Source organism: Jaculus jaculus, chromosome 14 (assembly GCF_020740685.1).
Source record: "Jaculus jaculus isolate mJacJac1 chromosome 14, mJacJac1.mat.Y.cur, whole genome shotgun sequence".
In the NCBI taxonomy this organism is placed as follows: Eukaryota; Metazoa; Chordata; class Mammalia; order Rodentia; family Dipodidae; genus Jaculus; species Jaculus jaculus.
The window spans coordinates 46,597,048-46,814,357 of NC_059115.1; the positions used below are offsets into that span (position 1 = coordinate 46,597,048).

Consider the following 217,310-nt stretch of genomic DNA (forward strand, 5'->3'; position numbering starts at 1 on the left):
TCTAACCAATACATACTAGCATGTTTATTAGACCAATAACTCAGTAAAGCTAATTTTAATAATTCCATATGAAATTACAAGGTGCTTTTGCATTCATTCTTTTGTGATTAGCACAAATCTCAAGAACTGACCTTCATTTTGCTAAAATGAGTATTGTTAAGAAATTCCTGTTCAGAGGACAATTTGAAATACTACCCGAAATTTCCTTTGGTTCTACAGGTTGCATTTTCATCCTTAGCACATTACATTTTTCATAAACAAACATTGCAGCAGCATTAGGCTCTGCCCAAGTACCTTTAAGTAAACTCGTATATTACATTTGTTGAAAAACTGTTTTTACAAATGCAAAAATGCATTAAGTACATGCCTATCTACACCAGCAAAATAAAACCCTCTGGATCTCAACGCCACTTTCCGATGGGAGATTCCTGGGATAGCTTTCCAAATCCTAATGGTCATGGTAGCCTGACTGGAATTGTCACCTTGGCCACACGTTTGAAAGGTACAGTTGTGAGGAACTGTAAGTGGGTTAAACTCAACACCTAAAATACCGTTTTCACTATCTGTTTTTGTTCCACCACATTTTCAGAACTAGAGTTTTTGAAAATGTGTGAGGATTTGTTTTCACTTTTAAAAAGGAAAAGTACTAAAAACGCATTTAGTTTCCTCCTTGGCATCAGATTCCATCTCAGTTCAGAAGATGGCCATCTGCTGAGTCTAAGGACGAAGAAGTAATAAACATCCTGACTACCTCTGATCTTATGCAGGGACTTTGCTGGGCAGGTTTAGAGAACTAAGTCTGATGTGAACCTTTTCAACATCACCAGTGACTCCATTTCTACTGGCACTGACATCCTTACTGAGCCAAGTCTGTAGGTAAGAGCATGTATGTGGACTTGTGGGAATGTATCCAAGTGGACATACCTTTTAGATTAAACCAGCTGAACAAGACTTCCCAATTTAGTGAGCATCCCGCCTATCCTAGACATCCCATCAGCACTCTACATTTATCTTTGTGAAAAGCAATGACTGATCTAGGATCAACATATGAGTGGCTAATAAATATTAAAACTATTAAACTAGATTTAAAATGCAGATCTCTCACAGAGTTAAATGATGCTGTTTTGGTACATTCACCATTATTGTACTTTATTTAATAAAGAAATACATTTGCCCTTGCAAAAATAGCAATTGCAAGTTTACAAATAAAACCACAGACCTCAAAGTCATGATGCCAAATATTCAACTTATAACCAACAGAAGTAAATTGATTTGTTTACAAATGGTCCATGGCACTACAAGCTATCAAAAGGTCACCAGAGCTTAAAGAACAGGTTTGACAACAATCTCATAAATATTCTAAGGAAAACTTCAAAGTTCCTAAACCTAAAGTTTAAAATATGCTCTCATTAGCAAAATTCCTCAACCAAATAAACAGATCACTACAAATGGATGCCACATTTAAAATTTGCTTCATTTTAACTTTTGCCAATTTTTAATTTTAAGATGTTTGACTTTTATTCCTCTTGGGCACAGTAAATCAATATTCAGTTTTTTCAGCTATATTCCTAAGTATATCATCTAGCTGCTATGGCCCTGACAGCCAAGCAGTCAGTAGTATATTACTATACAAACATAAACAGCTCAATCATTTTGGTGTTTTCAGTCATAGTAATTTTTAAGTATTCAAAATGGAAACCTTATGGGTTCCCTCACCCAAAGCACGTGACACAGAATTGGTGTGCAGTGTTTTACGTAAATTCACCTGTGTACTTCAGTTCTCTGAAACTAAAAGGGATTCTTTCATTTGTTGATAAAAATGTACTCGAATATTTCATAACATTAATATTTATTGCTTTATATGAATACTGTATTGAAAGCCCAAGCATTCAGTTTACACACGAAATTATACAATTATATACCGCTTCACAAAGGCAGTGAACACATTACATTCTACAAAATCTACTTTACAGAAATTTAAAAATTCTAAATATCAAAAGGTACAGCTGAAGAAACAGGTATAAATTTGGCAGCCAGTAATTTTGACAGGGAAGTTGCAGCTTGCATGACTTCAAATATGGGAATTTGAAAATATTGAGTTTAGAGTAATCATTGTGCTTTGTGTTGATCTGAAAAATATAACACTGGCTGTCGAAGAAGCATGTTCAAAAATATTCAATTCACTTCAAAATGTTATACAAATTATGGTGGTTTCTATGCACCCCTAAAGCTTCAGTCAGCTCAGCTCAGGGATATTACTAAAGTAATATATTAATTCTTCCAGTACAGTGGTGTTCCAATCACTGACATATGCATACTCTAGAATAATTTAGAAAGAAAGGCGTAATATTCACAATGTTTGGAAAAGCAAGCAAAACATAAAGGAACCTGCCTGGTTCTTTTGAGATGGTCACACGTCAGCTTCATAAGCATTCATTCTACAAAACAGGAAGCTAATGTTTGAACACAATTCCCAAGATAAAGCACATTTTCTCATAAATAATGAAGTCTTTTATTCTCAGGCACCTTAGAAGTATACAAAAAAATTTGAATTTGCACAGATCTCTTGGAATGTGTTTAACCTGGTATTTCAACAGACTTGAGATTTCCAGAGTTCCACAGGGGCCAGATTTTATTCTAATTACTCAGAAGATAAAGAAAATGTCTTCTGAAAGAAGTGAACTCAATCATCACCATTAGAAAAGTATCCACTGTATTCATCTCTTATAGAAACAGAAAAATATAACATTTCCCCCCTTAGAATAATATATATATATATATTTATATATGTATATATGACTTAAAGTTCCATTGTACATAGTCAAACAATAAAATCTGGAAACCAAATGAAACCCTATAATTCAAATGTTAAAATGTGGAAACTATGACCAAAATATGAAACCCGCTACAGCTGTCAAAGACACAACGCTCCCTTGCATGTGTATAAACCAAATGTGATCTTCAAAATTATAATTACCTTCCAGTTTAAAAACTTTAATTCTAAATTTGAAAAACAAAAATCTATACACAAACCACTGATTTGAGCAGACCAAGAAAAACAAAAATACAAACAAACCAAACAGAAACAAGTCAGTGAAGCAGGACCCAGAGGAGCTGATATTCACAGTTCTTACATGTACAACTCAGGATTAACTCTTAAGGTACTTGTATTTTACAACCTGCTTCTCTTGTAAAACTAAAGGTCCACTTTATTACTTAAAAGTTTTATACAGTGTAAAACCAGAACTGTCTGTAAATACTGCATCTACACGTCTCTAAGGTTAGTCTTGTTCCATCGGCTCATCTGTGACGTCCGTGGCTTCATCATTTTCCATACATGGCTCAGTAAGGCTCTCTCCAGCTGGGCTTGAATCGCATTCTCCTAGCTCTTCTGTCTCATGGCAGTCAGAGCCTCTACTTACAGTGCCTGGATTCTCACTAGCTCCCAAATGTGAATCTTCCTCAGCTTGGGGCAGGTCAGATTCCTCCATCTGGTTACTTTCCTCAGAAGTCTCTTCATTCACAGTTAAGGCATCCTCAGTTTCTTTTTCTTGATTGTTCCTTTCTGGGATCATTTCTCTTGACGTCATAAAAGACTCTAAAGATAACAAAATGTTGTTATAGTTAAATTTGTTTTCACCCCCCCCCCCCAACCACTACCACAGTTAAATTTCACGAACTGTTAAAGATAGTTTGAATCGTATACTCCAAAAATAAGCAGCAACCACATACAGGACAGAAAAGCCACCATCAGTCTGTGGCCATACCACTCTGCACATGCCTGATCTCAGAAGCTCAGCAGGGTAGTGCCTGTTTAGTACTTGGATGGGAGAAAGGCCAACATCAGCACTGTAAGGAGTTTCAATGTTAAGATTTATATTCTCAAGTATGTGATCCTACCTCAAAAAACAAAAAGATTCATATTCTCCCCCTGCAAAGTACCAAGAATTGCTCCTATCCTAGTATGCTCTTTCAGATGGAATCTAAATACCTTCTTCCTCCTCTTCATCGTCCTCTTCATCATCATCCGTACAGTGCTGTCTGGTGCAACTACTTTCTTTGTCCTTTCCCTGAGGTGATGAAACTTCGGTTTCTTCTGCCGCTGAAGAACTCTCCTGAGAGACCGTCTGACTGGCCAGCTCTCTGACGTCATCTTCTTTGTCAAACCTGAGTCTTTTTACCTCATGTCCCTCGGCTTCCACAGCATCCTCATCTGTATGTTTATTTTTTACGGGGCTCAACGAGGACGCCTCCGCATCAGGTGTTGGAGAATCACTGCAAATGTTTTTGTTAAAGTGTCATTAGTAAGATTCTCTTCCTCACCTTCTATGTTCTCATTTTGAAGACCTAGTAACTTTTGAAAAGTTGTATTTTAGTGTCAAAGTTAATCTGTGGTCACCTGAAAAACCAAAGACAATTCTTTCGGGTCAATCTAAACTGCTTCCTGACTACTTCACTTTCTGTGAGGAAATACTATTCGGCAAGTTATACACTTTTGGGCAATTCTGTCTCTTTTATGTCCACATTCAGCTGTACAAAAGCTGTATACCAAAGCTGTAGCTCCTACAACCTCCGCAGTCATACAGCCATCCCTTAGGACCTATGGGGACGTTCCAGGACCAAAATTTGAAGGTAGTGATGTTCCTATATAAAATGCATAGTATTTGAAGAGTTTATACATACTCCCCCATATTCTTAAAAATGCGTACCATAATTTAAATGATAGGGACATACTGTCATACCACATAAGAGGAAAATCTATACCTGAATGGGAATGGATGCAAATTTCCCCCAAACACCTCTGGATCTGTGATTCCCTGAAGCTATAAAGATGGAAAAGTAGATACTGAAGGGCCGGTGTGCACTGTAAATAAACAGTGCTGAAACCTATTCATAAATGTTAATCCCTCCCCCTTTTTTAAATTGCTTCAAGTCTGGGTCTCACTCTAGTGCAGGTTGATCGAGAACACTTTCTCAATCCAGGGTGGTCTCAAACTCACCAATCCACCTACCTCAGTTGTCCCAAGTGCTCATATTAAAGGTTTGCATCAGCATGCCCGGCTTCAATGTTGAATGTCTAAACAAACATTCTGTCATTCCTTATACAGTACTCACACATGCACACACACCTGTGATTTTTCTCTTCATTTTGCTGTAGACTTGACTCTTTGCTGTCTGGGCTCTCAGGCAAACCATTTGTTGTCAAGGGGGCTGACAAGGAAACCTTTGGTCGATTAAGTGGCCTGGGTGTTCCTGGCCCATTTATATTAGACCTATAATAAGATAAATCAACATCATTTTCTGTTTTTTGTGAGAAGTCATCCCTCCCCCACAAGTACTTGCTCCAACTGACTTTCAGATTCATGCTTTATCATACTATATATATTTTTGAAGCTGGGTATGATGGTGAATGCCTTTAGTCCCAGCTTGAGAAGCAGACGTAGGAGGATCACCTGAGTTTGAGGCCATCCTGAGACTACACAATGAATTCCAGGTCAGCCTGGGCTAGAATGAAGCCTATCTCAAAAACAACCCCCCCCCCCAAAATTACAAAAATACATACATACACATATATATAATCTTTGCTATTCAAAAATAAGAAAACTGCAAGCTCTATGGATACTTAAAATATAAAATACTATGGAAGTTGTCGATAAAAATTTCATACATACATACATACACGTGTAGACAGACAGACAGACACACACACACACACACACACACAATATATATATATATATATCACCTCACCTGTCAGTATAGTTTGGTGAATTTCCAGGAAACATCACTCCATTCATTCGATTTAAACTGTTGGAACTATTTTTCCTGTAACAAAAGAAAAATTGGTTGAGTGGCTTACTTTGATTTTGATAAGAATCATGGGCCTAAAAGATCTTTTTTAAAAAATTTAATTTGGGCTGGAGGGATGGCTGAGTGGTTAAGGAACTTGCCTGCAAAGCCAAAGGACCCAAGACCCATGTTAGCCAGATGCACAAGGGGGCACATGCATCTGGAGTTCGTTTGCAGTGGCTGGAGGCCCTGGTGCACCCATTTTCTCTCCCTCCCTCTCTGTCAAGTAAATATAAATAAAATATTTTAAAAAATAATTTACTTATGTGAGAGAGGTGGGGAGGGAGGCAAGCAGGCAGAAAGAACTGCAAACGAATTCCAGATGCACGCACCACTTTTTGCATCATTTTTTGTTTTTGCTTACATGGGTACTGGAGTATCAAACCTGGGTCAGTAGGCTTCGCAGGCAAGCGCCTTACCCACTAAGCCACCTCTCCAGACCAGAATCTTTTAAGATATGGTTATTTTAAGGACTGGGGGAGGTGGTTCTGTGGTTAAAGGCACTTGTTTACAGGCCCTAGTATACCCATACACCCCTCTCACAAATTAAAAATAAAAAATACTTTGCAGATTACTTCACTCTTTCCTATTTCTTTTTGTAAAATCTGTGTGTGCACTTTTTGCCGTTGCAGTGGTAGCTTTCATTGGCAGCTGGGGAACTGTACCTGGGCCACAAGACTTTGCAAGCAAGTGCCTTTAACAACTGAGCCATTTTCCTAGTCACAGGTTTTTACTTTCATTAGCAAAACAAAGCATTTAAATCAAAAGCAAGTCAACATTTTATCATAAAGCTTTATTTCTAAAGGTTCTCTACCAAGAAGTATCCCATCAGAGGGTTATCTTAGTATATAATTTTGCAGCACAAGTAAACTCAAGGCTCTACAAAGGATTTCACTACTATTGTACAACAAAAACAACAGTTACAGCAGCAGCTAAGATAATGGCAAAACCAGTGGTTCTCAGGAAGAGGTAACCACTGGATACTAGCAATCTCGGATGTAGGGGTGGGCAGTACAGCCTTGGTAGATATAAGCAAGGGACACTACTATGCCTCCTTCAATACCCAGAACCACCAATCCACAACAAAGTATTATCTAGCCCAAATATACCCTAAGGCAAGTTCTTATGTTGCTATAAAAATCCTGACTATTGGGGCTGGAGGGATGGCTTAGCAGTTAAGGCATTTGCCTGCAAAGCCGAAGGACGTCAGTTCTATTCCTCAGGACCCACGTAAGCCAGATTCACAAGGTGACACAGGCATCTTGGAGTTCACCTGCAGTGGCTACAGGCCTTGGTGTACCCATTCTCTCTGCCTCTTTCTCCTTTGCTCTTTCAAATAAATAAATAATTTTTTTAAATCCTGACTCAGATACTTGTACAACTGTGAAGAACACCACCAAAAAGCTTTCCTAAATACAGCAGTAAACGCTAGAAAAGCACCTCAGCTGCTATCACAGGAGCTACAACTCCACTAGGAAGACACACTACTTTGGTGATGGGGTGATTGATTCACAAAGAATAAGTGTCACGTTCAGGTTATATGTAACATGTCACATATCTTAAGAATATTAGAATAAAGCAATTCAATGGAGTATCAAAAGTATAAAAACACCTTAGTACTTACTCTGAAGAAGGACAAACGCAGCTAACAACCATCACATTCTGTAACAAAAAAGTCTGACTTAATATAAGGGAAAGGCACTTGCAACATAAAACTCCTGATTTTAAATTTCTCAAAATCACCCTACTGAGTTAATCTTTAATTCATTCCAACTTTCTTAATATAGGAAAAATGGTTAATAATGATTTTGAAAATCCCCCAAAATGGTGGCACATGCCTTTAATCCCAGGCTGAGCCATGAGTTCCATGTCAGCCTGGGAGAGTCGTGAGATTACGACTCAAAAAAACTAAAACAATAAATTTAAAACAAACTGAAAAGTATTAAGTAACGAAGGATTGAAAGATAATTTTGACAATGCTGTTTTACCCCTGTTCTGGAGCCAGACATCAGGACTATAGTTCACAGTGGGCTCAAGTTCTCTTCTACACATACTTTGAAGTAGAAATACTCAGTCCAAGCTTAATGCGCTTACTTATAAAGCCCTGAGAAAAGGTGTCAGCATTATGATGCCACACCCCAAGAAGTGAGAACCCATCCTCCACCCACATTTCTGAGGAAGAAAATGAGACTTGCATTATCAGTGGGTCAGTGACTGGCAGGGCCCTAATAGCTACACAGCACCACAAGCTCCAGTGTGACCACTAACACAAATAGAAACAATCCCTCATCTCTTGCCCGCTGTAATCAACTGATGGAGAAGAAGCTCGGCAATGATACGGGCCAAACTACTGAAAACCACTCCTGTTCCAGAGTAAAGTAACTGATTCTAAAAAGGAATCTACAGTGGACAATGTGCTGCTTTAGACATCAACGACCAACACCAACTTGGAACTAGGAACTCAGTGGCCAGCCCTACTTGCTCCAAATATTCACTCCAATGGCAACTTCTTCCTTTCTGTTCATTCAAGCACTTTGACATCTTTGTTATCAAATTATTTCCTTTCTTCAGAATGTTCTTTCCTTGTTACTACTAGTAACCCCCTTCACCACAAGTTGACCTCCATCTTTCTACTCAATACATAATTTAAATGCTTTCTACCAGCAAATTTCTAAGCTCCAGAATGCCACAGGCATATTTGTAATACATTATTAAAGTTAACAATGGAAACTATACAACTTTTCAGAGCTTTTAATATGTTGTTGCATATAATGACTATTTAAAAGATAAACAATTTTCTCAAAACTTGAAAATGGTCACCTGGGCCTTCTTCTGCCTCCTCCTAAAAATAGAAAATTCCCTCTCTGAAACAAAGAACAGCATAGGAAAACTGGATAGCCTTAAAAAGATTCAAGAAAAGGACTCTGAAAAAAAAAAAAAAAACACCTTACCCAATGTTCTTTTCAGATTATCAGGCTTCAGTTTAATATATAATTCCCATAACAAAATAAATACCTTTTCTACTCCTCTGAGAAATTTGTCTGTTCCTGTATAGTTTCTCCTCGGATCTGTTAGCAATTCACAGAGTCGTTGAATAGTAAAAGGGATGCTGCAAAAGAATATAATTTCACAGTTTGAGGTCATTAGTTACCAAGAAAGTTAAGAGCATTATTTATCTTGCTACTTAAAGCTGTGACTGACCCACATGTTAAGCTACAAAACAAAATGTTACAATAGGGAAAAGACTGGATGAACGACTCTTTTAAAATATACGATACAAGCTGGGCGTGGTGGCGCATGCCTTTAATCCCAGCACATAGGAGGCATAGGTAGGAGGATCACCATGAGTCAGAGGCCACCATGAGACTACATAGTGAATTCCAGGTCAGCCTGAGCTAGAGTGAGACCCTACCTCGAAAACCCAAAATAAATAAAATAAAATACACAAGACAATAAGCACACCTGCCTTTACTGACCAATAGGAAAGCTTTCTTCTTTTAAAAGGCTATAAAAAATAACACTAAAAAGTAACAGAACACTTTAAAATTGATCCACAAAAAATATAGTATTTTATATTTTGGTAACTCATTTTTAGATTTACAAGTGAGGAAACACAAGTAACTTAATTTATGTACAAAATATTTTTTCAAGCATTCTCATATACAAAAATGTCTGAAAGAAGCCAGTGGTGGCACATGCCCTTAATCCCAGAACTCAGGCTTGGGCAAGAGTAAGACCCTACCTCAAAAAACCAAAGCAAACAGTCTGAAGAAAACCATAAATGATATAAATAGTTTTAATTTCATTCTGCTGCACTATAAAACTTTAGATACTACCTACTCTTTTAGTCAAACTTAAAATGTACACATATATACTTGATATTCTGGTAGAAACTTCATTGTTAACTTTGCCAAGTATTTTCACCAAAATGTGCTATTCACTTGATTCCAGCAAGTAGAGGCAAGAGTTGGAATAAGTCACTTTGTAAAAAGAAAGGCTGAGGCACTCAGAATTACAAGCAGCCAGCAGCATCATAGCTGCATAGCAACACCAACCACAGGCACCAGATCAGATACACATAGCCAAAACACAAGCATCAATCTTCAGATCTCACTGTGAGCCATACAAAATCCATTAATCTGCTTAGGAAGATAAGTACAAAGTCTCAAAGAGCTAACATTCACAATGTTCTTCATTTCAGTATGGGGCATTGGCATAACATTCTCTCTACTCTAACTTCAAATCATGTACCTTTTCATGATACATATATTTGACAAAATCAGTAACTTGTTCATTTTCTTTTTAAGACATAGATTTTCTTAAATTAAGAAAAGGATAGAAAAATGTACAGAGAGCTCTTGCCATGTGGAGGCAGGAGAAGGTACAGAGGCCACATTGGAGTAGGGGTTCCCATCTCAGCCCACTTGGGCTGAGATGATAGGGGGCTTACCAGAGCTGGGACCTGGTGATTCAGAAGACATGAACAGCCAAAAAGAGCTTGTATGTACAACTACACTTGATTTTCATTCTAAACATCAATACTGTTCTTGTCAAAGACAATGTTAGACCCTATTGCTTAAGATTCCACATGCTTGCGCTGCAAAGTCAGAGAAATCTTGCTGGAGATGAGCTGAAAACCTCCTCCGTGTAGAACAGCTGACAAAAAGTTGGGAAAAAGCTACGCTGCATGCAGCTACATGGGGGAGAGAAACCATCAGTGGAGACAAACAACAGTGAACACTGCAAGTCTTAGGTTGGACCAGCCAGGCCAAATGAGCCAATAGGTGCAATAGTGTGGTATGCCTGTTATTGGGGAAACCAACTGTTCTCTAATTGGACTGGAGGCCTGCTCTATGCAAGGGAACACATGCCTTGTACTGAAAACCTACAACAGGGGAATTCATAAGACCTAGGGATGTAATGCCTGCTTGGTATTTGACTAAATGCACGTATTATCCTCACCAAACTGCCCAGCAAGCACTCTTCCATAATGTTCATACCCATATATCAATGCTACTCTCACTTGTCTTATCAACGTGAACCCCAAAGCCAGGAAAGACAGTGTGGAAGGATGGATTTCAAGCCCTGGAATTAACTACCAACCAAGGCGACTGTATCCAACAGTTTTCTTTTAAAATTTGTGGAGAAATAAAGACATTTTGTTTTGTTTTGGTTTTTCAAGGTAGGTCTCACTCTGATCCAGGCTGACCTGGAATTAACTCTGAAGTCTCAGGGTGGCCTTGAACTCACGGGATCCTCCTACCTCTGCCTCCCAAGTGCTGGGACTAAAGGCATGCGCCACCACGCCCGGCAAATTTGCCATTCTTAAATAAGCTATATTTTTGGCTTGTCATTTGTTGCTTCCTGACTTATATAGTATCTTTGTTTACTCTTCTGTCATTCGTTAGGGAAAGGTCTCACTTGGTCACAAGTGGACTTGGAACCCTCAACAGACCAGAAATCTTAGCCTCCTAGATGGCAGGATTAAGGGTGTGAGGCAATACACATTCTAAGTGACTGTGACTTTGTTAGAGGATCTGGTTGTTATAACACCTACTCTTGCATAAATACTCTGCTGTTTTTCATTGAATGTGACAAAGTAGCTAAATTTTAGAATTTGCCTCGTATTTTGTTCTAGCCAGCTTACTTGAATATTCTTAGCAGGCAAACCCAACATCTAGCTAGGGTCACTTTTGTAGTTAACTCTGAGAGTCTTAAGAGCCACACCTAGCACCTTACACTCCTACCCTGAAGATATGTAGCATCAGACTTGCATTAAATAAATCCAAGATGCAAAAATATGTACATTATAACATAAGAAATACAAAAAAAAAAAACACGACAATATAAATCCACTAAAAAGCATTAAAGCACCAGAAATGACCTCCAGTGAGACTGATTTAGAGGAAATGCTTGAGAAAGATTTCAAAAGAATCATTCCTTGGGACACTATGAAAACAGCAAACATAAGAATTCAGAGTATACTAGAAGGAAAAGAATTTCACTCCAAAGGCATAGTAAGTAAGAGCTTTCAACAAAATCATAGAAAAAAATTTCCCCCAAATTGGGAAAGAGATGCCAATGCAGATACAGGAAACCTTTAGAACACCAAACAGACAAGACCTACCAAACATACAAACCAAACATACAAAATACCAAACATACAAACCAAAGAAAATATATTGAAAGCAGTTAAAGAGTCAAAAATCAAGTCACATGTAAAGGCAAGCCCATCAGGATAACAGCAGATTACTCAATGCAAATTTTAAAAGCCAGAAGGGCTTGGAATGATATATTCAACTGTCAACACAGGTTACTTTATCCTACACAGCTATGCATTCAAACTCATGAAGAAATAAGGACATCCCACAACAAAAACAGGCTAAAGAAATATTTGAAGACAAAACCAGTTTTACAGAAAATACTTGAAAGTATCTTCCATGCTGAAGAGAAAGAAAAGCACACATATAAGGAACCTGGAAAAAACCATACTAAAATACTAGTTAATACGAGAGAGCAAAGGTAAAACCGGAAGAACCACAAAACAAGAAAACTGGAAAAAATAAACTCACACCTTTCAATAGTAACTCTTCAGCCTCAATGCACCAACCAAAAGACATAGGTTTGTTTGCAGACTGGGTCAAAAAGCAGGATCCTTCAATTTGTTACCTGCAAGAAACTCACCTTTCTACAAAAGATGGACACAGTCTTAGGGTGAAAGGTGAGAAAACAGTGTTTCAAGCAAATGGGCATAGAAAACAAGCAGGGGTTGCTCTTAGTATCTGACAGGGGTGGACTTCAGCCCAACATTAATTAGGAAAGATAAGGAAGGTAACTTTATATTGATTAAAGGCACACTCCAACAGGAGGACATTACAATCCTAAACATATATGCACTTAACATGGGGGCCCCCAAATTCATCAAATAAACGCTAGTAGAACTAAGGTCACAGATAACACCAAACAAAGTGGTAATGGGTGACTTCAACACCCCTCTCTCATCATCTGATAGGTCATCCCGGCAAAAAAAATGAAAATAAAAAGAGATGCATCTGGACCTAACAGATATATACAGGGCATTTCATCCAAGTACTGTGGAGCACACATTCTTTTCAGCAGAACATTCTCTAAAATAGACCATATATTGGGACACAAAACAAATACAGGAAAATTGGCATTATTCCTTGCACTCCACCTGATCATAATGGGATCAAAAGATCATAAAAAGATTAGGGTAAAAATTAATGAAATAGAAACAAAAAATCCAAAGAATGAATAAAACAAAGAATTGACTCTTTGCAAAGGATAAACAACATTGATAAACCTCTATCAAATCTGACCAAAAGAAAGACACAAATTAACAAAATTAGAGATGAAAAAGGAACCATCACAACAGATACTACTATATAAGAACATATACTCTACTAAGTTTGAAAATATGAAAGAAATTATTTCCTTGATTTATATGACCTAAATTAAATCAGGATGAGATTAACCACATAGACTAAGTATACAGATCCAAATAGTTATCAAAAATCTCCCAACTAAAATAAGTCCAGGTCCAGATGGATTCACTGGTACATTTTATCAGACCTTCATATAAGAACTAACACCTGCTTCTTAATGTTTTCCATAAAATAGAAAAAGAAGGAATTGTACTAAACTCCTTCTATGAAGCCACAATCACCCTGATACCAAAACCAGGCAAAGATAGAACAAAAAAAGAAAATTACGTACCGATCTCCCTCAGGAAAATAGGTGCAAAAATTCTCAACGAAATATTGGCAAATACGAGAATATATCTGAAAGATCACTCATCCCAACCAAGTAGATTTTACCCCAGAGATGCAGGGATGGTTCAACATACACAAATCAATAAATGGACAAAAACTTGAAGCTTTTCCACTAAAATCAGGAACAAGACAAGGGTGTCCACTGTCCCCACTTTTATTTAATACAGTACTGGAAGTCTTAGCCATGTTAATAAGGCAAGAGACACACATAAAAGAGATACAAATTGGAAAGGAAGAGAACAAGCTATCATTATTTGCAGATGACATGATTCTATACATAAAGGACCCTAAAGACTCTACCAGCAAACTGTTAGAGCTGATAAACAACTATGGTCATATAGTAGGATACAAAATAAACACACAGAAATCAAGAGCCTTCCTATATGCTAACAACAAACACACAGAGGATGAAATCAGAGAATCACTCCCATTCACAACTAAATCAAGAAAATAAATAAAGTACCTTGGAATAAACCTAACTAAGGAAGTGAAGGATCTCCACAATGAAAATACTCAAGCCAGAAACTGTGTAAGACACTAGGAAATGCAAACACATCCCTTGTTCCCAGATCAAAAAATCAATATTGTGAGGACAGCAATCTTACCAAAAGCAGTCTACACATTTCAGGCAATATCCATCAAAATTCCAATGGCATTCTTCATGCAAATAGAAAAAAATAATCAAAATTTCATTTGGAAGCACAAAAACCCCTCAAATATCTAAAATAATTTTGAGCAACAAAAATAAGGTTGGTGGTACCAACATACCTGATTTTAACCTATACAACAGAGCCATAGTAACAAAAACAGCATGGTACTGGCACAAAAACAGACATGCAGATCAATGGAATAGTAGAGAGGACCCATATGTAAGTCCAGGTAGCTATAACGAACCTGATATTCGACAAAAATGCCAAAAAAAAACCTCATTGGAGAAAAGATAGCCTCTTCAGCAAATGGTGCTGGGAAAACTGGATCTGTATCTGTAGAAGGATGAAAACAGATCCTTCTCTCTCTCCATGCACAAGAATTAAGTTCAAATGGATCAAAGACCTTAATATCAGACCTGAAACACTGAAGCTGCTGGAGGAAAAGGCAGGGGAAACACTTCAAAATACTGGTCCTGACAGAGACTTTCTGAATATAACCCCAATTTGCTCAGGAAATAAGACCACAGATTAACCACTGGGACCTCATGAAATTACAAAGTTTTTGTATGGCAAAAGACACTGTGAACAGAGGAAAGAGGCAACCTACAGAATGGGAAAAAATCTTTGCCAGCTATACCTCTGATAAAGGGTTAATATCTAGGATACACAAAGAACTCAAAAAATTGAAAAAAAAGAAAACAAGCCAATTAAAAACTATGCTATGAAACCAAATGCAGATTAAAACTACATTGAGATTCAATCTTATCCCAGGCAGATTGGCTACCATCATGGAAACAAATGACCATAAATGCTGGTGAGGATGTGGGAAAAGAGGAACTATTTCTACACTGTTGGTGGGAATGCAATTTGGTCCAGCCATTTTGGAAATCAGCATGGAAGTTCCATTGCCAGCTAAAAATAGATCTGCCCATATGACCCAGCTATACCACTCCTAGGCATATATCCTAAGGACTCATCTCACTACCTTAAAGATACTTGCTCAACCATGTTTATTGACACTCTAATCACAATAGCTAGGAAATGGACCCCGCTTAGATGTCCCTCAACTGATGAGTGGATAATGAAGATGTGGCACATTAAACAATGGAGCTCTCCACAGCAGTTTAAAAAAAATGAAGTTCTGAAATCTGCATGAAAATGGATGGATCTGGAAAGGATTATTCTAAGTGAGGTAACCCAGACTCAAAGGTCACAAGTTCTCTCTCATATGTGGATCTTAGCTAGAAAGGATTGGACTTCTTTGTAAGTAGGAAGAAAACTCAATAGCAGAGACCAGTAAGCTAGAAAGGAGATATAAAGGGAATTGAAAGGAGAAGCATGTACTTAATAGGACTGTATTGTATTGGTAAATAGAAGAACAGATTAATCAATGGGGGTGAAAAGACCTAAGTGAGGTCAGGGGAAAGAGATTGAGTAAAGGAAAGGTAAAGGGTGGGCTAATCAAAATCTAAGAGGATATAAATAAGTCATATGGAAATTTATGTTTTTGGACAATAGAACACTCAGGAGCCATAGATTGTTATTAGAAACTTTTCAGGGCCAAGGTTGGGATACCTTCCAGTAAGTTGCTGGCTAGGGAGGTGCCTGATGCCACCAAAGCATAACAGGCCATTGCCAAGGCCCTTGCTTTCCCACCAGGAATAGATGGTAAGACCCTATTGCTGAAGACTCCACATACTTGGGCAGCAAAGTCACTGAGAATTCCTGCTAGAACTGAGCTGAAAACCTCCTCCATGTAAACCAGCTGATAGAAAGCTGGAAAAAGCCACGCTGCATGCAGTTCAATAGGAGAGAAATCACCAGTGAAGATACTCAACAGTGGACACTGCAAGCCTTCGCTTTGGCCAGTCAGTCCAAATGAACCAACAGGTACAATAGTGGTACATCTGTTATGGGGAAAAACATCTGCCCTCTAATTGGACTGGAGGCCTGCTCCATGGAAGGGAATACATCCCTGATACTGGAAACCTACAACAGGGGTAGTCATGAGCCCTATGGGTATAACGTCTGCTACGGTCTAGCTAAACGTACATACTATGCTCACCAAACTGCCCCCAGTAAGCATTTCTCTTAATGTTCATACCCATATATTTATTAATGCTAGTCTCACTTTTGGTTAGAGAACCTTCTCTTTTCAGATGGTAGTGACCTTGGGATGAGTCAGAAGGTACCATGGTGCTAAGAAGTAACAGAGGAGTGCTCAGCACTGAAATATCTCAGTCACACCTTCCATGGTTCAGGGTCCATTAAGGAAGAGGTGGTAGTAAGAACGTAAGAGCCAAAGGAAAGGTAGGACTCCTTACAAGGTGCTCCTCCAGACACAAAATGGCCTGGATATTCATGTCCTCACAGTGCCTGACACTACCTACACAAGACCATCATAACAGGAAGAAAAGATAATGAGATCGAAATAAGAGAAGAGACTGATTGAGAGGGGGAAGGGATAAGATGGCGAGTGGAGTTTCAAAGGGTAAAGTGTGTGTGGGGGAGGAATTACCATGGGGTATTGGTTATAATCATGGAAGTTGTCAATAAAAAAAATGTAAAAAAAAATACAAGAGACACACAGAGGGGGAAGTGATATGATGGAGTGTGGATTTGTGAAGGGGAATGTAAGGAGGGGAGGGAATTATCATGGTTTATTTGTCTATCATTATGGAAGTTGCCAATAATTTTTTTAAAGTAATGTTAAAGCTACGTGCGGGGCTGCATGCCATTAATGCCAACACTCTGGAGGCAGAGGTAGCAGGATTGCTGTAAATTGAGACCACCCTGAAACCACAAAGTGAATTCTAGGTTAGTCTGAGCTAGAGTGAGGCTTTATCTCCAAGATAAATAAATAAAGTAAAATAAAAGTCAATGTAAGATTTGTAACAAATTTTGAAACTATGTTTATTATAAGAAAACAAATGTTTAGTTATCCAATTTAAGCCCAGTATGTAATTTTTGTTCTATTAGTGTTAAAAACCTCAAAGAGGGCTGGAGATATGGTTGAGCTGAAATTTAAAGGCACTTGTCTACAAAGTCTGCTGGCCCAGATTCAGTTCCTTAATTCCACAATACACACTTGTAAACCCCAATGCATCAGGTGGCACATGTACTTGGGGTTTATTTACAGTGCCAGGAGGTTTTCATGTGCCCCACGTAACTCTCTCAAATAATAAATAAATATTTAAAAATTTTTAACTCAAAACAAAAAAAAAAAACTCTTGGGCTGGAGAGATGGCTTTTGCTTGATTAAGGTGCTTGCCTGCAAAGCCTAAGGACCAGGTTTGACTCCCCAGAACCCACATAAGACAGATGCACATACATGGTGGTGCACGCATCAGGAGTTCATTTGCAGTGGCTAGAGGAGCTCCAATAAATTAATAAAAACTTTAAAAAAATAAATTTTCTTCTGCCAAAGAAAGGAGCATAAAATGAGATGGTTGCACAAAAGCACAAATATTCAGAAGCAGAACTTATAAAGAAAGACACACTATGACAAACAGGTAACCAGTAAGAAATGCATCAGATGATCTGACTCCAAACATTTTATTAAGGAAAATACCAAAGCAGTCACTTGCTTTTGTTTTGTGTATAACATGGCTTTAGTTGTCTTTCTTTGGCAACCAGCCTAACTTATTCTAAGTACTTAATGGAAAATGACTCAAGCATCTCTCAGTATTGAAAAGCTAAGCAGACTCACACACACAGGTATGTTTTAAACCTAAAGAAGGGTTGGGGGTGGGGATAAATATAAAACTAAACCCAAAATGAACTGATACCACCGAAACCTTTCTCCTTGACAGTGAAACCACAGGGGACCTGGTGAGATGAATGAGAGTTGTTTCCACTGCAAGCCTGACGATCTGCACCATGGTGAAAGACAGATGCTAAGGATACTCAACACATACCAAAGCAGAAATTGAGAAGCTCCTGAGAGCTTAACATTTTGGTAAATTTAAAACACACCCACAACTCAGGAAATTTTGCGAAGGAGGGGGTTAAGAAAGTTTTTAAGAGCCACAGATCAGGAGAGCATACCCAGAGGCATACCCCCTCCCTCATGACTGACTTCTTATCTCACAACATATAACCCACAACCCCATGGGGAGTAGCACCAACCCCACTGAGGTAGGCCCTCAGTGGTCTGGGGGCAGGGAGGAGGGAAATGATAGCACCAACGTGTGCATACAACATATATTCTTAATTAAAAAAAAATAGCTGGAAAAAATACCATAAAGTTCAAGATTTATTAAAATAGCATTGTGAAATATTTCAAAACTTAGGCAGTGAAGCATGAGCCCTATTTACTTATGGTAAGGAGCCTCAATACTGCACATGAGCTGTTGTAGCTCCAATGTTTGTCAAAGCTTTTCATCTGTTAGTGTGCATAAGTTGGCTAAATTGTTATTTAATACTTTTATCAAATACTAAGTATCAAAGAAAAAACCTTCAGTGGATCTTTCCAGCCCAAATTTTTGACACTTTATATATATTAAACTTCTTGACAACCTCCATACACACAAGATACCCTGATCATATCCCCCTACCATCACTCTTCTTTTATTGCCAAGGCTCTTGGTTACCCACCAGAACTAGATGGTGAGACCATATTGCTGAAGACACTACATGCTAGGACTGAAGAACACTGAAAAATCAAGCTGGAGCTAAATAAGCTGGAAGCCTCCTCCCTGTTGACTAACTGTCATAGTGCTGTGAAGTGCTACACAGCCTGCTGAAGCAAAGTCATCAATGGGCTGAACCAACAGTAGGTCCTCCTAGCCAGGAAAAAAACAATTACAGCTGGTGCAATTATGGCATGCCCACTGTAGGGGAAATAAACTGCACTCTGATCAAACTTGAGGGAATTTTTGTCTGGTACTAAAAAAATAGTCAAAATCCTATGGCTGGGGAGGTCACAAGCCCTAGGGAATAACTGCTACTATTGTCTGGATTTACATATACATAGCCCACCAAATTATATATGTTTATATTTATGTATTAATGCTACTCTCACTTTTGATTAGAGAGCTTCTCTTTAGATAGTGATGACCACTTGGGAGATGCAAAATTCAACAAAGTGCTGAGACGAGACAGTGGAGTCTCCAGCATTAAATGAGGCACCTCTAGCATACCCTCCTGAAGGCTCAGGGACCACCATGCAATAGGTGGTGGAAAAAATGTAAGAGCTAAAGGATGGGGGAGGGAAATGCTTCTAAAATTCTGTCTTGCAGACACAAAGTAGAAGTTGCATACATGAATTCACAGTAGCTGATGATACCTACACAATATCATAAAAAAATAAGCAGAAACAAAAAAAAATGGGGGAGGGTGAATGAGAGAAGTCTGAGCAGCAAAATGACCTTGGCTCAAGTCACAAACCCACATAAACCCAGATGCACAGTATGGCACGTGTCTGGAGTTCACCTGCAGAGGTACTGCCGCCTTGCCGTACCCACTGCCTTTCTCTCTGCTTACAAATAAATTTAGTAAGTTAAGACAATGGAAAAGAAGAGGGACAAGTTGGAAATAAGGGATTCAATTGAATGGTGATAAGGAAGGGGGAAAAAAAGAGTGGTGGGCGGGGAATATGGTCAGGGTACATTGACTGTATAGATAAGTGGAAACAGGATAATCCTTTGAGCTTGGTGACTACCCAATTTATTGTACTCTAGTTTCAGGGTCAGACTGTCCCAAAATATAAGGTAGAGGAGACATACAACAATGACCTTGGCAATCCACATAAGCACAAAGAGATACATGTTTACACACTTTAAAAAAATAAAGATTGTATTCAAAATAAGAAAACAAAACCGATTACAGACATGTTTCAACATAGTAACAAATTATAATATAGCTCAAAGAGGCAAACAGAAAATAAAAATCTAGTGGTCTGAATGTGAAATGTCCCCCACAGCTTCAAAACACTGAGTCGTGGTAAGTTGGGGTAAATGTAGAGCCTCTGGTAGGGGAAGCCTGGCTGGAAGCTCAGGTGTGTCACCAGCAATACACCTTGAACTTTATCAGTCACCCACACTACGTGTTCAAAACTAGCTCACTCTTGCTGCTTAATTCCTGCTAACAAGGTATGAAATGCCAGGTGCCCCTAGAAACTGTGAGCTGAAACAAACCCTTTCCTTCCATTAGCTGCTGACAGGCGATGTGTGCCAGCATGTGAAAGAAACTGCTACATAATCCTTAATGTACAACTGATTAAGACTTAGACTCTACCTAATTAGGGTAAATGATCCAGTTATTCTAAAAAAAGGGGCCAGGCATGGTGGCAGACATCTTTAATCCCAATAATGCCTAACCTAGTCAACAAACAGCCTACGACTGTTGCCTGAACTAAATGTGCTCACCAAACTGCCCTCTAAACACTCATGGCCATACATTAATGTTACCCTTTTACTTAAGAGCTTTTCAGGTGGCAGTGACCACTGGGGTGACTCAAAACTTATCAAAGTGCTGAGAAGTGATAGTGGAATGTGCAGCACTAAATGAAGCATCTCTATCACACCTTTAAAGACTAAGTGACATTGGGAAAAAAGTGGCACAAAGATTCAAAGGGGAAAATGTCGGGATGGGGAGGGAGGGAATTACCATGGGATTTTTTTTTTATAATCATGGAAAATGTTAATCAAAATTTTAAAAGTGGCACAAAGAATGTCAGAGGTAAAGGATGGAGAGAACTGCTTACAATACTATCATTCAGACACAAAGTAGCCTTGATATTCATGGCCTCACAGTGGCTGATCCAAGACCTGAATGGGAGGGGAAAATGGCAGCAAAACATAAGAGAGGCTAGTTGGAAAGAAGGCATTTAAGGCCGGATATGGTGATACATGCCTTTTAATTCTAGCACTAGGGAGGCAGAGGTAGAAGGATCATCATGGGTTCAAGGCTTGAGACTGCATAGTGAGTTCTAAGTCAGCCTGGGCTAAAGCAAGACCCTACCTCAAAAAAGCAAAAAAGGCCGGGTGTGGTGGCGCACACCTTTAATCCCAGCACTTGGGAGGCAGAGGTAGGAGGATCGCCATGAGTTCAAGGCCACCCTGAGACTACAGAGTTAATTCCAGGTCAGCCTGGACCAGAGTGAGACCCTACCTCGAAAAACCAAAAAAAAAAAAAAAAAAAAAAAAAAAAAGCAAAAAAGAAAAAAGGAATTCACTGGAGAGGATATTATGAACATGGTACCTTGTTATTTAAGGAAGTTGTAAATAAGGACCCAGGTTCGATTCCCCAATACCCACACAAGCCAGAAGCACAAAGTGGTGCATGCACCTGGAGTGTGTATGCAGTGGCCAGAGGCCCTGGCATGTCAATTCTCTATTTGCCTCTTGTTCTCTCTCTCTCAAATAAATAAAAAGTAAGCCAAAGTCTGAGGAGATGGCTTAGCAGTTAAGGCACTTGCCTGCAAAGCCAAAGAATCCAGGTTCGATTCCCCAGGACCCACATAATCCAGATACTCAAGGTGGTGCACGTGTCTGGAGTTCATTTGCAGCGACCCTGGCGCACCTATTTTCTCTCTCTCTACCTACCTCTATCTCAAATAAATAGAGGAAAAACAGTAAGCCGAGCATGGTGGCTACATGCCCTTAATCCTAGCAGTTGGGAGGCTGAAGCAGGAGGTCTGCTGTGAGTCTGAGGCCAGCCTAGGTTTACTGAGTGAGTTCCACATCAGCTGGGCTTCAGTGAGACCCTGCCTCACACACAAACACACATACACAACTCAAGTAAAATTTAAGGAAACATGTATTTGGTTAAATAATTGCACAGGATAATAGGGTACAGACTCAAAATAAGACTCCTTCCCATCCCAAAGCCACAGGAAAACTACAGCTGTTGAAACAAAGGCAATGCATGACACCTCCCCCAAACACAATTTATTGACTCACCCAATGCAAAAGTATCACTTATTGATATTTTAATCAAATTCCTAAGCTTAAAATAAGAATATGACATTCAACAAATTAACTGGATTAAACATCTTGTTTCAAATCCCATGATTAAGCACCTGAATAAAAAAAATGAGACCATTTATGTAATTAAAAATTACAAATAAAACCTTTTCAAATAAAACCTGCCTGAAAGCTGGATGCTTTTAAAATTGCAGTGAGTTCAAGGACAGCCTGGGACTAACAAAATGAGTTACAGGTCAGCTAGGGCTGTCTGGAAACCACCTCCCAACCCCAGTGACAAAAAAAAGAAAACAAACCTGCATGCAAATATGAATTTATGGTTAATATAAGCACAGTTCATTGTATTCAATGCTGTTACTCTAAACCTCAAACTGTTACTACACAAGTTATGGAACAATTCAACCCCAAAAACATATCTTCCCAAAACAAAAAAAAAAAATCTACAAGTATAAAACCCTAGGTTGTAATTTAAAACAACAGGATATGAAGCACAGCAACACTTTCAAACAAAATCACTTTAGCGGGGCATGGTGCACACACCTTTAATCCCAGCACTCTGGGACCCAGAGGTAGTATTGCTGAGAGATCGAGGTTACCTTGAGACTACATAGTGATTTCCAAGTCAGCCTGGGCCTCAGAAACCCAAAACAAACAAACAAACAAAAAATCACTTTTGTTTAGTTAAGAGTGCCTTGCTGATGTTCTCAATGTTTCACAAAAGACAAAGGTTATTATTGGTAGATAAGGGAGAACTCAACTATTATATAAAAACTCACCACGTAGTTATACAAGTCCTTTACCAAATATCAATTTTTAAGTATTTTATTATTTATTTATTTGAGAAAAATAGGCAGGGGAGAGAGAAAACAAAAGGTGTGCCCGGGCCTCCAGCCACTGCAAACAACACATGTGACAATTTGTGCATCTGGCTTATGTGGGTCCTGGGGAATTGAACCTGGGTCCTTTGACTCTGCAGGCAAGTACCTGAACCTCTAAGCCATCTCTCCAGCACCCAAATATAAATTTTTCATAACAAATATACAATAAGAAAGAAACATGAAAGTATTTCCTAATAAATGCTGCTGCCACTATCATGCTCACTTAAGGCTTGAATATCAGTGAAATTCATAAAGGCAGTTACAAACTTTTTATAAAGACCATAAATATACACTTGCATGTTAAGATGAGCAAGTACCAAATGTTATTATAGACGTAACAACCAGACATATCAAAACCTAAAGAAAAATCCATGTTCTGTTAAAAGCTCAACCTTTAAAATAGTATTAAGTGCATACCCATTAAATCCAGTGACGATCTTCAGTATTCTTTCTTTCATTTCATCAAAGGGAATATATTCAACATTAGGATTGGGAGGCCCTCGTGGCTCTGGTGCTGAAGTTCTAAAATCATCCATCACTTTCTCCAGTTTAAAAATGAAATAGCCTTTAAACTGGGACCACTGAATCCTACAAAGCAAAAAGCACAAAGTAAAGCAAACAAAAAAACATTCACAGGAAGCTTTACAATTTTTTATCACAATAAACACAAATACAGAATGAACAGTGAGGCCAACTGCCATCTCCAAAGTGACTTGAGCACACATCACGCATGTGCAATATGCTCACAAGCCCCATCAAATAAATACACAGACCTCCCATGTAAATGCTGGGTGGAATGGTGCACACCTGTAATCCTCATAGTAAGGACGCAAAGACAGCAGATCTCCAGGGCTTCTTGGCTAGCTAAATGAGTAGACACCAGATGTCATGAACACATACACGTGTACCCACACGTATAACCATTTGTACTCACACCACCACAAAAATGAAAGTAAAACTGTTTTTAGTGTCCCATTTAAAGTACAATAAATATGATGGAGAATGGAATTTCAAAGGGGAAAGTGGGGGGGGGGCAATTTCCGTGGGATATTTTTTAATAATCATGGAAAATGCTAATAAAAACTTAAAAAAATAAAGTACAATAAAAGCCAGGTGTGGTGGCACACGCCTTTAATCCCAGCACTTGGGAGGCAGAGGTAGGAGGACCATCTGTGAGTTCAAGGCCACCCTAAGACTACATCATAGTGAATTAAAGGTCAGCCTGAGCTAACGTGAAACCCTCCCTAGAAAAAAAAAATGGATAATAGAGGGTTGGATGGGTGGCTTAATGGTGAAGGTGCTTGCCTGAAAAGCCAAAGGACCCACAGATGCACAAGGTAGCACACGTCTAGACTTCATCTGCAACGACTCAAGGCCCTGGCAAATTCGTACTCTCTCTCTCTCTCAAATAAATCAATAAATAAATATTAGGCATAATAAAGCAAAACTAAGGTCAGTTTTCATAGTGTGATGGTTATCATGTAGCCAGTGTGGTGGCACACACCTTCAATATCAGCACTCAGGAGGGCAGAGGTAGGAGGATCACTGTGAGTTCCAGGTCAGCCTGAGACTACATAGTGAAAACCAAATAATAACAGAAACAACAACATAATAAAGCAAAACTGGAGAGATGGCTCAGTGTTAAGAAGTGTGCTTGTAAAGCAGACAGCCTGGGTTCAACTCTCAGTACCCACAGAAAGGCAGATGCACAGTGTGGCATATACTTAGGGAATTCATTTGCAGCAGGCAGGAGGTCCTGGTGTTCCCACTGATAATCATTCTCATTTGCTCTATCTATCAACCCCCTTCTTTCCTTCAAAAAAGTCTATTTGTTTAAAAAGAAAAACTATTAATTTCATTGAATGTATAAAAAGTTACACTGAAATTCAACCTTTTTATCCTGGGTCTCAAGGAACAACTTTTTTTTTTTTAATCCCAGACTGGAGAGATGGCTTAGAGGTAAAGACACATGCCTAAGAATGCATGTTCCAATCTCCAGGTCCCACATAGCCAGACGCAGCAACACCAGCATGCAATGTTGCACATGTGCCCAAGGAGGTAGATGTGTATGGAATTAGTTCACAGAGACTCAAAGACCCTAGACAACCCCCCCCCTCATAAATAATAAAAACAAAATCCCCAAAACATGAAGCTCAGGGTTGAGTATCACATTTGTGGCACAATGTTGCATCTAGACACAAAAATATGCACCTGTATAACCCTCACAAGTTTCCAGCCTCTACAATGTTTGGTTAGGGTGTTTTCATCAATACATATTCCCACAGTGCAAAAAGCATGTCATTTCTAGTTTCCTTGTCACCTCCACTTCCCACCTCCCCAACCATGGGGCTAGTGTTTAGTCAGGACACACTTTAGATTTGTTTTTGTTGTTTTGGTTTGTAAGGGTAGGGTTTCACTCTAGCCCAGGCTGACCTGGAATTCACTATGTATTCTCAGGGTGGCCTTGAACTCATAGTGATCCTCCTACTTCTGCCTCCCAAGTGCTGGAATTAAAGGCATGCACCACCACACCCGGCCTCAGTTTTAATTAACCACCCTGACAAACACAGGTTGTGTGCTTTTGAAACTGGCTTTAGCCTTTCTGAATGGCTGACATTGAACAGCCTTTTCCAGCTTCAAAAAGCTAGGACAAAGCACTTTACTACTCATTTCTGCAAGAGGACAAAAGGAAGACTTTGAAAAGATGTTTGGTGACTAACCTTAAGGAACAAATCAAAATCACCATGTCACCCTCACTAAGCTGGCTATCCTGCTATCCTGGCTGGCAAGGATACAGAAACTGGAATCCATGTGCAATACAGGAGAGGTAAATCTATAGGAAACAGTATGGGCTCGGTGTGGTGGCTCACACCTTACTCCCAGCACAGACAGAGGTAGAAGGACCACCATGAGTTTGAGGCCACCTTGAGACTACTATATAGTTAATTCCAGATAAGCCTGGGCTACGTTGAAACCTACCTCAAGCCCCGCCCCCAAAATAAATTAATAATGATAAAGAAAACCGTGTGGTTTCTCAAGGAAAAAAAAAACACTTCAAATATAAAGTTGCCATGGGATAACAATAATAATTCAGCTGAAAAATATATCAAAAGACTAAAAAACCAGGATCTAAGACACTTCATATAAATGCAGTGCATAACTGAAGCTCTGCAATCACACTTCAAACATCCAAACCAGACATCCAAATTGACATTTTTCACAAATCAAAAGAATTTAAAAAAAAACCCAAACTGTCCAGCAATACAAGTTTGTACATGTGCACAAATTATTATTTATCCTTATTCCAAGGCTGGGGATAACAGCTTAAACACTAGTCAGATTTTTTAAATATTTGTGCATGCAGATGCATGGGAGGTTGTGGGCAACTACAACATCTACCTTTATCAAAGATAAGGTAGCTCAAAGGCCTGGAGCTGGCCAACTAGGCTAAACTCAATGAACAGAGCCCCTCAGTGATACACCTGTCTCTACCTACCCAGAGCTGGGATTACAAATGTGAGCCAACCACAACCAACATTTTTACAAGGGATCATGGAGTCAAGTCAAGAGTTTCCAAGGCAAGCACAGTACAGACTATGCTATCTCCCCAGAACCCGCCCCAGTTAGTTGACATCAATCAACAGGTACTTACTGAAATTCACTCCCCCATTCATTTTTCAAGTCACCTTCCTTTCCCTTCCTTTCTTTCCCTTCCACTTTCTCCTTTTTGCAGTTTCCCCTCTAGGAAGCCAAAACATCAATACCACCAATAGATAATATCCTCCTGCCAAACTCCATGTGACTTCTTTACGCATCCATAGGTCTCATGACTTCATACTAAAATGTTTCCCTCGTCAAGTGTGGTGGCACACACCTTTAATCCCAGCACTCAGGAGGCAGAGGTAGGAGAACTGCCTTGAGTTCAAGGCCACCCTGATCCAGGTCAGCCAGGGCTACAGAGAGAGCTTACCTTGAAAAACCAAAAAAAAAAAAAAAAAGCCAGTCTGTTGAACTTGCCATAAAATGTTTCCCTCACATTCTCTTAGAGGGTATTTTCCAGACTACCAGAACAAAAGAAACTCATTTTTTTTTTCTTTTCCCAGCTGGTTCTAGAACAATTTATTGGCCAGGAGCCATGACCCTACCTCGAAAAACATTAAGAACAATCTTTTTTAAAATGTTTTAGTTGTATCAATAGTACACACCCATTTAAAAAAAATCTTGCGGGCTGGAGAGATGGCTTAGCAGTTAAGTGCTTGCCTTGAAGCCTAAGGACCCCGGTTCAAGGCTCGCTTCCCCAGGTCCCACGTTAGCCAGATGCACAAGGGGGCGCACGCATCTGGAGTTCGTTTGCAGAGGCTGGAAGCCCTGGCGCGCCCATTCTCTCTCTCTCCCTCTATCTGTCTTTCTCTCTGTGTCTGTCGCTCTCAAATAAATAAATAAATAAATAAATAAATAAATAAATAAATAAATAAATAAATAAATAAAATATTTTAAAAAAAATAAATCTTGCAAAGTAAAATTTACCCACAACTGCCCACTCATTGCCAAATAACCTTTTAGTATACTGACTGCAAATGCATATTTTATTCTATTCATTTAATATTCTACTGCAATATCCTCCTTTTCCTCCACCTTATTCAGTACAGGTATTTTTCTTAGGACAAAGAGTCTTTAAAACCAGTGTTCTAATTGCATTATTGTTTGTAGCTTCTAGCTCCTTACAATTAAAAACAATTCTAGGGCTGGAGAGATGGCTTAGCAGCTACAGCACATGCTCACAGCCTAAGGACTCAGGTTCGATTCTCCAGGTCCCATTTAAGCCAGATGCATATGCTGGTGCATGCATCAGGAGCTCATTTGCAGTGGCTGGAGGCCCTGGCACGCCTATTCTCTCTCCCCTCTCTCTTAAATAAATAAATAAATCTTTAAAAAAAAAAAAAGGCAGGGCTAAAGAGATGACTTAGCAGTTAAGGCACTTGCCTGTGAAACCTAGTGAACCAAGTTCAACTCCCCAGAATCCACATGAGCCAGATGTACGTAGTGGATCATGCATATGGAGTTTCTTTGCAGTGGCTAGAGGACCTCACACCCATTCTATTCTGTCTACCTCATTCTCTCTCAAATACATAAATATTTTAATAAAAACCATTCTGTGGTAGTTAATACAATAAACTACATCGGCATTTATTTACACACAGATTTCCACAGATGTGTCTTTAGATTACTAAGGCAAATGTACGGTGTGTGTGTGTAATTGAAAAATACTTGTGTTCAAAACCTTCCTCCCAAAGATGAAGTTAAGATTTCCTTTGGTGTCCATTTGAGTATTATTTTTCAAAAACTGTCAGTTTTATAGTACAGCAATACCTTAATGTATATTCCATTACTAGTGAAGCTGAAGGTGTCTGTGTTTATTAACTACCTTTACTTTTTTTTTTTTTTTTTTTTTGGCGCTCAAGAGTAAAACCAGAACATGTATAGCCTGGCATGGTGGTGCATGCCTTTAATCCCAGCACTCGGGAGGCACAGGTAGGAGAATCAACGTGAGTTTGAGGCCACCCTTAGAGTACATAGTTAATTCCAGGTCAGCATGGACTAGAGTGAGACCATACCTTGAAAAAGGGGAAAAAAAAAAAAAAACCCAGGGCATGTACTAGGGCAACAGACTACCTATGCAGCCCAAAAGACTCTGTATGTGTGCGCACCCACATGTATGTGGATGTTTCTTCTCCTTGCTGGGATAAAGCACCCAAGCAAAAATAGTTGATAGGAATAAAGTATTTTGGCTTAGTCTCAAAAGGAAGCTGTAAGATGCCACAGGAAAGCATGGCATGAGTACAGTCTGCACATTACTTCTGCCACAATAGTGGGAAACAGCAGCAGGCTGACATAGAATTCACTATGTAGTCAGGCTTGTACTTGAATTCAGTGATCTTCCTACCTCTGCCTCCCAAGTGCTGGGATTAAAGTGCACCACTACCCCTCCCCACCAGTGATCAAGCATTCAGAACAAACACTGAGTTTATAGGGGACATCTGATTCAAACTGTGACAGGGAGAGAAGGGGGGAGAGAGACAGGAAGGAGGGAAGGGTTGAATGGTTGAAGGGGGAGAGAATGTGTGTGCACATACGTGTGCAAAAAGGTCTTCTGCAATTCCTCACCTTGGTTTTCTTTTTTTTGGTTTTTTGAGGTAGGGTCTCACTCTGGCTCAGGCTGACCTGGAATTCACTATGTAGTCTCAGGGTGGCCTTGAACTCTCGGCGATCCTCCTACCTCTGCCTCCCGAGTGCTGGGATTAAAGGCGTGCGCCATCACGCCCAGCCTCACCTTGGTTTTTTAACAACTCTGGCACTAGAGAACTGATGTTTTCAGCCAGATCATTCTCTTTCATGGAAGGATACCCTTTACTGTATTGACATACAATAGATACATGTCTGGCCTCTACCTACTAGATGTTTCTAGCATACCCACCCATATCCCTTGTGACAACCATAGATATCCTAATGCCAAATATTACCATGCAGGCAAAAACTACCTCCAGTTAAGTAAGGACAACTATAGTATCCTCACACCTTGTTGTGTGTCCTGTTGTTCTCTTGTGGTGGCATACAAAAAAAGTGTCACCCAAGTATAAATATAACCTTTAAGTGTCTCATTTGGTATTACTTCAAGCATAAAAATTATTTTTGATAAATCCCACAAATGATGCTACATTTCTGATCATCCTTTTTTTTGAAATTACCTTCTATGTTATACATCACCTTACCCAGAAACTTGTAATGACAATATATCTTCTTCAAAGCAATAAGTCTCACCACAAATACTGCCACTGAATGTAAACTTTCAGTTTAGAAAGCTACATGAAAGTATCTCATCAGATAGAAAAGCTTCAGAAGGTTAGCACACTCTTAGTGCTGATCTGAACAGCTCATCCGAACTTGGGTTCTTCTCTTGGCAAGCTGAATATTCATTAGTGTCTAATATGTCTAGATTCAAGTTCCTATCTAGCTACACTTCCTTACCACCCTACACCAATTAAAGTAGTCCAAGAAATTGTATGTTCTGGTTAACTCAACCTATGATTAACTCAATGTTTAGCCTTTGAGCCCCGAATGACATTTCCGTAAGTCGACTAAGACATCAACACAGAGCAGAGCCCTCTCTTCCATAAGCAGCTGAACTAAGCCAAGGTTCGTCACTTAATGGCATGGGTCAGGCTGAAGGAATTCAATTCCAAGGCACTGGGGTTTCCAATCAGGGACAGCTTTGATAGCTGAAGTAAACTTGCTTTTAGGCTTAGGGGAAAAAAAAAAAACCATCAATCCTTCACCACCATTGTTGTTTACATTTCCTATACAATCCAAATGACAGCAAGCCCAAGTTGTCATCAGCATGAATTTGTTCATTCCTTATCCCTGGCAATTTGCCAGAGCCTAATAGTCCCAGCACCCTTTTCCTCTTACAACAAAATCAACAGCAGTTAAAAAGTCCCGAGGAGTAGGAAGTAGTGGCTAGGTGGTAGTGGCACTGTGGTCCCAAACACTAGGAAGGATAAGTCAGAAGGAAGCCAGGTATTTGAGATCAGCCTATCTCAAAATAAAAAAATCCTAAAGTTTCTTGAAGAAGTGGAAGAAATTCTTGCTTCATGACTGACAAAATTCATTTAATAAGAGCCACGTGGGCATTACACAAGAGGAAAAGGTCACTGCAGAGATCAGTGCTGGAACAAGAACCTACTGAAAAAAGTGTGTGTGGGGGGGGTGTGACAGAATTAGGTTGGGATTTTAAACTGGCCTCCATAGGATAAATATAGAAAAGAGTGAAGAAGTAGAGTAAAGCTACAAAAATCAATTTAAACAAAACAAAAAATGAGTTTCTCAAGCTCAGCATTTGGAATCACAGAATTCTATATTTTGGCAGTGTGTCCAGTGATGCCAGTAGTAAAGCGCAAACCTATGTGTAACAACTAAGCATGTCTTCAGACATGGCCAGATGAGTTCTGGTAGAAACTCCTCCCAGGTAAGGGTAAGGGAATTACAATATGAAATACCTTAGCTAAGGACTGCAAAACTTCCCAGAAATGAGACAGGGAGAGCCAGAATTGCAAAATCAAAACATGACATAATTTGAGCCAGTCATGGTGGTGCATGCCTTTAATCCCAACACTGGGGAGGATGAGGCAGGAGGATCCCTTTGAGTTCCATACCAGACTGGACAAGACCCTATACCTCAACCCCCACAAATAAAAAAAAAAATCACATAAATATTAAAAAAGAAATAGCATGTATAAATGCATTAATATGAATTTTTAAAAAGGAGAGATTAGTCAAAAAATTAAAAAATGCAGATAGTTCGCTTAGAGATATTAAGCATTAAAATTTAGTTCATAATCACCCCTGGCTATACAGAAAAATATACTGTTGAAATCTGATCTAGAATTTTTCTTGGATGCAGTCTTCTCTAACACAATGGAAGACTAAGATAAAGTGCTTTTCTTTGCTGACCCAGAAACCAACTACTGTGGCAAGAGAAACAATTAGTTTAGTTTTAATTTAAGGAGAATCATATATACATATGTAAATGATTTAAACCTTTAAAATTTTGTAACTGAGATATAAACTGAGCTGGCATAGCCACAGTGTATGTACTTAGCAAACAGATTTCACCCTGGAATACTGAAATTAAAGGTTAAGATCCAAAGTGCCTTTAACAGTATTTGTATTATTGGCTAGTAACATTGCTATTATTTTATGGCATTCTGTATACAGATTATTTTTTATTGGTACTATGAAATATTTCCCACAGTTATGTACTACTTCAAAATGACCAATCAAATTAGTATGCAAGTATCTGGAGAGCATTTTCCTGTATTATGCACTCAGAAAAAAAGTAAATAAAATAAAAAATACACCAAAAGCAAAAAGACCTAGAGCAACTTGCAATTTGGTCCAAAGACTGAGCATGTGAAAATGTATGTATCAGCATTATGAAGTAAACAGCATGTCCTGGCCATTTCCATTGACTCATGATGAAAAATAAGAATAAAATAAAGTACTTCTTAAAAACAAAACAGGGCTCAGTAGTTAAATGCACATGCTTGCAAAGCCTGACAGCCTGAGTCTGATTCTCCAATATCCACATAAAGCTAGATACAAAGTGTTGCATGTGTCTGGAATTTATTTGCAGTGGCAGTATGCACTAATTCCTCCCCTCCCTCCACCACCTCAAAAAAATCCATTTAAAAAGTTTTTAAAGGGCTGGAGAGATGGCCTAGTGGTTAAGGCGCTTGCCTGAAAAGCTGAAGGACCCAGGTTCAATTCTCTAGTACACATGTAAGCCAGATGCACAAAGTGGTACATGCATCTAGAGTTTGCTTGCAGTGGCTAGAGGCCCTAGCATGCTCATTCTCTCTCTAAATAAGTAAATAAATACAAAATCCTACATCAGTTTGATTGCCATGAATAGTTCACTTGCACAATGCAGAAGCTTCATCATTAGGCATGGACTCCTGGGAAGGAAAAGCAGAGGAGCCATCTCTACAGCAATATCCACAACATCTAGAGATAAAATACCCATACCACATAGCCATCAATGAATGACTACCAGCTTCCAAACACAAAGAGACAGACCTGTATCAAGACACAGCATGGTACCTTGAATCCAGCTGTATCTTGAGCTCAAAAAGAACCTACAATATTTCTGATGTCCTAAGCCTTCAGACTTACGAAAATGTCATTAAAGAGTAATGGAAAGATGCCTTTAAAACTTACAATGAATATGATGGAGAATGGAATTTCAAAGGGGAAAGTGTGGGGGGGGAATTAGCATGGGATATTTTTTATAATCATGGAAAATGCTAATAAAAATTAAAAATAAAAAAAATAAAAGAATCTGAGGAAATTCTATTTTGCTGAAAGATGAAGAAAAGTGCTGAAGAGTAGAAAGCATGCACAATTTTCCTCTTGCTTCTGGCCTGCCCTGTCCTTTTACATGGCTTATTTGAGAAACCTTACTACTAGAAACACAGTGAGGGACAAGTGTATCAATGAAAAGGTGACACAGTATGATATTTTTTTTCCAAATCAAGGAGTTGTATGGCCTTGGCTTACATTTTTTTAATGCCTCAGTTTCCTTCTCTGAATAAGTATAGACATAGTTGTGTCTTACTCAGAGTGTGCCAAGTATCTCACATTGTGTGTCCTTAAGTCTTCTTAGTAGTCTTAGAAACTAGGTACAGTGGAGAGAATGCCGTACAAAGAGGTTGTATATTACCTTTGACATCAAATGAGTGGCTAAGCTAGGACTAAACCAGACTCACTAGACCTGATAGCCTGTTCCGATCTGTTGTAGTCTGGTTCACACTGCTGGTAGGAATCACCCAACCAAGAACAGCTTCTGGGAAAAAAGAGATTTATTTTGGCTTACAGGCTCAAGGGGAAGCTCCACGATGGCAGTGGATAATGATGGTATGAGCAGAGGGTGGACATCAACCCCTGGCCAACAAAAGGTGGACAATAGTACTAGGAAAGTGTGCCAAACACTGGCATGGGGAAACACCCATAAGCCCGCCCCCAATAATACACTCCCTCCAGGAGGCATTAATTCCCAAATATCCATTAGCTACATTCAGAACACCTAAGTTTATGGGGGACACCTGAACCAAATGACCACACTATCCCACCACACTACAGGTCTCAATAGTGCTGCCTACCTGCTGGTGCTTTGAGGAACTGTGATTGAGCATGCACTTTGTAAAGTTCTCATACAGGAGGCAGTTAAAAAATGTTAGCTTCAGGCTATAGAGATGGCTTGATGGCTAAAGGTGCTTGTTTGCAAAGTCTGATCCCCTGGGTTTAATTCCCAGTACTCACATAAAGTTGGACACACTGACTTTTGCATGTGTCTAGGGTTCATTTGTAGGTGCAGGAAGCTCTTGTGTACCCATGCTCAATCATTCACTCTTGCACAAATAAATATAAAACACCACCACCAAAAAAAAAAAAAAAAAAAAAAAGACTTGCAATGATTTTCAACCTAGAGCTACACAACCAAACTAACCATCAAGTAGATAGGTGGCACAAAAACATCTCCAGGCACTGAATGTAGAAGGGGTTTTTACAGCATCGCCTTCCCTCATTCCTACAAAGCAATCAGATAAATCAAAACAAGAGAATAACATAGCATCTAGAAAACTAAGATAAATAAAAGTGCTAATTTTAGAATTATGAAGGGAGCTTATTTAAAAAAATATTTTGAAGCCGGGCATGGTGGTGCACAACTTTAATCCCAGCACTTGGAGGCAGAGGTAGGAGAATTTCTATGAGTTCGAGGTCACCTTGGGATTCCATAGTGAATTCCAGGTCAGCCTGGGCTAGAGAGACCCTGCATTGAAAAACTAATATATATCTCTGTGTGTGTGTGTGTGTGTGTGTGTGTGTGTGTGTGTGTTTAGCAAGAGAGAGAGACACACACACAGATGAAGACAGAAAGTAAGTATGGATGCACAAAGGACTCTTGGCAAGATAAACAAAGTCCAGAAGCATATGCCACCTTGTGCATCTGGTTTCATGTAGGTACTGGGGAATAGAATCTGAGCAGCCAGGGTTTGCAAGCAAGCGCCTTTAACCAATGCACCATCTATCTCCCAGTCCCCAAATTCCACTATGATATAATTTAAAAATCCTTCTACATACAAACATACTTTTTTAGAGGGTGAGGTAGTTTCAAATTAAGAGTTTTACTCAAGCCCAGGCTGACCTGGAATTTACTATGTAGTCTCAGGCTGGCCTTCAATTCAGGCAATCTGCCTCCTAAGTGCCACTATGCCTGGTCATGGATTTAAGATAAGCCAAATGCACAAAGTGGAACATGCAACTGGAATTTGTTGGCTGAGGCTGGAAGCCCCACTGAACCCATTCTCTTTCTTCTCTCTCTGCTTGCACATGTAGAAATTATATTTAAAGTGTTCCTGCAGAGATATATTTGTATGTGCATGCATGATACAGGGTTTGACTATATGGCCCATGCTGATCTGAAACAAAACATCTAACCTCCTACCTGAACCTCTTGACTGGTAAGATTACAGGTGTTAGCTATCACAGTGGCTCAAAAGCTCTTTAAAATGTGAGACTGACAGAAGACGTATTACATGGTGAGGAGACATGAACAGGACATTATGACACATAAACAGGGATTTGGGAATTAGTCCTCTGTATGTTGGAAGCCAATTTAAAACAACAGCATCTGCAGAGACAATGCATATACTGAATGTTGCCCAATCAAGATTTCAGTAATTATACTGGATAAATTAGGAGAGATGGGAAGGATACCTTTATGTATAGAGGGGAGACAAATATAAGAACCAAATTTTGACTCTTATTTCAGTTGATAAAATTTTATAGAAAAATGAAATCTCCTGTATTGCTTACCTTCAAACTTTAGTTAATTGTAATTTTACAGTTCTCTCTCTCTCCCTTTTTTGGTTTTTCAAGGTAGGATTTCACTCTAGCCCAGGCTGACCTGGAATTCATTATGTAGTCTCAGGGTAGCCTCGAACTGACAGCAATCCTCCTACCTCTGCCTCCGAGTGCTGGGACTAAAGGTATGTGCCACCACGCCTAGCTAATTTTACAGTGCTTGATGAGCTGGTTATGATAATACACTCCCAAAACTCTGACTCTACCAAGACCCATAATGGATTCACCCCAACACCTTTTATTCTGACTCCAACTTACATGCTCTCTTCTTTCATTATAAAACCTGAGTTAGGGCTGGAGAGATGGCTTAGTGGTTAAGCGCTTGCCTGTGAAGCCTAATGACCCCGGATCGAGGCTCGGTTCCCCAGGTCCCACGTTAGCCAGATGCACAAGGGGGCGCACGCGTCTGGAGTTCGTTTGCAGAGGCTGGAAGCCCTCGCGCGCCCATTCTCTCTCTCTCCCTCTTTTTCTCTCTGTGTCTGTCGCTCTCAAATAAATAAATTAAAAATTAAAAATAAATAAATAAATAAATAAAAATGCCCAAAAAAAGTTCATTTAAAAAAAAAACCTGAGTTATAATAATTTAAAAGCTACAATTACTCCCTAGCAAAAAGTAATCCCTATCAAAGCACTTGAAAAAGAACCTTAAGTAAAATGAAGCCTCTAATAAGTCTTTGGGATAAAAACAAGGTTAGAAGGGTTGAAGAGATAGCTTAACTGGTCAAGTGCTTGCCACACAAACATGCATTCAAACACACAAATAAAGAAGGAAAGTTTTCGGAAAATTCTATGTACTTCCAACGTTATTTTCTGATCTGTCCTAAACCTACCACTGGGGTGCTACACTGTGTGTGTGTGTACACAAGACCATACACAGCACATGTGTGATTAGAAGCTTAAAGGTCCAAATCACTGTGGGGACAGCATGCCTGCAGGAGCTGGAAAACCTGTTCAAAGTCAGCCCATCATAAGGAAAGCAGAGAGCAATGAATGCTGGTGCTCAGCCAGCTCTCTCCTTTTCATACAGTCCAAGACCCCAGCCTACTGAATAGATGCACCCAGTTAAGTTGGGTCTTCCCACCTCAATTCAATTAATGCAACCAAGATAATCCCTCACACATATCCAAAGCATTATCCCTCACAGGTGACTCTAAATCCTCTCAAATTGACAACCAATATAAACCATCACACCTTTTCTTATTTTATTTGGACTTAAGTAAACCAAACTCAGTTGTGCTACAAGGAAGCAAAAAATTAATCCTAGGTTGGAGATGGCTCAGTGGTAAAAAGGTACTTCCCTAGTTCAATTCCCCAGTACCCAGGTAAAGCCAGATGCACAAAGTGGCACATATGCCTGGCATGAAGTGGCAGAAGGCTGGCACACATATACTCTCCATCTGCTTCTTTGTCTCTCAAATAAATAAAAATATTAGGAAAAAATGTATTTATATTTTAAAAAGCCAAATATTATTTTGGGATAAAAAGCTGCAATCTTTAGTTTCTATGAGAACTCCTAAGATTGCAGTATATGTGTACTGTCTCTTTTTATTGTACCAATTACAACTATTTCCTATTTTAATGTTTAAAATTATGTGAGACTAGTATATTAATTCAATTCTAAGTGGACACTCTCAAATGATTTAAACATCAAGCCTAGCAAATTACGCAATACTTCAAGGTTCACCAAGGTATTCAGGAAAATTTGGGTTTTAATGTAGTGTTCTGTGTATAACTCACCAAAATTTAAAAGGTGCTCTATGTTGTTATACATACTTCAAGAAGGTTATCACTATTTACCCTTGACTAGACTTTGGTGAATTTCATCTTTTTCAAACACCCTAGGGTCACCAAAGTATATGAATGCTGCTATATTCGGCTCATAATTCTATTGTCCTGCATTAGAAATTAGGTCCAAACTAAGAAATACATTTATGAATTTGTTTATAGTCTAAAGTTTTCATTTAAGTAAGGTATGTCTTCATAATGAAGACATCTAAAATAAAAGTAAATTCCTTAACAAGTAACAAATTGAGAAAAAAATTAAACTACTAATGGTGAAACTTTGTGATTCAAAACAAAAACATTCATATTGAAGACCAGCAGGCAAAGTGTATCTAAATTATGGTTTTAAAAAGACACATTTCCTCGGGGGAGGGAGTCTGTCTAATTTTTTTTCAGTTTTTTTTTTTTTTTTTTTTTTTTGAGGCAGGCTGAACTGGAGGCCACTTTGTAAACCCTAAGCTGGCCTTGAATGGTGTGATTAAAGGCATGCTTCACCATATCCAGCTCCATTGGCTTTTTCTTTTACATGTAGGGTCTCACTCTAGCCCAAGCCAACCTTGAACTCACAGCAATCCTTCAACCTCTGCTTCCCCTCCTGAATGCTTGTATTAAAGGCATGAGCACCTGGCTCCATTGCTTTGTTTTTTCTTTCAAGCGTATTATACTTGAAAAATGCAAATTCCTTCGGGTTGGACACAGATGGCTTAGCAGTTAAGGTGCTTGCTTGCAAAGCCCAAGGTCCCAGGTTCAAGCCCTCAGGACCCACATAAGCCAGACACACAATATGGTGCATGAATCTGGAGTTTGTTTGCAGTGGCTGAAGACCCTAGCATGCTCATTCTATCTGCCTCTCTCAAGCAATTAAGATAAATGTTTGTGTTTTTTTAAGTGAATTCCTAGTCTTCTTTAGCTTCCTTGGAAACTTTTTTTAAAAACCTAGTTTCATTTATTTAACTCACTGCACATGAATATTAAATACAAAGTATAGAGGAAAGAGATTCAAAACTCATCAAAGTGCTACAAGTAACAGTGTTCAGCACTAAAGGAGACATCTCTGTTACACCCACAAAGGTTCAGAGAACACTGAAGAAAAACTGATACAAAGAATGAAGAGCCAAAGAAAGGGAGGAGTGCTTACAATACTTCTTCCAGACACAAAGTGGCCATGGTTTCATGGCCTCACAGCTGCTGACGCTACTACCCAAGACCTGCAAATAGGAGGGAAAAAATGGTGACATAAAAACAGATGAGACTGGTTGGAAAGGGGGATTCAGGAGGGGAAGATAGAAGGTGGTAGATAGGGACTATAAGCATGATATAATTGTCTATTATGTATGGAAGTTGTCAATAAAACAAAATTATAGCATATGACAGCAGCAGCTTACATATGAAGAGGTTCCATGGAATGACTGACCCACACCACCTGTATTTTTTTTTAATTTTTTATTGATTTATTTGAGAGCGACAGACACAGAGAGAAAGACAGATAGAGGGAGAGAGAGAGAATGGGCGCGCCAGGGCTTCCAGCCTCTGCAAACAAACTCCAGACGCGTACGCCCCCTTGTGCATCTGGCTAACGTGGGACCTGGGGAACCGAGCCTCGAACCGGAGTCCTTAGGCTTCACAGGCAAGCACTTAACCGCTAAGCCATCTCTCCAGCCCCACCACCTGTATTTTTGTAAGTATCATCTATACTGTTCATGGGTAATAGCCATCAACTAACCATTTTCTCAGAAAACTACTTCATGAGAATTAACATCCAAGGTGATGAAACAGCACTTATCACTGGCAAAGCAGAGCACCACAGAATCATTCTGTGAACTGCAATGTGGGAAAGTTACAAATGGTGACAAAGGGGCTACACTAAGAATTTTACACACCATGACAGTATCTGACTCACTAAAAGGACAATGTTATGAGACACAATAATACTAAGTAGCAAACAATATGCTAAACAATAGAGACAACAAAGGAAACAAAGCAGCTATTATGGAAGTCTTACCTGCCTAGAACCATCCCGGCCTCCATCTGTATACCTGGCTGTCCCACTGTTTGTGTATTTTATCAAAATGTTTCAACAGATGCATGAAAATATACTGGCATGGCTTTGGCAGACCACTTAAACCTGTAATTTCAACCTAAGCCACAATTATAAAGTGTGTGAAATAAATGTACATGGGAAGGGTATTCATGTTAATCTAGTTTTCTAACTTTCTCTTTCAAAATTCTATTTAAAACACTAAAACATATGTAATTTAGATAAGTAAATACTTCTTATGACTCGTATTCTAGAATCTCAAATTCTTCCTTCTTTACATAATTTCAGTAAAGATGAAAAATACCTGCTACACTTGGTGGCACAGGCCTATAATCCAAGCACTAGGAAGGCTGAGACATCATGATTACAAGTTCTGTCTAGGGTTATAGAGTAAGTTCAAGGCCAACCTGGGCAACTAAGACTATCAAAATAAAAAGTAAAAGGTGGTTGGGGACATAACTTGGACAAAACATTTTAAATGCCAGTTTATTAGCCTTTTAACTATTGAGTGTTATCTGCCAACCTCATTATTCTTATAACCAAGGGAGTAAAGGAGCCTTGATTCCTCATTTCCTTAATTAGACTAGCCTCTGTTTCCTTTAGCCACATACCTAACCTAAAATCTGAACTTTGACCACTGGTCACCAGGCAGCTAGCTGTGCATTACAGGTCACCCGATTTGCTGACACACCAATGGTTGCAGCACTGCCAGCCATTTCTCCATGCTTATACGAGGACAGAAAGAGAGCTAGCTACCCCACTTGCTGGACAGCCTTCCTGTTACCTAGACAGGATTGGACAGGAGTCTAGAAAGAAAAGAGAAATTAAAAAAAAAAAAAAATCTATTCTTTCAGTTATCTTCCAGATTGAAGCACATGTTGAAACCCTTGTCAGCCTTTACTACACTATCTTTATTTCAGTGATCATAGTACCAAAATATAAGATACCTTTTCAGGCCAGGGTTGTCCCACACAGCATAAAAGAAACAAAGCAGCATGTTTGGCCTCTAGTAAGGATGGTAGTACCATCTCCCCAACCCAAGTACATCTGCAGACCTTGCCATCCCTGATGGAGAACCACTGCTATAAAGGGCAAAAAGTGAGCAAGAACATTACAGAATTAATCTCATACATGGGACCAGGGATAGGGATCAGTGGATAAAGATCTGGCAATGTAAATATGAGAACCAGAGACTGATTCCCAGCACCCATGTAAATAAATACTATGGGTGTGTAAGCATGTTTGTGGGCACACATGTATGCATATGCATGGAGCAATACTCTACCTCAAAAAACCAAAAAAAAAAAAAAAAAAAAAAACGACTACATACTGAGTACCCTCAGTATGTAAATGTCTTGTCATGCAAGCATGGGAGCCCAAGTTCAGACCCCAAGGACCCTTATAAAAGCTGGGTGTAAGCCGGGCGTGGTGGCGCATGCCTTTAATCCTAGCACTGGGGAGGCAGAGGTAGGAGGCCACCTTGAGACTCCATAGAAATTCCAGAAAAAAAAAAACAAAAGAAACAAAAAATCTTAGAAATAAAAGCTGGGTGTGGTGGCACACACCTGTAACCCCAGCACACCCAGGAGCCAGAGACCCAGTTCCTGTTGCTCAGTGGTCTGCTAAGCAATCTGTGTACTTCAGGGTTAGTAAGAGATCCTATCTCAAAGAGCAAGTTGGAGAGCAACTGAGGACACCTGATTTTGACCTCTGGTCTCCTGAAATTCACTATGTAGTCTCAGGGCAGCCTAGAACTCACAGTGATCCTCCACCACGTCTGGCTCAAATTAATTTTAAAACAGGGAACAAGAGGGCCAGGCACACCTTTAATCCCAGCACTTGGGAGGCAGAGAGGTAGGTGGATCATTTTGAGTTCAAGGCCACCCTGAGACCACATAGTGAATTCCAAGTCAGCCTGGGCTACTGAGACCCTACCTCGACAAACCGAAAAAAAAGGGGGGGGGGGCAAGGACTGGAGAGATAGCTCAGTGATTAAAAGCACTTTTCTGAAGTCTGACTGACTAGCTTCAACTCAACAGCACCCATGTAAAGTCAGATGCACAAAGAGGTACATGCGTCTGGAGGTTGTTTGCAGGAGGAGGCCCTAGTGTGCCCAATGTGTTCATTCATTCATTCTCTCCTTGCAAATAATTAATTTAAAAAAATAGAAGTAAGCTGGGTGTGGTGGCACACATTTTTATTCGCAGCACTCAAGAGGCAGAGGGACAGCTAGGCATGGTGGTGCACGCCTTTAATCCCAGCACTTGGGAGGCAGAGGTAGGAGAACAGCTGTGAGTTCAAGGCCACCCTGAGACTTAAGAGTAAATTCCAGGTCGGCCTGGGCTAGAGTGAAACCTTACCTCTAAAAACTAAAAAAAAAAGGGCTGGAGAGATGGCTTAGCGGTTAAGCGCTTGCCTGTGAAGCCTAAGGACCCCGGTTCGAGGCTCCGTTCCCCAGGTCCCACGTTAGCCAGATGCACAAGGGGGCGCACGCGTCTGGAGTTCGTTTGCAGTGGCTGGAAGCCCTGGCGCGCCCATCCTCTCTCTCTCCCTCTATCTGTCTTTCTCCCTGTGTCTGTCACTCTCAAATAAATAAATAAAAAATGAACAAAAAAAAATTTAAAAAAAAAAATAAAAACCAAAAAAAAAAAAAGCAGAGGTAGAAAGATTGCTCTGAGATCAAGGCCACCATCAGACTACATAGAGCATTCCAGGACTAGAGTTAGACCCTACAGGAAAGGAAAAGAGGGGGAGGGAGGGAGGGAGGAGAGGAGAAAGAGGGAGGAAGAAAACAAATTTAAAATATTTTTTAAAAAAGAATAAATACTGTGCATTCCACTTGTCACAGCCCTGGCAGCACCCTGATTTGAAATTTAATTTTAAAATATTTAAAAAACATGGAGCAATAGTAAGTCAATTTTTTGTCTTCAGCCTTCCCATGGACATCATAACCTTTCTGAGACCCCAGAGTGCTCTCGTTTTAAGTCACCCAAGAGAAGAATACAGACTTCTTCCCTCATATTTTAACTGGCTTCATGTGGCCAGAACTATACTTTAAAGACAAGGACAAAATTTCAAATATAGCCATAAAAACAAATAACTTGCTCATATTTTTTATTTGAAGGCTATTTTGCTAGTAAATACAACTACTTATCTTTGGAATGCCTTTGAAAAGAAATATCACCCTTCCATTACAGTCACAAACATTCTGTATGTAGGTACTGCTGGAGATCAAAGCCAAATCCCTGCACAGGCTCAATCACTGAGCTGTATCTCCAGCCCTGGTTTTGTTGTTTGTTTTGAGACAAGGTCTCACTATGTTGCTAGCCCAAGCTTGCCTTGTACTTGTGATCCTTCCACCTCAGCTCAAAGCATCACCACATCTGGCCAAGAGCTTCCTTTGCATACACTTGCTGACTAGGCCATGCTAAGTACAAAAGAGCACTTCACTCAGTGGTGATTCCATCAGACTGCTTTATTTTGAATCAATAAGTCTAGTCTGGGGGGCTGGAGAGACTGCTAAGTGGTTAAGGCACTTGTCTGCAATGCCTAATGGCCCAAGTTCAATTCACCAGTACCCATGTAAAATGAGATACACAAATTGGTGCATAAATTTGGATGGAGTCTGACTGCAGCAGCTAGAGGCCCTGATGTACCCTTTCTTTCTCTCCATTCCCTTCCCCTCCCCTCCTATTCTCTCTCTCCTTTCAAATAAATAATCTAGATTAGAAAGCTGCTGGTCAAGGGACAGTCCAGTGAAGAGGAACATGTTCTAGAGATCAATTATGCAAAACAGTGGTTATAGTTAATAACACTAATTTATTACTGAAAATTGCTCAGAGTAGATTTTAAGTGTTTCTACCACAGAAAAGAGAGGCAATGTAGGTTAATGAGGGTGATTTAGTCATTTCATATTTTAAAATGTGTTATACATGATATAAATTTTGCCAATTAATTTTTTTTTAAATTGGGGGCTGAAGAGATGGCTTAGCAGTTAAGGCACTTGCCTGCAAAGCCAAAAGACCCAGGTCAATAACCAGTACGCACGTAAACCAGACACACTATGTGGCACATGTGTCTGGAGTTCGTTTGCAGCGGCTGGAGGCCCTGGTTTAGCTATTTTCTTTCTCTCCCCCACCTCCCTCTCAAATAAATAAATAAAAATAAAAAACAATTTGAAGCTAGGTGTGGTGGCCACACCTTTAATCCCAGCATTTGGCAGGCAAAGCAGGTGGGTTGCTGTGAGTTCAAGGCCACCAAAGACTACATAGTGAATTCCAGATTAACCTGAGCTACATAGCAAAACCCTACCAAGTAAAACCAAACAACGAAACAATTTTGAGCTGACAAAAAACAAAGAGCAGCACATGAAATCAGGATAATCAAATTGTTAATAGAAGTTCTTTTAGGAATTCCAACAAATAATAAATGGAATGACAGATACAAAATACCATCATTGTAAGAGCTTCAACAAAACAAAGGACTTAAGCACTTAATGATTTTAACAAACTAACCCATGTTCAACTCCCCAGCACCCAGGGAATTGGCACATGAAGCTGTGATCCTAATATGTGCCCACAACAATGGTTGGCAAAGGAGAACACAATGCTTGCAGGTCAACTAGAATGGAGTTCCTCTACAGCATCAGAAAGTGAACAGCAGTCATCTCAGGGTTGTTCTCTGACCTCAACATGCATGAGCCCTTAACATACATGCATATACCTAAGTAAATAAATATAAAAAATAACTTTTTTCCCAGACTGGGCATGGTGGCACACACCTTTAATGCTAGCACTTGGGAAGCAGAGGGCCTACAAAGTGAGTTCCTGGTCAGCCTGGGCTAGAGCAAGACCCTACCTCAAAAAAAAAAAAAAAAGAAAGAAAGAAAGAAAGAAAGAAAGAAAGAAAGAAAGAAAGAAAGAAAGAAAGAAAGAAAGAAAATAGTAGTAAGTTTTTTTTTGAGGTAAGGTCTCACTCTAGCCCAGGCTGATGTGGAATTCACTATGTAATCTCAGGATGGCCTCCAACTCATGGTGATCCTCCTGCTACTGCCTCCAGAGTGCTGGGACTAAAGGCGCGCAGCACCACACCCAGCCAGTAATAATTTTAATAAGATTTTTAAAACCCTAAGGGCTAAAGGTATAGCTCAGCATTATAGCACTTGCTCAGCTACAAACTACAAAAAATAAGTTCCCTCTACTGTGCACAATTTTTTTGTTTCTTTCTTGTTTCTACTGTGCACATTTTTGAAGAGACACCTTACTATATGTCACAGTCAGTTCCACATTGTTGGGATGAGCATTCAAACCACACACAGGTTATGGGAGGAAGGGATTTGTCTCAAGCATACAGATCCAGAGGAAGTCCCATCAATCACAGAAGAAGCTGGCCCTTTCACCAATCCAGAGAGAAATTGCCAATCAGCCAGCACCACAAACAAGCACACACCAACACCAGCAAAACACCTTTGGACTAGATCTAAGTTTCTACCCCCAGTGAAATTCCTGCAGCCAGACAGCTAGAGACCCAAGTTACAAGTTTAATATTACAAAAAAAAACAAAACATGAATCCGGGAGTAACAATGCACACACCCTAATCTCAGCACTCTGGAGGCAGAGAAGGAGGATCGCCTAAATTTGAGGCCACCCTGAGACTACCTAGTGAATTCTAGGTCAGCCTGGGCTGGAGTGAAACCCTACCTCAAAAAAAACAAACAAAAAAGCCAATTTGAGTTGATGGGGCCATACATTTTCAAACTATCACACTATAGTTTAAAGAGTCACCTTACCCTCGTCAGAGGTCCACAAAAGTACAAAAACTATAAAAATATCTATAGTTGACAAGATGAGCAAGAGTGCTGCTTCCATGGTGAGCCTGACAACCTGCACCAGGGTGATGGAGACAGACACTGATGATACTCAAAAGTTATCAAAACAGAAATCCAGAAGGTGCTGAGAGCTCAACACTAAAGCAGATTTAAAACACATCCACCATGGCTCAGGGAATTTTGTGGGAAGAGGGGGCAGAAAGAATCTAAGAGCCACAAGGTGTGCCTCCAGCCACAATGACTGACTGCTGCTCTCACAACTCCTAACCCACAACCCCATGGTGAATACTAGCAAGCCAACTGAGAGCCCTCCTTAGTAGAATGGGGACAGGGAGGAAGAAAATGATAGTACCAACACATGATATGTGTATTCATAGTTTCTACTTAATAAAAAAAAATTAAAACTGGAAAAAAAGTGTCTGTAAAACCTCACTTCCCTCAAATTTCCAATACTTCTATGGAATATACTTTCTCCAATTTCATTATCTATAAATAGGATTATTATCACCTAGCTCCTAAAATTGTTTGAAGGATATCTTTGGTTAACTGAGAATAACAATCTAAGGCAAATATATTAAAGGGAATGCTAGATTGATACACTTCAAACTAAAATACCTGTATCAATCTAATCATATTCATTCATTCACTCACTCTCTCTCTGCATGCAAATAAGTGAAATATTTAAAAAAAATACTTAAAAGACCACAGCCCTATAATTTATAGGAATTTGTAAGAAACAGGAAAATACAATGAACTACATATCCCAGAAAGCCTAATTCAGATGTGGTTTTAATAAGGAAAAAAAGGTAGCTTAACGTATGCTGGAGATATAGCTACATGGTAGATTGCTGAGAGAAAAAAAAATCAAGAATAGAAACCTTAAGCAAAGAAAACCAAAGGCTAGCTAGTCATAGGTATAAAGAAGCCTAATGTAGGACCTATCATTGAGCCTAAACAGAAATCATGTTAACTTGTTGGCATGTTTTTGTTCTTAAGACCTCATCTCAGGGACTGGGGGATAAGCTCAGTAGTAATCATGATTAGCATGCACAGGCCCACCCCTCAGCATCCCCAAACACTTTTATTTCAGTAAGCTGCAAAAGTGGCATTAAATATTACTTTTACTATTACTTTTTTTTTGGGGGGGGGGTTCAAGGTAGAGAATCATTCTAGCCCAGACTGACTTAGAACTCAGGCTGGCTTCAAACTCAAAGTGATCCTCCTACCTCTGCCTCACCCTACTGTGCCCAGCTACTATTAAAAAAAAAAACAAAAAAAAAACTAGTATATAAACAAACGGAGGGATCTAGGATTTGTTGAACATGTGCACATCACAGTACTGGGTAAATGTTGTCACTCAGATTTTCAACTCATGAACTCATGAGCTCATAAAAGAAGGCTTAGTTAACTGGTTTTATCGTGGGCATTCAAACAGATAAGGCAGGCAGTTATCAGGAGTGTCTAAGGCAGATTCAAGATTATAAACACAACATTAAAAGCGGCACAGGCTGGCATGTAGGAAAGGATACTCCTGGTAGATCCACACAACCATCTGGAATTTGGGACAGCATGCAGATCTTCTGGGCCTTATTCAAGGGAGGATGGTGATGGGTTAAAGAGAAGCTGAAGATCACAATGCTTTGTGGACCACTAGCCTAGCCTTCAGGTTATGCCACGGTGTCATTGTTAAGCTGTCTCCCAAGCCACAGGAGGGTGCTTACATTGCCTCCCAGATGGTAAAGACAGTGACAGAGATTAATCTACCTTCTGGGATCCATGGCTGGGAGTGCCGCATACTATAGCTTCTAGAAGCAAATATTGACTCAGCAATGGCAAATCTGAACTTCAGAAGAACACATCTTAGTACCAGCTACTTGTGAGCATGGTTTATCACTACAAAGGCAAAGAGCTGTCCATAACACCAGGCCCATTTGTAAATGGACTAAAATAGGCCCAGGCTTCTACTACAGACAGTAAAGGGAATCCTATCTTTGAAGCCACTTTCTCTGTAGGTTCTAACTATGTGTATGCTTATAGGGTCATAGGCTGACTACCCTATAACCTAGACATTATACAGGCCTATGATCTGCCTATGGTGCCATCTACCAAGCACCTACAGAGGCACCTGCTCAGAAGGTACACTCATGTTCTACCACATGTGAGGATGGCCAGATCCCAGTGATAATATAGCCAAATTGTATGACAGGTATAATAGATCTACCCCTTGAAGGAGGATGGATGTGGCTGCTTGCATTTTGTGGGAGTTTAAATGGATGGCTTCTAATGCATTCAGGAGTTTATTAAAGCTTGTAACTTATATCTCCAGCTGTCTGGCTGGAGGTGGTGTCACTGTGATTGGATCTTATGGTCCAGCTTTATGGTGTGTTAGGAGAATTTACCTGTGCAAGTGGGGCCCGCTTCTTTGGCCATTATGGAATTTCCCCTGGATCTGTAAGCTTCAAATAAATTCCCTTCCTCCCATAACTGTGTCTGGTCTGGAGGTTCATCCTAGCACATGAGGCTGACTACTTCAGAATTGGTACCAGGAATGTGGTAGAGTTGCTGCGATGAACTTAATAATGAAGACTTTGGTCTTTTGGAAGTTATGTGCTAGAGGAATGGGAAACTTGGTGCTTGCAACTAAAGACACCTTCTGGAGCGGTAAGCCAAGTATTATGGACTATTCTGAAGACAGTTTGAAAATGCTAAATGCAGACAGAATTGTATTTCAAGGCTTGGCTTGTAACTTTCCAAGAGGAAGGAAAGACAGCAAAAAACTTTGTTGGAACTGAACTACTGGCACAAAGGCTGTGTACTGCTGCCCATGAACAGAGAGGTTGATCATCAAGGTTAAATTTGTAATGGACTGATGTACTTGGCTAAAGATATGGGACCAAAAAGTTGAAGATTTAAAACTGGAGAAACTCAAGTTTAAATTTTACTGGCACAGAGACTGGTCTTAGGTTACTGAAGCTGCTATTGTCAAACATTAACAACCTTAAGGAAGAGGGCCCAACTGCTTACACTGAAACAATAAAAAAGGGTTGGAGAGATAGCTTAGTGGTTAAGGCACTTACCACCTGTGAAGCCTAGGGACCCAGGTTTGAGTCCCCAGTACCCATGTAAGCCAGATACACAAGGTGGCACATGTGTCTGGAGTTCATTTGCAGAGGCCCTAATATGCCCATTTCTCCCTCTTTTCCTCCCTCCCTCTCTCAGGCACAAATAAGTATTTAAAAATTAAAAAGGTTGCCTAAGGTTGATTTCACCCCCAGAAAGACTAAATGGTAGAAATACAAGCTCTTTTGAGGAGATCAGAAAAGAAGAAACACGTTTGTTTGCAGTGGCTACAGGACCTGGCGCATCCACTCCCTCTCTTCGGTCCCCCCCCCATAAATAAATAAAGTGTTTTTTTAAAAATTTTTTTTTGTCATTTTTATTTCTTTATTTGAGAGTGACACAGAGAGGGAGACAAAGAGACAGATAGAGGGAATGGGTGCGCCAGGGCTTCCAGCCACTGCAAACAACTCCAGACATATGTGCCCCCTTGTGCATCTGGCTAACGTGGGTCCTGGGGAATCGAGCCTTGAACCGGGGTCCTTTAGGCTTCACAGACAAGCGCTTAACCACTAAACCATCTCTCCGGCCCTAAAGTGTTGTTTTTTTTGGGGGGGTTTTTTTTTTGGTTTTTCGAGGTAGGGTCTCACTCTGGCTCAGGCTGACCTGGAATTTACTATGTAATCTCAGGGTGGCCTCGAACTCTTGGCGATCCTCCTACCTCTGCCTCCCGAGTGCTGGGATTAAAGGCGTGCGCCACCACGCCCGGCTAAAGTGTTGTTTTTTAAAGCACATACACCATACAAGTAACACTAAAATATTATAGAAATGTCTCTGAGGCTTTAAGTTTAATGTAACAGTTATTGTTCTTTCTCTTTCTAGTATAGACACAGACTCTCAATTCTGTTCTCTCTTCAATGCATTTACCTAGGAACATATTCTCAGTTAGCAGCAACTCTCATTATCACCATTTTATCATCAGCCACTATTACCATGCTTCTCTATCACTATTGTCACAGGTAACACTCCCTGAGTTTTTCAAACTGAAATGAGCCTTAGATATCATCTACTATAAGCCTTCACTGCATAACTGAGGAAACTGTAGACCATAGTAATTTACTTCATTTCAACACTTGTTAAAATCCCTGAAACTAGGGCTGGAGAGGTGGCTTAGTGGTTAAGCGCTTGCCTATGAACCTAAGGATCCTGGTTCGAGGCTCAACTCCCCAGGACCCATGTTAGCCAGATGCACAAGGGGGCACATGTGTCTGGAGTTCGTTTGCAGTGGCTGGAGGCCCTGGCGCGCCCATTCTCTCTCTCTGTCTGTTTGCCTCTTTCTCTCTCTCTGTTGCTCTCAAATAAATAAACAAACAATTTTAAAAATCCCTGAAACTAGAATAATTTTAGCAGCTCCTCTTCCGAAGACATTAAGTGACAGTGACTATTAAATCCAAGTCTGAAACCTCAGCACTCAAAAATAACTAATCAAGTTCAAGGCCACCCTGAACCTACATGATGAATTCTAGGTCAGCCTAAACTAGATTAAGATCCTACCTACAACAAACAAATAACTAATCAAAATAAAAAGAAGCAAACAAATCAAAAGTGGGTGTGGTGGCACATGCCTTCAATCTCAGCACTTGGGAGGCAGAAGTAGGAGGATCTCCATGAGTTCAGGCCACTCAGAGACTACTTAGTGAATTCTAGGTCAGCCTGTGCCAGACAGACCCTATCTCGAAAAACCAAAAGCAGAACCTTAATCATAACTATCATTTTCCTACTCTCTGACGTAGTATTAGAATTCTTATCTTACAATGAGGAAACTGAGGGATTTGTGTTTCCCTAAAAAGCAGAAACCTGAGAAGATGGCAATGGTGGCTTTAGTTTGCTTCTAAAAGCCTGTCAGACCAGACAGCAAATGAAAAAAACATTGGACTACATTAATAAAACTAGCAGCTAGCTGGGCGTGGTGGCACACTCCTTTAATCCCAGCACTCGGGAGGCAGAGGTAGGAGGATTGCTGTGAGTTCAAGGCCACCCTGAGATTAGAGTTAATTCCAGGTCAGCCTGGACCAGAGTGAGACCCTGCCTCAAAAAACCAAAAAAACAAACAAACAACAAAAAAAAAACACTAGCAGCTGAGGTATCCAACAAACTCCAAGGAGTGAGTGAGGAACACAGCCTGTACAACCTCATGATCTGTGAGGAGAAAGATTGGTACATGAGTTAAGGGCCAAAAAAAGAAGAGAAATCATGCAGATCGATTTGAGAGCAGTAGTTAAAAACTCCCCCAGTGAGTGAAGAGATGACCTGGAAAAGAATAAATCTGCTTACACTGAACAAGCTTTTGTCCAGAAACTAACCCACAGGAGGGAATAACAAGAGATGAAAAATTCAACATAAGTCAAAATTAGAAAAGCTCAGAAGATTAAGTGAAAGAACTCAGAAAGGAATGAGAAAGTAAAAGCAATACTACTTTCAAAATGAAAGCTAAACTAGAAAGTATGTAAGAACAAACAACAACAACAAAATCTTTCAAAAGACAATGTTTAAAGGCCACCCTGAGACTACATAGTGAATTCCAGGTCAGCCTGGACCAGAGTGAGACCCTACTTTGAAAAACCAAAAAAAAAAAAAAAAAGACAATGTTTAAAGTTGAAATGACATTAAAACTTTTTCTTTGAAAGACACTAAGAAGACAAGCTACAAACCAGGGTCAAGTGCTTCAAGACAGGCAAAGATTTGAAAAATTCTTTTACCAAAGATGTAACATGACAGACAGTAAACACATGAAAATCCAAATTAAAATCACTTTAGTAGCCACCTTGCAGAATAGTAGAAAAACTGCCCACTTCGGAGCATGCATAGGGTTTGACACTCCCCCCCCCCACACACACACACACTCAATCACTGAGCATTTTAAGTAGTGCAGAAGATAGGGAGGAACTCAACTTCTAAAATGCTGGTTTAGATCGGCCTGGTGGTACACACCTTTAATCGCAGCACTTGAGAGGTTGAGGTAGGAGAATCACCGTGGGTTTGAGTCCAGCCTGAGCTTAAATGAGATCCTGTTTGAAACAAACAAAACACCAACCAAATGTTGGCTAGCTTGCAAACTAATTGTAAATTCGGTGTGGAAAGAATTTGGTGGTGCGCACCCAGCACTTTTGTTTGTTCACAAACAAAAAACATTTATTCACTAAGTTTTTTTTAAAAAAACTAAAAACATTTCTTTAAATACCTGTCCTCTGGCCTGGAGGCCTATGGCATTAACCCCAGCACTTGGGAAGCTGAGATAAGAGGATCACTGTGAGTCTGAGGCCAGCCTGTGCTAGAGAGACAGCCTAACTGGAAAAAAGGAAGATATATGTATATTACAACTGAACACATCTCAAACATGTTGACTGCTGTTACCTTAATGGACCACCAAGGAGGTTCTGTGGGCAGAATCATTAAATTTACACACCACAGAACCAAAAATTTTTTTTTTCTGTCTACAATTAGGCTAGTTATTAGAAAGCTACATTACAACGGTAGGCAAATCTTGTCAGATGAGTACTTGTTAATAAAGACAGAGCTAGGCATGTTGGGGCATGCCTGTTATCTCAGCACTACAGAGAGGAAGACCCTGAGTTTGAGGCCAACCCAAGCAACTTGAGACAATGACTCAAAATACAGGTATTTTCAAATGGGGCTGGACGGTGCAGCTAGGTGGCAGAGTACCTGCCCAGCAACGTGTGGTCTATGCTCCCCACCACCACAAAAATAATCATAATCAAATGAAAGCCAGGCATGGTGACGCACAACTGTAATCCTAGCACTTGGGGCACTGAGGTAGGAGGATCAAAGTGAAAGAAAGAGCAGCCTGGGCTACCTAACGAGTTACAGGAGACCCTGAAGTACAATTAGATCCTGTCTCAAAAAAACTTGAAAAAAATGACAAAAAATTTTGACTCCCCTTACTGAATTGTCACACCTAACTAAACCAACAGCCCACTTAGCTCCCAATCCCAAGGAGCCTCTTCCTGTGGTTCTTTCACACTAGCTAAGTGCTCTGTATGCCAAAGCATAATGTCCCAAACACTTGAACATCAACTTCGAAAATTCGTTGTACAGCAAGCATAAAGAACTCATACCTTTACTGCAGTCTTTAACTGCAATGAATGCATATTTTCAACTTACATGGTTTCTCCAGTCTTGGCTACATGACAAAGAAACTGATCCAGGACAGGACCCCCAAACACATGACAAGGAAGACACCAGATAGAGACTGTCCTATACAAATCAACTCTTACCACAGAAAATACCCTAAAACTTTCCTTTCAAAAGCAGTCCTAACATTTTAAGTCTCAGATTCAGAATATTTGAAAACAAGCCTAATAAAAATGTTGAGCACATGTAATCAGTTTCTTATCCCGAAAACAGTTGACAGGACAGGCAAAACTATCATCAGGAATCTGTCAGATAACCACTCTATGTCCTCAAGAAAATAAATAGAAGTTACACTTCAAACAGCCACCTATGTCAATAAGGCAACAAAAGGCTAGAACAGTACCAATACAAACCTCTGAAATGGAATCAAAGCCACTAAGTTCTAGGAATGAACCTGTTTGTAACGGCCACGAAGGGCCATAACAGATATTCTTTCCTGTGGTTCTTTCACACTAGCTAAGTGCTCTGTATGCCAAAGCATAATGTCCCAAACACTTGAACATCAACTTCGAAAATTCGTTGTACAGCAAGCATAAAGAACTCATACCTTTACTGCAGTCTTTAACTGCAATGAATGCATATTTTCAACTTACATGGTTTCTCCAGTCTTGGCTACATGACAAAGAAACTGATCCAGGACAGGACAAACTTCCTTTTTCCCTCTCTTCTCAAAATCTAGATAAGGGAAGAAATATTATCAGTTATTTATTAAATGTGTCATAAAAACAACTATCAGAAATCCTCCACATTACAAAACTGAAAAAAAAATCAAGTAACCCTCTCAACTAGATAACCACCACGACCACTCCCCCAGCGTGCACCCAGTATGAATCCTCCCAAAGGGGGCAGTGAACTTCAAAAAACACCCTTCAGGCTTTCTCAAAGTGTGTTCCAGGGAACACCTGCATCAGATTGAAAAAGTGGAGCAAGTAGGGATCAAAAAAAAAAAAAATCTCCAGGTCTCTCCTACCGTATAAATATTATTATTATTAATTTTACGTAACACCAGCTACCCCAAGAAAGCCATCCCTAAATGATTCTGGGTATCAAGGAAGAATTCCCAGACGCTGAAAGCACGCGATTCCAAGTTTGGCAACCAGTGTTGTCAAGCCTGTTGCTGGGTGAACAACGCCGTGGAGAGGAGGAGGGATACAACCAAGGCTGACTTGCAGAGGTTCCCGGGGACAAGTTACAAGTTCTGGGTCACCCCCCGCCTGCCCTCCGGTCTCCCCCTGAGACTTTCTCCGTGGTCTCCTGCACCCATCCCCAGCCCGGGAAGCAGGAGGCCTGGGAAAGAAGGGAGCGAGGCAGAGGGACCGGAGGGCGCAGCAGGCCCGGGGCCCAGGGCCGGGAGCCCCGCTCCCCTCCCCTCCCCTCCCCCAGCGCAGACGCCGGCGGGAGACACAAAGCCGGCGCGGGCCGGCGCCGCGAGCGGGCGGGCGGGGGAGGGGCGCAGGCCTGCGGGCCGTCTCGGGCCGGCCGGGGCCTCCGAGGCCAGGGCAAGAGGGGCCGAGCCGGCGACCCCCACCTTTCAGCGCCTCCTGCAGCCTCTCGACGTCCATGGCTTCTCGGAGCCCTCTCACCCGGCGGCGCCTCCCTCGGTCGGCGGCTCTGCCCGGAGGCCGGGCGCCTCCCCCCACCCCCCCGCCGCCCTCCCCGTCCCTCGCACGCACTCCGGCCCGCCGGGCGGCCGGGGAGAGGGCACCCAAGGGAGCCGGGGTAAAGCGAGCAGCGCGGAGCGAGACCCACGGAGCGAGCGCCTTCCCCGAGCCGCTACCACCAACCCTCCAACATGGCGCCCGGCACGTCACCGCCGCGCACGCTCCCTGACGCCGTCCTCGCGCCTCCGCCCCCTCCCGCACGCGCGCGCACGCACGCACGCACGCACGACAACCCCGGCCCCCGCCAGCGGCGCGCCAGGAGGCTCACAGCGCGTGCGCGGCGGGGGCGTGCCCCGCAGCCCGCCTGGGTGGGGGTGAGAACGCCAGCTTCCTGCGCCGCCCCTGAACCCACCTGGACCGCGTCCTCGTCAGAGACCAGCCAGGCGGCCTTGAACTACCTGTTGAGCCGTAGTTTGCTCATCTGTGCGATGATGGCGCTGCTGCTCTCAACGGTTACTCTGAGAAGCGTGGGGGCCAGTGTACACACCACTTTCCGACTATGCATTTTCAAAATGTTAGGTACCCCAACTTTCCTCATTGGTAAAAGAAAGAACTCAGGGCCTACCGTCAGCTGGATTCCAAGCCCAGCTTAACCACTTTCTCTGTGTAAGGCCTCACAATTTACCTAAACTCATGAAGGGCTGAAGTGATGGCTCAGCGCTTAAAGGTGCTTGTTTGCACAGCCTGCCAACCCAGTTCAACTCCCCGGTACCCACAAAAAGCCAGATGCACAAAGTAGTGTAAATGCATGGAGTTCGTTTGCTGCATCAAGAAGCCCTGGCACGCCCATATTCATCTTCTCGTCTTCTTGCAAATTGTTACAGAGGTCCCGTGTCGCACAAGTAAGACCATTGACTCACGGAATATGAGGCAAAGTTTTATTGGGTAGAAAGAAAGAAAAAGAGGAAAGGTGGTGCGCCAAATCTGCATTCCAGAGTTTTGGATCTCAAGATGCAACCCTGATCGAGTATCATCTTTTATTGGAAATAACCCCATGATGTTTATAGTAAAAACAGGATTGGGAGTTAAACCTCAAAGTTGCATATTGTTAAACATGGCGGGGGGAGGGGGAGCTATTACAAGAAATCACAAGGTTACATAGGTCACATAGGCGGAACTTAGGCAAGAAACATTCTATGCTATGGAATCACAAAGATATTTAGAAACAAAGAGATACAGGAAGGTCATGGTACATTGCATAGAGAGATCCTCCCATTCCTTAGGCAACAGTAAACATGTGCATTGCATAGAGGAATCATCCCATTCCTGAGACAACAGTAAATAAATGTATTGCATAGAGGGATCATCCCATTCCTTACACATTCCGTTTTCCACAAATAAATAAAAATATTTAAAACCTTACACTGTCTGACATTATCCTAAGCAAGACCTTCGTAATAGGAAGATAATAACATCAATATAGAAGAGAAACTATTTGGAAAGAAGGGATTCAACGGAAGGTGGATTTGAGAGGAGGTAAGGTGGGAATTTTCATGGTTTAGTGTCTATAGTTATGGAAGCTGCCAATAAAAAGTTTTTAAAAAGCCAGGCATTGTAGCACAATCCTTTAATCCCAGCACGCAGGAGGCTAAAGTAGGATCTCTATAAGTTTGAAGGTGCCTTGGTCAGCTTGGCTACAGCAAGATACTACCTTAAAAAAAGGGGGCGGTTTGGAGAGATGGCATAGTGGTTAAGGTGTTTGCCTGCAAAGCCTAAGGACCCAGGTTCCATTCCCCAGCACCTACATAAAGCCAAATGTACAAGGTGGCACATGCATAGAAAAAAAAGTTTTAAAAAACTTTTTTAAAGAAGCTCTAGAAGAAGGACTGAAAAGAGAAGGTCCAGTGGTTAAAGGTGCTTACTTGCAAAACCTAACGGCCCAGGGCCAACTCCCTAGCACCCACGTAAAGCCAGACACAGAAAGTGGCACATGCATCTGGAGTTTGTCTGCAGTGGCAGGAAGCCCTGGGGCTTGTGCTCGCTTGCTCGCTCGCCCCCCCCCCTCTCTCTCTCATAACTATATTTGTCTAACAACTTTGTAAAAAAGAGGAGGAGGAGACAGAGAGAGAATGGGCATGCCAGGGCCTCCAGCCACGCAAACAAACTCCAGACACTTGTGTCTCCCTTGTACATCTGGCTAACATGGGTCCTGGGGAATCAAACCTGGGTCCTTTGGCTTTGCAGGCAAATGCCTTAACTGCTAAGCCATCCCTCCAGCCCTCAAATAACTATATTCTTAAAATAGTTCATAAAGCCTCATGTGAGTAATGGAGACTCAAATCCAAACATTTGCATACACTAGGCTAGGCTTTACAGAGCTACCTCCCCAACCCTCACAGGCTCACTGTTCTCATTGATGAAATGGAGATCTTAAAAAATAGCCTGGAGAGCCGGGTGTGGTGGCACACGCCTTTAATCCCAGCACTAGGGAGGCAGAGATAGGAGGTTCACCATGGGTTCAAGTGAAATTCAGGTCAGTCTGAGCTAGAATAACTTTACCTTGGGGAGAAAAAAAAAAAAAAAAAAAAGCCTGGAGAATTGAATGAAATGGTATGTGAAGCATTTAACACATACCTAAAATTTGTAAGCAGGCAGGTGCCTGCTGCTTTTATTATTTTGAACATTAATTCTTACATAAGCCACTAAAAAGTAGGCACTGATAGGAATGTAGGAAGTTGGGTTTACAAATGGAAAGGCTGAGGAATGGAAAGGAATTTTATACTTCTTATCCATGTACTTTTAAAAGTAAAAGTAGTTGGGGCTGGAAGACACCATACTCTGTCGGCACGAACCATGAAGAGACCTGGTTGGAATCCAGAAGACAGCCAGTCCCCAGACAATTAGCTCATCTAGGGCTGGAAGGCTACATGAGCTACTAGAGGAAAGTGGCCAACATCTGTCCAAGTAACTCAGTCTAAGCAACTCAAAGCAAACAACCTGACATGATGCTCACACAAGTGCAGTAGTGGCACACAGCCATGATGGGTAACCAATTGATCTTGGATTGGCTAACAGATCTGCTCAGTGGAAAGGAATCCATATCTGGAATTGGGAAACAAGTCAGAACCATATTCAAATAATGATTCTGCTTTCCATTGTCAAGCTCCCACTAATTTGGGGCTATAAGAGGGTCTACACCCTTTAAGTTCTCTCTGAATTAACAATGGTTATCCCATTTAACCAGTGCTGACTTCATTCTCTGTTGGAAAATCTGCTTCTCTTTTTCAGACAGGAGCTGGACCTGAGGAGATAAATGACCCAGTGCACTCCACCATGGCCCCAGATGAAACCACAGAGGAACTGGGGAAATGAGCAAAAGTTCTGCTTTCTTAGTGAACCTGATATCAGCACAAGGGTGAAGGAGATAGACACTGAAAACACTCAATACCTACTAAACCAGAAATTCAAAGGCTCCCAAGTGCCCACCACTGAAGTAGACTTAAAATGATCCCAGCATAGCTCAGGGAATTTTGCAGAAGAGGGGCAGAAAGACTGTTAGAGCCACAAGTTGGGACACTTTGCACAGAGACATTGCCTCTCCCCCACCCCATAATGCATGACCCACAATCCCCATGGGGTTGACCTGCATCCCCAGTGAGGAAGGCCTCTTGAGAAAAGGGGCAGGGAAAAGAGAAAGGATGGTACCGTCTGTTGTTTACATACTAAATATGTACATATCTAGTAAAAAAAAAAATTAAAAAATGTATTGGGGCCTGGAGCAATGGCTCCTTTGGGTAAAGTCTTTGCTCTGCAAACATGAGGGTCTAAGTTGTGATCCATACCATGCATTTATATGGTGGCACAATCCTGTAATCTCAGGGTTCCAGAGACACACAGGTGGATATCCATGGCAAGGTGACTAGCCTAATTGGTGAGCTTGGAGTTCAATGAGAGACCTTATTTCAACGATTAAAGTGAAGGGTGATGGAAGAAGGCTCCAAACTTCAACCTCTGGCCTCCATATACAGGCACATCCATACACACATACACACCACACATAAAAGGAAGAAAAAAACAGTTTTTTGATTCTCCATATTCTTTTTCCAAAGCCTACCTACCACAGTATCATTGAAGGAAGGAGGAAGCCCATTAGCTTGTTTTTTGAATACAGCTCATACTATTGACCTTCTTAAAAGATAGGAGCTTTGGACTTCTGGCCAAGATGGCAACTGCCTAGCTGCACTGCAAATCCCGGAGAAAGAAAGATAGATGCAGATCCTAAGGAGAGAGCCACCCCATCATACCTCAAAAGGTCCCCAGCTGAAACTAAGGAAAATTGGCAAAACAAGCAAGGGTGCTGTTTTCCTGATGAACCGGATACCAGCACAAGGGGGAAGGAGACCAACACAGAGAAAAATCAACTCCTACCAAATCAGAGAGCCAGAGCCTCAGAGGCCCCCAACACCTCATCACTGAAGCAGACCAAGAATGAACCCAACATGGCTCAGGGAAATTTTGCGGAAGAGGGGGCGGAAAGAAGCCCCATGAGCCACATGTTGGGTCATGATATGCAGAGACATTTATCATACCAATAACTGTGGGCTAACCCCACAATGCACGACCTATATTCCTCAACAAGGAGGGGCCAATGGGGAGGGGGTAGGTCATGGATGAGCCTAATAATGGTACCAAACTGCCTGTATTTGCTGAATACAAAACCAATTAAAAAAAAGAAAAGATCCTGACACTAGGTTGTAGATATAAACAAAAGCCCCACCACACACACACACACAATACCTCTCTCAGATTTTTTTGTACATGTAGCATGTATACCATGGGGTGGGGGATAGGCACACTGTACATGCTGTGAACACATACAGAGGCAAAAGGAGAACATTGGGTGTCCTAACTACTGTTCATCCGTATATTTGCTTGAGACAGTATTTCTCTGAACTTGGAGCTGCAGTTTTTGCCAGCCCCAGAGATTCTGCCATCTCTGTTCCTCACGGGACTGGGCTTACAGGCATGTGTGGCCATGCCTAGGTGTTTCTGTGGGTGCCAGGAACAAACTCGGGTGGTGTCAAGCCCTCTCAGGTTCTTATGCTTGTGACAAGGGTTCTTACCAGCTGAGCCATCTCTACAGCCCCTCTCTCAGATTTTTCCATCTGTGTCCTTTGGCTGCAATCTGACTGAGCATCCAGCACAATGGGAGAAAGCTGTGACAGTGGTATTATCAAATCGATGACCACAACTTACCATGTTCTGGGTTTGGTACACAGTGGTCCCTGTGGTCTGATGGAGTTTCTGCCTCCACAGCAAAACTTCACATGCTTTCTCTCTGCCACCCTGTCTGCCTTCAGGGTGGCCCCCCTTCAGAGTGCTGTGCTGTATAATACAATCATCACGTGCCAGCTGGAGGCATCAGAGCTTAACTAGAACTCAAGAAAATTTAAGATTCAGTTTCTTTGTTCTTCAGTGAAATCTAGCTCCACAGTCACACTAGCCCCATTTCAAGTGCTCAGAGCCACATGTGGCTGGTAGCTTCTGTAGTGTTCAGCACAATTAAAGGAAATGCCATTGTTACAAAGTTCCATTAGAACTTTCATCAGAGAACAAACCGAGATCATTCCTTTCACTGTGCTTTAGCTCTTTCACCACTTTCCAACTGAATTTTTGTTTTGTTTTGTTTTGCAAGGTAGAGTCTCACTGTAGCTCAAACTGACCTGGATCTCACTCTGTAGCCCCAGACTAGCCTTGAACTCACAGTAATCCTCCTACCTCTGCCTCCCAAGTACTGGGATTAAAGGCATGTGCCACCACTCTAGCCAGACTGACTTTCTGAAATTGTTTTTGGTGTTTTGAATATAATGCCCCCCCACCAACGTGTTTGAACACCTGATCCCCAGCAAAGTGGCACTATTTCTGAAGGTTGTGGAACTTTTAGGAGGGGGAACCTTGCTGGAGGATGCATATCACTGGGGCAAGGCCTTGAAGACTTACAGTTCAACCCTATGTGCTGTATTTTACCACCTCCCTAGTGATATGATCTGTGAGCTGGCTTCCCGTTCCTGCCACGCCTCCCCCACTTTGATATTTTGAGTGACATATCTCCCATAGGCTCATGTGTTTTGAATACTTGAACCCCAGCTGGCGACAATTTGGGAAACTGGTGGATTCTTGGGGAGTTGAGGGCTCCTGCAGGAGGTGTGCTGCTGGGGGCAGACTGAGAGTTATTGGTTCATTCCAGTGGGTGTTCAAGCTAGCTCACTCATGCTGCTTTCTACCAGCTGATAAGTGACCGTGTGAGCCAGCTTCCTGCTTCATGGTTTCCATGCCATGAAGACGCTTTCCCTAGACACTGTAAGCTGAAATAAAACCTTTCCTTCCATACGCTGCTTCAGGTCAGGTGTTTTGTCCTAGCAAAGAGAAGTATCTGATACGTGGCTCCTTAGAATCCATCTAGTTCTTGGTTTTCTGTGGTGCTGGGGATCAAACCCACGGCCTTAACTGCTGTACCACTGAGATCACACTCTCTTGCTTTCTCTCTCCTCCCTCATTCTCTCCTCTCTTCTCTTCATCTCCCCTTCTCCTTCTTCCCTCCTCTTCTGTTTTTTTCTTGTGTGTGTGTGTGCATGTTGTGTGTGGAGTACACACATGTGTGTCGGCAAGTGGAGGCCAGAGGATAAACTTGTGTGTCATTCCTTCAGATGGCATCTACTTTTTTTTTTTTTTTTTTTTGAGATGGGTTTTCTCACTGGCTTAGAAGTGCCAGTTAGATGGGCTGGTAGTGAGTCCAAAGGATCTGCCTATCTCTACCTCCCCAGCACTGGGTTGAGAAGCTCACCCTACCACACCTGGGTGCTTTGAGTTTTTTTTATTTAATATTTTAAATTATTCGTTTGCAAGCAGAGAGAGAGACAGAGTAAGAGAGAAAGCTGTAAATAAACTCCAGATGCATGCGCCATTTTGTGCATCTGACCTCACATGGGTACTGAGGAGTCAACCCTGAGTCATCAGGCTTTGCAGGTAAAAACCTTAACCGCTGAGCCATTTCTGTTGCCTTTGTTTTTATTTTTTAAATTTTTTGGAATTTTTGAGGTAGGGTCTCACTCTAGCCCAGGCTGACCTGGAATTCACTCTGTAGTCTCAGGGTAGCCTTGAACTCATGGTGATCCTACCTCTGCCTCCTGAGTATTGGGATTAAAGGCATGTGCCACCGTGCCTGGCTTACAGGAAATATAATTCTCTAAACAAATAGGAGGGTAGCGTCATAGACCCATCAGGTTTCACATTTTCCCCTAGACTTTCAGAAGCTACCGGAATGTTGGTGGAAGCACAGATGACAAAGGTGGGACTGAAGACCCCCAGTTGTTCCCCATGACTGCTGCTGGTGGCCACCCCCAGGGTTGAGAGCAGAGTGAGAAGAAGAGACTGGTAAAGGTGGATGGCCTAGTTAGATGTCTTCATTAAATATGACTGCCATCGTGGAAGTGCCTTTCAGATGTGTAGGAGAGAGTGAGATTTGTTAGATTCTCTTTCTCACCTGTCATCTTTTTCTTCTTCCTTTCCTCCCTCCCTCTATGTCTCCTTCTCTCTCCCTCTGCATCATTCTTCCCAGCCTACAGAGACCCTCATTTTAATTGGCTTGCTAAGGATAGTGACCAACATCACTCAATCACAAACTGTCAGATTGGCTGACTCAGACCAAATGGCTGGGAACATTTAAAGAGATATAGATTCACAAAATATTCAATAACTGAACTTGAGAAGATCTAAAATCAGACCCAGAAGTGGCTGTGTGAAGTCAAGTAAATCTTTACTGTCCAGTTTCCCCACTGTAACTGAAGCTAACAGGGGTGTCCCAATGATTGATTTGCTACAATAATCAAGCCAGTGACTTGACTCCATGGCTGGTACCTATTCTGCCTTAGGTTGATGACGAAAATAAACTTTATGGTTTGGCTTCCTTGTCTCTTGAAATAATTTTAAAGGATAAAAGTTGCTAGTAGAAGTACAAAGAGGATTTTTATTCCTGAACAACTTAAGAGAAGGCTGCTAAGCAGATAACCCTAAGCTCCTAAAAACATGACAAAGATATTTCATAACCATGATACTATTATGAAGACCATGGAATGAACCTGGCTCAATGTTACCTCCACCTGACCTTCAACCATGTAAGGTGCACCAGTTGACTCATAGTGATCTGTCTTTTCTTTCTCTCTTTCTTCCTTTCATTCATTCTTTTTTATTATTTACTTGTTTATGAGAGGGAGGGAGGGAGGGAGGGAAGGAGAGAGAGAGAGAGAGAGAGAGAGAGGGAGAGAGAGAGAGAGAGAGAGATTGAGAGAGGGAGGGAGGGAGAAGTAGAGAAATAGAGCATGAGTACACCAGGGCCTTCTGCAAATACAAGTGAATTCCAGATGCATGTGCCCCTTTATGTGCCTGGCTTTATGTGGGTACTGGGGACTTGACTCTGGGCTGTCAGGCTTTGTAAGCAAGCGTCTTTAACCACTGACCCACGTCTCCATGGGGGAAGGACCTGGCCCATCATCCAGGTATTTCATTCCGTTCTGTGTCCCTTCAGGCTGGAACAGTTCTTCAGTCTCTCCTTTACTTCCGACTGAGGATGGCTACTGTAGACTGTCCCTCCTTTGGGCTGGTGTGATGTTTCCTCAGAATTAGGCCATGAACATCTAGCAGGAATGCCATCAAGGGAGGCTGTTTGTGCTCTATCCTGTTGCAGGGAGCAACACTTCAGTGTGTCCATTTCTTTCTTTCTTTCTTTCTTTCTTTTTTTTTTTTAAAGTGTGTCTATTTTTAAGGATCATGTGATCATGGTGGTATCTGTCAGATTTCTCCTCTGTAAAATTGCTTTTCTTTCCCCCCTTCTTTGTAAGGGTAATTCAATGTCTCTAACCTGCGGTAACACTCTATTACAAAGTCAGTGGTTTAGAGCAATGGTAATTTATCCTTTTGCAGTTCAGGAGACTCGGGGTCTGAGATCAGGTGAAATGGAGCTGACCCCGCTGAGATCTCATGGGCACAATCCAAGCATCTGGTGGCTGTCAGTGTTCACTGATGTGTGGTCACCCCTCCAGCTTCTGCCTCTGCCTCTGTGATCACACCATCTCCCCTTTCGTCTCTCAATCATCTCTCACCCTGACTTATTAACTTTCATTTTTGTTGTTTGGAGACAAGGTCTCATGCAGCCCAGGCTGCCTTCAAACTCATTATGTAGCTGAGGATTACATTAAACTCCTGATGCTTTACCTCTACCTCCTAAGTGCTGGGGTTACAGGTATGAGCCACCACACCTGGCAACTTTCACCCTCACTCTTAAAATAATACTTGGTTGGTAAACCTAACCACTTGTAACACTAACCCTAACCTAACCTATCCCTATCATTTACCCTAACACTGTATGACCCTATGTTTAAACCTAAAATTAACCCTAACCTGTAAACCTTACCTGAATTCTAATCCCAACCCTCACCTAACTCTACCCCTAATCCCTAAACCTAACCAAACCTTAACCCTAACACTAGCACTAACCCTAATCCTAAGTAACCCTAACCCTATGTAACTATAACCTAACCTAACCTTACAGTTAACCCTAAAACTATCTAATCTTAACACTAATACTAAAACCCTAAAAAAGAAAAAAAAAAACTTTTTGTTGGCTTTAGGACCCACATTCAAAATACAGAACTTAGGTAAAGATCCCTCACTGAAAATGACATCTTATAAAGACCCATTTTCCACATAAAGCAATGTTCACAGGCTCTAGGGATTAGGACAGCAACCTATTTGGGGGACCATCATTCAGATCACTACACTAAAACTGTTTGGTCATGCCTCTGCTGTATTTGGTCCTTTTTTTATTTTTATTTTTATTTTTTGTTCATTTTTATTTATTTATTTGAGAGCAACAGACAGAGAGAAAAAGAGGGGGAAAGAGAGAGAGAGAGAGAGGGAGAATGGGTGCACCAGGGCCTCCGGCCACTGCAAACAAACTCCAGATGCGTGCACCCCCTTGTGCATCTGGCTAATGTGGGTCCTGGGGAATCAAGCCTCAAACCAGGATCCTTAGGCTTCACAGGCAAGTGCTAAACCGCTAAGCCATCTCTCCAGCCCATGGTCCCTTTTTTTAAGCTTTTATCTTTATTATTATTATTATTATTGGTTATTTTTAGGTAGGGTTTTTCACTCTAGGCCAGGCTGACCTGGAACTTACTCTGCAGTTCCAAGCCTGCCTTGAACTCACAGCAATCCTCCTACCACTTCCTTCTGAGTTCTGGGATTAAAGGCATGTACTACCATGCTAGGCTGGCTTTTACATGCTTTCTGACACCTCTTTTGCAATGATCCCTGGAGCCTTGGAAAATGTGATAGAAATGTCGCATTTAGTGTTGAACACATAATGTCATTTTTTCTCAGCACTTTGGTGAGTTTGGGTCACCTTAGTGGTCACCACCATCTGAAAAGAGAAGCTTCTCTAACCAAAAGTGAGAGTAGCATTAACATATGGGCATAAAGATAAAACTTTAGAGGGCAGTTTTGAGGGCATAATATATCCATTTAGCTAGACAACAACAGTAGTTTCACCCCTAGGGCTTATGACCTCCCCAGCTGTAGACTTTTCCATGGGTTTTCAGTACCAGTCAGGAATTCCCTCCTGCAGGCCTCAAGTCCAGTTGGTTTCCCCCATAACAGACATGACACCATTTCAACAGTTGGTACATTTGACCTGGGTGGCCAGTCATAAAGCTTACAGAGTCCACAGCTGGCTAACACTCTTGATGATTTTTCTCCAATAGGCTGCAAAGGTCTTCCCAGCATCCTGATAGCTAGTCAACAGGGAGGAGGCTTCCAGCTGAGCTCCAGCTTGATTTCTCAGTGACTTGCAGCCCAAGCATGTGGTGTCTTTAGCAACAGAGTCTTACCATCTAGTGCTGTTGGGAAACTAAGAGCCTTGTCAATAGCATGTAATATTTTGGGAGCAGCAGAGGCCTCCTTGACCAAAAACTTGCTGGAAGTTATCCCACTGCTGGCACATTTTTTTTCAAATTTTTTTTATTAACAACTTTCATGATTATAAAAAATATCCCATGGTAATATCCTCCATCCTACCACTTTCTCCTTTGAAACTCCATTCTCCATCATATCCCCTTCCCATCTCAATCAGTCTCTCTTTTATTTTGATATCATGAGTTTTCTTCCTATTATGATGGTCTTGTGTAGGTGGTGTCAGGCCCTGTGCGGTCATGGATATCCAGACCATTTTGTGTCTGGAGGAGTACAATGTAAGGAGTCCCACCCTTCCTTTGCCTCTTACATTCTTTCTGCCACCTCTTCCACAATGGACCCTGAGCCTTGGAAGGTGTGATAGAGACACTGCAGTGTTGAGCACTCCAGTCACTTCTTTCCAGCACCATGATGCCTTCTGAGTCATCCCAAGGTCACTTCCATCTGAAAAGAGAAGATTCTCTACCAAAAGTGAGAGGAGCATTAATATAAGGGTATAAATAATAAGAGAAGTGCTTACTGGTGAGTTTGATAAGCATAGTATATACATTTAGCCAGGCAGCAGCAGATGTTACACCCCTAGGGATCATGATTACCCCTGTTTTAAGTTTTCAGTGTCATGGATGTATTCCCTCCCATGGAGTGAGCCCTTCAGTCCAATTAGGGGGCAGTTGGTTTCCACCATAACAGATGTGCCACTATTGCACCCGTTGGCTCATTTGGCCTGGCTGGCCAAACATAAGGCTTGCAGTGTGCACTGTTGAGTATCTTCACTGGTGTTTTCTCTGTCTCCCATTGAAATCTATGCAGAATGGCTTCTTCCTGCTTTCTGTCAGCTGGTCTATATGGAGGAGGTTATCAGCTCAGTTCCAGTAAGATTTCTCAGTGGCCTTGTAGTCCAAGTATGTGGAGTCTTCAGCAATAGGGTCTTACCATCTATTCCTGGCGGGAAACCAAGGGCCTCAGCAATGGCCTATAACGTTTTGGGGGCATCAGGGACCTCCATGGCCAACAACTTGCTGGAAGTTATCCCATCCCTAGTTCTGAAAAATTTCTAGCAATAATCTATGGCTCCTGAGTGTTCCATCCCTGGCACATTTTTAAAAAATGTATTTTACTTATTTATTTATTTATTTATTTGAGAGAGAGAGAATGAGTACACCAGGGCCTCCAGCTACTGCAAATGAACTCCAGATACATGCATCCCATTGTGCATCTGGCTTATGTGGGTCATGGAGAAACGAACTGGGATTCTTTGGCTTTACAGGCAAATGCCTTAACCGCTAAGCCATCTTTCTAGCCCTGGCCCATTTTTAAAACAGATACATTATTTAGGCATTGAAGAAATAGGTGTCCATATGGCTTATGCATAACATCTTTTAAAAAAAAAATTAAGCTGGGCATGGTGGTACATGCCTTTAATCCCAGCACTTGGAAAGCAGAGGTAGGAGGATCACCATGAGTTCAAGGCCACCTTGAGACTACATAGTGAATTCTAGGTCAGTCTGAGCTAAAGTGAGATCCTCCCTACCTTGAAAAACCAAAAGAATTTTTTTTTTTTTTTTTTTTGCTAGAAGAGAAAGAGAGGAACAGAAATAAAGAAAATATGGGAATGCAGGGCCCCCTGTCACTGCAAACACATTCCAGATGACTGAGCTACATGTGTACCTGGCTTTACGTGGGTGCTGGACCCAGGCCATAAGGCTTTGTGTGAAAGCACCTTTCACCACTGAGCAATCTTTCTAGCCCCCATAACATCTTTAATTTCAATTAACCCTACTCCCACTCCATTCTCTCCTCTATCCCCAACCCATTTTGACCCTTTCACCCATTCATCAGTTGATGGGCATCTAGGCTGGCTTGGCCTTTGTTTCATTCAGTGAAAGCCACAGTCCTTATAATGGTCATGTGGGCCTGCAAGCTTAATCATAGTTCTTCCCTCCCAGGGCCCTACCCCCTTCCAGGAGCTACTCCAGCCTTATTGGCCACTCTGTGGACCTTGCCCTCACAAGAACACTCCCTCCCTCTCCCCTTCCTCACCCTCCTCCTAGCCTGGGCCTCTTCTTGAACTTCCATGTGACCCCTCATCCCTCCTTTGGTGCACTTTCTATGAGGCCTCCCCTTGCCACCTTCCCTGAATTCCCCAAGGCCTGATTACTAGCTCCATTTCTTCTGCCCTAAGCTTTTATTATTATTTTTAAAAAATATCTTAATGTACTGGATCATTTACTTTTTTAAATTTTTTATTTATTTGACAGGCAAAAGGGAGTGTGAGAGAGAAATAATTGGCACACCAGGGCCTCCAGCTACTGCAAATGAACTCCAGATGCATGTGTCCCCTTGTGCATCTGGCTAATATGGGTCCTGGGGAATTGAGCCTGGGTCCTTTGGCTTTGCAGGCAAACGTCTTAACTGCTAAGCTATGCTCTAGCCCTACATTTTATTATTTATTATTATTGTTTGATTTACTTTTTTTTGTTTTGTTTTGTTTTTTTGAGATAGGGTCTTTCTCTAGCCCAGGCTGACCTGGAATTCACTATGGAGTCTCAGGGTGGCCTCTAATTCACAGCAATCCACCCACCTCTGCCTCCCAAGTGCTGGGATTAAAGGCATGTGCCACCACACCTGGCTTTCATTTACTTTTTAAAAATATTTTATTTTATTTATTTTATTTATGAGAGAGAGAATGCACCATGGCCTGCAGTCAATATGAATGAACTCCAGATCCATGTGTCACCTTGTGCATCTGGCTTATGTTGGTCCTGGGGAACCAAATCTGGGTCCTTTGGCTTTTCAGGCAAGTGCCTTAACCACTAAGCCATCTCTCCAGCCCCTACATTTATTCTTTAAGTTACATATACCTTTTGTGTCTGTGGCACAGTACAAGAGCACGTCAAAAATAGGAAACTATTTGTTCATTTTCCCCAGTGTCTTTAATGATGTCTTTATACTATCACTGCTCAAAAAAAAATCTTGTCAAAAATATGTTGAAGCAGTTATCCTTGGCTCAAATCTCTCTCTGTCTCTATATAAATAGTAATATGTTCTTCTGAAATTTTATTTATTTTTTGAGACAGAGTCTCATATAGCTCAGACTTCTTGGAACTCCCTGTTCTCTTACTTCATCCTGCACACTGCTGGGATTACAGGTGTGTGCCACCACAACCAGCTGAATTTGATTATTTTATTTATTTCTTTATTTGAGAAAGATAGGGAGAGGAGGAGAATGGACATGCCAGGACCTCAAACCACTGCAAATGAACTCCAGATGCATGCACCACCATGTGCATCTGGCTTACGTGGGATCTGGGGAATTGAACCTGGGTTGTTAGGCTTCACAGGCAAGTTCCTTAACTGCTAAGCCATCTCTCTAGCCCTAATTTGATTAATTTTAACAACATAGATACTTTTACTTACAGTGGGGTTATATCCTGATAAACCAATGCTAGTTGAAAATATCATTAGTAGAAGCTGGAGAGGTAGCTCGGTTGGTTGAATGCTGTCTAGCATGATGAAGCTCTGGGTTCAGTTCCTAGAACCACATTAACTAGTCATTGTGGCCCATGTCTGTAATCTGAACACTCAAGGTAGAGACAGGAGGGTCAAAAGTTTAAGGTCTGGCTGGAGAGATGACTCAGCAGTTAAGGCACTTGTCTGCAAAACCTAACAACCTGGGTTTGATTCCACAATACCTATGTAAAGCCACATGCACAGGGTGGTGCACGCATCTGGAGTCTGTTGGCAGAACCTAGAGGCCCTGGTAGGCCCATTCTCTCTGTTTCTCTTCTATCTCACTGTGCTTGCAAATAAATAAATAAATAAATAATCTATTTTTAAAAAATAAGGTCATCAAAGTGAATTTGAGGCCAGATTGGCCTGCCTGAGACCCTGTCTCAAAACAAAAAAAGAAAGAAAGAAAGAAAGAACGAAAGAGAAGTTATCATCAGTTAAAACTGCATTAAGCTAGGTGTTGTGGCGCACACCTATAATCACAACACTTTGGAGGTTGAGGCAGAAGAACTGGGAGTTTGAGGCGACTTGCACTACATAACAAGACCCTGTCTCAAAAAACACCAGAGACTTCCGGGTAAGGTGGCTGCATAGTAGCCATGCCAAAGCAGCCTAGGGGGAGAAATAAGTAGAAAAACAGCAAAAATACACTCTACTAGTGAAAAGTGGCGGTGTATAAGGAACTATCAACCGAAACAGAAAAACAGGAGGGACCCAGAACTTGTAGCAATCAGGAAGTACAAAAGAACAAAAGAGGCACCAATGCATGAGCCCGCCCAGCCCTGTACAGTGCAGAGCTGCAGAAGCAGCCAGGTAAAGGGATTTTCCACTCACATCAGCCTCTTTGTAGTCAAGAAATCCAAAGGGACCAGGAGAACACAAACTGGACCAGCTAGGCAGTCCCAGTACAATTCCAGGCACCATTCACCACCTCCCTTCCCCCATCTGCTAATGCCATGAACCACCAGAGAACTTATCCACAGCCCAGCCACCCAGCATCCAGCACAGCCAACCAGAACACTAGATCCACAGAGAGGGATCTAGGTGGGCCCTCAGCATTGGTGAGATTAGAAGCCATTCCAAAAGGTAACAGGGCCTACTTACCCAAGGCCAGGTACATAGGCCTGCACTGGAAGTGCTAATCTCTTCCATGTCAGGGTAGGTTATGTGTTAGGAATGACTGATGTATTCTTCATAAGATTTACCACTCTCAAATAAGCTATATTTTGGTATTTAGTATTGTTGCCTTTGATATTTCCTAATTTATAGGGCCTTTGTCTTTTCCTTCTGTCATTATTTGGGGCAGGGTCTCACTCAGCCTCTGGCTGACCTGGAACCCATTGTAGACCAGAAATCTCAGCCTCCTATTTAAAAGGATTAAAGTTGTGGAGCAACCAAAGGGATTTTGACTTTATTAGATTATCTGTTTCTTTTAATCCCCAGTCTTGCATAAATACTTTGTGCTAGATTTGATTGAATGTGTATATTGCTCAGTTGAATATTAGAATTTACCAATAAATTGCTCTGCCCAGCCTACTAGAATACTTAAATAGCTGGCAAACTCAATACTTAGGGTCACCTCTGCTGTTTTCTTGGAGTATATGAGCCACACCTGGCACCTTAAACTCCTACCCTGAAGATATGTAAAGCCAGATTTACATGGCTAAGAATACTACAGATAATCAGAAACCCAAGTATCAAATTAACTCATGATACAAAAATCTCTACATTATACAGAAGAAACACAAAACATCAAGACAATACAATAACACCAAAATTATAAATCTATCAGAAATGAACTCCAGTGAGACTATTTTAGATGAATTGCCTGGCAAAGATTTTAAAAAATGATTATATCTATGCTCAATAAAATTAAAGAAGACAGCAAAGGAATCAAGGAAGACAACAAACTTCTAAAGGAATCCCAAGAGAACACGGGAAACCAACTTAATGAAATAAGGAGGTTCATACAAGACATGAGTAAGAAAACAGAAATAATGAAAAAAAATACCAATCAGAAATACTAGAAATAAAAAACAGAGTAAGTCAAATAGAAAACTGTCAAAAGTCTCACCATTAGAATGGATCAAGGAAAGGACAAAATATCTAAACTAGAAGACCAGGAGGCAGATCTAATACAGCCCAACAAAGAGAAAGACAAACTAATAGGAAGGCATGAATGAGAATTTCAAGACACTCAGGACACTATGAAAAGATCAAACATAAGAATTCAGGGCATAGAAGAGGATAAGAATTTCACTTCAGACATAGTAGGTATAGTCAATAAAATCATAGAAAAAATTCCCCAAATAGGAAAAGTGATGCCAGAATAAATACAGGAAGTCTTTAGGTTGCCAAACAGACAAAATCAGGAAAAAATCTCTCACAGTCATATTATAACTAAACTACCAAACACAGAAACCAAAGAAAATATATAAAAAGCAGTTGGAGAGAAAATTCAAGTCTCATATAAAGGCAATCCCATCAGGATAACAGCAGATTACTCAACACAAACTTTAAAAGCCAGAGGGGCAAGTAATGAGTGATGTATTCCAAGTTCTGAAAAAACTGTCAACCAAGATTACTTCATCCAGCAAAACTATCCATTCAAATTGCTGGAGAAATAAGGACATTCCACAACAAAAACAGGCTAAAGGAATGTATGACCACTAAACCAGCTCTACAGAAAATGCTTGAAAGGATCCTTCATGCTGAAGTGGAAGAAAAGCACACGCATAAGAAAATGGGAAAAAAAAATACTTCAATAAGAGTTAATACAAGAGAATAAAGGAAAAACAGAAAGAACAACAAAACAAGAAAAATGGCAAGAATAAATGCCCACCTTCCAATAATAACTCTTTTTAAAATATACTTTATTTATTTGAGAGAGGGAAAGAAGGAGAAAGAGAGAGAATGGGCACACCAGGGCCTCCAGCCCCTGCAAACAAACTCCAAACGCATGCATGTCCTTGTGCATCTGGCTTACATGGGTCCTGGAGAGTCAAGCCAAGATCCTTTAGCTTTGCAGGCAAATGATTTAACTGCTAAGCCATCTCTCCAGCCCTCAATAATAACTCTTAATATCAATGGCTTAAATGCTCCAGCCAAAATACACAGGCTTGCAGACCGGGTTTAAATGCAGAATCTTTTTATTTGTTGCTTCCAAGAAACTTGTCTCTCCATAAAAGATAGACACTATTTTAGGGTGAAAGGATGGAAAACTGTATTTCAAGCAAATGGACCTAGGGAACAAGAAAGATTGCTATCCTAATATCTGACAGGCTAGACTTCAAACCAACATAATTTAGGAAAGATAAGAAAGATCCCTTTATATTGATTAAAGGAAAACTCCAACAGCAGAACATTACAATTCTAAACACATATGCACCTAATATGGGGACTCCCAATTTCATCAAACACTGTTACACTTAAGGTCACAGATAACATCCAACACAATTGTAGTGGGTGACTTCAACACCCTACTGTCATCAATTGGCACATCATCCCAGCAAAACAGAGAAGCATCTGGATGAAAAGAGGTCATAGAACAATGGACCTAACAGGTATCTACAAAACATTTCATCCAAATGCTGCAGAATACACATTCTTTTTAGCAGCCCATAGAACATTCTTTAAAATAGACCAAGCTGGGTGTGGTGGCATACGCCTTTAATCCCAGCATTTGGGAAACAGAGGTAGGAGGATCACCATGAGTTCGAGGCCACCCTGAGACTACATAATGAATTCCAGGTCAGCTTGAGCTAAAGTGAGACACTACCTCAAAGCAACAACAACAAAATTAAAATAGACCATATACTAGAACATAAAGCAAATCTTAACAGATACAGGAAAACTGAAATAATTTCTTGCATTCTATCTGATCACAATGGGATTAAGTGATACATCAATGGCAAGAAGCTATACAGCGTCCACAAAATAATAGAAACGAAACAGTACACCACTAAATGATGAATGGGTCAATGAAGAATTCTAGAAGGAAATTAAAAAATTCATAGAATTGGATGACAAGAACACAACATACCAAAATCTTTGGGACACAATGAAAGCAGTCCTAAGAGGGAAATTTGTATCTTTAAGTGCCTATATTAAGAAATTAGAAGAGCCAGGGCATGGTGGTGCGTGCCTTTAATCCCATCATTCAGGAGGCAAAAGTAGGAGGATCACCATAAATTTGAGGCCAGCTTGGGACTACAGAATGAGTTTCAGGTCAGCCTGGGTTAGAGTGAGATCCTAGCTCAAAAAACAAACGAACAAAAAAAAAAAGGAAATTAGAAAGGTTGCAAGTAAACTACTTAATGCTTCATCTTAAAGCCTTGGAAAAAGAAGAACAAGGCAAACCAAAAACAGTAGATGGGAAGAAGTAATAAAGATTAGGGCAGAAATTAATGAAATAGAAACCAAAAAAAAGAAAGAAAGAAATACAAAGAATCAATGAAACAAAGAGTTGGTCCTTTGAAAGGATAAAAAAGATTGACACACCCTTAGCAAATCTAACTAAAAGAAAGAGTGAAGAGATACAGATCAATAAAATTAGAGATGAAAAAGCACCATTACAACAGATACCAAAGAAATTCAGAAAATCATAAGGACATACTTCAAGAACATATAGTCCACTAAGTTTGAAAATCTGAAATAGATACTTTCCTAGATTTACATGACTTACTAAAATAAATCAAGATGATATAAACCATTTAAATAGACCTATAACAGAGGGATGGAGAGATGGCTTAGCTGTTAAGGTGCATGCCTGCAAAGCCTCAGGACCCATGTTGGATTCTCCAGGTCCCACGTAAGCTAGATGAACTTGGTGGTGCATGCATCTGGTGTTCATTTGCAGTGGCTGGAGGCCCTGGTGCACACATTTTCTCTCTCTCTCTCTCTCTCTCTCTCTGTGTGTGTGTGTGTGTGTGTGTGTGTCTCCCTCTTTCTCTGTCTCTAATAAATATATAAGTAGTAATAATTAAAAAAATAGACCTGTAACAAGTATGGAGATCCAAGCAGTTATAAAAAAAGTTTCCCAACTAAACAAAGTCCAGGCCCAGATGGATGAACTAACACTAATGCTTCTCAAACTTTTCCATAAAATAGAAAAGGAAAGAATACTAGCAAACTCCTTCTTTGAAGCTATCATCACTCTGATACCCAAACCAGACAAAGACAGAACAAAAAAAGAAAACTACAGTCCAACCTCCCTCATGAACATAGATGCAAAATTCTCAATAAAATATTGACAAACAATACATGGGTATATCAAAAGGATCATTCATCTTGACCAAGAAAGCTTTATCCCAGAGATGCAGGGATGGTTCAACATATGCAAATCAACAAATGTAATCCACTATATAAATGGACTGATGGATAAAAATCACATGATCATCTCAGTAGATGGAGAAAAGTCATTTGACAATATCCAATATCCCTTCATGGTAAAAGTCCTACAGAAACTGGGAATAGAAGGAACGTATCTCAACATAATAAAGGCTATTTATGACAAAGCTATAGTCAACATAAAACTAAATGGGGAAAAACTTGAAGCTTTTCCACTAAAGCCAGGAAGAAGACTAGAGTGTCTACCATCCCCTCTTTTATTTGATGTTGTACTGGAAGTCTCAGCTATAGTAATAAGGCAAGAGACACACATAAAAGGGATACAAATTGGAAAGGAAGGTAAAAAATTATCATTATTTTCAGATGACTTGATTCTATACATAAAAGACACAAAAGACTCTACCAGAAAACTGTTACAGCTGATAAGCACTTTTAGCAATGTAGTGGGATACAAAAAATATAGACAGAAATTAGTAGCTTTCCTATATACTAACAACACACAGGCAGAGGATGGGGCTAGAGAGATAGATGGCTTAGCAGTTAAGGCACTTGCCTGCAAAGCCAAAGGATCCTGGTTTGACTCTAGGACCCACGTAAGCCAGATGCTCAAGGGGGCACATGCGTCTAGAGTTTGTTTGCAGTGGCTGAAGGCCCTGGTGTGCCCATTCTTTCTCTCCCTCCCTCTGCCTCTTTCTCTCTCTCTCTCTCTCTCTCAAAATAAATAAATAAGGGCTGGAGAGATGGCTTAGTGGTTAAGGTGTTTTCCTGCAAAGCCAAAGGATCCCAGTTTGATTCTCCAGGACCCACATAAGCCAGATACACAAGGGGGCACATACATCTGGAGTTTGTTTGCAGAGGCTGGATGACCTGGTGTGCCCATTCTCTCTCTCTTTCTCACTCTCTCAAATAAATAAATAAATATTTTATATAAAAAAAGTTTTAAAATATTTTTTTGAGGTAGGGTCTTGCTCTAGCCCAGGCTAACTTGGAATTCACTATGTAGACTCAGGGTGGCCTCAAACTCATGACAATCCTCCTGCCTCTGCCTCCCAAGTGCTGGGATTAAAGGTGTGTGTCACCATGCTTGGGATAAAATTTAGAAGAAAAAACATGGGCTGGAGAAATAGCTTAGCAGTTAAGCGCTTGCCTGTGAAGCCTAAGGACCCCAGTTTGAGGCTGGATTCCCCAGGACCCACATTAGCCAGATGCACAAGGGGGTGCCCGCATCTGGAGTTCGTCTGCAGTGGCTAAGCACCCCTGGCGCATCCACTTTCCTCTCTCTCTCTGCCTCTTTCTCTCTTTGTCTGTCACTCTCAAATAAATAAATAAAAATAAACAACAAAAAAATTATAAAAAACATGCAGAGGATGAAATCAGGGAATCACTCCCATTCACAATTGCCTCAAAAATAAATAAATAAATAAATAAATAAATAAATAAATAAATAAATAAATTATCTTGCAACAAACCCAATCAAGGGAGTGAAGGATCTCTAGAATGGAAACTTTAAAACACTCAAGCAAGACAGTAATTGCAGAAGATACTAGGAAATGGAAAGAAATCCCATGTTCTTGGATTGGAAGTACCAATATTGTAAAAATGTCAATCTTACCAAAAGCAATCTACACATTTAATGCAATCCCCATCAAAATTCCAATGGCATTCTTAACAGAAATAGAAAAAAATCCTAAAATTGAATTGGAAGCACAAAAAAAAAAAACCTTGAATAGCCAAAACAATTTTGAACAACAAAAATAAGGCTGGCGGACTGGAGAGATGGCATAGTGGTTAAGTGCTTGCCTGTGAAGCCTAAGGACTCCGGTTTGAGGCTTGATTCCCCAGGACCCATGCTAGCCAGATGCACAAGGGGGCACACACATCTGGAGTTCGCTTGCAGTGGCTAGAGGCCCTGGCGTGCCCATTCTCTCTCTCTGTTTCTCTCTATCTTCCTCTTTCTCTCTCTGTCTGTTGCTCTCAAATTAAAAAAAAAAAAATAAGGCTGGCAATATCACCATACCTGATGTTAACCTATATTATGGAGCCATAGTAACAAAAACAGCATGGTACTGGCACAAAAACAGTTACATAGGTCAATGAAACAGAACAGAAGACACAGATGTAAATCCAGGCAGCTACAGCCACCTGATCTTTGATAAAAATTCCAAAAATACTCATTAGAGAAAAGACAACCTCTTTAATAAATAGGGTTGGAAAAACTGGATATCTATCTGTATAAGGATGAAATAGATACCTATGTCTCTCCATGCACAAGAATCAAATCCAGATGGATAAAAGACCTTAATATCAGACCTGAAACTCCGAAAATACTAGAGGAAAAAGTAAGGGAAACTCTTCAACATATTGGCATAGGCAACCACTTTCTGAATACAACCCTGTTGCTCAGGAAATAAAACCACTAATCAACTAGTGGGATCTCACGAAATTACAAAGCTTTTATATGGCAAAGGACACTGAAAAGAGCAAAGAGGCAACCTACAGAATGGGAGAAAATCTTTGCTAGCTACACATCTGACAGAGGATTAATATACAGGATATACAAAGTACTCAAAAAACTAAATAATAAGAAATCAATCCAGGGCTAGAGAGATAGCTTAGCGGTTAAGTGCTTGCCTGTGAAGCTCCGGTTTGAGGCTCGTTTCCCCAGGACCCACGTTAGCCAGATGCACAAGGGGGCGCACGTGTCTGGAGTTCGTTTGCAGTGGCTGGAAGCCCTGGCGTGCTCATTCCCTCTCTATCTGTCTCTTTCTCTCCCTCTTTCTCTGTCACTTTTAAATTAAAAAAAAGAAAGAAAGAAATCAATCCAATTAAAAAGTGGACTATGGAACTAAACAGAGAGTTCTCAAAAGAAGAAACACAGATGGCCTATAAACATCTAAAAAAAGAAGTTCTACATCCTTAGCCATTAGAGAATGCAAATTAAAATTACTTTGATATTCCATCTCACTCCTGTCAGAATGACTATCATCAAGAAAACAAATGAGCCAGGCATAGCGGCACACACCTTTAAATTCTAGCACTTGGGAGGCAGAGCTAGCAGAACTGCTGTGAGTTCAAGGCAACCCTGAGACTACATATTGAATTCTAGGTCAGCCTGGACTAGAGTTAAACCCTACCTTGAAAAAACAAAACAAATGCCAATAAATGCTGTCAAGGATGTGGAAATAGAGGAACCTTTCTACACTGTTGGTGGGAATGTAAACTGGTACAGCCATTGTGGAAATCAGTGTGGAGGTTCTTGAGACAGCTAAAAGTAGATTTACCATACGACCCAGCTATACGCCTAGGCATATATCCTAAGGACTTGTCTCAGATAGAGATATTTTCACACCCATGTTTATTGCCACTCTATTCACAATAGCCAGGAAATGGAACCAGCCTAGATATTCCTCAACTGATGAGTGGATAATGAAAATGTGGTACATTTATACAATGGAGTTCTATATTCAGTGGTAAAGAAAAACAAAATTATGAAATTTGCAGGGAAATGGATGGATCTGGAAAGAATTATACTTAGTGAGGTAACCCAGGCCCAGAAAGCCAAGCATCAAACATTGTCTCTCATATGTGGATCCTAGCTATAAATATTTGGACTTGTGAGTTGGAATAAAACTGAGTAGCAGAGGCCAGTAAGGTAGAAAGGGGAAATAAGGGAGGGAGGAAAAGGGAGGGCTTAAGGGGATGGTATTGTATATATGTAAGTAGATGTTGCAGTCCGGTTCACATTGCTGGTAGAAATCACCCAACCAAGAGCAGCTTCTGGGAAAAAGAGGTTTATTTGGCTTACAGGCTCGAGGGGAAGCTCCACGATGGCAGGGGAAAACAATGGCATGAGCAGAGGGTGGACATCACCCCCTGGCCAACAGAAGATGGATCACAGCAACAGGAGGGTGTGCCAAACACTGGCATGGGGAAACTGGCTATAAAGCCCCTAAGCCCGCCCCCAACAATACACTCCCTCCAGGAGGCATTAATTCCCAAATCTCCATCAGCTGGGGAGCTAGCATTCAGAACACCTAAGTTTATGGGGGACACCTGAATCAAACCACCACATTCCGCCCCTGGCCCCCATAAACTGATATCCATGCATGATGTCAAATACAATGCATTCAGTCTGACTTTAAAAGTCCCCATAGTTTAAGATCTTTTAACTGAGCCATAATACCAAAATATAACCTCAAAAAACCCAGAATGGCACAGAATAAATATTCACACTGCAAAAGATGGCATTGGGCATAGCAAAGAAACATTCAACCAATACAAGATTTAAAACAACCAGGGCAAACATCAAACTCTGTAGCTTCAAGTCCAACAACTCAAACCAGTGACAAATCTTCAAGTCCGATAATTCTAACCAGCAACAAGTCTCTGGCATTCCAATTCCGCCCCTCCAGCTAGGCTACTCACAGTCCTGGAAAACTCCATCGGGGCCGGCAGCTCCTCGGCAGCCATCTCATGGTCCCGGCATCTCCACTGGGTCTCCACTGCAATCCACGGTTCATCCTCATGGCCCCATGGGGTCTCTATGCAGGTAACCAGCAAACCCGCTTCACACTGCCCATGGCCATTTCCAAAACACAAGACTGTGTTGCAAACTCAATGACCCTCTTTCCAGCATTTCTTATACTCCACAATACCAGGTAGGGTGCCAATTTGTTAATCCAGGGGGGAATAAAGCAGACTTTGAAGAACAGGACACTCCTTGAGCACTCAGGCCCCTTCAAAAGAGTTGACATTCTTCTTGTTGCCCTAGCGCAGGTCAGCTAGCCCAGTCTCAAAGGTTGTAATCTCTCAGTTGCAGCTGAACGGGCAGCAGTTCACCCAAAGATTTTCCTTTCTGTGCCATATCCCTCTGCACACACCAGTTCATTTCTACGCAAAGCAACCCTGCACAACTTCTCAGAACATGGGCACAAGAGCAAGCTTCTCACACAAACTGCTAGCCCAGTCCAGGCACAGCTCTTTCTCACCCTCATAAGCCAAACCTCACAGTCCATAGTTCTTACTCCATTCAGGTCTTAGAGCTCAGACCAGAATAGTCCATTAAGCTGTACTTACAGCACTGCAAGGCATCTCTTAGGCCAAGGTTTCAACTCCTTCCACTTTCCTCTTGAAAATCAGCTACAAAAGGCTGAAGCCACATAGTCAGGTGTCTAGCAGCAACCCCACTCCTTGGTACCACTTTACTGTTGCAGTCCGGTTCACATTGCTGGTAGAAATCACCCAACCAAGAGCAGCTTCTGGGAAAAAGAGGTTTATTTGGCTTACAGGCTCGAGGGGAAGCTCCACGATGGCAGGGGAAAACGATGGCATGAGCAGAGGGTGGACATCACCCCCTGGCCAACAGAAGATGGATCACAGCAACAGGAGGGTGTGCCAAACACTGGCATGGGGAAACTGGCTATAAAGCCCCTAAGCCCGCCCCCAACAATACACTCCCTCCAGGAGGCATTAATTCCCAAATCTCCATCAGCTGGGGAGCTAGCATTCAGAACACCTAAGTTTATGGGGTACACCTGAATCAAACCACCACAGTAGATGAACAGATTACTGGGGATGGAAAGACTTAAGTGAGGTCATGGGAAGAGATTCAGTAAAGGAAGGGTGGGGGAGAGGGTTAACCAAAATCTAAGAAGGTATGAATAAGCCATATGGAATCCTATATTTTTGGACAATGTCATACTCAGAAGCCATAGATTGTTACTAGAAAAATTTCAGTGCCAGGGATGGGATACCTTCCAGTGAATTGTTGGCCAGGGAGGTCCCTGATGTCCCCAAAACATTACAGGTCATTGCCACAGCTCTTAGTTTCCCACTAGGAATAGATGACAAGACTCTGTTGCTGAAGACTCCACATGATTGGGCTACAAGGTCACTGAGAAATCCAGCTGGAGCTGAGCTGAAATCCTCCTCCCTGTAAACCAGCTGATGGAAAGCTGGAATATGCTATAGTGCATGCAGATCTATGGGACAGAGTTAGAAGTCATCAGTGGAGATAAACAACAGTGGACACTGAAAGCCTTTAATTTGGTCAGCAGGTCAAATGAGCCAACAGGTGCAATAGTGGTACATCTGTTATGGGGGAAACCAACAGTTCTCTAATTGGACTAGAGGCCTGCTCCATGGGAGGGAATACATGCCTGGTACTGAAAATATATGACAAGGGAGGTCTTGAGCCATAGGGATATAACGCCTGCTAGTGTCTGGTTAAATTTATATATTATGCTCACAGAACTGCCTGGTAAGCCCTTCTCTTAATGTTCAGACCCATATATTAATGCTACTTTCACTTTTAGTTAGAGAAGCTTCTCTTTTCAGATGGTAGTGACTTTGGGATGACTCAAAAGGCACCATAGTGCTGAGAAGAAGTGACAGAGGAGTGCTCAGCATTGAAGCATGTCTATCACATCTTCTAAGGGTCAGGGTCCATTGCAGGAGAGGTGGCAGAAAGAATGTAAGAGTCAAAGGGTAGGACTGCTTACAATGCTGGATATCCATGACCGCACAGTGCCTGGCACTACCTACACAAGACCCTCATAGGAGGAAAAGATGATGTCAACAAAACAGGAGAGAGATTAGTTGATATGGGGAGGGAATATGATGGAAAGTGAAGTAGCAAAGGCAAAAGTGAGGGGGGAGGGAATTATCATGGTTTAATGTCTATAATTATGGAATTTGTCAATAACAACTTTTAAAAAAATGGAGCCGGGCATGATGGCACATGCCTTTAATCCCAGCCCTCAGGAGGCAGAGGTAGGAGGATGGCCATGAGTTCAAGGCCATCCTGAAAATACAGAGTGAATTCGAGGTCAGCCTGGGCTAGAGTGAAACCCAACCTGAAAAACAGACAACAACAACAACAACAACAAAACAAACAAAAAGGAATAGGGCTGGAGAAATGGCTCAGTGGTTAAGGTGCTATCCTGCAAAGCCTAACAACCTGAATTTGATTCCTCAGTATACACATGAAGCTAGATGCACAAAGTGATGCATGCATCTGGAGTTCTGTTTGCAGTAGCTAAATTTGGGCCTGGCACATCCATTCTATCTTCTCTCTATTTCTCTCTGCTTACAAATAAATAAAAATATTGACAATAAAAACACCAGATGTAAAAGATGGTAATCAAAACTCATTGCTACTCCACCTGCTCTGCTGACCATCACTAGCAACACTGTGCTCAAAGAGGAGCAGCGTTAACTCCCCTGGTGACGTGCAAACTGCCACTGTCTGGCATGGTGACACTATTGTACCACACATCACTATCTGGGGGAAAAGATTAAAAACCCAAAATTTCTAAGTACAATTTCTACTGAATGTGCCTCTCTGTTGCACCATCAGGAAGTCAGATAATTGACAAATTGAACCACCATTCACATGTCTTGTGATTTTATATATATATATATATATTCATTTAAGGCTGATTTTGCTTACTAGGTCAGAGTACAGATGGAATATTATTACTTAACCAGTTCTATATGAATGGTAGATGAGACTACCCAAACTTCCTCTACTGTGAATACAGCCCATGCATAATTCAAGCCTCAGTTTCCTCTTCTATAAAATAAAGTTTTCATCTTTTTTGTTGTTGTTGTTGTTCATTTTTATTTATTTAGTTGAGAGTGACAGAGAGAGAAAGAGGCAGAGAGACAGAGAGAATGGGCATGCCAGGGCTTCCAACCACTGCAAACGAACTCCAGACGCATGTGCTCCCTTGTGCATCTGGCTAACGTGGGTCCTGGGGAATCGAACCTTGAGCCGGGGTCCTTAGGCTTCACAGGCAAGCGCTTAACTGCTAAGCCATCTCTCCAGCCCAAGCGTTCATCTTTGTAAAATGACTTGGAATGAAGAGTCTCCAGGGAGGTGGGAAGATGGTTTCGTGGGTAAAGTTCTTGCATTACAAGCATGAGGACCTGAGTTCAATCCCCAGCATCAATGTAAAATGCTGGGCAAGAGAGTACATGCTTGTAATCCTAGTGCTGGAGAGGCAGAGGCAGGAGGACCCCGAGGGCAAAATGATTACCCAGTCTAACCTAACTGGTGAGCTCCAGGCCAAGGAGAGACCTTGTCTCCAAAAGAAGGGGTAGCATTCCTAAGGATACCACCTTGGATTGTCCTCTGGCCTGTGCATGCATGTGCATGAACATTCACATACACACATTTGTCCACACATGAACACACACACACACACACACACACACACACACACACACAGACTAGGGCAGTGCTGACAATTCTGTTATGATAGTTTTGAATTATTGTTTGTATTTTTTTCACTTTTTATTGATGATGTCCATAAATATAGACAATGTACCATGATCATAATTCCACCCCACTCCATCTCACCTTGCTTTGCCCCCCATAATCTCCCACTACTGAATCCCTTCTAACTCATCTCTCTTTGTGTTATTGTTAATGTCTGTGCTGATACCATAGCTCCTCTCTCTCTCTCTCTTTCTCTCTCTCACAGGGTATCATGTATCCCAGTCTGGCCTACAGCTCCACAAGCTAGAATTACAGGCGTGTATAGCACAAGGCCTGGTTGAGGCAGTGCTAGTGGCTGAACCCAGTGCTAGGCAAGGACTCGACCAATTAGGATGCGCCTCCAGCCCTACTGCTGTCCTGATAGACTCACATAATACTGTTTCTCTAGGGGGCCAATTGCTGGGCGGGTGCATTTACCATCCAAACCTGGAACTGGTTTTTCCCAGCAGTGTGCTCACCTTCCCAATGTGGCTAAATACACAAATACTTATGAACATCATAATTTCTGTTGATCTGATGGGAAAGTAAATGCCGCCGTTTTCCTGGTTTTCATTTCCAAGATTTGTTCATGGGATTGAGGGGAATCACTGGGATTGAGGCAGAGACCCCAAGGAAAGAAATGCACAGATGAGCCCTGAGCGGACACCCAGATTTTAAACCCTCTGGCCTCTGCACACATGCACATGGGGTGCATGCATCTGCACAGACATCACACACACCACACATAGCATAGCACACTAATATAGGCACACTGTGAGATGAGAGGTTGACACAGGAGAACTTCTTGGAAGCTTGCCCATCAGCTAATCTGGCAAGTGCAATGAGAGGGGGAAGGGAGGAAGGAAGGAAGGAAGGGACAGAGAGAAAAACCCTATCTCAAAATAAGGTGGAAGGACAAGAGTGACCAGAAAGTTGTACTCTGACCTCCATGTGCACACTAAGGCAGTTGCATACCCCATACATACACACAAAATAAAAATAAATTTTTAAAAAGAGTATATAATTAAGGAAGGTACCATTGTGGGCAATTTAAGGTTCCTCCACTGGGGAATTCTAGGACTGAATTCTAGAAGAGGTAATTCAGCTAGCCTACATTATAAGAGAAGAAACTGAGGTATGGACACACTAACACCTGCTAGTCAAAGGTGAAAAACCACCCCAGGGTATTAATCTCCCAACAAGCTCAGCCTGCCCTCAAGCAGGCAGCGGAGTAGACTTGGTAGCAGAGATCCTCAGCAGAGGCCCAGAGGTTGGGAAGCTCAGTATGGCTTCTACGCTTGGAAATAATGTGTTTAGTTGTGGAGAGATGGTTTAGCAGCAGTTGAGACACTTGCCTGTAAAGCCAAAGGATGCAGGTTCAATTCCCCAGGACCCATATAAACTAGAGGTACAAGGTGGTGCATGCATCTGGAGTTCATTTACAGCAACTGGAGGCCCTGGCACACCCATTCTCTCTCTTTCTGAATCAACCTCTCTTTCTCTCAAATAAATAAGTGAAAAAAAATTAAAAAATAATGTGTTTAATTAAGGGAGTAAGGCAGGATGTGCTTTGCTGGTCATCCATGACATGTAGACTTTATGGGGTATACAGGGACAGAGGACAACCTCAAAAGCTAATACGCTTAAGAAGCTAATGTACAACAAACAACTACATAATTATTGACTATATATATGTCTTCTCATTTGACCAGACCTTCTTAGTTTTGCTATCTCCTCTATTGCCACATGCCCAAACAGCAGCAGAGAATCAGGAACTTTTCTGAATGACTATCAAGCTTGGAACAGTTAGTCTACCAACTGTGGTGGTTTGATTCAGGTCTCCGCCATAAATTTAGGTGTTCTGAATGCTGGGTTCCCAAGCTGATGGAGATTTGGGATTAATACCTCCTGGAGGCAGTGTATTGTTGGGGGTGGGCTTATGGGTGTTATAGCCAGTGTCCCCATGCCAGTGTTTAGCATATTCTCCTGTTGCTGTTGTCCACCTGATGTTGACCAGGAGGTGATGTCCACCCTCTGCTCATGCCAGCGTTTTCCCCTGCTATTGTGGAGCTTCCCCTCAAGGTTATAAGCTAAAATAAGCCTCCCCCCACAAGCTGCTCTTGGTCAGGTGATTTCTGTCCCAATGTGAACCTGACTGCAACACCAACACTCACAAGGGTCCTCTCCCTTTTCCTTTAATGGTTTACTTGCAATAATTTTAAAAATGAATTTAATATAGGAATAACTCTCAATTCAAAATAATGTATTTTTTTAAATTTCATTTTAAAATCAGCATACACAAAGAATTGGGTTTTATCAGGGTATTCTCAGCATCCAGTGATTTCTGCTAATTTAGATAAAGAAGAATCCAATTTCCTAATATGCTCTTTATGCTTGCTTTGTCATTGGCTGAAAATAGCAAACCCAGAAAAAGAAAAGCTGTTGTTTTGATAAACCCTAGATGCTGTCAGAATCAGGTTTTCCCATGAGTTTCTTGTTTTTGGTTTTTCAAGGTAGGGTCTCACTCTGCCCCAGGCTAACTTGGAATTCACTATGTAGTATCAGGGTGGCCTTGAACTCACGGCGATCCTCCTACCTTTTCCTCCTGAGTGTTGGGATTAAAGGCGTGCGCCACCACGCCTGGCCTATCCCATGAGTTTCTTTAGTTACAGCTTACATGTCATGTAGGACATACACTCTATATAAGTATAAAAGATACATAAGGAAGTGATGACTGGGAGTCTGTGGCAACTGTGAGGGACTGGTAAGTTATTCTCTCACAGATGGAGTTTATGACAATGATCCTCCAATCATCCATTTATATGATTGAATTATTTCTGGTGAGGCCTTCATTAGGTTAATGGCTCTTCTCCACTAGGGGGAAAACACATGTTGTACTTGTTTTAAAGTAAAAACCAGGACAATTTTCTTGATGTTTTGGCCCAGGTTTGGACATGGAGACAATATATTTCTCCAGAGATAGAATGACTCTATTGAAATGACATGAAAAATTATTAGCTGGAATCCTAGGAGGATATGTGGTTTTCCAATAAAGTATTTGTGACAAAAGCATTGTTAAAATGATGCATTTCCCTTGGCATCATTTGGGCCTTTAAATCCAGAGTATTTTTTTTTTTTTTACTTTATGCTTACATGAACCAATCCACTCCCCTTTTTCCTTCCTCTACTAATTGAGCTGTTTTTTGTACTTAATTTAAAGAATTAATGAGAACAGAAGTTGGTACCAGGAATAGGGTAGTTTCCAGACAGCTCAGATACTACAAATACCCTCTACAGAACCATAGAGAAAAGACTGTGGAAATCGAGAATGATTAAGCAGAAAGGAATTTTAAACATATCAGACCCAGACTCATCATCTTGTGATCAAGTAAATAAACCTCCTAGAAAGTAGACAATTTAATAATCTTTCAATGAATGGGACTTCATAGGCTAGATTATTATAATTCTGTACCCATATTATTTATAAAAAATAGTCATTGAAGATAATTCAAATCAGTATGTGTTATGATTTAACTGACAGGAATGATATTTAACTGATAAGAATGGATATTTGGGTAGGATGTAGCTTTTTAAATTTATTTCTTCATTAAATATTGTTTTTGAGCAGAAATATGTTCATCACTGAAGCATAGGACAGAAAGCAAGATCAGAAAAAAACAACTGTACCTTTAAGGAAACATGTCATCTGGGGAAGGTAGTCATTGAACTCTTTCACCAATAAGTAGTCACTATTTCAACAGACAGAGCAAAGAGAAAGTTCAGGGTAGTATGAACAAGTGAGCAGAAGAGGAGGCCCTTCTCCCTCAGAGGCTCCCACGTAAAAATGACACTTACATTGAGACTTGATGGGAAGTAGACGCTTGCTGGGTGAAAGAAAAAGGGAGCCAAAGAGGGGGATTCTATAGAAGTACAAAGCTCTTGTGGTGGAAAGAATTTTTCTTGTTAAAGGAGCAGAAGGCAGCCATCATAAATGAAATTAGTGAATAGGGATAAACTAGGGTGAGGCCAGGAGGATGGGGAGGATTTGGAGCACAACAGACTTCCTGGGACATCTGGGGAGCAAGCAGACATTTTTCTAATAGGAGAGGGGAGCCATGGAAGGGTTTTACATAGGGTGGAGTGGAATTCGGAAGGAGACAGAATGAATGCAGAGAGGTGAGACAGGCATTAGACCAACAATCTGGCTATAGATGACCCAAGGGGAAAGGCTCTCAGTGGAGGCAGCAGCAAAGAGAAGCAGAAGCCGAGTCAGGTGCTATTCAGGGATTAGGTACCATCCTCTCACTCTGGAACTCAGGATGTCCTTGAGTTTATGGAAATCCTCATACCTCTGTTTTCCCAGTGCTAGCATTACTGGGTACTGTCCACGGCCTAGGTACCATCCTCTGTGCCTATGAACATAGCATTAGGGAAAATGAGGCAAGAGGATTGTAGAACTGATGCCAGCCTGAGCTACACAGTGAGAACCTATCTTTAAAAAAAAGAGAGAGAGAGAGAGAGCCAGGTGTGGTAGCACACACCTTTAATCCCAGCACTAGGGAGGCAGAGGTAGGTGGATCACAAGTTTGAGGCCACCCTGAGTGAATTCCAAGTCAGCCTGGACTAGGGTGAGACCCTACCTTGAAAAACAAAAAAACAAAACAAAACAAAAAGAATTAGGATGCTGGAAAGACTTATATGTAGCCTGTTGGGGGAGAAAAGTCATCAATTTTAACCAGGAGTGGACCCTGAAAGCTTTATGGCTGGACAGCCAGGCCAAATGTACAAATTGGTGCAATGGTAGCATGTCTCTTATAAGGGAAGCCAACTGCTTTCTGTTTGGACCTGAGGCCAACTCTGTGGGAAGGCATTCCTGAGGTCAGGGTCTGAGGAGGATCACCATGAGTTTGAGGCCACCCTGAGACTACATAGTGAATTCTAGGTCAGCCTGGGCAAGAGTGAGACCATAACTAGAAAAAAAAACCCAATTCTATGGCTTGGGAGATCTTAAGTCCTGGAGGGAAAACTGCTACTATTGTCTGGCAAAATGCCCTCTAAACTGTCCTCTAAATACTTATGTTTATGCCCAATGCTACTCACTCTTGGTTAGAAGAGCTTCTCTTTTCTGATTGTGGTGACCACTGGGGTGACTCAGAACTCACCAAAGTTCTGAGAAGTGACTATGAAGCCTCCAGCATTGAGACTTCTCTATCACACCCCTAAGGCTCAGGGGCCACTACAGAGAACCTGGCAGAAAGAATGTAAGAACCAAAGGCAGGGGAGTAATAGTGCTTACAATCCTGTCTTCAAGACACAAAGTAGCCTCACAGTGGCTGACGCTACCTACACAAGCCCTGCATAATAGGAGAGAAAAATGATGACATCAAAATAGAAGTGAGACTACTTAGAAAGAAGAGATTCAGTGGAGGGGGACTTGGGAGAGGGAAAGGGGGGTGATAGGAGGGAATTGCGATCATGGTATTTTGCTTTTTTTTTTTCTTTTAAAATAAAATTTCAAATATTTATTTATTTGTTTCTTTGAGAGGGAGATAGTGGTGGAGAGATGGTGGGGGGGGGATGGGTTCACCAGGGCCTCCAGCCACCACAAACAAACTGCAGACGCATGTACTATCTTGTGCCTCTGGCTTTATATGGATACTAGGGAATCAAACCTGGGACCTTTGGCTTTGCAGGCAAGTGCCTAACTGCTAAGCCATCTCTCCAGCCTTTTAAATTTTTCTTTATTGACAACTTCCATAAAATATAGATAATATACCATATTTTTCATTTTTAAGTTTTCATTGACAACTTCCATAAACATGGACAACATGACACAATCATAATCCCTTCCTACCACCCTCCCTTTCCCTCTCCCAAATTCTCTCTGTACTGAATCCCTTTATTTTTCCAAGTAGTTGTTCTAGTTTAATGTTATCATGTTTTCCCTCCTATTACATAGGTCTTGTGTGGGTAGCATCCACACTGTGAGGTCATGAATATCAAAGTCACTTTGTGCTGGAAGACAGCATGATAAGGTGTCCTCCCTTCCTTTGGCTCTTACATTCTTTCTGCCACCTTTTCTGCAATAGACCCTGAGCCTTGAAGGGTCTGAAGAAATGTCTCACTTAGTGTTGAACACTCTACTGTCAGGCCTTCTTAGCACTTTGGTGATTTATTTATTTATTTATTTTGTTTATTTTTATTTATTTATTTGAGAGCAACAGACAGAGAGAGAAAGAGGTAGAGAGAGAGAGAGAGAGAGAGAGAGAGAGAGAGAGAGAGAGAGAATGGGCACACCAGGGCCTCCAGCCACTGCAAACCAACTCCAGACATGTGCGCCCCCTTGTGCATCTGGCTAACATGTGTCCTGGGGTATCAAGCCTTGAAATGGGATCCTTAGGCTTCACAGGCAAGCACTTAACTGCTAAGCCATCTCTCCAGGCTCACTTTGGTGAGTTTTAATTATCCCAGTGGCCACAACCATCTGGAAAGAGAAGCTTCTCTAATCAAAAGTGAGAGTAGCATTAATATATGGGCAAAACATAAGTATTTAGATGGCAGTTTGGTGAGTATTATATTTAGCCAGTCAACAATAGTAGTTTGCCCATTGGGGTTTATGACCTCCCCATGCATAGGTTTCTGGTTAGATTTTCAGTGCCAGGCAGGAATTCCCTCCCATGGAGCAGGCCTCAGCTCCAATCAGAAAGCAGTTGGTTTCCCCCATAACTGACATTCCACCATTGCATCAGTTGGTATTATTTGGCCAGCCATAAAGCTTACAGGGTGTTACATTGTTTACATTTATGGAAGTTGTCAATGAAAGTTTTTAAAAAGATGATCTCATGCTGCTGAATCTAAAGATTAATGAGGACTGAGTGCAAAACCTGAAGTTGTTAAAAGTAGGTCATGAGAAGACACTTATTGGCAGGAACTGAAATGAGGTTTATCAGCCATGTACAATTTAACCTTTTCACATAGTCTCTGCAGGCACATAAGAAGTGAAACTGTCTCAGGAATTGTCGCAGTATGGCATATAACTTTGTATAGAGTACAATAAGCTGTTTGACTTATGGATCTTGTTCAAAATAAAACAACAATCCAGAAAATAAAAAAGAAAACGTAACTCCAGGTTTGTCTGAATAGTAATACCTCACACTTCACGTCATCTACAATTCATTGCTCGTTGTTATTCCAAACATCATCAGCATTTTAAAATTTTGTCTTAAAATATAAGGAGAGGGCTGGAGAGATGGCTTAGAGGTTCAATTACCAAAAACCCAGGTTCAATTCTTCAGGACCCACATAAACAAGTTGCACAAGGTGGCCCAATGTGTCTGGAGTTTGTTTGCAATGGCTGCAGGCCCTGGCACATTCATTCTCTCTATCTGCCTCTTTCTCTCTCTGTTTCTCAAATAAAAAAAAATATTAAGCTGGGCATGGTGGTGCACACCTTTTATCCCAGCACTCAGGAGGCAGAGGTAGGAGGATCACAGTGAATTGAGGCCACCCTAAGACTGCAGAGTGAATTCCAGATCAGCCTGAGCTACAGTGACACCCTACCTTGAAAAGGAATAAAAAATAATAAAATATTATATATATATATATATATATATATATATATATATATATATGGAGAGAGAGAGAGAGAGAGAAGGAATTCAGCAGACAAATTGAACACTTTGTGCTAAATATAAAAATCTATAGGCTACAGAAGAAAACATTTCTATCAATTGCAAACTCTTGACCCAGTTCCATTAGCTTTGTATGTGTACTAGCTAATAAGTCAAGCTTAATTTTGCTCATGAAAAGAGAAAATGCAGAGAAGTTATTTTCACATTCTCCAAACTCTGTTCATTGCATCTCAAACACAGAATGCCACTAAAGCCGAACAATAGGACTCAGGGCATTTTTATACACAAGGCAACATTTTAATGAGTTTTGTAAAGCTGACTAAGGTACTTATTAAATACTCCTTACTGGTTATATAAACTTTTCTAAGCTTAAAATTTTTTCAGAAAAATATTATTTATTTGAGAGAGAAAAAGACAGAGAATGACTAGGGGCATGTTAGGTCCTCTAGCTGCTGCAAATGAACTCCAGACCCCTAATCATGGCTTTACATGAGTGCTGGCGAGTTAAACCTGGGCAGCCAGGCTTAACAAGCAACCACTGAGCCATATCCCCAGCCCGAGCTTGAACACGTGTAAAGAAAAGTATATCATAACATCAAACGTCATATTTTAAAGCTTTTAATTAAAAAAAAGTTAAACAGAAAATGACATTTAAAAAGACAAGACAGCCATTAAACCATGGTACTTGCATCCTTTTGCCTTGCTGCAATAATTCCTTTCTTTTAGACTATTCCTTTTATGTTTCTGCTCATTCCTTTGCACACAAAAATTATTTAAAAAGGTTCCAACATAAAACATGTGTTTGTGACAACAGGCACAGCTTCCCAGTGACATCACAAAGGAGCAAACCTGATGAGGCAGAAATTGCACCTGACTGTATGTTCATGCACATAGTAATTCATCCATAATTGCCTGAGACTCAAGAGGCTATTTCCAGTTTTGACCTGTGAAAAACACCAAGTGGGACAAAGCTGTCTGTCTCCTTGCAGGAAAAATATTGGCGACTGTAAACACAACAATCCATTGTGAAATGATTTGACCTAAGGTTTAACTATGTACAATTCTATAAAAATTCTTCAATTTACAGGCATGACAAAAGTTGGCTTTCCTTTTAAAAAGAGTATGGTGTGTGTGTGTGTGTGTGTGTGTGTGTATGTGTGTTTTGTGTTGATTACATTTTTTTACATTTCTGAAACTGTCCTTATTTTATATAGAAAGTTGAATCTACATTTTAGAACTTGGCCCTGCCTGCACAGGGGTCCCCAAGTTCTGTCACTTAGACACTAAAGCCCAGTTCTTTGTACTATTCAGAGAAAGGCAACAATGAAAGAAAGGAATATAAAAAAATAGGTAAACAAACACATAAAAGTTGTCTATCACTCTAGTAAATGAGATATAATGATATGTGTTCCCATGGAACTCAAATGTATTTCTGCTTTTGGTCATGGAATCATATTCATTCTGGATGATGTTCATTCTGGATGGCACTTGTCTTTTATGTATAAATACCAGAAAATAGTTACATATAAAATCTAAATTTGTATGAATATTGCCCTTTCTGCAGAGTAGCTTATGGGGATTTTTCAATCTCTAGATCACTATTTTATTTCAATTCCTGTGAATTAAAAAAAAAATTATTGCTGGGTATGGTGATGCATGTCTTTGATCCCAGCACTTGGGAGGCTGAGGTAGGAGGATTGCTTTGAGTTTGAGGCCAGTCTGAGATTGCATAGTGAATTCTAGGTCAGCTTGGGCTAGAGCAAGACCCTACCTTTGAAAACCAAAAAAAATTTTTTTTCATGTTTCAGTTATTTATTTATGAGAGAAACTGAATGAGTATTGGGCATGCCAGGGCCTCATGCCATGTGCCACTTATGGCTTTTCATGGGCACTGGAGAATTTAACCTGGACTTCCAGGCATATCAAAGCAAGCACCTTTAATTAAACATCTTTCCAGCCCCTTGTTTTTATTTGTTGAGACAGGATCTTGCTATTTTGTTTTGTGAGACAGCTCTGGCTACTATGGTACTCATTATATAGTCTAGGCTGGCATTGAACCCATAGTAATCCTCCTGCCTCAGCCTTCTCCTAAATGCTGGGATTGTAAACATCATGACCAGGGCAATCCCTGTGAATTGTAATATGTGACTACGCATAGTTTGGTTTCCTTGGTTTCTTATGTACAACAAAAATGCAATAAAGGAAGTATTCTCCAGCTGCTAAGTCCAAAGAGATATGCAAGCCAATACCAAATTCAGTCATAGCAACTTGCAATGAAAACACTGAACATGAAGTAGAAATTTCATAAAAAGGTGAAGTCCATAGCATGATGTCCCAAGTCCCAAGTTGTCATTTTCAAAGTTGAAGAAAAACTCAAATTGGGTTTGTAGCCAGCAATTTTTTAAGTATTGGACTTGTCATCATAAAGCCACAATTTCTCAGATTTCTACTGGAAAGAAATTACAGCAAGAAAAATACTATCATTATTTCCAGAGACCCTCCTGTTAAAGCTTCACTTTCAATGTATACAAAAAATAAGATCAGTTTGCTAGTAGAAAGTATTTTCACATTCTCCAATAGAACTCTGAAGTTATATGCACATGAAACAGAATTTTTTAAAAATGGGGAAAGAAGAGAGAATAGGAAAAGAGAAGAGTGGAGTGAACAGGGGAGAAGAAGAGAGAAGACAGGGGAGGCAGGAGAGGAGAGGAGAGGAGAGGAGAAGAGAAGAAAGGAGAGAAAGAGGAGAGGAGGAGGAGAGCAGAATAGGGGGAGAGGAGAGGAGAAGAGAGGAGAAGAGAGGAAAGGAGAGGGCCCGACTGCGGGAGAGACGAGGACTTGCCCATGCTCTTCCTGCTATGGAGTCATGTGGTGTGAGGGACAGAAACCTCACTTTGGGCAAAGTTCAGACCACAGATATGTCTTAAAACTTCACTGAATTTGTAGCTCCCCAGCTTTCAATGAAGTCACCTTTTCTGAGATTTTTGAAAGTCAGAGGACATGCTGCTTCAAGGTAACCTTTTAGTATAGAAAATAATTACCACTGGTAGGTAGAAGGAATCAAAAGCGTAAATTTTCCCTGAATTCTCCACCAAACTCACCAGAAATTTCAGGATCCAGCACAGGATATTCCATGGTGGAAAATCATACTAGGTTCTAAGGTTGACATCACATGCTCATAATACATTATTCTAGAATGTTCTAAAATTTCACTATTGACCTTTTCTGGCATCAGTACTTGTTAATTTAGTTGGCACCGAATGGTTTGGAACTTTGAGCAGACCTGGCTCTCACAGAAGGAAAAGTATTGTTATAGTCACAGTCTTTACAGCAGATTGGAGGGGAGGAAGTTCCTTAGGTCTGAAAACTGCCAAGAAATCTGGGTGATGTTTTCTGGGCATTCTAAATAAAGAGAAGAGATTTTTCTTCGCATCCTAGCTCTTTTACTAAAGCCCAATTTGTGGGCACACACGATGCATCTTCCTCTAACTAAAAGACAGTTCAAAAACTGTTCCATGTGTTATGTGCCATACTGTAGGAGGGCCTGGCCCATAAGTTCCCAAATGATGCTGTCACCACTGGTGAAACGAGAAAACAAAACATAACAGCAGAAACAAGAGTTGTACATCACTATGGTAGTTCTCCTAATGACAATACCAAACCACAGGCCACAACAGATCAAAAGGGAAGTATTGGTGTACCTTAATATTTTCTATTTTTTATCTGTGACCACCATACTGTCATCACAAACCAATACTGATTGATACTTGCACAAGGCTTTCTAGTGCTGAGATTTCTATGTATTTTTTTCAGGGTAAGACATGTCACACAGGGGATATGATATCTTCCTGTGTTCTGATGTACAGGATGCCACATTTACACTCAAGTGTTCATTTCACACTTTCAGAATGCTTTCCATATAGAATGAAAGGTATTAAATATTTTGACTTCTAAGAAACTTTCTGTAAACAGAAGGCATCTGACACAAACCTGTGTTTCATAGAAATGTACTTATGCTGGGTATGCTCATTTATTTGTGCTATGATTTCCTTTATTTGCTTCATAATGATGATATAGGGCCTTGACTAAGTTCACTAGGCTACTAGAAACACCACAGAGGTCATTTATGCAAAGCCAGTAAGGTATTATGCACAACGTCCCTATGCTGATACCAACCATAAGAGCAACTGGGGATTAAGTCAGGTCCCTTTGGAGAACAGAATGCAGAATGTCCTGTATTGTAGCTAGGTGATATGGCTCACCCAGGGCATTGTAGCTAATGGCTTGGTAACCCCAGAGAAAAATGAAAGAAACCAAAGTTAAAGTGACCTTTCCAAGGCTAGTAGGAAGTTGAATTTTCTTGCCAATAGAACTATTTGAACTATTTAGTTTGAGCATATTAAATCTAAAGTTGGAACAAGTCATGGTGGTATATGCCAGTAATCCTAGCACTTGGGAGGTAAAGACTTAACAAGAAGACTAGGAATCTAAGGCCAGCCTGGGCTACATTATAAGTTAGAGGCCAGCCTGGGGTACTTAAACATCGTCTTTAAAAAAATATATCTTCAGGGGCTGAAGAGATGGCTTAGTAGTTAAGGTGTTTGCCTGCAAAGCCAAAGGACCCAGGTTCCATTCCTCAGTACCCACATAAGCCAGATGTACAAGGTGGTGCACGTATCTGGAATTCATCTGCAGCAGCTGAAGGCCCTGGCATCCCCATATCTCTCTCTTTCTCTCTCTGCCTCTATCTCTCGCTCTTTCAAATAAAGTAATAAAATTTAAAAAAATTAAACAAATCTTAGAAATTCAACAATCCAAACTCTGAAGTTGGTCTTTATTTCCATTCACTCCCCAGTAGTTTGCAGACAAGAGATAAATACGTTTATTGATGACTTCAGAAATCAATGTTTTTGTCTGTGGATAAACCCAAATTCTTTTCTAAGGAAACTTCTTGGGCTTGAGACGGTCACTGCACTTCCTTTCAGAAGTTATTGTCATCAAGACGTTTCTTAAGATTGAGTCTTCCTTAAATCACAGCATTTTTTTTTTTTTTTGTTTTGTTTTAAAGAAACACCTTCAGATAAACACCTTCATCCTTGAAGGCTGCTCAATTAGCCGGAACCTGAAAACCGTTTCCAGATATGACGAGTGTTCTCAATATAGTTATCTTCTCTCTTTAGCGTCCTCATGAAAATCTCAGCATAGAGGCTGGATTTTACCACAGCTACACTGTTTTTTTTTTTTTTTGTTTTTTTAATTTCTGTGTGAGTTTCAACGTGTGGGTGCGCATGTGCCATGGCACACATGTGCTGGTGAGAGGCCAGCCTGCTGGCCTCACTTGGCACTGTGTTTGAAGCGGAACCTCTCTGATCGTTCGCTGCTGCGCTGGGTCAGGCTAGCTGGCCTGTAGGCAGTGAGCTGGAAATTGCCCTGCCTCTCATCTCCCCTCATGAGGGCTGGACATACAGGCGCTTGCTGTTGCAACCAGCCTATTCGTGGGGTCTGGGGATCCAAACTCAGGTCCTCACATCTGTATAATAGCTTTACTCACTGAGCCATCCCCAGCCCTGAGGCTACATGTTTAAAATATGTGTTATAATGGAAAACACAAAAGTGTTTGGGGGCTGTGGGGAGGGGTCTTAAAAGAGGAGGTCTAGATGGAAATGCATTAAAATGGTGGACTTTTTTTCCAAGTGATTGGTAGGATTATGTCTAAACTAATCTGACTTGAGCCCACTGACTAATCCCACCTGGTGTGCTCGTGACACCTGGATACCACTGACAGGGTCTCAAACACTTCTCAGGAACTGGAAGGCTGAGGAAAGTTTTATTTTCTCTCTCTTGTGGAATAATGCTAAATGCATGATGATAAAGTATATTTTTTTAAGCATAGATAAGTAGGATTTTAGGAAAAATTAAAGAAAGGCATATTCCCTTTTGAGGGTAACTAATTTGGCAAAATTGATCACATCTTTTTAAACTCGACTGTCGAGGAGCACCATTAAATGTTCACACAAAATGATCCAGGCAATGAAGAGATTCCTGTCTCCTTGGTCACAAGATGCCTCATCGACTTAAACAAGTGGAAACACTCAACGTGTGTTGGGGCGGACACGGATGATGACGTGCTTCTCGTAAGCCCTTCTCATCGTTTTCTCAATTTGCTTCAGAAAAACCTGGGGGATTCGTCCACATAAAGTGTGCACAGTCTCTAAAAACTTCAGCTGGAGAGGGTAGTACATGGATTGGAAAAGATTGTCTTGAAAGGGAAACTGAAAGACAGTAAGAATGGAAGAACAACCTTACGTTAGTCACTGAAGTGCTCACTAAAACAAATTTCTTTTTTTTTTTTTTTTTTTTGGTTTTTCGAGGTAGGGTCTCACTCTAGCCCAGGCTGACCTGGAATTCACTATGGAGTCTCAGGGTGGCCTTGAACTCACGGCAATCCTCCTACCTCTGCCTCCCAAGTGCTGGGATTAAAGGCATGCGCCACCACGCCCAGCTGTAAATTGCTTTCTTTGATACACGGCACCAGGTTACTGCACTCAGGCCTAGGTCCACATGTTCTTAGCCTGGGGACAAGGATTTCTAGGTGGAGGAGATGCGTGTGCATGAGACCTAAGTTCGGATCCCCAGAACCCATGTAAAAGCCAGGGATGGTGAGGTGTGCCTGCAATCCCAGTGATGAGATAGGTAATCCCTAGCTACTCAGTCTACCTAAACTAGTGAGCTCTAGGGTCAGCAAGAGATCCTGCCTCCATAACTAAAGTGGAGAGTGATAAAGGGAGACACACCTGAAGTCAACCTATGGCCTTCACATGTGTGAACACCACACACACATTGTGGGGGTTCGAATTAGGTGCCCCCTATAAACTCGTGTTCTCAATGCTTGGTCCCCAACTGATGACAATTAGGGAGGTAGAGTCTTGCTGGAGGAGGTGTGATGTTGGGGGTAGGCTTAAGGGTGTTATAGCCAGTTCCTTCTTTTTTGCGGGGGTGGGGAAGGGTTTATTTTGCCTTACAGACTCAATGTGAAGCTCCATGATGGCAGGGGAAAACAATGGCATGAGCAGAGGGTGAACATCACTCCCTGGCCAATATAAGGTGGACAAAAGCAACAACAGAGTATGCCAAACATTAGTAAGGGGACACTGGCTATAAAACCCTTCAGGAGGCATTAATTCCAAAATATCCATCAGCTGGGAACCTAACATTCAGCACACCTAAGTTTATGGGGGAACCTAGCATTCAGCACACTTAAGTTTATGGGGACACCTGAATCAAACCATCACACTTCCCTAATGTACAATATAGACTATAGGTTAGTGAGAAGGAGCAGAAGCAATGAAACCAATCTTTACAAGAAGCTTTAAGATAACATGTTTCCAAAATACATCTTTAGACACAAATTAAAAACAATATGTTTTTACAGCATCCATCCATCTATCCAATGTCTTGTTTTCCCTTCAAGTCTATACATACATACATACATATATATATATATATATATATATATATATATATATATATATATTTTTTTTTTTTTTTTTTTTAATTTGAGAGAGAAAGAGAATAGGCAAGCCATGGCATCCAGCCACTGCAAACAACTCTAGATGCAAAGCCAGTTCCTTCTTTCAAAAACGTGGCTCACTCTCCTGCTGCTGTTGTCCACCTGCTATGGCAGAAATCACATCCAGACTCTGCTCGTGCCGTGCTTTTTCCCTTCCCCTCAAGACTGTAAGTCAAAGTTAAAAAGAAAAAAAACAACATGGGAGGCAGAGGTAGTAGGATTGCTGTGAGTTTGAGGCAAGTCTGAGATTAATTCCAGGCCAGCCTGGGCTAGCCTCTCTGAGCCTTAGTTCATTGCCTCCCCGATTTTTTGGAGACAGAGTATCATATAGCCTGTGATGCTTTGAACTTGCAATGTAGTGGAGGATGACTCTGAGCTTCTGAGCTTCCAGTCTTCCTGAGTGCTGAAATTACAGGCATGTACCATTATACCTGGTTTTCCTGGATTTCTCTGAAAGCAAGTAAGCAAGCAAGCAGACAAACAAACAAACAAAAAAAGATGATTCGTTTGGGTCTTTAAGACTTCAAATTTGAAAGTAATGTTTATCTTTCAGGATAGGACAGTATATCTATAGTGTGTTCATAATGAATAGGAATGAGCTTTAAATATTCACTTGAAATCTACTATAAAAATCACACTGAATTCTTCAGATTCTTTTTTGGCCATTTTAAGAAGCCTTAGAGCATGTCTATGATGCTATCGTGAAGCCCTAAGTCCAGCAATTACTAGTAAAATTTCTTAGCAATGAGTTTTATGCTACTACTCCAGTCACTAGGCTGGGGGTGTGGCTCCCTGGCAGAGCACTTGTCTAGCATACTCATGGCTCTGGGCTTGATCCCAGGCACAAGGAGAAAAAAAAAAAAAGGAAAAATTGTGGCACCAAATATTGGTAATAGTTTTTTCTTCTTCTTCACTTACTATTGGACCTCTGTAGATATTCTTGCTTAAAGTCTCTTGTTTTCCCATGGGACATGTCCATGAGCAATATTTTCCAAAATAAATCTTTTGGACTATGCAGTCATGAGCACATGTCAAGATTTATCACAACCTTGTTGAAAGGGAAAAGGCAGCTGGCAGATGAAGTCAGAGCGCCATTCTTGCCAGTGACATTTTAGATGAAAAGACTAGAGGGGGAAAGAATGGAAGAAAAGAAAGGGCAGAGGGCAGGACTCCGTAGCTGACAGCAGAGTGGGTGTGTGCCTGGCTTCCTAGAACAAGTCCCGGAGGCTTTTAAGTCATCACAAATATCACTGCAGTGTGTTGATCAGCCATGCAAATTTCTTCCCTGAAGGGGCTTACACTTGACATCGTGCAAGAAGGTTCCATTCCAGGCCAAGCTGGGACACTGTCTTTCCAAGTGCAAACTAGGTCACTGATAGACCCGTGAGGTCAGGCCTGAGTCTGTCCTTTCCATGCAGTGGAACAGAATAGGTGGAAGTTCCTACAGTCATTTTTGACCTTTCCTTCCCTCCACTCCTCTCCCCTGCCACTGCTGCTTTCTGAGGTAGAGGCCATAATTATCTCTACTTTGCAGATGAGAAGATAAATCAAGGTTCACTCAGGTAAGACCACAGTTAGGATTATCAGAAAGTGACAAAATTAGGGTTTGACCCCAGATCTGCTCAGGCCCAAAGCCAGGCTGTGCTCTACACAACAGGGTACTGCAGAAGGGGAAACACATCTTTGATGATGAAGTCTGTGTCTGTTTGGTTCCATTTTGATTTGGGATTGGTGATGGCTCTGGTTGAAATGCCTTGATGAAAACTGTTGTCTGAGACCCAGTTGAAGAACCTCACAGAGTGATTAGGCAGAAAAGTTGTTTGAGCCCCTTTCTGACTCCCGACAGAGAACAAACAAAGTGAGTCATGATGACTCAGTCACAGTTGCCTAACTCCAAGCTAGGGCCAGTTAAGAACAGAAAGTCAACAGGGAGCTGGAGAGATGGATTAGCAGTTAAGGTGCTTGCCTGCAAAACCCAAGGACCCAGGACCCATGTAAGCCAGATGCAGAAGGTGGTGCGTGCATCTGGAGTTCGTTTGCAGTGGCTGGAGGCCCTGGTCTACCCAATCTCTCCATTTGCCTTTCTCTCTCAAATTAATAAATAAATTTTTTGTTCATTTTTATTTATTTATTTGAGAGTGACAGAGACAGAAAGAGGCAGATACAGAGAGAGAGAGAGAGAATGAGAATGGGCGTGCCAGGGCTTCCAGCCACTGCAAACAAACTCCAGACGCGTGCACCTCCTTGTGCATCTGGCTAACGTGGGTCCTGGGGGTCGAGCCTCGAACCGGGGTCCTTAGGCTTCACAGGCAAGCACTTAACCGCTAAGCCATCTCTCCAGCCCTAAATAAATTTTTTAAAAAAGAAATTCAAAAGGGGCTCTGAGTACTGTGTCTATGGACTTTATGAATGAACAATGTCACTCACTGTCCAAGGGACTTCATGAATTCTGAAAACTGAATTTCATAGTTTCTTCATTTTGTAAGATATTATCCTTTCTAAATTTTTCCCCTATTTATTTAAAAATGCAAAAGTCATTTTTAGTCCACAAGTCTTACAAAAATAGGCATGAGGACAGGTGGGTCAGGTTTGCTGAGCCCTGCGCTTCGTCTTGGAGTGGCACCTTACAGAAGGCACTCCCTAAAAGCACCGGGTAAGCCATAGTACTCGACACAACTTTAGAAGGCGAGCCACAAAGCATGGGGATTCTAGATTTTCCATTTACTGCAGGACGATAGTCCACATAATCTTGACCTCCTCCTTAATATGTGCCAACCCTCCTCAGTAAGGAAGGAAGAAAGGGTGGGCTTCAAGTTGCAAGGGGTTCCATCCATTCACTGTCAACATCATATTCAATCTCCCTCTGTCCAAGGAGCACATTACCAGACTCCTGGTGGAGGCCCTAAGCCACAAACCGCACGTAGCACTGCAGAGCTGAGACCCTAGGCCATGAGGTGCCTGGTGGGTGTTAGTACAGACAGCATGGATACACGGACAGAGATGACTCACATCCTGGGCAGGACAGAGCAGGGTGACATGAACTGTCATCATGTTACTCGGAAGGGCACACAATTGAAAACTTACGTAGCAGTTATTTCTGGAATTTTCCATGTAACATTTTTGGGCCATAGTTAGCCATGGTGACTGGAACCATGGAAAGTGAAAGCATGACTAAAGGGGGGGTCTACTATAAATAACAACAGGCAACCGCAGGGCCTGCCTGGCAGGAGCTGCTCTCTCAGATCAGTTTTCCAGAGAGTTATGGGCAAGGACTCTGGCCTTCTGTGCAAACACAGGTCTGTATTCCTATCCAAGATGCCTGCCTGATCCCGTCACCTTCGCTGAAGCACTTTCCTCCATTTGGACTCAGCCCCTTTCTACTCCTTCCAGTCTCTCCTAATCCCTCCTTCTTGGCCGTCAGGTGCAGGGGCGCTGTGCTCAGAGCCCTTGGCCATGCGGGAAGCTCCGCACCATCTGTACTGCACCCCGTGACCTTCACCTACACCCAGTGGGGGAAAAACACAGCAGGTGCTCCTAGAGAAAACCAACAAAAGCTCGATTACTCCTTGTAGCATGGCTGTACCTGGCCAGCTTGACACTTGATTGCCCAAGAGGTTGGAGCTGGGGCCAGAGAGATGGCCTAGTGGTTAAGCGCTTGCCTGTGAAGCCTAAGAACCCCAGTTCGAGGCTCAACTCCCCAAGACCAACGTTAGCCAGATGCACAAGGGGGTGCACCGGAGTTCGTTTGCAGTGGCTGGAGGCCCTGGCATGCCCATTCTCTCTCTCTCTCTTTCTCTCTGCTTCTTTCTCTCTCTGTCTGTCATTCTCAAATAAACAAAAATAAAAATAAGAGGTTGGAGCTGGTAACCAGGCAACATATTGAGCTCACATGGCATAAAACTGTCTTATTTTAACTGTATTCTCTTTACCCTAGACGATTATGCTTCAGGGTAGCAAACAGCAGGAGTTCTCTTTGGGAACATCTGGCCTTCAAAGGATCTGGGGACCACGGTGGCTTTATGCGGGTTGGTACATGTCTGCCGAGTGGTGTTTGGCCAGAGCACACTTACATCCCGTATTGCTTCGTACAGCGCTTTGAACGTCGGCTGCTTGTCGTCGTGGTAGACGCCGCGGTTTCCGTGCAGCACAGACACGCCCTCGCGCTCCGCCTCCTTGCAGTTGCTCCCGTACATGCAGTGATCGGGGCGGTAGTTCCACTGGCAGGGAAACACGTAGAGACACTCTGGGGGCGACAAGAGGAGGAGACACACCCGCCATGAGTGCCAGCTGTCGCCTGTGTGTCGGGGATGAAAGTTAATGCCTGTAAACCATGTGCGCTGAGCATATGCCAGTGTTCGTGAGTGTGCGCTCCTAACTCACCGGCCACAGTTGCTACATGAGTGAAAATTCTGAGATCCATGATTAAAGGGGCACCTTCAATCCTTAATGATGATGTAGAGCTCATTTAAAAAAAAAAACAAAGGTTGGGCTGGAGAGATGGCTTAGTGGTTAAGCACTTGCCTGTGAAGCCTAAGGACCCCGGTTCGAGGCTCGGTTCCCCAGGTCCCACGTTAGCCAGATGCACAAGGGGGCGCACGCGTCTGGAGTTCGTTTGCAGAGGCTGGAAGCCCTGGCGCGCCCATTCTCTCTCTCTCCCTCTGTCTTTCTCTCTGTGTATGTCACTCTCAAATAAATAAATAAAATATTTAAAAAAAAAAAAAAAAACAAAGGCAACCGGGCATGGTGGCGCACGCTTTAAATCCCAGCACTTGGAAGGCAGAGGTAGGCAGATCGCCATGAGTTGGAAGCCAACCTGAGACTACATAGTGGATTCCAGGTCAGTCTGGACTACAGTGAGACCCTACGTCAAAAAAACAAAACAAAACAGCAACAACAAAAACGAAGGCATGGGCTGGAGAGATGGCTTAGTGGTTAAGTTTCCTGCCTGCGAAGCCTAAGGATCCAGGTTCTACTCTCTAAGTCCTACATAAGCCACATGCACAAAGGTGAGGCAAGCACACAAGGTCACACATGCCCGCTAGGGGGTGCACACATCTGGAGTTCCAATGTAGTGGCTGGAGGCCCTGGCGCACCAATTCTCGCTCTCTCATTAAAAAAAAAAAAAGGGCTGGAGAGATGGCTTAGCGGTTAAGCGCTTGCCTGTGAAGCCTAAGGACTCCGGTTCGAGGCTCGGTTCCCCAGGTCCCACGTTAGCCAGATGCACAAGGGGGCGCACACGTCTGGAGTTTGTTTGCAGAGGCTGGAAGCCCTGGCGCGCTCATTCTCTCTCTCTCCCTCTATCTGTCTTTCTCTCTGTGTCTGTTGCTCTTAAATAAATAAATAAGTAAATAAATAAATATAAATAAATAAAATTAAAGGCGTGCACCATCATGCCTGGCAAAAAAAGAATTTAAAAAAAAAAATGAAGGTAAGCCAGGCATGGTGGTGCTTTAGTCCCAGCAGGTGGGAAGCAGAGGTAGGAGGATTGCCATGAGTTTGAAGCTACCCTGAGACTACATGGTATATTCCAGATCAGCCTGGGCTAGAATGAGACCCTACTTCATTCAAAACACACACACACACACACATACACACACACACAAACAAACAAAGGCAGTCCAGCATCAAGCACAAGAAGGGAGTCAGCGTGGAGGCGCACGCCTTTAATCCCAGCACTTGGGAGGCAGAGGTAGGAGGATCGCTGTGAGTTCAAGGCCACCCTGAGACTACATAGTGAATTGCAGGTCAGCCTAGGCTAGAGTGAGACCCTACCTCAAAAAAAGCTAAATAAAATAAAATTTAAAAAAAGAACAAGAAGGGAGCTGAAGAGATGACTCAGCAGTTAAAGCGCTTGCCTACAAAGCCTAATGACCTGGGTTTGATTCCCCAGTACCCATGTAAAGCCAGATGCACAAAAGTAGCTCCTGCAGTGGAGTTTGTGTGCAGTGGCTTCTCTCTCTCCCTCCCTCTCCCTCTCTCTCTCTTTCTCTCTCTCCTTGCAAATAAAAGGAAAAAATTTAAGCAGGCAAGCCAGGGCATCCAATAGCATGGCTCTGGATCTCAACTTCTCACTCACAATCAGTGAAATGGCCATTCAGTCACTTTACCTCCAGTACGGTAGCTTCCTCACCTATGAAATTGGACTGACAGGACCTCTCTCTTTAAACTTAGAAACAGGCCTGAGGTGATGGTTCAGTAGGTAAGGTGCCTGCTTCTAAGCCTGAGGCCCTTATCCCAGGTCTCCAGTACCCACATAGATGCTGTGCAGGTGTGGCCACTGCCTGTCATTCCAGAGCTTGGGACATGGAGACAGGGGATCCCTGGGGCGAGCTGGCTAGCCAGACTGGCTGAAGCAGCAAGCTCTGCAGTCAAGTGACAGATTCTGCCTTAGTAAGTAATCTGGAGAGCAACTGAGGAGAACACCCGATCTTGACAACTGGCCTCCACACTTACGTGCTTACACACAAGTGAGTGTGCATGCATATACCTACACCAGACACACACGAGATAAAATCAAATTTAAAATACACTGGGCTGGGCTGAGGCCATAGCCCAGCATTCAGAGTGCTTGTCTAGCATGTACGAGGTGAAGTCCTGGGTTCAGTTCTCAGGAGAACAAGAAAAACAATAACAACAAAAGCTACACACATAGCAAGCACAGGGCAGAGTGCCAGCCATGCAGGAGCACCCGACTACGTTAGCACTTACAATCGTCTCTTTAGAAAGGTGTTATAAGACAGGCAGACCCACAGAAAAGGAGTCCGGATTGAAGTCAAGAATCTTCTTCAGATTAAAATCAAGCTAAAAATAAATAAATAATAAGCCAGTTACAAAAGCAAAGGAGGAGGGCTGGAGAGATGGCTTAGTGGTTAAGGCACTTGCCTGCAAAGCCTACGGACCCAGGTTCAATTCCCCAGAACCCACGTAAGCCAGATGCACAAGGCACTGCATGTGTCTGGAGTTGGTTTTCAGTGCCATGCCCATTGTTTCTTCATCTTTCGCTCTCATAAGTGAATAAATAAATAAAAACAAAAGAAGAAAAAAAAAAAACCCAAACAACAGAATAAAAAACACACAGCCAAGCTGGGCATGGTGGTGCATGCCTTTAATCCCAGACAGAACTAGAGTGAGACCCTACCTTGAAAACCAAAACAAAACGAAAACAAAACAACAACAAAAACGAACAGCCAAAACAATGAAAAAGCCCTCTACTGAGGTAACATCATCAGTGAGCTATTCGTGTGTACACATGAACACATGTGGGTGCTTGATCTCTATACAGATGTTTTGTTTGTTTGTTTGTTTGGGGTGTTTATTTTTGTTTGTTTTTAGAGACTAAGTCTTGCTGTGGCCCAGGATGACCTGAAATTCACTATGTAGTCTTGTTGGCCTCGAACGCACAGTGATCCTCCTGCCTTTGCTGGGATCAAAGGTGTGTGTCACCATGCTCCCAGATGGGTTTTAGTCTAGAGAAAATCTGTCCCCTCCCTCATGCAGTGATTGGCGGTGTCTGGAGGAGCACACTGTTGACTGCCAGACATGGGGAGCTGGTACAGGGACTCTATGCTATTGTGGGCACTTTCCACACCCTATAATAAACAGAGTGGCCCCACAATAGATGTAGTGTTCATGTTGAGAAATCCTACTCTAATCCTAATGGACTCCAATTTTCCCCTTGATGGCTAGGATTATACAACTAGCATTAAGTTCATGACCCCAGAACTTTCAGTCTGTTCAGTTTGATGCCTTTCAGGTCTCTGTGGCCAGGGGGACACACATCAAAGCTCTCCGCACACATATACCACTGATTATAAGAAAGGCCCTGTGAGAGAGAAGGGAAGGATTCTAAATCAGTAACCACCACTGGAAATGCAGCCTCGGTGGCTTGTTCACTGGGGTGGCAACCTTGCTTCTCACAGAGGAGCTCCTGCTTAGAGAACAGCCACAGAAAGCTTCAGGATGGAGACCATCACATGTTCCCACTGCAGACCATTGCAGAGGGATTTCCATCCCACTACATTTCTCACACTTCCCTCTGCATGTGCACATACGGGGTCTACAGTGGGACAGGGTAGTGGTCATCAAGGCCTGCAACACTGGCCTGAACCTGACTGTTCTGTTAGGCGTGTGGTCTGTAATTAGTGTGGAGGGTACATTTAAGCGTTAAGGGAACAAAGATGCCTAAAGGCACTTTTACATTGTGCCTGGTGCAGCAGGTTGCTTCCTCCTGTAGTCCAGTGGGCCACATCACATATCTAGGATACTCGCCAGGGCACTGATGTTGTACCTGCTACACTTTCCAGGCCCGTGGTGGTCCTCAAACTCACCTCAGCTTCTGTAAACATGCTGACTCACCGAATTAACAAAAATGCATTGAGCGCCTACTACGTGAGGCGGGGGACCACTAAATAGTGGAAAGCCTGGTCCCTGCCGTCTTGGAGTTTGTGATTTGTGCTAAGAGTTCAGCCTTTTCCCAAGCACTTTAGCACTCTCTCTCTCTCATCTTCATATGGGGCTGAGCCCAGGAAGTGGCACTTGGAGGCAGAAAACAAAATAGAAAAGATCTGACCCGGGAGCAAACAGATGTAGGCTCCAATTTGGCTTCTGCTCTTTCCTAGTTCCATAACCCATGTGTGCTATTGAAACACCTGCCCTCAGTAGAGAAACGGCAAAGGAAAGGCAGATTGCCCAGGCTCGAATCCCAGCTTCACCATGGGCAAGTCACAAGTCAACCTTCTGGGTTTGAACACAGAACTCTGACACCGAATTCTATTTATTTGAGCCAATTCTAACAACTGACGTAACTTCTATGCCTCAATTTCATCTTCTGTAAAAGAGGGGCAAATCACAAAAGTTACCCGCTCATAGGATTTAGAGCAGTATTAAGTGAGTTTATCTACATACATGCTTGGAAAGGAGCCTGTTATATAAAAAGCCCATAGGAAATGTGAGTTGTTGCAATCACTGTTAACACACTTACTGTTAAAATAAGAACTACGCAATTGGTTTTGAGAAGGACAATTCCAGATAACTTAAGTTGAACAAGACAGGCTACATTTGTTATATTTTTCTTGTTGCTGTGACCAAATACTTGACAAGAAGCATTTGATAGGAGGAAGGGTTTATTTTGGCTTGTAGCTTGAGGATACAGTACGGTATGGTGGGGAAGGCATGGTGGCAGGAGCAAGAAGTGACTGGTTACCTTATGGCCACAGTCAACAAGCGAAGAGAAAACAGGAAGTGGAACCCAGCTTAAACCTCAACACCCATTCCCAGTGACCTAATTCTTTTATCTAGGCTCCAACTCCTAAAGGTTCTATAACCTTCTAAAATAGCTCAAGTGTTCAAATGCCTTTTTTGGGGGCAGACATGTTACATCCCAACCACAACACTGGCATAGTTTGTAACACACAAGAACCTGTGGTCAGTATCTACTCTAGCCTTTCTAGACAGACAGGTGGCAAGTCAGGCATGCACTTTGTGCTTTCATAGGTCACAATTGTTTCTGAATTCTATTTATTTATTTATATATTTATTGACTGAGGTAAGGACTCTAGCCCAGGCTGACCTGGAACTTCCTCTGTAGTTCCATGTTGGTCTTGAGCTCACAGCGATCCTTCTACATCTGATGAGTGCTGGGGTTCAAGGTGTGTGCCATCAGGCTGGGCAAAACATTTTCTTTGTTTTGTTTGTTTGGTTCTGAATTCTAATAAAAGCTTTAGATCCTGACTGGAGAAAACACAACCACAACTGAGAACATTTAAAGACCTAAAAGAATATCAGCTGACGAGCTTAGGAGGTTCAAGTCTCATGAAGACCAGCTAAGCAGCAGAGCTTTCAAACCTCATATACAAAGCTTCAGAAGGAGTCGAACCCACATCTTCACAGAACTTCCCAGAGCAAGAAATGCAAAATAGATAGCACATGTAGTCATGATGAAGATTCATTCCCCTTGTCACTGCAAGGCATTGGTGTCCCAGGGTGACCGGGGCTACTCCTGCCCCTGGAGGACAGCCGCTGCTGTGAGCCAGTGCCCAGTGTGGCCAAGTGCACATGTTTTGTCAGAGATGACAGAAAGGAGAGTTCATTTCCCAGAGGTGAGATGAGGCTGTACTGTAGCAGTTTCATTTAAATGCAGGCTTTAGTTAGGTTTGAATTCTGTCAGAAATAGAAGCTTGGAGAACATTCTAGAAGAAGAAAATGTCCTGATCATATTAAAATGTCTAGGAAGCAGAGTATGTTTTAGCAGTGACAAACCACCTTAGTTGTGCTAGAGCAAAGATCTCTTCAATGGGGAAGGACAGTGGCCATGACTATGTTGCTTTGGCCTGAAATGACATAGAAGTCTAAATTAGGTTGCAGGTAGCTAACCTTGCTGGGGTAGCTCATTAAATCAGGGGTGGGGTTGAAGTGAAGCCAGAAGTGGTAGAGTTCCCAGGATCTGGTGGTGAGGACTAATTCATATCAGCCTGGATAAACCAGCTGTGGGTTCTATTCTTGGGTTTCCAGACTTAAGTCCCCAGGGGATGGTCTGACTGGTTTAGCAGGGAACTGCAGGAGGGCAGGGCTCTAGGACAGCATGCAAGACAGAAACTGTAGTTCTGTAGAAATGTGAGCACCATCACCAAAGGAAAAGGAATTAACAAAGGTTGATTAAAAATAACAGATGAGAATACAAAACTAATTAATAATTAAAAAAAAAAAAACAGATGAGGAGCTGGAGAGATGGCTTAGCGATTAAGCACTTGCCTGTGAAGCCTAAGGACCCTGGTTCGAGGCTCAATTCCCCAGCACCCATGTAAGTCAGATGCATAAGGTGGCACATGTATTTGGAGTTCGTTTGCAGTGGCTGGTGGCCCTGCACATCCATTCTCTCTCTCTGCCTCTTTCTCTGTCTCAAATAAAATAAAATAAAATCTTAAAGAAGAAATAACAGATGAGCCCAGTGTAGTGGTGCACACCTTTAATCCCAGCTCTCAGGAGGCAGAGGTAGGAGAATCACCGTGAGTTGCAGGGCAACTTGAGACTACATAGTGAAGTCCAGGTCAGCCTGGGCTAGAGTGAGACCCTACCTCAAAAAAACAAAAAATAAAATAAAAACACATGTGTCTCTTTATTTAAAGATAACTCCACATGGATTACACTTTTAAAAATTATTTAAAAAAACAAAAAATAAAATAAAAACACATGTGTCTATTTATTTACAGATAACTCCACATGGGTTACACTTTAAAAAAAAACAAAACTAAAGTTCCCAGAAAACAGCTTTATCTGCAGCACCTACTTCCAGCAAGGCTGAATGGACTGATAAAGCTCCTGTGATCACAGAGAGATGGAATGTGGCAAGTCAGAGCCAAATTACCTTGGGCTGCCTTTAGCCCCTTAATAGCCAGTTATTGCCCAGTCCTGTGTCTGAACTAACATCCTGGTGCCTATCATCTGATCAGATGTAATCCCTTTTTTTAATACTTTATTTTTATTTATTTATTTGAGAGAGGGAAAGAGGGAGAGAGAGAGAGAGAGAGAGAGAGAGAGAGAGAGAGAGAGAGAGAGAGAGAGAATGGGCACTCCAGGGCTTCCAGCCCCTGCAAATGAACTCCAGACACATGTGCTACCTTGTGCAACTGGCTTGTGTGGGTCCTGGGGAATCGAACTGAGGTACTTTAGCTTTTCAGGCAAGAGCCTTAACCGCTAAGCCATCTCTGCAGCCCAGGTGTAATCCTTTTTGTAATGCAAGAACAGACCCCAGCTTCCGCCAACCCAAGGGCTAAGACTGTCATCAGATAGCACCTGAGGCCTATGGTGGAGATTTCTTTCCTTCACTGGAGCCACCTGCCTGATGGTCAGCCAATGCATTTAAAAGTGCCCTGATTTATGACTTCTTTTTGTTCTGTAACTATAAAACCTTCACGAATTTGTTAACACATTGGAACATGGAATTTGGAGTACCCTAAATCTGTGTTCCTGGGCTATAGCCACTCATATTTGGCTCCAGAATAAACTATCTCTTATCTTCTCTAAGGTGAGAGCTGTGTCTTTTGTGTTGACATATTCGTTTGCCAAGGGGGGGGGGGAGGGTACATGAGGATCTCTAGACACACCAAAGGAAGTACAGATGCCAGGTCCACTTTAAGCGTCTGGCTTTACGTGGGTACTGAGGAATCAAATCTAGGTCCTTAGACTTTGCAGGAAAGTACCTTAACCACTAAGAAATCTCTCCAGCACCCCCTTTTTAAAGAATTTAATTTATTAATTTGCAAGCAGAGAAATGAAAGAGAGAGAAAGAAAAACAGGTTTCACTTTTGAACTTGCCAGTTCATATATGAGAGGAGGAGGAGCAGAGGGGCCACCCAAGCATCCCACAGTGGGCTAAAGACTGAGACCTATGCAGACAGGCTAATCGACACTAGAGTGGACAAATGACAGTTACGTGGCATGTGATCAATAACCTCTTCCTAAATGGGTCACTTTAGGCATGATGTTTAAAGATAGTTCAGTGAAATGTTCAAGTTGTCATTTCTACCATGAAGGAATTAACACCAGCAGAGGGCTTACCATTTCAAATCCTCAAACCACTGAAATTTACTTAAAAGTAGTTTTTTTTCTTCTAGTTCTTGGGAGGTAGAAGGTAGGATTGTGAATATAAGGCCAAACACAGTGAGAGCCTGTCTCAAAAAAAGAAAAGAACATAAAGGGAAGAGAAAGGAAGGGGGAAGGGTACTTAATAGGTTGATATTGTATATATGTAAGTACAGTGATTGTTATGGGGAGGTAATATGATGGAGAATGGAATTCCAAAGGGGAAAGTGTGGGGGGGGTGGAGGGAGGGAATTAACATGGGATTTTTTTTATAATCATGGAAAACGCTAATAAAAATTTTTTAAAAAAAGAAAAGAACAAGAAGGAGGAAAAGCAAGAAGAGGAAGAGGAGGAGGAAGGGGAAGAGAACACAACATTCAAGCCAACCTATGCTGAAGCTCTCATTCTTGGCTACTTTTCAATCTTACCACAGAAAGAAGCTGACTGTCAAGGACTGAAAACCCCTAGCAATTCTTTCAAGAGGCCACAGGTATATCCAAGGCTTTCCAACTGCCTGCAAAGCACATGTGGGTGGGCTGCTCCCTATAGTCCGATGCCATCACACTCAAGGACCTGGAGGATTGTGCAGTGGCTTGTATTTGGCCATTTTATCTTCAGGGCAGGGCATCCTTGCCGCTCACTTGCTACTCTGGGTCAACAAAATGGAAGCTGTCTGCATGGCTGGTTCTGGTGGGACCGGCGCTGCCTGCTGCCAATCCCAGCACACGGGAGCCTGAGCACGAGGTCGGGGACGTGACGGCCACTCTGTCTATATGCTGAGTAAGTGAATGCATGAACGCATGGATGGATAAGTAAACCTTTGACTTCTTAGGCCATATCCCTGTCCTTCCTCTTGTGGTCTACTTCTCCATTCTGTCCCTACTTCCCCCAGCTTGTCTCTCATTCTCCTTGATGTGGTCTGTTTCTCTGCTATTTATTTCACCCTTCACTCTATTTTCGTAATTCCATTCATTCACCAGCCAAAGTTCTGATGACCAACTCCATTTAAAGTGCTAAGCATTAACATCAGGTAGACACCACCCTCTGCAGATCCTCCAATATCCGTTCCTTTCTCTTGTGCTTTATATAAATCAGGGCTCATGAACCTCCCAGACTCCCTCAACTATGATTTGTCACCAGCGTTCCAGCGTTCCATGAGAAGTCACTGGACCTGTCACCCCTACAACACAGTACTTAACATGGCCTGATGCCAGGCACATCTCTTGTGGTATGCACACATGTAGCTGGACACCCCAAGCAGGGCTCCAGGAGTCCTGCGAAGGATGAGCATATAGCCCTCAAACAAGGCCTTTAGCTTGTTTATATGACTGCAGAGCCTGCTACCTGCGGTCCCCCTGAGCCCCTCCTGACTCCCCAGTATCCAATCCATTGTGTTCCCTGGGGGCTCGGTTCTCCCTCCCCTCAGGCTCTGCCACTTCAGCTCTGGGGAAAAGCCCTTCCCTGCTATCTATATGTTTTTTTTCCCCCTTGCCCACAGCCCAGTTTTCTAAGAATTTGTCCTGAAGCTACTGCTGATCTATGTGGTCATGTTTTTTGAGAGAGGAAAATGTCACATGACAGCTCTTCTGGTCTCTTCTAACCAGATCAAGGATGGTCTTCAGAGTGGGGCTTGGCCAGTATCTTCATTTCTCCAGCATTTGAATCAGGAAACATGAGAAACATACTGGTCAGGACTCATGTGGTTGTATCGACTTGGGACTGACAAGCAGGCTGAGGCCTGGGCAGAGGGCACTGCATGGTTTGACAATGCAGCAGCCTAGGCACGCAGAAAGCTGAGGGTGTCAGGATCCAAGAGGGCTCTGAGGGCTAAAGAAATCACTGCTGTCCTTAGCATTCCAAAGCCAGCTGGAAGCCTAGTGTCCCCTGACCCATGTGGTCATATATCTGTCACTAGTCAGCCCAAGAGGAGTTTGGATTCCTGAGAGGAAAGCACATTCATCTCCACCCACCGTTTTTAGTCCATGGCTCAGGAAAGCTTTCCTTCCCCCTTGTGGTGGATTGAATGTGACTGGATGTCCCCCATAGCCTCAGGGATGTTTGTTTTTTTTTGTCTTTGTTTTTTTAGAGGTAGGGTTTCGCTCTGGCCCAGGCTATCCTAAAATGCACTTTGTAGACTCAGGATGGCCTCAAACTCTCAGTGATCCTCCTACCTATGCCCTTGAGTGCTAGGATTAAAGGCATACACCACCACATCCTGGTTTATTGGATTAAAAAAAAAGTTTTTATTTATTTTTATTTATTTATTTGAGAGTGACAGAGAGACAAAGAGGGAGAGGGAGGGAAAGAGAGAATGGGCGTGCCAGGGCTTCCAGCCACTACAAAAGAACTCCAGATACATGCGTCTGCTTGTGCATCTGGCTAACATGGGTCCTGGGGAATTGAGCCTCGAACCAGGGTCCTTAGGCTTCACAGGCAAGTGCTTAACCACTAAGCAATCTCTCCAGCCCATTAAAAAATTGTTTTTTTGTTTATTATTATTTATTTATTTAAGAGCAACAGACAAAGAGAGAAAGAGGCAGAGAGAGAGAATGGGTTATTGGATTTTTGATTAAACTTCCTACTTAAGTCTCCAACAGCCTACAGGAGAAGGTGTCATTGGGGGGTGGATCTTGTAATCCAGGCCTAAAGTGTGTTCATAGCCACTTTGAGCTCTGGCTGCCTGTTTTTCTCTTTGCTGGGGATGTAGAAGCATGCCAGCTTCTTCTGCCATTGATAGAATTTCCCCTGCATACTACAAGCCTAAAACAAGCCCTTCACTCCCATAAGCTGCTCTTGAATGTTTGTCCCTTTAACGACAAAGTAAATGCAATATCCCTTCTACTGTCAGGCTTTGGCCTATCAGAATTTGGCCTTCCATCCCCGAAGAAGCCACCGTGACTCTCCTGCCAGGAAATGTCCTATGGGACCAGCTGTCTCCTCCTGAATCAGTCTATTACCCAGCCAGGCAATCACACAGCCACAGGCATTTATGATCTAATTATAGCAAGAGTTCTACAACATTTTTTAGCTAATGACTTTTAAACACATGTTACAAAGCAATATTATTGGCTACAGGAAATTCTTCTCATAATCATAATGCTCCAGACATGTGCTCTGGACTTTAAGCGTGTTGTTTCACCCATGGCAACCCAAGAACACACAGCAGTGACCATGCTTATCTCCTGCATTGTTGCCAGCACTATCACCTTTTTCTTTCCAGAGCTAAAGGTGACAAAGCTTTTAAAAATATTGTTGGTTGTAGAAAATGTGCAGAAGCTGGGCGTGGTGGCACACACCTTTAACCCCAGCACTCGGGAGGCAGATGTAGGAAGATCACTGTGAGTTTGAAGCCACCCTGAGTGACTCCCAGGTCAGCCTGGGCTGGAGCAAGACCCTACCACAAAAAATGAAAGTGTGCAGGCATATAAATTGACACGAACTTTACAACTGGCTGGATATGCTGAATTTCAGTTCAAAGGATCTCATGTTTAATAAAGTACCTGGCTATCATGTCCTACAAGACCAAACACAGCCTCTCAAGGAACCATCAATGACAATTACACTAGTGGGCACATCTTACCCAGGTGGCCACCTGCTGCATAGCCTGCAGGGTCCACTGCTGGTTACTGGCATACAATGGCAATATTTGTTATGGGGGTAACCAACTGCTCTCTATTTCAATTTGAGACTCACTCCATGGAAAGCAATTCATGCTGTAATGGGGTGCCAGGGGTACAGGAAAGCCCTTGAACCCCAACCCCTAGGTTCATTTTTAATTTTAACCAAAAAATTGAATAAAAAAGAAGACTGAGAAGGAAAATTATTAAATTATTATATTTATTGGGGAAGTACAGAGCCAAGGAAAGGCACGCACTTGGCTAGAAATTCCACATGGAGGGTCTGAGAAAACCATGGAAAGAAAAGAAAGTTCAAGGAGCTCCTGCCATGTGGGGAACTGGATGGAGTAGAGGAGCCCATGTGGAGAGTGAGGACTAGGGTGCCCTTCCAGCTGGGCCTGGGCCTGGACCAGCAGAGGAAAAACTCACCCACAGCTAGAAGCTCCCAAGTAGTCAGAGAGCCTGCCCTCCCCTTGCAAAGATATTTATAACCTTCTAGTGGAGGTGGGCTGTCCCAGCTCAGGGGAACCAGAGGGACAGCTGGTGGACAGAGGGGCTGTCTCAGGAAGAGGCTAGCCCTGACTCTCAGTTCTAGGAGCTGAACTTGACCAACCACAATGTTTTGTTTTTTTTTTTAATCTTATTTTTTCTCAATTTTTAAAAACATTTTCCATGATTATAAAAAACATCCCATGCCAACCACAGTGTTTAAATCCTATGAAAGACCTCCCTCCCAGGAGGGGTGATGGTTGTTTGTGGAGAAACAGGTCTACAGAATCAGGCAAGAGATAAGCCAGATCATCTTGGATTTCTAGTAGTGCAAATAGTCCTGCCCTTTTTACCTTCAGGGGTCCAGTCACCCTAACTGTGTACCCCTTTCTCAATGCCTAATACTGAAAACCTAGTCAAAAGCCCATGTCCCAAACCCTAGGGAGGAAGTTATTATTGTTCAACTACATGGGTATGTTATGGCCACTAAATTGCCCTCTAAATACTCACGTTCATGCACATGTATTAGTGCCGCTCTCACTTTAGGTTCGAGAAGACTCTTTGCAGCTGGCAGTCAGTCAGTGACTGCTGGGGAGACTCAACACTGGTCACAGTGGGGAGAGTGACAGTTGAGTGTGTAGCACTTAATGAGTGGAAGAGGTGGCAGAAGGAATGTAAGAGCCAAAGGATGAGAAGCAGTGCTTTGGAATGCTGTCTCCCATAAATAAATTGGTTACTGTATTCATTATCTCATGGTGGCTGTTATTATCTAAACAAGACCTGCATACTATTGGGTCCACCAACAGGCTCTCCCTTCTCCCCTCAAAAAAATCAATAGAGGGCTGGAGAGATGGCTTAGTGGTTAAGCACTTGCCTGTGAAGCCTAAGGACCCTGGTTCGAGGCTCGGTTCCCCAGGTCCCACGTTAGCCAGATGCACAAGGGGGCGCACGCGTCTGGAGTTCGTTTGCAGAGGCTGGAAGCCCTGGCGCGCCCATTCTCTCTCTCTCCCTCTATCTGTCTTTCTCTCTGTGTCTGTCACTCTCAAATAAATAAATAAATAAATTTAAAAATAAAAAAAAATCAATAGAAAAGAAGGAATAGTAAGAAAAATGTGGGGATTTAGTGGAGGGGGTAAAGGAGGGGAGGCCAAAGTGGTGGTAGGAGAGGACTAATTTGTTTGTTTGGAGGCAAGGCCTCACTCTAGCTCAGGCTGACCTTGATCTTACTCTTTAGCACTTTGCTGGCTTGGAACTCACGGTGACCGTCCTACCTCACTTCTTAAGTGTCAGGATTAAAGGCTTGTGCCATCACACCTGGCTAGTTTTCTTTTTCTTTCTTTTTTTCCCCAAGGTAGGGTCTTGTTCAGGCCCAGGCTGACCTGGAATTCACTATGTAGTCTAAGGGCGGCCTCAAACTCATGGCGATCCTCCTACCTTTGCCTCCTGAGTGCTGGGACTAAAGGAGTGTGCCGCCACGCCTGGCTTAGCTTTTGATTTTATTTAAAAGAGAGGGAGAGAAAGAATGGTTAGTGAGTTCACCTAACATTGAACTGGAGAACTTGGTTACTTACTTGGTAGAACTCAGGATCAGGATATAGAACTTCACTGTTGTGGTGTCTGACTCAGTGGGCCTATGAAACGGGAAGCTCAGGGGATGAAATTCACGTGGGTTCAGCCCCAATTAAAGGGGAGGGGCTTGAGTCTAACTGCAAAGTTTCCAGTATGATTTACCCAATGACCACACTCTCAGAGAATCCACAGCCGGCTATGAAGGCCAGAGTGTGAATCTTTTGAATTACTCACTTTGGGAATACGGACAGGGAGGCTTTATGGCAGGTAGTTGAGCCACCCAGAAGAGAAGAAAATACAATATTTAAAGGAACGAAATAGGGCTGGGGACATGGCACTGCAGCTAAAGGCACTTGCTTGCTAAGTCTGCTGGCTCTGGTTCATTTCTCCAGTACCCACGTAAAGCCAGATGCCCCAAGTAGCATATGCGTCTGGAGTTCACTTGCAGCAGTAAGGGGCCCTGGCATGCTCACACTCAAGCTCTCTCTCCTCTCTTTGATCACAAATAAGTAAATTAAAAAAAAAAAATAAAGGAGGGTTGGAGAGATGGTTCAGTGGTTAAGGCATTTGCCTGTAAAACCTAATGACCCAAGTTTGATTCCCCAGTACCCACATAAAGCCAGATACACAAAATGGGCACACACGTCTGGAGTTAGTTTGCTGTTGCTGGAGGCTCTGGCATGGCCATTCTCTGCTTTCTTTCTGCTTGTAAATTAATAAATAAATAAGTATTTAAAATGTTAAAGGAAAGAAATAACTGGGCAGAAATGGGATACCTGCCCAGTGCTCTGGGATTCACTATCCCATTCCAGGCTAGAGTTGGAATGTCCCTGACTTGCAGCCCAGTGCCGACAGTGATAAGCTTTGCTGCAAGTCACTAACTCTTTTCCTTCATTTCTCCTTCTCTCTCTCTCTCTCTCTCTTTGTAAACAGGTGGTTACAACTTCAAGGTCATCATGAGGATCAAACAAGATACTGCTCAGGGGCTGGAGAGATGACTCAGCGGTTAAACACTTGCCTCTGAAGCCTAAGGACACCGGTTCAAGGCTCCATTCCCCAGGACCCACGTTAGCCAGATGCACAAGGGGGCGCACGCATCTGGAGTTCGTTTGCAGTGGCTGGAAGCCCTGGCGTGCCCATTCTCTCTCTCCCCCCCACTCTCTCCCTCTTTCTCTGTTTGTCACTCTCAAATAAATAAAGATAAAGAATAATAAAAAGATACTGCTCAGAACAGCTCCTGTCAGTCGGTAACACATAATTTGGTTTTCACTTACAATGTCCCGCACAGGCTACATAGTGGCGCTACCTGGAAACAGGGAGGTGAGGCTTAGCTGGAGGAAGTAGGTCACTAGGGGGCGCCTTTGAAGGTTGTAGTGGATGGGGATGACCCTTCCTGTGTCTCTGCTTCCTGGTGACCATGGGGTAAGCGAGCTGTGCCGCGAGCTCCTACGCACATGACGCCAGCTGCTCCACCACGTCTTCATCGCCACGGTGGACTGAAACCTCTGACACGTAAAGTGACTAAATCCTCCTCGAGTGCACAAACGCCGCCTTTCTCCCTGAGTTCATGCCCCCAACCCAGCGGTCTCTGCTGGAAACATGTGATTTCTCTCCTGGGAATGTGGAGTTGGGATGGAAGATATAGCCAAGCCACAAAATAGTAGTTAGCAATGAAAAGTTAGTCTTTCTGGATGGCCGGACTTACAGAGTGAAACTAAGGGACGTTGAGGCCTGCTGTGCAGAGTTATGGTCATCAAATAGAAGAGTGAACGGCCGCAGTGCGGGGAGCTCCGTGTCACCAAACAGGGCTCCCCGTGGCTGCAAGTGCTGGGCTGAGCCTGCCTGCCTCCCTACGCTTGGCTATCACTTAAAAAAAAAAAAAAAAGTGGCTGGGTGTGGTTGTGCACGCCTTTAATCCCAGCACTTAGGAGGCAAAGGCAGGAGGATAACTGTGAGTTCGTGGCCACCCTGAGATTACATAGTGAATTCTAGGTCAGCCTGGGCTACAGGGAGACCTTATCTTAAACCCCCCACCGAAAAATATCCTTTGTGTTTAAGCCTAAATGTAGGTGCCCTTTTTTTCAGCCAAACTATAGCCATTTATTTATAATTGTTGGGGGGAAAAAACAAACAAACAAAAACCTGGCCCCAATCTAGAAAGTCTCCAATGAGTGAATGGTCCAATAAAGTATGGTATATCCATACTAGGAGATAGTATTTAGCAATGATAAGGAGCAAACTGTAGGCAGCCAGTGATGCAATACCTTGGATGCATCTCAAAGGAACTATGCAAATGTGTGCTGCATAATTCCATTTATATCACATCATCAATGCAAATTTATGCAGATGGAGAGCAGCCATGTAGATGTCCGAGGTAGGGAGGAAGAGAGGCTGTTCTAGCTATAGAAGAGTGGTCCATCCCAGAGGCGAGAAAGCTTCCTGGTCTCCAGTGCTGATGCTCACATGAATCAAGGGGTAGAAACTAGGCTGGTGGAAACTGCATTCTTTCATCAGTAAGTGATGATACTCAGTTGTGAGATCTGAGAGTCTATGTGTGGCAGCTTAGGTGGGCAGACAGGTAAAGACACAGCTGAAAGGGAGAGTTGATTTCAGTACAGAATGTTCTTCCCTGGGCACCAAAGGGAAGGAAAAACTTTTATGTTGCTGGAGTTGCAGGTCTGAGTGGTGTGGAAGTCCATGTGGTTTTAAGGGTCCTTTGCATGTAGCCAGAATCCTAAAATCCTAGAAAGTAGATATCTGGTTAAGAAGAACAAGGAGGGATGGGGATTTGGCTCAGCGGGTACTGAGCACTTGAGTTCAGATCCCCAGAAAAAAAGCCTGATGCTAAAGCAAGCATCTGTAATCCTAGCACCTATGGCAAGATGGGAGATGGAGACTCCGAAAAGCTTCCAGCCAGCTAGACTGGTGAACACAGCAGTAAGCAATCAAAGACCTGCCCAAGCAACATGGAAGGCAAGGGTTAATATCTCAGGTGTCCACTGAGCTCCTCACGTGTAAACACATACAAGGAGAAAACAGAGGAGTCAGCCAAATCCCCTGGCAATGATGGTAGGAAATGGATTAAAATAAGTCACAAGTGATTAGCCAAGATTTTCTCTACCTTTTTAAAAATTTATTGATTTATTTGAGGAAGAGAAAGAGAGAAAGAAGCAGATAGAGAGAGAATGGACATATTAGGACAACCAACCATGGTAAACGAACTCCAGATGCATAAACCACCTTGTACATCTGGCTTATGTGGGTCCTGGGGAATTGAACCTGGGTCCTTAGGCTTTGCAGGCAAGGGCCTTAACTGCTAAGCCATCTCTCTAGCCCTTCTCTGCCTTCTGAATTAGTATTGGGTATCCCTCCCCAAAACCCCACATCAGCCTTTCCCCACCCCCCCAGAAGTTAATCCTTTTTGGTCCAAAGACATAAGGAATTAAGTTTCATAACATTTTCTTTTCAAGGTAGGGTCTCACTCTAGCCCAGGCTGACATGGAATTCACTATATAGTCTCAGCGTGGCCTCAAACTCAATCCTCCTACCTCTGTCTCCCGAGTGCTGGGATTAGAGGTGTACACCATCATGCCTGGCTAGTTTAATATTGTTTATAATAAATAATTATTTATGTATGTATTTCATGTTTTGTTTTTTTGAAGGTAGGGTTTTAAATTTTTTTAAATGTTTTATTTTTATTTATTTATTTGACAGACAGGAAGAGGGGGAGAGAAAGAGAGAGAAAGAACGAACACTCCAGGGCCTCCAGCCACTTCAGATGAACTCCAGACGCATGCACCCCCTTGTGCATCTGGCTAACGTGGGTCCTGGGGAATCAAACCAAGGTCCTTTGGCTTTGCAGGCAAATACTTTAACCACTAAGCTATCCCTCCAGCCCAAGACAGAGTTTTGCTCTAGCCCAGGCTGACTTGGAATTCACTATGTAGTCTCAAGCTGACCTTGAACTCACACTGATCTTCCTACCTCTGCCTCCCAAGTGCTGAGATTAAAGGCGTGTGGCACCCCATCCAACTAGTTCAATATTTTTAAAGACAAAGGTCTGAACAGGGTATCACCCATCCTTTTTTTTTTTTTTTTTCTTAAAGATCCTTCTCGAGGAATATCTTTGTTTTAATGACATCATATAAGGCTATACTTAGCAAAGAAGAAAAAAGGAAATAAATAATTATTTAGTAGCAAGGAAACATGGCATAAGGAATATGGGTGCACCAGGGCCTCCAGTCACTACAAACAAACTCCAGATGCATACGACACCTTGTGCATGTAGCTTGACATGGGTACTGGGGAATCAAACCCCAGTCATTAGGCCTTGCAGGCAAGTGCCTTAATCACTAAGTCATCTCTCCAGTCCAAAGAAAGAAAAATTTTAATAGCTTTATATATTAGCATAAAATACAAACCAGAAATTTTCATCTCTTTCCTATAATATACCTACTTCACGAAGCCACTCATTTAACAACACAGAAGAATATTTGTTTTTCTCTAGAACCCCCCTAAAAAAAAAAAAGATCTGGGGACCTGAGTGTTTATTCTTTGAACAAGCGATATACCTCCAAGGACCCTGAGAACCAGCTCCCTTCAGGTCTCTACTGTTCTGGCCATGGAGGGTCTCCTGCCTGGAGTATACCATTTGCATCTACTTCTGTGCCTTATATCATGTCTCACTGTCCTTCTTGGAAGAATGCTGTAGCAAACTTGAAAAGATATTCCCTCAACATGGAGTGTAGTGTTGGAGACTTCAACATTTGGCCTTTTGTATCTGTTGGCCAAGGGCTGCCTCTACCAGATGGGAGGGAGGGAGATGAAAGGGTAGTGTGGGGTACACAGGCCCCTCTGTGCGTCATTCAGGCCCCATCACAACAAGGCAGGCCTGGCATGTTCCTTGTGGAACGAGGTGGGCCTATGTCTACACAATGGCATTCTTGAAAGAGAACGTACCTGGGTTGAAATAAAAAATGATATTTAATAAATCTTGGTCTCCCCACGTGATGGCATTCTTGTACTTCTGGTACAGGGGGAGAAGCATGTCCTCCCAAGCCAGGCCTGTGGGAAGCATGCTGATCTGGAAGAGAGAAACCGTGAGAGCCACCAAGCAAAGCGAATGTGCCCTGTCTAGTGAGAACCGGGGGAATGGACTTTTCCCCTTCCCACCAGGAGTGGAGCAAACACAGGCATGGCCCTGCCATCCTGGGGCATAGTACAAAGCACAGTGGGGGGCCACAACTTGCAAGTGCTTTGGGGGATGTACCTAGGTACCTCTGTACTATGGATATGGAATGGACTCAGAACTGGGAAGGGCCTATAGCTTCTACTAGAGTGGGTGGCTCACTACTATTTCTGCACTCAGGAATCTGAGTAGGAAGATTGCCATGACTTCAAGGTCAACCTGGACTACAGAATGAATTCCAGGTCTGCCTCAGCTAGATTGAGACCATGGCTGAACAAACAAAAACAAGGGGCTGGAGAGATTTCTCAATGGTTAAGGTACTTGCCTACAAAGGCTAAGCACCTGGGTTCAATTTCCCAGTACCCACATAAAGCCATATATACAAGGTGGTGCATGCATCTGGAGTTCATTTGCAGTGGCTAGAGGCCCTGGTGTGCCCATTCTCTCTCTAAAAACAAACAAAACATCTCTCTACTCCCCCCCCCTTTAATTCTTATTTGTGAAGTAACAGAATATAGATTACAGACTATATAGCATTTTAGGTAGACAAAAATATCTTTCTTTGCCTCATTCAATTAATTTGGAGACAGGGGCTTGCTATGTAGCCCGGGCTGGCCTCCTACCCAGGATCCTCCTGCCTTTGTCTCCAAAGTGGTGGGATTACAGGTGTGTACCATCACACCCTATTTCTTTCCTTGTTTTAGAATTAGTTACTGTTAAACTGAAGTATCACATTTATATATTGCTTACTCAATCAGTATATTAAGACAAAAAAATTAAGAAGTAAAAGGATTTCTTCTTCTACCCTCCTTGAAATCCATTCTGAATTGCTGCAGAATCATATACAATGTACAATTAAAGGTCTCATAGGTATGCTTCTGGAAATTTCTAAGGCATTAAAGTATATATACTTTAGTATAACTATAGTTTAATGTTATGCTTGCAGCACGTAAGCTTTTCTCACTTAATGTTTTTAGGGATTTTATTGTCTTGTTTATAGATTAACCTATTCTTTTTTGTTTTCTACTGTTTTGGCATGCTGTGGACTGAACCCAGGGCCTATGCATGCAAGACAAGTGTTCTACCACTGAGCTGCACTCCAGCCATGATGAGCTTTTTCTTCTTAATATGAGGACAATTTTGTGTGTGGAGGGGTCTGGTTCTCTACAGATATTCATTTTGGCTCTTTCTAGTTCTCTGCTAGGAGGAAAGAGGAGACCATGAACAGTCATGCACACATATTTCTGTACTTGTCAATATATCTTTAGAGGAAGCCTAAGAAACTGCATGGTTTTTGATATACTCAGAAGTCAAACACTGTGGAATTCAGAAACACCAGGTAGTATATCTGAATGGTAATTCTGTGGAAGCTCATATTTCATAGCCATGTGGGCTTTTCCTGAACAAACCTTGCTTAACTCTCTTCTGGGTCTTTCTAGCTTCCTCCACAGACACCTTCTGTATTTTCCAAACCAGCATATCTACACTCCAGGCAGGTTCCTTGCAAAGACTAACTCCCAATCTTTAAACAAGGAATCTTAAAGCACTTTCTTACCTTGAACTGGGCACTTCTGATTCGTGTTAAATTCATTAGCATGACTCCCGAATTAACCCCTGCAGAGCCATAGAAAGGATGCCTGGCAAAGCGGCTGTACCAGCCAGTCTTGGGGATTTCATGCTCTGGGGCCATGGCAGCAAGCTGGGTAGAGTTAAACTGCCTCAGAAGCTTCCAGATGTCATCCACAGGCCTCAGAAAGAGAACGTCAGTGTCCACATAAAGTAGTGAGTCCACATCCTTTAAAATCACCTTTGAGTGTAAGGGCCAGGGAAGGGAGAGTAGAGAAAAAATAAAAACAGGTCAGAAACAACAGAAGTATATTAACAGAAAAACAACACTGCCAATTTTCATCAATTAGTGCAGAATTCTTCAAAAAGAGCCATTTATAGTTCCCATCCCTCCTTTCTCCTTTCACTTGAAGAATAAATGTCAATAAAGTGTGGAGGCTTAGGGGCTGGGGAGATGGCTCAGCAGTTAAAGGTGCTTGTTTGCAAGCCTGCCACTCTGGGTTCATTTCCCCAGTACTCACATAAAGCCAGATGTACAAAGTGTCTAGAGTCCATTTACAATGGCATGAGGCCCCGGTGAGCCCCCATTTCTCTACCCTTGCAAATAAATAAATAAAATAAAAATATAGAAAAATAGAGTGGAGTCTTAAAAGAAGATAAACCTTGATCCACACTGGCCCAACTCTACAAAATTGGACTAGAATTGACAAGGGGTCACACTTAAGAAGGGATGAAAATGAAAACAACCAAACTTGGCGGCAGTGGTGACGGCTTCTTCTTCTCCTTCTCCTTCTCCTTCTCCTTCTCCTTCCTCCTCCTCCTCCTCCTCTTCTTCTTCTTCTTTTCCTTCTCCTTCTCCTTCTTCTTTTATGAGGTAGGGTCTCACTCTAGCCCACGCTGACTGGATGGAATTCACTATGCAGTCTTAAGCTGGCCTCTAACTCACAGCGATCCTCCTACCTTGACCTCCTGGGATTAAAAGCTTACACTACCATGCCTGACCACTGGTTCTTTGTTCTTCCATTCCCCAAGAAAACCTATCTGAGAAAGAAAGGCTCAATTCTTTCTTGGACTAGCTATGTACTATAGAACATCTTGGTTATCCTAAAGATTTTGTTACAAGAAACACAGCCACAGTGAAAAGCATTTTCTTAATTCATTTCAAATATACCAGGATACAAAAATATACTTAGTACAATATAATCACTGAGACCCTCAACACATGCATTTGTAAACTTGGTAATGTCAAACTCTCTCCCTAGAAGATAATCCATAGGAAATTTCCCTTGTTACTGTAAGGGAGTCTCTCACCATCACTCACATTGTAAGGAAGTCTCACCATCACTTTCATTGTGTGGGTGTCTCTTACCATCATTCTCAGCAGCACAATGGAATGGCCAGGTTTTAGTCTTGTCGGAGGAGGAGGAGACTCAGAAGGTGTTAGGTGCTGAGGTTTACAGTTTTCTTGGATTTAAGACTATTTGTAATTGATGGGAGAGGGAAAAGGAGGCAGAGAGAGAGAAGAGAGACAAAGGGGTGCATTTACCACAGAGGAGAGAGAAAGGGAGCTTAGGGGATTGCATTCACCTATAGCAGGCGATCCAAAGAGTGGGTCAGGGCTCTGGAGTGGGTTTTGTGGGGAGAAAAACTTTTCACTGAGGGAGGGCCTTAGATGGTAAGCAGAGATGCGGCTTAGGGGAAGGTAAACTTCCCTCTTTTTGGCCCAGAGATACACCTAATTATCATATGAGGAGGAAGTCCCAAATTCCCAAGGTTAACAGGGCAAACTTGGTAGGGGAGAAAGGGGGGGGGGGAATCAGTAGAGAGCTCTGAGATTCTAACAGAGGGCACTAGCCTAACAACTCATTTTAGTTATTTTCTTGCCAGCCTTGTCTGCTGGGCTAGCCTGGGCTCTAGCTCTGTGGCACAAAATGGCACAAGGCCTACAGACAAACATTATGGGCCACCTCCATGAGCTCTGGCTCAGAACCCGATCCTCCTTGGTGGAGACCTTCTAAACATTATCTCTCCAGACCATGCCCAACCTCTTTTGTGGTCAGGTTTGATTCTGCAGATATACTTTTAGAAACCTGTGACTCTCCACTTACAGGAAATGTTATGGTTTCAATGTGTTTCTTCCCTTCCAAAACTCTTGTGGCAATTTGGTTCCTAATGTCACAATGTCGAGTGGTGACAGGACTTAAAAAAATAATTTTATTTATATATTTGCAAGCAAAGAGAGAAGAGAGACAGAGAGAATTCATGTGTCAGAGCCTCCAGCTGCTGCAAATGAACTCCAAATGTGTGTACCACTTTGTGCATCTGGCTTTATGTGAGTGCTGGAGAATGGAACCCAGGTGATTAGGCTTTGCAGACAAGCACTTTAACTGCTGAGCCATCTGTAGCCCTGTGGTAGGGCTTTTATGAGCTGATTTAATCATTAAGAGAGATTAAAGCCATGGGGCCAGAGAGATTGTTCAGTGGTTAAAGACAGTGCTTGAAAAGTCTGCAGGCCTGGTTTTGATTCCCAAGTACCTACATAAAGCCAGATGCACAAAGTGGTCCATGTGTCTGGAGTTTGTTTGCAGGGGCATGCGGCAGTGGTGTGCCTGTATGGTCCCCTGCCCATCTCAAGATAAAAATATTTTTCCAAGGTAGAGATTCAAACCTTTCTTGGGCTGGAGATGTGCCTCAGTTGGTAGAGTGCTGGCCTAACATGTATGAAGGCCTGGGTTTGAGAGGGAGTCAGGTAGCTTTGTTAGGTACTTTAGGGTGACTGGGCCCCAAAAGTAAAGGCAGGAATGTCTGCCCTGGACACCTTCACTTTGCTGGAGATCAAAGGATGATCAGACTTGTTATCTCTTATCTAAAGGAGTTCCCTAGATCTGTTTTTCTACAAACAATTTGAGTCCCTCCTGGGAGGGAGGTCCTCTTTCCTAGAATTTAAATATAATCATGACATTGTGTTTGGTCAGTCTCAGCCCCTAAAACTTGCTGTCATGGCTGGCCTCTTCCTGAGTCAGCCCCTAGACCAATCAGCTCACTCTGGCTCACCTGAGGCAGAAGGTAAACCCCACCACAATAAGGTTATAAATATTGTGCCAGGGGACAAGCTCTCTCTTGTCTGACTCCTGATCTTTGAGGTTCTTGTAGGCTTCCCCTCCCCTTACTCCCATAAGGCAGGAGCTCTCTGTACTTTCTTCTCTTAATCTAATTAACTCTCTCTAAACCTTACCCTCTGGTTTACGATTTCAATCATTTATATTCTGTTCTTTTGGGTTTTTTGAGGTAGGGTCTCACTCTAGCCCAGGCTGACCTGGAATTCACTATGTAGTTTCAGGGTGGCCTTGAACTCATAGTAATCCTCCTACCTCTGCCTTCTGAGTGCTGGGATTAAAGGCGTGCACCACCACACCCAGCTTAATCACTTATATTAAGACAAGAATCTGGGGTACTCTCAATTTGTTTGTGCATTGGTGTATTGGTGTACAAGGAACCCCCAAACTCCCATTTCAGGCTCATTCCCCAGTACTGCATAAACCAGGTGTGGTGGTGCATGTCTGTCCTTTCAATATTTAGGAGATGGAAGCAGGAGTTATTAGGAGCCCAAGGTCATTCATTCTCAGTTATATAACAAGTTCAAGGCCAGCCTGGACCACATGAGACCATGCCTTGAGAATAAAAAAAGAAGTGTGTGTGTTTGGGGTGGGTGGAATAAAAGTCACTCTGGAGAGCCAATGATGAGAAAGCAAGCCATCCTTGGGTTTTGTTTCTTCTTCACACTATCTCCAGATCTGTAAGCCAGAATAAACCTCTGTTCTTTTTTAAAATATTTATTTATTTATTTGTGAGAGAAACAGACAGATGACAGACAGAGCAAAGGTGCACCAGGGTCTCTTGCCGTCGTAAACGAACTGCAGATGCATGTGCACCAGGCTTTTCATAGGTACTGGAAGACAGAACCAGAGCCAGTAGGCTTTGTAAGCAAGCTCCTTTAACCATGGAGCCATCTCTCCAGCCCTCTTTTTTTTCAAGGTAAAGTCTCGCTCTAGCCCAGGCTGACCTGGAATTCATTCTGTAGTCCCAGGCTGGCTTTGAACTCATAGCAATCCTTCTATCTCTGCCTTCCAAGTGCTAGGATTAAAGGTGTGCACCACCACACCTGGCCCAGATCACAGTTGGTTTTTTTAAAAATATGAAACATTCACATAAACATCACAGGGGCTGCTTTCTTGTAGACTGCATTGTATGAGAAAACTATGTGCCAGTGCTTAGCAACAGGCATCTTTAGTTTGCTCTGGCTAACAAACATGTACGGAAGGTCTCCTCGGCTAGATATTCCTAGTACTGACCCAAAATGACAAATGCCTCTGCCCTTAGGAGGGTGTCAGAAGATAAACCAGAGAACCCTGGATTAAAGAGTATATGAGCACATGGAAGATGGAAAACAAAGCAGGAGTTCCACACATGGGGATTTGTGCATGCGTGTGTGTGTGTGTGTGTGTGTGTGTATGTGCACATATGTATGTATTTGACTCAGGCTGTCATTGTGTAGCCCAAGGTGGCTTGGGAGTCACAACCCTCATGCCTGTGCCTCCTCTGTGCTGAGATAACGTGTCCACCTTCAGTCTGGCTGCCTGAGGTGAGAGCCACTGGTAGCTCTTAACTGAGGGGCGCCTTTACAGTGTGGGATTACTCTGTTGCAAACAGACTTGGGGATCACAGAGAAAGCAGCGGGACTGGTGAGGGGAAGCATGTGAGGGTCAACTGGGCCTGGTAGCAACAACCCAAGAAGTGGTCAAACCCTAAGCACGGCGTTTAGACAGAACCCATATGTAGGTATCACATTTACTTTCTTGTTGCTCGTAAAAAACACCCAACCCGAAGCAGTTGGTGCAAGGACAGGTTTGTTTCAGCTTGCAGTCTCGAGGGGAAGTTTCACCATGGCAGAGAAAAGCATGGCAGAGCCGAGGCTGGACATCACATCTTGTCACATATTTGAATGGAAGTAATCCCAAGTGCCAGGCTTGGAGCTGGGCTAATAAACCTCGGGGTCCACCTCCTCCAGCAAGGCTCCACTGGCTGGGGCCTGAGTAAGGGACTTAATCACAAACACATGAAGCTTTGGGAGACTTTATATTCAAACTACCACACAGGCTTCCTAATGGATTAGTGGCAGAAATTGAGAACAAAAGAGAAAAATCAAGGACAGTCCCAAGGATTTTCACCCAAGCAACAGAATAATGGTGCTGCCATCAACTGAGATTGCGTCTGACCTGTGTGTCTCCAGAGTCCCTTGCCAGGCCCTTGGAGGCAGTGGAGTTGGCAGGTGTCAAAGCCAAGCTTCCTTCTTCCTACTGTGGTGCCTTCTCGGAATTGAAGCGGCCCATGGGAAGGGGCGCACTGACAGTGAACTTCTGGGGCCATGCTCACACAGCCTCGCTCTCAACCTCAATGGGGTCACCCAGTTAAATTGAGTACTGAGATACGTGGCATGCTCATTTTGGTAAGTAGATTGTATGTGGAAAAAGAAACACACACTGGCGCATCTCAGAGACATGGGAGAAGACCCCGCTGAAGGACGGTGGGTGTGGTAAGTCCTGGCAGCGTGTGCCGCTCACCCTGTGACAGCTCAGCCTTCATAGTGTGAACAGTGAGAGCCATAATCACCCAGCGAGTGCAGAACACACGGGTACTCACACGGTGGCTGAGGAAGTACCCAGAACATGAAGTTTTGTTAGTGAGAGGTCTGAGATGTCAAGTGTGGTTTACCAACTGCATCAGTGTCCACCACATAAAGCCTTTTATGTCATCAGAGTCAAGTGGGAAAGAAATGAAGCTTATTGCCCTCTCTGGAGAAAAGCATACCAGGCCTTCTTACTATTTATCTGTAAAACAAAAGAAAAATCATTCTGTCTCTAATATTGTACCTCTAGAGTCCAATTGTGTGGCATTATTGCTGGTGTTCATTTGAAGAGGATCACTGTTGGCTAAGCTACAATGGGAAGAGTAGTATTTACTGAAAAGATATTAAAGTAGCTACTTGAGTTTCCCTGTGGAAATTAATCAATACTGGGAATAAAGTCTTTCTTTTCTTATAGGAAGGGGTGCCCACAAAGGCCATGTGTACCCGGTGCTGTGGGCTGGATCTTCCCGCTGTGCCCCACCAACTGCCCCAGCCTGGGCAGCCATCTCCATTGACAAGTGTGGGCCAGAGGCTGGTTGTCAGGGACTCACCAACTCACCTTCAGTTGAGTTCATTTTGCTCTGATTCCTGGACGGGTTTTCAGAATATGCCCGGGAACAAATGTGGGGGTTGGATTCTGGCTGCCAATGTTCAAATTCCATTCGCATGGCTAACTGACTTAGGCACACTGCTGGAGCCTTCTGAGCCTCAGCTTCCTCCTGGAATGCATGAGAGGGCACACCCATCTCACGATGCTGCTGGGCAACTTCATGGCACCACGAGTGTCAAGCCTGTTATGCACAGCGAGCCAGGACTTGAGCAAATGCTGGGAGACGTTACTAAGTCTCCTAATTTTGTGAGGAGTAGTGTTCTTGATTCCCATCCCAAATGTTGTAGTCAGCTTCATTTTGCTGTCAGAAAACACCTGACCAACAGCAACTTATGGAAGGAAAGGGTTTATTTTGTTCAGGTTCAAGGGGAAGCTCCATGAAGGCAGGTGAAACAAGGACATGAACAGAGGGTGGACATCACCTCTTGGCCAACACCAGGTGAACCACAGCAGCATAAGAATGTGCCAAACACTGGCAAGGGGAAGCTGGCTAAAACACCCATAAGATTTCCCACCAAAATACACTGCTTCCAGAAAGTTCCAATTCCCAAATTGCTACCAGCTGGATTTATGGGGGACACCTGAATCAAATCACCACATTCTGCCCCGGCCCTCATAAACTGTTAACTGTCCACGATGTAAAATACAATGCATTCAGCCCAACTTTAAAATTCCCCAGTTTTTATCAATTCCAGTAATGTTCAAACATCCCCATAGTCCAAGGTCTTTTAACTGAACCATAATACCAAAAATCCATAATGGCACAGAGTAAATAGTCATACTGCAAAAGATGGCACTGGACAGAGGAAAGAAATATTGAGTCAATACAAAATTTAAAGCAAACAAGACAGACATCAAAATCTGTAGCTTCAAGTCTGACAACTCTAACCAGTGACAAGTCTCCAAGTCTAGTGATTCTAAACAGTGACAAGTCTCTGGAATTTAATTCCGCCCCTCCTGCTAGGCTACTCACCATCCCTGAACACTTCATCTGGTGGCAGCAGCTCTCCCTGGCAGCCATCCCGTAGTCCTGGCCTCTCCCCTGGGTCTCTACTATAACCCATAGTTCATCCTTATGGCTCCATCGAGCCTCCATGCAGATAATCCAACAAGCCTGATTCACACTGCCCATAGCCATTTCCAAAAAACAAAACCTTGGTGCAAATTCAATGACTCACTGTTTCCTACATTTGATATACTCCTCAGTGCCAGGCGTGCTGCCAGCGTGTTAATTCAGGGGGGGGGGGTGGCGGCTATAAAGCAGACTTTGAAGAACAGGACACCCTTCAGCATTCAGGACCCTTCAAAAGAGTCTGCATTCTTCCTGCTGACCCAGTGCAGGTCAGCTGGCCCAATCTCAAAAGTTGTAATTTGTTACAATTGTATCTAAAGGGACAGCAGTTTCAGACCAAAGATTTTAGTTCTTTTGTTTTCTATGCCATATCCTTCTGCTCATACTAGTCCATTTCTACGCAATGCAACCCTGCACAAGTTCTTGGAACACAGGCAGGCAGATTGCAATAAGCCCTTCACACAAACTGTTTCTAGCCCAGTCCCTACAAAGTTCTTTCTCACCCTCTTAAGGCAAAAACAACGTAGTCCATAACCCTTACTGCATTCAGGTCTTTAAACTCTAATCAGAATGATCCATCAAGCTATACTTACAGCACTGAAAAGCACCTCTTAGGCTAACGTTGAAAATCTTTTCACTTTCCTCTGGCAAATCAGTTAGAAAAGGCCAAAGCTACAGAATCATTTTCTAGCAATAACGACCCCCTTGTCTGGTACCAATTTTACTGCTGTAGCCAGCTCCCGTGTTGCTGTCAGAAAACAACCTGACAAGAGCAAGAGCAGCTTGTGGGAAGAAAGGATTGATTTTTGCTTACAGACTCAAGGGGAAGCTGCATGATGGCAGGGGGAAATGATGGCATGGCATGGCATGAGCAGAGGGTGGGCATCACCTCCTGGTCAACATCAGGTGGACAGCAGCAGCAGAGGAGTGTGCCAAATACTAGCAAGGGTAAACTGACTATTAACACCCATAAGCCCACCCCCAACAATACACTGCCTCAGGAGGCTCCAATTCCCAAATTGCCACCAACTGGGGACCTATCATTCATAACACATAAGTTTATGGGGGACACCTGAACAAACCACAACATCAGGTAACAACCAACGACTGCTCACAATAGTAGTGGTAAAAAAAAAAAAATAAATAAAGAGAGAAAAAAAAAAGAGAGAGAGAGAGAGAGACATATTGGGGAGGGAGGGCATTACCATGAGATATTTTTTATAATCATGGAAAATGTTAATAAAAATTGAGAAAAAAAAGAGACATATCAGGTTGAATATAGTGATTCAGCCTGGTAATTCTAGCTGTTGAATGGGGAGGCAGGAGAATCACCTGTTCTATACCAGCCTGAAGTGCAAAGTGAGATCCTGTTTAAACAAAAAGTACTAGGACTGGGGAGATGGCTCAGTGATTAAAGGTACTTGCTTGCAAAGCTTCATAGGCTGGGTTTGATTCCCTAGAACCCTTGAAAAGCCAGATGCACAAAGTGATACATATATCTGAAGTTAAGTTGCAGTGGTAGGAGGTCCTTGTGTGCCCATTCTCTCTCCCCTACGTAAATAAGCAAATAAAAATACTTTGAAAACCACGGAATATGAATAGGCATATGGAGGATATGATGGAATCAATGGGTGGGTTAACCAAACCTAAATATATATGAGGAAGCCATAGGGAACCCACTTCTGTATAAGCCAATTAAAAAATATATAATAATGAAAAGTTTGAATGGAGATAGCCTCAGTGAGCAAATGATGTTTTTCCCAGAAGCAATAGGTTATTAAACAAAAATCCAGGCTGGAAATAATTCCTTGCACTCTCTCTGGTCACAATGAGATCAAACTACAAATCAATAACAAGAAAAGCTATAGAGCATACACAAAATCATGGAAACTTAACAACTCACTACTAAATGATGAATGGATCAATAAAGAAATCAAGAAGGAAATCCAAAAATTCATAGGGTCAAATGACAGTGAGAACACAACATACCAAAACCTTTGGGACACAATGAAGGCAGTTCTAAAAGGGAAATTTATAGCTTTAAGTGCCTATGTTAAGAAATTAGAAAGGTCGCAAATAAATGACCTAATGCTTTACCATAAGGCCTTGGACAAAGAAGAACAAGGCAAACCAAAAATCAGTAGATGGGAAGAAATAAAAAGATCAGGGCAGAATTTAATGAAATAGAACCCCCCTCCCAAAAAAAAAAAAAAAAAAAAAAAACAAAAAAAAAATCCAAAGACTCAATGAAACAAAGAGTTGGTTTTGGAAAGGATAAACAAGATTGATAAATCTTTAGTAAATATGACCAAAAGAAAGAGAGAAGAGACACAAATTAATAAAATTAGAGATGAAAAAGGCACAACAGATACCAGAGAAATTCAGAAAACCATAGGGACATACGATAAGAACATATACTTCACTAAGTTTGAAAATCTGAAAGAAAGGATGATTTCCTTGATTTATGTGACCTATCTAAATTAAATCAAGATGAGATTAACCACTTAAATAGACCTATAACAAGTATGGAGATCCAAGGGGTTATAAAAAATCTCCTAACTAAGCCAGGCATGGTGGCGCACGCCTTTAATCCCAGCACTCGGGAGGCAGAGGTAGGAGAATCGCCGAGAGTTTGAGGCCACCCTGAGACTACATAATGAATTCCAGGTCAGCCTGAGCCAGAGTGAGACCCTAACTCGAAAAACAAAACAAAACAAAACAAAAAAAATCTCCCAACTAAAAAAAGCCCAGGTCCAGCTGGATTCACTGGTGAATTTTACCTGACCTTCATGTAAGAACTAACACCAATGCTTCTTAAATTTTTCCATAAAATAGAAAAAGAAGGAATCCCACCAAACTCCTTCTACAAAGCCAGCATCACCCTGACACCAAAACAAGGGATAGAACAAAAAAAGAAAATTACAGACAAATGTCCCTCATGAACATAGATGAAAAATTCTCAACAAAATATTGACAAACAGAATATAACAGAATATATCAGAAAGATTATTCACCCGGACCAAGTAGGCTTTATCCCAGAGATGGTTCAACATACACAATAAACACCTATATCCATATAGCAGGATATAAAATAAACACACAGAAATCAGTAGCCTTCCTATATGCTAGCAACAAACACACAAAGGATGAAATCAGAGAATCACCTCCATTTGCAAATGCACCAAAAAAAAGTATCTTAGAATAAACCTAACCAAGGAAGTAAAGGATCTCTACAATGAAAACTTTAAAACACTCAAGCGAGAAATTGCAGAAGACACTAAGAAATGGAAAGACATCCCTTGTTCTTGCATCAGAAGAATCAATATTGTAAAAATGGCAATCTTACTGAAAACAATCTACAGATTTAATGCAATGCTCATCAAAATGCCAATGGCATTCTTCACACAAATAGAAAAAACAATCCAAAAATTCATTTTGAAGCATAAAAAAATCTCAAGTATATAAAACAATTTTGAGCAACAAAAATAAGGCTGGTGGTATCACCATACCTGATTTAACCTATACTACAGAGCCATAGTAACAAAAACAGCATGGTACTGGCACAAAAGCAGACATGTAGATCAATAGAACAGAACAGAGGACCCGGATCTAAGTCTGAGTAGCTATAGCCACCTGATATTCAATAAAAATGCCAAAAATACTCATTGGAGAAAAGACAGCCTCTTTAGCAAATGGTGCTGGGAAGGCTGGATATGTATCTATAGAAGGATGAAAATAGATCCTTCTCTCTCTCCGCGCACAATAATTAAGTCCAAATGGATCAAAGACATTAATATCAGACCTGAAACTCTGAAGCTCCTAGAGGAAAAAGTAGGGGAAACCATTCAACATTTTGGTCATTGGTCTTGGCAAAGACTTTCTGAATATAACCCCAATTGCTCAGGCAATAAAACCAAAGATTAACCACTGGGACCTCATGAAATTACAAAGCTTTTTTTTTTTTTTTTCAAGGTAGGATCTCACTCTAGCCCAGGCTGACCTGGAATTCACTATGTAGTCTCAGGGTGGCCTCAAACTCTCAGAGATCCTCCTACCTCTGCCTCCCGAGTACTGGGATTAAAGGCGTGTGCCACCATGCCTGGCTAAAGCTTTTGTATGGCAAAAGACACTGTGAATAGAGCAAAGAGGCAACCTATGGAATGGGAGAAAATCTTTGCCAGCTATACATCTGATAGAGGATTAATATCTAGGATATATAAAGTACTCAAAAATTAAATAATAAGAAATCAAACAACCCCATAAATAATGAGCTATGGAACTAAAAAGAGAGTTCTCAAAAGAAGAAATACAGATGGAATATAAACATCTAAAAAAAAATGTTCTACATCCCTAATCATCAGGGAAATGCAGATTAAAACTATGTTGAGATTCCATCACACACCTGTCAGATGGCTACCATCATAAAAACAAATGACCATAAATGCTGGTGAGGATGTTGAAAAAGATGAACTTTCTACAATTTGGTGGGAATCCAATCTGGTCCAGCCACTGTGGAGGTTCCAGAGACAGCTAAAAATAGATCTACCATATGACTCAGCTATACCACTCCCAGGCATATATCCTAAGGACTCATCTCACTACCTTAGAGATACTTGCTCAACCATGTTGATTGCCACTCTAATCACAATAGCTAGGAAATGGAACCAGCCTAGATGTCCTTCAACTTCAACTGATGAGTGGATAATGAGGATGTGGCACATTTACACAATGGAGTTCTACACAGTGGTAAAGAAAAATTAAATTATGAAATTTGCAGGAAAATGGATGGGTCTGGAAAGGATTATACCAAGTGAGGTAACCCAGGCCCAGAAAGAAAAACATCACATGTTCTCTCACATATGTGGATCATAGCTAAAAATGACTGGACTTTTGTGTGAGTAGGAAGAAAACTCAGTATCAGAGGCCAGTAAGCTAGAAAGGAGATATAAAGGGAATAGAAAGGGAGGGGAGGGACTTAATAGGATGGTATTGTATATATGTAAGTAGAAGAACAGATTAATGGGGGTGAAAAGGCCTGAATGAGGTCAGGGGAAGAGATTGAGTAAAGGAAAGGCAAAAGGAGCGCTAATCAAAATCTAAGAGGATATAAATAAGTCACATGGAAACTACTTTTGTGGACAATGGAACACTAAGGAGCCATAGATTGTTACTAGGAAATTTTCAGTGCCAGGGATGGGATACCTTCCAGTGAGTTGTTGGCCAGGATGCTCCCTGATGCTCCCAAACCCCACCAGGAATAGATGGTAAGCCCCTATTGCTGAATACTCCACATACTTGGGCTGAAAGGTCACTGAGAAATCCTGCTGGAGCTGAGCTGAAAACCTCTTCCATGTAAACCAGCTTACAGAAAGCTGGACAAAGCCACACTGCATGCAGTTCAATGGGAGAAAGAGAAATCACCAGTGAAGATATTCAACAGTGGACACTGCAAGCCTTAAATTTGGCCAGCCAAACCAAATGAGCCAACAGGTGCAATAGTGGCACATCTGTTATGGGGGAAATCAACCATCCTCTAAATCTATGGAAGGGAATACATCCCTGATACTGAAAACCTACAACAGGGGTAATCATGAGCCTACAAGTATAATGTCTGCTGCTGTCTGGATAAATGTATATACTATGCTCATAACAACCCAGTTAGTAGTTCTCTTAATGTTCATACCCATGTATTAATGCTTAATGCTACCCTCACTTTTGGTTAGAGAAGCTTCTCTTTTCAGAAGGCAGTGACCTTGGGATGACTCAGAAGGCACAATTGTGCTGAGAAGAAGTGACAGGAAGGTGCTAGCACTGAAATATCTCAGTTACACCTTCCAATGCTCAGGGTCCATTGTGAAAGAGGTGATGAAAAGAATGTAAGAGCCAAAGGAAGGGTAGGGCTGCTTACAATGCTATCTTCCAGACATAAAATGGCCTGGATATCCATGACCTCACAGTGCCTGACACTACCTACACAAGACCATCATAATAGGAGGAAAAGATCATGACATCAAAATAAAAGAGAGACTGATTGAGAGAGGGAGGGGGATATGATGGAGAGTGGAGCTTCAAAGGGGAAAGTGGGTGAGGGAGGGAATTACCATGGGATATTGTTTACAATCATGGAAGTTGTCAATAAAAAAAAATTCCAGGCTGGAGAGATTGCTTAGTGGTTAAGGTGCTTGCCTGCAAAGCCAAAGGACTCATGTTCAACTCTCCAGATCCCACATAAACCACATCCACAAAAGGTGAGGCAAGCACACAGGCACACATGCCCACTAGGTGGCACAAGTGTCTACAGTTAGATTAGAGTAGCTGAGGCCCTGCTGTGTCAATTCTCTCTCTCTCACTGGGGGGTGCATATAATGATTATAGACCCTTTGTTTCCTAGTCATGTGGTAGGAAGTTTGCTCCACCACTCAAGTCTGTCATGATGGGAAATCTTGTCAGAGGCCGAAGTGATGGGCCAGGCTAATCTTGGACCAGAGTTTAGTCTCCAAAATCTTGAGCTAAAGCAAAAATTTTGTTTTTATATGTCAATTAAAAAAACATTTTATTTATTTATCTGAGAAAGAGGGAGAGAGAGATTGAGAGAGAGAGAATGAATGAGCGAATATGAGAATGGGCATGCCAGGGCCTCCAGCCACTGCAAATGAACTCCAAACACATATGCTACCTAGTGAATCTGGCTTACGTGGGTACTGGGGAATTGAACCTGGGTCCTTAGGCTTTGCAGGTAAATGCCTTAACTGCTAAGCCATCTCTCCAGCCCTAACTGAAAAGTATTTTGCTATAGTGACTGAAATCTGACCATTACATCTTTCAAGTACTTCTAAAGTACCCTCAAAACTAAGGAGATGGAAAATGAGCCAGAACCGGAGACAGAAAAAACAAAAGCACACAAGAAAGCTGTCTAGAAGCAAGCAGAGCTGCTTTCCAGGGGGGACCCTTTTGGAAATGAGGATTAAGAGCAAGGAATATTTAAAGATAGTAGAATAGTAGGCAGATATGGGACAAAGAAAAGGACAGGAGGAGGAAGTTCTCCTGTCTTGCTAAGTAAAGGCACATATATGAAAAACAGAGACTTGAATATTGCTAAAATAAAATGACTGATCTATAGAGAACCAAAAAGTCACAGCTATGACAGATACTCAGGTTGTAAGTAAACAAGTGAGCTCTCAGGGGTAAGGAGCCCCGTTTCCACTTGGAAAGATGAAAATGCTCTGGAGATGATGGCAGTCATGTTGATACCACAGAACTCTTTGCCAAGAAGTGGTGAAAAGTGTTACATGTTAAGTAGTGTACATTTTGCCACAATAAAAGAGGAACAAAAAATATATAGACATTGTTTTTCTTTTCAACTAAAGTTTCTTTATACACATGTACTCTGAGGAGTTATTCTAAGATGACATTTAATTTCCATAATGATGACAGGTATATCAGTCACTTTCTCATTGCTAGGACAAAATGCCCAGGCAGAAGCATGTTCAGGAAGAAAACTTTTATTTTTGGCGTACAGTTTCAAGAAGCCCGTCATGCTGGGGAAGCATGGCAGGAGCAGGATGCCAGAGTCACACCGTCACATCCACAGGGAGGGAAGCAGAAAGTGATACCTGCTGAATACCCAGCCAGATTTCTCCTTTTTTTTTTACATAATCTGAGAACCCAGCCCATGGTTGGCACCACTTACAGTTAAGGGGAGTCCTTCCACTTCAACTAATCTGGTCGAGAAAATCTCTCATGTCCAGACATGCCCAGAGTTGATAATCTCTCACAGGAGATCCTAGGTTCTGGCAAGTTGACAATCAACAAAAACCATCATAGCAGGTCCTTGCTCTCTGTCTCCCTTCTCCCATATGAAGCATCAGTCCTTCTTGGCGCACACACGCCTCCAGATGTGTCTCAGTGGGCACAGACCACCCTTGCCAAAACAGGTACAGGCACAGCCTTTGTGATCTGGCTTCTCGATCATGGCTTTCTCCTGGGTGAGGGTCCTGGGGTGTGGTGGTTTGATTCAGGTGTCCCCCATAAACTTAGGTGTTGGGAATGCTAGCTCCCCAGCTGATGGATATTTGGGAATTAATGCCTCCTGGAGGGAGTGTATCGTTTGGGGCGGGCTTATGGGCTTTATAGCCAGTTTCCCCATGCCAGTGTTTGGCACACCCTCCTGTTGCTGTGGTCCACCTTATGTTGGCCAGAAGGTAATGTCCACTCTCTGCTCATGCCATCGTTTTCCCCTGCCATCGTGGAGCTTCCCCTCGAGCCTGTAAGCCAAAATAAATCTCTTTTTCCCAGAAGCTGCTCTTGGTTGGGTGATTTCTACCAGCAATGTGAACCAGACTGCAACATGGGGAAATGTCCACCTTTTCTCAACACAGAAGGATAATCTGGATACAGCAGTGCTTTGAGGATGGCTGGGGTGGGCTGTTACAGACAATACTTATTGAGCAAAGGCTGAGAGACAGAAGGATATATATATATATATATATATATATATATATATACATATATGTGTGTGTGTGTATATATATATATACACATACACATATACATTCACATACATGTATGCATATATATACATATATGGCTATATGTATATATTTCCTGGTTGGGAAGATGGCTTTGCAGGGGAAAAGCACACTGTGGAAGCATGAAGCTCTGAGTCCAGATCCTCAGAACGACATAAAGCCATCCATGGCAGTGTGAGCATCTGTAATCCTAGTGTTTCTATGGCAAGATGGGAGGCAGGGACAGGAGGATCCCTGAAGCTCAGGACTAGCTAGCCTGTATGCAACAGCAAACAACAGAGAGATGCTGCCGCAGGAAGGTGAGGACCGACATTTCAGGTTGCCCTCTGACCTACATATATGCCATATACGACCTACATGCCATGGCACATGTGCACACACACAAGATTTTGTTTTGTTTTGTTTTTTGAGGTAGGGTTTCACTTTAGCTCAGGCTGACCTGGAATTTACTATGTAATCTCAGGGTGGCCTCGAAGTCATGGCAATCCTCCTAGCTCTGCCTCCCAAGTGCTGAGATTAAAGGTGCACACACACAAGATTTTAAAAAATATTGTTTAAACATTTATTTTATTTATTTGAGAGAAAGAAAGAGGCAGACAGAGAAAAAGAGAATAGACATGCCAGGGCCTCCAGACTCTGCAAATGAACTCCAACTCCAGATGCATGTGCCACCTGGTACATCGGCTTATATGGGTCCTGGGGAATCAAATCTGGGTCCTTTGGCTTTGCAGGCAAGTGCATTAGCCACTAAGCCATCCCTCCAGCCCCACACAAGATTTTTTTTTAATTTTTTAAAAAATTTATTTATTTAAGAGCTACAGACATAGAGAGAAAGATAGAGGGAGAGCGAGAGAATGGGCACACCAGGGCTTCCAGACTCTGCAAATGAACTCCAGACACGTGCGCCCCCTTGTGCATCTGGCTAACGTGGGTCCTGGGGAACCGAGCCTCGAACTGGGGTCCTAAGGCTTCACAGGCAAGCGCTTAACCGCTAAGCCATCTCTCCAGCCCCACAGAAGATTTTTTTTTTAATTTATTTATTTGAGAGCGACAGACACAGAGAGAAAGGCAGATAGAGGGAGAGAGAGAGAATGGGCGTGCCAGGGCTTCCAGCCTCTGCAAACGAACTCCAGACGCGTGCGCCCCCTTGTGCATCTGGCTAACGTGGGACCTGGGGAACCGAGCCTCGAACCGGGGTCCTTAGGCTTCACAGGCAAGCACTTAACCGCTACGCCATCTCTCCAGCCCCCACAGAAGATTTTTAAAAAGATATTTCCACTGGTGGCTGGCAATCTCTGTAAGAACTCCTCTAGTGTGCAAAGATTAAAACCTGAAAGGTACAAAACTATGGTTAAAAAGGACAATAGCCTAACACTTGAGTGTAAAGAATGATTCCATAACATCATTAGGTAAGATGCTGCTCTGATTGAACAATTATACTAATTGTAACCACTTGTACAGCACTTACGTGCCTGGTACCCTTCAATTAGCTATCTCATAATAATGGGGGGAAAGAAATACAGATATCATTATTAATTTTTTCAACTTAAAGGTTTGCTTTGGGCTGGAAGGATTGCTTAGTGGTTAAGGCATTTGCCTGCAAGGCCAAAGGACCCAGGTTCGATTCCCCAGGACCCACATTGGCCAGATGCACAAGGTGGTGCATGTATCTGGAGTTTGTTTGAAGTGGCTGGAGGCCCTGGTGCACCCATTCTCTCTCTCTCTGTCAAACAAATAAATACACACAGTACACGCTGACCCAGGGCTCTTTCATATTTTGATTGGGGAGCAGGGAGACTGTAGACTTGCAGCTTAGGCACGTCTATTTGTACCGACTAGTGTTTTCAGCTGGCAGGGGGGTGCACCAGTCCTCATGCCACCTCCCCAGTATCAGCTTCTCCCATAAGAGTCAGGAACAGCTACGCTGTCCTTGTGTGCTCTGCAAGGTCCATCTCTGGTCACTCCCATTCATTCACAGTGGCTCCTGGGCTCTCATCAAATGCCTACAATTTGAAACTTATCTGTATTGTTAAAAAAGTGAACATATCTTGATTTTCTGGCACCACAAGGCACTTCAGACTCCTCTTACATTTGCTACTCTCAGCCAGTTTTCCAAGGAGCCCTGGCTGTCCTCTTGGAGGACAGACTCCAAAGCCAGAAGCAGCAGGGTACTGCTTTCCACTGGGCTGTCGCTGCGTCTGGCCTCTCCATAGGGAGTACGTGCATATGTACAAATCCACATTCACATACCTGCTTTTCCCATCTATCAGCACACACACACATGTATTTGAAAGCATGAGTACCATGCTGATTCTGGTCTCAGGAACCTGTGTATGTGTGTTTTTGAGAAATAATTTTTATTTATTTATTTTCTTCTGGTTTTTCAATGAAAGGTCTCACTCTAGCTCAGGCTGACCTGGAATTCACTATGGAGTCTCAGCGTGGCCTTGAACTCTTGGCAATCCTCCTGCCTCTGCCTCCCGAGTGCTGGGATTAAAGGCGTGAACCACCGTGCCCAGCTCAATTTTTAATTTTTGTCTGTGTGCCTGTGTCTGCTCATGTGTGTGAGTGTGGGCCCATGAGTGCCACAGGGCCTGCAGGACAGGACAACTCTTCTGGTGTACGTTCTCATCTACCACCTTGTTTTGAGGCAGGGTCTCTCCTTCACTGCGCGATTTACCAGGCTAGCTGATCCACAGGCTTCCAGGAAATTCTCTTGTCTCTGCCTCTCATCTTGCTGTCAGTGTGTTGAGATAACAAAAGCTCACCACAGCTTCCAGATTTTATGTGAGGTCTGGGGATTTCCACCGAGCCATCTCCCCAGCTCAAAATATATATGCTTTTGAAGCAGAAAGAGAATTTGGGGCTTAGAATGGAAGGATGCTGGGTTAAATTTTGAACAGATGGGTATGATCGTAATAAGTGATGCTGGAGATGTGGTAGTAGGGTGGCCAGATATTGCCTCCCAGTGACACAATATGGGGGGAAACATGGCAGATCAACCTAGCTGGAGCAGGAAATTCAGTTTGGAAGAAGGCTAACTTTTGCCTGGGAAACTAGGACAGGATGCAAAGAGCCCCGAACACCACACTTTGAAGTCTGGACTTAGTCCTCCACAGGATCAGATTCCAGAAAGTTCCTGAGCCACTTGATGAGAATGGTATTCAAAATCCAGAACTCTAGGACTGGCATGCAGGAGGGAAGGGACACAGGTGGCAGAGAGATGAGGAAACAGGTCAGTACAATACCCCTTTTACCTGTCATCCTTGCCACATTTACTTTTTATTTTTTTATTTTTAGCTTAAAAATTTTTTTTTTCTTTTCACAATTTTTATTAACATTTTCCATGATTATAAAAAGTATCCCATGGTAATACCATCCCTCCCCGTTGCACTTTCCCCTTTGAAATTCCATTCTCCATCATACACATTTGCTTTTTAAAAAATTTTATTTGAGAGAGAAAGAGTGAGAAAAAGGCAAATAGTGAGAGAAAAAGAATAGGCATGCCAAGGTTTTCAGCTGCTACAAACGAACTCTAGAAGCATGCGCCACTTGGTGCATCTGGCTTATGCAGGTCCTGGGGAAGTGAACCTGGGTCCTTTAGCTTTGCCGGCTAATGCCTTAACCACTAAGCAATCCCTCCAGCCCACATTTTACTTTTTTTTTTAAATTTTTATTAACATCTTCCATGATTATAAAAAATATCCCATGGTAATACCCCCCCCCACTTTCCCCTTTGAAATTCCATTCTCCATCACATTACCTCCCCATCTCAATCATTGTAGTTACATATATACAATACCAACCTATTAAATACCCTCCTCCCTTCCTTTCTCTTCCCTTTAACACATTTTTACTTTTTATTTATTTATTTATTTATTTTTATATTTGAGAGAGAGAGAGAAGTGGTGTGCCAGAGCCTTAGCCACTGTAATGGAACTCCAGACGTGGGCACCACCTAGTGAACATGTGTGATCTTGCGTTTGCCTCACATTGTGTGAATGGTTTGTGTGGGACCAGGAGAGTCGGACATGGGTCCTTAGGTTTTGCAGGCAAGCACCTTAACTGCTGAGACATTTCTCCAACCCTACTTTTTTGTTAATGCAAATACATCCAGACTGAGAAGGCCTGGTCTACAGAGGGCTTGTAACTCCATTACTCATTCTGGTGACTCCGAATGTCTTTGCTCATGTGAACAGGTAGCCTGCACGTATTGAGAAGAGAAGAGCACCCTAAATTCCACAATATGCAGATCCATGTAATAACAGTTCCTCAGCTGACAAAGGAAGATGCTCACTCTGAGCCAGGCATGATGGTGCAGGTTTATAACTCCAGCCCATCATGAGTTCATTCAAGGTTGGTCTGAGCTACATAGCAAGTTCAATGACAGCCTGAGTGACACAGTGAAAACCTGTGCAAAACCACCTACATACAAGGATGTAACTTCACAGTAGACCATTTTGCTTAGCATGGACAACAGAGGTTGACCCCTGGCACACACAGAAACATTCAAGTTGTTCCTTACCAGTCCTTATCCCTGCCACACCATCACTACCTGTTTCCTCTCTTCATAAATACCAACCTAACAGTGCACTGCATGACATCCCTGAATGTTCTCCATGTTTCTCTACATGCAGCACAGCCAGGAAGTCATATCTCAACTCAAAATTATCTGTTGGGGCAGGGGCTGATAGCTTAATCAGTAAAGCGCTTGCCTAGAAAGTATGGGGACCTGTCCCCAATACCTGTGCAAAATTCAGGGCATGGTGGTACACCCTTGCAATGCCAGCACTGGGTAGGTGCAGACAGTTGGATCTCTGGAGCTTACTGGCAAGACAGTCTAGACAATTGGTGAGCTACAAGCAATGACGGACCTTGCCTCAAAAAGATATGGGTAGCATACCTGAGAAATGACATCCGAGGTTGTCCTCTGTCCACTTACATACATGTGCATCTGGACAAACATTGTGACCACATGCATACACACACAAGCCAAGAAAATTACCTCTTCACAGACCTTCACTCCCATCTTTCCCCCAAAACTTTGTTTTTGTTTTCTTGAGGTAGGGTCTTGCTGTAGCCCAGGCTGACCTGGAATTCAGTATGTAGTGTCAGGGTGGATTCAAACTCATAGCAATGCTCCTACGAGTGCTGGGATTAAAGGCATGTGCCAGCATGCCTGGCACCAAACCCATTCTTTCCCCAGAATTCTTAGTCCTACCTGAAACTAACTTATAGTATACTTATTTTTTTTTTCTTGATTTGAATGCCAGTAGAAAACATTGTTAATTCAATCATATTTCTTGGGTCAGATACAATATTGTTCTGCGAATGACAACTGCTTATATAAATAAATACATATGCATGTACATATATCCACACACGAATGTGTTTACTTATGAATTTTTTAAAAAAATATATCAGAAATGGTAACCAAAATACATATTCCTACTATGCAGATTTTTCATGTTTTTTTTTCTTTTTTCTTTTTTTACTCATTATGGCACTAACATTATGTATGAATGTAGTCAGCAATTTTTTTGTTTATTTTTATTTATTTAAGAGTGACAGACAGAGAGAGAAAGAGGGAGAGAGAGCGAGAGAGGGAGAGAATGGGTGCGCCAGGGCCTCCAGCCACTGCAAACAAACTCCAGACCCATGCGCCCCCTTGTGCATCTGGCTAACGTGGGACCTGGAGAGTGGAGCCTAGAACCAGGGTCCTTAGGCTTCACAGGCAAGCACTGAACCGCTAAGCCAACTCTCCAGCCCTGAATTATTTTTTTTTTTTGAAGTAGGGTTTCATTCTAGCTTAGGCTGACCTAGAAATCACTCTGTAGTCTCAGGATGGTCTCGAACTCACGGCAATCCTTCTACCTCTGCCTTTTGAGTGCTGGGATTAAAGGCATGCGCCACCATGTCTGGGCTACCTATAAATTTTTTTTTAAAAAATCAATGAAGTCATGTTCATATTTATAATTGTCTACTTTACATATTCCCCCCCTCATTTTGTTATGTACAGAGAACCAAGAACTTTCTTTTCTTTTCTTTTCTTTTATTTTAAATTTGTCCAGTGAGAATGATAAGTTATACAGCTGGATATGTGATGAGATGTTTGTGGGAGAACACAGCACCTCTCTTTCTGGAGACTCTTTAATTTTTTTTTAAAATTTATTTATTTGAGAGCGACAGACACAGAGAGAAAGACAGATAGAGGGAGAGAGAGAGAATGGGCACACCAGGGCTTCCAGCCTCTGCAAACGAACTCCAGACGCATGCGCTCCCTTGTGCATCTGGCTAACGTGGGACCTGGGGAAGCGAGCCTCGAACTGGGGTCCTTAGGCTTCACAGGCAAGCGCTTAACCGCTAAGCCATCTCTCCAGCCCTCTTTTATTTTTTTTTAAAAAAGAACACTTTAATGGATTTTATTTTAGCTATTACTTCAATTGTAATGAGATTAACATTTAAGGGCTGGAGAGATGGCTTAGAGGTTAAGGCTTTGCCTGCAAAGCCAAAAGACCTCGTTTTAATTCTCTAGGACCCACATAAGCCAGATGCACAAGGTAGCACATGCATCTGGAGCTCATTTTCAGTGACTGGAGGCCCTGGTGCACCCATTCTCTCTCTCCCTCTCTTAATCAAAAAAAAAAAAAAAGAAATTAGAATTTAAAATGTGTTGACAAGACCATCATAAGAGGAGGAAAAGATCATGACATCAAAGTAAAAGAGAGACTGATTGAGATGGGGAGGGGGTATGATGGAGAATGGAATTTCAAAGGGGAAAGTGGTGGTGGGGGGAGGGCATTACCATGGGATTTTTTTTATAATCATGGAAAATGTTAATAAAAAATTGAGAAAAAAATGTGTTGAATGGGTGTTTACATACATTATATTTACAAAGGCCCTGAGTTTTCCTTCCAGGAGCAGTAGACTGGGGGAAGAAAAGCGCAACGTGCAGTGGTCTCTGGGGCTCACGCTGCTCTCAGGCTAGCTGTCCCCTAGCAGGGAAAAGCAGCTTTTGTTTTTCTCCCTGCTTTTGTTTTGACTAGAAATGTTTCTGAATAACAAATATCAAATCAGGTCTGTTTATAAAAAGCTATATGGCCACCCCTATCTTGGATTGTGTTCCATGCACAGACAGGAAAGACAAGAACGACACCTCATCTATGGGGACTATAATGAAAGTTAAAAACACCATAAATGTCATTTGTGACATCCGAGTAAAGGCACAGACTCCTCTGTAACATGAGGGGGCGTGGCTGCGTGGTTTCACAGCTCAACTCTTCCCACTAGGGTGAAGTCTGAAAGTCTATCCTATCATAGGTTCAACCTTTACCTATAGAAAATAACCACAATGGTTCTATATATAAAGGACCCTAAAGACTCTACCAGCAAACTGTTAGAGCTGATAAAAACCTGCAGCCACATAGCAAGATACAAAATAAATACACAGAAATCAGTAGCCTTCATATATGTTAACAACAAACACACAGAGGATGAAATCAGAGAATCACTCCCGTTCACAATTGCATCAAAAAAAATAAAGTACCTTGGAATAAACCTAACCAAGGAAGTAAAGAATCTCTACAATGAGAACTTTAAAACACTCAAGCGAGAAATTGCAGAAGACACTAGGAAGTAGAAAAATATCCCTTGTTCATGGATTGGAAGAATCAATATTGTGAAAATGGTAATCTTACCAAACGCAAGCTACACATTTAAAGCAATCCCCATCAAAATTCCAAAGGCATTCTTCATGAAAATAGAAAAAACAATCCAAAGATTCATTTGGAATCACAAAAAACCTTGGATATCTAAAATAATACTGAGCAACAAAAATAAGGCCGGTGGTATCACCATACCTGATTTTAACCTATACTACAGAGCCATAGTAACAAAAACAGTGTGGTAATGGCACAAAAGCAGACATGTAGATCAATGGAACAGAATACAGGAACCAGATGTAAGTCCAGGTAGCTATAGCCACCTGATATTCGATAAAAATGCCAAAAATACTCATTGGAGAAAATGGTGTTGGGAAAAGTGGATATGTATCTGTAGAAGGATGAAAATAGATCCTTCTATCTCTCCATGCACAAGAATTAAGTCCAAATGGATTAAAGACCTTAACATCAGACCGGAAACTCTAAAACTGCTAGAGGAAAAAGTAGGGGAAACCCTTCAACATATTGGTCTTGGCAAAGACTTTCTGAATACAACCCCAATTGCTCAGGCAATAAAACCACAGATTAATCACTGGGACCTCATGAAATTACAAAGATTTTGCACTGAAGAGGACACTGTGAATAAAGCAAAGAGGCAACCTACAGAATGGGAAAAAATCTTCTCCAGCTATATATATGATAGAGGATTAATATCTAGGATATACAATGAACTTAAAAAGTTGGGCTGGGGCTGGAGAGATGGCTTAGCGGTTAAGCGCTTGCCTGTGAAGCCTAAGGACCCCGGTTCGAGGCTCGGTTCCCCAGGTCCCATGTTAGCCAGATGCACAAGGGGGCGCACGCATCTGGAGTTCGTTTGCAGAGGCTGGAAGCCCTGGCACACCCATTCTCTCTCTCTCCCTCTATCCGTCTTTCTCTCTGTGTCTGTCACTCTCAAATAAATAAAAAAAAAAAAATTAAAAAAAAAAAGTTGGGCTGGAGAGATGGCTTAGCTGTTAAGCGCTCGCCTGTGAAGCCTAAGGACCCCGGTTCGAGGCTCGGTTCCCCAGGTCCCACTTTAGCCAGATGCACAAGGGGGCACACGTGTCTGGAGCTCGTTTGCAGTGACTGGAAGCCCTTGCGCACCCATTCTCTCTCTCTCCCTCTATCTGTCTTTCTCTCTGTGTCTGTTGCTCTCAAATAAATAAATAAATAATGAACAAAAAATATTGTTTTAAAAAAGTTAACTAATAAGGAATCAAACAAGCCAATCAAAAAAATGGGCTATGGAGCTAAATAGAGTGTTCTCAAAGGAAGAAATATGAATGGCATATAAGCATCTAAAAAAATGTTCTACGTCACTAGTCATCAGGGAAATGCAGATTAAAACTACATTGAGATTCCATCTCACTCCTGTCAGATTGGCTACCATCATGAAAACAAATGATCATAAATGTTGGCGGGGATGTGGAAAAAGAGGAACCCTTCTACACTGCTGGTGGGAATGCAATCTGGTCCAGTCATTGTGGAAATCAGTGTGGAGGTTCCTAAAATAGCTAAAGATTGATCTGCCATATGACCCAGCTACAACACTCCTAGGCATATAACCTAAGGACTCATCTCATTTCCTTAGAAGTATGTGCTCAACCATGTTTATTGCTGCTCAATTTATAATAGCTGGGAAATGGAACCAGCCTAGATGTCCCTCAACTAATGAGTGGATAATGAAGAGAAATGAAGTTATGAAATTTGCAGAAAAATGGATGGATCTGGAAAGGATTATACTAAGTGAGGTAAACCTGGCCCAGAAAGCCAAGCGCCACATGTTCTCCCTCATATGTGGATCCTAGCTGCAGATGATTGGGCTTCTGCGTGAGAAGGAAAAAATTCAGTAGCAGAGGCCAGTAAGTTAAAAAGGAGATATAAAGGGAAGAGAAAGGAAGGGAGGAGGGTACTTAATAGGTAGATATTGTATATATATAAGTAGAATGATTGAGATGGGGAGGGGATATGATAGGAATGGAATTTCAAAGGGGAAAGTGGGGGAGGGGAGAGAGGGTATTCTGTGATATTTTTTATAATCATGGAAAATGTTAATAAAAATTTGAGAAAAAAAATTTCAATGGCAAAAAAAGAGAAAAGAACCACAATGGGACTACAAAGTAGATGAGCAAAGTGCAGTTTTCAACATGTACAAGATAAACTAATATTTGATACTCTGAAATATAAGTATGTTGTAAACTGTCACAAACTGTGTAACAAACATAAACCAAAGGCTTTCCCATGGGGATATCAAATTCTGGAGTAAACCCAGTCCACCACTTCCTTAATCCCAACAGTCTACAGTCTGTACCCATGATGCCTTGACATACATTATTTCAGGCCATCTAAACAGGAGCATTTCTTTTTCTTTTTCTTTTTTATTTTTATTTATTTATTTGAGAGGGACAGACAGGGAAAGAGGGAGAGAAAGAGAGAGAGAGGGCACACCAGGGCCTCCAGCCACTGCAAACGAACTCCAGACGCGTGCACCCCCTTGTGCATCTGGCTAACGTGGGTCCTGGAGAATCAAGCCCCGAACCAGGATCCTTAGGCTTCACAGGCAAGTGCTTAACCGCTAAGCTATCTCTCCAGCCCAAGACAAGGGCATTTCTTAGTTCTTGGAAGCTTTTAAACACTCTTGTTAAAAAAAAAAAAAAAAAAAAAAAAGGAGGCATCAAGAGGTTATGATTCAAGGACCTTAAAACCCAAAGCCTCATTTTCCCAGAATAGAAGGCATTCTGCTCCCACTTCTAGTAGTTGGTCTAGAAAGCCACTATCAAGTCATGCTCCTGCACCTTTCCAGGGAGCAGGACATGGCTCACTGGACCCTTGCTGAGCATAGTGTAGGAGTGGTAAATCATGTGTTGCACTTCTGGAATCTCACTTATTGTAGCGATTGGGGGGCAATCTGCAATTTGATACCAGGGTTATCCTGTTCTGTCATGGTTTCTTTTGGAGAAAAACGTGTCTGCCCAGATTCCACATTTCTGGCCAACTCTTCCATTGATATGATAGTTTCACAGCCAAAGAGCCAGAGGAAATTCCTTCTGTAGTCTGCTTGGATCCTGTAAAATGTTAAGAGCAACCTCTCATAACTCAGGTATTGGGGTTGCCCCATTTTCAATGGCCTCCTCACAGAGCCCAATAACATCAAAGATGCCTTTACTTTCAGTCACTTTGCTTTCCAGATCCAGAACTTAGCAAACTTTTCATCCTCAGCAATGCTGGACAATACGGACGGTATCTCACCAGGAGCGCTCCCTCTTCAGGGAGCTGCGCACACGCTGTCAGAGCGCCGGGGGTTTGACTGCGCAGTTCCCCGTGTGTTTCCTTTTCTCTTTTTTCAACGCTCCTCCAGAATGGAATATTAATTTCTTCTATTATTTTTACTTTTGCTTTAACTTCCATAGGAGGTTGTTTATAAATTTTCCCCTTACCACCATCACTCTAGTTGTTCCCTCAGGTCCTCTGCTGTCGTCCTCTTTTTAATATTTGGGTGAGTCTGGCTACCAGTTGGCGTTTCTCATCTATGGCTGTGATGCCAACTCAAGATCTGGGGGCTATTTTGTTCAGAAAATGGTTCTGGGGAACTGTCTTTTTGAACTTGGAGTCCAAAGTCTGTGCTTTTTGTTGAAAGTTGTTATTATACTTGTTGCTATTGATGGCATTTTCTCTTATCCTAGGGGTGCTTGGAATGACTGCATTACAGCTGCTGGCTGTCAAAGCAGGCTTCTGGCTCTTGATTTTGCAAACCACATCATGTCTGTGGTCTAGGATGGGGTGGCACAGTCTTCTGATCTGGCCTAATGGTTGCATGTCTGTTGTCACAGCCTCCCTGAAGCAAACGGGGAACTTTGGTGTGCTTTGCTGTCTGCTCAGTGACAGTGTATGGCTGTAACTTCGTGTCATTTGCCTTTCTATTCCTGTTAACCTTCATGCTCTTGGCCACTGGTTTCTTTCATGCTTGAGTCTTACTAACAGTCTGAATAAAGCGAGAAGGAACTGTCCTTGGGGTTCTGTCTTTGGTATGGCAAAATCTGAGGCTACAGAGAGTTGCTGTGACTTTATTGGTAGAGTCCTGTTTTGTGATCCTCCAAACTGTTTATTCACACTATCTCTGCCAACATTACCGACCAAACTTTTGCCCAAGACTTGTTTAGGAGCTGATGCCCTTGGTCTGATTATAGCAGGTAGACTTCGGCTTGCTGGTGATACATAGTTCAAAGTCTGGTTTCTTCTTTTAGAAAGCCACCCAAAGATGTGTTTTCAACATGGGTGTTCGCCAGAACCTGTACATACAGCATTCCCTTGACCTGCTTCCTGCCACCCTGTCATGTGCACTTCCTGTGTACCAGGGGGAATTTATAGGTTTTCTGGACGGCATTCTTGTAATGGACAGTCCAGCTCCACTCTTGCTGGACGGTTTATGGTTTGGGTTAGAAGGAACGCATCTTGAAGTCAGTCTTTTGCCTGGAAGTTTTGGTGGCTCCAACTTTCACTTCTGGGGCCCTGTGATATTGGCTGTTCTGTGCTGGAGTTTAACGTCAGTGGGCCTTGTAGCTTTGACAGGCAAAACAGCATGGCTGGTAACAAACTTTTGGGGTCTAATAGTTGATTTGGAAGGTGGTGGATTTGAGCAGTTATTCTTGGCTTGGTGTTTTGGTCCTTCGGTTTTTCTTTGGCTGCCAGGTACTCCTGGAGCCTTTTCTATCATTCTATTGAGAAGGAGCATTCCTTCCTACTGGTAGTGTGACCCTGGATAAACATCCTTGGCTTTTTCAAACGTGGCCACAAGGACATCACTTTGCAAGGTGGCTTACAGCAGATACTGCTAGGTCTTTGGCTACGCATGGCCTTCACTACCCTGGGGACTTATGTCTTCTGGGCTCCATGCAGGCAGGGAGCAATGGGCGATGGCTGCAGGAAGTCCTCTCTTGATTTCTAGCACTTGCAAGAAGCCGGTGGTCATACTCACCTGCAGCAGTGGCAGAGGGGCCTGGTCCCCAGAGAACCAGGAACTTTCTACCTGATGTTCTATGTGCCGAGCATTGTTTTTGATATTGTTAAATACAGAATGGCAACTTGGAGACTTTCCTTCCTATGGAATTCTTTCTGTCTCTCTGTGTGTACATGTGTATGTGTGTACACATATTGGAGATTTGCAAAAAATACTGCATTTTTTTTTTAAGTAGGGTCTCGCTCTAGCCTAGGCCAACTTGGAATTTAGTATGAAGTCTCAGGCTGGCCTCAAACTCCTGGCCATCTTCCTACCTATCTCTTCTGAATGCTGGAATTAAAAGTGTGTGCCATCACACCAGGCAATGAGTGAATTTGAGTGAAGAATTTTCTACCATTTTTTGGGCTGGGGAGATGCTTAGCAGTTAAGACTAAGGCCTTAGGCCTTAGGCCAGTGAAGCCAGAGGACTCAGGTTCGATTCTCCAGGTCCCACATCAGCCAGATGGACATGGTAGTACATGTGTCTGGACTTCGTTTGCAGTGGCTACAGGCCCTGGTGCACCCATTCTCTCTCTCTCTGTCTCAACTACATAAAATTAAAATTAAAAATCTGTTTTATTTTTAAAAAGAATTTTCTACCATTTTAATGTTTTGAATCGAGATTGTAATGTTGTTCATTTCATCAAATTATTAGCTTAAAATGGGTTTGTACAGGAGTCATGTTAAAGTATATTGGGTTTTGTTTTTGCTTCTACTGTGCCCCCTTGTGGAATTATATATAACATACATATGCATTTTTTTGTGACAACCAAAGGGAGAGGTGTGCCAATGTCAGGGCTACATTTATACATACCCTCATCAGTGAGGTAGATTCCTCTGGTCCATGCATCATGGCAAACAAGATTCCCATTGCCTCCATGTTGGGCGAGTCTAGGATGGCTTTGTTTAAGATGGGTCTCCTACAATTATGGCTCATCAAACTTACATTTGATCTTTGATTTCATCATCGCATCTATGTTAGGCAACTGTTAGGTCTGCACGCAGTACATTCTCCACAGGCCTTAGTAACCGAAGGTATCTGGTTTACCTGGCATGTCCTGGGCGAACGGCTTGGTCGGCTCTTCCATCTGCTCCCATGCTCTCTGTTGGCTCACTTCCTTCCCTTATCAGGTGTTGCCATTCCACCCAGCAAGTACACAGTCTTTCGTCAGTGGCTGTAAAACATCCCAACTAGCCATGGCAACTGTCATTAAAGCAGAACCTAGTGTCTCAGTCAGATGGGGCCTCCCAGGAAGATATGCTTTCTGCCAGGGAGCTGCTGAAAATCGAATCACTGGGTCACAAGATGCTAAGATGGTTTTCAGAGGGTTTTCCTCTCCGTAGACTTGAGAACAAAACCCAACTTACATGTACTGAGTAGATGCCAGGCAGAAAGGTGGGTTCTTTTACCAATGTTAGATTTTATTTATTAACAATTCTTACAATTTATTTTGTTTATTGACTGTTTTACACATGTATATAATATATTTTGATTCTATTCACCCCATTACCTTCCATTGTCTTCTTCATCTTCCCATAGTCCTTCTTCTACTTTGATCTCTTTTTTTGTTGTTGTTTGATTTTTCTAAAGTAGGAGCTCACTCTAGCCCAGGCTGACCTGGATCTCATTCTAGCCCCAGGCTGGCCTAAACTCAAAAAAAATCCTCCTACCTCTGCCTCCTGAGTGCTAGGAATAAAGATGTAAACCACCATGACAGGCTGATGTCCATGTGTGTGTGTGTGTGTGTGTGTGTGTGTGTGTGTGATCCACTGAGTTTAATTAGGGTCACTTGTGTAAGTGTGGATGAAGGGTTATTTACCAAAACATGGGCAACTTACCAGTGACTACACCAATGAAGAAAATGTCTCCCTCTCCCCAGGAAGCATTAACTTTCAATAACTCCTCAGAAAGGAGTAAGGGACTCACATGCTCCTCTACCATTCATAATCCACCCCCTTTATTTAGACAGGGTCTCATTACGTAGTCTCAGCTGTGTGGGTACTGGAATCTTCCTGCCCCTACTTCTGGAATTTTAGGATTACTGGCATGTACCACCATACCCAACTCCTGAAGTCCTTTTAATTGTATCATATATTTATCTTTCCATCCACCATTCCATCCATTCATTCATCACTAGTCCATTTCACTCTTCTACGCAGTTTTATAGAGTGTCATCTGTTAATATATGCAGGAATTATTCTAGGGGTAGGATATCAAAGGTCTTTGTACTTACTTTATATAAGACAAGGCCTGGAGAGATGGCTTAGCAGTTAAGGTACTTGCCTGCAAAGCCTAAGGACCAAGGTTCAATTCCCCATACCCACATAAGCCCAATGCCCATGCTGGCACATGTGTCTGGAGTTTGCTTGTAACAGCTGGAGGTCCTGGCATGCTCACTCTCTCCCTCTCTCAAAGCAATTTTTAAAACTTTAAATAATGAGACAAGCCAAGATATAAGACACAAATTCCACAGAGTCTGACTCTTAAGAGGGGAGGAATAGAGGGCATAAAGCAGAGAGTGGCAGTTAGACATCAGCAGCCTTGCTGACTGGTAAGTGTGGCAAAGACAATGTTCAGCACTGACCCCACTTCACAGGAGAAAGATAGAGGTTTCAGGAGGATCTCCCAAAGGAGAAATTTTAAAACAATTTAGAAATGTTTTCTAGGAGCTGGGTGTGTCAGTGCATGTCTTTAATCCCAGAATTTGGGAGGCAGAGGTAGAAGGATCACAGTGAGTTCGGGGCCACCCTGAGACTACATAGTGAATTCCAGGTCAGCCTGGGCTAGAGCAAGTTCCTACCTTGAAAAACCACACACACACACACACACACACACACACACACACACACACACACAAACACACACACACGTTTTCATAGAAGAAAGGGCTTCAAGAACTAGGACAGAATGACTATACTATAGGAGAATTTGGGCGCCAACATAGAATCTGATTCAATTTCTTGGTTTTCTTATCTGCAGAGGATACAAGTGAGAACTTCCTGAAAGAGTTAATGAAATCATAACCCTACAGATTCTGGTACATGCTGAATGGCAAACATTGGGGGAGCCTCTGGCCACTTACCAAACACCCCTCATTTCTCACTGGTATTTTGTGTTTTTTGTTTTTTTTTTTTTGGTTTTTGAGGTAGGGTCTCACTCTTGTCAGGCTGACCTAGAATTCACTATGTAGTCTTAAGGTAGCCTTGAACTCATGGCAATCCTCCTACCTTTGCCTCCCGAGTGCTGGGATTAAAGGTGTGTGCCACCACACTGGACCTTCATTGGTATTTCTTGAAGACATATTTTTTCTTCTTTTCTCTTTTGGTGGTATTTCTGTTTGAACCCAGGGCTTTATATATGCCAAACAAGCCTTTAACCACTTAACTATCTCCAAGCTTGCTTGCTTCCTTCCTTTCTTTCTCTCTCACTCTCATTTTCTTTTTGTTTGTTTGTTTTTCAAAGTAGGGTCTCACTCTGGTCCAGGCTGACATGGAATTAATTCTGTTATCTCAGGGTGGCCTTGAACTCATGGCGATCCTCCTACCTCTGCCTCCTGAGTGCTGGGGTTAAAGGTGTGCGCCACCACACCTGGTTTCTCTTTCTTTATGTGAGAGTGGTAGAGAATGATGGAAAGAGAGAGAGAGAGAGAGAGAGAGAGAGAGAAAATGGGCATGCCAGGGCATCTGACCACTGCAAATCAACTCCAGATGCATGACCCACCTTGTGCATCTGGCTAATGTGGGTCTTGCTGACTTGAACCAGGGTCCTTTGGCTTTGCAGGCAAGTGCCTTAACTGCTAAGCCATATCTCCAGCCCTTTGCTGTATATTTTGAGACAGGGTATTGCAAAGTTGTTCAGGCTTGACCTCAGTGTAGTCCAGGCAGGTCTTGAACTTATGATTCTCCTCACTTACCTCCCAAATAGCTGAGATTACAGGCCTGCACCACAAGACCTGACTCCTCCTCCTCTTCTTCTCCCTCCCTCCCTCCCTCCCTCCCTCTCTCTCTCTGTCTCTCTCTCTCTCTCTCTCTGTCTCTCGACAGTGTCGTGGTTTGAATCAGGTATCTGCCATAAACTCATGTGTTCTAAATGCTGGGTCCCCACCTGGTAGCAATTTGGGAATTGGTGCCTTGCTGGAGGAGATGTGTTATTGGAGCTTATAGCCAGCTCACCCATGAGTGTTTGCCTCATTCTTCTGCTGACGTTTGTCCACCTGCTGTTGGTCAGGAAGTGACGTCCACTCTCTGCTCATGCCACATTTTCCCCTGCCATCATGAAGCTTCTCCTCAAGTCAGTAATCCAAAAAATCCTTTCCTCCCATCAACCACTTTTGGTGCAGTGCTTTGTTCCCACAATGAGAAGGTACTTACAGTAGACAGGGACTCATTATATAGGCTAGGTTTTTGTCAAACTCGTGATCCTCCTGCCTCTACTCCCAACTGCTAGGATCACAAACCTGAACATATCTTTTAAAGCAGCATTTCTAAAACTATTTTAACTACACCTCACAGTAAACAATGTATTTACATTATAACTTTAGTAAACATACATACCTATACAAAATGGGAAAAAGTAAAAGAAAAACTTGTCTTGGTTAGCTAATTAAAAGATATATCTCTCTTAGTGAGAGGAAAGGATAGTTTGGGCAGTAGCATCTTGCAGGGTGGGGAAAACTTTATCCTAATACCATAGGCTATTGCTGATAAATTCCAGTGCCAGAATTAGGTAACCTCCACACAGTGAGCTGTGGGTCAGGGAGACCCACAAGGCCCCCTAAATAATACATGTCACTGCCAAAGCACTTGGTTACCTATCAGAACTAGATGGTAAGACTGTGTTGCAGGATATTGAGAGATCACCCTGGAACTGAGGTAGAAGTCAGCGCCTTGCTGGCTAGCCCTCATAGTGCTGGAAAGTGAAAGTTGCTGAGGGGTAATGGTCACCAGTAGCATGAACAAGCAGTGGATCCTGCAAGCTACAAGATCAGCTCGCCAGGCAAGAAGTTCACACCAGTGCAATAGCGGCACACAGGCTATGGGGGTAATCATCTGCTCTCTGATTGGATATGAGGCCCACTCAGTGGACAGGCACTGAGAACCAAGTCAGAAGCCTATGACTTGGAAAGTCATGGTTGCTAGAAGGAAGTTCCTACTTTTCTTTGACAAAAAGGACAGGTTATGCCCACCACAGTCTTAAAAATGTCTGTTTAAACCCTTTGATCCATGCTGCTCTTACTCTTGGCTAGAGAATCTGCTTTTTAGACCCATCAGTACAACAAGAGAGAAAACCTAACTGTCTAACTATCATCAGTAGCAGATTAAATATGTGTGCAGTTCTCACTGCTAGCCTGGCAGCCTCCTCCAGGGAGATAGTGGTAGACACTGAGGAGACTAAAAACTAATCAAAGTAGAAAAGCACAGGCTACTGAGAGCTCAACACTAAAGGAGATTTATAACGCACCTGCCAAGGCTCAGGGAATGTTGCAGAAGAGGGGGTAGGAAGAATGTGAGAGCCACAGGGGGGTAAAGGAATATTCGGAGGCACTCCCCCCACCACAGATACTGACTGGGGCATTCACGACCCCACAGAGAATACCAATAACCTCATTGGGGAGGTCATTGGGTAGAATGGGAGTGGAGGACAGGGAATGTAAGAGTATAACCAGACGGGACTATGGCAAATGTGCAATATGCTTATATAAAAAATTCTCAACAAAACCCATAAAGAAGCAAATACTGTGTAACCCAAAACCCTGTCATTATTATATGTAATACATGTCTATTATTTTCTATCCTATTCTAAATTACTTCGGTTTTAATTTAACTTAAATTATTGGTGTGGGGGTTGGAGCTGGAGCCTCACATATGTTAGTCAAGTGCTCTCTGACTGAACTACACCCCAAACTCTGACTTTTGGGAAAATAATGACTCCCCACATTGCCCGTTGTCACTTTGGTTGACTGAAATAACAGATTTTAGTTTTGTTCTTATCATTTCTTTGCTATTCTGTGCTCCATTTCATTAATTTTCATCATTTTCACCCTGCTTTCTAGGATTACATCTTTGCACCTTTTCCCACGTGACTTAAAGTGGAAGGTTAGGTGGGTGATTAAAGATCTATTCCTGTTCATACTACAGCTGTTTACAACTATAGTTGTTCCTCAATCCCTGTTTCAGCTACACCTCATAAATGTTGTGTCTTTGTTTTTGTTTCATGCTTGTTTTTCCTGTCATTTCTCCTTTGAGCCATTGGTCCTCTGGAGCATGTCATTTAAGGTCGCATATGTGTGAACTTGTATTTCTGCTATTGACTTCAATTTTCATTCCAGTGTAGCCAGAGAACATACTTTGTGTGACTTCAGTCCTTATAAGTTTATTACAGCTTCTTTTCTGGCCTAACACATAGCACAATGTGTATTCTGTTCTGTGTGTTCCAGTATTTGGCTGCTGTTAGGTGGGGTATTCTTAGATGGATGCAGGCTGTTAGTGGAGAACGTTACTCATATGCTGTTTCCTTGCTGACGTTGTCCTGCCGACTAGTCCAATCCATGTTGAAAATGAAACCTCCTACTATAGATGGACCACCTATTGTATTGCTTCCAATTTGTCACATCTATTTTGTAGCTCTGTATGTTTCTAATTGTTGTAGTTTCTTCTAGCTGCTTTTTTTTCTTTTTTTCTTTTTGGTTTCTCAAGGTAGGGTCTCACTCTATCCCAGGCTGACATGGAATTCACTATGGAGTCTCAAGGTGGCCTTGAACTCATGGTGATCCTCCTATCTCTGCCTCCAGAGTACTGGGATTAAAGGCGTGCGCCACCATGCCCGGCTTCTAGTTGCTTTTTGATTTTGACATAGGGGCTCACTATGTAGCTTGTCTGGCCTCCAACTCATAATCTTCCTAGAGTCACTTCAGCCTCCAGAGTTCTAGGGCTACAGGTATACAGCGCTCTCTCCAGCTTGTTCTAGTTCCTTGATGCATTGAGCCTTCTATCATTACAAAATGTCCTTGCTTATCCCAGTTGTTTTCTTTCTCTAATTCTCTTTTGACTGATATAAATCATTCCTACTTCAGCTTCTTCATGGCTGTTTGTATGGACTGTTTTTTTTTCATCCTTTTACTTCTAGCTTATCTGCCTCTTTGAACCTAAAGTGTGGGGGCTGAGAGATGCATCAGTGGTTGAAGGCCCTGGTTGAATCTAAAGTGTGCCCCCTGTAGACAACACATAATGGATAATTTTTACCAACCATCTCTGGCAATCTCTGCTTTTTGATGGAATTGCTTTATCTATTTACATTTTTGCTTTTTTTTTTTTGCGATAGGGTCTCATTTTAGGCCAGGCTAACCTGGAACTCACTCTGTAGTCCCAGGCTGGCCTTGAACTCATGGCAGTCCTCCTATTTCTGTCTCCTGAGTGCTGATATTAAAGGTGTGTGCCACCACACCTGGTTCCACTTACGTTTAATGTTGTTATTTACACGGTAGAATATATGCCTTCAATTTTGCTTTTAATGTTCAAAGTTTCATGTCTTTTTTTCATTCCTCTATTCTTTCTTTGATACTATTTTCTAACGCAGCATCTTAAATAAGTTTTCACTAGTTTCTTGAGCTTGACATAACGCAAATTACTCCATGATCTGATACAATCAAGTTCCGTCCCATTTGGACTTTTGAGCTTTTGAGGTGAAGGCTATGAATTTCATTCTGAGATATCGACAAGGCTTTTTTTTTTGGAGACAGAGTCTCATAGCCTTGGCTGGCCTCCAGCTTGCTATGTAGCTCAAGATGACCTCGAGTTTCTTTTTGCCTCCACCTCTCAAGCATTGAAGTTATAGACACCATGCTTGGCTTGCAGTGTTGGGGTTGAACCAGCATTCCATGAATTCTAAGAAAGCACTCTTACCCACTGAGGTACCACCACCCCAACTCAAAAGAAAACTTTATTATATTTTAAAATATTTTTTTATTTATTAAGTTGAGAGGGAGAGAAAGAAGCCAAGAAAGAGGCAGATAGAGAATGGGTGTGCTAAGGCCTCCAGCCACTGCAAATGAACGCAAGACTCATGTGCCACCTTATGCATCTGGCTTATGTGGGTCCTGGGGAATGGAACCTAAGTTCTTTGACTTTGCAGACAAGCGCCTTGATGGCTAAGCCATTTCTCCAGCCCAAGAGAACACTTTTACCTTTCCCTAGTTTTCTTGTAAATTAACTCCCCTACGGTGTAGTTTGCATTTCCTCAAAAGTTACTATCTTTCCTTACTGAGGAAAGTCCCTGACTTCCTGTGGAATTTAGCCTCTGCAACACATAGCTTGTAGAAATGCGAAATGCTCAGGACCTGCCCCTCCTAAGAAGATCCATCCTAAGAATTGAGTTTCTGTCACACTGTGCTAGAGGGAGAAGAAAGAAAGGGTGTCACCAATCAAATACTATAGAGCCTTACTGTTTTCACAAAGCTTTTTTGTTTTGCTTTGCTTTGCTTTGCTTTTCAAGGTAGGGTCTCACTCTAGCCCAGGCTGACCTAGAATTCACTATGTAGTCTCAGGGTGGCCTTGAACTCATGGTGATCCTATGTCTGCCTCCCGAGAGCTGGGATTAAAGGCGTGCACCATCATGCCTGACTATTATCACAAAGTTTTAGTAGATTTTACTGAATAAATGTTTCTTTAGCCATTGAACAATCTCTCCAGCCCATGGATAATGTTTCAGTATTTGCTTAGGTCTCCCAAAGAATTCAGATAATTATCTAGAAAGTAATTTTCATTGATTATGTTTGCTTCACAGGGAGGGGGGAGAATTCCACATAGTTCCTTATTTTACCATTTTGCATATCAATCCTTCCCCACCATCCTGTTAAAGCTCTTTTGCTTCTGTGGTTGCCTTTAGAATATGGACTTTAGGCAACCTTGTACAACTACTACGAATGAGCCTGGTAAGGGACTGAGATAACAGATAAGAGCTTTGAGGGCATCATAATCCCCTGGATACAGCTCTGCTATGAACCAGCCTTATCATGCTGGAAAGATCACTCAGTGGTTAAAGGCACTTGCTTGTAAATTCTGCTGGTCTACATTTTATTCTCCAGCACTCACATATTTCCAGATGCACAAAGTGGCATATACATCTGGAGTTTGTTTGCAGATTTAAGAGGCTCTCCTGGACCCATTCTCCCTCCCCCCTCTCTCTTTTCCTCTCTTCTTGCAAATAAATTTTAAAAAAAGAATCAGCCTTATTATCATAACTTTTTAGCTACACAAGCCAATAAGTTCATTTCCCTTTTTGCTTACTGTTGAGGTTTGAGTGCAAAATATTCCCCATCGAGGCATGTGTTTGAACAACTGGTTTCCAGCTAGTGGTGCTGTTCTCACATCCAGTCTTGTGTGTCTAGACAGAAATACCCCAGCAGGAAAGTAGAAGGAAACATCAACAGAGGTTAAATCTGTGAAAATTTCCAGACCTGCAAAACTCTGCCTGTATGGTTCACTCAAAGGCGTTTGGCTTGCTACTTGATCTCCTGAGTGTCCTGCCCTTCAGAACAGGAGCAGGAGGCACACCTTGTCTCCCAGGAAAGTGAACAGCCATCACCTGCTCTGCATGTCACGGTCTTTATGTTTGCTAGGCTCAGTCATTTTTCCTCCCATAATTTTAAAGTAATAAACCTGATGCTTGAACCTGAGACTCAAGGGAATTCCCTTAAGTCTCATAAACATGAAGAAACTTTCCCAGTCTATGGCCCCTTTAGGAGATGTAGTCTTGCTGGAGGAAGTGGTCTCTGGAGGCAGGTCTTGATGGGTTACAGCCCAGCCCCACTTACTATTCTTTCTGCTTCCTGATTGAATGAAATGTGATCAGCTGCCTCCAACCTCTTGTCATGCCTTCCTCATCCTACTGGAAAGTGTCCCCCCGACCATAAGCCAAAATAAACCATTCCCTCTTAAGCTGATCCTTGTCAGGTATTTAGTCACAGTAACAAGTAAAGGAACTAATACACTTTGCTAGCTGGAGTTGATTTTCTTCCATACATGAGTTAGAACTAGTGCTCTAAGTGTCATGTCTTTTAAAATATTTTAATTTAACTTTCATTTATTTATTTAGTTGCAAGCAGAGCAAGAAAGAAGAGAGACAGACAAAGAGAATGAGTATGCCAGGGCCTTCAGCTGCTGCAAACAAACTCCAGATGCATGCACCACTTTGTTCATCTGACTTTATGTGGGTATTGGGAAATTGAACCTGGGTCATCAGGCTTTGTAGAAAAGCACCTTAACTGGTAAGCCATTTATTTATTTTAATTTGAGAGTGACACAGACACACACACACACACACACACACACACACACACACACACACAGAGAGAGAGAGAGAGAGAGAGAGAGAGAGAGAGAGAGAGAGATTGAGGGAGGGAAAGATCGCACCAGGGCCAAACAAACTTCAGATGCATGCGCCCCTTTGTGCATCTGGCTAATGTGGGTCCTGGGGAATCAAGCCTCGAACCGGGGTCCTTAGGCTTCACAAGCAAGTGCTTAACAGCTAAGCCATCTCTCCAGCCCTGCTAAGGCATTTCTTCAGCTCCAGTGTCACATCCTTAAGAGCATGTGAGTAAATGACAATATTGTGAAGAGCTTATTCACATTTCACAGGATCATTTGACAGCTAATCTGACCCTAATGCTTTTATGGCTTCTTGGTACTTGATGAGAACCCAGATAGCACCCATGGTGATGTCCCCATTTTTCTACAAGATTGGTGTTTTGATTTGAATATAAAACATCCTCCATAGGCTCATGTGTTTGAATACTTGGTAAGGATTTTTTTTAATTATTTATTTATTTATTTGAGAGCGACAGACACAGAGAGAAAGACAGATAGAGGGAGAGAGAGAGAGAATGGGCGCGCCAGGGCTTCCAGCCTCTGCAAACGAACTCCAGACGCGTGCGCCCCCTTGTGCATCTGGCTAACGTGGGACCTGGGGAACCGAGCCTCGAACCGGGGTCCTTAGGCTTCACAGGCAAGCACTTAACCGCTAAGCCACCTCTCCAGCCCTGGTAAGGATTTTTAATATATTCTTATATACCTGTCAATATTTGTTGATATCCTAAGGACTGGTTCCAAGGGTGCCAAAATGTTAATTGCTAGTACTGAGGTATAATATTAGTCATAATGGAGGTCTGACCTTAATTATAAGAAGTTTAAAAAAATCCAGTAGGAGTCTCTTTTCCATTAGCCTTTAGCTCACTAGTTAGAACATCTAATATAAGTAAGTGTACAGATCTGCAAATACTGGAGGCAGTTACTGCCCCATTAGCAAACCACAAATGGAAAAGATCATGTTGTTTCTTCAGTGTGATGTATAAAACTACAGGTAATACAAAGTTTTTGTTTGTTTTGTATGGTACTGCTTTGTAATATTCAAAGTGAGACAAGTTTCTTTTTTATATTTTTAAAATTTTATTTCAATCTTAGGATATCACAATTTATTAGTAACTATCTCTTTAGTCTCTGAATATAAAAATAACAAGTTTCTTAGCAATCTGGAGGCAGGCAATGCCCTGGAGAAATTTGCTGAAGGTCTGTAAGCAATCTCAGACTATCCCTCCTGTTAATACTCTCCCTTATTCCTTTCTTTAATATGGAAGGTAATGGCAATCTGAACTGAAATTCCCTGAAAACTCCACATCTGTGTCATCCGTGTTGAAGACTCTGTGGACTGATCAACCGAGAAGAACTTGGTGATTATGGAGAGTTGAAATGTTTCATGTCAGAGCCACACTTATATTGGGTTTTCCTTCATCTCTTAATTAGCCATTTATCAACCCCCTCTAGATATAACCTAGTATCCTTTGGACTGTCAGGTAAAACCTTTGGGATGCTTAACTGAGCAGGTCATAACGTCTACCAGACCACATCCACAATTGTTAATAGATACCTCTAAAGTATTTCCCCAGGGTGCTACCTGCTTCCCTGACATTCCTGCCAATGCTTCCATAAGTGTCTTGATCTATAATGGCCTTTGTGCTGTGATGATAAAAGTTCATATGACAGCTTCCATGGTGGAACATATCATTTAGATCCTATCATTCAGGGAACCCGAATCCATACTGCTGGGCCACAGTCACTCATATTCAGCTTAGAGTAAAACATCTCTTACTTCCTTCAGAGTAAGAGCTGTGTTTGTATTGATATACCACTATCAAGAAAGACATCTGGTGCTACTATAATCTTGGAGCTTATCCAAACTTCTCAAGGAGCTGGCAAGATGGTTTAGCAGTTAAGGTACTTGCCTGAGAAGCCCAGTGACCTAGGTTCAATTCCCTAAAACCCAAGTAAATCAGATGCACAAGGTGACGCATGTGTCTGGAGTTCATTCGCAGTAGCTAGAGGCTCTGGCATGCCCATTCTCTCTCTAATAAATAAATAAGTTAATAAATTAATTAATTAAAAAAATTTAAAACTTTGTGAAAAATCTCTTCTCCCTCAGTGAACACCTGAACAGAATCTTCCTTTACCCCACATTACCACACTGGGTACTACTTGCCAATCACATCTCTGAAGATCCTGCCATCCGGTGATCTCTATGTTTTAAGTATCTCTATGATTGCCAATGGCCCCTCAGTTCCTAAGGAGAGAAGCCTTTGTAAACAGGCACAGTGGGTAGTAAAATGTATGGTTCTATTATAAAGTCTCACTACTTCCAATTAATTGGGTGAAAAATGATGTGAATTTAGGAAACTTGACTGTTATGTAGAAGGAAAGGCTTTTTGGCTTTTACTAAGGGAAAAGTCCTCCAGGATCAACTTTAATGAATAAAATGGATCGGCTTATAGTTGACATATTGTTTTAAGTACTTTAAAGCTCCCAAATTACCTAAAAGAAGTATGCCTTAGAGAGATTCAGCAACCCACCTGCACTGCAAACAGTCCTACTCCTAGGAATGTTATTTCCAGAAGCAGAAGACTAAATGTCCCTTAATTTCTACTATTTGATAAACCTTGCATTAGTGGAGTGTGAACTTGTGTAACTGTACTTGAGAATCCGATAGGCTTGAGCCGGGTGTGGTGGCATACGTCTTTAATCCCAGCACTTGGGCAGCAGAGGTAGGAGGATATCTGTGAGTTTGAGGCCACCCTGAGACTACATAGTGAATTCCAGATCAGCCTGAGCCTGATCCTACCTTGAAAAAACAAAACAAGCAAAAGAATCTGATAGGCTTGAGATGCAGAAATTGGTATTCTGATATTACTCTGATGGTAAAATATGAGTGGAAAAATTAATTTTGTATGCCTTGGGTAGATGCCAACAGTATTAGTCACTGTCTCATTACTGAGACAAAATACTGCACAAGAGAAATTTAAGGAGAGAAGGCTTTATTTTGGATCACAGTTTAAGGAGACAAAGTCTATCAAGGTAGGAAGAGTATGGTGGTGGGTGTATAAGGTGGCTGGTCTCTTTGCATTGGCCGTCAGGAAGTAGAGAGTTCACAGGAAGTGGGGCCAGTCTATAAAATCTCAAGGCTCACCATCAGGGCCCCACTTCACCAGCAAGGTTTTTATAGTTTTTGCATTGCAGGAACAAATATACCTGACTAAAAGTGGCTGATAAAAGGAAAGGATTTATTTTGGCTTACAGTCTCAAGAGGAAGCTTCATGATGGCAGGGAAACCATGGTAGAGCTGGATATCACCTCCTTGCACAGAAGGTCGAAAACTGCAGCAGGAAAGCGAGTCTTCAAGTTCTGGCCAGGGGGAGCTGACTATAATATCCTAAAGCCTGCCCCCAGCAATACACCTCCCCTGGAAAGACTTCACCTCCCAAATTACCACTAGCTGCATATCAAGCAGGAAGACATCTGACTCAAACCACCACAGCTCTCTTGGGCTTCACAACTTTCACAGGAACCAAGAATTCAAACATATGAGCCCAGGGGAACATCTGATATTCAAACTGCAATACCAGCCTTGCAGAAAAATGGCCACCTGCTAGAATGTTTCATTCCCTGGCCTCCGTTTTCTCTGTGCTACCTCAGAGGCACATCAGATTGGCTTTATAGAGATAAATTTCAAGGAAAACATGACCTAGACTTTATTTCAAATTATTCTGAAGGTCAATAAATCTCAACAGTGCCCCAAAATACCATGTGTGTAGTCTGCTTTAGGACATAGGACTGGGAGAAGGTAAATGTCCTGCCAGCCACAATCTCTCTATGATTTCTAAGAAGGGCTAGTTTCCATTATCAGGAGCAGATAAGGAATGCCAGAGCCCATTTGTCATTCAGAATGGACTGCTAACTTAGCTGGGAATGAATGAAAACCATCATGTGGTAAGTATGTTTTTTTTTTTTTTAAATCATGGTAATAAAGTCATATTTCAAGGTCACAGAAAATTCAAATGTGGTTCTGTTAGTTTGATCATATTTTGGATAGGATGGAGAGACAATTTCCTAACGTTAGCTTTGGCTTCTAATACTTCCTTTTGCCTCACATAGAAACAAAAGCAAAAAGCCGACATTGTCAATCACCTTCTCAAATGATAATTACTGCTTGTATTACCAACCTAGAGATCTCATTTTCTTTTCAGAATCATCTCTTATCCCTGTTTTAATGCAATTAACCCCAGTTCACAACATGTACACAGGTCTGCAAATGGTAACAAGAAGCCACTTAATAAGTGAGGTATCTTGGGCAGCAGACCAGTGCCACTGTTACATTCAAGCTTGCTCTTTTCACTGGTCTCTGTTGGAAATGCTAAGAGTACCACTCACCATTTAGTTTATAGACCAATCGTTTCCAGACAAGGACAATCCTGCTGCTTGGCTATTCCTAGGCATCTCAGAATCTAACATGAGACTTGAAGCCCAGCTTTTATTTTGCCTGTGTATTTGTATGTATGTAGATGCTGGAGGTTGAGGTTGGGTGACTTCTTTCATTGCTCTCCACCTTACCTACCGAGGCAGGGTCTCTCATTTGAACCCAGAGCTCTCATACTTGGCTAGTCTAGCTAGCCAGCTTGTCCTGGAGGATCCTTTATCTTCAACAACTAAGTCCTAGGATTTAGGCACACTTCCATGTCCACCCAATATTTACATGGATTCTAGGAGTTCAAACTCAGGTCCTTGTACTTGCAAAGCAAGCATTTTATCAACTGAGCCATTGCCCTAGCCCCCATTTTCTATCTTTACCTTTTACTGAAACTGTTTTCTAGCTTTTTTCATCTCTAGACACTATCGCCATCCACTTCTTATGTTGAGCCATAAAAGAAATTGCATCATCCCATTTCCATACTAGAAATCATCCACAGGGCTTCCCACTGTCCTTTAAACAGAGAGTAGACATCCCAAGAGGGGTGTCAGAACCTGCCAGCTCCTTCCCCTGTGGACCACTTCTGCTCTATCTCACTCTCTATTTCCTAGTTTGCATGGCTTTATTTTGTGAAACATGCCTTTTCCCAGATCAAGGCCTTTGCACAGACTGATCCATCTGCCTGGGCCCCTCCTATCTTATGACTCCCCAGCCTGTGTCACCCAGTCATCTCACCTCCTTTGTATCTCACCACGAATGTCTCTAAGATCTTTTCCAGAACACAGTGGACCTCCATGCCACATATATCCATGACACTTCTCTACCCCAGTCCTGATCATAATTCTAATTACTTGTTCGGGTTAAGCTCCAGCAGAGCAGGTCCATGGCCATCTTACTGACACCATATCACCACTGTGAAGCCAGGGCCTCTCACCTGATAGGCACTCATCAAATGTGTATTGAATCCCTCAGAAGTAATAAGGTTACAATTCACAGGTCATAGTTGTTGTCCTTATCCAATGTCTCAGTTTTGATAACCGATTTTTCTATTAAGGATATTTTCTCTCTGTGTCTCTTTCTCTCTCATGCTGGGGGTTGAACCTAGGGACTCATGCATGCTCAGTAAGCACTCCACTACTGAGCTGTATCTCCAGCCTATATTAAGGATCTTAAAAAACAAAACAGGGGCTGGAGAGATGGCTTGCCTACAAAACCTAAGGACCCAGGTTCGACTCCCCAGTACTCAGGCAAAGCCAGATGCACAAGGTGGCATGTACGTCTGGAGTTCATTGCTAGAGGCCCTGGTGTACCTATTCTCTCTCTCTTTCTACCTGCCTCTTTCTCTCTCTCTCTTAAATAAGTAAATAAATAAAACAAACACATGCAATTTAAAAATTCAAAACTAAAAAACAATTCAAAACTGAAAGGCTGAATCAGAAATGAGGACCCCTTCTGACTTCTACGTCAGCCTGACTACAGCTAGGAGGGGCTACGGTTACACGAAAACAAACTAACCAAAGCTACCGTGTGCTGAGCACTGACTATGTGCCAAGCCTCTGGAGGAATCTGAGGCTCAGATTCACAAGCTAGCCAATGGACAAAGAGCCTTATCTGAGGCGTTCTTTAAATGCTTAGACCCTGGGTCTTGAAAGAAGACACTTATAGACTAGAGAGACCCTCTGTCTACATACTGCTGACTGAGAGCATCAACCACAGAACCCAAGGGAGGCAGGTTTTAGCTGTACAGTATCTCTGACATATCTCAGCTCATTTCAACATGTTTCCAAGAGTGAGTCTTTCCTGAGGCACGTTTTATTAAAAACAGGTGCTCCTACCGGAAGAAAGAGTCTCTGGGCAGCACAGGGTTTGAATAATTTCTTCCACTCCTGAGGGTTTCCAACAGAAAATGTAATGGGGTAGAGTGTGTGCTCAAACTTCTTTGTATATGAGGCAGGCCACTGTCGTAACTGCAAAACATGGAAGGCAAGAGAGGGGCGATTAGACACCATGGCATATGAAAAGCACCTGTGGGGCCTCTGCATGAGGCCATGGAAAATATTCAGGCTATTCACACAGGAAGTCCAGCTTCTTTGCCACTCTGAATGATCACTAAAGGAAGGAATATTTTTTCCCCTACAATATTGCTAGGATTTGAAACAAATAACATTCACTATTGGCAAGGGAGTCAGGAGACAGGCACATAAACACTGCCAAAGGGAGTATGGATTTGAATAAACTGTCAAGAGGGCAATTCAGAAACTGGTTAACAGCAAACTCCAGAGTCAGGCATAAAGGACTTGTATTAAAACTTTGTCAATAGTATCAAGACTTGGCAACAGTCTATAAGGCCAATTATAAAGAATTGGCAAAGTAAATTTTGATAGAACTATGTAATGCAATAATGTATAGCCAAAGAAGACCTATATGTATTGACATGATATACATTAGGTTGCAGGGGAAAATGCAAAAGTTTCTATTGGCCTGGTGTGGGAGTGCATGCTTGCAATCGCAGCACTAGGGTGGCTAAGGCAGGAGGATCACAGGTTTGAAGCTAGCCTGGGTTACATGAGACCTGGTCTCAAAAATATTATAATAAGGCTGTATCTGGTATGAAAGTGTGTGTGCATATGCATTTTATATGTAGAGAAAAACCTGGGTGGATAAATGTTCAATTATTCAAAATGGTCACTTTAAAAAATTTTTATGTGGGCTGGAGAGATGGCTTAGCAGTTAAGTGCTTGCCTATGAAGCCTAAGGACCCTGGTTCAAGGATCGATTCCCCAGGACTCACGTTAGCCAGATGCACAAGGGGGCACATGTGTCTGGAGTTCGTTTGCAGTGGCTAGAGGCCCTGGAGTGCCAGTTCTCTCTATCTGCCTCTTTCTCACTCCATCTGTCACTCTCAAATAAATAAAAATAAACAAAACATTAAAAAAAAGTTTTTATTTATTTACAAGAGAGGGGACGAGAGAGAGAGAGAGAGAAAGGAGGGAGAATGGGAATGGATGTGCTAGGTCCAGTTGTAGTTGAAAAAGAACTCCAACATATGTGCCACTTTGCTTATCTAGTATTACATGGGTAGTGTGGAATTGGACCTGGCCTGGAAGGCTTTACAAACAAAGTTCCCTTAACCACTGAACCATCTTCCCAGCCCCAAAGTGAGCAGTTCTAGAGGTAGTGGTGAGGACTTTCATTTCCTACGTATATGCTTCTATATTCTTCAGAATTCTATACTAAATATATTTTTCTTTGCTTATATTAATTTTAAAAGAAAATAGGAGTGGACTAATTTTTATAGCAGCATTATATTTACCAAGAAAAACTGAACAGAAAGTAGAGTGTTCCTGTCTAGATTTGTGTCCTCCTCACCCCACTTTAGTGTGTTACGTTTATTACAACTGGTAAACTAGTGTGGTGGTTGAATGCAAATGTATGTCTCCCCATAGCCTCAAGTACTTTTTTAAATAAGATTTAGCTTCCTACTTTGCCTTCAGCAGGTGGAGCCCTGCTAGAGGAGGTGTGTCACCAGGGGCATAACTTGAGTCCAGTGTGTAGAAAGCCAGCTTGCGCTTTGGCTCTTTGGCTGTTTCTTGGCTCTGCCTCTCTGCTGTGGATGTATGATAGAAGGAACCGGTTCCTTCTACCAAGAAGGAGATTTTCCCTGGAATGGTTAAGCCTGAAATAAACCTTTTTCTCCCCAAAGTTGCTTCTGGTTGTTGTGTGTCTGTCCCAGAAATAGCAAAGGTAACTGCAACAACCAATATTGATATATTATTATTAAATAAAGTGCACAGTTCACATTAGAATTCATAATACATGTGCCAAGTTCTATGGGTTTGCATAAATGCATAATGTCACATTTACATAATTATGTATGTATCATACATGATAGCTTCATCACTCCTTTGATCTACCTGGTCAGCCTTTCTTTTCTTCTTCCCATTGAATTCTTAGCAATCATTGATCTTTTTGTTATTGTGGTGTTTTGAATGTAAAATGTATCTGTAGCTTTTTATGTTTGTGATTAAGCCTTGTACATCATCTCCAGCTAGTGGAGCTTCTAGGAGGTGGAGCCTTGCTGGAAGAGATGTGTCACTGGGGGAAGGCCTTGGGATTTTAGAGTCCAGCCCAGCTTGCCAGAGCTAGCTAGCTCACTCTTCCTTATGCCTACTGATGAGAAGACATGATGCCTAGCTGTCTGTTCATGGCATGCTTTTCCCGCCATGATGCAACTTACCCTCAAAAGTAGAAGCCAGAAGTAAACCCTTTGTTTCTATAAGCTGCTTCTGGTAGGTGTTTTCTCCCAGCAATACAAAGGTACTACAACAGTCCCCTCCTGGATTTACCTCTCCCAGAATATCATATCATTAGAATCATATACTACATCACTTTTTCATACTGGCTTCTTTTACTTAGCATTGTGAACTTTAGGTACTATATGCCTTTTTGCGGCTTGTTAGCTTGTTTATTCTTTAAGACTTGTAGGCTTTTTATTTGTATGGATGAATCATTTTAAATTAACAAGTCCTTAGCAACTTTGTTGTTTGGAAGGTTGGAATACTAGAGTGTCACTTTCAGTTATCCATGATATGACTTGCCATGATTTCAAATATCTGTAGCCAATTACAGTTCTAATATGTTAAATGGAATATTCTAGAAATAAAGTTTATAAGAATTTCTTAAAACCTTTTTATTGATAACTTCCATAATTATAGACAAATAACCATGATAATTCCCTCACTCTCTCACTTTCCACTTCACAAATCCACTCTACATCATATCCCCTCCCTCTCTCAATTAGCTCTCTTCTAGTTTAATATCATTATCTTTTCCTCCTAGTATGAGGATCTTGTGAAGGTAGTGCTAGGCAATGTGAGGTCATGGATATTGAAGCCAATTTGTGTCTGAACATTGTAAGGAGCCCTATCTTTCCTTTGGTTCTTATATTCTTTTCGCCACCTCTTCTGCAATGGACCCTCAGCCTTGGAAGGTATGATAGAGATATTTCAGTGCTGAATACTCCTCTGTCACTTTTTCTGTATAAGTATTTTTTAAAATGTATTTATTTGCAATGAGAAAGAGAGAGAGAGAATGGGTATACCAGAGCCTCCTACTACTTCAAACCAACTCCAGAGACATGTGCCACTTTGTACATCTGGCTATATGTGGGTATAGCTAGCCGACAGGCTTTTCACACAAGTGCCTTTAACTGCTAAGTGACCTCTACAGCCTTATGTCTTACATAACTTATTTTATCATATTATTGTAACTTCTTAATTACTCATCTATTTTTATCACTTACTATTTACTTCACAGTATGAGTACACCAATGTGTATTTCTCTATTCACCCTGCAAAGGATGTTTAAATTTGCTGGCAGTTAGGGGAAATCATGAACAAAGTTGCTGAAAAATCTCTCTGTAGACAAGAACTTCATAATAGGAGGAAAAAGCTGGGCATGGTGGTGCACACCTTTAATACCAGCACATGGGAGGCAGAGATAGGAGGACTGAGTTCAAGGCTACCCTGAGACTATTTAGTGAATTTCAGGTCAGCCTGGGCTACAGTTAGATCCTACCTTGAAAAAACAAAACAAGAACCATAACTGGAGGAAAAGATGATGACATCAAAATAAAAGAGAGACTAATTGAGGAAAATTTGATGGAGGGTGGGCTTGAGGGGGACATGGGGATGGGAAGGGGACTGCCATGGTTTATTGTCTATATTTATGGAAGCTGTCGATAAAAAGATTTTTAAAGCTGGGCGTGGTGGCACACGCCTGTAATCCCAACACTCGGGAGGCACAGGTAGGAGGATTGCCTTGAGTTCAAGACCACCCTGAGACTCCATAGTGAATTCTAGGTCAGCCTGGGCTACAGTAAAACCCTACCTCAAAAAACCAAAAAAAAAAAAAAAAGTTTTTTTAAAAATCTCTGTAGGTTTTTGTGAACATAAATTTCCAACTCATTTGGGTATATAGTTAGAATTACAATTGCTATATCAAATGGTAAGCTTACATTCAACTACTTAAGAAACTGCCAAACTGTTGTGTGAAGTGGCTATACCCTTTTGAATGCTCATAAGTAATATGTAGGAGTTCCTGTTGCTCCATTGCTTCCCCGTCATCGAGTGTTGTGCAGAGTTCTAGATCTCAGCCGTTTTAATAGGTGTATAGTGGGGTTTCCTTGTTGTAAGCAGCAGCATTAGTAGCATATGACATAGAGCATCTTGCATCTTTAAAAAAAATTATTTACTTATTTGAGGGGAGCAGATAGAGGGAGACAGAATGGGTGTGTCAGGGCCTCCAGCCATTGCAAATGAACTCCAGATGCATGTGCCACCTTGTGCATTTGGCTTACATGGGTACTGGGAACTGAACCTGGGTTCTTAGGCATTACAGGCAAAAGCCCTAACCACTGAGCAGTCTTTCCAGCCCTAGCATCTTTTAATAAGCTTATTTGGCATCTGTGTATCTTTTAAATTTTTGAGCTAATACCCTCTAATCCACTGTTATCACAATTCTACTTCTAAAAGTTTATCCAAGGAAAACATTCCAAAAATGTACTTACTTATTACAAGGTTGTTTATTATAATGGTGTCTGTAACAGTGAGACATTGCAAATGATCTACACAAGAAACTGATTAGACAAGCTAAGGGGACTGTCTGTGTGGCAGTACAATACAGTCACGAGTGATGACGGCATAAACTGAGTCAGCCAACAATTGTATTTTAAGGCTGACACCCTGTCAGCCACCACCAGCACACCAGTGAATGCTAGTTTGGCAGTTAGTCTCTTGATCTATTTGCATAATAACAGTTGTCACAAGTTCCCAAGGAAGAAAACACCAAAAAAAAAAAAAAAAAAACTTTGCTCAATGCTATGACGTTTTTGCCTTGTTCTCAGTGTCTGTAGGAGGTTCTTTTTATTTGGCACATCTTTTCCCTGACAGTGTAACCCCTCCTGGGACCCAGTTTTGGGTGAGTGGGGGTGTTGGGGTGCTCAAGATGAAACCCAGAGACTCAGCACACATTCTACCACTGAGCTATTCCAGCTCTGGGTATCAGCTTCACAAGAATGCTCACCAATCACCCTGTGGCAGTTAAAAGGTTTTGAGTCACTGCCCAGGGCCCTGGGCGTCATCCGCACAGGTCCTGTATGGACCAACAGCTTCACTGGATTTTCATCTAACCCTTTACTCAGCGGATCCCTGTCCTTTCTCACAATTCATTCATTCTTACAATTTTCTAAAAATGCTTTTAAGCATCTGAGCACAGTGTGGAACAGGAAAGTCCTCAGAGCTCTGACCCATCACACTGACCGCAGAAGTCCCTGATGGGCTGATAAGAACAAAGTAGACATGATGAAGCCATTGAAACAAAATGCTATCAGTCAGGATTAGCCAGGTTTTGGTGAGGTAACATCCCCCTGAATTGCGGGTGTATGTACTTAAGAATTTCATTTTAAAATTATTATCTGTGTGTTTGTATATGCATGTGGAGGTCAGCAGATACCCTCAGGGTTGGTCTTCTTCTACCTTGTTTTTGGGACAGGGTTTGTCGAGTTGTTCTCTGCTGGCCTGACTAGCTGGATTCTTCTGGCTCCACCTCCCACTGACACAGGCACACTGAGATTACAGATGTGCCTTGCCACTGCATGTCTGGTTTCACACAGAGGTCTAGTTACCCAAACTTTAGCTGGTAGGTTTGAAGGGCATGTGTCTTTAAGTGCCTTTAGCCACTGGGCAATCTTCCCAGCACCTATCCTTATTTTTCTTTTTGTTTTTTATCAAGGCAAGATCTCCCTATAGCCCAGGCTGACCTAGAATTCATGTTGTAGCCCTGGCTGGCTATAGCTCATGACAAACCTCCTACTTCAGCCTCCAGAGTGCTTGCATTAAAAACCCACACTTCCAAAGCTTTCTTTTTTTTTTTAAGATTTATTTTTATTTATTTATTAGATACAGAGAGAGGGAGAGACAAGGAGAGAGAGAATGAGAATGGGCGTGCTAGGGCCTCCAGCCACTGCAAACAAACTCCAGATGCATGTGCCACCATGTACATCTGGCTTATGTAGGACCAGTTGAATCGAACTGGGGTCCTTAGGCTTCGCAGGCAGGTGCCTTAACTGCTAAGCCACCTCTCCAGCCCCAAAACTTTCTTTCTTGCAGCTGCTATGTGTTCTGACTGGTAGCAGGCTCTGCTCAAGCCCCCATGTCAGCGATGTGCAACTGTGACACACACCACCCCCACTTGTGCTGTTCGAACAAAGCATGTACCCGCGCTGTTCACCTGAGGCCTACACCCTGGTGAGGTAACCCCAGCCTCTCTGAACCTCAAAGTCAGGGCAGCATCCACTAGGGGTGGCTGCAAGTGGAGGTCATGAGGAAAGAGAACAAGGGCCACACACTGGAGGTCCATGGCCAACCCTAGCATTCCTCACTCTTCTGTGTGCTTCTCTGAAAGTGGCTTGGCCAGACCGCTTGCCTCCTCTAGGAACAAGAAGCCAAACACCTTCAAAAAGTACCTTGGACTGGAGGTGGGATTAAAACTAGCTTCTTGAGTTGTTCCACCCACTGCTGCTTGATTTCTTCAGGAAAAAAAAAAAAATCTATGTTTATTTATTTATTTATTTATTTATTTTGACTACTGAAGAACACCTTATCATCACTTTCTTTGAGTTCTTTCCCCTAGATTCTGAAGAAAACCAATGACAAACAGACAAGAGGCCTTTCCTCTGTAAGCACAATACCTTTGTATGTGTTGTGTGTGTATGTGTGTGTGTGTGTATACACACACTTCATGGAGGGGAAGTGAAAGAGAGAGACAGAGAGCCAAGATCTTAATAACCCTTCAAAGGTATAGCCACAAGGATTAAAGTCACCCTATAAGGCCTTACCTCCTAAAGGGTCCACTACCTCCCAAGAGTACCAAGCTAAGGATCATGCCTTTAACGCATGGGCCTTTGAGGAACATTCTAGATTTGAACCATAGCACCTCCTACTTAGAATTCTCTTTGTGGGACTAACAAAGACTTGAGCAGAAAGGACAGATTCCTCAGGGCTGTGAAAACACAGCATTATTGTCACTTCCCAGACAGCTGAGCTCCTCTTATATAATGTGTTCCTGTCGCTGTGATCATAGAACAACCACTTCTTCTCCAAAACCAGTGATCCAGAATTCACACAAGGCATAGTAGGGATGAGCTGACTCTTTTTCACAATGCCTGGGGCCTCGGCCAGAAGTCTTGAATGGCACGGATGGAACTGAAGGCTCCCTCATCCACAGGCCTTGCAGCTGAGACACGTTGGAGGCCAAGGTCTCATTTCTCTTTCTATGGGCCTCTCCCTGCAGCCTTCCACATAGGCTGCTTTGAACTTCCTAGAGTATGCTATGAGGATCCAGGTGGAAAAGGTGGTGGCCTTTCATGAGCTAGCCTTTGATGCCACAAGGCCTGACATCTGTCACAATAAAGTGTATGCACAAGTGAAGTCCTATCTATTGTCTTTTAAAAAAATTTTAAATATATGTGTATTTATTTGTTCATGAGGAAAGAGAAAAAATAGGCATGCCAGGGCCTCTTTTGACTGCAAAGGAACCCCAGATGCATGTTCCACTCTGCACCTGGCTTTACATAGGTGCTGGGGAGTTAAACCCAGGCCAGCAGACTTTGCCAGCAAATGCCTTTAACTGCTGAGCCAACTAACCAGTCCTACCTATTGTCTGAGAACAATTACCTCCAAATGTAAGAGCTTAAAATCATAAACATTTATCCCAAATTCCATTTTTTCTTTATTTGATTTTTGTGGTATTGGAAATTAAAACCAGACTCTCATGTATACTAGACAAGTGCTCCACCACTGAGCACGACACCTCAAGCTTGCGCACTCTCTCGCTCGCCCTCTCTCTCTCTCTCTTTGTTTTTGTTTTGTTTTCTGAGGTAGGGTTTCACTCTAGCTCAGGCTGACCTGGAATTCACTATGTAGTTTCAGGGTGGCCTTGAACTCATGGCGATCCTCCTACCTCTGCCTCCCAAGTGCTAGGATTAAAGTCATGTGCCACCATGCCCGGCTTCATTTTTGTTTTTGAGACAAGGCCTCACTAAGTTGCCCAGGCTGTCCTTGAACTTGTGATCCTCCTGCCTCAGCCTCCCAAGTAGCTCGGATTACAAGCCTGTTCTATCAGGACTGACTCAAATTATTTCCTAGAGTCAGGAATCTGTGAGCTGAGTAGTTCTGGTATACTTAATTCCAGTAAGCAGGATTTGGCATTCAGTGAGCATACCACTAAATCTCTCTAAATCCTAGTTTTCTCAGTCTGCAAAATGGGGATGTTATAGCTGGAGTTTGTTCTCCAACAGCTGTGTTGGGAACATGGTCCTCAGTGTGGTGATGTTTAAAGGTGGGGCCTCGTAGGAGTTCAGGTCACTAGGGCAAGCCTTCAAAAGGGATTATGGAAATTCTCAAGGGACTCCTGAATTAAGGGTCATTATTATTAAAGATCAAGCCTGGCCACACCCTGGCCTCTCTCTGGCTTCCTGTCTGGCAATGTGTTCTCTTCCATAGGCTCCTGAGATGATGGGCATGATCTCCCCCATTTCATCTGCCATAAGGTCCTCACAAGAGCTAAGATGCACTTGAGCCTCCAGAGCTGTGAGAACCTATTTTTTTAGGAAGTGACCTAGCCTTGGGCATTTTATGATAGAAACCAAAAAGTGAACTAAGACAGGGGATATGATAGTCACCTTCTGTAAAGGGGTGTTATGAAGATGGGATGCGATGAAGTCATGAATAGGATGAGATAATAATTGTATGTTTGATATTACCTCTGCCAGCTCCTTGTACCACAGCTTTACAGCAGCCAACTATGAGTGTTTCAACATTTTCATTCCTTCTTTCTCTGACTCAGGTGTTTTATGAGGTATTTCCCCATGCAATTCCAAAGTCTAAGACTAATGATTCCTGGCTCCCCTTCATGAAGATGTCAAGGTGACTTTATCCTTGGGAAATACAACATGCCTCCTAGTTTTGTTTTCATTTTTGTTATTAGCTTTTCTCTGCCAAACATGTTGTTTTTGGCATTTCTTATTAGCTCAGCTAGCCTGGTGACGGGACAGAGCACTGTCAGCTCCAGTCAGTAGGAACAAAACAAAACAGGTTCTCTTTCTGCCAGAATTCAAGAACTTGCTGCAAGAGATAGCTTCCAAGAAAAACAATGCTTGGCTTGCCAAGGTTATGCAGGAAACTCGTCCATTGGGGGAACAGACCTTCTCAAAGCTCTTCGTATGATCTGGTCAAAACTCAGAACAGGAATAGACAAGTATGCGCAGAACCAAACACTCCACAGACACTGAAAAAGAATGAGGCAAGAGTGTGGGAGTGCTGTCTGGGTACAATGTTGGACATACAGTCTCAAGGGCAGGAAATGTCTCATGGACACTCCTCATGCTGTTAAAGAAATACAATTTAATCTGCGAACACAAATGTATGCACATGGTGTATCTGAGTAAATGTGTGTATATATATATATGTGTGTGTGTGTATATACATATATACACATACATATATATACACATAGAAATATACAGGCACATAAGCCCACCTCTGTGAGAAAAAAAAACATGAAAAAACCACCCAAAATCATTAAGTGGCTGGAAGATAGCAGAGATTTATTTATTTTTATTTTTTTTATTTTTGGAGGTAGTGTCTTGCTCTAGCCCAGGATGACCTGAATTCACTATGTAGTCTCAGGGTGGCCTTGAACTCACAGCGATCCTCCTACCTTTGCCTCCTGAGTGCTGGGATTAAAGGCATGTGCCACCGTGCCTGGCTCTATTTTTATTTTTAATTTTATTAATTTTTTTGTTGTTTTGTTTATTTTTATTTATTTATTTGAGAGCGACAGACAGAGAGAAAGAGGGGGAGAGAGAGAGAAAATAGGTGTGCCAGGGCCTCCAGCCACTACAAACGAACTTCAGACGCGTGCACCCCCTTGTGCATCTGGCTAACATGGGTCCTGGGGAATCGAACCTCAAACCAGGGTCCATAGGCTTCATAGGCAAGCACTTAACCACCAAGCCATCTCTCCAGCCCTATTTTTATTTTTTTGGTGTGCATGTATATATGATATATGTGTATGGCTGTGGGAGCATGCATCCCATGATGTACGCGTGGAGGGTATCTTTCAGATGTCGGTCCTCACTATCTACCTTATTTGAGGCAGGTTCACTCATTATTGTGTGCCATTCCATTTGCCAAGCTGGCTGGTCCTGATTTTCTAAGAAATTCTGTTTCTGCCTCCCATCCTGTTATAGGCATGCTGGGATTATAGGAGCCTGTCATAGCTTCTGGCTTTTACTTAGGGTCTAGGAAGACAAATTCATGTACTTGTGCTTACGTGGTAAACACTTTATCTCCAGAGCTGTCTCCCTAACCCTATTTCTTCATTTATCAACTACATTTAATGAACGTGCAACATGCTGTCTAAATCAGACTTATAAATACATAAAAACAGGCTCTCTGCCCTAAAAAATAATGACAATATTAATACACCAACAAAGATGGAGCTGTGTCACATGCTATAACACTCACAGCATCTCTATGAAAAGGTATAAATATTCCTGTACTATACATAAGAAAAGGAAGGCCCAGGGTCAAGGGTTAAAGGTCACACTACTGAGCATGCATCCAACTGCACTTGTGAACTAGATATGCAAGCCTTGTAAGGCAGCCCATCTCCCTCAGTACATGCCACACCACAAGTTCCCCAGTTCACCTGTTTATCAAACTCCGGCTTCAAAGCGTCTTCGGTGAAGATATGAAAGTGGATCTTCCGGCGACTGAAGAGTATGGCTGACTTGAGCATCACCAGTGTCTCCTCCAGCCGATCTCCACAGGCCACCACAGCCAAGTGGATCCAGAGCTCGGGTGGCATCACAGCATGGAGACTCTTGGACTCTCCAGGCCTCCTAGAGAGAGCGCAAAAAACATTAAAGCTAACGCTCATGTTTGGTTAGAGAAGCTTCTCTTTTCAGATAGCAGTGGCCACAATGCTGAGAAGTGAGAGGGGAGCGCTCAGCACTAAAACATCTCCATCACACCTTCCTACGTTCAGGGTACATTGCGGAAGAGGTGGCAGGAAGAATGTAAGAGCCAAAGGAAAAATAGGACTCTTACAATGCACTTGTCCAGACACAAAATGGCCTGGATATCCATGACTTCACAGTGCCTGACACTACCTACACAAGACCCTCATAATCAGAGGAAAAGATGATGATGTCAAAATAAAAGAGACTAAGGGGGAGGAGACATGATGGACAATTGGACAGTGGAGTTGCGAAGGAAAAAGTGAGCGGGGAGGGAATTATCTATTGTCCATAATTATGGAACTTGTCAATAAAATTTTTTTAAGTTAAAGCTATAACTAACCTTTAAAAAAACAACACTGAAGGGTTGGATTATTTCAAAACATGAACAGGCACACTCTGTCATGTATTATAAAGTGATAAGCATTTTGACACTTCTTCCTGTTGGTGAAAAATGCCATTTATTCCCATATTTATCCTGGCAAAGGCACGATGAGTCACCCTTTGGAAGGCTATAGGTGTCTGGGACTTTTTCTGCCAGCACTCAGCTGTCTAGTTCATGCTGGCTGCCTGCGGGCCTATGTTTGGAAATAGTATTACTAAACTCCAACAGCTGACATGGTCCTTGGACTCCCACTAGCACAGGCCATGGAAATTAGATTTGATGCAACTTGAACAAGAGAAGGGTGGGTTGTGGCTTTCCCATGTGAAACGAGCAACATGATATTCCTGTCATCTGGATGTTTTTAGGTTGCGGTGGAATGCATGACTGCTAGACCAAAGGAAAGTCATGCATGTGAGGGAGGTGAGTGCCGAAAACAGCAAATGGGCCCCGCCCCCACGGCACCTCAGGAGAGTCTTGGAGAAACAGGTGTCAATCCTAACTGTCTCGCCAAGAACTGGTGAAGTGCTGGATATGAAATTCAGCCCCCAGTGTGAAAGTCCTTAATGAGAGCCAGGCGAGCGAGAAGGCAGGCTAACCTGCAAGTGATCAAGGTATCAAATACTGAGTCAACAGCTGGGAGAGTAAGAGGGTCCACGAGTCCAGAATCATCATCCAGCTATTTCCTCGTAATAAAAGATTGGGCTGAGCCAAAGAGATGTGGCCAAGCCTCAAAAGCACCACTGAGAAACATTTGCAGGCAAGCTGGAAGAAGTTGGCCTGGAAAAGGTGTCCTGAGACAAATGAAACTAATTTAGTTGCACAAAAGATTTGGAGAGCAGGGGAACTTGGATGTCAAACACTCCCTTCCTTCCAAAACCTTCGAGTTCAATCCACACACTGCTCCGTTATTTGCTGCTCTGTTGAATAATGGCCATTTCACTCCAGATTTCTTTCACTGGAGGAAAGTGGAAGATGTGGGTGGAGCCCTTTGGACTTCTTCCAAAGGTGATTACTTAAGAACATGCTTGGGAGAAAGAAGCACACCCGCCGCCTCTGCCAGTGCCAGATGCAGCCAGTTCTTGGGTTACACTGACTTCGGCGATCACAGGGAAGGAACAGGGGCCTTTGGAAGTTGTCCACTTCTCTTCTGTTCTCATCCTCTTCAGATGTGGCCACCATCTTCTTCCCTGCCCATCACTGTGACAATTCCTAGGTGGTCCATCAGCCTCTGACCTTACCTTTAACCCCACACTATAGGCTGTTATTGGTGCTAGAGGAATGACATTGCAAAATGCAAATTGTACTTTTCTCATGATTAGAATCATGCAAGGGCTTACCATTGTCTTCAAGATCAAGCCCAGGGGCTGAGGGGCAGCTTAGTTGGTAAAGTGTGAGCACCTAAGTTTGGGTCCCTAGCACCCACATAAATGACAGGCAACCTATCTGTAATGCCAGCACCTGAGAGGTAGAGATAGATCCCCCAGGCAAGTTGGCTAGCTAAAGGAGCCAAATTGGCAAGCCCTGGGTTCAAGCAAGAGACTCCGTATCAATAAAAAAAAAGTTGGAGAGTGATCAAGGAAGATACACGACTCGTCATCATCTGGCCTCCCCCTCCACACACACATGAACATGCATACACATATGTGTACAACACACACACACACACACACACACACACACACACACACACACAGCTGAAGTCCAAACTGTTGACTATGGCTCCTAACAACATTTCCTACAAATGTTCCCAACACTCCCGATGACACAATGATACTTCCCATTGTATCTATGGTTTTACTTCCAGTCCCTGATGTAGTTCTAGGACCTAATGCATGTGCATTCATTCATTCATTCATTCATTCATTCACTTGTTCATTCTCACTCTCTGAAATACTCTTCTCTTGCCTTTGCTCCTAAGTTCAGCCTATTTGTTCACATATCTTTCCTAAAAACTTTGTGTTAGGCACTATTCTAGAAAGATAGTGAACAAAACAGATGAAGTTGCAGAAGTTATATTCTACAGAGGACAAGGGAAAATGGAAGAAATAAGTCAAAGGGGTCTTAGAGAAAAAAGTCAGCAAGTGAAAGGGACTGTGTTGCAATTACCTTCTCATCGCTGGCACAAAACAACCAACCAGAGGCAGGTGGTGAGAAGAAAGTTTGGGCTTACAGTCTCAAGGCGAAGCTCATGATGGCAGGGGACATCATCTCTATGCCACAGTAGGTAGACACAGCAACAGAAGAATGTGCCAAATTCTAGCAAGGAGGACTTGGCTATACCACCCATGAACCTGTCAGCAACAGCACCCCACGTCCATCTCCCAAACTGCTATCAGCTGGGAACCAAGCATTCAAAAACCCATGAGTTTATGGGGAACACCTAATTCAAAGCACCACAGGCTGTCAGGAGACATAGCGTTGAGCAGGATAGGCCCAGAGAGTGGTGGCTGATTGGTGCAGGACCACACAGTGCTTGAGTCAGGAAAGGCCTTCCTGAGAAGAAGAAACCTGCAATGACTTCAGGAGGTGAGGTAGTGGGTTGTGAAGCTGAGAGGAGGGGCTGAGGCAGGGGGAGCATGGGACCCACGACGACCCCTGCCTATGGGATGCACAGGCCTGGTCTCTTCCTGTGCTTCACGGCTGGTATTACACTTACTGTTAAAACCAACTTTGGAAGCCGGGCATGGTGGTGCACGCCTTTAATCCCAGCACTCAGGAGGCAGAGGTAAGAGGATCACCGTGAGTTCGAGGCCACCCTGAGACTACATAGTGAAGTCCAAGTCGACCTGAGCTAGAGTGAGACCCTACCTCGAAAAACAAAACAAAAAGACAAAAACAAAAACAAAAAACCAACTTTGGGGCTGGGGAGATAGTCAGTAAAGTGCTTGCCTCACAAACATAAGGACCCTAGTTCAATCCCCAGAACCCATGTAAAAATGGTAGGCACAGTGGCTAGGCACATTGCTGCATACCTGGAGCTGGCTGGCCAGCTGCTCTAGCCTAATTTGTGAGCTCCAAGCCTATAAGAAGCCCTAATCTCAAAAAGAGATGGGTGGCATACTTGATGAATACTACCCAAGGCTGGCCTTTATGTGAGAGATAATATTAAGATGGCAATTGAAACAAAATCATTGTTAAGGCATTAGCCAAAGGTGCTACAAAAGAGATTCATTGTGAACATTTGATTAAAACTTTGCCCAGTATTTGGGAACATGAGTGTGTTACAAGGTCACAGCATTGGGACTGGAATATAGCACAGTAGCAGAGCACATACTAAGCATGGAAGAGGTTTCCATTTCCACTGTCAGCACCACAAACCCAAAACGAAAGAGGTAACAATACATCCAATCGCTCAGCACCTTCCCCTAGTCCCAAATGGAGCTTCACAAACTGAACTTCTGCATAAGCATCAAGTCTGAACTTCAGTAACTGGGAAATGCAGATTCCAACAGTGACATTTTTGCTCAGTGGGTAAGAGCACGCTAGCCTTGCACACATGAGGGCCTGGGAGAGCCTGGCTTGCTCTGAGTTCAATTTCCCAGCACCCACATAAACAGCTGGGTGTGGTGACTCACGCCTATCACCCGGGCCTGTGGGGAGCAGAGGAAGGAAGAAGGGAGGAAGAGAAAGCATGCACAGTACAGACGCAGCAAGCCACCTCTCCCCTTCTTTGCAGGCTCCAGTCATTTGGTCTTGCACAGTACAGAAAGCAAGGGCCAGGCAAGGCAGTCTTTCCTCGTGTCTGGTGACAGGTACTGGGAAAGGAGAAGATAAAAGCCTGTCCTGGTGCCAAGCCCATTGTCCACGGCTGGGATTTAGTGATGCCTCGGCTGGCTCCAGGCTACATTAAAGCTCTCAGGCTCTGGGCAGTACGCGTTGGGCGGTGTACATGAAGAGTAACGCTTCCGAGGAGGCCGAGATCGTGTGTCTTTCAGCAGCTTCTAACAGGGGCACACTCAGCACCTCTCAAATGTCACTGAGATTCTAGTAGGATCTGGGGGGTCCAGTCCAGGAAGCTGGGCTTTTTTTAGCCCCTCTAATCCCCTGGCATGGAGCAAAGAACAGATATTAGCTATCTTGTGTCTGTGCTTTATAAAAGGAGATTGAAGTGGTAGACATTTGAGTGTTTTGTTGTTGTTGTTATTTGTGTGCTGTGTGTGTGTATGTGTGTGTGTGTTGCATACGCTTGCCTGGGAAGGGGTGTGCTTGTCTAGGGTGGCTGGAGCAGAACGTGGGGTGTCCCACTCCACTGCTCCTCAGCCAGCTGTTCGTATATATTTGAGCTGGAGTGTCTTACTGATCCTTGAACTTGACATCCACACCCTGCACCCCCAGCTCCAGCATGTCCCCTCGCTCCTCTTCAGGGCTGGGATTACCCATGCATGTGAGCATAGCCAGTCATTTATGTGGGTCCTGGGGATCAAACTCCAGTGGTCTCTCGGGTCTCTGCGGGCCCTCATGCTTGCACAGAAAGTGCTCTTAACTGCGAGCCATCTCTCCAGCTCTTTGTTTTGTTTTGTTTTATTAGACAGAGTGTGGTTACATGGCCCATCCTGGCCTTGAACTCATGACCCACCTGCCTCAGTCTCCCAAGAGCTGGGTGTACAGAAATTATCACCACACCCAGAGGTCCAAGACTGGTAAAGGAAGGAGCTAAAGACAATCGCCTCAGCTCGCACACTGGTGGAGCCTGAATGGGAACCAATGTGGCCAGGTAAGAGGCAGCACCAGGAGATGATGGGTTAACCTAGTAATGTTACCTGGATCCAGAGACACCTAACCCTAACCTTGAACCATACAATAATTGCACCAGTAAATTCCCTTTGGCTTAAACCACTTGGAAACCAATTTATAGCTCATCAACCCAGAAAGAGTCCTAATGTGGCTCCTAAAACTGTGTCCATTATCTTTGACTGGTCCTTCCTGTCTCCCGTTCACCTGGCTCTTCTTTTGAAAGCCCTCTGGGATCCCGTCTTTATTGCTCCTGATGACCATACTAACCCCCTCTTCATCACTCTCCAACTGTAAAACTGGAAGAAATGGCAGAGGACCTGACACACACTCAACAGCAATTTGTTAAAAGGTGATCACACACACACACACACACACACACACACACACACACACACACTCCAATGCAACAGATCTTGGGGAGACCCTTCAGGTCACTTACTTACATACATGGACCACACGCTATCCAGCTCAGACCCTTCCAGGCCAATGCTGCAGCTGACACTTCACTTCTGCCCTGTGCTCCCAGGAACACTCTCCCTACCTCCACAGTTCCTCTGTATTCCTTTCACCTCTTATCATGATGACTAACAGCCACCTTGGGTGGACTCCACCTCGCTATCAGGCCTCTCCGATCCAGGGGCATGTGTCCTTCTAGCTCCTCAGGTCATCCAGGGGTAAGGCACCTAAATTCTTCCATCTTCTTCCTCTGGTCACCATCAACTTCTGGGTTACTCTCCTCAACCCTCGCTGAGCACCTGCCCATCACTGTTGGGACTTCAACTCCACTTAACAGAAGTACTCGCCTTCTGCTACTTCAACACCCACCATCTTTATCTTCTCACTAAGACACCCAATGATGCTTGCATAGCCTGACCCTTAGACAAGTTATGTCCTTCAAGCAGGAACGTTCCTTTCCTGCCCTTGTTGTGATAACCTCCTTCATGGACAAAATATCACGAGGAAAAGAATATGTCCTCAGTTTTCTTTTTTTTTTTAGGGGGGAGGTATTTCGAGGTAGGGTCTTGATCTAGCCTAGAATGACCTGGAATTCACTATGTAGTCTCAGGCTGGCCTCAAACTCATGGTGATCCTCCTATGTTGGCCTCCTGGGTGCTGGGATTAAAGGCATGTACCACCATGCCCAGCCTCATTTTTATTTTCTATTGTGGCTCTCTTTCACTTCCTTCCCAGAACTTAGCTCCACAGATTGATGGTTGCAACTTTTTATCATAATTTACACCAAGTATTCAACATTATATACAAGTTATAAGAGACACTAGAAATAAAAAATTTGGTCTTTCAAAAACATAGAAATTTTAAAATGTACATTCGATATTGAAAATCATAAAACATATATTAAACTATCAACACTGGTAAATGAAAAGTTCTTGTCATATAAACCTTTTTGACTTCTGCATGCTACAATCTAGTCTAGAGTCAAGTGAATACATATTCTTTTTTTGTTTGCTTTTTTTGTTGTTTTTTTTAAATTTAATTTTTATTAACATTCCATGATTATAAAAAAAATCCCATGGTAATACCCTCCCTCACCCTCCACACTTTCTCCTTTGACATTCCATTCTCCATCATATTATCTCCCCATTTCAATCATTGAACTTACATAAATACAATACCAACCTATTAAGTACCCTCCTCCCTTCCTTTCTCTTCCCTTTATATCTCCTTTTTAACTTACTGGCCTCTGCTACTAAGTATTTTCCTTCTCCCGCAGAAGCCCAATCATCTGTAGCTAGGATCCACATATGAGGAAGAACATGTGGCACTTGGCTTTCTGGGCCTGGGTTACCTCACTTAGTATAATCCTTTCCAGATCCATCCATTTTTCTGTAAATTTCATAACTTCATTTTTCTTTACCGCTGAGTAGAACTCCATTGTATAAATGTGCCACATCGTCATTATCCACTCATCAGTTGAGGGACATCTAGGCTGGTTCCATTTCCCAGCTATTATAAATTGAGCAGCAATAAACATGGTTGAGCACGTACTTCTAAGGAAATGAGATGAGTCCTTCAGATATATGCCTAGGAGTGCTATAGCTGGGTCATATGGTAGATCAATCTTTAGCTGTTTTAGGAACCTCCACACTGATTTCCACAATGGCTAGACCAGACTGCATTCCCACCAGCAGTGTAGAAGGGTTCCTCTTTTTCCACATCCCCACCAACATTTATAATCATTTGTTTTCATGATGGTGGCCAATCTGACAGGAGTGAGATGGAATCTCAATGTAGTTTTAATCTGCATTTCCCTGATGACTAGTGACATAGAACATTTTTTTAGATGCTTATATGCCATTTGTATTTCTTCCTTTGAGAACACTCTATTTAGCATCAAAGCCCATTTTTTGATTGGCTTGTTTGATTCCTTATTATTTAACTTTTTGAGTTCTTTGTATATCCTAGATATTAATCCTCTATCAGATATATAGCTGGTGAAGATTTTTTCCCATTCTGTAGGTTGCCTCTTTGCTTTTTTCACTGCGTCCTTTGCAGTGCAAAATCTTTGTAATTTCATGAGGTCCCAGTGGTTAATCTGTGGTTTTATTGCCTGAGCAATGGGGGTTGTATTCAGAAAGTCTTTTACAAGACCAATATGTTGAAGGGTTTCCCCTACTTTTTCCTCTAGTAGTTTCAGAGATTCAGGTCTGATGTTAAGGTCTTTAATCCATTTGGACTTAATTCTTTTTCTTTTTTTTTTTTTTTCTTTTTCGAGGTAGGGTCTCACTCTGGCTCAGGCTGACCTGGAATTTGCCATGGAGTCTCAGGGTGGCCTTGAACTCTCGGTGATCCTCCTACCTCTGCTTCCCGAGTGCTGGGATTAAAGGCATGCGCCACCACGCCTGGCTGGACTTAATTCTTATGCGTGGCAAGAGAGAAGAATCTACTTTCATTCTTCTGCAGATATATATCCAGTTTTCAAAACACCATTTGCTGAAGAGGCTGTCTTTTCTCCAATGAGTATTTTGGGCATTTTTATCAAATATCAGGTGGCTATATCTACCTGGGCTTACATCTGGGTCTTCTATTCTGTTCCATTGATCTACATATCTGTTTTGTACCACACTGTTTTTGTTACTATGGCTCTGTAGTATAGGTTAAAATCATGTATGGTAATACAACTAGCCTTATTTTTGTTGCTCAGTATTATTTCAGATATTCGAGGTTTTTTGTGATTCCAAATGAATTTTTGGATTGTTTTTTCTATTTCCATGAGGAATGCCTTTGGAATTTTGATAGGGCTTGCATTAAATGTGTAGATTGCTTTTGGTAAGATTGCCATTTCACAATATTGATTCTTCCAATCCAGGAACAAGGGATATTTCTCCACTTTCTAGTGTCTTCTGCAATTTTTCACTTGAGTGTTTTAAAGCTCTCATTGTAGAGCTTCTTTACTTCCTTGGTTAGGTTTATTCCAAGGTACTTTATTTTTATAGGTCTATTTAAGTGATTAATCTCATTTTGATTTAATTTAGGTAGGTCATATAAATCAAGGAAATCATCCATTTCTTTCAGATTTTCATTATTTGTGGAATATATACTTTTATAGTATGTCCCTATGATTTTTTGAATTTCTCTGGAATCTGTTGTGATGTTACCTTTTTCATCTCTGATTTTATTAATTTGTGTCTCTTCTCTCTTTCTTTTGGTCAGATTTGCTAAGGGTTTATCAATCTTGTTTATCCTTTCAAAGAACCAACTCTTTGTTTCATTAATTCTTTTGATTGTTTTTTTTTTTTTTTTTTGTTTCTATTTCGTTAATTTCTGCCCTAATCTTTGTTATTTCTTCCCGTCTACTGGTTTTTGGTGTGCCTTGTTCTTCTTTGTCCAAGGCTTTCAGGTGAAGCATTAGGTTGTTTACTTGTGACCTTTCTAATTTCTTAATATAGGCACTTAAGGCTATAAATTTACCTCTTAGAACTGCCTTCATTGTGTCCCAGAGATTTTGGTATGTGGTGTTCTCATTATCATTTGACTCTATAAATTTTTTGATTTCCTTCTTGATTTATTCATTGACCCATTCATCATTTAGTAGTGTATTGTGTAGTTTCCATGATTTTGTGTATGCTCTATAGCCTTTCTTGCTACTGATTTGTAGTTTAATTCTATTGTGGTCAGATAGAATACAAGGAATTATTTCAATTTTCCTGAATTTGTTAAGATTTGCTTTGTGTCCTTATATATGGTCTATTTTAGAGAATGTTCCATGTACTGCTGAAAAGAATGTATATTCTGCAGCATTTGGATGAAATGTCCTGTATATATCTGTTAGGTCCATTCCTTCTATGACCTCATTTAGTCCAGTTGCTTCTCTGTTTATTTTTTCCCCAGGATGACCTGTCAATTGATGAGAGTGGGGTGTTAAAGTCACCCACCACCACTGTGTTTGGTGTTATCTGTGACCTTAGTTCTAATAGTGTTTGTTTGATGAATTTGGGAGTCCCCAAGTAAGGTGCATATATGTTTAGGATTGTAATGTCCTCCTGTTGGAGTGTGCCCTTAATCAATATAAAGTGGCCTTCCTTATCTTTCTTGTCCAACATTGGACTGAAGTCTACCTTGTCAGATATTAGGATATCAACCCCTGCTTGTTTTCTAGGTCCATTTGCTTGAAACACCGTCTTCCAACCTTTCACCCTAAGGTAATGTCTATCCTTTGTAAAAAGGTGAGTTTCTTGGAGACAGCAAATTGTAGGATCCTGCTTTTTAACCTAGTCTGCAAACCTATGTCTTTTGGTTGGGGCATTGAGGCTGTTGATATTAAGAGATATTATTGAAAGGTGTGTATTTATGTTTGCCTTTTTTTTTTTTTTTTTTTTTTTGTGGTTCTGGTTCTACCTTTGCTTTCTTGTGTTAACTAGTATTTGAGTATTTCTTGTCTTTTCCAGGTTCCTTATATGTGTGATTTTCCTTTTCTTCAGCATGGAGGATCCTATGATGTATTTTCTGTAGAGCTGGTTTTATCTTCAAATACTCCTTTAACCTGCTTTTGTCATAGAATTTCCTTATTTCTCCATCTATTTGAATGGATAGCTTTGCAGGATAAAGTAACCTTGGTTGACAGTTGTTATCTTTCAGAACTTGGAATACATCACTCCAAGCCCTTCTGGCTTTTAAAGTTTGTGTTGGGGAGGGAGGAAATTACCATGGGATATATTTTATAATTATGGAAAATGTTAATAAAAATTTAAAAAAAAGTTTGTGTTGAATAATGTGCTGTAATTCTGATGGGCTTGCCTTTGCAGGTAACTTGATTTTTCTCTTTAACTGCTTTCAATGTTTTTTACTTGGTTTGTGTGTTTGGTAGTTTGATTATAATATGATGAGGAGAGGTTCTTTCCAGGTTTTGTCTGGCTGGGTTTCTAAAGGCTTCCTGTATCTGCATTGGCACACCTCTTTCCCAATTTGGGGGAAGTTTTCTTCTATAATTTTGTTGAAGACGCCTACTATGCCTTTGGAGTGGAATTCTTCTCCTTCTACTATGCCCTGAATTCTTATATTTGATCTTTTCATAGTGTCCTGAATATCTTGAAATTCCCACTCATACTTTTCTATAAGTTTGTCTTTCTCTTTGTTGGATTGTATTAGATCTGCCACCTGGTCTTCTAGCTTAGATATTCTGTCCTCACCTTCGTCCATTCTATTGGTGAGATTTTCTACAGTTTTTTATTTCATTAACTGTGTTCTTCATTGCTGGTAATTCTGACTGGTTTTTCTTTATTATTTCTATTTCCTTATGTATGTCTTGTATTGCCTTCTTTATTTCATGAAATTGGTGTCCTGAATCTTCTTTGATTCCTTTGATTTCCTCTTTGAGTTCCTCTTTGACTCCTTTGATTTGTTCTCTGACTTCTTTGAACATATTTACAATCATTCTTTTGAAATCTTTCTCAGGCATTTCCTTTAACTCGTTCAGACTGGAGGTCATTTCTGATGCATTAATACTGTTAGGTGGATTTATAATGTCTTGGTTTTTAGTGTTTCTTGTGTTATAATGTACATATTTTTGCATCTTGGATTAAGTTAATGCTTGGATTTTCTAGCTAGCTAGGTATTCTTAGCTGTATCAATTGACTTGATGTTATATATCTTCAGGATAGGAGCTTAAGGTGTTAGGTGTGGCTCTTAAGACTCTCAGAGTATCTACAAATGTGTTCCTAGGGGTTGAGTTTCCCTGCTATGGGAGTATTCAAGTAGGCTGAGTGGAATAAAATACAGGTAGATTCTAAAACTTAACTAAACACTGTACACATTCAATCAAAATCAGCACTGAATATTTATGAGAGAGCAGTTATTATAACAACCAGATCCTCTATCACCAAAGAGGTTAAGATTTCTGGTCTGTTGAGGGATCCAAGTCAGCTTGTGACCAAGTGAGACCCTTCCCTGGTGCAATCAATCCCAATTACCTTTTTGGATGATTTTGGTCTCAGTCAAGTTGCTGGCTGGGTCGTCGGGCTACTGTTCTGATTTCTGGAGTTGGGCACTGGCTTTTCCTGCAGGGCAAACCGAGCCTGGCAACTGTGGCCCGGCAGATCGGCACTCACACTGCTGGAACCGCCACTGCTGCTAAAGCTGCCGCTGCTGGGTCTGTCACCTCTGCTGGGTCCACCGCTGCTGGATATTCCGCTGCTGCTGCTGCTGCTACTGGATCTGCCACTGCTGGGGCCGCTGCTGCTGGTTACTGTGGGACTCTGCTCCTGCTTGGGTCCCGCTTTTGGCCCAAGTTGGCATGGCCGGGTCCTGGCACCTCTGCTCTGTTCGCAGGAGCTGGGCTCAGGTGGTGGGGGAGAGGAGGGAGCCGCAGCTGCTCTGTTCTCTCGCTGCTCCACGTGTTCTTCTACCTCGCGGTCTGCTCCTCCGTTGCTCACTGCCGCTCTCCCCTCACGTTTCCTGAGTTGCGGAGAGCGCGGTGTGAGGGGAAGCACCCGCACCTGGCTTGTCCTGCGGCTCGAGCCGAGCCTGGCCACTTTCCGGTGCGCTGCCGCCGCTGAGGTCGGCAGAGCTGCCGGGGCCACTTTTGCCGGCCTGTGCAGGCTCTGGATTCTCTGGGTCTCTTCTACTTCTCCACTGCCGTTTCAATTTCCTATACACCTCACTTTTTAGTAAAAGTGTGTATTTTGCTGAGTTTTTTCAGTCTTTTCCCCCCTAGGCTACTTTGGCGTGGTACCTATGCCGCCATCTTAACCAGAAGCACATATTCTTAATAGTTGTATAATATCACACTGATATTTTGAATTTTTTATTGTTTTATTTTTATGTTCTTTTTTAAGTCTCTATAATCATCATTTTATCAGCTGTCTATTACTTCATCCAACTAAAACACAATTATTTATAATTGTTTCCTTTTGCAATTCTTCTTATTAAAAATTTTTTGGGGGCTGGAGAGATGGCTTTATCAATTAAGGCATTTGCCTGCAAAGCCAAAGGACCTTGGTTCAATTCCCCAGGACCCATGTAAGCCAGATATGCAAGGTGGTGCATGCATCTGGAGTTCATTTGCAGTGGCTGAAGGCCCTGGCACACCCATTCTTTCCCTCCCTCTCTCCCTCCCTCTCTCCCTCTCTCTCTCTCTCTCCATGTGTCTTTGTCTCTCTCAAATAAATAAATAATAAAATATATTTATTTTTTTTTAAAAAAGATTGTGGGTCTGGAGAGATGCTTAGTAGTTAAGGCACTTGACTACAAAGCCTAAAGACCCAGGCTTGATTCCCTAGTACTCACATAACCCAGATGAACAAGGTGGCTCATGCACCTGGAGTTCATTTTCAGTGGCTAGAGGCTCTGGTACACCCATTCTCTCTGTGTCTCTCTCCTTTTTCTCTCAAATAAATAAACAAAACATTGAAAGTTTATGCACTGAGAATCTGTGAGCCAACAGAATTTTTCCTTCTTTTACATTATTTCCTTAGACTACATTCCTAGACATGGAGTTACTGGGTTGATTCTTATGACCTCACTAAGAAAGTAGCAATTTAGTTAGTTTCTTGAATTTTCCAAATGTTTTTGAGGAAAACATCAGGTCAAGAGAAAAAAAAAGTGTAATACCACCCGGCCACCTTGAGTCATGTGCACAATGAAATCAGAGATCTGGCTATGAAAACATGATAAAGGGGCTTTTGTAAAGCACAGCTCTGCCCACTTCTGTAGGTGCAAAAGGGCAAGGACAGATCCTGCCCCAGAAAACACTGAGTCACAGTAAGGGAGGTCCTCCGCATCCACTGATGATCCATTCAGTGGGTTTTCTGCAATGTCAATGATGAAAGTTTCCATTTGGTGCTAATATGTCTTGAATCCCATTGCTTAATTCCTCTTTTAAGTCAAAAAGAAGATCTGGGGCTGGACAAATGGCTTAGCAGTTAAGGCGCTTGCCTGCAAAGCCTAAGGACCCAGGTTCGATTCTCCAGGTCCTATGAAAGCCAGATGCACAAGGTAGCACACACATCTGGAGCTTTTTTGCAGTGGCTAGAGGCCCTGGCGCACCCATTCTCTCTCTTTCTCTCCCTCCCTCCTTCCCCCTCTCTGCTTCAAATAAAAAAGAAAAAAAAAAGAATAGAAAACCTGAAGGCAAAACCTCAGCAGGGAAAGATATCAAGCTAGAAATGAACAGTGTTTGGTTTTCTTAGTGTTTCATTGGACAGTTTTCTCCTATTTTTGTTATTGTCAACCATTTCTGGCATGGACAAAATTTCTTTTTTAAGCTGGGCATGATGGTACACACCTTTAATCCTAGCACTTGGGAGGCAGAGTTAGGAGGATCAGCATATGTTCAAGGCCACCCTGAGACTACATAATGAATTTCAGGTCAGCCTGAGCTGGAGTGAAACCCTATCTCAAAAAAAAAAAAAAAAATCTTTTAAAAAAAATGAAACATGAGAGGCTGAGGCAGGAGGATCGTGAGTTTAAGGCCAGACTAGACTATACTGTGAGTCAGACCAGCCTAAGCCACAGACAGAGATCCTGTCTTGAGACATAAACTAGGGTTGTAGCTCAGTGGCCCAGTACTAACCTGGTATGCACAAGCATTGGATTCCAGGCTGCGGAGATGGCGCAGAAGTTAAGGTGTTCATCTGCAAAGCCTACTGATCTGGGTTTGATTCCCCAGTACCCAAGTAAAGCCAGATACACAAAGTGGCATATGCATCTGGAGTTCATTTGCAGGAGTTACAGTCCCTGTTGCACCCATTCATTCTCTCTTTTTCCTTGCAAATAAATATATAAAAATATTTAAAAATGATATGGGGGGCTATGCTTGCCTGTGACACCTAAGGACCCAGGTTTGGTTCCCTAGTACCTACATAAAGCCAAATGTACAGGTAGTACATGCATCCGGAGTTTGTTTGCAGTGGCTAGAGACCCTGACACACCCATTTCTCTCCCCCCCAACTCTTTCTGCTTCTTTCTCTCTTAAATAAATAAATAGGGGTAAAAAGATATAGGGTTTCATCTCCAGCACCACACACAAAAACAAACAAATAAAGGGACTTAGAGTATGGAGTCGAGAACCCTCAAGCCCTGCCGGTGCAATTATAAACTGTACGGCCACTTTGGAAAGCTCTTTGGCAGTTCCTGAAAATACTAAATATAGATATGATATACCACAGGACTCAGCAGTTTCACTCTCATTCTTAGTTAGGTACAAGATCTAAAAACACGTCCACACAAAACCCTCTGCAAAAGTCTATGCTGGCATCACTCACAATGACCAAGTCCTACCTAAACGTCCTTCAACTGGTGAATGGCTCTGTAAAATAGGGCGTGTTTCACACAGTGGCATCTTATCAGGCAATGAAAAGGAGCCAGGTATTGATGTATGCCACCACATATACCAACTTGGAAAACAGTCCACTTGTGAGCCTTATAGAAATACAAAGGGCATATATTGGCAGGCATATCACTGCCTGCCAGGATCATCCACACGTGGGGAAAGTCAGGAGCAGGTGGAAGCAATGGACACAGAAAATTTCGTGGCGGTCAGGAAGCAGAGAAAGGGGCAAATATGGGTGACGGCTTCGGAAGTTCAGGGTTTCCTTTTGGGGAAGGCTGTGGAAACATTCTGAAATTCAACAGTGCGATACCTGCACAATTTTTATTCTTGCTTTAAAGTTTATTTCTTTGTTTTAAATTGATTTTATATAATTAGTATAATTAATAGGTTTTATTGTATTTTTTCTCAATTTTTATTAACATTTTCCATGATTATAAAAAGATATCCCATGGTAATACCCTCCCTCCCCCCCCTTCCCCTTTGAAATTCCATTCTCCATCATATCCTTTCCCCATCTCAATCAGTCTCTCTTTTATTTTGATGTCATGATCTTTTCCTCCTCTTATGATGGTCTTGTGTAGGTAGTGTCAGGCACTGTGAGGTCATGGATATGCAGGCCATTTTGTGTCTGAGGAGCATATTATAAGGAGTCCTGCTCTTCCTTTGGCTCTTACATTCTTTCCGCCACCTCTTCTGCATTAGACCCTGAGCCTTGGAAGGTGGTGCATAATACTTTGAATCAACTAAAAATCAGGGAACCATATAGTTGTATACAAGGCAATAGAATTAAATGACAGCATTGCCGTTACTTAAATACATATGTACTTGTTATAGTATAGATTTTATAGAATAAAGTTTAGTTCAGGCAATGGAAGTACAGCAATGTCACGAGCATCTTGGCACCATGTGGCTGGGAGCGCGCTCAGAAGTCACTCCCCTAGGTCCTGCCTGGCCTGACCCCTCCCCAGTTCAAGTGGATTCTCAGAGCAGTCTCCCCACGAGCCCTAGGTCCCAGGCTTACTGCCCTGCATGCTGCCTCAGACAAACGGCTTCCTAATCGCTTCAAAGTCTCAAGCGTGTGACTTAATTAAACTTCAATTTCTGGAGTGTATAAATAATGAAAAATGGCATTTATGTGTAGTGCTGTTTACTCCGTGGCCTATTACTGTGAAACACGCTGAATTATTAAAGCAGGTAATTGGTTCTTCCTAGATGCTTTTTCCTACTGCCTCCCTTCCGTCTCTTCTCAGAGCTTCCTCAGCTGACAAGCAGAATTAACTCAGGCAGGCCTGATGTGATGATCCCGCCCAGCAGGGGAAGCCACACTCAAAATCACACATTTTTTTTTCTCATTTAATCTTCTTTTAAATTTTATTTAATTTTTTTATTAAATAATTTTGTACTCAGTGAATAGAGTCAAGTTGGTACCATTGTTAGGCTCGTCCATGCCCTGCCCCCTCCGCCTGGCCCCTCCTTGTTGAGGTATGTGGGTCATGCATTGTGGAGTGAGCCCACAGTTATGGGAAGGAGGAAATGTCTCTGCATATCACTGCCTGCCAGCAACTAGTTCTACTTAGGGAAGGAAATACAAACATTTGAAGATCAATTTTAAGAAGCTGAGTATACTGACCTTAGGGAAGAAGGGATTAATGGAGTGACACTCTCTCAGTATGAAATGAGACCATTTAGCTTATCTGAATAGGAAGGAAGGCTGCAAGTAAGAGTGGCAGGTGAGGAAATACAGACCCCTTAAGACAGCCCCTAGAAGAGTCTGCCGGCAGGGAAGTGTCTCCTCATCAAGTGTAGGCAGTAACAGTCACTCACAAAGGTCCTGCAGACCACAGCTTTTAGAAAACATGAATCAGCCAACAGGAAAAAAAAAAAAAAAAATTATTGCCCATTGAAGCTGGGATCAGCTCTTTCACTTGGAACCCAGACATGACACCAAGAACTTTGCTAACATTTCAGTCACTTTTAAAGACCCTCGGTTTAGAGCTAAACCAGGTCTCAAAAAATTCTCTCAGGACAGCAAAGCTAACACTTATATAATGTGAATATTGTCAATGGCATGCCAAGGACCTGTCATGGGGGGCTTAATCAAATTATCTGATAAATGCATTTAATGATTAATGGGGCATTTGTAATTTGGTTCCTGGTGGCTGAAACATGGCTCAGTTCCTAAACAAAGTCTGCATGTAATGCAGAGTAGGTGTCTGATGTCTAAAGTCAATAACTATGGCTCCGTGTGTGTGTGTGTATGTGTGTGTGTGTGTGTGTGTGTGTGTGTGTGTGTGTGTGTGTGCTTTCATACATCACTGCACACAGACACACGCTGCCTGATCAAAAGTGTTAGTGCAAGGAGCCAAACCCGGGAAACCCAACCTCAAGAATCCATGCTTTTCCCCCTTCCCTTTTTGGTGGTTTAATGCTACAGAAATTTAATCTCTCACAGTGCTGAAGACTCAAATCAAGGTATTGGTGGGGCCAGGCTTCTTTCAAAAGGTGAAGAGAAGATTACCTTCCTTTCTCTTCCAACCTTCTGGGTCTCAGAAGTTCTTGGAGTTCCTGGACTTACAGATGTATCACTCCAATGTCTGCCCTCCAATGTTGCGGTGCTTTTCCACGTCTCTTTTGGTTTTGTTTCTTTTTGTTCATTCCTCCCTCCCTTTTAGTGTGTGTGTGTACGCATGCACGTGCGTGCGTGGGGGTTACATACGGGCCATGGTGTACATGTGGAGGTCAGACAACTTCAGGGTATCAGTCCTCATCTTCCTCTTCATTTGAAACAGGCTGTGTCTTATTGGTTTCCACTATGAGCACCAAACTACCTGGTCCTGATTCTGCTGACTGCGCCCCCAAATGCTCTGGGTATGCTGGGAATACAGATGCATGAGCACAGCTTCCAGCTTTGTGTGGGTGCTGGGGATCTGGACTTCAGTCGTCAGGCTTGTGCAGAAAGCACTTGATTTTGATTTATTTATCATTATTGGTTTCTTGAGGTAGGGTCTCACTCTAGCCCAGGCTGACCTGGAATTCACTATGTAGTCCCAGGCTGGCCTTGAACTCAGGCAATCTTCCTCCCTCTGCCTCCCAAGTACTGGGATTAAAGGTGTGTGCCACCACACCCAGTGTGTATTTTTGTTTGTTTGTTTGTTTCTACTCTCACAATCTTTGAGGGTATCTAAACTAATTCTCATTCCATTTTACCATTATGACTGTTTCTGACAGAGGAGATTCTATTTCTCCCTTCTCTTCCTTTCCAATTAAGATGTCACTTAGATTTGGAAATTATGAACCATCAGTACAGGTGTGAGATAACTGACTTGATACATGAGGGAGGAGAATTAGATAAGGGCTACATCTTCTGAAAATCTATCTCATCTTGCTCCCTATGAAACAGTTCGACAGAATTACCAACCTGAAGGAGAGCAAACAGGAGACATGGGCTCCCCACATTCCTTCCAACCTTCAAAGCCTCAGAACCACGAGGATGTTTCATTTTAATGAAAATTTATATACTTATATTTTGAAAATTGTCATATATATGACATATATATATACATACATACATACATATATATGTACCACCATGCCCAGCTGTGAAAATCTTTTTTAAAACCATAAGCTTCTACTATTTTTGTATTTATTTCAGAGAGACTGACTGACTATGGGTACACCAGGGCCTCTTGCTGCTGCAAACTCCACTTTGTGTGTCTGGCTTTATATGGGTACTGGGGAGTCGAACCTGGGCCAACAGGTTTTGCCATCTCCCCAGGCCCAGTTTTACTCTTTGAAGCACATAGGCATGGTCTCAATTTTTAGGCCTATCATTTGACTGTCTGGCTTGGGGCAAATGCTTTAACCACTGCTAGCTCTTAGTTTCCCTATCTGTGAAATGACCATATTGATTATACTAGAGGTCTGCTGGTCCTTGATCTTTCTTACTAGCAAGCATTTCCAGAACTTTCCGGTATGAGCCCCTCAATATTTGGGTAGGGGTTGTGCTGCTCATCTCCAGTTGCCAGCCCCTGACGTCTGAAAACAAGCCCTCACCTTCACAGTTCCAGGTGCATGTCTCAGGCTGTTAGGGAGTGCAGATGTCTGTGACCCCAGACAGACCAGCAGGAAAAGCCCCTGGGACACTGAAGGGGAAGGCAATCCCAGATATTCTGGGAATGGTCCCATGGGGGAAAACCCCAAGAGAGTCACCCACACAGAGAAAGAGGCAGAGCTTAAGGATGGAGGCACAGTAGTCAGTATTTTCGGCCACACCAGGTGATACATTTTACCGCCTCGGCATGCCCCAGGTGTATGTGTCCGCAGGTCCTCATTCATGCTTACGAGCTACTGAAAACTCTCTGACCTAGCCACAGTAGAACTTACTGCTCATTGGCCAAATAAATGAAGCACATGACAGTGTGCTTACGCAGTACCTGGCTTTGATTTTTATTTTCTCTCTCTTGTTAATTTTTGAGGCAGGGTCTCCTTATGTTTATAAGGCTAGCCCTGAACTCTGAATTCTCTTCTCTTGTCTCAGCCTCCTGAGTGCTGGGATTACATAAGGCATGTGTGACCACGCCAAGCCCCATACCTGGTGTATGTTTACATCATGACAAAGCATTAGTTATCATCATTATAACTGACTATTAGCTTGAAGTTCTTCCAACACCTCTGTGCTTCCCTAAACGATCATGTACACGTGAGGCACAGAGAAAAGCATGCAGACTGTAGCTTGCTGCAAACCACAGTAACACGCGCTCACTGCAATGTCCTCAGACCTTAACCCTATTTCTGTCATCCCTGGCAGAGGAAATCTGATGCTTGAGTGCTTGTAACTTTGGGGCCAGTGGTCTGACAACTGAGAGCTTTGAAATTCCCACAAAACTAGGAAGAACAAAACAGAAAACAAGGGACCAACCACAGCCCCAGGCCCGTGAAGAGCAGGGTCACAAACAAAATCATGCCGTGGTACCACCCCGCAAACACCCAAGTCCCAGAGGACTTGAAACTCACACCCTAACTTCCCAAGATGTAAATCATCTGATGATGCCCTTGAGAAGACACCAAGTTCCATTTGCCAGTCACCAGCCCTGGAACTCTCCAGAACAACCCAACTCTCCAAGTCTAAAGGGCACACCTTCCTCATACCATCAGTTTTTTTTAAAAAAGTTAAATTTATTTTATTTATTTATTTATTTATTTACTTATTTATTTATTTTGAGAGATGGGGGGCAAATAGAGACAGATAGAGAGAGAACAGGCATACCAGGGCCTCTAGCCACTGCAAGCAAACTCCAGACACATACACTATCTTGTGCATCTGGCTTGTTAGGCTTTGCAGGCAAGCGTTAACTGCTGAGCCATCTCTCCAGCTCCCATGAGTTTTAGTGAGTACCAGGAGATACAGAGAGCTGTCCACTCACATAGAGAGGCCACTCAGTGTCCTCAGGTCCAAACACTCTCCCTACTAGGAGAGCATGACTGGATCTCCACCTGAGCTAATGTCCATGGAAGTTGTTTTTTCTTTTCTTTTTCATATTTAAAGATATTTATTTATTTATTTGAGAGAAAGAAGCAGAGAGAGGGCAAGAGAGAGAGAGGAGCTGGAGAGATGGCTTAGCAATTAAGCACTTGCCTATGAAGCCTAAGGACCCTGGTTCGAGGCTCAATTCCCCAGGACCCACGTTAGCCAGATGCACAAGGGGGCACATGTGTCTGGAGTTTGTTTGCACTGTCTGGTGGCCCTGGCGTGCCCATTCTCTCTCTGTCTTTCTCTCTACCTGCCTTTCTTGCTCTGTCTGTCTCTCAAATGAATAAATAAAAAATGAATAAAAACAATTTTTTAAAGAGAGAGAGAGAGAGAGAGAATGGGTGTGCCAGGGCTCCCAGCCACTGCAAATGAATTCCAGACGCATGTTCCTCCCTGGCCTATCTGGCTTATATGGGTCCTGGAGAATCTAACCAGATCCTTTGGCTTTTCATGCAAACGCCTTAAGTGCTAAGCCATCTCTCCAGCCCCCATGGAGAGTTTCTTGTGCAGCATGCCCCATACCTGATTTTACTTACACTTTCTCCTTTCATCATTGAACTTACAAGAAACTGATGATGATGTCTATTTGCACTCCCATTCTCCAGACCTGAGTTCAATCCCCAGAACTCACATGACAAAAAGCCAAGTGTGTTTATCATCCCAGTGCTAGGGAGTGAGAGACAGATAAAGCTGGCTAGTTAGTCTAGCTTAAATGATGAGTCCCAGTCCCATGAAAAAAGATTGTCTTAATGCTTAAGGCGTCTGGCCTCCACACACATGTACATACATGCACTGCACATACATGAACTTGTGCACACACAATACATACACATAGCAAAGTCACTCTGCTGACACAAAATCAGGGACGTCACAATAAAGGTGTTATGATGGTTAATCTTCATTGTCAATATGACTGGATTTGAAATTGCCATGGAAACACATCTCTATGAGGGTACTTCCAGGAAGATTAATTTTCAGGTGTTTTGTCACAGCAATGAAAAAAGAAACTAATATAGGTAGCAAGACAAGTAACTTCTTTTTCAAGGAATGTTCAGAACTTCATAATTAAAACAGGGCTGGAGAAATGGCTTAGCAGTTGGGATATTTGCCAGCAAAGCCTAATGACCTGGGTTCAATTTTCCAGTACCCACATAAAGCAAGATGCACAAAGTGGCCATGTGTCTGGAGTTAGTTTGCAGTGGCTGGAGGCCCTGGCAAGACCGTTTTTTCTCTCTCTTTTCTCTATCTCTCTCTCTGCTTATAGATAATAATAACAAAATAGATCTGGGCGTGGTGGTGCACGCCTTTAATCCCAGCACTTGGGAGGCAGAGGTGGGAGGATCACCGTGAGTTCAAGGCCGCCCTGAGATTACATAGTTAATTACAGGTCAGCCTGGACCAGAGTGAGACCCTACCTCGAAAACCAAAATAATAATAATAATAATAACAAAATAAAAATATATTTAAAAATAAATAAAATGCTGGGGAACATTTTTGAGGAGTTAAATGAACTTAAGCTACAAGATAACTATCATGTTTTCTTTTTGTTATTTTTAAGGGCGAGGAAATATAGGTACTACAAAATTTTGTCTTCTATTTTGTTATACTAAATTAAAACATTAAGTATCCCTAAGGAAAACAAATCTGTTGCCAAAATTTCTTCCAAGGAATTTTGCCTGTGCATGTGGGGGAAGTGTTACTCTGATCAATGCTGACTGAATTTAGTAAAGGTGTGAAGAGCAGGTGCTGCAAGTCCAAATTAGTTGAAATGATTTGGTAATGTGTGACAGAAATTCAAGTCAAATAGATGACAAAGACAGGGAACTTGTTAGATCCTGGGAACTAGAAAAGGCTGGGAGGGCAGAAGTGGTGATGAGCAGAGGTGGGGGTGGGGAGGGGCTCAGTCCTTAAATCACATACTCTGCAAATGTGACAAACTGAGTTTGAGTCCCCAACATCCTTGAAAATACCAGGCAGGCTCGGTGGCCTGCCTGTAATCCCAGCACTTGAGACAGTGGAGGCAGGTGATCCCCAGGGCAAGCTAGCTAGCTAGACACTGGTTCGGCAAGCTCTGGGCCTGGTGAGAGACCCTGTTTCAATAAATAAAGCAGGAAGCAACTCATGGTCTAACCTGCTTAGCAGCAAATAACCTGTTGTGATGCCCACACAAGTGCAATAGTGGCACACAGCCACGGGGGAGGGGGGGAACCAACTGCTCTTGATTGGGCTAACGGATCCCCTCAGTGGTACAGGACCCATAGCTGGAGCTGGGAAACAAGTCAGAACCATATCCAAACATAAACCCACTCTCCAATATCAAGCTATCAGCAATCAAGGGCTACAAGAGGGCCCTACACCTATTAAACTCTCTATATAAAAAAAGTAAGGGTTATCTCATTTGTCCTGATGCTAACTTACTCTCCGTTGGAGAATCTGCTTCTCTTTTTCAGATAGATGCAGATCCTAAGGAGAGAGCCACCCATCATACCTCAAAAGGGCTCCGGCTGAAACTAAGGAAAATTGGCAAAACAAGCAAGGGTGCTGTTTTCCTGATGGACCAGATACCAGCACAAGGGGGAAGGAGACCAACACAGAGAAAAATCAACTCCTACCAAATCAGAGAGCCAGAGCCTCAGAAGCCCCCAACACCTCAGAACTGAAGCAGACCAAAAGTGAATCCAACATGGCTCAGGGAAATTTTGCGGAAGAGGGAGCAGAAAGAATGTCAGAGCCATGTTGGGTCATGATATGCAGAGACATTTATCGTACCAATCACTGTGGGCTAACCCCACAATGCATGACCCATATACCTCAATAAGGAGGGGCCAATGGGGGTGGGGGTAGGCTACGGATGAGCCTAATAATGGTACCAAACTGCCTGTATTTGCTGAATACAAAACTAATAAATAAATAAATAAATAAATAAAGCAGAGAGTGATTTGGGGAGAACTCCAGCTTCACCCTCTGCCTTCTACATGCACTCCCTCCCCACAGTACACACACACACACACACACACACACACACACGTGAGCCCTGAACACCCATAAACGTATACATGAATATAGTATACACATGCAAAAAAATTCTTTTTTAAAAAAGGCAGACAGGGCTGGAGAGATGGCTTAGCGGTTAAGCGCTTGCCTGTGAAGCCTAAGGACCCCGGTTCGAGGCTCGGTTCCCCAGGTCCCACGTTAGCCAGATGCACAAGGGGGCGCACGCATCTGGAGTTCGTTTGCAGAGGCTGGAAGCCCTGGCGCGCCCATTCTCGCTCTCTCCCTCTATCTGTCTTTCTCTCTGTGTCTGTTGCTCTCAAATAAATAAATAAAAATTAAAAAAAAAAAAAAGGCAGACAGAGCTGGTCTTGGGACTGAAATTGTCAGTGTCTCCCAAACCTGAGCTGGTGTCTCTGTGGCTCTCTGCGTCTTGTCTCAGCCCCCACAGCTTCCCACATTCCCTCAATGCAGATTAGCTCTCTCCAGTGGCAGGCGAGGCTGTAGTTCCCAAATTGTGCATCTTCTAATTTCAGTCACTAGAAACAATATCCATTGTGTTGTATCTTCAAGTCTTTGACCCAAGTTTTAAAAAATATGTAAGAATATTGGGCTGGGTTGGAGAGATGGTTTAGCGGTTAAGCGCTTGCCTGTGAAGCCTAAGGATCCCGGTTCGAGGCTCGGTTCCCCAGGTCCTATGTTAGCCAGATGCACAAAGGGGCACACGCGTCTGGAGTTCGTTTGCAGAGGCTGGAAGCCCTGGTGCGCCCATTCTCTCTCCCTCTATCTGTCTTTCTCTCTGTGTCTGTCACTCTCAAATAAATAAATAAAAAATGAACAAAAAAAATTAAAAAAAAAAAAGAATATTGGGCTGAAGAGATGGCTTAGCAGTTAAAGTTCTTGCATGCAAAGCCCAAAGACTCATGTTTGAATCTCTATGTCCCTCATAGCCAGACACGCAGTGATGAAAGCATGCAATGTTGCACATGTGCATAAGAGGGCGCACACACCTGGAGTTTGTTCACAGCAGCTGAAGGCCCTGGCATGCCTATTCTCTCTTGCTCTCTGTCTGTCTCTGCCTCTTTCTCTCTCAAAATAATTAACAATAAAAATATGTAAGAAAAGCTCTGATTTGGCCTATTTGGTTATGGGTTACCTACTGTGGTAGTTTGAATCAGGTACCCCCATAAATTCATGTGCTTTGAATGAGGCCAGCCTGGAACTACAGAGTGAGTTCCAAGTCAGCCTGGACTACAGTGAGACCCTACCTCAATAAACAGATAGATAAATAAATAAATAAAGCTAGGTCCCTCAAGGTCATGGCAGCTGCTGGCATTATTATGCTGGCTATATCTTGAAGATGGAGTATTTTATCAATCATATGATGTAAGTTCCTCCCTTCAGGCTGATTGACCTAATGTAGGTCTTATGACAGGTGGGCCAGAAACTGTAGAAGGAAGGGGTCGAGCCACTAAAGATGTGTCTAAGAACAGAAGCCGAGTGACCGAAGGAGGAGTGGTCAAGAAATGAGGGCAGAGGAAAAAAATGAGTGAGGGAAGGTTGGGGATCAAAAACCATACTGAGGGCTGGAGAGATGGTTTAGAGGTTAAGGTTCTTCTCTGCAAAGCCAAAAGATAGAGGTTCAAAGCCCCAGGACCCACATAAGCCAGATGCACAAGGTGGCACATGTGTCTGGAGTTCTATGCAGTGGCTGGAGGCCCCTGTCCCACCCATTCCCTCTCTCAAAACAGTAACTAAAAATTAAAAATTAAATAAATAATTAAATTTACTCATAACTTAAAAAAAAAGAACACACCGAGAAACGGAATTTTATTCTTAGTGTGATAGAAAGCCTATCAGGGACCTTTAACCAGCCCAATGACTTGCTCTGGTCTTAGATAACTTCAGCCTCTGTATGGAAAATGAACTATAGAGGGCGCTAGAGTAGAGGCAGGCTAGTGCGGGGTGGTCCAAGGGATGGTGGTAAGCAGAAAAGCAGTTCCGGAGGACATGGTAGAAATGCCTGGGCTTGGGTGTATATTTTGGACAGGATAGGGCTTACTGATTGAGCGGAAGTGGGGTGTGAAGGAGGCACTCATGCACCAATCCAGACTCAAAGCTATAAACCTAGATGGTACTCAAGACCCTGAGACCTTGACTGTCCTCTGAGGTCAAATGCTAATTACAGAAGGGCCACAGCCATAAAACATCATCCCTGTATACAGAGACCTTTGTTCAGACTTTATGAACTCTGACGTGACTCATCTCCAACATGAAAGGGACCTGCAGGAAACTGTCTCAGGATGAGTGAAGGATGCGCTTCCTTTCACTGGGGCAGCTGGAGAGGCCGCCAAGTGTGCCCTGTTTCTCGATTGTCTCCCCTCCCCCAACCCAAGGAGGGCGGCGACTCCCCCACTGTGCAGCAAATGCCTGGCTAAGTCTATGCGCTGTGAACATTTGCTGCGCAACTGTGGAGTGCAATGTCAGAGGAACCACAAGACCTAGCCAAAGCTTCCCTCAGAAACCATATTTTAAGAGAAAACAGCACTAGTCAGACCGGCCCAGGAGAGGGCCAAGGATGAGGACTCACAGGGCACCAGGATAGGGCCCACAAAATGAGATGCTGTGATTTTGCAAGTGACAGCACAAAGGCCATTGTCACGGCCATTGCTGTAATGGGCTGCTAAACCAGAGGATCCCATCACAGGATCATCAAATGTCAGAGCTGGAATAGTGCTGAGAAAACTTTTAAGTGATCTGCTCATTTTACAGATGAAAAAAAAAAAAAGATGAAATGGTGGCCTGGGACCAGAATGCAACTTGCTAGATTCCACAGGCCATATTCTTTTTCACTCTGGGCTGACTACCAGTTACGTTAAACTTCCTTTTCCACATGTAGGCTCAAAGAGGGGCTTTTAGAAGCAAGATGGAAATACAATCTTCTAAAGTCTAAAATCTATTCCCAAGTAAAAATCACATTTTAAAGTTCCATTCCATTAAAAACAAAAATCAGGGCTGGAGAGATGGATTAGAGGTTAAGGCACTTGCCTGCGCAGGTTCAATTCCTCAGTACTCACGTCAGCCAGACGCACATACGTGTGGAATTTGTTTTCTCCGGATGGAGGCCCTGGCGCACCCATTCTCCTCTCCCCCTTGTCTCTCTCTCTCTGTCTCTCTATCTCTCTCAAATAAATAAATAAATAAATATTTTTAAAAATTAAAACAAATCATTTCTTGGGGTGGGAAGATGGCTCCGTGGGTAAAGTGCTTGTTACACAGCATGAGGACCTGAGTTGGGATCCTGTAACCCCAGCGCTGGGGAGGTAGACATGAAGAGATCCCTAGGGCTCTCTGGATCCCTAGTCTGGCCAAATCTGTGAACTTTAGTTTCAGAGAGAGACCCTGTCTCAAAAAAGTAAAGATGAAAAGTGACTTGAGGGGGCACCCAACATCAACTTCTGGCCTCTATACACACGTGCATGCACACACACATGCACTCACACGCACACCACACCAAAGTCATCTCTTAAACATTTATTTCTCATTCAACGATGATAAGGCAGCCCATCATGGTTCCCTTTTTGATATGGCTGCCAGGCAGCTTACAGTTAAAATTAGCCCTTAATCCTCTAATAATAGTAGTAGCCTCAGTTTTGGACAAACAGTATTTATTTCCCCTTCTTTATGACTTTTTTATACAGCAGTTTCAATGGCCTTATTGAACATGCATCTTCTACACTGTCATCTCAAGTTCTTTTTGGAAGTCAGCCAGGTATAAACCACCAATAAACCAATACAGAGGGAGGATTTTGTTTCTCCTGTACACTGGGGTAGTGACTTTCAGCATGGTGTCCGTTTTCAGATGCCACTCTTGACCTAAAACCTCAGACCTTACCTCCCAGCTTTATATTTACACAGAAGGAGGCCACCACAGAACAGATTGCATTCAAATGACTAGTTCTTAAATTGTAGGGTCTGCCCGCTTACTGGGCAAGACTTTGGAAACTGTCGAAATGAAAACAAGATGTGGCAGGAGAAGGCTTCGTTTCCTGCATCGCATCGACGTGGCAGAAGTTCTCTGAGAACAGTGCTGGGGGAGGCCAGTGGCCCAGGCTGTGCGTGGTCAGCAGGTGGTGGGCTGGGTCTCATCCAACCCCAAGCTTCTGCTAACTACAACCACAAGTCTGACCCTGGCCAGGCCGGAGAAATGAGATCACATAGCCGCCATCTCCTCTGGATTCTGGCCACATAAAGAGATTAAAGCACTCATTTTCTGAAGCTACGGGGCTTGCTCCCCCCCCACCCCCCAAAAAATGAAATTCCTCCAAAACCACAAAAATTTCACCAAGGCAGAATTAGGAAAGCAATAAAGGAGTGGGAGGAGGAGGAGATCTTCCCTCCTGTTGCCTATCTGCTTCAGAATCCCCTGTTGCCATTGCTGTGGAGGTAGCAAGAAAGCGAACCAACCAATCAACCAACAAGCCTGCTGAATAAAATGACTGCTAACATTAAGTACCAGAAAATGTCAACTGTTCATGCAGTTCAGCTCAGGACTCGGTGGCTCTTTGGTTTTCACTCTTTCCCGAGTTTTTAAATTTTGTTCTTTATTCCTCTGGTGTCGGACATCATTTCCATGATCATCTAAGAGATATGTTCAAAAGAAAAATGGCCTCAAGGCGACTGCTGCTCCCAGAAATAGACCTTCTCCACAGCATCCATTTGGAGTCTGCTCATGAGCACCTCGACTCAGAGCCAATTTGTTCAGATAGAGACAAGAGGACGCTGCCCCAATGTTCCCAACACCTTGAAGAATGAGCCAGATCCAAGAATCTTTGGTGCTTCTTTAGAAAACAGGAATCTCAGCACAATTATGAATGCAGGCAAGGCTGCTGCGTGACATAAGCACAGCAGGTAAGAATTCCCCCCACTCCCTTGTGCCTGGGTCTTCACCCTCCTCATGCCCCTGCCCTTGGGCCCTGCTCAGCGCTGCAGGATGGGGATAACACTAATGCTTATGTCATGCAGCTCTGCAACTCTGGCGTACTTCAGAAGCAAAGGTTGGAAGGATAGGGACAGAGATGGCCAGCCTGCCCTGTGCTTTCTGCTTCTGAGCTATTAACTGGAGCCTGAGAACCTGCATTTTTTTTCTTTTATTCCAGTCTCTTTTTTTTTTCCAGAGCATTTCTTCCCATCCTCCAACTCTTATAGTCTTTTGGTCTCCACTTCTTCAGTGTTCCACAAGCCTTGGGGAGGGGTGAAACACGCCCTGAACAGCACTCATCAATCACTTATTTTCAGCACTTTCAGTAATTACAAGTCTGCTTTAATCGCAGTCCCCTCCCCCCACCGGGCAAAAAGCAAGCTTGTCTGTCCAAGGTTCAGAACAGTGTGTTCTCTCTAGGTATAAACATATCCAGAAGGCAGGGTCACAACACATCCATTTAGCAAAACACAGTAGGGGGCTCTACCCCAGGTCTATGCCCTCCCAGCTATGGGCTTCTGACCTGGTTTACAGTTTCAGGCATGAATTCCCTCTTGTGTGTGGGGGGGTCCTCAAATCCAATCAGAAAGTGATTGGTTACCGCCATGACAGTCGTGCCACTATTGTACCAGTAGATACCTCTTGCCTGACAGGTTAGCATTGTAGGATGTGGGGGGTCCACTTCTGGGTGAAATCACTGATGAGAACCTGCATTTTATTTTTAAAAATCTAATTTATTTATTTATTTAAGACAGAGGGAGGAAGGCACAGAATGGGCATGCCAGGACCTCTAGCCACTGCAAATGAATTCCAGATGCATGCACCACCTTGTGCACCTGGCTTACGTGGGTCCTGAGGAATCAAACTTAGGCCCTAAAAGCCTCGCAGGCAAGGGCCTTAACTGCTAAGCCAGATATCCGTCAACTCCAGAACCTGCATATTTAACAAGTCCTCATGATATTGTACAGAATTGTTCATTATCAGAAGGTAGGAGAACTCCTATCAAAAGGTTAGAGTGGAGGCTGGAGAGATGGCTTAGCAGTTAAGCGCTTGCCTATGAAGCCTAAGGACCCTGGTTCAGGGCTCGATTCCCCAGGACTCACGTTAGTCAGATGCACAAGGGGGCGCACGCGTCTGGAGTTCGTTTGCAGTGGCTGGAAGCCCTGGAGCACCCATTCTCTTTCTCTCTCCCTTTGCCTCTTTCTCTCTCTGTCTGTCACTCTCAAATAAATAGAGAAAAAAAATTTAAAAGGTTAGAGTGTGGATTACATAGTTATATATGTAAAGAATTATTAACCATAACTGTTTTTTACAAAAGAAGGCTGTCGAGAGCCTGGTTGGTTACCTTAAGTGATACCAGTTCTTGTCATCTTAGAAAGCATAATGAACTTGCCTCGTTAAGCCCTGATATAATCTACTATAAGAAACCTTGGCATACAGGAAAGAAAATCTTACTAAACTCCTAACAGAAAATGGCCTTATTTTGAAGAACAAACTCAGAACTTGAAAAACGTTGTGAAGACTTAAAAGCCTCAAGTCGCTGGGGGTTTTCTCCCCTAAAACTTGCCAGTCCCCATCTGTGCATTTATGAACAGGCAGAAGTAAAACCAAAGCTGACACAGCCACTTCTTGAGGTTTTTCTCAGTCTCTCTCTCTTCGTTACAGTTAAAAGCGCCAAAACAGACTTAGTCATTATGGTGGAGAAGAATTCTTAACTCGTTTCAAGTAATTAAGAAATTCAGCAAACGCAGACTTTGCAATGGCAGTTAGAAACAGCAGCCTTGAAACAGCAGAGGAAACAGACCCACTACAAGGAGAGATTGTTTAAAAAAAAAAAAAGCTCTCCATAACAAAGGAAATGAACGTGAAACCTCCAACCTGCTTAAGGCCAAAGATAAAAAACGCCGCGACTAAAAGCGCCGCGTGTGCCGCTTTGTGTGCGGAAAGAGGATCTGGGAAGAACGTCGAAGGAGAAGCTGTTTTCCCTGCAGGACCCTCTGACCATCTCGCAGACTCAAACAGATGGGAGACAGGAAAAACCTCCGGGTCTGTCTTTCCAGTGCCACGCAGCCGTCCTGCCCCGGGGCAAACTTCCTTAATAAACTCGACCGGGTCTAGATGCCTCTTGGGCGGTGCGCACGCGAGCACGCGAGGCTGGACCACAGGCGGCAGCCAGCCCAGGCCGAGCACGTAACTTCTCCAACTCCAATACATCCAAGTTTTCAGTCTCAACTCTCCAGCGCAGCACGAGAGCGGGATCAAACATCCTGGCCTCGCGCCGGGCGTATGGAAAATTAAACAAAGGGCACATGTCTGCTAGAATACGAAAAGACGCCTGGCCCTGCCTGACAGTAGGAACCGCCACCTAGATCTCCACGCCACTTTCCGTGGACCCCATCACCAAGGCGGCCTGCCCTCCCAGCGGGGATGCAAGTCAGCGGCGAGCCGATCGCTGGTGAAACTTAGGGAGTCTGACTCCCCGGCCCCAAGCCGGCCTTGGACTTGGCGAGGATGCCCGGAGCGAGTCAGCGGCCGGTGCCCAGACGGGATCCCGGGGGCTGCCACGACTCACCTCGCCAACTTCTCCAGGCTCGCGGCGCCCCGGCGGCCGCTTCGGAGGCGCGGGCGCGGGGGCCGGCGCCTCGGAGCGCGTGGGCCGGCGGCTCCGGGGATGACTCGGGGTCCCGGCGGGTGCGCGGGCACCGGCGAGGGCGGGTGTCGCGGGGCGGGCGCGGGGCGCGCGGGGGCTCCGGGGTGCCGGGCGCCGCGGGCGCGCAAGGACAGCAGTGCCAGGAGCAGCGCGGCCAGCGCCAGCAGGAGCAGCGCCGCCGCCTTGCTGCGGAGCTTCATGGTGAGGCGCGCGGGCGGCGGCGGCGGCGGCGGCCCCGGGGCGGCGCGGTCCCTCTGCGCATCGCGGCGACCGCGGCGGGACGAGCGCAAGCAGCGCGCAGCGGCAGCTCCAGCGCCAGCCCGCCCGCCCGAGGGGACTGGGGCCGGGGCCCGCGGCGCCGCTGGAGGTGGAGCAGGAGAGAAGCTCGGAGGAGGGCGGGGAGGAGGCGCCCATTCCGCTCCCCAAGCAGCAGCCCTCCCTACCGTACTGTGTGGAGTAGCTGCCCGGCTACCCTCCGCCTGGCGCTGAGGCTTCAGGTAAGACAGCCTCGCCCCACCTCCTTCACCCGTCACTTGAGTAATCACCCACCCACTGACCCACCCACCCGTTCTATCCACTCCTATATCCGATTCTCTCGTGCCACGAGTCCCTCGTGCCTTCGATTATTCCACGATCACTGTTTTATCCTTGTATGTGCATGACCAGGCGCTCATCCCCTCAGGCAGGGACATCTCCGACCCGTTTGCCCAGCGCAGAGCTCTGCACATAATGGTGCACAGCGAATAGCCGTTGGGTAAGATCCCTGTGGATCCTTGCATTCTAGAATGGTTACCCATGGATTTCCAGGTTTAGACTTGAAACCTGACACTGTAACTGACTTGGTGATCCAGAGCTAGGTTTGAAACTTTCCCAAGCCTTCATTTCCTTACCTGCAAAATGGGAATGCTAACACTTGGAGGCCTTTCATGAGCATGGTATATAAAAATACTTTCAGGGCTAGAGAGATGGTTTAGCGGTTAAGCGCTTCCCTGTGAAGCCAAAGGACCCCGGTTCGAGGCTCGATTCCCCAGGACCCACGTTAGCAGATGCACAAGGGGCACACGCGTCTGGAGTTCGCGTCTGGAGTTCCTTCGCAGTGGCTGCGCCCATTCTCTCTCTCTCCCTCTCCCTCCCCCCCTCCTCTCCCTCCCTCCCTCTTTCTCTGTCTGTTGCTCTCAAATAAAAATTTAAAAAATACTTTCAAATGTCAAGTGGGTGTTGGAAGCCTGTGATCCCTGTGCTGAGAAGGCAGAGGCCGGCAAATTTCTGGAGCTCGCTGGACACCCAGGTTAGTCTAATTGGCAAGTTCTGGGCAAATGAAAGACCCTGCCTCAGAAAAGGTAGATGGCACCTAAGGAACGATAGCCACAGTTATCTGGCCTCCACACATGTGCACACATGCCAACATCTCTATATGAACACGCACATACATACATATATACATACAAAATAACAGCACGTTGAAAATAACTGCTCAGTGCCTGGCTCACAAGAAGTGCCCAGTAAGAATAGTGATAATTAATGCAACAAAAATGTGGTCTATCTATTGGGCTGGAGAGATGGCTTAAAGGTTAAAGCATTTGCCTGCAAAGTCAAAAGACCCAGGTTCTATTCCCCAGTAACCACATAAAGCCAGATGCACAAGGTGCACATGCATCTCATTTGCAGCCACTAGAGGCCCTGGTGCACCTACTCACTCCTCCCTCTCTCTCCCTCCCTCCATCCCCCCCTCCCCCCTCCCCCCCTCTCTCTACCTCTTTATCTCTCACTCAAATAAATAAAAACATTCTGTAGGTCTATCATACCAACAGAAATGCAAATTTGGTTTCTACTGTAGCACAGAACTGGGAAAGTGTAATAACTTCACAACCCAAGTTGTGAAGTGGAGTCTTCAGAGACCTTAACAGTGACAATCACCAGCTCACTTCCTACCTATCCTTCCCCAGGCGTGTCAGTCACAGGTCTGAAACATCAGGACCTGTCTATCCTTCTATGAGCCGACAGGCAGCATCCTGTTAGGTCCTTGAGGAACAACTGCAAAACCAAGAACACTGGTTATTGCAACGTTCTTGGATTCCCACGAGACTCCGTGTTGCCTTGTAACTCATCTACAATTCAATTTTATTCCAAAATGCTAGCTAAGTTTCTGAGAATCTATTGTGTTAACAGTTCCAGGAGTGAGAATGTCTAATAATCTGGAACCTCTAACCAAGTAGGCATGTAGGAGATGGCAGGATGCACGCTGGGAATGTGGGTGGGCAAGGCTGCAGGTGATCACACAAGCTGCTGTCCATAGGTGCAGGGGCATCCAAAGTGTCGTCCCCAGTGCTAAACACCTGGACCAGTACAAAGGATGCATTGGGTTGCCACCACAACTGGCAGGTTCTTCTAGCATATTGCCAACCTCACCACAATGCCCAGGACACTTGGCAGAGTGAAATTTTGACCAGGGCCAAGCGCCATTGTGGAGACTCAAGTAAGACCTGGCATTTAGGCCTTCAGAGTTAGGACTGGCTCTGTGAAGCAGGAATCCCCCAAATCCACGTTGCCAACTCCCTGCCTCCCCAGGAAGAATGTATGCAACAGGGGCAAAATAAGGCAAAGTAGGTCCAAGAAATCCTGGATGGTAGCCAGGGCTTGGGCTTCAAACACTAAAGCAGATCTTGGCACAGCTAGACTGGCCCAACCAAGCACTCGGGTTGTTTGGTGTGCTGGTTGGGGTGTGTGGAATCTGCGTGTACAGATGTGCTTCCCCATGTGCTCATGGACAGAGGCCAGAGAAAGAGCTCAGGGAGCCCTTCTCCAGCACTCTTCCACCTTATTTCCCCAAACAGAGTCGCTCCTTGGACCTGAAGGTTCCTGTTGTTTGGTTCAAGTAGCTGACCAGGAAGACTCAGCAATCTTCCTGTCTTTGCCTACTGCAGTGCTGGGGTGACAGGCATGTGGGGCCTTGTTCTGCTTTTTACATGGATGTTAGGGATTGAATTCAGATCCCCATGCTTGCACAGCAAGTGTCCTTACCCATTGAGCTATCTCAACTGTTATTTATTGTTGTTGTTTTGTTCATGGTGTGTGTGTGTGTGTGTGTGTGTGTGTGTTGTTAGGTGTATGGGTGCAAATATGTGTGCAAGCACGCATGCATGTGTGTGTTTGCAGAAGCCAGAAGTCAACATGGGGGTCTTTATCAGTTCTCCACCTTGCTGTTTGAGACAGGTTCCCTACATCTATAGCATACCCATTCCACTAGATAAGCTGGCCAGCAATCCCCAGGGATTCCCTTTCTCCGTCTTCTTGGCACCAAAAACACAGGGCTGTACCACCATGCCTGGAATTTTGCATGTGCTCTGGGAATTCTAACTCAGGCCCTCATGCTTATGTAGCAGGCACCTCACCCACTGAGCTGTCTACTGAATCCCGAGGGCTCAGTTCTTAAGACTCGACGGAAGCAAAAGGTAAGGCCCGATGGACCTTCTCATGAGTCTGAACCCACTGCTCTCATTGTGTACCTCAATATTATAGAGGCTGTTCCAGAGTTACTCAGTACCTCACTTGGATGTCTAATAGACACATTGCTTGCTTATTCCCTTCCTAGCCCCACCCCTCAAATTGATTTCCCTTTCCAGAATCTTCACATTCAATTAGCAGTTGCTTAAGTCAGAAATTCAATGGGATCCCATTCTCTTTCCCTGTCTCCTAGGAGAGACCCCTATGGTTGTATAATAGCTTCTCCAAAATGTAGTGGCTTAAGTCTATGCATGTCTGACCTCACAGCATCTGTGGTCAGGAATGGGCAGCTTAGCTCAGTCCTGGGCTTCAGAGACTTCGCTCAGGGTGCGTGCTGAGGCGTGAGGTCTAAGCTGAAGGCTCAGTTGGAGAAGGATCTATTTCTCCGTTCACTCATATGGCTGTTGGAAGGATCTGGCTCCTGTCAGGTCATCGGACTGAGGGCCTCCATTCTTGGCTGGTTCATGGCCATAGGTTTCCTTCAGGTCTTTTCCAGGGGATTTTTCCTTTCCATGAAGTCACGGATGTAGAAGAGCCAGACAGACACATCCAGCAAGATGGAAATCCCAGTTCTTTATAACTGAGCCTCAGATGTGTTACATCTCATCGCTTTGCCACATTTGCTGGTTATATGCAGCCCACAGTCACAGTGAAGGGATCAAACAGGGCCTGAATGCCAGAAGGTTCCTGAAGTTCATGTTAGCAGCTGCCCACCTCACTGCTATACTATATTTTGCAAAATTGCTAGTTCTTTGGTTGTCCCAAACCCAGTTGAAATCTGGCCAGGGCTCTCCACAGAAACTGGGACCAGAATAGGATAACCTAAGCCATGACAACAAATTCCTAGAGGCTTTGGGGACTCTGAGAATGAAAACCTTCAGGGGGATAGTCTTTGAGATCCGCATTCTTGGGAAGTTCCCTCCAGAACTCTTACCAGTTTCTTACCATGAGTATTAGGGGGAAATGCCTTCCCTTTCTGGCAGGGGATAAGAACACTTGTTGGTTCATGTTGAAGCTGAGGCTTTATCAGAGCTGTGCTGGGAAGTAGCAGAGCCCCGGCAGCCTGGGGGAGGGAAATACTCAGCTTCAGCCGCTTCTAGTCATCTTCTCCCACCTAAGGCTGGGGTTGGGGGCACACCTTGTTACCAAATCCCCAAAGGCCTGTTTGCCACACTTTCTTTTACCCAGTACACTATGCCTGACTTTCAACAAAAAGTTCCAAGTCAGACTAAAAGGCAGAAGACACCGACTGAGGAGATAAGGCCAGAACTTGAACAGGCTTTAGACAACACTGATGCTACTCTGCAGAAGGGATGCGTGGCTGTCTAGGAACGCCAAAGGAGAGAGGCTCGGTGGGTAAAGCAGCACTCACTGCTCAAGTTGGAGTACCTGAGCTTGATCCCCAGGTGCCACATTAAAAAGCCAGCTGTGGCAGCTTCTGCCATGCCAGCCTGCTGACACTGATGGCAAGATGAGAGGAGGCGACAGGAGAATTGGCTGGAAGCTCAATGTGAACCCAGCAAAGAACAACAGGTGAGAATCCAGAGTGAGACGCCTGCCTCAGATGAGGGAGGCAGGTGAGGACCAACATGAAAATTGTCCTTTGACCTCCATGTGCACACTGTAGCACATGCACATCCACACTCAAACACATGTACACATGCATGAGAACACAGACACCAAATGGTAACAAATAATTTTTTAAAGGAAGGAAAGAGAAATAAGAGAAATGAAAGGAAGGAGAGAAAAATTTGAGGATTTTTTTAAAGCTATGCTATCATGCTAAATGGCCCGATGACTAAATCCAGACAATACACATGAACAGATGGTTCACATTAACAAAGATGGAAATTAAAAAAATATATTTTTTTTGTTCATTTTTATTTAAGAGTGACAGAGAGCGAGAAAGAGGCAGAGCGAGAGAGAGAGAGAGAGAGAGAGAGAGAGAGAGAGAGAATGGATGAGCCAGGGACTCCAGCCACTGCAAATGAACTCCAGACACGTGCGCCCCCTTGTGCATCTGGCTAATGTGGGTCCTGGGGAATCGAGCCTTGAACCGGGGTCCTTAGGCTTCACAGGCAAGCGCTTAACCGCTAAGCCATCTCTCCAGCCCCCAAAATTTTAAAAAGTGCTACAAATCAAAAAACCACAGTACTGCTTGTGAAGAGTGTCTCTGGTGTGCTTATTGGGGACTGAGCATCCCTGAGGCAAGACTGAGTGTGAGCATGTCCCGGTGGGAACGTCCAAAACCAAGGCAAAGCAGGAAAGGACTAGATGAATGAACCATAGCAGAAGATCCAAGAAGGGAGGGCAGTGAGAAGGTTTAGCATAAGATAATGGCCATGTCAGAGCAGAAAGAGAAGTGAGCAATGAAGCATGCAGACAACGGGATGCTGTTGACAAAGGATACATGGATTCCCAATCCACAAAGACAACTTAGGAACCTGACATGTATATTGCTAAGTGAAAAAAGCCAGTCTGAAAGGTTAAGTCTTATCTTGTACCAGTTGTGTGATAAAAACTGTGCAGAAGATCAGTGGTATACGGGGTTAAGGAATAGGGGAAAATATGTTCTCAATAGAAGAGCATACCTATGTATGTATCTACAGACCTATGATCATGCACATTGGTGCCACCATACCACATAATGGTGGATACGTATCATTATACTTTTGTCCAAAATTATAAGATACATGACTCAAAGAGTGAATACTTTTGAAACATATGGCCTTTGGTTGATCATGACATGTCAAGGTAGAGCCGTTGGTCATGACAAATGCACCCTCTGGCATGGGGTGTTGACAGCAGGGAGGCTACGGAGATGTTGGGGAAGAGAGTATATTTTCCGCACGGTTTTGCTGTGAGCCTGAAACAACTCAAAATATTAAAACTACAATCTTTTAATCTTGTTTTTAATTTTTATTTTTATTTGTGTGGTTTTTCAAGGTAGAGTCTCACTCTAGCCAGGCTGACCTGGAATTCATTAGGTACTGTCAGGCTGACTTCAAACTCATAGCAATCCTCCTACCACTACCTCCCAAACGCTAGGATTAAATATATGTGCCACCATGCCTAGATTTTTATTTTATTTTGTGTTTTTGTTTGTTTGTTTGTTTTGAGGTAGGATCTCACTCTAGCCCAGGCTGACCTGGAATTCACCATGTTGTCTCAGGGTGGCCTCAAACTCATAGTGATCCTCCTACCTCTGCCTCCCGAGTGCTAGGATTAAAGGCGTGTGCTACCCATGCCTGGCCTTATTTTGTACTTTTATAAAATGTAGTTTTAGCCAAGCGTGGTGGCACACGCCTTTAATCCCAGCACTCGAGAGGCAGAGGTAGATTGCCTTGTGTAGGAGGCCACCCTGAGACAACTTGGTGAATTCCAGGTCAGCCTGGGCTAGAGTGAAACCCTACCTCGACAAGAGAGAGGAGAGAGATGCGTGCACCATTTTGCTCTTCTGGATTTATGCTGTAGTTAACTTGTCATTGCTGGGATAAAGCACCAAAACCAGCTGAGGAGAGGAAAGTTTTTATTTTGGCTTGCAGTTTCGAGGGGAAGCATTATGATTGGCAGGGGAAAGCATGGTGTGAACAGAGGCTGGACATCACCTCCATGCCACAGCAGGTGGAAAACAGCAACAAGAAAAGTAAGCCAAGCTCGAGAAAGGGGAAGCTGGCTATACCACCCCTAAACTTGCCCCTCACAACGCATCTCCTCCAGCAAGGTTCCAAATTGCCATCAACTGAGGGCCGAGCATCCAAAACACATGAGTCTATGGGGGACATGTGATGCAAATCACCAATGTAGGTACTGCCAAATCAAATCCAGGGCCAAGCC

General features: G+C 42.7%; 2 protein-coding genes and 1 pseudogene across 3 annotated transcripts; all 3 read right to left on the reverse strand.

Annotated features, from left to right (window-relative positions):
• Positions 1-1,117: 1,117 nt before the first annotated feature.
• Ppp4r2 (protein phosphatase 4 regulatory subunit 2) lies at positions 1,118-54,263 on the reverse strand. 2 transcript variants are annotated; one of them, XM_045133998.1, is made up of 9 exons: positions 54,025-54,263; positions 53,090-53,171; positions 23,517-23,687; positions 8,866-8,959; positions 7,475-7,512; positions 5,752-5,826; positions 5,130-5,273; positions 3,992-4,275; positions 1,118-3,598 (listed from the first exon to the last, which is right to left on the reverse strand). In XM_045133998.1, the coding sequence occupies exons 1-9, from the start codon at positions 54,056-54,058 to the stop codon at positions 3,282-3,284; spliced, it is 1,239 nt and encodes a 412-aa protein (XP_044989933.1). In that variant the 5' UTR covers positions 54,059-54,263; the 3' UTR covers positions 1,118-3,281. The 2 variants fall into 2 exon arrangements, with proteins under 2 accessions (XP_044989933.1, XP_044989932.1); XM_045133997.1 differs by lacking the exons at positions 53,090-53,171; positions 54,025-54,263 and adding an exon at positions 52,467-52,512.
• A 40,407-nt stretch (positions 54,264-94,670) lies between these two features.
• On the reverse strand, positions 94,671-210,169 carry Gxylt2 (glucoside xylosyltransferase 2). Its single transcript, XM_004651507.3, has 7 exons — positions 209,892-210,169; positions 178,602-178,794; positions 167,666-167,797; positions 122,440-122,691; positions 120,656-120,779; positions 101,513-101,685; positions 94,671-96,144 (listed from the first exon to the last, which is right to left on the reverse strand). The coding sequence occupies exons 1-7, from the start codon at positions 210,167-210,169 to the stop codon at positions 95,965-95,967; spliced, it is 1,332 nt and encodes a 443-aa protein (XP_004651564.2). The 3' UTR covers positions 94,671-95,964.
• On the reverse strand, positions 148,729-151,922 carry LOC123454777 (annotated as a pseudogene).
• Positions 210,170-217,310: the final 7,141 nt, after the last annotated feature.

Excerpts from the sequence above, each read along its gene's own strand:
- Ppp4r2 (XM_045133998.1), bottom strand. The coding sequence starts at position 54,058 with ATGGACGTCGAGAGGCTGCAGGAGGCGCTGAAAG. Across the intron at positions 53,172-54,024 it reads GCTGCAGGAGGCGCTGAAAG|ATTTTGAGAAGAGAGGGAAA; the intron begins GTGGGGGTCGCC and ends TCCCTTATCTAG. Across the intron at positions 5,274-5,751 it reads TCACCAAACTATACTGACAG|GTCTAATATAAATGGGCCAG; the intron begins GTGAGGTGATAT and ends ATCTTATTATAG.
- Gxylt2 (XM_004651507.3), bottom strand. The coding sequence starts at position 210,169 with ATGAAGCTCCGCAGCAAGGCGGCGGCGCTGCTCCTGCTGGCGCTGGCC. Across the intron at positions 101,686-120,655 it reads CATTTTTTATTTCAACCCAG|AGTGTCTCTACGTGTTTCCC; the intron begins GTACGTTCTCTT and ends TGTCGCCCCCAG. Across the intron at positions 96,145-101,512 it reads TGTACGAAGCAATACGGGAT|TTTCCCTTTCAAGACAATCT; the intron begins GTAAGTGTGCTC and ends ACTGTCTTTCAG.